General features: G+C 41.2%; 4 protein-coding genes across 8 annotated transcripts; 3 read left to right on the forward strand and 1 right to left on the reverse strand.

The window, feature by feature from the left end:
* Positions 1-62,288: 62,288 nt before the first annotated feature.
* Positions 62,289-94,408, reverse strand: mrpl32 (mitochondrial ribosomal protein L32). Of its 2 annotated transcripts, XM_052016990.1 has the most exons (4): positions 94,270-94,408; positions 71,546-71,733; positions 70,253-70,526; positions 62,289-62,641 (listed from the first exon to the last, which is right to left on the reverse strand). In XM_052016990.1, the coding sequence occupies exons 1-3, from the start codon at positions 94,352-94,354 to the stop codon at positions 70,269-70,271; spliced, it is 531 nt and encodes a 176-aa protein (XP_051872950.1). In that variant the 5' UTR covers positions 94,355-94,408; the 3' UTR covers positions 62,289-62,641; positions 70,253-70,268. The 2 variants fall into 2 exon arrangements, with proteins under 2 accessions (XP_051872950.1, XP_051872948.1); XM_052016988.1 differs by lacking the exon at positions 62,289-62,641 and having other exon boundaries at positions 68,285-70,526.
* A 170-nt stretch (positions 94,409-94,578) lies between these two features.
* Positions 94,579-109,001, forward strand: LOC127570721 (proteasome subunit alpha type-2). Its single transcript, XM_052016508.1, has 8 exons — positions 94,579-94,667; positions 96,381-96,457; positions 98,093-98,225; positions 101,792-101,914; positions 103,308-103,389; positions 104,360-104,433; positions 105,740-105,797; positions 105,902-109,001. The coding sequence occupies exons 1-8, from the start codon at positions 94,627-94,629 to the stop codon at positions 106,016-106,018; spliced, it is 705 nt and encodes a 234-aa protein (XP_051872468.1). The 5' UTR covers positions 94,579-94,626; the 3' UTR covers positions 106,019-109,001.
* Positions 109,002-109,713: 712 nt separating this feature from the next.
* LOC127570286 (uncharacterized protein C7orf57-like) lies at positions 109,714-168,764 on the forward strand. Of its 3 annotated transcripts, XM_052015667.1 has the most exons (10): positions 109,714-109,862; positions 114,915-114,968; positions 127,387-127,581; positions 138,688-138,790; positions 142,103-142,259; positions 146,592-146,680; positions 150,387-150,511; positions 155,573-155,726; positions 163,443-163,489; positions 168,188-168,229. In XM_052015667.1, the coding sequence occupies exons 2-9, from the start codon at positions 114,938-114,940 to the stop codon at positions 163,477-163,479; spliced, it is 891 nt and encodes a 296-aa protein (XP_051871627.1). In that variant the 5' UTR covers positions 109,714-109,862; positions 114,915-114,937; the 3' UTR covers positions 163,480-163,489; positions 168,188-168,229. The 3 variants fall into 3 exon arrangements, with proteins under 3 accessions (XP_051871627.1, XP_051871628.1, XP_051871629.1); XM_052015668.1 differs by lacking the exon at positions 163,443-163,489 and having other exon boundaries at positions 168,188-168,764; XM_052015669.1 differs by lacking the exons at positions 155,573-155,726; positions 163,443-163,489 and having other exon boundaries at positions 168,188-168,764.
* Positions 168,765-178,338: 9,574 nt separating this feature from the next.
* On the forward strand, positions 178,339-225,762 carry upp1 (uridine phosphorylase 1). 2 transcript variants are annotated; one of them, XM_052015664.1, is made up of 8 exons: positions 178,339-179,420; positions 185,097-185,151; positions 194,464-194,581; positions 194,669-194,827; positions 197,037-197,151; positions 202,694-202,903; positions 219,642-219,788; positions 225,408-225,762. In XM_052015664.1, the coding sequence occupies exons 1-8, from the start codon at positions 179,399-179,401 to the stop codon at positions 225,545-225,547; spliced, it is 966 nt and encodes a 321-aa protein (XP_051871624.1). In that variant the 5' UTR covers positions 178,339-179,398; the 3' UTR covers positions 225,548-225,762. The 2 variants fall into 2 exon arrangements, with proteins under 2 accessions (XP_051871624.1, XP_051871625.1); XM_052015665.1 differs by lacking the exon at positions 178,339-179,420 and adding an exon at positions 184,207-184,272.
* The last annotated feature ends 62,596 nt before the right edge of the window (positions 225,763-288,358 follow it).

Genomic DNA, 288,358 nt, shown 5'->3' on the forward strand with positions numbered 1-288,358 from the left:
TTATGCTTGGTGAAAAATGTCATGATTGTAAACTTCATGGCAACCCTGCATAAAGTCACATTCACAAACTCTAAAGCTAAGCATTTTATGAAGCTGAATATAAAATTAACCAAGATGAAAGAATTTCTCGGACTATATCAGTCAGTCTTGGGTGTGGAAACAGTACCGCATAAAGGCTTTGCTTTGATGTGGGCGATTTCTTATAATCTTCAGCAGGAAATTCACAGCAATGACTTAATCTTGGAAGGTGGTTGATGTTTTTCAAGTGGATGAGGCAAGCAGTTTGCACATAGTAATATTGCACACACAGCAATTGAGCCCAATGTCCCAATACCTTACAGAAGCTTCCTCCCATCCCCCTTCATTTAAACCTATTCATTTTTTTTCCACTATGATTTAGATTCCCCTCAAACTCATCAGTGCTATTTTCCTCATGCACACTTTGCGGTGGCAAGATTTATTTTCCCTCCTTCTCTGCTGTCTGTCGGGGTGAGGATAACTTACAAATCTGTGGGCGCCAAGAATCATGTTGGCGCCGGCAGCATGGCGACACTTGTGAGCTGCCTCCAGAACACTCTATGCAAAAAATATATTTCACTGTGTGTTTCAATGTAAGTGTGACTAATAAAGATATCTTATCTTATGTGGGATCTGCAGATTCTGCCACAGATGAGGTGACTGGAAATTGGCAGGGTGGATAGATGGTTTGTGTGGAGTATTGTATGTTCCTTTCCTGCTTATCCTTTGTCCAAGAAACTTAAAGTGTTTGATGGCTTCCTGGATTCTTCATTTGCACTTTGAGTGGTCTTGGGCCCAGGATTTCCACGAGGTGATGAGAATGTTACAATTTCTCAACAAGGCTTTGAAAACATCCATGAGGCATTTCACTGTCCTTTTGGAAATCACTTGTTGTGATGGATCTTGGGGTACAGTGCTTGTTTTGGAAGTATTGTGTCAGGAAGATAATGAAACCTTTCCTAAAGGAGGGAATGGAAGAACATCTAGGAGCAGAAAGAATAGTAATGAATTATCATCATGGATATCAAAAGGGAAAATCTTGTTTAAAGAATATTATTGACTATTTTGAAGAGTTATTGGAAAGAGTAGACAACAATAATGTAACAGATGTAATTTATCTAGATTTTCAACAGATACCCCTGATAGACAAATGAATAAGGTCAGAGAATGCAAGTTCAGGGGAAAAGTTACAGAATGGATTGCTGGCTGGCTTCAATAAAGAAAGCAGAGAGTGGAAGAGGAATAAAGTGTAGCTATTCATTGTGGAAGAAGGTGGTTCGTGGTTTTCCACAAGGCTGGGGCCTCTTCTCTTCTCAATTTACACCAATAATTTAGACTTGTGAATCACTTCTGAATCATAGACGATTTTTAAATTTGCAAACGGTACCAAATTGTAAAGGAATGGGGTAATCAGAATGGAGCAGGACTTCAACAAAACATAGGAGGACTTTTATGGAGATGCAGAATGGGCAAATAATTAGCAAATTAAGTTCAGCACAAATAAAAATGAGGTAGTACATTTCGGTAGATGGAATAGGGTGGTCACATTAATTAGAAGGTGCAAGTCCAGAATGAGCAGAGGAACACAGGTCCGTCAGAGTGCAGATATACTAATCATTAAATTGCAATAAAAATGGCAAAACCATAAGGAAGGTAAAACCAAGCACTAGTATTTAGCACGAGAGGGACAGAATTGAAATTTAGGGAATTTCTCAACCTTGGTTGGACTACACTTAAAAATACTGCAGATGGAAAAGAATTACAGAAACTAGAAATATGAGGGTGTACATATCAGGAAATAATGAACAGGTTGGGTCCCTTTTTCTATTCCCTCGGCCTATCCTCTCTCAAATGCATATGAATTCTCCCCCAATTCTCCTGCCACCCACCTACATAAGGACAATTTTACAGTTGATTTGAATTAAACCACTGGCACATCTTTGTGATGTGGGAGGAAACAAGAGTATCGGAGGAAATCTATGCATTTGCAGGAAGAAGATGCAAATTCCACGCAGACATCTCCAGAAGTTATGATTGAACCTGGGTCGCTGAAGCTGAGCAGCAGAAGCACTAATTGCCATGTCAATATAGTAGCATTCACTCAGTAATGCATTGAAGTAACGACCTAGATTTTTTCATGTAACAGGAGTAAATTTAAATGATTCATATTTTGCGGCTGGCAACAGATGTGAAAGAATTCTCTGACTGAAAAATAGGTCAATAACTGTGGGATTCTCTCTCCACCCATTTCCTTTGGCCATTAGCCAGAGAATATTTGGTGGAACAAAACATACATAAAATACTGCAGATGTTGGAAATCTGAAATAAAGAAGATGCTGGAAATACTTAGCGGTTTAGCCTGTATATGCGGCAAGAGAAACAGAGCTAAACAGGGCAGGCACGGTAGTGTAGCAGTTAGCATAACACTTTACAGTGCCAATGACCTGGGTTCAATTCCGGCCACTGTCTGTAAGGAGTTTGTACGTTCTCCCCATGTCTGTGTGGGTTTCCTCCAGGTGCTCTGGTTTCCTCCCACATTCCAGACGTATGGGTTAGGAAGTTGTGGGCATGCTATGTTGCGCCGGATGCGTGGCGACACTTGTGGGCTGCTCCCAGAACACTTTACGCAAAAGATGTATTTCACTGTGTGTTTCGATGTACGTGTGACTAATGAAGATATCTTATCTTCAGGTCAATGACCTTTCAGCTGAAGATCTTACATGATATTTTTGATTTTGCCATGATGAATGATAGTCTATATTTTCTCCTTTTTCAAAGTTGTACATAAAGAAATGAATACGAAAGTAAGCTTCCGTTGTCCAGAGCCTTGGTCAGAGCCCATCTGGGATACTGTATTCGGTATTGGACACCAAATGGGAGTAAAGACATATTGGCCATGGAGAAGATACAATGCAGAGTTAATAGACTTATCAGGGTTTATAATGTTATACTGCGAGGACAGATTGGAATCACTTGAGTTTAGAAAACTGGAGAGCAATCAGGTTTTATAAAATTGTAGGAAGATTTACTAAAACAGATGCAGATAAACTATTTCCTCTTAGGGGAATCAAAAACAAGAAACCTGACCTCAGAGCTAAGTGAAATTCAGAACCATTCCTTCAAGTAAAAGCCATCTGAAATTCCCTCACTCTTAAAGCTATGGATATTAGGTTGTCCACAGTTTTCAAATCAGTAGATTTTACTTAGGTAAGGATGGGTAAATACATGGACCTAGGGTAGGTAAACTGAGTTGAGGAACAGTTTAGCCATGCTCTAACTGCATTTTACAACAGCCTAGATGGGCTGAATGACCTATTTCTGTTTGTATGTTAAGATAAAAACTTAGATGTTGGACCATCAAGGATCCCCCTTGCCTCTTCTTCTTCCATAAGCACCTCTACCCCTTTTCCTTGTTGCTACTACCACACATATCTGCTTTGCTTATGCTGTATCTTTTACTTTCTCTTCTATCTTCTCATGTCCCATTACTCCTCAGTGAAGCTTTGCCCAGGCTGCCATTTCACTTTTCTCCATTGTTTGCAATTTTTAATTGTTAACACATTTACTCCATGGCTTCAGATTTATCCAATAGTTGAACTACCGCTGAGACAATGGCCAGCCAACTGGTCTAGACAAACTCCATGTGGCAGCCGCTGTAAATGCATCCAGATGTGGTACCCCCAGCTTGTCCTTCGAGTGAACATCTGGCATAGAAAATTGCTGAAAATAATGAAAAAAAGGCCTAGAAAAGGAATGTGATGCATCTGTAGAATAGCTAAATCACACTACCTTCATTTCTTCATTCTTATAACATTTTTAATGCAGACCTTGTGACCTGATTGGCAATGTTGCTGGAGCAAGAAGTGTTACTTCAACAGAAAAAAATAATATTGGCTAAGTAGCATAAAAAAACATAATGCTGTATTTCATGGAATACAGCAGCAAACCTGGCTGTTCAGGCCATTGTCTAAAGAATGATTTAATTAGCCCCACTCCCATGTTATTTACCCATTGCTCTGAATATTGTTCCTTTTCAAGTACCTACATAATTATAAAGCTATGATTGAATCTGCTTTCACCATTTTAGCCAGTGCATTAAAAAAATACCACATCTTCCCTCTGGCTCTTTTAAAACCATGCCCTTTGGTTATTGACTCTTCTGCCAGTGGAAATATTTGATCCTTATTTATTGAACTCAATAACAAAACTGAGTGCAGTTTAATGTGGAAATGTCTTGTCTGAATGTGTTGATGATTTTGATGAAGAAAAGCATTCAAGGAAATTTTCTGTCTAAGGTTATTTTGTCAGTGGCTACCAGAGGAAATTATGTCTCAATCACTTTCCTATTCCCCCAACCAACCCCACCCCCCCCTCCATGTTTATGTTGAGCAAATGCAATGGCAATGGGTTTCCAGGTACTGACAAGATCTTGGTGAAACTTAAATAAAGTTAGACTTTTAGCAACTAACCCAGTGGCAATGCTGCTTAAAAGGTGTGTTCAACCTTCAGTAGGTGCAACCACATATTAACCTGTAAACGTACCTGCAGCTCTGAGTCAGACTCAAGACTTGAAATCTCGCTCCAGAGATCTTCATGCGAGCAAGGAATTTCATTGCTGGTGTATATGATAGCAAACTAATCTGGATCTGAATCATAATCTTAATCTGAACCACAAGATCCAGGCAGATTCTGGTGTAATACAAAGGAATTGTTCCACTGTCAGAGGTATCAGACTGAGATCCCATCTGTCGTCTCGGACAGGTGTAGCAGATCTCTTAGTACTACGACAAAGAAAAGCCAGAGACAAGTTTAGCTGATCCCTTAGTACCAGGACAGAGAAAAGCAAGGGGAATGTTTCTGGTGTCCTGGCCAATAGTTAGCTCTCAACCAACAACAGAAAAGGATCATTGTGCCATTTACATCATTGTTATTAGGGGAGTACTGGATGTTAAAATACAAGTACTTCATTGACTGTACGTCATAAAAGTTGGTACAAAAATGAAATATCTTCATTTCTTGTTTAACACTGTTGTAGATTGCACCAGATTTAGTTACTGGTGATCATTTAAACTCCTAGAACCGTGTGTTTATCATTTAGATCAGAGAACTTGTTCCTCCAATCAAATCCCTGTTTCAACAAAAATCTATTGATTGCTGATTTAAGATGACTAGTTGCGTAAGCAACTACTGCTTTTTGAGTGAAAGATTTCTAAACACTACCATCCATCCTGGCAGGAAAAAGTACCTTCCAACATTCTGGTGAATCTCACTGCATTCATTTCAAGGTTATTATATCCTACCAATGGAATTGTGCCCAGAACTGTACACAGTGCCCCAGGGTGTGGTCTAACAGCACAGCTGTAGTAATGCTTCCTCCCCTTTATCTTCTGGCCCTTTAGTTCTTTGAGCTAACAGCCCATTTTTTTTTCCCAGACAGAAATTCTACATTTGGTTATTGTGCTGAATTAAGCGGATAGCCCTAATAAGGAAATTGCTCGACAGCCTCCAATGTACCTGAACCCATAGTCACAGTTGCAGACGTAAGATCAATCTTTGGAGAGTGAACCCACGGAAAGCATCTGGCCCAGATGGTGTCCCTGGCCGTGTCCTCAGCTCCTGTGCAGATCAGCTGGCGGGGATATTTGCAGACATTTTTAACTTCTCCCTGCTTCAATCTGAGGTTCCCACCTGCTTTAAGAAAACTACTATCATTCTAATGCGCCTTAATGACTACCGCCCAGTGGTTCTAACATCCACCATCATGAAGTGCTTCGAGAGGCTGGTCATGGCACGCATTAACTCCAGCCTCCCAGACAACTTTGACCCACTGCAATTCACCTACTGCTGAAACAGGTCTATGGTGGATGCCATCTCTCTAGCCCTACATTCATCTCTGGAGTATCTGGACAGTAAAGACACCTATATTAGACTATTATTTATCGACTATTGGTATTGGCATTGGTGTATTATTGTCACTTGTACCGAGGTACAGTGAAAAGCTTGTCTTACAAACCGATCGTACAGATGAATTCATTACACAGTACAGTTACATTGAGTTAGTACAAAGTGCATTGATGTAGTACAGGTAAAAAAACAATAACAGTACAGAGTAAAGTGTCACAGCTACAGAGAGAGTGCAGTGCAATAAGGTGCAAGGTCACAACAAGGTAGACCGTGAGGTCATAGTCCATCTTATTGTATAAGGGAACCGTTCAATAGTCTTATCACAGTGGGGTAGAAGTTGTCCTTAAGTCTGGTGGTACGTGCCCTCAGGCACCTGTATCTTCTACCTGATGGAAGAGGAGAGAAGAGAGAATGTCCCGGGTGGGTGGGGTCTTTGATTATGCTGGCTGCTACACCAAGACAGCGAGAGGTCAAGACAGACTCTAAGGAGGGGAGGCTGGTGTCTGTGATGCGCTGGGCTGTGTCCACAACTCTCTGCAGCTTCTTGCGGTCTTGGGCAGAGCAGTTGCCGTACCAAGCCGTGATACATCCAGATAGGATGCTTTCTATGGTGCATCGGTAAAAGTTGGTGAGAGTCAAAGGGGACAAACTAAATTTCTTTAGCCTCCTGAAGAAGTAGAGGCGCTGGTGAGCTTTCTTGGCCGTGGCATCTACGTGATCTGACCAGGACAGGCTGTTGGTGATGTTCACTCCAAGGAACTTAAAGCTCTCAACCCTCTCAACCTCAGCACTATTGATGTAGACAGGTGCATGTACACCGCCCCCTTTCCTGAAGCCAATGACCAACTCTTTAGTTTTGTTGACATTGAGGGAAAGGTTGTTGTTATGACACCATTCCACTAAGCTCTCTATCTCCTTCCTGTACTCCGACTCATCGCTGTTTGAGATACGGTCTACAACGGTGGTATCATCTGCAAACTTGTAGATATGCAAACTTGGAGACTACAGCTCCTCCTTCAATACTATAATTCCAAGCAAACTCAGCACCACAAACTCTGAGACCTGGGACTCAAAACCTCCTTCTGCAACTGGATCCTGGACTTCCTGACCAACAGATCTCAATCAGTGAGGATAGGCAGCAACACCTCCAGCATGATTATTCTCAACACTGGTGCCCCATAAGACTGTGTCCTCAGTCCCCTAATCTATTCCCTATACACTCATGACTGCGTGGCCAGATTCTGCTCTAACTCTATCTACAAGTTTGCAGATGATACCACAGTAGTGGGCCGTTTCTCAATTTACAATGAGTCAGAGTACAGGAAGGATATAGAGAGCTTAGTGGAATGGTGTCATGACAACAACCTTTCCCTCAATGTCAGCAAAACAAAAGAGCTGCTCATTGACTTCGGTGTGGGGGGTGGGGGTGGAGGGCGATGCACCTGTCTACATCAACGGTGCTGAGTCAAGAGGGTTGAGAGCTTCCAGTTACTAGGAGTGAACACCACCAAGAGCCTGTCCTGGTCCAACCACATAAATGTCACAGCCAAGAAGGCTCACCAGTGCCTCTACTTCCTCAGGAGGCTAAAGGCATGTCCCTCTTGACACTCACCAACCTTTATTGATGCACCATAGAAAGCATCCGATCTGGATGCATCACGGCTTGGTATGGCAACTGATCTGCCCATGACCGCAAGAAACTGCATAGAGTTGTGGACACAGCTCAGCACATCACAGAAATCAGCCTCCCCTCCATGCACTCTGTCTATATTTGTCACTGCCTCGGTGAAGCAGCCAGCATAATTAAAGACCCACCCACCTGGGACATTCTCTCTTCTCCCCTCTCCCATCAGGTAGAAGATACAAAAGCCTGAAAGCACATACCACCAGGCTTAAGGACAGCTTCTATCGCACTGTTATAAGACTATTGAACAGTTCCCTAGTACTGAGCTCACAATCCACCTTGTTATGATCTTGCACCTTATTGTCTACCTGCACTGCATTTTCTCTGTAGGTGTGACACTTTACTCTGCATTCTGTATTGTTTTACCTCGTACTACCTCAATGCACTGTGTAATGAATTGATCTGTATGAATGGTATGGAAGACAAGTTTTTCACTGTACCTCGGTACAAGTAACAATAATAAACCAATTCCAATTCCAACTCACAAAAGCAATACTTGATGATGGATGGATCAACACTTAATTATCAATTAGAGCTCAAGAAGTCCAGATTCAGATTCAGATTCTGATTCAGGTTAGTTTACTGTCATATACACCTGGATGCAATGAAATTCCTTGCTTGCATGAAGCTCACAGAGTAAACAAAATACATGGTAAATTAAATACAACAATAATACAACAATGAGTGCAAAACAACAGAATGGTGCAAAGATAATAGTGCAATCTGAAGTATTGCAAAAAGAAAGGCTAAAGTGACAATAACAGAATAATTAAGAGTCCAAGAACATGGCAGCACCACTGGATTAAGATGAAGGATGAGACAATGACGAAGATAACACTAATCTTGCCATCTCATGTGTCTGTGAAGTCTCCTGCTGTCTGAGCAATGACCCACTATCACCTGTAAACCTGTCTAATTCCTGTTTGTGGCAGTGGACCATGAATCCTGCTGCTGAAAGAGGTGATTGCTTCAGAAGTCTGATAGCAGTGGTGAAGAAGCTGTTCTTAAGTCTGTTCGTCTAGGCTTTCAAGCTCCTGTATCTTCTCCCAGAAGGTAGAAGAGAGAAAAGAGAATGGCCAGGGTGGTGGGCATCCTTGAAAACACTATTAGACTTCCTGAACCAACATACCATGAAGATGGACTGGATAGCAACGCACCATGGAGAAGAGGCAAATAGCACCAATGCATTTAAAAGGGGGACACATGAGGGAGAAACCATATGCTGCTGGATGCTTACATGCAGCTTTGGACTTAATGGACTGAATAGCCTGAGTCTATGCTGAAAGGTGTTATTTTGCAGCAATCCAATCCAGCTCACCATTGGTGGAGGTTCATTTTATCAGTATCAGCCTCATTGCTCATTCCCATTCTTTCCACCTTAGCAACTTTTTCCTGCCTCATCTCGAAAACAGCCAGTAAATGTCAATACTCCTGATTTGTTTTCTTGCTTTGTTTTTTTTCCCTGCAGGCAGGAAGGACATTAGAATTCACATTAATGTGCAGTGAGCAAAGTTACCCTGGGAGACATCTCTTTGCAGAAAATAGAGAACTAGAGTGCTTGGCCTTTTATCTAAAGTTTATGAAGAAAACTGGCCAGAATCCTTGAAGTTCTTTGACAGGAGCAACTTTTTAATCAGTGAAAAACCTTGAGCCTAATTGCATAAGAAGCATGTTACTTTCATCCTGAGTCAGTTTACAACTGCTCATTTTATATTAACCTTAATCCCCAGAAATCTTATTTGTTTGGACAACTTTCACATCAATGCAGCAAAGAGAAATGTACTCATTGATGTACAGAATACTGAGAGCAGACACACCTCTGCTTAACTAACAGAAGCCAATCCAAGGGTGGAATTGGTCTTTGCCAATAGAGGACAATGGGCTCAGAGCAAATCAGCAGCCAATTCACACCATCCACGTTTTCCTATTTGCTTGCCTTCAGAGATAAAGAAATTGAGGTGCGGTATAAACTGGAGGCCAATTCCTCTTCCTGTCTCCAAGATAATACTCCAGTGTCTACACTACATAACAGTCATAAAGTTCAGTGACACGAAAAGAACTCTTTTCCAGCGGATGAGACCCTTACATGGAAACGTCTACAACTTCTGAACATGGATTTGTGTCAAGGATTGGACTACTGAGTCACCTCAGGGTCCATCAGTGGACTGTGGATTAATGGATTGCAGTGATGAAAATTAAAAGGGAAGCTCAGACAGATTCAGAATTATCACTAAAAATATAGAGTCATAGAGATGTACACGCCCTTCAACAGTGATGCCTACCCATGCTATTGCCCGCTTTAATCCCGTATCCCACGACTCAATTCTTATTCAAGTACCAGTCCCGTAAAAGGAATGGGACTGTCAGCAGTGGAAGCCCTTATGAGATAAAGAAATATGTACTTGATAGGTGCCCATCGAGGCTGTGATAATGGGATGTACAGATCAGTGAAATTACTCTGAATTAGGAAACAGTCACCAAGCAGCCTCCCTGCAAACACAGTGATGACAAAAGCCAACATGACCCCAATGTGATTCAAACACACAACCTTTGGATCTGGAGTCAGACGCACTACCATTGCCCCATGATGTCTCACGATGCAATTTAACTCAATGCTGGAGTTTCAATGTGCCTCCAGAATTTATTTAAAAACATCTGTTCCTGCAGACATTCCCACCTGAGAACTGGTCAAATGTCCTGCTTTGGCACATCTGGAGTGAAACTCAACTTTTTTTCTGTATCTGTACCTTCACAATTTCTCCTTCAAACTCTTTCACTCCTCATCTGTCTGTCTCTTGCTCACTGATTTTTTTTCTCTTACTTTCTTAAGGGAAATTGCCATTTAGAACTTATCTACTCAAAGATAAATACTCATAGATTAATTTACTCATATAATTAAAACGTAATCAGCTCACAATGGTTTATTATATTCAAGAAGCGTTTCTTGAAGCCTGATAAATAACAGGCCTTTTAGATGAAGCCAATCAGATGTCTGCTGTCTAATGATGGTATAAATCTCCGTACATCCACAGAGTTCAGATCTCCTGTCAGAACTAAAGCTGAGCAAACAGAGCTGTGATTTATATTTCCATGTTAAAGCCATTTCTTTGACATAAGTAAATTACTAACAGAACTCACATCTTATGAATTGAGGTGTGAATATTTAGATATTGGTGCCTCCTCTAATGTTTCGACACTGGGAAACATTAAAATCACCTATTCCACGCTCTGTCAATCTACATGTGTGAACATTCCAAATAAAGTGTTCCAGGCTTTTCCCAGTAATTGTTTTCTGAACAACAGAAATGAAATAACAGAGAAAACACATTTAAGGCAGATGTTTCCTGCAGAACAGAGTGCTCGGGACAAATTTCGGCCTTCACTGATTGAGTGCTGATCTAACAGAGCTGTTTGCCATCAATTATAGATTCCTTGCCCTAGCTTCTTCCAACCAGTCACCATGGAGGTGTATTGATTCATCAACTGAGGGAGGTTAGAAGGTCTCTGTCCACTTTTTAGAGATTTCACAGGTAGAGGGTCAATGCTGTGGACACCTGAGGCATCTCTCTGACTGAATGCCACTGTACTGCCGCCTCTGGCAAGTCTGGTCTGCTGGTTATCAAACCTCTTACACCACCTGACATCAATCTAGGTGCCAAACCCGGACATCTCAACGGCAGGCACATTCCAACCTACAAGTTCCTCCCTCATCTGGGGACTAGTGTCTAAATTGGGAAAGCAGGCTAGTCAAGCAAGGGCCTGACCTGGTAATAGAGAATCATACCTAACAGCCAATGTTCCATGGAGAACCCTCAGCATGTCCTGTGCTGCTGGCAGGCCAGACCCACCAGAGGTGACAGGATTGGGGCATTCAGTCAGATTGTGGCCTCAGGTGTCCTCAGCATTGATGCTGTGCTTGTGAAATCTCTAACAATAGGATGGAAACCTCCCTTAGTTCATAAGTCAGTACCTCTCCACATTGCCCACTCAGGAGAAGCAAGAGTATAGAATGTATCCTTCTTTGTGTTTGTGGGACTTCAATGTCCTTCATCAATACTATTCCTGAGCCCAGAAGTGAATGACACCAGACTATATGGTGAGAGAGTCAAAATGAAGATGAAAGTACTTGGATTTGTCCTCACTGGTCTATCTGCTGTAGATGCATCTGTCCATGACAGCATTGATAGAGATGACCACTGAATATTCTCTGTGCAGTGTCTTCATATTAACGACACCCTCCATCATGTTGTGTGGCACCAGCGCAATACCAACATGGGTAGATTCAGAACAGGTCCAGCTATTGAACAGGTATTGCTACCCCATTACCAGGGAGATTGGTTGGAAGAAAATTGCTAGAGAGTTGTATTTTCTTATAATATGTTGTAATTGACATTGTTTAATTCAAAGCATATACCATCTACATGAAATATATCCTCGAACCTAGCACCCCTTCAAAAAAATACTTCAGACTGTGTTAGTCCCACTTATCAAATACAATTTTCCTAACTCATTTTCGTTCAGTTATATGCCTGATATTTCCCAATTTTTGGTTAAATCAAATCCTATAAGTGTGTAAGGATTTGATATGATTTTACTCAGCTGTGCCAGAAATTGTAGCAAAATAACTTGGCTATGAATCAATTGCATTTCAACCTCTGAACACAAAATGACATTGTAATGTAATGTTAGCTTGCAGATGATGGAAAACTGAAAAAGAGAAACCTAATGAACTTGCTGATGATTGCAGTAAATTTTCCAAATTGGCCAGAAAGCCTGCTTTGTGATTTAAACATTTAAGTTACAATGATATTTTCATTTAAGTTAATATTTGGATGAATTGCATGCTTGGAATATTAAAAGTTAATTTGCTGTTGAATTTGTTTTTATATTTGTTAATGCTGGGAAATAATGTTTTATTATGCCATGGTAAACAGGAAGTCTAATTTTATTGCAATCTGTAGTGTAAGAATTTTGGAGCAACGTGGTGTAGCGACTCACCGCACCGGCATTCGAACCGGCTCCCGACATCGCGACGTCGTCGGAGGCCCCGATCCAAGATGGTGCGGGGCCCTCCTTCTTCCCCAGCATTGGGCTGGGAAAGCCCGCATGCGGGAAGGTCAGGTGACCCGCGCGTGACGTCAACGCGGGAACTGTAGCGCGGGAAGTTTTCAGCTATTAAAGGCGCACTGCGCCCCGGGTCTGCATTCGACCTCTGATTTTAAAACCAGCGACTCTGTGTCTTCATTTCATAGTGTGTAGCTAGCCGTTACGTTGGTGACCCCGACGGGCCCAAACGTTTTTGGACCCACGATGTCTGCACAGCAAGAGGTACAGGCAGTAGCCCTTCAACTGCCCACCTTCTGGACCCTCCGGCCCCGTGTCTGGTTCGACCAGGCCGAGGCCCAGTTCCAGGTTCGCCGGATCACCAGGGACGACACCAAGTACTATTACGTGGTGGGCACCCTCGACCAAGACACCGCCGCCCAGGTCGAGGATTTCATCCAGGCGCCCCCGGAGGAGAAGTACGATAAGTTCAAGACCCTCCTTCTCAAGACTTTCGGCCTTTCCCGACGTGAACGGGCCTCCCGCCTACTTCACCATGAGGGGTTGGGCGACAGACCCTCCTCCGCACTCAAGAATGAGATGTTGGCCCTGGCAGACGGGCATAAACCCTGCCTCATGTTTGAGCAGATCTTCCTGGAGCAGTTACCTAACGACATCCACCTGCTCCTGGTGGATGCCGATTTCAGCAAACCCCGGAAGGTGGCCGCCCGGGCGGATGTCCTTTGGCGGGCAAGAAAGGAGAGCGGGGCATCCGTCGAGCGCGTTGCCACGTCACGTACCCAGCAGCCCAGCAGGCCGGCCACCATGCAGGTTTCCAGGAAACGCCAGAGCCAGCCGCCGCTGACGGCTACGGTGGCTAGCCACCCGGATGGCCTCTTGCATGTGTGGGACAGGTGTTCCGGACGTCGGTTCCTAGTGGACACTGGAGCCAAAGTCAGCGTCGTGCCTCCCACCAGCCGCAAGACTCGCAACTGCACACCAGGACCTGCCCTCAGAGCCGCCAATGGCAGCGCCATTCAGACCTTTGGCACCCGGTTGGTACACCTCCAGTTCGGCACCTGCAAATTTACTTGGAGGTTCATCCTGGCCGCCGTCGCGCAACCACTCCTTGGGGCAGACTTCCTTCAGCCAACAGTCTGCTGGTTGACCTGCGGGGTAAGCGTTTGGTACATGCCAGGACCTTCCAAATGTTCTCGTTGGGTGTGGCCAAGCTGCCGGCCCCACACCTCGACTCAGTCACCACGTCGACCAACGAGTTTGCCAGGGTCCTGGCAGAGTTCCCGTCCATACTAACACCCCAGTTCTCCACCACCTTGCCCAAGCACAGCGTCCAGCATCACATCCCCACCCAGGGCCCTCCCCTCCACGCCCAAGCCCGGCGGCTACCCCCAGACAAGCTCTGCCTCACGAAGGAGGAATTCAAAAAATGGAGGACCTGGGGATCATCTGCAGGTCAGACAGCCCATGGGCCTCTCCGCTACACATGGTCCCCAAGGCAGCTGGAGGCTGGCAGCCCAGCAGCGATTACCGACGCCTTAACGACATTACTACCCTGGACTGGTACCCTGTGCCGCACATTCAGGACTTTGCTGCCAACCTACATGGGTGGTCCATTTTTTCCAAGGTCGACCTCGTCCGCGGGTATCACCAGATCCCGGTGCATCCGGACGACATTCCGAAGACGGCGCTGATCACACCTTTCGGCCTCTTTGAATTCGTCCGGATGTCCTTTGGTCTCAAGAACGCTGCTCAGTCCTTCCAACGACTCATGAACGTGGTCGGCGCGACCTTGACTTCGCCTTCATACACCTCGACGACATCTTGATCGCCAGCAACAGCCGCCAGGAACATTTCACGCACCTCCGCCAACTCTTTTCTCGCCTGAGGGAGTTCGGCCTGACCGTCAACCCAGCGAAATGCCAATTCAGGCTGGAGACAATCGATTTCCTGGGTCATCGGATCGACAAACACGGCGCCTCGCCCCTGCCTGCGAAGGTCGATGCCATCTGCCATTTCGCCTGACCCACCTCCATCAAGGGCCTGCAGGAATTCCTCGGTATGGTAAACTTTTATCACCGGTCCATACCATCCGCGGCCCGCATCATGCACCCGTTGTTTGCTCTCCTGTTCGGCGGAAGCAAGGACATTGTTTGGTCAGAAGAGGCTCACACCGCATTCGTTGAACCCAAGCAGGCCTTGGCGGACGCGGTCATGTTGGTGCATCCGCGCACGGACATCCCGACTGCCGTCACGGTCGATGCCTCCAGCACAGCAGTTGGAGGCGTGCTGGAACAACTTATCGCAGGGTGTTGGCAACCGCTGGCGTTCTCCAGCAGGCACCTTCGACCACCAAAGCTCAAATATAGCGCCTTCGATGGCGAGCTGTTGGCGTTGTACCTGGCCATCAGACACTTCCATTACTTCTTGGAGGGCAGGCCGTTTACTGCTTTCACTGACCACAAGCCATTGACCTTTGCCTTCCACAAGGTCTCAGATCCCTGGTCCGCACTTGTCGTACATCTCCGAGTTCACCACTGACGTCTGCCATCTGTCGGGGAAAGAGAACGTGGTCGCGGATGCGCTGTCACGGCCCACCATCCAGGTTTTGTCCCAGGGGGTGGATTTCGGCGCCTTAGGGGAGGCACAGCGAACGGACATGGAGATGCCCAGCTATCGCACTGCAGTCTCGGGCCTGCAACTGCAAGACTTTCTGGTAGGCCCTGGTGAGCGCACCCTGCTCTGTGATATCTCCACGGGTAGACCCCGTCCCATCGTTCCAGTTGCCTGGCGCAGACGGGTGTTTGATGCCATCCACAGCCTTGCACACCTATCCATCCGGACTACTGTCCAGATGGTGTCCGACAAGTTTGTCTGGCATGGCCTGCGTAAACAGGTTTCCGAATGGGTCCGGTCCTGCACTCACTGCCAGACCTCGAAAGTACAGCAGCACGTCAAGGCCCCCTTGCAGGATTTTCAGCCTACCCGCTGGAGGTTTGACCATATCCATGTTGACCTGGTCAGCCCCCTCCCAGCCTCCCGAGGAGCGCAGTACTTCCTCACAATTGTCGACCGTTTTACCCGCTGGCCTGAAGCCATTCCCCTCGCAGACACCTCCACCCAGTCCTGCGCATGGGCCCTTTTGTCAACTTGGGTGGCCCGTTTCGGTGTCCCAGCACATATCACTTCCAACAGGGGAGCTCAATTCATCTCCGGCCTGTGGTCTGCCGTTGCCGACTTGTGGGGTTCCCGGATCCACCTCACCACCGCCTATCACCCGCAATCCAATGGGCTGGTGGAGAGGTTCCATCGCCACCTGAAGTCGGCACTCATGGCCCGCCTTAAGGGGCCCAACTGGGTAGACAAACTCCCCCGGGGTCCTGCTGGGGATACACACCGCGCCAAAAGAGGACCTGCATGCCTCGTCCACGGAGATGGTCTATGGAACACCCTTAGTCGTCCCGGGCGAGTTCCTACCAGCCCCTCAGGGGCCAGAGGAAGGACCTACTGCGGCGCTCGACTGGCTGCGCGAGCGGCTTGGAAGCCTGGCCCCGATTCCCACCTCACGACACGAAAAGGTCCTGGCCCGTATGCTGACTTCCCTCCAAGACTGTAAGTTTGTCTTTGTCAGGAGGGGCGCGCACCGATCACCACTGCAACGGCTGTACGAAGGGCCATTCCGGGTCATCAGGAACAATGGATCTACGTTCGTGCTGGACATTAGGGGGCGTGAGGAGGTGTTTACGGTTGACCAGCTGAAGCCGGCTCACTTAGACACAGACCAACCCATGGTGGTACAGCGAGTGCGGCGCCGGGGCAGGCCACCCAAGTCATAGTTTATTTCATTCTGGTTTTCGTGACGGTATTGCCGGTTCTTGGGGGGGGTTATGTAGCGACTCACCGCACAGGCATTTGACCCGGACCCCGACATCGCGACGTTGTCGGAGGCCCCGATCCAAGATGGCGCGGGGCCCTCCTTCTTCCCCAGTGTTGGGCTGGGAAAGCCCACGCGCGGGAAGGTCAGGTGACCCGCGTGTGATGTCAGTGTGGGAACTGTAGCGCGGGAAGTTTTCAGCTATTAAAGGCGCACTGCGCCCCGGGTCTGCATTCGACCTCTGATTTTGAAACCAGCGACTCTGTGTCTTCATTTCATAGTGTGTAGCTAGCCGCTACAATGGGCTGATTTAATTCCAATATGGCATCTGGTGCATGCAAGTAAATGTGCAGCGGCCTCACTGGTGTAGACAACTATCAGATGTATTTAGAGCAGACACATAAGTCGGCACTGAGTTGATACTAGCACTGCCATGAAGAAACTCAACACCTCCAACTGATATTCTCACTTAAGCCCTTACAGCTGACCAGGGGTATCACAGTAAGGGCCACCTACCTCACCCCTACCAGCAATATAAAAGAGATCATCAACTCATGATTTAGTTGCTGATTGATTGATTTCTACAGGTTATGGCTAAAATTTTTTAAGTGTTTTGTGCTTTCTAGGAGCCAGAAGAGTAAAAGAACACAAGAGGTAGGAGCAGGAGTAGGCTATCTGGCCCCTTAAGCCTACCTCACCATTCACTATGATCATGGTCAATCTGTCCAAGCCTTGACTCCTCCTCTGTGCCCATAGTCCTCAATTCTCCAATCTTTCCAATATTTACCTACCTCCACTTTAAAGACATCTAATGATCTAGCCATTATCACCCCTTATGGAATCCCAGCAAGCTCAGTAATCTGCTCAAGGACAGCTTGCTGGGCTGCTGGACAAGCTCCTTTAACACTGGGATCCACAAAATGATGGCTTCAGCAGCAGTCCCCAGTGGCTGACTTATTTCTTCATGTAACACAATGGAAACTGAGACACTGGCCATCACTTGGTGAATCATAGCTGCGGATATCATAGCTGGTGTTTATTGTCCATCCTTAATTACTCATGTACAGGGAGTCAACAACATCATGGTAGATCTGGAGTCACACATAGTCCAGACTGACTGAGGAAAGTAAACTTCCAGTGACATTAATGAATCAGATGGGTTTTTCGATACTCCGGTAGTTTTATGGTTAACATTACTGAGACTAGCATCTTATATAGCAAATAAAAAAAAAGTTTTATTAAATTACTTGCATTTAAATTCCCCCAGTGCCTTCGTGAGCTTCAAACCCATTTCTCCAGAGCAAAGTTCCAGAACTCTGGTTGCTGGTCCAGCAATTTAATCAATTCGCCATGCATATCAGAAAGGAAGGGTTCCAGACATGGCTAACCGCCCAGTGGAGAATTGGTGCTGGACTCCTCCTTGATATTACATGAGGGCTTTCAGGCAAGCCTGACATCACACCAAGCATTGCATTGTATATACCATTTAGCTGTTTCTTTAGCCTTTTACATTGAAGTCATTGCCTTAGTCCTTTAAAGCTGTTGTTATCCTTCAAGGGACAGGCATCAACACCACCCTTTCCCCTTATTCTGTACTTGCACCCTTTCTCTCACCTTGTGCTACTCCACCAATTTAGCCTGTAAATTACTGTCAGTGCCACAACCTGAGCTGGTAACAGCCAATGTTAATTCAGGTGAAGGTGCGCTTCACTGTCACCAACTTCAGTAATGGCTACTGCTGCTGGCGCTGGAAGCGTGGCGACACTTGCAGGCTGTCCCCAGAACACTCTATGCAAAGATGCATTTCACTGTGTGTTTCAATGTACATGTGACTAATAAAGATATCTTATTATCTTAATAGCTCTTGGCTTTCTAAAATGGGAAAAAAACAAAAGCAGACTTGTGATGTGAAGGGAGAGGAGGCAAATGCTGAAAGTTTACATCACCTGCAGACTGTAGATTCAAAGAGAGTGTGGCTGAGGGGAAGAAGATTGTGAGAAAAAGAACGAAGTATGACTGTTGCTAGTCTTGGTTTTGGTGGTGGTTCCTATTAAGGCAAACACTCGGAATAAGGTTATGTCATGCTTGCTGACACTCACATTCAAGTCTCCCAACCTGATCTGAGCCTGATGGGACCCAATATGTCAGGTTCAGGTCAGGTATTACAGAATTGATAAGTCTTCAGGTTGGGTTGGATTTGATCACACTGCCTCTTTACAAGTAAATGCACGAAGACTCAGGACTGTGGGATATGATACGACTGTCTTCTGGCAAATATGTAGAAGTGTTCAGGTAGCATGGAAAGTGGTTCCTGTTTTGCAACGTATCACTACACTGGGATCCAATCCAAGCCTAACATGTAACCATTCTATTTGTTGAGTTTGGTTTGGGTATCAAAAACATGATCAATCCTCGGGCTCAGGTCATACTTGGACTGGCTGTGGTCAGGTCAGATTTGGTCAGCATTTAACTTAATACCCAAGCAGACCTCCAGCAACAACAGCCCGGATTCTGCAGGGTTTTGCTGGCAGATCCATGTGATTTCCCTGGCTGCATTCTACCACCGGATGCCATATGAAGTCCAGTGAAGGACAAGGAGTTTACATTCACACAATGCATACGTGATCCATTTCAATGGGAATTGTACAGCCATGAGGGAAACGAGGTAGGAATAGGTACGTAACTTTTTTTGAGTTTGGTTTAATTTTTTTTAATGATTTAAGCATCTTGGTTGATTTTATTTTCAAAAAATTTGTTAAAGATATTTTTATTGCTTTTTGATTTTAAGTAATTTTTATTTTTTGTCTCTGTTTGGGTCCTTCAGAACCATTAACAGACTGCAAATTGGAACTGAGTTTTACTGTCTGCCAATGGCTCTCAGAGGTGTTTAGAGGGCAGGATTATTCAGGCCTGCCCAAGCCACCCAATGATGTCACTTGAGAACCCATCACTGCCTCACCATTCAATTCCAGAAACATCTCAGGCAGTGAGATTGGATTCCAGATCCATAAACAGGGTAATTGGGAACGTGACAGTGTACAGACGATGGAAAATCCAGGCCACTTGCGCTCAACAACTGCTTATTCACATATCCCCTTTGGAAGTCCACCTTTCCAATGCTACCGTCCATCTAAATCGGCAGGTGCAGTTTCTGCCCTGTTTCCTGTGCCACTGGCTGCCCAATGGATCTCTGGTACACCCCTCTCAGCATCCAAAAGGGCTGCACAACTTTCTGCAGACTTCCCAGCTCTCCAGTTGGGAAATTTGCCCCTGTGCTGGGATAAACCTGTTGTAGGAACTGGGTCACCATTCCAATGAATCAGCCCTTAGGGGAAGCGTGAAAGGCTGTGTTTTTGTTATTTATTTCAGTTAGTTTTAATGATTTTAATTCAGTTTTGGTGTGTGAGTGTGCTTTTTTATTATCTTTTTTGTTAGCTTTTTTTAAAATACAGTTTTGGTTGAGTATTTGTGAATGTCAAGAAGGCCGACAAACATTCAAGGGCCCCATTTGTACTCAGAGCTTGAAAGTTTGACAGCCTCACTGGTCGTCAGAACCAATCTGTGAGTGCAGCTGCCTGTGTGTGCTGAGTCAAGTCCTGTGCTGTGCTGGTCTGTGCTTGCTGAGGGCTTGGGAGCCAGGCCATGCTGAAACTACACTGGGACAAACAGAATGGCCCATGGGCAGGGGTCTAGCAATTTCAGGGCAATAGGAGATCTGCTCTAATGTATTTAGTTGATCTACCTATCAAGGTTGAAGATCTGTCAGTGTGCCCAAGTTGCTGCCTGTAGTTTAAGGGTGAAGTGAGCCATACAGGAGAGAGGAGGTTGCAGGTCAATAGGAGAGGCAAAGACCGTTGATGGAGGAGTGATGGGGGCTGTGGTTAATCCAGCATTCTGAGTTTCATGGGTGTGGTACACTGATTACTAAGGATGCATTTACTGATCCTACGTTGGTGTGAGCCTTCTATACAAGTGTGCCAGGGCCTATTAATGTCATTGGTAACTGATTGCAATTTTAACTCAGACTGGTTTGGGGAATTCTGTAGAATTCTTGCCATGCCAACCCACGAGAGAAGGGTGCCCCAGAAAGTGACTGAGCAAGGCAAGTACGTGCTGTTCTTTCTTTGTTGTGTCAAGGGAAGCAGCCTGCTTCTCCATGGGCTGCAAAAAAAACCCAGGCATCCCCTGGCCCACTCTGCAGGTTTGTGCAAGAGCCCCGAGAGTTCGAACAGCAAGGGGCTGATTCCTGCTTCAGCAATTTCATTTACAACTCACCACTCCCTTCTCCTGCCTTGTGTTAAAATTGGGGTGTTTATCTTTCCCATAACGTTTACAAATTGACAGTTGGTACTGACTACTCAAATAGGCATAAAATTGTACAGCATAGAAGAGGTCACACTGTCCATTATATATGCATTGGTTTTTGAAAAGCCTCATTCCTCACTCTCTCTACATGACCCTGCAATGATTTCCTCCTTTGGGATTTTAGCCAATTTTGTTTACATAGTTAACTTATCATATTCCACCATCCAAACTCTTAAAAACTCATCAATAAAATAAGTATTTTCTTATGCTTTTTCTCATGCATTTGTTTACAGGGAAAGGCTTCATGGGCAAGGCCAGCCTTTATTGCCCATTCCTGATTGCCTTTGAGAAGTAGTTAGTGAAGCATCCTCTTGAACCTTCTGCCTAAGATATTTTCACTGTACAGTTGGGGATGGATTTAGACACAGCAATGGTGAGGTTGCAGTGATATATTTCCAAACCAGATGGTGTGTGATTTTGAAGAGAATATACAGTTGATGGTGTTCTTATGTGCCTGTTGTCCCGGTTCTTTGAGTTGAGGTCATGGGTTTAGGAAGTGCTGTCAAAAGATGTTGGTGAATTCTACAGTGTGTTTAGTAGGCAGCGCACACGGCAGTCACATTATACTGGTTGTCGAAGCAATGAATGTTTAGGGTTGTGGTTGAGATATTAATCAAGCAGGAAACTATCTTGGATGGTGCTGAGTTTCTCACGTGTGGTAACTGCACTTACGCAGGCAAGTCAGGAGTCTCTCATCTCTTCTCCCATTTAGTCATGTTAAATCTATGCCATCTGCTGCCTGCGTCTTGACTCAGACCAAGTCCATTTCTTCTGCCACTCCTGCAGTGGTTCATCATCATTGGCTCCTAGCTAAGTTATATCACGATTTTAAAATTCTGTCCTTTCTCTCCTTGGCTTGCCCCCTCCCTCCTGCCCCCCACCCCCGACCCCCATTCCTCCACTCTCTCTGTAACCCTTTCCAGATTACACAATCCTCTGAGAGCTTTGTGCTCCACTAATTCTGGCCCCTTGCCCATTTCCAGTTCCATTGCCGACCATAAATTCATCTGCTGAGACTGTAATCTCTGGTATCCCCTTCTTAAATCACTCCACCTCGCCATTTCTCCTTCCTCCTTTAAGGCAATCCTGAAAGTTAACTCCCTAATATCTCCTCATGTTCCTCTATGTCACGTTTTGGTTAACCATACTCTTGTGACATATTAAACTATGTTAAAGATACAATTAAACATAAACTGTTACTCAAATCTTGCCTATGCCCAAGATGAATTCAGACACAATATCAACTGATTTATGAACATGCATATAACTGATATCAGGAGTCTATTGCTAAATTAATTACTCTCCTCTCTTTTTTCTCCACCTTTTATTTTTCTATCTTTCTGCCTCTTCCTTTCTTTTTCTCTCCCTTTCCAAAATATGGTATTGGCAACTCTGCTGAAATAACAATACTGTCTGGCCAATAAAATGTCATCAATTGGACAGAAAATTTTCCACACCTCTTGTTCTCATTGCTCATGTGAATGGAAATTTTAGTTTAAATTTGATTTGCAAGGAAACAATAAACATGAATGTTATAAAAATGTAGTATTAACTCATAGTTCAGTGCTCCCACAGCTGCCACTGTCCTCCCACTCCACTTCTTGTAAAGATTTTATTGCTTATCCTCATCTGTCTCTCTCTTACATCTGTCCTGTCCCTGCCAACATTTCTGATATGTCTTCCTTCCTCCTCTCCTTGACATTGCTGACAAGGCCCTGGGCCATGTCCTTTCCATTTTTACAACACTTTTTTTTTGTACACAAAAATGGTCAGGGACTGAGTTGTAGTGCCAGGGGTAATATTAGAAGCAGATTCAGTTTAAGCATTCACAAGGGAGATTGGTAAACGTATGAAGGGAAGGAATTTGCAGGAGTATAGGACAAGAATGGGGAGTGTAGGATTAGCTGGTACAGACACAAGGTGCTGAATGGCCTGCTCCCATGCTGTAACCATTCTGAGATTCCATGACTCTGCAATTATGCTCTCACTCCTTTCCTGGCCTCCCAGAACCAGGTAGTGGCTTCCCTTGTCCTCATGTTCCACCTCACCTTCTTCCTTCACCATTTCTGGCAACTTCACCATCACATCACTACCAAACACGTCTTCCCTTTCAGCTATTCTCTTCAAAGTGCCTGGACTCAATCATCACCACAGTCCTTCCCCTGCCCACACCACCTTTTCAATCAAGCACAATTTATGCAATGACTACCATCTTACCTCTTCGCTTCCCACAGTCCAGAGCTTCAAAAGTTTTTGAAACAAAACCAGAAATGCTGGAAGAACTCAGCCAGTCAAGTGGCATCTTCAGAAAGAGAAACCTGTTACCATTTCGGGACAGGGACCCTCCCTCAGAACTGGGGGAAGAGTGGAGTGTTTACAGTGTTGAAAACTTTTTAATTCAGATTTCCAGCATCTCCAGTATTTTGCTTTTGAAGAAAAAAGAGATTTGTGGAGTCATAGAGTGATGGAGCACAGAAACAGCCCCTTTGGCCCACCACATCCATGCCAACCAACAATGCTTACCTATACTAATTCCCATCTAGGGGAATTGTAAATAGGAACAGCAGAATCACTATCCAAAATTATTGAACTGAATGGTGCAGTTGGATCTGCCTCCACTATTAAGAAGTTGCCCATTTAAGACAGACATGAGGTAAAATTTATCTCTCAGGGAGATATTATGGAAATATCTTCCTCCCAAGGCAGTGGAAGTGGAGACTTTGAGTATTTTCAAGGCAGAGGTGGTCAGATTCTTGATAAACCTGAGGGAGTAACCTTTCTTCAGTTACTCTGGGAAGATGGGAATGCAGCATTGAGATTACAACCAATCATAGTAAATATTTTATGTTTTTCTTAAATTTAAGAACCTATTGAATTGTGCAAAATAACTAGTGCCTTTATAATCAACAGGTCTGGTGGTGAGGAAGAGTTTGACATTTGCCCAATGCAGGTGGCTGTCAGAGGTAAACGTGGTGGGTGTAAACAATGAAGGTTATGCTGTAATTGTCCAGCTGTTAGAGCTCAGAAAGATTTACTGTCAATGTGACTGGACACAGACGGTGGCTGGGTGATTCCAGATAATCCTTACCTCTTTTCCCACTGGGTCCTGGCATACATGAAACTTCTATTAAAAGGCCAGTTGACGAATATTTTCCTTTATTTCCATTACCTGCTTTCTACGATCTTTGACTCACCTCTGTGTTCTACTCTTTGAAAATGTTACATGTTTATCAAACATGTCCAGACCAGGTCTGCTCCTTTCAGTTGTGAAATCTGAGCTTTCTGCATTGGAAGATTCTATGAAAGTCACTATAGTAAAACAAAGTGCTTACAAATAGCAGTGTAATTGTCAGCAAAAGCATCAATAAAAGATTTGCCCATACTCCTCACTGCACTGAATATTCTAACCTCCAAACTAGTGCCCATTTCTACATCTTGTAGCTATTAATCTGGAGCTAAGCCTCATAAAATTTGGACAAGAGAAAAGGGAAGCCTTACATTTATATAGCACCTTTCACGGCTCTTCAGTATATCCCAAAATGCTTTATAGCCAAATGATTAATTTTGAAGTAGTCACTGCTTATCTTATCTTATCTTATCTGTATTGTAGGGAATTGCAGCAGCCAGTTTGCACTGGGTAAGATCGTGAAATCAGAAAAGGAAAATGACCAGATAATACTGGCCTAAAACTTAAGGGAGAATCCCCTCTCATTCTTCAAAATTGCATAGAGGAATCCTTTTTCCTTGATTTTAGATTTTGTTTATTAGAATTTATTAGAAATTTGGTATGTCACCAAAGAGTCTTGCAAATTTCTACAGATGTACGGTGGAGAACATTCTGATTGGTTGCATGACCACCTGGTGTGGATGATCCAATGTGCAGGATCGAAAGAGGCTGCAGAAGGTTGTAGACTCAGCCAGCTCCATCACGGGCACAAGCCTCCACGCCATCAAGGACATCTTCAAGAGGTGGTGCCTCAAGAAGGTGGCATCCATCATTAAGGACCCTCACCACCCGGGACATGTCCTCTTTACATTACTACCATTGGGGAGGAGGTACAGGAGCCTGAAGACCCACACTTAATGCTTCAGGAACAGTTTCTTCTCCTCCACCATCAGATTTCTGAACAGTCCATGAATCCATAAATACTACCTCCTTATTCCTCTTTTGCACTATTTATTTATTTTTGTAACTTGTGGTAATTTTTATGTCTTTATGTCTTGCACTGTACTGCTGCCACAAAACAACAAATTCCACAACATATGTCAGTGATAAAAAAACCTGATTCTGATTCTAGTTATGGGGGGATTGGGAAGAGCGGAAGCAGAATATTTTGCTGCATAATACTTAAAATATCACGCCAAAAACTACAGTGACAGACCATCAAAACTCAAAATACTACTTGTGGAAAGCTCCAGATTTGCACTGGATTTGCATCTATAAAAGGTAAGGGAGTGAAGTGATGGGAGTAGTGACCTTATTCATTGTGAGCCCCTCCAGCGTCTGTCATTTCTTGCCCACCCCTAGTATATATTGGGGTACGTTTGAGAACTAAGAGCACCATAAATCTCATGAACTGCTCATACTTCGGGGTGTGCTGGCCCCACCCAAACAGAGCACTAGCCAGATTGGCTGGAGACGCACCAAGAAGTCCAGAGCTCACAGATACTGCCAGACCAGAGTCACCAGCTGTAACACCAACAAAGTCAAGGAAAACAAGGAATCAATGACTACCATTCCGTTACTTGAGAAAGGAGTGAAGGCCCAGGATGAGAGTCAGAGCGAAGGGGAGTGGCTCTCTCCATGAGGCAAGTGTGGTGATCGAGGTACAAATAGTGATGCATCAGCACCATCACAGATAGAGTTTAACAATAGTCCTTCTGAAGAGAAATGTGAAGATTGGGCTAAAGATCAGGCTACACCACAAACTGCAAGACCTCCTTGGAAGGAGGTAAACCAGAACCTGGGTCTGCATGCAACTATCACATCTTAAGAAATTGAGAAAAGATCAAAGTGACATCAATCCAAGGGATGTGGTGAAATTGTGTGGTGGAGAATGAGAACAGGATATCAACAATCATAGGCTGGTATTGTCAGTTGATAATATCAACAAAGAATGTACCCTCTGTGATATAATGAGGATATTATGAGCATTATTAGAAAGCCAGGGATTTGCAATGGTGACTATTCAAGTGTCTGCCTGAAAACTTTGGGCAGGCATCTGTTTGCATAGTGAGTGAAACAAATATTGTGTTATGATAGTAGCAGGGTACTGTGGTAGGTGAAACATCTGTGGAGACAAGATTGCAAAACAAAACTGTAAAGGAAGGTCAGAAAATTAGACTATTGTAAGGTGTCCCAGAGCAAAGAGCAGTCCGTCAGGAGCAGCCTGAGTCCAGATTATCATTTGGACAGTGATTTAACTTTCTCAGGGCAATAGAAACATTCACGGAGCTCGTTGCCAAGCAAATCAGAGGAGGAGTCCATATTCTGTTTGGACAGAGTGAGAGAGCTGGTTCATCAGAACTTCAGCACAAGGGCTGTGCCATGACAACAATCCACAGGTAAGGTGGAAGGTGAAAGGCTTGGCACTGGGTGTGATCATGAGATAATTTCAATTTAGTCTGGCACAGACAATGATGCCACTGAAGATGAGTTTTGGGAAGGAGCTCAAAACCTCTAAGACTTCAATTTTATGGAGCTATTGAATAGCCTGAATCAAGAGAGAGCAAGTTAGATGTTTTAAGGGAAGTACTAAGGTTTTAAGGCTAGAGTGCAGCAAAGAAGACAGATAACACCTATGACAGAATTGCAAGCATTGGAGGCAATTAAGAGAGAAAAAACAGTGGAGATGACTTCATCACTTCAAAAGGGATAGAAGAAAAAGGAAAGGCCTGTTATCTACAGGAACTCAGGACACAAGATGGAGTGAAAGCAGAGGCCACACAGATAGAAAACCTTATGATATGAGCAAAAAGTAGAAGTTGTAATTGTGTTCACGATGTCTAATATTACCAAATACAATGTATAGCTGTAGCTCCTGTTGCAGTTGATTATTGCAATCAGTCTGTGTTAAGTTTAAGGAAAACAGTTGATGGTTAGGTAAAATATGCATGATATAGTATATGTACTTATGGAGCCGATTATATATGCTAAGGTATCTACTGTAGTACATGAGATGAGATGAAAAATGCATAAATTCTGTCTGAAGATGTAGTTCACTGCCTCCAATGGAAATGTCAGTGATGTTAAATATAATGAAAGGCAAAGAGTTTTGCAGTTGAAAAGACTTAGAGGCTGAGTAAATGAGTTTGCTTAAATTTATAACCATTTTTTTCTGGAAATAATTGGATGATGTGTATCATTTCATGTCTATAAGTGGTGAAGTGATGGCATAACTTTGTCTCTAGATGTTGATAGCACTATGGGATTAATTTTTTTAAGAAGAAGCAGTGCAGTATATATGAGGTTTAGTACACCTTCAGGTAACAGGTATACAATGTGATATGACTTTTGATACATTGTTGTACCTCCTGCTACTCAACAGAGAACTCAATAGTTCAATAGAGAATGTTGTCTTGGTCATGCGACCTATTGTTTGCCTTGATAAGCAGCAATGCCAAAGATCCTGTAGACGATATACTTAGTTACTTATGAGAAAGGGGTAATGAGCTGCATTCTTGAACCACAGTGCTGTGTGTGCCAAAGATGATCCCAGATGCTATTAGGTTGCGATTCCAGGATTTTGACCCAGTGATAATTGTTTCTTCATTGTTCAAGTCCATGAGGCTTGGAGGGAAACTTTGAGGTGATGGTGATGTGCCCACTGTTCTTGCCCTTCTTGTTGATGCAGTTTGTGTGTTTGGTAGGTTCTGTCCAACACTATCTAAGCTGCTGGAATATCAGATCAGTTCAACTATTGTTGAAAGTGCTGTGACTCGAGTTGACTGCTATGCTGTAATTGTGTTAGTGCACACAGCTAAGGGCTTCCAGCTGTCCTCCAATTTCTTTTTAAGGGCTGGCTGGGACACTAACTCTTGTGGTACAAGTTCATATTTACGAAAGAGTACTTGCCAGCAATATGCATTGAGGCAACAAGTGTATCTTTGTTCTCACACATGTCGACTTCCCTCTTGCCAAAACAACCAATGTCTGGGTGTGATTGACATAAAGGACTGGTGTTGCCAAGAGACAGAAGTGCCAAAGTGTAACTGAGCCTATTGGGCCATTCTGAAGCTTGACATTTTGTTCATGGGCTCCAGCACGTTCACCCTTTCTGTCCCCACTATTAACTCCGCTCTCTACATTCAAGGCTGAGGGACAACCTGCTAGAAGTATATAGAATTATGAGAGGCATAGACAGGATAGACAGTCAAGAGTTTTTTCCCCAGGGTGGAAATGTCAAAGAGTAGAGTGCATGGATTTAAGGTGAGAGGGGGAAAGTTTAAAGAGGAGGTGGGGGGGCAAGTTTTTAACACAGAGAGTGGTAGGTGCCTGGAACATGCTGCCAGGTGAGGTGGTAGAAGCAGATACAATAGTAACATTTAAGGGGCATTTAGACAGAGACACGAACAAGCAGGGATGGAGGGATAAAGACCATGTGCAGGCAGATGGATTAGTTGGATTGGCATCATGGTCGGCACAGATGTGGTGGGCTGAAGGGCCTGTTCCTGCGAAGTACATTTCTATGTTCTCCAAGAAATAAGTATGTGTGTCTGATATTGTCTCCTTATAATCTCATCAGTGCACATTAAATAAGAAGTACAGCTATTATTGTAGGGACATGACTGTGCTGTGATTACTTGGGACCTGCATTGCCAGACAGCCAGATGGATACAGGATTAATGGGGTCTGAATTGTCTCATAAAAAAAAACTTATATAATCTTGATCTGTTCCAAAAAAGATCACATTTCTCCCTCATGATTTTCAGGCAAAAGAAAAACCAAATATTAAGATATGAATACTGGTATTAACTTCCTCTGGCCAAGAGTCATTTGCAAACTCACAATAAGTCTATCTAGGTTGTAACTCTGATCATGCTAGTAACATTTTACAACAGTCCTGTACATTCAATCCCATGGATCAATATTTATGTTACTTTATTTTAATTGATCCATGCTGAATGAATATTCATTACATGATCCACATTTAGCAATCCAAATAATTGGTTAAAATTTTATATTTACCAATTCAGCACCAAAAATGTGAGTGAATACTTCAGTGCTAATTAAACTGTTGGTTGGAGCACTGTGGATCCAAACATTTGCCTCTTTGAGCATTTAAGGCCATATTTTCCAGCCTTTCCAGCAGACAGTATTGTAATTGTTGGGGAAAATTCCAATAGAATTCTTGTCCAGGCTGATTTCTGTGCTCCTAAAGGCTATTTTTGCTGCATGCTGCCTTCTATTATGGAGCCAAGTTGCAGGAAGAAGGAAGAAAGAATGAAAGCATATTTATACATTACCTTTCACAACCTCGTGATGTTCTATTAAGTGCTAATGAAGTGCATTAGTAGGGACATGGCAGTCAATTTGCACACAGCAAGATCTCACAAACAGAAATAAAATAATAGTTTCATTGATGTGGCTCAGGGATAAATATTGGTCAGCACATTGGATAATTCTCTTTTTCAAGTGCTTTGTGATCTTTTACAGCCAGCTGAGTCACAGGCAGGGCCTTGGTTTAACATTGTTCTAAAACTCAGCTCCTCTGACAGTGCTGTACTTCCACAGTGGTACATTGAAGTGTTGGTCTGAATTTCACACTCAAGGATGGAACGAGGATAAATTTTTTTGTTACAGGAAACAACATTGATCATCTTAAGTATTGCCTCTGCTAACCCTCTGCCTGAAGTTACGGCAGCAGAGCTGTCAGAAATTAAACCCCTGTATGTTATCCCAGATCAGACCCAAATGGTTCACTATTGTCCTTTAGGGAAGGAAATCTGTTGTCCTGACCTGCTCCAGAGCCACCAATCTGGTCGTTCTTACCTACCTCTTCAGTTTAAGGGGCCATTAGCAATAAACAATATATGCTAGCGATGCCATTTCCTGTAAAGTAACACATTTTAAAAATTTAGTGGCCCTGATACTCCACTGGGTGGAGTGGTTTAGGTGGAGTTGCAGATGGGGTGCTGTGGGTGGTGTATCTGTCTCCCTATATCCTGTCGTAACTCTGGCTGAAAGTGGGGAGGTCCCATGTGGCCGGTGTAACCAACAGTAATGGAAATATCACCTGATTGAAAACGACAGACCACACTGTAGATTGAGAGCTGGCTGGAAGACTCGTTACAAATTTCTGCTTCACCTTCATGATTCACGTTCTCTTTAAAGAGGGAAAGAAGAGATCTACGACTGAGCACAATGTGATGTGTTGAGTGTGGTCTAACCAGAGTTTTATAGAGCTGCATCATTACCTCGTGGCTCTTAAACTCGATCCCTCGACTTATGAAAGCTAACATTCCATAAGCTTTCTTAACTATGCTATCCACCTGTGAGGCAACTTTCAGGGATCTGTGGATATACACCCCCAGATCCCTCTGCTCCTCCACACTACCCAGAATTCTGCCATTAACTTTGTACTCTGCCTTGGAGTTTGTCCTTCCAAAGTGTACCACCTCACACTTCTCCAGATTGAACTCCATCTGCCACTTCTCAGCCCAACTCTGCATCCTATCGATGTCCCTCTGCAATCTTCAACAATCCTCTAAACTATCCACAATGCCACTGACCTTTGTGTCATCTGCAAACTTGCCAACCCACCCTTCTACCCCCTCATCCAAGTCATTAATAAATATCACAAAAAGCAGAGGTCCCAGAACCGATCCTTGTGGGACACTGCTAGTCACAGCCCTCCAATCTGAAGGCACTCCCTCCACCACAACCCTCTGCTTTCTACAGGCAAGCCAATTCTGAATCCACATGGCCAAGCTTCCCTGGATCACATGCCCTCTGACCTTCTGAAGAAGCCTACCATGTGGAACCATGTTAAATGCCTTACTAAAATCCATGTAGACCACATCTACTGCACTACCCTCATCAATCTGTCTGGTCACCTCCTCAAAGAACACTATCAGGCTTGTGAGACATGATCTGCCCTTCACAAAGCCAAGCTGGCTGACCCTGATCAGACCATGATTCTCCAGATGCCCATAGATCCTATCTCTAAGAATCCTTTCCAACTGCTTGCCCACCACAGACGTAAGGCTTACTGGTCTATAATTCCCTGGACTACCCCTACTACCTTTTTTGAATAAGGGGACAACATTTGTCATCCTCCAGTCCTCCGGTAGCATTCCCGTGGACAACGAGGACTCAAAAGATCCTAGCCAAAGGCTCAGCAATCTCCTCCATCGCCTTGTGGAGCAGCGTGGGGAATAAATGGCCCGTCAGGCCCCGGGGACTTATCTGTCCTAATATTTTCTAACAGGTCCAACACATCCTCTATCTTGATATCAACATGCTCTAGCAGTGAGAGGGGAAAGATTTAGAAGGGATTTGAGGGATTTCCGTTTATGGAACAAGCTGCCAGAGGAAGTGGTTGAGGAAGAAACAACATTTAAAAGACACTTGGATAGGTACATGGATGGGAAAGGTTTAGAAGGATATGGGGCAAATGGGACTAGCTTAGATGGGCATCTTGGTCGGCACAGATGAGTTGGGCCGAAGGGCCTGCTTCCGTGCTGAATGACTCTGTGACTCTAATAACCTGAGAGGTCCCTGCCACCAGCATTCTGACTGAGCTCCACAATATCTGGAGCACTGCCTGTCTGCAATTTCCCAAAAGGTTCTCAACACACTCCTGTTGCTTCCCTCCAGCAGGCTGCACCCAATTGCCAATGGGGAAGGGCATCTCGCTACAGGAGATTGTTTCCCAGCATCACTCACTGCAGGTTCCCAATAATTGGGGTGAGAACCTGCCCACTGAACCTATGCATTCATTTTAATGGAGAGAAACAGTTCTGAAGTTCAAGACATTTACAATCTTTGGAATTAACTGAGTTAACTTGAATGTATTTAATTATTTTTAAAGTGTTTTCTAATATTTTCAAATGTTGTATTATTTAATATTTGTTTTAAAACTTTAATTTGGACACTTTTATCAGGCCACATCTGACGTTCAATGGTCTACTTCATTGAGCGGAAGTTTTGACTTCCTCAGCTTGGGCTGAACCCCAGCCTTTTGCTGCAGTAGATCCCAGCACCAAAACACCTGCCATGCACTGGTGGACGTCAGTTGGAGCCTGATAGGTCAAGGCAAACCTCTGCAGATTTTCCACTCCCAGCTTTGACCTAACATGATGACAACCCCACTGAAATGAAGGGGAGCAAACAGCTGTCCACAGAGGAGTAAGTACGTCTTCTTATTTAATGTGTCAATAAGTTTAAATGTTTTAATTACTTTAACTACATGCATGTTTTTAGTGTTTTAATTTTTAATTAATAATGTTAATTTTTCAAAATATTTCCTGAGTCTTTTTGAGTGTTTGTGAATGAAAATTCAATTTCATTATCAGATTTGACAGCCGCTGACACTGGGGCTGCGTCCTCACCAGCTCTCTCTCTTAATCGATATAGATCAGTTAAACTTCTCTTGGCTGGTTCTGGCTGTTTATTGGTAGGTCATACCCACCCATTTTCCTTGCCTGAATCTCACATTATCATTCACTCTCTGAGCTTCAGGCTCTTGTTACTGGTTCCTGTAAGAAGACATGCTTTCCATTTGTTGGTCCTATTTTTAGTCTTGAGGCCATACATCGTTCCTAGACCTCTCTGGTGTAACAGCAACATAAGTTTTCTTTATGCAAAATGACTCTGCAGATAGTGAGATTTTCAACAAAACACAGCAACGGTCATCAACATCTCCTCATGACAAGGTGTTTTAATTACTGGTCATGACACCTTCCAGTAGATTATAGATTTCCAATATTCATTAATCCAATGTGCCTTTAGCTGCAGAGGTCCTAATCTTTGGAATTCTCTCCCTGAACTTCTACACTTCACTCCTTAAAAGCTACCTCTTCAACCAAGCTTTTGGTCACCATGTGTGGCCTGGGTACATTGTCATGTAAAATACGCTATTTAAATGACATTTATGGAGAATGGGCAAAACCTGAAAGGATGGACCAATTTTTGTTCAGAACAAGTGCTAAAAGATAAGATTCTGAGCAAGTAATTCAAATGGACAGAGAGACACAGCAGCTCAGGATATAGCAACGTTTGGAAACAACCTGTCAGAAAAGGAGAAATGTGTTACATTGCAAGAATTGTGTAACAGAATCCATTGGATGCCCTTTTCCTTACGTGAAGTTCTATTTGTAGGAACATTTCTTTGTTACTCTCCATTGTTTAACTCCAAAAACATATGCATTTTCCAGAAATGGACCAATGAATTTATATTCCTCAGGAGGACTGAATTTATTTTCTCACTGCTGCTGATGTGACACATTTTGTCAACCCATATTAGAGGCTCTTAATTTAATGTTGGAGCTTGGAAACGTTTATACAAACAAAGGAACAGACTGATTCAACATTTTCCAACATACACTGCTCTTGTTTTAAGCAGGAAGCATTTAGTTTAAAGCTGTGTCACATGCATTGCAAAACTGCACTGAAAACTAACTCAGTGGATGCAGTTCTACCCTGTCCTAACTTTGTTGTGGAATATAAGGTAAATCATTGAACTTTGGAAGAACTGAAATGCAGTAGAACCTTGCAGCTTTATGGGAAAGGGAAAGGATCCAAACTGTCAATTGCCCCTTTCACATCATTAGGCCTCAACCCCCAACAAATTCCTGACCATCAGTGTCCTCTCCATGCCATTTTCAATGCCTTTAGCATCTTGTTAACTCCACCAGAAAGTCCTTGCGTCAGCTAGTACTTAACTGTAACATTTTTTATTCTTATTATTAATGCTTGGAAAAATATTTCCTGATAGACTCTCTCCACATAATCCGAGTATGTGGAATTGGCAAATTTAGTAGTTGTATTAGTGAACTATTAGGATAGAAATTAACTTAATTTGTCCCATTTCCAGGTGGAAATAAAAGGAGTAGGATCAATTTCAGTGTGCAATCTACATCCTGTTTTACAGATGTTACCATGTTGGTAATGGCAGCTTTTCAGGTGCCCTGGCTGGCTGCTTAAAACAAACCATGCATCCATTGCATTTGTAATGGAAATGCATAATGGCTGCCCTAAGGCCACCTGCAAAAATTGGTTTTGAACGAGGGAGAAGGAACAGGGCCAGCTCCAGTTGGGATTATTAAATTCTCAGTTCTGCCTGAGCTAAACTGTGTCTAATTCCACCACAAGGATTTTATGTAAATACTTATATGGTGTTTTTTCCTTTCTGTACATTTACCAGCCATTCTTTCCACTCAATGTTTGCTGCACAGCTTCTTTTCAACACCTCCTGACAAATTGTTGTTTTAGAAATGTGATAGTCTTTGGGGGAAATATTCAGACTTTTATTTCCTGAATTTTATTCTGAATTTAGTAGTTCAGGAGGATGAAAAGTGCATATCTTGTACTGCGCTAACCCAAAGGAATAATGCAAACAACTTAAAGAATGTGACATAAAGCAGTCAAGGAATTCCTACTTGGTTAAAATGAACTTGCTGCTTCCTCACATGTACAATGTGGCTTCCTCTTACTCACAATACCCCAATGATTCTCACTGGGGTCACAACATGGGCTCCTTCCTGTTTCTTTTTTAATACAGAAAATAACAAAATGTTTTGCAGGGCCCGGTAACCTGGCCGAAAGGCTGAGAGAGGTTTTTAATCTAAGTAGTCAACTGACTTATAAAGCTGACAGTGTGTTTATATAACTTGAATCTGTGTTTGATAAAATAAAACATCCCTGGAGTACGGGATGCACTGTATTGACTGCCTCACATAGAAACACACTAACCAGCTCATAGCTACACCCTTGTTGATACTTATGACCACCCTGGATTGAAGTTTACATGTGACGTTATCCCAGCATTAACTCTTCCCTTTCTTGTGTTATATAAAACGGTAGGCCCTCAAAAACTGTTGGGTTCAGGCTGGACCATACCGTACATCAATGCACAATGAAAATTCAAGCATGCCAGGTGCAGTGGCCTGGAGTTTTATGGGTGCTACACTGGGCAGCAGCCAGGTGCTATTGTTCAAAGGGTGTTATTTTATAAACCTCTATAAAGTCACCCCTCAGCCTCCATCACTGCAGGGAAAACAGTTTATCCAATCTAATCTTTCCATATAAGTCAGGGTCTCTAGTCCATGCAATACCCCTGTGAATTTTTTCTGCACCCTCTAGCTTAATCATATCCTTCCTTTAGCATGGCTACCAGAATTGCACACAATACTCCAACAGCAGTCTAACCAACCTTTTGTACAACTGTAACATGACACCCAATTCTTATGCTCAATGCCCTGACCGATGAAGGCAAGCAAACCATATGCCTTCTTCAACACCCTATCTACTTGTGTCAGTCGCCACTTTCAGGGAATTATGTACTTGTACCCCTAGGTCTCTTTGTTCAACAACACTCCCCAGGGCCTGCAATTCACTGTGAATGTCCTGCCCTCGTTTAACTGCCCAAAATGCATCACTTCACACTTGTCTGAGTTAAATTCTATCTGCCATTCCTTTGCCACTTTCCCACATAGTGGTATAAGTGGTCTACTATATCACATAAGGGCTTGCCTAAATTATCTTTTATTCCAGTATTGAAGTGTGCTCTGGATTAAATCAGCTCTTAGATTTTGATAAACAAGTAGCTTCAATGGAGGCTCTGATAGGTACATCAAAGCTGTCTCTTGCTTCTGCAACCAATCTTAACATCAGTAAACTAAACATCTAAGAAACAGCGATAAAATCATGCAGTAGATAAGAATTCTGAACCTATAATTTTCTTGAATAAACCACCAATGCACATTATAAATTCTGCTTGCTGATAGATTGACTGTAATAAAACTGTTACAATCATGTTCTGAGATGAATTACTGAGGTCTTATTGAATGCAGTACTGAGAGTGCTGCACTGTTGTAAGTGCTGTGTTTTGGTTTGACTGAGTCCCTGTTTGCCCTCAAAGCTGGACAGTGAAATTTCTATGATACATGTGGACGAAGTGCAGGGAATTTCTCCAAGGTACCTTGGTCTCTATTTATCAGCCATCCATCTGCATGGGGACCCATGCAAGTTTTATCTGTGGCCATGACGAAGTCAATTTTGTGTGCTCACATTGTACAGGCATTATGTTTGTAACTAGGGAATTTTACCACATAATTCAGCAGCTCCCTGAAGGAATGTCTGCTAGAAGTCATGGATAGATTTCCATCCCCTACTATTAGGAGTGCTGGCATGGATACAGGAGTCTTAAAGCCTGCTTCACTAACACACGACAGGACATGATGGCTGCAGAGGTGGCCAGGATCAGAATGGTCGGACCTGCCCTAAAGAATGTAGAAGAGATCCTGCAAAATACTGTGATCTGGTCCATTGGTTCCCCAGAACAGTATCTACCACTGTCTTCAGTGGTAAAACTAAGATGTTTCAAAGAAGAATTCTCTCTTTAAGAGGCTGACATTCTTCCTTTTATTAAGCCTTCCTCTTCTTATCAAGGACCACGTTAACTCATTGCTTCATACTCGTGCACCCACACTGGACCAAACTGCACTGTACAACAAATGCAGTGACTATTGTGTGCCTGGTACACTCAATGCACGGAATTGCCATGCATGTGGAAGTAAACTATTCAAATTTCCAACCACACTAGGAAGTGCCCACAATTGACTCTACTCTTCAAGTTAAACTCATGGGGTCCATGATTGAAACTCCAATGGTTATGTCGAGAGATTACTAAAACTAGGGTTGTATTTCCTAGAATTCAGAGGTTAAAGGATGAGTTGGTTCAAGGTGTTAATGGAAACTAACAGGATGAAAAGAGAAAAACAATTTCTGCTGCTTGGAAAATCTAAGTCCAGTGGCATTGCCCACAAGTTAGAGCCTGTCCTTTCTGGAGTGTAGGTGGAAAACATTTCTAGATGCAATGGATGTTAGGAGACGAAGATGACAATCAGATTCCGCTCTGAATAAAGTTCAGATTATCAGACAACTACATATGAAAATTACAGTGTACCCCAATTTCAAAGCCATTAAGTTAACTCAAAGTTCATTCTTGATTTCATCGAGGACTGTGTTGTCTCATTGCCACACATTTGTCCTCCAGTGTTGCAGGAAATGTGCATTGGAACAGACTTGAGGAACTTGCATGTACCTATGCCCACTATCTCTTAACACTTTCAGTGATGGGCCACCAGTCTTTGGCTCCTTACTCGATTGGCATTGTTTAGTCCCTTCATCATATCAGTCATCCAGGATTTCAAATGCAGATAAAATAAACCTATGTCACAAAACAATGCCATGGATTATATTTCTGAGTTTTGCGTGCAGAGCTGCTGTTGGCAGCTGGAATAAAGAACGCCATGGCAAGCATGGTCACTGTAACAACAGAGTTCTGTGTGGATGTGTTTTAAGATTTTTAGTTAAAAATGATGGAGCCAAAGATAGACTGTTTTGCTTTTCATCAGCCCCCTTATGTTGTAAGTACCTTATCTGCACAGCATTCCACTTAACTAACTCAGACCCTCTTAACTTTTTGAAGATGTATATATAACTTTATAAAACTGATGCCTATCAAACATTTTACAGGAAACTAAGTCTCACAGTTGAATGTCCCAGCTGACCTTGTGGAGGGTTACCGATAAACAGAGACAACTTAAATAAAGTAGATGAAACCTATCCCATATCCAGTGAGGATCATTGCCTTCAACAGATAAAGACAAAATATTTGATCATGCAATATCCTGTTATCAGTCTGAATAATTGCCCCAACTTGAAAATATTTTGCTAAAAATTAAGTTTTGCTCCCCTTGCTTGGTTCTTTTACATCAGATTCACTATGCTAATGTCATCCTTGAGAAACTATAGTAAGCAGGGCCATGCAGCATTTTGTGGATCTTGTGGCATGATTATCATGCCTATGGAAGTACACTATCCTGCTGATTGTAAGAGCAATGTGCATTCAGGTAGACAATATTGATGAGCTGTAGGGAATGGAAATGCTACTGTGGCAGTCTGGAAGGTGGGATCAGAATATTTATGAATTGCTGAATTTTTTGTTTTTCTGACAATAAATATTTTAGGGGATATTTGGCGAGAGGAAATGTTCACATTTTTTGTTGTATATATAATTAAATTGATGCCTACAAAATATTTCATAGGAAACAAAGTCTCATAGTTGACTATCCAGCTGAACTTGTGAAAGTTCACTATTATAAAAAGACAACATGAATAAGATTCATGAAGACTATTACATATCCAGTGAGGATGTCTGTACTGTTATTGTTATTGTTTTTACCTGTACTACCTCAATGCACTCTGCACTAACTCAATGTAACTGCACTGTGTAATGAATTGACCTGTACGATCGGTATGCAAGACAAGTTTTTCACTGTACTTCGGTACAAGTGACAATAATAAACCAATAAACCAAAAGGTAAAGACAGAATATCGGATCATGCTTAATCTCTTAATCAGTCTGAATAATTGCCACAAGCCTTTGGACTGGCTACCAAAGAGCTGGACCAATGATTGGAGACATGAGTTCAAATCCCTCCAGGGCAGCCAGGGCATTTAACTTCAAGTAATTAAATACATCTGGAATTAAAAGCTAGTATCAGCAGTAGTGACCGCAAAACTAGCAGATTGTCATAAAAATGCATCTGGTATTCTAATGTTCTTCAGGGAAGGAAATCAACCTTGCTTGCCTAGGATCTGGCCTGTATGTGACTTCAGACCCATCAATGTGTCGACTTCTGCCTCCTCAGATCAGGGGCTATTAGGAATGGATAACAAGATGGATTATCCAGCAAGCTGTGGCTGAACATATTTAGTATATAAGCATGAATAATTAAAGGTCCAGGACTGTGGATGATGAAAGAGACATACATACATGCACAGTGATGCATGGGCATGCACGTAGGTCACTTGGATGTGTTTAAGTATCATCTTCACTTAGTCATATGATCATTGAGGCTAGCCAGAACATAAAATGTTCCTTACCTGTTTATGCTTTGGGATATTATAATTAAAGACAAAACAATATAACACAGAAAATAAATTTAACTTGTACATTTCATTCTTTCTCCAGTACATCTGAGTCGAGTCGAGCTAAGTTGAGTTTATTGTCATATGCACAAGTACATGTATGCACAGGTGCAATGAAAAACTTATTTGCAGCAGCATCACAGGCACATTGCAGCATTCACAAGAAAAACATAAACATAAATTAAACACAACTTTGACAAGAAAGAACACAATTAGAACAAAAAGAAGTCCATTTTAGTACAAAGTGATCAAAGTGGTCAATTTCTGCTTAAGTAAACATGCTAAGTTTAGGACCTTCTTTCCAAGTCTTTTTCCAACTTTGGTTTTGTTGTAATCCTTTAAAACACAGCTGAGATTGGTATGAGGGAGTGAATGAGGAACAGAAGAAACAGAACATGCTGTTTTGAATAGAAAGGATTATGACATAGTTTTAGAATCTAAATCTTAACATAATTAGCACTCGATGCACTTGGCTATTCATACACTGTCCAATGCAATAGTTCCTGTCTGTCTTTCAATCACACAATGATATAACTTAGTGCTATTTCCAACTTTCTAGAAATGAATAGAATGCCATTTTTGTTCATAAAATTATCAAATGCAGATGATTTTAAGGGTTGTTTTATATTTTGCAGAAAACATAAATAGAATTATTTCAGTGCATGTGAAGTTAAACTGGGGGGGGGGGGGGGGGAATTGCTTGATGGTTTGTTAAGTCCAGATTTTAATTTAAACATTTGAATGTCGACTTTAAGAGATCTGCCAATCCAAGACTGCTTGCAGAAAAAATGCATTTTTTTAGATTTAATTATATTCCATTAATTTTCATCTAAAAACATAAGTTCCATAAAGTCCCGACAGACAGAGTGGATGTGGAGAAGATGTTTCCTCTTCTAGGAGAATCTAGAACTAGTCACTGTTTAAAAGTAAGGGGCTGCCCATTTAAGACGGATGAGATGGTGTTTTTTCTGTTAATGAATGGAACTCCCTTCCTCCAAAAGGCAGTAGAAGCAGAGTTTTGAATATATTTTAAGGCAAGATTAGGTAGACACTTGATAAGCAGGAAGGGAGTGAAAGTTTATTGTTCATATTCAGGAATATAGAGCTGAAGTTAGAATCATTCAGGGCCCTAGACAAGTCCTTCCAGGCGAGGCACTACTTCACCTGTGAGTCCGAGGGTGCTATTTAATGCATCCGTTGCTGCCGGTGCAGCCTTATCTACATTGGTGAGACCCGACGTTGATTGGGTGACCACTTTGTCGATCACCTTCGCTCCATCCACCGCAACAGCCAGGATCTCCCGGTGGCCAGCCACTTCAATTCCACTTCCCATTCCCATGTCGATCCACAGCCTCCTCTACTGCCACTTTGAAGCCAGACAAGGTTGGAGGTGCAACACCTCATATTCTGCTTTGGCAGTCTCCAACCTGACGATTTCTCTAACTACTCCCCTCTGTTCCCCCCCCCCCTTTGTTTTCCCTCATTCCTGTGGTGTGGCTCCCTCACCCCTTCTCTTTCCACACCCCACCCTCATGACCTGCCCATCGCCTCCCTCTGGTTCCCCACCTCCTTCTCTTTATTCCATTGTCTACTGTCCTCTCCTATTGGATTCCTTCTTCTTCAGCCCTTTGTCTCTTCCACCTATTACCTCCAATTTTCATACATCACTCCCTTTCATATCCCCTCCCCCACCCACCTATCTTCTCCCTCTCAGCTGGACTCATCTATCACCTGACAGCTTGTGCTCCTTCCCCTCCCCCTACCTTTTTATTCTGGCTTCTGCCTCCTTCCTTTCCAGATCTGAAGAATGGTCTTGACCCGAAATGTTGACTGTTTATTTCCCTCCATAGATGTTGCTCCAGATTCCAGCATCTGTAGAATCTCTTGTGTCTCCTATACTCAGTGCCCTGACTGATGAAGGCCAGTGTGCTATATGACTTTTTCACCACCTTGTCTACCTGTGATGCCACTTTCAATGAAATATGCACTTGTACTCCTAGGTCCCTCTGTTCCATTACACTCTCTAGTGCCCTACTTTTCATAGTATAAGTCCTAAGCTGGTTTGACTTTCCAAAATGCATCACCTCACACTTGTCTGTATTGAACTCCATTTGCCACTTCTAGGCCCACTTTCCTAACTGACCAAGATCCCCCTGTAATCTACGATAACCTTCTTCACCATCAATAACACCACCTAATTTCGTGTTGTCCGCAAACTTACTGATCAAGCCTTGTGCATTCGCATCCAAATCCTTTGTATAAATAACAAATAACAAGGGTCCCAACACTGACCCCTGCAGCACACCACTAGTCACTGGTCTCCATTCCGAGAAACAACTTTTAACCACCACCCTCTGCTTCCTACCTCTAAGCCAATTTTGAATCCACCTAACTAGCTCTCCCTGGATTCCATGGGACCTAACATCTAGACCAGCCTACCACGCGGGACCTTGTCGAAGGCCTTGCTAAGGTCCAAATAGACAACATTCACTGCCCTACCCTCATCTACCATTTTGGTTACTTCTTCAAAAAACTCTAAAAGGTTTGTCAAGCATGACTTTCTACACGCAAAGTCATGATGACTCCCCCTAATCAGACTGTCTATCCAAATGCTGGTAGAATCTGTCCCTCAGAATTCCCTCCAGTAACTTCTCCACTACTGGCCTGTAGTTCCCTGGCTTGTCCTTGCTATCCTTCTTAAACAACGGAACGACATTAACCATCTTCCAGTCTTCGGGAACTTCACCAGTGGCTAACAATGAAGCAAGGCCCTCTGTAATTTCTTCTCTAGCCTCCCACAAAGTCTGAAGATGCACTTGGTCAGGCCCTGGGGATTTATCCACATTACTCTTAATGTGGATAAATACTCTTAATATAGTTATAGAACACTGAGGAAAAATATTCGTTAAAAATCCCACACATCTCCTGTGGCTCAAGACAGAGGCGGCCCTGCTGATCTCTAAGGGGACCTATTCTCTCCCCGGCCACCCTTTTACTCTTAATATAGCTATAGAACCTCTTGGGATTTTCCTTAACCTTACCTGCCAGATCCATCTCATACCCTCTAAGAATATTCTTAATCCTTTTAGAGTCATCAAGGGATTCACTTGTCCCCGTCCTCCTAAACACAATGTACGCTTCCTTCATTTACTTGACCAGAGCCTCAATATCCCCTGTTAGCCAAGGTTCCCTAAACTTGCCAGGTTTACCCTTCACCCTAACAAGAACATGCTGCTCCTGGACTCTTGGTATCACGCTCTTAAAAGCCTCCCACTTGCTATCCATTCCTTTCCCTTCAAACAGGCTCATCCAATCAACCTCTGCTAGATCCTGCCTAATTCCCCCAAAATTAGCCCTTCTCCACTTTAGGACGCTAACCTGTGGACCTGTCCTATCCTTTTCCATCACTATTTTACAGCCCCACTAGAGTGACCCTCTCCTTTTTGTTTCTAAATTCTACCCATATGGCCTCACTAGACAATCCCCCAAGACTGTCATCTGTAAGTACTGCTGTTATGTCCTCCCTTATCAAAAAGGCAACACCCCCTCCTCACTTACCCATACCTCCGTCACGCCTGTAGCATCTGTGTCCTGGAATATTGAGCTGTCAGTCCTGCCCTTCTCTCAGCCATATTTCTGTTATCTCTATAACATCCCAGTCCTCAGAGCCAATCCATGCTCTTTCATCCACCTTATCTGTTAAACCTCGTGCATTGAAATATATGCAGTTTATTCCTTTCCCTGCCTTTACTGTGCCCCTGGCTATCCTGATTACTAAACTTGCTCTCACTGGCTACTGCTTTATCCCATGACTTGCTCCTGCTCAGAGTCCTATCCCCCTGCTAATCTAGTTTAAACCCTCCCATGTAGAACTAGCAAATTCCCCTCCAAGGATATTGGTCCCTCTCTGGTTTGAGTGCAACCTGTCCCCCTTGTACAAGTCGCCTCTACCCCAGAAGAGATCCCAGTGGTCCAAGAACCTCAATCCCTGTCCCCTGCACCAGCTCCTCAGCCACGAATTCATCTGGCCTATCCTTCTACTTCTGTCCTCGCTAAGTGGCACTGGGAATAATCCAGAGATCACCACCCTCGAAGTCCTACTTTTTAACTTCTTACCTAACTTCCTATACTGATCTTGTAGGGCCTCATTCCTTGTTCTACCTATGTCGTTTGTACCAACATGTACAACGACCTCTGGCTGTTCGCCCTCCCACTCGAGTATTTTCTGCAGCCACTCAGAGACATCCTTGACCCTGGCATCTGGGAGGCGACGCACCATCCTAGCATCTCTTCTGCGATCACATAATCTCTTGTCTACCCCCCTCACTACTGAGCCTTGTAGAATATAGTATGTCATATCGAATGTGCAGCATGGATTCAGACCATTTGATGCAACAGGTTAATGTTGGTGCCTATGCTTCACACAAGTCTCCACCACTTCAACTTCATTCTGTTTTTTTTCATCATATCCTCCTCGTACCTTCTCTACCATGTGATTGAAAGTCAAAAGCTGCAGATGCTGGAAATCTAAAATAAAAACAGAAGTGTTATAAACTCAGCAGGTCAGGCAGCATCTGATTAAGGGTCTTCAAACTGTATAAAACCATCTATGTTTGAGGTTGACAAACTCAAAGGGGCTTTGCAGTGGGCCTCCTGGAATGTCATTGCTTTGGACTTTTCATTCCAAATTTCATTTCATTTGTTATCACTATTGAAATTGACAAAATAAATATTTAGTTGCAACACGCTTTATTTGCTTAATATTTCTGAAACAGGGTGTACAGTTGCATCGCTTTCAAGTTATTGGGCTGGCAGCCAGAATTCTAAACCATTGATCCAGGGAAACAAATTTGAATCCCACCACACTAAAACAACATCTGCACCCCAATTAGTGTTGCCATACAGATTCATTAAGGTGCTTTTCGTCTCCAGTCCAAAATCTCACAGGTACATATTTCACTGTACTTTAAAAAAGACGTCTACTAGGGCTGTGTGCTACTTTATCAGGAACCTCGGGTGAATCCAGCCATTGATTGCTTTATAGTGTGGGGACGCTGCTTGTGAGGCCTGTGTTTGGTGGACCTGGGCGAGACAGTGTGGTTTCTCAGCACTGAGGTGTGGGGTTCACTGCATCCTGGGCAGCACAGTGAGTGTGAACCATTGCTGGGAACTGGCAGCATCTCGTCATGTGTAGACAGACTATCTGGATCCTATGGTCTCTCTCATCACTAACCTACTGCCAAGGGAAATACTTGAATGACATTGGCAGACTTCAATAAACTCTCTATGATGGAAATGAGCTCTGGGCGGTCTGTCAACACATGAATCAGGTGCTCTCAGTCCCCTGCAATGACCAGGGTGTGGCCCCGAGTCCCACTCCTACCAACCTGCCCAAAACCAGCCCTCAAAGGCAGCCACTACACATTGCCTCAGTGGCTCACTCCACACAAAGACGCAAGAGATTCTGCAGATGCTGGAAATCTGGAGCAACACACACAAAATGCTTAAGGAACTCAGTAGGTTTGGCATCTATGGAGGGAAATAAACGGTCGACGTTTCAGGTCGAGACCCTTCATCAGGACTGGAAAAAGACCTGAAACGTCGACTGTTTATTTCCCTCCATAGATGCTGCCTGACCTGCTGAGTTCCTCCAGCATTTTGTGTGTGTCACTCCACACCGAGCCATGCGGAAATGAGATCACTTTAACGACTTTATTGTTGTGCGAGTGCCAACAGAGGGCTGAGACCACAAGCTGAGACCATGACCAGGCTCCCAGCATAGCAGCGCTGTCTGTAACACTTCTATATAGAGCTGTAATAACCCCTATCTGTGCTGATTCCATTAACACTCTTATTCCTGGGAACATATCCTGAGCATTAGAGTGGTACCAGAGCACTGGATTGTTTTAAAACCCGTCTGGCTCACATTTGTCTTTCAAAGGAGGAAATCTTCCATTCATACCCAGACTGGGCTACATGTGACTCCAGACCCACTTATGTGTTTTGGTCCGAACTCCCTCCTTAGCTTAGGAATGGATAATAAATGCTGTCATATCCCATGAATGAATACACACAAAAAAAAACTGTGAAGTTTAAACACCAAGAATTCAGAGGAACAAAGATTACTGGGGCCCACCCTCAAAAGTCAAGCAGGTGATGACAAACATCCTTTACAGAGGTCACCAAGATTTGTTTAGTCACCAAGCTAAACTTTCTTCAATTCTCGTTAAACATTATACATAAGTATTGCCACTTGTCGGCTACAACACACCAGCAGGAAGATTCCTCTAACATCTTGAGAAATGCTAAGGGATCATTAATGCAGTTTGAATGATTTCACATTCATGCTAACAGTGTTGCTTTCTTTAAAAACAAAAGTTTCAACAGTTTGAAACTCCAATGTACAATGAACATTTTTCCAGATTTATTAAATGAGAAGAAAATATGGCCCCTGTTTTGCTGACAGGTTGTCATGAGATCCAGGTGGATTTGAATCTTGATCCTTTGCTTTATTTTCTCAGTCCCTCCTGCAGGCAATTTTACTCACAGCACGGTCCCACAAGCAGCCAAGTGATAACGACTAGATAATCTGTTTTACTGGCTGAGCAATTAATGTTGGCTCAGAATACAGAAAAGAAATTACCTTTCTTCTCTGAATGATGAGGCCTCAAACTAAGGTACCTACTCCCCACTATAATATAACCCCACTGGGTATTCCCCCAAGGCAAACCTGAACAGGGATTATTAGCTGGCTGGTCTGCTATGTGGAGGCTATAGTTAAATTATAACAGGTCTTTGACAGTGTTAACAGGTGTCTATTGAGGCTTAGTGGGTAACACTCTTGTCTCTGAACAGGATGGCTCTAAATTCATGCTTTTGACAACAAGCATTGTGTTGGTATTGGTTTATTATTGTCACTTGTACCGAGGTACAGTGAAAAACTTGTCTTGCATAACGTTCGCATAGATCAATTCATTACACAGTGCAGATACATTGAGTTAGTACAGAGTGCATTGAGGTAGTACAGGTAAAAACAAACAATAACAGAGTACAGAGTAAGGTGTCACAGCTACAGGGAAGTGCATTGCAGGTAGACAATAAGGTGCAAGGTCACAACAAGGTAGATTGTGAGGTCAAGAGTCCATCTCAACGTATAAGGGAACCATTCAATATGCTGCTCGCTAGGTGGGAGGATAAACCAAAGCCCCTCTGTCATTTCAGAGGGATGTAAAAGATCCCAGAGCAGAATTTGAAGAGCTGCAGTGTCTTCAGTGACCAACATTCATCCCTATAATGATAACCAAAACAGATCACTTGGTCATTTATTTCATTGCAGTTTGCGGGCATTTGGATGTGCAGGATTGGCTGTCATGTTTCCCACAGTAACTGCATTTCAAAAATAGGAGCTTTGGGATGTGAAAGTTAGTTAGAAATGCCAGATTCCAGCGCCAGGTTTCCAGCGGAATTCTTATGTCTGGAAATGCAAGATCTTTCTTTTTTCTTTACAATTTCTCTGGAAATGCACAATTTTTCTTTTTGCTTCCCAGTTTCATTCACTGCCTGGATGGCTGCTCAATAAAAGTTCTTTTGTTTGCTCACTCCATGGGAAAAGATGTTTTCCAAATTCAGACAAGTTGTTCGATGATGATGCTGACATTTCTAACCTTTGACCACCCAGTTTCAAAATCTGTAACAGATGTTTAGTTGCAACATGCTATATTTGCTTAATATTTCTGAGAATATGTTGTATTTTGTGAACATATGATTGGTTGTTAGAAGAATGAATAAGGGCAGGATCAATCATATAATGTATCAAAAAAGCACGCTAGGATTGACATGCATAAAGGGCTCCCTCACACTGTAAAAATGTATAAAGAACCCATGGGTTAAAGTTGAATAAAGTAGGGTTATTAAGGATTCCTGGTTGAATAATCAGTGAGCCAGACAACCAAACAAATATGTCACACCTTGCAAAGGCAACCCTAAGCTAATATTGATGGAATATATTACATTTTTCTAGCATTTCATTCCTTATGCTGATGGCTTGGAGTGGTTTCCTTGAATACATTGAGTCTCCTGTAAACTGAAAGCTGGGTATATATCTTCTGCAGGATTGTGGTTATATATCCCAGATCTTGCAATTAACCTACCATCATTTCTATAAATGGCAAATCAGATACACACTGGTGACTGGACTCACTATTTTCAATACAAAACTTTGAAAATGATGTTGCACGTGTGGTACAGAAGTGAAAAGGAAAGTCTGAAATATTGTCACAAGTAAAGGCACAAACACAAAACTATTATCCATCTCCATATCCTTTCAGTATTACTAAGGAGATCTTTAATCATCTTCCTACAAGAGCACCAGTGAGGTCTATTGGCTAAATACTGCTACTACATTATCCATTTATATTTTGTTCATGCTAATAAGTACTGATACTCCTGGCAACTATCTTCTTGGAAATAAGGAAAAAGATAAATTTGGCAACTTGAGAAATCTCATCAAAGCTCAATCTCTTGACCTCATCCCTTATTTGACTGAATCTCTGACTGTTGTTTACCAGCATAATTTCCCTTGCCTTGGATGAATAAATGGGGAAAGAACATAACAAATTAGAACCACAGGAGAAGGCACCTGTTCCATTGGAGAGCACCAAGTAGCTTCAGGTCCATGAAGCACAGGCTATAAGATAGAGATATAGCAGAAGAAGCATGAGTAGGAATAATTGAAATCTAATCTGTCCGGTGGGGAATCGACAGGATGTCATTGGTTGCTTGTTTTACACCTGCATAAGTTTCCAAATAGCCTGTATTGTGATTTTGAGCCCTGCTTCCCTCCCCTGCGGCTATTCTGCTGTAATCATTTAGACCTACTCTGAACTAACGTTTTTGCTTACTTGTTGCACTATCAGCTAGTTTTGCCCTTATTGGTCCCACACTCCTCCCTCCACTGGGTCCAGCCTTTTGTCCATTCTTTCCACCCTCCTGCGCCCCACAGCATCACCTTGAGCTGCCAGTTCTATGCTTTCTTAAAAACTGTCGGCAGAGTTGCACCCTTACACACGCCCACTGATGAGGTAGTGCAAACTAACCTTCAGTGAACATTAGCTATGAAATTGGAGGATAACCCAGAAACCATGAAGACCAAGCAGCAGCAGACCTAACCAAGGGTCCACAAGTCTTCTATAACAGAGCAGGCAGAAGAATCTTAAGGGCTGTGAAGATGGATGAATGTTGCAGTACAATGTAAACCCCGGTTACCTTGGTCTCCTTGCCATTGCAGTAATGTCCACTTCTGTCGAGGATAAACTTATGATTTCATGGAAGGGTTGTTTGACTGCAGGCGTATACAAAGAAAGGAAGAGGCATAGCCATTGGAGGGAACTGAATACAAGGATGAGTATTTCTGGTCTTATGCTGTAAGCAAGGGTAGACTTTATATTCATTTCTTTTCCGAGACTAATGCCACTCTGGAAGCCCAACAGTGCATTGGTAGCTTCAAGTCCACTCTGGTAAATTGCATATTTTTGTAATCAACATGTTTAATCATGTTTCTCTGCAGTATACACTTTGTGTGTTGTTCGACATGTGACATTAGAGAAAAAACAAGGAAACAGTACAGAAAAGTGATTGGGATAAGGATAACTAGATTGTGTCAGTAAGGGACAGAGTACATAAACAAATCCTAACAAATAGGATCTAGGTGAAGTAAAATAGTAATAAGACAAATAGGCCATAGTACCATTAGTAATAAGGTGTCTAAAATATGAAAAAGACAAATCTAAGATGCTGTATCTGAAAGGGCACAGCATTCGTAGTACGGTAGGCAAATTAATAGCAGCAAAAGATATAAACAAACAATATAATTACCATCACAGAAGAGTGACCATAGTTGATAAAATTCTTCATTAAGATGGAAAGTGAAGTAATAGTTAACAAAGGGAATTGTGAAGATATGAGGCGTGAGTTGGCTATGATAGATTGGAAAGCTTCATGAACGGTGGCTAGGCAATGGCTAATGTTTAAGGAATGGATTCAGGGATTGTAACTGTTATACATTCCTTTCTGGAACAAAAACACAAAAGGAAAAGTGACCCAACCATGGCTTGCAAAATAAGTTAAGGATAGTATTAGATCCAGGATGTGTTCCCAGGAATAAAAGCGTTAATGGAATCAGTGCTAACAGGTCAGTGACCAGTGCTGGACTTGAAGTCATGGAGAAATCTCCAGGCTGGGTGGAGCTGAACAGGCAAAGAGAGGGGGGACAGCAACTTCCATCACATCCCACAGGAGATGAAGAGGGAGACTGTAAGATGTGGATGTGTGCTGCCAGTCCTCAGCAATGACCTGCACTCACTGTGCAATCCAGAATGAAGCCCTGAATTCCACATCTCGGTGCTGAGGGGTCAGATCACGTGCCCAGCCCCGCCCCACATCAGTTTTCACAGGCAGCCTCCGCACATCGAGCCCTGGGGTAATACATTGCTGAGAATGCACTAGTGGAGGGCAGAGACTTGCAGGTTCCCTGCACAGCACAGCAGGAGGGAGGGCAGGGTTTAAGCCTGGTTCTTGTCATAGCATACATAGTCCAAGCGGATCTCTTTTTAAAAGTACATTGGGGTACATACCTGTGTGTGTTCTGACTTCAGGACCAAGCCCACTATAACAAATCAGCATTCTGCAGGTTAGCACTGAGTGGGTTACCAGTGTTTTGCACTGTGTCTCCCCTACCCCAAACCCCCACCCACCATCACTCCCTGCAAATTCCTGAGACTTTAACCCCTGTATCAGACCAAGAGAAGCATACTCCTTCCTCCACGCATCCAGCCTATCAAGCCCTGTCAGAAGTTTGTATGCTTCAAAGAGATCTCCTCTCATCCTTCGCGTGAATATAGGCCTAGTCAGCCTATTCATACAGCCATCCTGCCATTCCAAGAGTCAATCATTGCATTCTTACCAAGGCCCTGTATAACTGTAGCAAGACATCCTTTCCCCCGTTCAAAATCTCTTGCAATAAAGGCCAACATATCATTTCTCTCTTCACCTTACCTTCAGTGACTAGTGTATAGAACACCAGATTCTTTTGTATGTCAACATTTCCCAATTAACAACATTTAAGAAGTACTCTGCCTTTTTGTTTTTCCTTTCAAATTGGATAACCTCACATTTATTCATGTTATATTGCATCTGCTACGTATTTACCCACTCACTCAACTTGTCAAATCATCTTGAAGTCTCTTTGGATCCTCCTCACAACTCACAATCCCATCCAGTTTCATGTCATTAGCAAACTTAGAAATACTTCATATATAAAAACATACACACTTCTAACAGTTCCCTCAATCAAATCATTGATGAAAACTATGAATAGCCATTGATGCCTACTGCACCCTATTAGACCACCCCGCAAACAACTCACTTATTACTGTTCTCTGTCTCCTGTCTGTGACCAACTTTTCAATCCATGCCAGTATATTATCTCCAATCGCATGTACCTTAATTATGCACACAAACCTCTCGTGTGGGACTTTATCAAAGGCCTCCTGGAAATCCAAATACTCCACATCCCCTGGTTCTCCCTTATCTAACCCTATCAGTTATGTCCTGAAGGAACTCCAGTAGCTTTGTCAAACATGATTTCCCTTTCACAATTCCATGTTGTCTTTGTCTATTTCTGTTGACTTTTTTTAGTATCCTGTTATCACTTTTCCCCACTACCAATGTTTGGCTAAATGGCCTGTAGTCCCTGTTTTCACTCTCCCTCCTTTTTTAAACAATGGGATTACTTACCACCCTCCAACCTGTAGAATTTTGGAAGATGACAACCAATGCATCCACTATTTCTGCATTTCTTCAAGAGTAAAGCAAATTAACTTCCTCAGTCCAGTGCTCCCTGAAATTGAGCCCACTGCTGATCTCTGCTGCAAGTCCTGGAAAACAAAGCCAAACATTTGCAGTATTTTTTAACAACCTATCACTTTGGGACTCTAACTCCCCTTTCTTCTTATCCTTACTTTTGATCATATATCTTGGTTACTAAAGGAAATGACCCAAGGTTTCCTGAGCCCAATCCTCAGGCAGTCCCTAAAAGAACGATGACACATCCAAGGTCACGCTTAACAAACCAGAGGAAATACCCTCCAATCTTAGAACTTTGGTCTAGGATATAATGACAACGTTTTCCTTCTGGGTTCCTAGAAAAATTGGAGTAACCTCATTTAATGTACTACCAACAAATATGTTCAGAAGAGTGAACAAAACTTCCTATCTTCATTTATCGGACAGCAAATGGAATTTAATCTACAGATATCTCCTTGAATGTGGCAGTGTTATTGAAGGTTAATTTGTTTGTGTTCCCTATATGTCTGCTTTCAGAATAAAACAGGTTTGGTAATGCACTTAACAGAGTCCCAGATGGACTATTATTTTTACTCATATTTTCCAGAGAAAAGCATAGCTGATATTCTGCCTATTATTTACCTGGAAGAATAATCATTGAAAACAAAGAGAGCAACACCCTTATGTACCATAATTAAAAGTGTTATATATTCAGAACTTAAAAGAATGGTTTGTTGAACAAATTCACAATGGTGGAAAGTCTGGCAATTAATATCCAGTTCTCTAAACCATTCTAAAAAGTTATTACTGCAATAATCTAACTATTGAGAAATAAATGTCACCTTGCGCTTACATATTACCTTTTATGTATTGAAACAACTTATGACTCTTTGTAGGAGCATAATCAGAAAAAAAAAACTGACATTAGGCCAAAGAAAGAGATATTAGACAAGTGACAAATAGACCAATCAACCGCAGAGGTTGATTTTAAGAAATGTCTTAAAACAAGTAAGAGAGATAAAGAAGCAGAGAGTTATAGAGTTTACCCAGATATCTGAAGGCGTGACGAGCAGTTGCAGGGTGAAGGAAGTACAGATGAACAAAAGACCATAATGGAAAAAACACTGAGTTCTCAAGTAGTTTAGGAGACAGGAAATTGCAGTCAAGGGTGAGGGTCAGGGCCATGGAGGGAGTTAAACATAAGGATGACAATTTTAAAATTCAAGTATAATAAATGTGTAGGCACTCCCTACACTCCCTATAAAAATTGCTTGGATGCTCTGAGGCTTTAGTTCAATGTTGTAGACAAAATATACTGTTGGTTTTCAAGGACACTAAGAACATCTTTTAATCTCTAGAATAGCAAAATGATACCTGAAATGATGGACAAGTAGACACCAGTGCCATTCATTGCCTTCCCTTCCACCCTTCCACACCTTCCCAACCTCCAACCCCATAGTGCCTCACCCCAAAGGTAGGACAAGAGGCCAGAATTAGAAAAAAAATAATATATATTGGCATGCTTGTGGCAGAAATAGAGATTATGTGTGGCAGGGTGTGCACACAGGCTTGTTTTTGTATGAAGAGTATGGGAATGTGGAAGCATATGTGTAAGTTGTGTGACTGGCAATTCTTAAGCTACGTTTAAGAATTCCTGTGGTCGAGAGTGAGATTCAGATATGCAGGGTCAGCAGACCTTGCAGGATTTCCCCTATGTTAACTTGTAAAGAGGTTGCATATGAGAGGGTCATTACTGACTTGGTCAGGTTGTACCATTGGGTGGGGATCTCTTTAATTGAAGTTTCCGCACCAAATTAGTTTTGAGAAAGTTTTGATTAAAGAATAATCCCATTAGTCATCAGATGATGTGGAAACTCTCCTCTAGGAGCAGCCAGGGGTCATCACTCACTGCAGCTTTCTCAAAAACAGGAAATATGCCACAAAGTGAGATTCTGCCAAAGATTCAAAACATTTCTTCATAATCTTTCCTGACTTTTTTTTTGCTAATGGCATGTCTTAAACCAAATAAAAACACATCTAAACATAGCATTCTTCCTCCCAGAAAGTTAATTATACTGAATGTATTTGCCAGTAGCCATATTGGGAGAGGCTTTTAAGGATGCAAAGCCAGCAGAATTTTTTTTAGCTTACAAGGTAATGCTTCCTGTTTACAGTCCTACTTTGGATTATCAATGATACTTGGCAACACATGGTTTCCTTTCAGTTTTACGGAAGCCACATATTTGTCCAACACCCTTTGTCGAGTTGGAGTTGCCAGCTTTGGTTGGATAGGTTCCTGGAGGTTTCATCACATGACATCCTGCCACCAATCGCCCTACCACTGGTTGTTCAATGCATCCATCCGTGCATTAACATCCAATTCCAAAGCAAATGGACTATTCAGGGCCAAATTGGATCCTTCCAGATTTGTCAATCACATAGCCATTTTTCCCATCTCAAATATCTTTACAACTAATAAGTGAAAATGTTCATAGAAAATTTAAACAAAAAGACAAATTTTTGATACCTTTACTCTTTGCCTTGCCGTCCTGTCATGGATAGTATTCTCTCAATTAGTTTTGAATTCCTGGAGACTGAGGAATAGGAACCATACAAGAGGTCTAAAAATCATGGCAGATCTATTTTGGTTTATTCATTATCAGTAGTCTCATCCAATCCTCCAACCAAATCTTGCAAAGGGCATACCAACAAAAACTAGCTTTGTAAATGCTTTTATGTGAAGGATGGCAGGCTTTGAAAGGTGTAGCATTTTACTTTGTTTACTGATAGTGCTGAATGCAATCCAACAAATAAGTACAGTGCCAAGAAGTCACTGCCTTGCTTTGTGAATGTTGCCATGGAGTTAAATTAGCACCTTTCCTCCTCCACCCTCTTAATTGTAAATATCCAGCATGCATACAACAGAGTGGGACAGCTATCCATAATCACTTAGAAGTGAGTGCCTGTTCAAAGTGTTTACGTGGCTCATTCACGAGGTCATAGATCCCACTGCTAAACCACAAATTTGAAGGATTGCAAGTTTGGAATGGTCTCACATCCCAATGATATAGAAGTGCTCGATCAGTCTGGGTGGTAAGAATCCTGATTGTTCGATTGTAACTCACCAACCATGGCATCACAACTGTCTTAAGAGGCAAAGAACTGAAGTAGCCATGCAAGAAGTTATAGCACCTGTAATTATTTCCTCTGATGCCATTTTGTTAATCCACATCACAGATGAGAACATCAACTACGACTTCTGCAAACCATGTTCAAGCATCAACATGCAAGGCATGATGCAAGCCTACATGGTAAGGTTCAATATTACTGATTTAAGACCCTTCATTAGCACAGGTTAAGAAACATAATTTCATAGCTTAGTCCTATGTGCTTAGTGTTTGTCATCTCAATGTGAACTAAAATTCTCCACATTAATTCCTGGCATCAAGCTGCAGACAGGATGTCCTATTCCGAGCTTATATGCATTGGCCTGTATTCAACTGTCTCTCCAAGGTCATACAGCCTGGATATCATGATCAGTGGAGAGATCCAGATTTTCATGACAATGTGGATGAACATGACATATATGCAACTACATAATGATCAAGCATTACCAGCATTTTAAGGATATGTATAGCAATCTAGATACATGTACTTCTAAGATATTTTATTTCCTGTAATATTTCTACTCTGTTGCCAAAGTCTGATGTACAGCTTATGACCATATTAAAGAAAGAATGAGTTAGTTATAGATAGACTTATTTATACAGGTTTTACATGGCCTTGGGACAGCCCTAAATCTTCACAGCCAATGGGTAATTCTGAAGTACATGAAATCTAGTAGCCAATTTGCTCAAAGCAAGATCCCACCAATGGATGGTCAGATAATGTAATTTTTAGATGATTTTATATTCATCTGAGAGAGGGGGTGTGAGTGTCGGTTTAATATCTCGATTAGAGACCGGTATCCCTGGCAATGCAGCTCCCCTTCAATACCATACTGGGAAACTCAGCCAGCATTTTAGAATTGGAACCTAAAATTCTCTTACTCAGAGACAAGATGCTACTAACGAAGCCAAGGTGAGGACACCCGATAGCCATGAAGATCTTGGATGGAGGGCCTAATTGGGCTTGTTTATATAATTCATGACATTGTACCACATGTCCCACAGCAGAACATTTACACTTCACACTCTTTCTGACAGATTAATGATATCCTGGCAGAGGCAAAATAAAGGTACAAATGTAGTCCAATTAGTAGAAAACAAAATCCTTAGAGTTCCTCTCTGACTCCCTTCGGTGATCTACATTAGCCTGAGATCCCTGTGATGCTTAATCCCGCCCTGTTCCCAATTTCTGTAAGAAATTATCTCTCTCCTTTTACTAGAAGTAGGTTCAGCTCTATCTTGAAGAAACTTAGTGAATCAACATTCACCCATTCACCACAGGAGCCAGCAACTTGTTTCTTTAACAATTTACCTAGTCTCACTGCTGTGTTTAACAAGAGAGCAGAATGAGTGTATCTTTTTAGGGATGGAAGGATAATTCCTGAGTACCGGGGAATTTTATGGGTAATTTGAAAGCATTATGTGAAATATAGAACATACAACTTGGAAACAGGCCCTTCAGCCCACTGAGTCCATGCTAACTATCAGCCACCCATTTTACAATAATCCTTCATTAATCCCATTTATTCTCCTCATATTTCTATCCATTTCCCCCAGATTCTGCCACTCACCTACATATTAGGAGCAATTTACAGTGACTGATTAACTTACCAACGCTCACATCTTTGGGATGTAGGAGAAAACCAGTGCCTGGGGAAAACCCATGCAGTCAAACTCCACAAGGTTGCTGGAACTAAGAGGGAGCGGCTTTACCATAATGTCACTCCAAGCTGCACCGTTGTGCCAGAATAGGTTATAAATCCAGTTTCTGATTGGTATGTTGCTTTAATGTGCATGACAACACCAATTTAGAATTACATGCATGATTAAAATGAATGAAGTAGTAGTATACATAGAAAAACACAAGGAAATGATTTGTAATTGCCTAATGTTTAAAATATGCTGCTCTACTTGACTTATCTGCCAAGATAACTTGCTTTCTCATTCAACTGAATTCCTTTGTTTAATTTGAAATAAAGTAGTGAGCAAAATCAATCTCAAGAGCACATCAGTATTTTTCAACGAGCAATGGACTGTGTTTTTCATCATTGAATAACTGGCACTTCATCTTTCCCAGAAATCCAACATCCCATTGGGAATGAATTTGCATGGAATTCCAGGAAAGTCGTAGTGATGGAATGAGAAAAAGTCCTCAGAAAATCTGTCTGTCATATTTCTTATCAGGTGTGGAATTAATCACCCATTTATGCCAAAATATCAGTATTGTAACAGTTAGCCTGGGAAATGCTAGGTTGGGACGATGGGTACTTGATAGAAGTGAAAGGGCTGCACATTGGTGTAAGGTCACCCTCATGTCCATAGGTTTTGTAATGTGGCATTTGTTTCAGTCATCTGACCATTAGAGCCACACAAGCTTGATACTTGTGTGGCCTAAATATTACTTGCAACTTATCAGGCTGAATGTTGTCTTGGTCTTGCTGCATGCAGAAATGGGCTGCTTCATTTGCTGTGGAGTCATGACTAGAATTCCATATTGTACAACCATCAGCCACCATGTTCACTCCTGACCTTATGAGGGAAGGAAGGTCATTGATGAAGCAGCCGAAGATGGCTGGCCCTAGGACACTGCCCTGGGGAACTCCTGCAGTGATATCCTGGGCCCAGAATGATTGACCTCCAACAGTCATAACCACTTCCATTATGTAAGGTTTGACTCCAACCTGCGTTTTTTTCCCTTTTATGTTCATATCACAGTTCCATGATGCCTTGATGTGTAGGGCTCGTACTCTCACCTCACATCTAGAATAAAACTTTTAGTCCGGTGGTGAGCAGTTTAATTTCTGAGTAAATGGCAATGGATAGCATTGTTAATGATGCCTTTTATCACTTGCTGATGGTTGAGAGTAGACTGATGAATGGCAGTAATTATCTGGATTAGGTCTGACCTCTTCTTTGTGTACAGGATATACTCACAATGTCAGGTTGATGGTGGAAGTTGATTGAATAATAACTTGCAAAAGTATATTAGATTAACATCTGACAAAGAAAAAATTGTGGAGGTAAAGGAAAGCGTGGGGAAGAGTCATGTCTAGGACATTGAAATGGAAGCAATTGGACAGCACTTTCAAAGAGCCATCACATGCATGAATTGCCTCCTTCACTTTCACATGATTCACTGTACAAAAGATACTGCTTTAACAAGTGTGATTCTAATTCTGGTAAATCAAACAACAGCTGAAGTTCCGAGGAAATTCCTTGCTGATTTGTAGAAATCTGGCCGGACACAGAGGCCATAAAGTTGTAAGTTTGGTCTTGAGTGCCTATAACTTCACACAGCCAGATGGAAACAGTAAGGAAATAGTTTATACTCTATTCCAAAGTGGTATATTTCCCATCAAACATTCTTCCAGTCAGCACAAAATGTTACTTGCTCACTTCTGAGTCTTATTGTTACATCTGTGCTTATAAAAACAATTTCAAGATTGAGAAGGTATCACATAACTGTCAATGCATCTCAGAAACTCTATCGAACACTATTTGCTCCTTTAATGATTAGCTGATAAAGTGCATAAGAAAGAATCGGATAGTAGAATATACTGATGGGGAGAAGGCTCTCAGGTGGATCATAAACACTGACAGAAGCCAGAGCTGTAAATTCTACAAAATTTAATGCACTAAACAACATATCAAGTAAGTCATTTGCAAACAATCCTGTTAGGGTAACATAGGGTTTATTAGATTAAGCAACAAAACCATATATACTTTTGGCAAGAGGAAAGATAATTGGTCTTTCAGAGAATGCTTGCAGTAAGAGTAAACAGTTAGATTTCCTGTCTCTGTAGTATAAGGTTGGACAATAAAATGTGATCCAATATTTTTTGAAAGTTTTGGAGGCTTAATAAAGTGAAAGGAGATTCATTAACTGTCTTCCCTGTAACAACCCTTACCGATGGGACTGTATGTGGAAAGCCAACCACATTGTCTGTTATGTCTAATGTTTAACTACATCTTCCAGGCTCTGCTACACCAGGAAGGTGACGATTGAGAGGCACTTTCCAGTAGCACTAGTCTCCATGGCTGTGAATGACAATGGGCCACACGGTGCTGCTCTTCAGCCCACAGTTCCATGGGGAAGCCCCAGCTAGTTGGGGGTTGCAGTGTGTGGGCCAGCTCATTCCTACCTCCTTTTCCTGTGCATGGAAATGCAGAAGTATGGAACGAGATGGAGGTGTCAGATGTACTGCCCAGCTGCTGGACTCAGCAGTGCGCTGGGATACGGAGCACCAATGTGGCAAGCAGAGAAGCTGAATGGACTTTGCACCAGCCCCTTGGCTTTATGCCCAGGAAGGTTGGTTTATGTAGTGTGACTGTATTCATCTGAATATGGTCACCAATCTTGATTGAAATGGAAAGTACAGTAAATATTGTTAATTACTTTTAGCCTTTAAAGTAAATTTATTATTTTCCTGCAGTTTAATTTTTTTAAAAGTTTACTTCAATCCTTTTGAACTGTTTTTAAATGTCTCAAAGGGTTTTGATGACTGGAGGTTGATGTGTTGGGGGTATGATATGTTGGGGGTGAGCCTTAGGATTTGCTGCCTGAGGCCAGGTTACCGCTGTGATCCACACTACCTCAAAAAAACACAAGAATACAAGAAAACAGGAGTAGGAGTAGGCCACCTGGCCTCTCAAGCCTGCCCCGCCATTCAGTATGATCCTGATGGATCTACCCCAGGCTCAACTCTTCCCCTGTGCTAGATCTCTATAGCCCTTAATCTCCTGATCTTTCAAAAATGTATCTACCATTACATTAAATTTTTCCAATGGTCTAGCCTCCATAACTGTCTGGTGTTCAGAATTCCAGAGATTCACCAACTTCTGTGAGAAGGAATTTCTACATTCTTGGTTTTAAATGTCTGGCCCCTTATCTTGAAACTATGACCTCTGGTTCAACACTTGCCCCTGCGTGAAAACATCTCGACATCTATCCTGTCATGCTCCCTTCGGATCTTATATGTTTCAATAAGATCATCCTTTCTAAACTCCAAAGAAAACAGATCCAACCTGCTAAGACTTTCTTGATAGGACAATTGTCTCTTCCCAAGAATTAGCTTCTAATGCTATTATATCCTTTCTAAGGTACAGGAACAAAACTTACCTATTTTTAAACTCCAACCTTTCTTGCAATAAGGACTAATATGCCATTTGCCCTAGGTTGAACATAAAACAGAAAATTCTGAAAACATTCAGCAGGTCAGGTAGCATTTTTGGAGATTGAAGCAGCATTAATATTTCAAGCTGAAGACCCTTCATCAGGACTGAGATGGAGGGAAAATAAATTAGTGTTAGTTGCAGGGAGGATGGTGAGGGTTGGATAGGACAAAGGGAATATCTCTGATATGGTTAGGCTAGGTTGCTCTTAGTATGAGTTGTAGAATTTATCCAGTTGGTAGATTAATGGCAGCAGTTCAGGGGGGGGGGCGGGGTTGGGGGAGAGGAGAGAGAGAGAGAGAGAGAGAGAGAGACACACACACACACACACACACACACACACCATGGGCTTTGTTCATTAAAGCAATTAGACAGTGAGAACACAGACAAAGGAATATGAAAGTTATGAAATGCAGGACTGCAGGACATGCCCGGCAGGTCAAGCCATGCAAATAGAGAGAGAAAAATGGAGCCAATGTCACAACTGATGACCTTGCATGTTCTGATACAGATAAAGCAAGTTATCAGAAGTTGTAGAATTCAGTACCGAGTTCAGAAGTCTGCAAAGTGCCCAGATGGAAGATGAAGTGAGGTTCCTCAAGTTTACATTGGGCCTTGTAATAACTTTGCAGGAGGCCACTGACAGATAGGTTGGGATGGGACATGACAAGCAACAGTCACTGTGGGCTGAATGTAGATGCTCCACACAGGGGTCCCCAATTAGTGTTTGGTTTCTACGGTGTAGAAGAGACCACATTGTAAGCACTGAATGCAGTATCCTAGATTGGAAAAAAAGTGCAAGTGAATTGCTGCTCCAACTGAAAGGACTAATTGGGTCCAATGGATGGTGGGAAGGGAAGAGATGAAAGGTCTGGCACCTCTTGCAGTTGTAGGAGGTGATATAAAAAGAGCAGTTAGTAGAGATAGAAGAGTGGACCAGGAAGTCATGAATGATCCCATACACACAAAATGCTGGAGGAATATGGTAAGATGAAAAACAATCAATGAGTTACAACAGCTACCAATGGCTGGATGTAACTAAAAGGTTAAAAGAAGCATCTTTCTCTGTTAGGACTATTTGTTTTTCCTAGGAGTTACTGAAACCGTGTAAAGCAGTAAGACATCAATGTGGAAGGTAGCCCCAAGCATTAATCGGGTGCAGTTAAACGGGCAGCTTTGCAAAACAACCAGGCTATGCTTCAGCCAAGTGAGACAATGGGGAGTGTTAATTTGCCCCATCAGACAAGATCCCAGGGCTTTGTTTGAGTTTGTCACAAACCTTTCACGGCTACACACTCATGGGGCCACCCGCCCTCTGGAAGATCGGAATTTTTATCTGTTCATTAACAGTGGAATCTTTCTGCACTAATGACTGATGAGGCTCTCAAAAACAACTGGAAGGTTTAGCAAAGGTGTGGAATCCTTTGTGATTAACGGGGCACAAAGAGCTTCTCCAAGGGTTGGTTCACGGCCAATGCCTGGCAACTGTCAAGCCCCTTCACGTCTTGCTGAAGTACCCCAGGGCTCCCCTTTGGCGATAGACTGAGTGGCAGAGAACGCAACATTGCTAAGTACTGGATGCCGGTAAGTATCACTAAGAACTGCATGCAAACGTGAGCTCGATTTTACCAGGGAAGTGTTAAGTGAGAGAGTTTGGGTTTTTGGTCTTGTTCTCTTAACCTGGGTTAGAGTTGATTTGTGATTAGAGCTGTAGTTTCCTTTGTGTTTAGTTGTGTTAAATAAAAGTACTCAAACTTTTCATGAAATTATGTGTTTTTCATTACTGATTCTGTCATTTGAAAGGAACCCAAAAGAACCTGAGTCCTATTTTATAGCATTCCTCAGCAGGTCAGGCAGCACCTATGGAGGGAAATAAACAGTTGATGTTTTGGGTTGAGACCCTTCATCAGGACTGGAAAGGAAGAGGGCAGAAGCTTGGTTGAAGGTTGGAGGAGGGGGAGGAGGGGGAGGAGCGCTATTGGTTATAGTAATTTAGGGGAGAGAGTGGTGGAAAGAAAGGATAAATTGGGATAAAGAGCAGTATTAATTATGAGATGTAAAATTTAAAAATATCATTGTACCTCTCAAAGGATTAAATGATGGCACATGTTTAATAGACTTCGGTCTTTAATCAATCTTTTGCTTATTATTTATCCCTTATAAAAAGCCAGGTTTTAACATGTTTCATAAAAAAATGCATTTGCATTAATGGACAAGTTACTTCACAAATGTTGTTGATTCTGGTTTCCATTACAATTATCTCTAGGAACTGATGACTCAAATAATATTTATGTAATAATGACACAAATGGCTGTTAATGGTGAGGCGATGCATATTTTACTTTTATCATGTCTTTGGAATAAAGGTTGCTAAAAATACTGGTAAGTCAATTTAATATTGCTTTCTTCAACAAATTACAGTTGAGGGGATTGCAAGTTTATGAAGCTTTGTTGCACTACAATGGGCTTTGATTTTTTTCTATTGTAATTGCATTCTTTCTTGTAAACACTGTGTATAATTTATGTTTATTTTCTTTCTTGTGAATGCTGCTTATCTGATGCTGTGGGCCTGTGATGCTGCTGCAAGTAAGTTTTTCATTGCACCTGTGCATATGCATATGACAAACTCAACTTTGACTTTGATGTAAAGGATACTAGAATTGAAACTGGGTAATAGAATTTAATTGGAATGCTGACATATGCATTCCAATTAAACATGATCAGAACTATAAATTTTGGATAAGATTTATATGACAGTGGTGAAACTTTGAACTGGAGAATGTCTTGTGGTCATGTATAATTATCTCAAGCAAAGGTATAATGGAAAATTACTATTGATGTTGCATAGCTAAAAATGTGCATAAATAAAGAGCAGGAAAGGACCACAGGATCAAATAAATACTTGAAGGGCAAATGCACAGGTTTTCCAAAGGATTTTAGTTAAAAACGAGCAAATAAAGATTTACTTTGACCTTATTCACATAAGTATCATGACATCTGGAGCAGGTAATCTGTCCGTACTTCAGACTGCTACATCAGAAATAAGTCAAAGGAAGTGAGGCTAGGGATATTAGTAAATTGGTTTATTATTGTCACATGTACCGAGATACAGTGAAAAACATTGTTTTTCATGCCTTCCATACAGTTCACTTCATCACATCAGTACATTGAGGTAGTACAAGGAAAAAGCAATAACAGAATGCAGAATAAACTGTTACATTTACAGAGAAAGTGCAGTGCAGGTAGACAATAAGGTGCAAGGCCATGACAAGGGAGACGGTGAGGTCAAGAATTTACCTTACCGTACAAGGGGACCGTTCAATAGTCTTATAACAGCAGGATAGGAGCTGTCCTCGAGCCTAGTAGTACATGCTTTCAAGCTTTTCCATCTTCTGCCTGATTGGAGGGGAAAGAAGAGAGAATGTCCAAGGTGGGTATGGTCCTTGATTATGTTGGGTGCTTTACCGAGGCAGTGAGAAGTGTAGATTGAGTCTGTGGAGGGGAGGCTAGTTTTCGTGATGTGCTGAGTTGCCATACCAAGCTGTGATGCATCTGAACATTAGAACATTACAGCATAGTACAGGCCCTTTGGCCCACGATGTTGTGCCAACATTTTATCCTGCTCTAATATCTATCTAACCCTTCCCTCCCACATAGCCGTCCATTTTTCTATCATTCACGTGGCTATCCAAGACTCTCTTAAATGTCCCCAATGTATCTGCCCCCACAATCTCTGTGGCGGTGCGCTCCATGAACCCACCACTGTGTAAAAAAATTTACTTCTGACATCCCCCTTAAACCTTCCTCCAATCACCTTAAAATTATGCCCCCTCATGTTAGCCATTTTTGCCTTGGGAAAAAGTCTCTGACTGCCCACTTGACCTATGCCTCTTATCATCTTGTACACCTCCATCAAGTCACCTCTCATCCTCTTTCTCTCCAAAGAGAAAAGTCCTAGCTCACTCAACCTATCCTCATAAGACATGTTCTCCAATCCAGGCAGCATCCTGGTGAATCTCCTCTGCACCCTCTCTATAGCTTCCACATCCTTCCTATAATCATCGAGCAGGTAGTGCAGAGTACACCTGTGGATGTTCCCCTCAATAACAGGTATACTGCTTTGGATACTGTTGGGGGAATGGGGGGAAGCGACTACCAGGGAAAGCCACAGTGACCAGGTCTCTGGCACTGAGCCTGGTTGTGTGGCGCAGAAGGGAACGGGGGAGAAGAGGAGAGCGGTAGTGATAGGGGATTCCATAGTAAGGGGGGGGGGGGGGCAGACAGGAGATTCTGTGGATGTGAAAGAGACTCCTAGATGTTATGTTGCCTCCCAGGTGCCAGGGTCAGGGACATCTCGGATCGGGTCCGCAGCATCCTGAAGGGGGAGGGTGAACAGCCAGAGGTCGTGGTACATATTGGTACCAATGACATAGGTAGGAAAAGAGATGAGGTCCTGAAGAGAGAATATAGGGAGCTAAGTAGGAAGCTGAGAAGCAGGACCTCAAGGGTAGTAATCTTTGGATTGCTGCCTGAAACACATGACAGTGAGGGTAAGAATAGGTTGATTTGGCAGATGAATGTGTGGCTTAAGAGTTGGTGCAGGGAGCAGGGTTTCAGATTTGTTGATCATTGGGATCTCTTCTGGGGAAGGTACGACTGTACAAAAGGGACGGGTTACACCTGAACTGGAGGGGGACCAATATTCTTGCAGGCAGGTTTGCTGAAACTGTTGGGGATGGGAACCAGAGCTATAGGTCAGAGGTTGGTTCATTTAGTGTACAAGTAGATGCAAAGTGTAGAAAGACTGTGAGGAAGGATAGGCATTTGAAAGGGCAAAATTGCAGTCAGTTGGATGGGCTGAAGTGTGTCTACTTTGATGCAAGAAGTATCAGGAACAAGGCCGATGAACTTAGAGCGTGGGTAAGTACGTGGAATTATCGTGGTGGCCATTACAGAGACTTGACTGTCACAAGGGCAGGAATGGCTGCTGGATATTCCAGGGTTTAGATATTTCAAAAGGGACAGGGAAGGAGGTAAAAGAGGTGGGGGAGTGACTTTGCTGATCAGGGACAGTGTCACAGCTGTAGAAAGGGAGGACATCCTGGAGGGGTCATCTACTGAGTCAGTGTGGGTGGAAGTCAGAAACAGGAAGGGAGTGATCGCTCTATTGGGAGTATTCTACAGACTTCCCAGTAGCAGCAGAGACACTAAGGAGCAGATCAGGAGGCAGATTTTGGAGAGGTGCAAAAATAACAGGGTTGTTGTCATGGGTGATTTCAACTTCCCTAATATTGATTGGCACCTCCTTATCGTAAAGGAAATAGATAGGGCAGAGTTTGTTCAGTGCGTACAGGAAGGATTCCTGACACAGTATGTGGACAGGCCGACTAGAGAGGCTATTCTGCACCTGGTACTAGGAAATGAGCCTAATCAAGTTTCAGATCTCTCGGTGGGAGAGCATTTTAGAGATAGTGACCATAACTCCATGTCCTTTACCATAGCCTTGGAGAGGGATAGGAGCAGACAATATGGGAAAGTATTTTATTGGAGGAGGGGGAATTATGATGCTATTAGTCAGGAACTTGAGAGCGTAAATTGGGAACAGATGTTCTTGGGGAAGTGCACAGCAGAAATGTGGAAGCTGTTTAGGGAGTACTTGCATGGGGTTTTGGAATAGTTTGTCTCACTATGAGGCAGGGTAAGGATGGTAGAGAGAAGGAACCGTGGTTGACAAGAGACGTAGAATATCTTGCCAAGAGGAAGGAAGCTTACCTAAGGTTTAGAAAGCATGGATCAGACAGGGCTCTGGAGAGTTACAAGATAGCCAGGAGGGAGCTTAAGAATGGACTTAGGAGAGCTAGAAGGGGGCATGAGAAGGCCTTGGCGAGTAGGATTAAGGAAAACCCTAATGCGTTCTACACGTATGTGAAGAATAGGACTGATCAGGGATAAAAGAGGAAACATGTGCCTGAAGTCGGAAGAGGTAGGGGAGGTCCTTAATAAATACTTTGCTTCAGTATTCACCAGTGAGAGACCTTGATGTTTGTGAGGATGGCATATGGAAGGCTGATACACTAGGGCATGTTGACATGAGGAAAGAGGATGTGCTTGAACTTTTGAAAAGCAGTAGGATAGATAAGTCACCGGGACTGGACTGGATATATCCAAGATTATTATGGGGAGTGAGGGAAGAGATTGCTCCACCTTTGTCGATGATCTTTGTGTCCTCACTGGCCACAAGAGTAGTGCCAGATGATTGGAAGATGGCAAATGTTGTTCCTTTGTTTAAGAAAGGGAGTATGGATAACCCTGGGAATTACAGACCAGTGAGTCTTACTTCAGTGGTGGGAAAATTACTGGAGAAGATTCTTACAGACAGGATTTATGGGCATTTGGAGAAGCATTGCCTTATTAGGGACAGTCAGCATGGCTTTGTGAGGGGCAGGTTGTGCCTCATGAGCCTGATTGAATTCTTTGAGGATGTGACAAAGTACATTGATAAAGATAGAGCAGTGGATGTGGTGTACATGGATTTTAATAAGGCGTTTGATAAGGTTCCTCATGGAAGGCTCATTTAGAAAGTCAGGAGGCATGGGATCCAGGGAAACTTAGCTGTGTGGATTCAGAATTGGCTCGCCCATAAAAGACAGAGGGTGGTGGTAGATGGAGTATATTCTGCCTGGAGGTCGGTGACCAGTGGTATTCCGCAGGGATCTGTTCTGGTACCCCTGCTCTTTGTGATTTTTATAAATTACTTGGATGAGGATGTGGAAGGGTGGGTTAGTCAGTTTGCTGATGACACGAAGGTTGGTGGTGTTGTGGATAATGTAGAAGGTTGCTGTAGATTACAACAGGATATTGATAGGAATGGAGACCTGGGCTGAGAAGTAGCAGGTGGAGTTCAACCTGGAAAAGTGTGAAGTGATACACTTTGGAAAATTGAATTTAAAGGCGGAATACAAGGTTAATGGCAGGACTCTTAGCATTGTGGAGAAACAGAGGGATCTTGGGGTCCACATCCATAGATCCCTCAAGGCTGCCGCGCAGGTTGATAGGGTTGTTAAGAAGCCATATGGTGTGTTGGTCTTCATTAGTCGGGGGTATTGAGCTCATCAGATGTGAGGTAATATTGCAGCTCTATGGAACTCTGGTTAGACCATACTTGGAATATTGTGTGCCTCTGGATGGGATGTTCTATGGTGCATCTATAAAAATAGTGAGGTGACCTGGGACATGCCAAATTTCTTTAGCCTCCTGAGGAAGTTGAAGCGCTGGTGTGCTTTCTTGGCCATGGCATCCACGTTGTTGGACCAGGGCAGGCTATTGGTGATGTTTGCTCCTAGGAACTTGAAGCTCACAACATTCTTGACCAGGAGCACATCATCTTGTTCTCTACCCACTCGAAATTAAACCTGAACAGTTACCTTATTGCGGTTTTATGATCTGGCAATTTTATCTTCCTTCCTGTTGGCTAATTGCATTACTGACTTCGATGAATTGTCATATTAAGTATTCAGTATCTCAGTCCTCATATTTGCTCAGCATAGGGAGAGCCCATTCGTTCTTTGTTTGGTAAAATGGTAGAACAAAGCAATATGCTAGTGTCTTCTGGTCATTTTGAGTTCTTCACTTTCTTGATAATTGAATGGAGCTGTTACATAGAGATTTCATCACAGAAAAGGTCCAATTTGTCACTGCTGATGTTTAGTTGGTACTTTCAATGTAACAGTATGTTATATTTTCCTGATACAAAATGCATCTATTAATTACTACTTTTGGATACATAGCTTCTTGCCTATCCAAACTCCCACTTTTCACACCAGCTACGGATCAGCTCATTCTCAGGCACACACCAATATAAACAATATTCACATTATCATTTGATGAAGTCAACTTCTGATTAACATCAACATCCAACTTCTGATCAAGGCAATCTCCCAGCTGAAGCATTATTCTCCAGTCTGGATCCCTGGGATGGGCCACTGCTCATCCAGGTGGAGGCTGTATCGGACGCAACACTCTCCCACTGGAGCCAAGGACAGGGCACCACTCTCCCAGCTGGAGTCCAGGAAAGGGCATCACCCTCCCAGCTGGAGTGCTGGGAAGGGCACCTCTAACTTAGCTCAACTCCTGCTGTGGCTAGTCATTTTTCTGGCTACAGCACATTTAATCACAGTATTTGCTTAGCTCAGAGTTATTTTGCACAAATAATAAACATTAAGTATTCTGCTACACATTTGATGCCTTTTTAATACACTTTAATGCATACCTTTTGCATTTCCCATGTTTTTGCATTATCTATGGAAGCACTATCCTTGATTATCCTGGAAAAGATTGATCATCAACTGTAGTTCCTCAAAAAATTGGTAAACAACTGGTCTTTTATAAATTCCTGCTGGCTATCTTTCAGTGACAACGGACATTAATTTTAGATGATGGCCTCTGCAACTTTCCCACTACTGATGTAGTTATTTGTTTATCCTTCCCCTTCCCATGACTTCATGCTACTCTTCCAAATGCAGCCAGTCAAGAAAGAACCTTTTGCTTTTCAATCAAATACACATGATGAATTAACTGACTAAAAATGGGTATGTAAGAGTGGTTTGAGTTGCCTGACCCTGCAATTCTCTTCACAACATTTATTGTTGCTTAACCTAACCTTACCGAAAGCTCAATACAAGGAAACTGTTGACACACAGATAGATTTCTGCAAGCTTGTTACTGGCATTTATGTAGAAAAATTAACAATCAAGTGTGTGTATTGGGGGATCTTTTTCACCTTTTCATTGTCTGTCCTTTTCTTTCATGCATGAGTCTTGCAATAGCTTGGGACTTCTATGAAAATGCAGCTTATTAATTCTTCACAGGTGGAGTTTTTTTTTTAATGAGTAATTGCTGATGTGGGAAGGTGCCCAGCAGAGAACAGTTGCTCAGGCACAGGAAGGAAAGAACTTGGTTTTATAAAGTGGCTTCCATGACTAAGATTTCCAAAAGCATTTTATAATGTTTAGTCACTACTGTAATATAGGAATAGTGGAAATTTATGCACAGTAACATTCTGCAATTAACAATTGAATAAATGATCAGAGTGTTTCAGGTGCTAGTTAGTTGAGGAATAAACATTGGTCAGTTCACAGCAAATTCCTGTTTGCCCTGTTTGGGAATTTTTAACATCCAGATAAGGATCAAAGTGCTTGAATTTAATTTTCACTCAAATGATAACACCTCAGCCAGTTCTGCATTCCCCCACAGAACTACATACTTTATGCTTGTCTCTGGAATAGGGCTTGAACTCACAACCTTCTGACTTGGAATCAAGGGTGCTGCCAACTGAACTATGGTTAAAAAGGGGAGGGAAAAATGCTTGAGCTCAGAGAATTGACTTTTACTAAACACCAGCAACTGCTCTCTCAGGTAATTTGAGGTTCTGAAAAGCATAAATATTTTAATTGCCAAGTTCTAACTGAACTTTACCAATCAAGAGGAAGTCTTTACATATCCAAGTGAACTATTATAAGGTTGATTACACCAGTTCTGCTTTTCAAATTTAAAAATGGATTTTATTTGCATAAACTTTTATATATTACCTTATTTTTACATATCTGATTACAGCTGATTGAAGATAAGCACTGCATAAACATGTAAAAACAGGGGGCATGAATTGAGTCTCTTCAAAGAGATATTTAAAGGTAGATGGTTGTGGTAATAGGAGGTCTTTCAAGGGCAACTGTGATTATTTAAAGGTGAAATTACCTTTCCAGACCTACTTTGAAACAGTATCTCAGAACAAACAGCACAGCTTTTCAAGCAGAATATTTTTGCAATTACAAGCTTAAAGGCCAAGTTTTTTCTCAATTCATCATCCTTCTTTTCTGCCCTTTATTGAAAAAAAAACATCCTGACCATCACAAGAACAATCTTTTAAAATGGTGAAAAATAAAATTGTAGATTGACTATATGAGAGGATAGATGAGGAAATCTCCTTAAATTAGGTACTCAATTGAACAACTGAGAACAAAAGGCAGGGCAAAAATACCTCAGCAAGTCTCTTCCTTTTGGTATTTTGAACTCAACATTACTGGAACATGAATCATCCACACCAGCAATGGTTACCAGATGCAAAAAGTCACACAAAATAAAAATTGTTCCCCTTTCCCCAAGAAAAAGAGTTCACATTGCTTCTCAGATTTTGAGAACAACCATATTTTGAATGGGCCAGATTAGCAAAGCCATTCTGTGAATTATACATTTTCAAAACAGCCTGGAAAGGACTAGGGAGCATTTTCTATCAGAATTAACTCATTCCATTTTTAGCTTCAAATCTGCTACACAGAGCAGAATCATAATTAAAAAGCAGAGAACAAAGCTGTCAGATGCAACAGATCCAAAATCTCTTGATCAAGGGGATAAAAGGACATTAAAACAAGGGGAAAGAGAGAAAGTGAAAAGACAAAGAAGTCTGAGGGAAGAAAGAAAAAGGTTTCAGCCATTAATGGTCAACAAAGAGGTGAGTGATAAGGAAATACAAGAAAGGACAGGGTGCATCAGATGGTGGGTGAGGAAAATAGTGGAGGGGAAGGACTGTTGGAGATGACAGAGACAGTATGCACAGACACCATGAATCAATTTTAACTATTCAGAAAAACTCACTATTGAGAAATGTCATTAAAAAAATAAAAATATTAGAATGTGGATTATTTTGCTTTTGAAAAGTTTCCTGAATGTAACATTTGTGCCAACTTCAGTGCCGCCACATGAAATAGTGAAATACTGAGGAAAAATACTAAATTCCCCTTTGCAGTCGTCAAAAATAAATTATATTATTTAAAAAGACACCCAAACAGCCTTTTGTGTAGAGGAGAATTTATTCCAAGTTTCTTTAGATCAAACCAAATTCCTGAGATTAAACTTGCTGTGTCAACAAGTATGTGCCTAGCTTCAGTGACACATTTTAACTTTGCATGTGTTTTATTTTTAAACAAAATATCTTAGCACTATCTTGTTCACCTGTGCAATGTCCATCTCATGACCCTACTGTAAACCACGACGGCCGCTTTCGGTTCCTCTCAATGATCCTCTTCCCTTTGTCAGCCTCTGTTGCTTTCTCCCCTTCGTAAAGCACAACTGTCTCTATTGCAGCAGTGTTAAGTGGCCTTCCTTCCTGCACCTGAATCTGTGCACGTACAAGAGCTGTCTCATGTGCAACCTTTTGGTAGCAGAAGGCACATAGCACATGTTTCAGTTTCAAGTGGCCACATTCTTGGCAAACTTCTATGTTGTTCTGAAATAAAAAAATTTACCAAAACAAGAAAGGTAAACAAAACTAAACAAATTTGTTGCATCTATTAAGCTTAAACTCAAAATATTGGCACACATTTTACATAAGCTACTGAAATATTATATTTAGAGTTAACTGATACAAATACATAACTCCAATAAGGATGCCTTTCACTTGCCATCCAGCCCAACCAAAGCCACACTAATGTCAGTTTGGAGTTTGCCTCAATTAAATTCAGTCCATTACCAGAATCCTCTGATCACTTTCTGAGTGATCTTCTTGTAGATGACATTTAGACAACTCTTGAAATTTACTTTCATGCTGAGTTCAAACAGCAGGGTACTCACAAGCTATCTTGTTCTGAAAAGCTTTCACAGTAACACATAGAGGGTCAATTCAGAAGTATGAAGTTCCTTGCAGATAGGGAGACTTTATTTTAAATCACAAATTAGATATTGGGTTATGCTGACATGTGATTGGGAAGAGCAGGAGCTAACAAACAGCAAGAGTTGGGGATGGTGGGGGCAGCAAGCACTCAAGAATGAAACAGGAAGAAGTAAGTGCTCACTTTAAAGTGAGGTATTGTATCATCCAACAAAATGACTCAGATATAAGATGCTCCTTTTATTCGCCAAAACTGATTTAACCTTGGAGGTTAATTCTGGTTTTACAATGATTTCCTGGAATTTATTGCCTAAAAAGGGCAGTTGAATGAATTTCAGAAATGTAGCTTTCAGAAAGGATATTTACTTGAAAGGGAAACATTTACAAGGCTATAGTTGAAGAGCAGGGCACTGGGACTCAATGGAAAGGATCTTTCAGAGCATAACTTCCTTCCATGCTCTATTGTCCTAAGAGTGTAAACACAGTAAATCACTGGCAACAAACATAATTAAGCATGTTGGAAAATTTCTGTAGGGATTTGGGATGGTGGGGCTAGAAAAGGGGGACATAGTTGCAGGATCAATTCTTGATCGTTGCTGCACAAATCATACTGTTGCTTAATTTTTTCATACAAGTACCTTAACTTTTTCTAGTTTCCGAACATCCCTTCTCCTGCAGCGGTTAACCTCAATCGTGCGTCGTTTCTTGGGTGCTGCCATCAAGAAGATACTGTCTAAGAAGCCAGGGCTGTCATTCTGGTGATTCTCACGGGCTTCAGGGTTAAATTGAGGGAAGGCTGCTGGAGCTTGTATTGCCAATGCAGGAGCTGAAAGCAGAGAAGTAGGAAAAGTAAACAAATCAGAGTTCATTGTCACAGCAATAAAAGCTATTGTTCATCACAGACAGTAGGAAGACTTACATAACTACCCAATAGCACCTTTTGGGATCTCACGATATAAGATATCTTTATTAGTCACTTGTACATTGAAACACACGGTGAAATACATCTTTGTGTAGAGTGTTCTGGGGGCAGCCTGCAAGTGTTGCCACGCTTCCAGTGCCAACATAGCATGCCCACAACTTCCTAACCTGTACATCTTTGGAATGTGGGAGGAAACCAGAGCACCCGCAGGAAACCTGCGCAGACATGGGGAGAACGTACAAACTACTTACAGACAGTGGGGAGAATTGAACCCGGATCGCTGGCACTGTAATAGCGTTACATTAACCACTACACTACCGTGCCTGCCCTCAAATACTCTGGAGTCAATGAAGTACATTTGATATTGTAGTGTAGGAAAATATAAGTTAACTTCTGATGAAGGGTTCTGGACTTGAATCGTTTCTTTCCACAAATGCTGTCTTACCTGCTGAGCTTTTGCAGCATTTTCTGTTTTACTACAGGCTACTGATTGTATCTTCTAAGGAAACCTGGAGACCAGACAATATTTTAATTTGTCCTATCATAACTTCCCATTGATCTGGAAAGGCATGCAAATTAAGAACAGCACTCATAAAACGCCAAGAACACAATCTGTAAAATATAAGATTTGAGAACTATTTGGCCAATACTCAATTGCTAAAGTTGGACATCTACGGGATAGATTCTCTAAAGCAGGTCAGAAATTAGGAAGTGGTGGGAAGGTCTGGGTAGGTCTGCAATATTAAAGAGTGATTAAAGTAGTTGCTCTTAAAATAGACTTTGACCACATTAACTCTGGTAGTCTAACCTGAACTATCTTTTAATAAAACAAAAACAGAAAATGCTGAAATACTCAGCAGGTCAGGAAACATGGGTGGAAAGGGGAACAGAGTTAATGCTTCAGGTCAATGAGCTTTTGCCAGAACTAGGCAAAACTGGAAAACCAGCATGTTTTAAGTTGTAGAGGTGGGGTGGAAGGTCACAGGAAAATAGGAGTAGGAGGGGGCTACTTGGCCTCTCAAGCCTACCCTGCCAATTTATTTGATAATGGCTGATCAGCGCAAAGCCCTTAAACCCTTTTCTATTCTAGTTCACCATAGCCCTCAGTTCCCTGATCTTTCAAAAATTTATCTACCTCTTCACACAGCCCCAACCACCTAACCTCCACAATCCTCTGAGGTAGCGAATTCCTGAAATTCACTACCTTCTGCAAGAAGAAATTTCTACACACCTCAGTTTTAATTGCCTTTACAAGATTGCGCCAGAGCTTGGCTGCTTGTTGCAAGCTGCTCTCTGCAAATCCACTCATTACTTCTATTACAATCGTTCTACTTTTTTCAATCTAAGTTCTAGGTCTGTAAGAATTACTAATAAGATTCTTTTAAATCTTGTTACAGGGCTAGCAATCTTCCAACCTCTAGCAGTGACTGATCTAGCGATCCAACTCCCAGTCCCACGTAGGGACAACCAGTGAGGCCTAGGATGGGGCCTGTCCAAGTGAAAGCATGTGCAGGGTGAAGAGCCGACCCCACTGTGCCCCTACCACTGAGAGCGGGCTCCTGGACCCCACTGGAGCACCTGATGCAGAGACATGAGGACCTGCCAGAGTGAAGACCCGACCAGCAGGAGCGCCCAATGCTGTCCCGTGACCCGACCTCCCCGGAGGCCTGACCATCAGAGACAGCGGAGGTGGAATCCTGGGGCCTGACCATTGGAGGCAACAGAGGCCGAGTCCTGAGGCCCAATCTGACACGGGGCCCAACTATCAGAGGCTGAGTCCCGACCCGCAGAGGCAGCAGGGGCCGGGGCCTTGAGACCCGATCCAACACGCGACCCAAAATGAAGCCTGACTTGTGGAGACGCCAGACTCCAGGCCAACACCGGGTCCCTCTCCAACACCGGGTCCCTCTGGATCGGAAGTCTGATCCTACGGAGCACCCGGGGCCAAGTCCCAAATGCCAAGGCTGCCCTACACGCTCCCACTTACCTGCTGGGGCAGCGCACTCCTCTTCAGGACCTTCAGACCTGTATGGGAACAACAACTTACCTCACAGGCCAGGTCTGCCCAGAAGAAATCACTTACTTTCCAGTCCAGATGAATCCATTCCAGGCCTTCCAGGTCTGTCCTTAAGCAGTCACTTACCTTCCAGAACAGGTGGCTCCACTCCAGGACTAACCAGACACAGCCATTTACCTTGGAAGCGTGGTGAGAGGGCTGGGCTACAGATGAGGCTGAAACAGCGTGGGTTCAAGTCCCACCCCCCCACCCCCCCCCAGCATACTACTAGCAAACGTCCAGGCCATCGAGAACAAAGTTGATGAACTAAGGGCAAAGAGAATCGAGGGACTGCTGTGTACTATGTCTCACCGAAACGTGGCTTACACCTACTTCACCTGACTGAGCCATACAACCTGAGGCCTTCTCAATTCACGTCCTCGGGCAAAGTTAGAGGTGGAGGGTTCTGCTCCTTAACAACTTGTGGTGCTTGGACGTGACGGTCCTGGCGAGTTCCTGATCACCCAGCCTGGAATATCTAATGGTGAAGTGTCACCCATATGCCACAGGAGTTCACTTCAGCAATCCTGATGGCAGTCTACATCCCACCCCAGAAGGACATGAACTATACTCTGTGGTCAACAGCCTTGAAATGGGATACCCTGAGGCCCTCTTCATCATTGCCAGTGACTTTAACCGGGCCAACTTCAAGAATGTGTTACCAATATACTACCAGCATGTCTCCCGTCCCACAGGGGCCCAAACACCCTTGACCATTGCTATACAACCAAAGATGCCTACTGAGCCACCCCTCACCCTCACTTTGGTAAGTGAGACTACCAGGCTGTGCTCCTTCTCCCTGCATACAAACAGAAGCTGAAATTGGAGAATCTAGTACGGAAAGTCATGCAGTGTTGGTCTTAGGAAATAGATGAGCTTCTACGTGACTGCTTTGAGTGGCAGATTGGTCCATGTTCAAAGACTCAGCTGCCAGCCTGGATGAGTATGTCACCACCGTCATGGACTTTACCAGTGTGTTGAGGACTGTGTATCAAAGAGGACAATCCGGTGTTCTCAAACCGGAAACCACGGATGAACCGGGAGAACCACTCCCTACTGAAGTCGAAGACTGCAGCATTCAAATCAGGTGACCCTGACCTATACAAGAAATCGAGATACCACCTCTGTAAAGCTATCAGGGATGCCAAGAGACGATACCGGTTCAAAATTGGGTCCCAGACCAGCCGTCAGTTGTGGCAGGGCTTATGTGCTATAACGGGTTACAAAACATCATGAAGTGCTTTGAGAGGCTAGTCACGACATGCATTAACTCTGGCTTCCCAGAAAACCTTGACCTACTGCAATCTGCCTACTGCCGAAACAGGTCTACAGTGGATGCCACCTCCCTGGCCCTACACTCATCTCTGGAGCATCTGGAGAGTAAAGATGCCTACGTTAGACTATTGTTTATTGACTACAGCTCTGCCTTCAATACTATAATTCCAAGCAAACGCATCACCAAACTCTGACAAAGCTGTGTCCTCAGCCCTCTACTCTACTCCCTATACACTCATGACTGCATGGCCAGATTCTGCTCTAACTCCATCTACAAGTTTGCAGATGATACCACTGTTGTAGGCCGTATATCAAACAGCAATGAGTTGGAGTACAGGAAGGAGATAGGGAGCTTAGTGGAATGGTGTCACGACAACAACCTTGCCCTCAATGTCAACAAAAGAGCTGGTCATTTACTTCAGGAAAGGGGGCAGTGTACATGCACCTGTCTACATCAATGGTGCCGAGGTCGAGAGGGTTGAGAGCTTCAAGTTCCTGAGAGTGAACATCACCAACAGCCTGTCCTGGTCAAATCACGTAGAAGCCATGGCCATGAAAGCTCACCAGCACCTCTACTTCCTCAGGAGGCTAAAGAGATTTGGTTTGTCCCCTTTGACTCTCACCAACTTTTACCGATGCACCATAGAAAGCATCCTATCTGGATGTATCACAGCTTGGTACGGCAACTGCTCTGCCCAGGACCGCAAGAAACTGCAGAGAGTTGTGAACACAGCCCAGAACATTACGGACACCAGCCTCTCCTCCTTAGTCTCTGACTTTACCTCTCGCTGTCTTGTTGAAGCGGTCAGCATAATCAAAGACCCCACCCACCCTGGGACATTCTCTCTCCTCTCCCATCAGGTAGGAGGTACAGAAGTCTGAAGGGACGTACCACCAGACTTAAGGACAGCTTCTACCCTACTGTGATAAGACTATTGAACAGTTCCCTTATACAATGAGATGGACTATGACCTCACGATCTACCTTGTCGTGACCTCACACCTTATTGCACTGCACTTTCTCTGTAGCTGTGACACTTTACTCTGTATTGTTATTGTTTTTACCTGTACTCCATTAATGCACTCTGTACTGACTCAATGTAACTGCACTGTGTAATGAATTGACCTGTACGATCAGTTTGTAAGACAAGCTTTTCGCTGTACGTCAGTACAAGTGACAATAATAAACCAATACCAATACTTGGGGACTCAATACCTCCCTTTGCAACTGGATCCTTGATTTCCTGACCAACAGACCGCAATCAGTGTGGATAGGCAGCAATACCTCCAGCATGATTATTCTCAACACTGGTGCTCTACAAGGCCACATCCTCAGACCCCTACTCTACTCCCTATACACTCATGACTACGTGGCCAGATTCTGCACTAACTCCATTTACTACAAGTTTCAGATGATATCACTGTAGTGGGCCATATCTCAAATAATAATGAATCGGAATAAAGGAAGGAGATAGAGAGCTTAGCGACATGGTGTCACGATAACAATCTTTCCTTCAATGTCAGCAAGACAAAACAGCTGGTCATTGACTTCAGGAAAGGTCTACATCAATGGTGCTGAGGTCAAGAGGGTTGAGAGCTTCAAGTTCCTTGGAGTGAACATCACCAATAGCCTGTCCTGGACCAACCACGTAAGGTCCAACCACTTAAATGCTACAGCCAAGAAAACTCACCAGCACCTCTACTTCCTCAGGAGGCTAAAGAAATTTGGCATGCCCCCTTTGACACTCACCAATTTTTATTGATGCACCATAAAAAAACATCTTATCTGGATGCATCACCGCTTGGTATGGCAACTGCTCTGCCTGGGACTGCAAGGAACAGCAGAGAATCATGGACATAGCTCAGCACATCATGGAAATCAGCCTCTCCTCCATGGACTCTGTCTATACTTCTCGCTGCCTCAGTAAAGCAGCCAGCATAACCAAAGACCCCACCCACTCATTCTTTCTTCTCCCCTCTCCCATCCGGCAGAAGATACAAAAGCCTGAAAGCAGGTACCACCAGGCTCAAGTACAGCTTCTATCCCACTGTTATGAATGAATGGTTCCCTAGTACGATAAAATGGACCCTTGACCTCACAATCTACCTCATTATGACCTTGCACTTTATTGTCTGCCTGCACTGCACCTTCTCTACAGCTGTGATACTTTACTCTGCATTCTGTATTATTTTACCTTGTACTACCTCAGTGCACTGCGGTAATGAATTGATCTGTATAAACGGTATGCAAGACAAGTTTTCACTGTACCTCGGTACAAGTGACAATAATAAACCAATTCCAAGGTTGATTATCTTTCATCAGAACTGGCTCTAAGGTTCCAGTTTGACTTTGTTGAAAAATTAAAGGCCCAAGTAAGAGTGGGCTACAGAATTAAAGCAATTGGCTATTATATACTCATCACTGGGGATGGAAAGACATGGAATTACTTATATAACACATTTCATGACCTCAGGCTTTCATTGCCTATTACTTTAATTATCTTTCCCCAGGTGCTGCCTGATGTGCTGAGTATTTCTAGAATTTCTGTTTTAATTTTGGATTTCCAGTGTCTGCAATTTTCTGCTGTTTTCATTTTGAATTCACCTTTTTGTTATTTTGCAAAATATACTCAATTCTGTAGAGTCCTGCACTTGTCTGACAACTTCAGCTAGCAATAATGAAAGTTAGAGAAATGGGGAAATAGAAAGCATCTTCTGGAAAATACAAGCAGGAACAGAGATCAATCTGCCTGCATTTGTTGTTTGATTTATGGCTTCACATTGTGTTGTATTGCTAAGCAAGTAGATTATGCTCTGCTTTGAAACAATAGAAACCTGAGTCCGTGACTAGATTGTGTAGTATGACTGTTCTATTAGTAGACGAGCTGGCAAACAGGAACTCACTCCTGATCACTCTGTGCACCGTCCCCTAGCCCTACAGCTCTAAGATTTCTGCATTCCGCCAATTATGGCCTCTTGTACTATCTCAGCTTCCATCATGTGACCATTGGTGGCCATGCCTACAGACATCCAGGCCCCAAGTTCTGCAATTCCTTCCTTCCCTGAACCAATTCTGCTCATAATCTTTGACAAGGCTTTTTTATGCTTACTTCTCCTGGTACCTCCTTATTTGATACTTAGCTACATTTTATTTGGCAGTTCTCCACTGAAGCTCTTTGAGAGATTTTTCTCCATTAAAACATGAAAATTTAGATACAAATTATTCTTCACTACATTTTACACTGTCTATATTTGATGTTTTGGATTTACTATGCAGAAAGCCTTATAGATGCTGCGTTTATTGATTCTGGAAAAAAAGGTTTAAGAGGTGAAATCATGATTAAAATAGACCAGAGTATATTTGTAAATCCTGTTAAAAGACATAAAAATTGGTAGAGACAGACAAAGCAATAGGTTTTGGTGTTTAAGGAATACAACATAATCAGCAATATGTGAAAGAAGAACCAATGTCAGTCACTGCAATGTAGCCATGATTGCATAAGAATTAGACTGCAACAAATCAGCATTTAAAGTCTGCAGCACCAGCTTCAGGGAACTCAAATGCTGCAGTACTCATTACTGCTCCTGGAGCAACCCTGAACCTTAAAATAGCTCACTGAGGTCCTCTTGTGACAATGACCAGCAAAAGCAAACCCACCGCAAATGCATAATGCAAATACAAATGTAAACATAAATCAACGTGGCCAGCTATCCCTATAAATATAACAATAGAAATAAAAGTATCGTTCCCCAATATAATTCTGACTTTTAACATTGGAACTACAGAAACCACAATGGAAATGTTCTTCAGGTAATCCGATTATGCAATAATTTGGGTGTCAATTGTGACTATGTGGTTTTCACTCCTCTCAGGCCCCAGGTCAAAAACTTGAGCCCATAATTCAGAGCAATACTTTCAGTGTAGTATTGGGATGATGCTCCCCTTTGGCTTGGAGGCGTGTCCTCTGAAGGATTTAAAAGATAGCACTATTCAAAGAGTAGCGAAATCCCCTTCAGTTTCCTGGTCAATATTAATTCTTCAACCAAAATCACTAAACAAATCTGATCATTATCACTTTGCTGATTGTGGGACCTTATTGTGCACAAATTTGTAGTCAGTTTTTCTATATAATGTTTCAAAGAGATTTAATTGGTTCCAAACCAAAGTTGTGATACTGTATAATTGCAATTTTATTTCATCTTTAATAAAATATCATTAGATTAATACCGAATTTCTTCATTTCATTTCTGGTTTTTAAACATTTATTTAATTTCTGAATTGGGTATTAATTCAGTAACAGCACACAGCTCCAATAACCATCAGCTAGCTCATCACTTACAATGATAATCTTTTGTTCTGCTCTTCCAAGATCAAATAGATCAAAGGGTTCTGTGCATTTTACAAAGATTGTATCAAAATCCTAAGCAGCAGGAAAAGAAAGGAACTACAAAGTCACATACGGACATTGTGACAAAGTCAAGCCTACAGGATGTGTGCTTCAGAGATTCAGCTGCTACAAGAAAAAAACTGAGTCGATGTACACTGCAGCCCTTCCTGTGTTTTGAGGTGGTACAACATACAACTCCCTTAGACTTTTGTTCCTGACTTGACAGGGCTTATCGCTATCATTTTCCTCAGTGATAGAGTGTTTCCAGCACCACACCACATTTGCCATTGATGGGTCCTTGGTCCATTTTTACCAGAGTGGAGCTTTCGCCACAGTCACTTATTTAATGAGGCAAGTGTTCATTTTAATAATAACCATTCCACACCTTCGCTACGGAAAGGGCAATACTGCAACCATGGACAACTCAGGATACTTGCAACTTAGATACATTTGTGTGGCAAATCCAGTCGCAAAACTGTTGCCATAGGGCATTTGAAAATATAAACACAGCTCTCCTCTCCCAACATACAATCTTTACTGGATACTGTGCATCAGCTTAAAGAGAATGTGCATGGGAGGTAGACAGAAAAAAAAACATTTACACCCTCAGGCAAAAGGTAGTTTAATCTGGAATGCACATCGGTGCCATTTGCAAAGGCATGAAGCGCTTGATTCAATGGAATGACTAGCAACATAGAACAATACATGACAGGAATAGGCTCTTCAACCCACGATGTCTGTGCCGACCATGATGCCAATTTAAACAAGCCTTGCTTATTGGGACTTGGCTTGGTGGATCTTCACCACAGGGACTGGTGAGTTCATAGTTGTATTTACTAGGAGTGGAGATGGAGTGGTGGTAAGAAAGTGGAGAAGGAAGAAAATCAAGATAGTGATATGCACAAAACTAAACAGTTCAATACAAAACACAGAAACCTCCACAACCAAATCAGAGCTGTTGTGGAGTCATTTAATACATTTCCTAAATTATGTGAAGCATCTCCGAGTGTGTTGTTATATTGAAAAGGTGTGAAATAAATACAAAATGTTTTGGTTAAGTGTCAGCCCTGGTTGAGCTGGTGGTGTTCTTGCTCAAGAGTCAGGATTGAGGGTCTGAGTGCCAGGCCGACACTTGAGCATAAAGTAAAAGTAGTAATATCAGGATGTACTGCATTGTTTAATGCCCCTGTACAAAACTGGCAGAGGCATGTTGCTGTTCAGGTGGATCGAAATTATCTCATGGCATAGCATCTAGCAAACATTTTATGCTCAACCAGCATTATCAAAATATACATTAGCCAGTCATTTCTCTCAGAGTGTGGAACCTCGCTGTGCTTCAATAATTATCTATTAACAGTAATGTGTCCTTTGGGACACAATGGGGATTTCAGTGGTGCTATATGCACGCAAGTATGTTCTTTGTAGCATTACTAATAAATGAGGCAACTGATAGCATTAAAAGATATCAAAGAAAGAGGAATGTATCAGTAGAAAAACTAAACATTTCAGAGAGAAACAAAATACTATTGTTAAAAACTAAGGAAAGCTCGTGAAGGCAAATATACTTCACAATTTACTTAGAAAGTTTTTAAAGTTTTGCAAACAGGTTAAAGGAAAAAATTGATCAAAGTATAACAAATGAACAACAACTAAATACTGTAACTATTGGGGACTATAAAACTGTCTTCAGCAACAATACAGGAATGACATGTATGGTATATTTAACAGCAACAATTTCCTCCACCAAAGCATTTTACATCCCAATCATAAATCTGTACAAACCATTCAGTCGAATCCATAATCCTTCCATTATGCTGAAGGAACCATTGTAACTTTTCCTTCCTTCCCTACTTGAAATTATTAATTATTCCAGTTGGCAGTGACTATACACTAGAATAAAATGATTCATGTGAAATATAATGACTTCACTTTGAGAAGTACACAAGTTCTCCTAAAACTGTTCTAATATTCCCATTTCAACAACTGTTCAGATTTCAGAATGCCTTTGTTCAGTAAATATTAAGAATAGTGATACAGAAGGAAGAGGCAGCAATAGTTAAGAGGTAGAGTGGATTGACAGTGTTCATATTGCTTTGTTGTTATCTGAGGAGATCAGTGTTTATAGATCTTTCCATAGATTGGTAACAATTGAGAGAAGAACTGATGTCTTTTTTAGGAATGGAAGCAGGACCAGCAAGTGTGAAAGAATGGCTGGGTATCCTCAGGTCCTGAAAATATCAACCTTGGGCTCTCTGTGGTTCCAATATCCTCCACAATGAATTGCAGTAAAGCCTCAGCAATCAGAAATGGCTAAAGTTTGTTAAATGCAAAAGACCATAACTACACACTGTATCAAATGAGCCACTTAAGAAATATCCTGAGGGAATTTCATCATCAGTGCTGTACCTTCCATTTCTTAATTCAAAATGTTTAGCAGAGAATAGAGAAAACAGCTGGAAGCATTAACTGAAGTGGCAGAAATTAAATAGTATTTACATGGAGCGTTTCATGGATTCAGTTTGTCCCAAAGCACTTTATAAAGTGAAGTTTGACCATTGAATGAAGCCAAGAACTGAAGCAGACAATCATGCACGGCAAGCTCCCAAAACATCAATGTGATAAGAATCACAATCTATTTCTCTGACTTTCACTCACAAACCAACAAGATGGAGGGTGGATCATCTGAAGGAAAGCACCTGACAATGTATCACCTCGTCAGTTCTGCACTAAAGCGTCAACCTTGAATTTTGAGCTCAAATTCTGGAGTGAATCTTAAATGTACATTCTTTTGACTAAACAGGGTAGACGCTATCAACTGAGCCACAGATGTCACAGCCAACAGTGAAAGTACAACAGCAACCAACTTGAAATGTTTGAGATCTGTACTTTAAATCAGATATTTCCTCCACTACCCTTTCAATCAAATAAATTATCCATCTCCCTGCCTGCAGATTCATGTTCTACTCCACAGTTTCACACACAACATCAAGGTTGACACTCCAACGCAGCATTAAGGGAATGCTGCATGATAGGAGGTGCAATCATTCAGAAGCAATATTAAACCATAGCCTACTACCCCCTCAAATGTATGGTAAAAATATGATGGCACTATTCAATGAAAAGCAGATGATATCCAACATCTATCCCTCAATCTGTATCGGGTCATTCTTGTATTTCTCTTTTTGGGATTATGCTGATACAGATTTGCTTTTGCTATTCCTAAGATTGTTTTTGAAGTGTCTTAGGACATCCTAAGGTCAAGAAAGCTATTCGATAAATTTAAGTTTTTGTTTTGCCTTCATGCTGGTGAGCAAAACAAGTGACTGGAACACAGTAAAATATAGATGTTTTTAGAGCACCTCATCTATTCCTACATGGCGTGTTCTTTTTTGAAACTGGTTGCAATTATGGACTCAGAAGCTCGACCAACTTTCTGCTCTATTGTAAAATACTGCATGAATATTTGGAGTATATGCATCTTGTAATCTGCATTTTCCCACAACATGTTGGCTCAAAACAAATCCAGTTCTTTTTTGGCACAAATCGCTATACTTCGTACCTTTAAAATGAGTCCAAATGGAGAGTATTCTTGCCCAAATAAGTAAAGATTGTAGTTCAACTCATCTAGAGACCTGAGCACCATAAACAGAATTCTTCAAGATTCAGACATTATGTTAAACCTGGAACCCAACTGGTCACATATAACCAACTGAATTACATAACTAAATGGAACACACAGAATCTCTTTAAGAAAGATCTCTCAGCATGTTTTTGATCTAGAATACGGAGGCTGTCCTCAATGTTCTGGCCAATATTAAGACAAGATATCTTTATTAGTCACATGTACATTGAAACACACAGTGAAATGCATCTTTAGCGCAGTGTTCTGGGGGCAGCCTGCAAGTGTCGCCACACTTCCAGCGCCAACATAGCATGCCCACAACTTCCTAACCTGTATGTCTTTGGTACGTGGGAGGAAACTGGAACACCCAGAAGATACCCACGTAGACACAGGGAGAACGTACAAACTCCTTACAGACAATGGCTAGAATTGAACCTGGGTCACTAGCACTGTAATAGCGCTACGCTAACCACTACACAGGAATGGGTGATCAATGTACCAGAGTTTCGAAGTTTTAGGAAGAATAGAGAGGGGGATAAAAGAGGGGGAGGAGTTGAAATACTAATCAAAGATAATATATCATCTGCACTCCAGGGAGACATAACGGAAGGCTCGGATACAGAGTCTATATGGGTAGAACTCAGGAATAGGTAGGGTGCAATCACTCTCCTGGGTGTGTACTATAGACTTCCCAATAGCCACCGGGATATTGAGGAATGGATATGCAAACAAATTAGGGAAATGTGTAAAAAGAAATTACAGGATTGTGGTCATGGGAGACTTCAACTTCCCTGATACAAATAGGGACCTTTTTAGTGCAAGGGGGTTAGATGGGGCAGAATTTGTTAGGTGTATCCAGGAGGGGTTCTTAAATCAATATGTTGACAGTCCAACAAGGGGATAGGCTATTCTGGATCTGGTGTTGGGTAATAAGCCTGGCCAGGTGACTCACCTATCAGTGCGTGAGCAATTGGGAAATTGTGACCACAGCTCATTAACCTTCAGGATAGCTATAGATAAGGATAGGTATGGGGCTAGTGGGAGGGTTTTAAATTGGAGCAGGGCTAATTATGAGGGCATAAGGCAGGAACTAGGTAGAGTAAACTGGGAACACCTTTTTGCTGGCAAGTCCATGTCGAGCGTGTGGAAAGTGTTTAAGGATCAAATACATAGGGTATAGGATAGGTATGTCCCGATTAGAAGGAAGGACATGAATGGCAAAATGAGGGAACCTTGGATGTCCAGAGAAGTGATGAATTTAGTCAAGGACAAGAATGTAGAGCTTCGGAAGTTAGGATCAGATAGAGCGCGTGAGTACCATAAAGAAGCTAGAAATGAACTCAAGAAAGGAATTAGGAAAGCCAGGAGGGGCCATGAAAAGTCCTTAGCAAGTAGGATTAAGGAGAATCCAAAGGCATTCTGTACCTACGTCAGGAATAAGAGGATAACGAGGGAAAGGGTAGGACCACTTAAGGATAAAGAAGGGAATCTATGTTTGGATGCAGAGGATGTGGGTGAGGTTCTGAATGAGTATTTCTCTTCAGTATTTACCCAGGAAAGAGACATGCAGGATGGAACTGAAACTTGTTAGGGTAATTAGAGGTCAAGGAGGAGGTAGTGTTAGGTCTCCTAAACAGTATTAAGGTGGATATGTCCCTGGGGCCCGATGGGATATACCACAGGTTACTGAGGGAGGCGAGAGAGGAAATTGCTGGGGCCTTGACCGGTATCTTTGTGTCCTCTTTGATCACAGGTGATGTCCTGGAGGATTGGCAAGTGGCTAATGTTGTTCCTCTATTTAAGAAAGGAACAAGGGAAAATCTGGGGAACTATAGACAGCTGAGTCTCACGTCAGTAGTAGGGAAATTGCTGGAGAAAATTCTTAGAGATAGGAGATATGAACATCTGGAATCCAATGGCTTGATTAGGGAAAGCCAGCATAGCTTTGTGCGGGGCAAGTCGTGTCTTAGTAACCTAGCTGAGCTTTTTGACAAGGTGACAAGAGAGATTGATAAAGGTAGATCTGAGGATGTCATCTATATGGACTTCAGTAAAGAATTTGACAAGGTCCTTCATAATTGGTTAATCAAGAAAGTTTGGATACATGGGGTCAGTGGAGAATTGGCTGTGTGGATCCAGAACCGGTTTGCCTGCAGAAAACAGAGGGTGGTGGTTGAAGGGACTTATTCAGGCTGGAGGCCTGTGAGTAGTGGTGTTCCGCAGGGATTTCAGTACTGGGACGTCTGCTGTTTGTGATGTACATAAGCGACCTGGATGAGTATGTTGATGGATGGGTTAGTAAGTTTGCAGATGATACCAAGATTGGTGGTGTTGTGAATAGTGTAGAAGACTGGCGATGGATACAGCATGATATAGATCAGTTGCAGATGTGGGCAGAGAAATGGCAGATGGAGTTCAACAGGATAAATGTGAGGTATTGCACCTTGGTAGGACTAATGTCAAGAGGCAGTACACTCTTAAGGGCAAGATCCTTAACAGTGCTGAAGAGCAGAGACCCCTTGGGGTGCAAGTCCATGACTCATTGAAAGTAGCTACACAGGTAGATAGGGTGGCTAAGGAGGCTTATGGGATGCTTGCATTTATTAATTGAGATATTGAGTATAGGAGTCAAGAAGTTATGCTGCATCTCTATAGAACTCTGGTTAGGCCACATTTAGAGTATTGGGTGCAATTCTGGTCACCTCACTATAAGAACGACGTCGAGGCTTTAGAGAGGGTGCAGAGAAATTTTACCAGGATGCTGCCTGGATTAGAGGGCATGTGCTATCAGGAGAGGCTGGACAAACTTTGGCTCTTTTCTCTGGAGCGGCGGAGGCCGAGGGGTGATCTGTTGGAAGTGTATAAAATTATGAGGGGCATAGATAGGGTGGACAAGCAATATCTTTTTCCCATTAATGAGCGAACCAATACTAGAGGGCATGCATTTAAGGTGAGAGGGGGTAGGTTCAGAACAGACATGAGGGTTATGTTTTTTTACTCAGTGGTGGATGCCTGGAATGCGTTGCCTGATAGGGCGGTGGAGGCAAATTCACTGGGGGCTCTTAAGAGGGGCTTGGATGGGCACATGAAGGAAGGAAAATAGAGGGATATGGGCATTCTGTAGGTAGGAAGGATTAGCTATGTCAGCACAACATTGTGGGCCAAAGGGCCTGTTCTGTGCTATACTGTTCTATGTTCTACTAACCTTTTTATGAGAATTTACTGTGCATTAATTAGCTGTCATGTTTCTACTTCCAGAGTGACAACATCACAGAAGTCACTGAAGTACCCAGTTGGCTGTGAGGCATTTTGACATGTCCCTAAAAGCATGACATAAATGCAAACTCAATGGGAACGTAGGTCAGATAAACAACACACACAGAAGCAACTTTTCCTTATGAATGAGAATAAATGACAATTCAACCTGCCTTGGCAATTTAAGTTTCCAATGGTAATTGTTCCCAGCATTGAATGCCCTTCTTGTGACATTATAACAGTGACCTCTTGTGTTCACACAGTTCAAAGGCATCTTTCAGTAATCCACAAAGATAATGTATTTGTCATAGAGTCATAGAATTTTACAGCATGGAAACAGGCCCTTTGGTCGGACTCGTCCACGCCGACCAAGTTGCTTACCTGAACTAGTCCCATTTACCTGTGTTTGGCCCAAATCCCTCTAAATCTTTCCTATCCACTTACCCATTTAAATGCCTTTTAAACATTGTAATTGTATCCGCCTACACAGTTTCCTCTGGCAGCTCGCTCCATATACCCACCACCCTCAGTGTGGAAAAAGTTGCCCCTCAGGTCACTTTTAAATCTTTCTCCTCTCACCTTAAATCTATGCCCTCTAGTTTTAGACTCCCCAATCCTGGGAAAAAAAGACTGTGACCATTCACCTTATCTGGGACCATATATACCTCTATATAAGGTCACCCCTCAGCCTCCTACGTTTCAGGGAAAAAAGCCCCAGCCTATCCAGTCTCTCCTTATAACTCAAGCTGTTCAGTCCTGGTAATATCCTTGTGAATCTTTTCTGCACTCTTTCCAGCATAATGACATTCTTCCTGTCGTTTGGCGACCAGAACTGCACACAATACTCCAAGTGTGGTCTGACCAACATCCTACACAGTTGTAATATAACGTTTCAGCATCTGCAGTCTTGTGTCCTAACTCTTGTACTCAACATCCTGACTGTTGAATGCAAGTATGTGAAAAGCCTTCTTCACCACCCAGTCACCACGTTCAAGGAACTATGTACTTGTACCCCTTGGTCTCTCTGTTCCACAACACTCTCCAGAGCCCTTCCATTTACTGTGCAAGTCCTGTCCTGGTTTAACCCACCAAAATCAGAATGCACTTGTCCAAGTTAAGTTCCATTTGCCATTCCTTGGCCCACTGTCCCAGTTGTTCTAGATCATGCCATTATCTTAAATAATCTTCTTCACTGCCCACTATACCACCAACTCTGATATCATCCACAACTTTACTAACCATGCCAATTACATTATCATCCAAATTGTTAATCTGGATGACAAATAACAGGGGACCCAGCACTGATCTCTGTGGTACACTGCTGGTCACAGACCTCCAATCCTGACCTTTCACTACCTACCTCTGATTCCTACCACCAAGTTATTTTTGTGTCCAGTTTGCTAGCGCACCCTGAATCGCATGTGATCTAACCTTCTGGACCGGCCTACCATGCGGGAACTTGTCAAAGGCCTTGCTGAAGTCCACGTAGACAATGTCTACCGCCCTGCCCTTGTTATTCCTCTTGGTCACCTCTTCCAAAAACTCCGTTAAATTTGTGGGACATGATTTCCCATGCACAAAGCCATGCTGACTATCCCTAATCCATCCTTGCCTTTCCAAATGCAGGTAGATCCTGTTTCTCAGAATCCCCTCCAGTAACTTTCCCACCACACACATCAGGAGCAATATAAAGATTTAATTTCCCGTTTCCCATTATCAGTACTGCACATCATGCAACAAACTTGGAATGGTTCCACCACTGCTGTCAATCAAGGATGAACGTGACCACCCAAAGATTTAGCCCTCAGTGGCCAACTATCAGTAAATCAAACATATTTGAAACTGAAATTATATATTATAGCTTCAACCATATTTCAGATTTGCAATATTATAGTTAATGTTTTGCAACTACTTTTCTTGGAAAATATGTTAACTCATTGAAGCTATGGGATGCAAGGGCTGAAAAAATAAAACATTTGTCTCCAGGCGAAATCCTGCTCATGTAGGGGACCTTCTCACAAGAGAACTTTAAGAACAGAGGACAGAGCCATCAGCAATGAAGCAAATCTCCTGTTGAGGTGAACTTGTCTTTCTGACTGGGGATCCATCTGCTTTAATCAAGAATGTATCAGGGACCCGAATTCAGCAAATAACATCAGTGTGTAACCCAGAAGGTTTCCTAAGTTAAAAAAAAAGTGCAACAGAAGGAACCTGCTTATTGTAATGTCTTCCAAACCAGCCTAGAGGCTTCAGATATATACAGTACCAGTGTTCCTCTCAAAACACCAGTCTTCATGGCAGCAGCACTTGGTTCCTGTACACAGGTTTGCAAAATCACTCCTGAGAACCATCAACATGTGAAAGCATATGGCATCCCCTTACTGCCAGGAGAGCATTGAAGTTTAATTCTGGGAACAAATGGCCCCTTGTCCATGTAGCAGGATGAGTACCAGTGCTGTGCTAAAAGGAAGAAATTCATTTCATTGGATAATCCCATGAGTTGTAAAGTATCCTCCCATCCTCCCCATTGTCCAGACTGGGTCTCACGTTATCTCTCTCCTCGATGATAATGGTGTCATTCTTTAATTGAGTTTCAGCTAAAGGGCTTTGTGGGCTCATTGTCACTTCAACTACCCTAGCAGAAATACAGTATTCCTATCACATAAACAAGTGGCCCAGGTAAACTAACAGAACAATACGCAAGCAGATAGTATAAATACAACTGGATGCTGGGAGGTGCAGAAGAAAAGCCCATTGTGATTTGATTTTTTGTCTATGGAAATTTTTGACAAAGCATGACAGTGCAATGTTAAAAGAGATGTAAACGGAAGAAATAAAGAAACAGAAGATGAATGTAGGGGAAATCATAAAGCCAATCTGCACAGAAACATGTCTTTTGGTCTACCCCGCCCATGCTGACCATCAAATACTCATCTATACTAATCCCATTTAAAAGCAATTGGTCTGTAGCCTTCTATGTCTTGGCAATTCAAGTGCGCATCTAGATACTGCTTGAATGTTGAGAGAGTCTCTGAATTCACCACCCACTCTAAGAGGGGCATGGATTAGGTGTGGCTTATTTGTCCTTGTAACCTTTGCAAACAGCACTAATCAATGATTTGGTTCCTACCAATGAAGTGCAGAACACTCTACAATGCCCACTGATCCAGAAACTTCAAAATGATCGTGCTCCAAGGTCAAGCAGGCACACACCAGAGCTCAGAACTGTGGCTACCACATAGAGAAACCTCCAGCATCCTGGATCTGTGGGAGCCATTTTTCACCAGGTCCAAGACCAACAAATCATCTGAATTACTCCTACCTCTGCTTACTAGAGTAAACAGTGCAACTCTATGTATAGTTGCTCCAACTACTTTCTTTTCTATGAGGAATTATTCCAGATTGCCCAGTGATGCCCACTGAATTCAGTTTTACAATGGCTCCTTTACGCCAAACTTGGTCAAATGCTGCCTTATCACCTAACCAATTCACCTTTTTACCAAAACTGTAGCGTCCATGAGGCAGATGGTCCTAAACTGAGCATCAGTGGGCAGGTTACTATGCAATAGCACTGTTGACGATATCTACTGTCTAATGGGACAATAATCTACTGGATTGGATTTCCCTCGCTTTATTTTAGAACATAGAATATTACAGCACAGTACAGGCTCTTCTGCCCATGATGTTCTACCGACATTTTATCCTGCTCTAATATCTATCTAACCCTTCCCTCCCACATAGCCCTCCATTTCTCAATCATTCATGTGGCTATCTAAGAGTATCTTAAATGTCCCTAATGTATCTGCCCCCACAACCTCTGCCAGCAGTGCGTTCCACGCACTCACCACTCTCTGTGTAAAAAACTTACCTCCAACATCCCCCTTATACCTTCCACCAATCACCTTAAAATTATGCACCCTTGTGTTAGCCATTTTCGCCCTGGGAAAAAGTCTCTGCCTGCCCACTTGATCCATGTCTCTTATCATCTCGTAAACCTCTATCAAGTCACCTCTCATCCTCCTTCTCTCCAAAGAGAAAAGCCCTAGCTCACTCAACCTATCAGGAAGTATCTAGATAACTAGGCAGGTAAGTAGATGCCAGTCCTGAAGTTCTATAGTGGAGCAGCCTGGCGTGTATGTCATCAGTACTACAACTGGGATCTCTCTGGTCTTGCAGTTTGGCATTATTCAGTTCTTTCTTGATACCACATGAATTCAGGGAAAAATATGGCTAAACACTGGCTTTAATGATGCTGAGGTGCTCAGAAGGATAAAGAGATGGATCATCCATTCAGCACCAACAGCTGAAGATAGTTACAAATGCTTTGGTACATACCTGTTAGACTCTGCCAGTGTTAAAGATGGCAATATTCTTGAACCCAGCTCCTCTCACACTCTTTAGCTGTTTAGTTGTCTACCACTATTCACAACCAGATGTAGCAGGACAGTACACCTGATCCACTAGCTGTAGCATCATTCAGCTGCAATTAATGCGTGCTGATTTTGCTGTCTAACAGGTACAACTCCTTTTTAATTGTTTTCTGAAGTCAACAGTTATTTTGAAAACAAAAGGCATGCTTGGTTGTAGGACAGCATGGTCATCTCACTGAACTAAGGTTGGTCTCTTGGCTTTATGGTAATGGTGAAATGAAAGATATGCTGGGCCTTTGACATTAAAGATTGTTGCGGAGTACAGTTCCATTGCTTTTGACAGCATATCATGGATGCCCTGTAATGGGTTACTAGACCTGATATTAATGAACTGTAGCACCACAGAATATGATGGAAAGTTATCCACTAAGTAAGAAGATGGGAATATGTTTCTATAGGCCTGCATTGTGCTCACTCCTGATAAGTGTATGGGTGAGAACACTGTGAAAAATGTTAATGTTGGGTCCTCACCACTTGTTGCATAACCAGTGTAGCAGTTATGCTCTTCGGGTCTTGGTTAGCTCAATCAGTGCTAGTGCTACTGACTCTTGGCGAGTAACATTACAGTCCACTTCCCCACCCAGAGTACATTCAGTGTCCTTGATCTGTGCCTATTCAAGTGGTGCTCACCAGCTGAGGGAAGGTAGTCATTGGTTAAAAAAAAAGGTTCCTTTCAAACTGCCCAAGACTAATTAGGGCCAGAATCATTACTGAGAACACCCTTCTAACAGCACACCTCTGCCAGATGATCAATAAGCAGCCACAGAACATAATGGAGCCTGGGATGTTAATAAAAAGGCTGTTGCTCAATTAGTCTCTGACTCAGCTTTTCCAAATTAAATCAGATGTCCACAAAGAATCTGGAAGGGCGGCTGGGAGTGGTTTAGCTGTGCCAAATCTGGTGATCAGGTTGATTGAGACATCTTGCTTTGTGATTTAGTGCTTACATGTAATTGTTTAATACAACTGAATGTTTTGTTAGACAGCACAATGTACAATTTCAGCAATTCTGCCTCTGTCGACTGGGTATTCAGAATGAGTGATGCCACTTATCGTAAATATTAGAACTTCAATGCCAAAGACACGTGATGATATTCCTTTTATATGATCAATGTTTCTTCATCTATCATTTACAGGCAGAAACACACATCTATGCAATTCCTATAATGCAAATATGACCTTTATATCATGGATAAAAAGACATACAGGCAAAGGAAATGAATGGCATGTGGATTGGGTTTGCCAACAGTCCTGTATTGGATGGGACAGCTTAAAGTTAAATGGAAAATTAGCTGACCCACATGATAATCTCCACATGATCCCACTAACACAAGTAGCTGAAATATGAAGATCAAGTTCTGGACCTGCCCCAAACTAATTTACTCCAGGACAGTGGTAGTCGTGGAGATCTCACAATTGGTACAATGGTCAAGATTCATGTCAAACTCAAAAATGCACTGAAACTCACGTCAGAGTAATCATCCTGGCAGGAACTGCAAAAGTGAGGGCTGAAAACAGGGGAGAATTGTCTGGGCCAGGCAGAACAAATCTTAGCCATAGCCTGCCCTTTACATGTAAAAGGCCAAATCCCTACCCAAACATAACAAGGCCTTGGGAACAGACTATATCCCTGCTGAAATCCTGAAATTTGGCAGCGAAGAGTTTCACTCACAAATCCACAGCTTTAATGCCCATATTTGGGAAGAGCAGGACATTCTAGAGGACCTCAGAGATGCAGTAAGCGTGACCATCTGCAGAAAAGGAGATGTTGACTGTGGTAACTACAAAGTGGTCTCCCTGCTTTCTACCACAAGGAAAAACATAACCTCTCGCTCTTCCCAACAGCTTAAGAGCTGCTTCAAGATTCATGTGTGGAGACTGTCCATCCAGAAATGCAATGGACATGATCTTCATTGCATGAGAATCCAAGAGGAATACAGGGAGTGGCACGTACCAGCCATTATTATACAAGGCTTTATTGACCTTACCAAAGCTTTGGCTCAATCAGTCAAAGACCCCACCCACCCGGGACATTCTCTCTTCTCTCCTCTACCATCGGGTAAAAGATACAGGTGCCTGAGGGCACGTACCACCAGACTTAAGGACAGCTTCTACCCCACTATGATAAGACTATTGAACGGTTCCTTTATACAATGAGATGGACTATGACCTCACGATCTACCTTGTTGTGACCTTGCACCTTATTGCACTGCACTTTCTCTGTAGCTGTGACACTTCACTCTGTACTGTTACTGTTTTTACCTGTGCTACATCAATGCACTTTGTACTAACTCAATGTAACTGCACTGTGTAATGAATTGACCTGTACAATTGATTTGTAAGACAAGCTTTTCACTGTACCTCGGTACAAGTGACAATACTAAACCAATACCAATCACTTGAAAGGGACTGTCAAAGATCCTCAAATTTGGTTATCCTCAGAAATTCGTCTCTATCTTACACTTGCAATACGTGGTACTAACCAAAGTGTCTACAATAGAACCAGTCTCAATGAGGACCAATGTAAAACTTGGCTGCGTCAATTGCCCCAATAGTTTTATTAGTCTTTAATGTTGCAACTTTGCGTCTCACTTCCAATGAACCTCACGTAGGAGTGGAACCAACCTTCAGAATTAACAGGAAACTGTTCAAGCTATGGCGACTACACTCTGGAATCAAGTTACCCAAACCTCGGTCGTCATGCTGCCGTATTGCACCACACTAACATCCGACAATAAAGTTTCATGATGAAACAATCCAAAACAAGAACCATTTTCTATATCTTGATGGGATCCTTTCAACAAAACCAGACATTGGTAAAGAAATTCACCACATCTTTGATGTTCAACCCTGGCCTTTGATCAATTAAGGAATAGAGTATTTGAAGATCAAGACCTCAGACTTGGCATAAAACTCATGACTTACCAGGCAGTGTTTAGCCCTCCTACACGCTACTAGAAAGTAGCAGGAATCAAGCATGTGCTCAATGCAGGAATACAAGCAGGAATCAAGCATGTGCTCCATACTTCCTTAAAAAAATAAAGCATTACAACATCCGCACTGATCCCTGGAAATCTCTGGCCACGACCACTGAAAGGAGCATTTGGGATGGTACTGAGAACATCGAGAGCACAGAGGTCCCGACGAAATGGAGGAAGCTCATTATCTAGCCATCACCTGTAGACGAGTCTGTGGTTCCGACAATGGGCTGATAAACCGCCTCAGAATCCACAAATCCGGAGAGGAAGCAGGTTATCCCCGATCCCGAGGGAACGCGGTATAACATCCGAAATACAACGCTACCAAGTATAAAATGGACGGGGACGGGAGGACAGAGGCTGCACCAGCAGATTTTCCCCTCTATAGCTACACCTCCACCTTTACCCCATACCCAGCCCTAGACCAGGCCCCTCACCTGACCGCTGCTGGAGCCCGAACGCCCGCAGCAGAGCGCTCTCCAGTACCGCCCACGAATGTGCCAGCCGCTGCAACATCGCCATTACCCGGAGACGACACACTGCGCACACGCCGCCAGGAGCCGCGGATTGGGTGGCGTTCTGGTCACGTGCCAGTCCCGCGGCGGAGAGGCGCCGAGCCCTGTCTCCCTTGAAACTACAACTCCCAGCATCCCTCCCCCTTGTTCTACAGCGGCCCTGGCCGGCAGTTGTAGTTCCTCTCGCGATTGGCGTCAACTAGAGCGACCGTAATCGTGTGACGTAGTTCCTGAGCTGAACAATTACTCCCATCGTTCCAGAGGGTGAGCGGCGGGAAGATGGCGGATCGCGGGTACAGTTTTTCCCTCACCACGTTCAGGTAAGTGGGGCTTCAGCCCTCAGCCGCTTCACGGCTGGACGGGACCCTGGTGCTGGGCCAGCTGTTGCGGCTGCTAGGTCGTCTGCACTTCCCTCATCTGGAATTGACTGCAGCTTCACCTATTAACAAAGTGCAGCGTCACTGGTGCTGTTCACCGCTGGCTCCGGGCGCCCAGGGCCTAATTGGACTGCTGGCTCACTGCAGGGAGAGAGGGGGGGATAGGAGACTGCAGGTGCTGGCATCTGCAGCGACACGCACTCTGCTGGAGGAGCCTTGGGGGGTGGGATTGGACCTGATGCAGGCTTTCGAAAGGAATCCCTTTCCCCACACAGATCCTGCTTGACCCTCTGAGTTCCTCCAGCAGATTGTTTGTTGCTGCCTCACTGCGTTCCTCGCCTCTCAACTTCCCCCATTCCCCCCGAATGTATCGTAAGGGTGAACTGAGGAGGGACTTAGTTTCGCTTTCGGTATGAGGACGGGACTGGGAGGGCCGGACTACGGGGAGTACTGGTGGGGTTGGGACAGTAAGTTCAAGGAAAAATCCGATGTCCGATTTGTATGCGCTTTAACCTACTTCTGAAATATTTTGAAATTGTTTTGGATTTGCCTTCTTTCTTCCCGTGATTATTTTGTATAGGGTATACTATATCGTAATGTGGTTACAGTTCACGCTGTCAATGATTAATTCAATATTGAAAAGTAGAACTAAATTAATATCAATAACAGTAACTATAAAATTACCTGGGACGAAACAATTCTGGTTGCTAATGTCACTTAAGAAAGGAAAATTGCCACCTCACTGTGAGTTAAACCTACCAATTTGGTTGACTCTCAACTGCTTCAATTTAATTAAGGATGGTGTGAATTAATCATTTACAAAAAAATCTCCTTGTCAGTTTCCTTTTAAATTTAAGAATTTTTTTTTCTCTCCATCCTTTGTGTATTTCTATTGTGCAGTTATTGGGAGCACACTTTCACTTTATCCTGTTATGCTCTTCAGGGCTCTGCCATCAATCTTCAGTCCTGTGTTTTGTCATTACTCCTCCTATGAAGAGACTTGATGTTTTTCAATGCTGGAGCTGGAAGCTAACGTTTTGGGTGTCTTGGCCCCCCCCCCTCCACCTCCCCTCTTCCCCTCCCCAAAGAAAACCTTTGAGTGAAAGTTAATTGACTTGTGCTGTGTTTGTATCACTTGACCACATTCCTGGTATGTACTGAGAATTGAAGTTAAACCTCAGTTGGTTAGCATCACAAAGAATTTTTGTGCTTTGAATTAATGTGTTGTTGGAGTGTTGTAGAGGAAATGATGCTAGATTGGAGACCCTTTCATGTATAACTTTAAGTCCTAAAATTAGATACAGTAAAACTGACAGTCTGCTATCCAACTGTTCAGAAGTCCTGTGGATCAGCGTTTATCTCATCAGATAATGTTTCCCATGCTCCTTTTCTGCTCACTGCAGCCCCAGATCCTGCACTTTCTTTCTGCTCAGTAGGTTCACTGAAAAATTTATCATACTGTGTAACATCAAAGAAACATGAATGTGTTTAGATATTAATAGAAATAATATACAATGGTCCAGAAAATCTACCAGTCTGGCACCACCAAAGTCCCAAATGTGCCAAATTATCAGTTTTACTGTAATTGGGAAAGGAAGCTTAGAAGTTTTTATTAATTTCACATTCAGTTATACTAATTTGTACTTTATCTTGCAGTCCTTCAGGTAAACTTGTCCAGATTGAGTATGCTTTGGCAGCTGTAGCCGCAGGAGCTCCAGCGGTTGGAATTAAAGGTACGGACAGTAATATTACGGCCATGTATTTTTAACAACCTTGGGTTGACAACAACTGTAAATGGATTCTGTTTTCCTATTTTCGTTAGACTCGTAACGGGGGGAAAAAAGCTGTATCTCAAAAGAGGAAACAGGTATTGTTAATGAAGTAAATGACTATTGAACTTGAGACAATAGTGGTAGGCCACTGCCTTGAACCACTGCAGTAAAAAGTGCTCCCATGTTGCTGATAAGTATAGATGATGGAATGGCAATTACTGTGCAGCATGATTTGTTGATCTCTGATATTAGTATGGGGACTCAGGTAACCCCCTGCTTTACAGCTGTTCAGGTTACGTAAATTCGTCCTTACAGAATTCACAAGTCCCTACACAAAAATTTGAGATGCAGAATAAAATTGCTCTCACGGAATTTGTGGGCAAAAAAGGTAAATAAACACTTCTTTCTCAACTTGTATTTCTCAACGCATGCACAGATGACATGATTTCACATTATGCCAAATCCTGATATGGACTGATTTCTAGGAATGCAGCCCTCCCACTCCCCCAATGTGAGGCTTGCCTGCACTATGAGTACTTACAGAACCCTAACAAAGTAGAGAAAAGTTCAGATGGTGCCTTGAATCTTCCTGGAAGATGTGCACTTGTTTAATGAGGTACAAGAGAGTTCAAGGCCTTTGTTTACCTTTTAAAATCTGTAACCTGCAGAAGCAAAAGGTTAATATTAGCTTTTGAGTAACGTTGTTAGTCAAAGGAGTTAATTGAAAATAACTAAATGGGGAAAAAAATTAAAGTAGTGAGAAAATGCTCTTGTTACTTGACAAACTGGTTGACATTGGAGCTCTATGTGAAAGTTGAGGCACATCCTCATCACTGTCACCTCTGAAGTGTTTCATATCCTGAATCTTCAAATGATTGATTGTCTGGTTGCACTGTCTCCTGTGTCATAGTTGTGGGTTCAAATCCCATGCTGGAATGATTTTTTGCAAAGTCTGAACTGAGTGATATAGCGTTGATGCTATTTTACTTGTACAAAATGTTTTTCAAGTCAGAAATTAGTTATAAACATTCCATAGTATGTTAATTGCTCAAACAAGCACACAAAACTGTATTGTATCTCATTCGATATGTGCAAACTAGCTGCTATTTCTTCTGAATGCCACTGGTCAGAAGTAGCTGTCTCCATGAGATGCTGCCACCTGAGGCTGTTCTGCACGTGACATTGTGCTGTGCACAAACCAAGTCTCTCTTGTTTGAGATTGGCCTCAACCGTGCACATCCACATTAACTGGTTTTCTGCAAATAAAGGTATGAGTGGGAATTTTGTCACTCCCATCTGCTTCACTACTGATCTTTTACCTTATCACCACTTTCACATTCTAGCCCCATCTTCCTAAATTCCCTTAATATCCCAAACTTGAGATTGGGTCATGTGACAAGAGAGACTACATTTCAAAATTAATTCACTGAGGTGTACAGAAGGCATGAGTAGTGCTAAATGCAAATTGATTTGTTCTATTGAAATGTGAAGATCTACTTGCATGCTTATGATATAGGCATATTATGTGTGTGTATGTGTATATGAGATTTCTGTGCATCTGTTTCTACAATTCTCTACATTTTTTTAAATTCTCAGCATCGAATGGTGTTGTTTTGGCAACAGAGAAGAAACAGAAATCTATTCTTTATGATGAACAGAGTGTGCATAAAGTTGAGCCAATCACAAAGCACATAGGAATGGTGTATAGTGGAATGGGTCCTGACTACAGGTATGTGACACAAATTAATGAATATGAAGCTTCTGGTCCTCTCGATAGATTCTAGTAAAGCAGTTTTGGATTCCATGGTTTCTGATATTTCCATTTCTTTGATCAGAAAAATCCCATTGCCAGTTGTTGGAATTGTGGTAGACTCAGCAAGCTCACTGTTCATTTCAATATTACTGAGATGTACTGCACCTGCCAGTGCTATTCTGTGACAATTTCTATTTTAAGGCAATGAGTTAATATCTGTAGAATTTAACAGGTTTAGTCACTGAATGCTGCTTGCTAAGGCCTATTCATTACTCTCCATGTCCTCCTCATCCATGAGATTTTTCTTTTAACTATGTAGCAAAAAAGTGTATTTTTGTGTGAACCATGTGGTTAAAGGATATGAGGAATATAGAAATACTGAAAAATGTAGGGGAGTTGTCAAAGGAAAAATGGTTTTGTGATTTATCTTTGAAACATTTTTTTAAACAAGTTGCTTTATTTTAAAAACTCAGAACCTCATCAATAATGTTAGAATAAAACAGATTTCTGTGTTCCCAAGGTAATCTGTTCTAATGTCTGCCTGGTCTTGGTGGTCTTTGCACACTGGACACATGCCAGTGTATTTAATAGATTTTGAAATAATCACAGTTTGTCTGAAAATAAAACTAATATCGCAAAAATACCATTCTATGCGATGTGCATTAGGTGTGCAAGGGATGTGGTTGATCATTTGAACTGGCTTCAAAGGAGGATGGGGGTTGGGAGTGAAAACTCAAGGCATCAGTTCCACAGATGGTAAAGTTGAAGACTACAGACTAAAAAGTATGACTGTTCTTGTGACCACAGATGTTTTACTTTAAGGGTATTTGAGAGTAGTGTTTGCACAAAACTGAAAATAGGAGGCTTAATAATGGAGGGATCTGCACAGAAGTATTATAGATCAAGACAGTAACTAGAATCTTTCTCCCAAGCAGTGTTGGCAGAAGTATAGTGCGCTGCAGCATCTGTCTGGGTTTCTTTAGCCAGTCTTGTTTAAGTTCTTTTGTCAGGTCCCAAATGTTTTCCTCCCTCATTTGGTATCTGGCATTTGGTGGAAGGAAAGGAGTGCCATTGACTGACCTACAAGTTCCACTCTGCCTTTGTCACTGGTCCACAGATTCTTTTTGCTGCTTTCTTTTTAAATTATTTGTTGTACCTGGTGTAGCAGTACCAGATGGCTGTGAACTGTGGAGGAATTCCAAGAGTTAGAGACAGCAAGCCTTGTTCTTTGCCTTGGAATCTTCCAAGATCATCTTCTGATTCAAAAACCACTCTGGAGCAGGGTAAAAATGAGCATGCACTTTTTGCAGAAGGTTCAAAGGGGGAATCAGCTTTAAGGGTGAGGATGGCACAATAATGACCTTGCAGCCTGACCTATTAAGGATTTGCAAATGCATCTATAACTGGCTATATAATTTGAAGGCCGCAAATGGTGCAGCCTTCTGCAACTTCCTGTATCGAATGTCAGCAAGCAGAAGAATCTGGACCAACTCGGATCACCCAACAAGATCTATACACTGTTTCAAGGCAAATAAACTTCCTGAGAGTGATGGCTGGCTGGCTGGTCGAGGCTCTGGGACTGGATTGTCTAGACTTGTCGGAAAATTTGTGCACATCACCCTCATCTGCAAGCAAAAAATGAGAAATTGGTGACCTTTCTCACTGCTGAATGTGGATTACAAACATGTATTGAAAGTCCTCACTGGGTGAAGTCAGCTCTAGGGCTGGTGATTCATCTGAATCAAACCTATGCTGTAGCCCACAGGAAGAACTCTGGCAACCTTGCATTACTTGGATTGAGTTACACTAGATGAGTAGGGAAAAGGTTAGTACCTTTTACAAAAGAATGCAATAACAGGGCACTTAGGAAATACAATATGATTTTATCTACTTCTATTCTTAAAGAGAAATCATTTTTAATGAAGTAACTGAGTTTTTTTGAGAATGTATCTAGTAGAATAGATAATCCTGTAGAGAATTAGGTAGATGTGTTGAACTTGAACATTCAGAAAGCTTTTGATAATATCTCACAAAAAGTTAATATGCAAAATTAAGTGCATTATTGGGGGGGGGGGGTTATATATTGGCATGGATGGAAATCTGGTTGATAAATAGGGAATAAGAATGAATGGGTCTTTGTCAGAATGGCAGGCAGTATCTCGTGGGATACTGCAAGGATCAGTGCAGCCCAGCTATTCCTAGTGTGTCAGCAATTTGGATGAGGGAATCAAACATAATATTTTGAAATTTGCTGATGACACTACACTGAGCGGGATTATGAATTTTGATGAGAATGCAGAGAGGCATCGAGGTGATTTGGGCAGATCAAGTGAATGGGTGAAAACATGGATGTAGTAAATGTGGATTAATCCACTTTGGTAGGGAAAAACAAGGTGTATTATTTAAATTATGTTAGATTGGGAATTGCTCATGTACAGGTACTCGGGTGCCGTTGTACACCAGTCACTAAAAGCAAATGTTAAGGTGCAGCAAGGCGTTAAGGAAAGGGGTACATTGGCTATCATTGAAAGATGGTTTGAGTATAGGAATAAGGATATTTTGCTACAATACACAGGACTTTGTTGAGACCACACCTGGAATGTTACGCAATTTCAGTTTCTTTATCTTTAAAAAAAAGTTTATACGTGGCATGGAGGAAGTTCTGGTTCTTGGGATGGCAGGGCTGCCATATGAGGAGAAATTAACGTGACCAGGCTTGTATTCACTAGAGTGTAGAGGAATGAGAGGGAATCTAAATTTATAGAATATGACAGGGCTAAATAGACTAGATGTGGAAAGGATGTTTCTCCTCCTTGGATTGTCTAGACATAGTTAGGTCTGAAATGAGAAATTTCTTCATCCAAAGGGTGGTGTACTTGTGGAATTCAATGTAAAGCACTGTAGAATCCAAGTTGCAGAAGGTACTTGAAGGAGGTTGATGTATTTCTAGACACAAAAGACATCAAGGAGTTTGGGGAGAGAGTGAAAATATGGATTTGAGATGGTTGATCACAATCTGTATTAAGTGATGGAGCAAGCTCAAAGGGCAGAGTGGTCTATTCCTGCCATTTTCTGTGTTTAAGGATTTTCTACAGTTGTACACAAGTCCTGAAATCGGAGTAAAATCCCTTGGATTGTTTACTCAAGGATGTATGTAAAGGAAAATTGATGCTATGCTGATGTAGTGTAAATGGAAGGGTGTTGCTTATACTGAAAATAGTAAAATGTGAATAATGTATATTTGTAATTTCTTTTGAATAATGTAATATTTTTGTAGAAATCCAAAGCTTTGATAGAAGACCAAGTAATACTAAACATTTGCACAGGTTTTCAAGGACAGTAATAATTCACAAGTTATTTGACGATAAAGACTCAGAGAAGCCTAAGATAGGGAATAAGGTCACTTGTGTAATGTCCTTACTGGGGCTGTCTAATATTTGTGGATTAGCTCTCCTACGGATGATGGATAACTTGAAAGGGAATAGCAGTAGATCTGTGCAAGTTATTTTAATGTACTAATTTTGAGTTTGCATTCCCTACAGGGTACTGATTCGCAGGGCTCGTAAGTTGGCACAACAGTACTACCTAGTATATCAAGAACCCATCCCCACAGCTCAGTTAGTGCAGAGAGTGGCTTCTGTCATGCAGGAATACACACAGTCTGGGTAAGTCAGTGATATAGTTATCCATATGCTCAAAGCATATTGCAATTAGTAACTCCAAGCACAAGATCTATACTGGGCTTATTAACTTTTATTCGCTTCCCTGATGCAATCTGTGCTTGCTAAAATTCATTCAAAATCAGCAGCCTTCTAAGGATTTAATGTGCCTTGATAGTTGTCTAAGAAGTGGAAACAAATTTAGGCCCTTCTGTCCTTCAGTAAAATCACAGATGACCTTTTACCCCAGTGTTACTTCCCTTCACAACTATATATTTCTCAATTCCCTTAAATGACTAAAAAATTATTAATGCTTGTCTTGCATATAATGCGTCTCAATGACCCTCGGGTAGAAAATTTCAAAGATTTTGCTTCTCTTCTGGTGAAGAAATTTCCTCTTATTGCTGTTCAGAATTGTTGACCCTCCTATTTTCAGACTGCTTCTAGACATCCCATTAGGAGAAATATCAGCTGTGCATCACACTGAATCCATGTAAGAAGTTTGTACATAGCAATGAGATTGCTTCTCATTCTTTCAAACTGTACAAAGTATAGGTTGCATCCACTTGTCATCTGCTTGTATGACAAACCTGCCACCTAATCTGGCGAACCTTTGCTGTACTCCCTCTATTGCAAATATATCCTTCCGTAGAGAGGTAAGATCTGCACACACAATGTTCCAAATATCTAATGAGGTTAGATATTTGTAATTGAAGCAAGATGCTTCTCTTCTTGTACTAAGATCCTTCTGTAATAAAGGTCAGTGTACTGTTAGCTTGATTGCTTGTTGCACCTGCATGTCAATCATCAGAGTAGATTTCTTTCTCCCAAGTAGATGAGAGAGATTTTTCTCCGATGATGGAAGCTCTGATGGAATTAAGATGTAAAATGACCTTGCAGAAATGATTGTGCAGGTTTTTGTGTAATTATGAAATTCTTACTTGTTTGTTGTCTTTGGGTTCATTGCACTAATGTTCATTCCAAACCCCCAAGCAAAGTTTCTTTAAAATTCCTTATGTAAATACATATACTTGGTTGGGTGACTAATTTTACAATATGTTTTGTTCATAATGGTATTTCTGCAACTTAAATAATGAAACGGGTATTGAAAATCTGCTTGTTTGTTGCAAAGCTTAAAATAAATTCTCAAATGTGTAGTCTACATAATGACCATAATGATTAATACTTAGTATTTAAAATTAGTTCAAAACTCCCAATTAGAGCAAAACATTATTTCATAAAGTAATTCTTGGGATGTGGAATGTTCTGGGATATTCTGAGAGAACCTTACTGGTGAGAAATTGACTTGTATATTGCCAGTTTGAACTTTCACTGTTCAGCTTTGATTTGACTAAAGGGCCTATAGTGTGAGGATTAATGCCTATTTATTTCCTTTTAGTGGTGTTCGTCCATTTGGAGTGTCACTACTAATTGCTGGTTGGGATGAGGGAAGGCCGTATTTGTTCCAGTCTGATCCATCTGTAAGTACTTTATTTTCAAGTAGTTGCTTTTTCAAGTTTTCTTGGTGTGTAATACAAGTTCCATCATACCAGTCCTTATTAAAATTGCCCAGATGGCATTATTTTTATAAATAACAGAATGCATATTACAATAACAATCAATTATTGTATAATTAGTAAGAAATTAAAACTTAACATTGTGCATCGGTTCTCGTGAGTGGCATAGGTTCTACTGCAAACTCTTCATTTTAGATCTTGAGTAACCTTTAGAAACGAGATCTTGGAGGTCTGGATAGGCCATTAGCTTGCTTTCACCTTTCAGTTTCATCCCAGGCTGATATAATAAAAGCTTGCTATCTGTGACTCTTAAGAACACCAGATAAGAAAAAGTTTGGTCAGTCTGAACTCATTTCCTTTTAAACTTTGGCTCAGAACCCTTAAACCTAATGGGCACTTTCTCTCAAGGGGACAGCAATTGTAAAGCAAAAGAAATGTAGATGTTGGAAATCTGAAATATAAAAGGAAATGCTGGAACACTCAGGTTAGGCAGCATTTGCAGGGAGAGAAACAGAATTAATATTTTAAGTTAATGTCCTTCATGACTAAAAGTTTAAAAAATCAAACGTGTTTTAAGTTGCAAACAAAGGGACATTTGGGAAGAATGAAGAGAATGTCTGACGGTGGAGACTGAGACACTGAAGGACAAAAATGGTGGTCATGCCAGCTAAGAGGGGTGTTGAGGGCATGTTAATTTTAGCTGATGAGAAAAGATAATGGAGCTGAGATGTAAAGCGCTGCAGTTAATAGAAATATAATATTCGAATGCTGGAAATACTCAGTAGGCCAGGCAGCATCTGTGGAGAGGAAAAACAGACTGATCGCCTGACCATTTCTGATGAAATGCCATCAACCTGTAATATGTTTTTTCTCCTTTCTATCTGTTGAAGATTTGGTTCTGTTATGTATCTAATTTTTTTCCCTTCTCCAATAGGGTGCTTATTTTGCATGGAAGGCAACAGCCATGGGAAAGAATTACGTCAATGGGAAAACCTTCCTTGAAAAGAGGTAGAATAGCAATTGCTCTTCCTTTTCAAAGTCTGTACTAGGAAATGAGAGTGGATGCCTGGGAGGGTGGAGGGATTAGACCAATGCAAAGTCAAAATAACTCTTCAAGATTGACAAGTAGGTCATTTCAAGCTGAATGATTTTCAAGAGACGAGACTAGGTGCTGTAAGCTGAAGCAAAAAAACAAACTGGGGGACTCTGGGTCAGGCAGCATCTGCAGAGGCAGAGGGATGGTTGACATTTTGAGTCAAGATTGATAAGCAGATGGAACTGGGTGGGGGTGGTTGGAGGAGTTGTGGTTAGATAAAGGGGAGGGGGGAGTGAGAGAACTTGGGTGGATCAGAAGGAGAGAGAAAGGAATATGAGGTGTGGTTTACCTGAAATTGGACACTTCAGTGCTCATACCATTGGATTGTAGACTATCCAGGTGGAACATGAGGGGTTAATCTTCTAGTTTGTGTTTGGCTTCGTGCTGGCAGTGGACAAGATTGAGGTCAAACTGATCAATGTGGGAACAGGAAAGGGAGTTGAAATGGTATGCAACTGGAAGCTCAAGATGGCTTTCATGGACAGAGCACAGGTGCTCTAGAAATCAGTCACCTGGTCTACACTTGGTCTTGCCAATGCAGAGGGGGCCACGTTGAGAGCACTGAATGCAGTAGATGAGGTTGGTAGAGGTGCACATGAATCTTTTTGCCTGACCTGGAAGGGCTGTTTGGGTCCCTGGATGGTGCTGAGGGAGGAGGTGGAGGAACAAGAGTTGCACCCCCAATGGTTGCAGGGGAAAGTGCCAGGGAAGGGGTAGTTGGGACAGATGAGTGAACCATGGAGAGAGTGGTCCCTGTGCAAAGCTAAAAGGTGTGGGGAGGGGAAGATGTAATTGCTGCAGCTGTCAGAATTGATAAAGGGTAACGTGCTGGATGCTGAGACTAGTAGGGTGAAAAGTGAATTATTTTTCAAATTGATCCGAGCCCATTGCTGTGTAAATATGTTTTCACTTACATGTTTACAATTGCTTTCAGGGAAGGTAAATAATGCATTTTTGCTTGGAGATTTTTTTTCTTGGCTTTGCTTATTAAGTAAAATGTAGAAAATCTGCTGGTACTTTTGATGAATTCTGGTATCTGATTCTGAATGTTAGCGGAGTAATTATTTAAGTGATCTTTAAATGGTCTACAATATATTGTGGATTCGAGCATGAACATCTGTTTTCTAAAAACAATTTGATCTTTTTCTAAGCTTTAGAAATTGTTCAATGAAAGATTCTATCAGGATAAAAGGCATTTATTGAACTTTGTGACTGTAGGTACAATGAAGATCTAGAACTTGAAGATGCCATTCATACAGCAATCTTAACACTAAAGGTCAGATGTCTTGACTTCTACTGTTAATAAATGCTTATCTGAAATTACTTTTATAGAGCTTGCAGTATGATACTTACAGGCTGAAATATTTCCTTTACAAATAGGAGAGCTTTGAAGGCCAGATGACAGAAGATAATATAGAAGTTGGAATTTGCGATGAGGCAGGATTTCGCAGACTCGCTCCAGCAGAAGTCAAAGACTATCTAGCTACCATAGTTTAACATCAATAAAATTTACTTTTTTTTTAATTCGAAAGAAGTACTGGTCAACTACTGATTACAATTTAACTTTTTATTCAGCTCTTCTAATTTGACAATGGTTAAATGGTTGGTGCAATGTAAAACTGTTGCACAAATATCTGATAAATCTTGTTTTAGAAATGAAACCAAATTTGCAAAGGTCTGTTCATTTAATTTTTTTTTACATGTCTATAAGCAAAGCATTTTATACATTTTATTGTTTATACTTCCACAGTTGCAGAATTTTTCTCTTGATGAGGCCACTGCTTTTAATTGCATGCCCTCTGGCACTTGTCTTTTGTCCAGGTTTAACACCATTTGTTTTTTTTTACACAAGGTTTTTCTAAAAATATGAAAGAATAAATGTTATGTGGTGTATTTTTAACCCACCATTATCCTGTGGATTAGAAGAGATTTACCAATTTTTGATTGCAATCTCTTCTACAGGTCCTGTAGGAAGGGAGGGTTTGGAGAATGCATTGTAATCTTGTCTGATGCTTGTACATTTTGTACTCCTTCTCCAATTCTACATGCATACCACATAGAATGTATTGCACATGCACCCTGATTGGCCCAACTGGTCCATCCCCAAATTCTAGGGTTTGTTATAATTCCAATATCATCCTAATTTTTAAGCTCTTTAATCATCTGGGATAAATCCCATTTCTAGATTCTTGCCTAGAAAGAAAAGTTTTTCCAAAGCTTTCTTTTAATCTTCAACTATGTCACTTTAAATTATCTGCAATATGTAAGGACTATGTTGATGAGGGGATTCTCAAAATATTTGCAGTGCTGTTAACTATACCCATATTGTGGCGCAAGATCAAAAGGGTCTGTGTTGATTCATCACAGGACTTCAGTGTGCATTCTTGCACTCAAGTAGCTTTAACTGTTTTGATCTGAGGGAGAGTTTGGAAATGGTCAGTAATCACCTAAATGATATTCCATTCATGCTGAACAATGACCATGTAAATTTCCTGTTCAATATATATTGTCGTCTCAATTATAATCTTTGGTCTAATTTGTCTAGATCTGACTTTTCTGTGTAGCTGTCTTGTTACAAAGAGCATCAGCTGAAGTTCACTGATAGAGTCCTTGCATTTGAATCAAATGATTTTGTCTGTGGTTGATGCACTTCACTGCTTAATCCAAGCTGACATTTCAATTTGCTACTGATGAGCTGCTGTACAATTGAAGATACCATCTTTGAGGTGTGTCTTTGCATCAGAATGATTGCTTCCAATCTGATTATGGATGTCTCAATTTCCTAAACCTTGTTACTTCATAGTTTGTAGGAGTTGTTCCCAACCTCCTCCTTCCCATCAAACCATTCTCCGGTTCCAGTGGTAAGACCAAGTAATATAGCATTTGTGTGTACATGTGTGAATTTTATATATAAAAATATGTGCTTACATTCATTGCCAGACCAATTAATCAGTTCACAGAAAATTTGAAATTTAGCATGACTGGAGAGAGGCTTCCTTTCATACTAGAGGGAAAAAATAAGCTAAAAGTTTTAAGAGAAACATGGCTAAAGCAAGGAGCCACTTAACAGGGAGTCACTTTAAGAAATGGGTAAATTTGATCCAGATAGGTTGCTGAAAATCCATCATCCATAATTAGTATGAATGGCAGAGCTATAACCAGAACACAACTCGTTTTCATCCCCTCCTCCCAGCAGACCAGCTATTTGTTAGGTTAAGGTTTTTAGGACATCATTTAAGGTTTGACTTTATGCTCCATCTGTATCTAATTTTCACTTCAGTAATTCCTGCAGAACTTGACAACTTTCAATTAGGAAGGTGACATATTAGAATTTTAAGGTTACTTTTGGGTGGATTGATTTCATAGAATTAGGGAGATTTGCATCCATTTGGTACATGCAAAAACAAAATTGTTGGGCTAATCCATCTTTTCAGTTTGCAGTCTGCATCTTGTAAGTTATGCACTTCATACTCATCCGGGTTTTTAAATGTGATCAGGGCTTCTGCCTCCATCAACCTATGGGTGGACACAAAAATGATTCTCAAAGCAATATGTGTTCCTTGGTTATTGACCTCTCTGTTTAGGGAAATAACTTCTGCCTGTTTTTTTTCCCTTTTTATATACTTCATTAAATTTGCCCTTTGCCTCATTTATTCCAAAGTAAACATCATTAGCATAACCATTTTCTCATAATTAATGTCCTCCACACCCAGTCTAATACAATCATATCCTCCCATGCAATGGCCAAAACTATGCACAGTGCTTCAGCTGCAGCTGATCTTGTGTTTTCTAAAGCTGAAGCATTACATCTCTGCCCTTGTATTTGATATTCAATAAAGGCAAATCTTTAATCAACTTATTTCTGCATTTTGTGACAGCTTAAGTGTCTAATTTTATTCCTCTATCAATGTCAGCTATTCCCATCTAAATGCTTTTGTGAAGAGAAAGTATTTTAACATTCTGATAGGTGGTTAATGCTAACTAACCACAAATTAATAATTTTCACCACTCCTTTCAACTTGTCTGCTCAACTCCACTATTAAGTGCCACTTTTCTACATGGAGCTTCATGAGCAGTTTTCTGATTTGTTTGAAATTGAGACAAATTAAACTTGGTTCATGTAAACTATAATTGAATCATTCCTGTTTGCTTCATTAATGTAGTTGTATTCTGTTATTCACCCAAATATTGTATTTTATGAAAATGTTGATAGTCCTTCAATGTCCATGACCGAGTAATTTCCAAAAGTAGCGAGCAAGCCTTACCAAAGTACCCTGTAGCATAATGTTGGTTACATCTTGTGTTTTAGAAAACAACGTTATCTTCTACCTAGCATTTTAATATGATCTTTATTGAAGTTTGTCAATTTTTTGAGATATTAATAAAAATAGTGGAACTGCTCAGATCTGGTAGCACATGTGGAAAGAGAAATGATTAAAATTTTAAGTCAAAGGTAGCCAGTGACTGACCTCATTCCATTGAGGTTCTAATCTTTTTCCTAGCTCCCTACAACCCGCTCAGAGGACGTCACCTTACAATGTTTTTGCTATTTTTGTGATCACGACTTCTGGTTATTTACCCTCCGTTTCAGGATGCTTTGCAGTAATTCAAGGGTATCCCTGATCCTAGCCCCAAGAAGATAACATATCAATCTGGAGATATGTATATGGCCCGCCTCTCCCTCTCCCTCTCTCTCTCTCCCTCTCCCTCTCTCTCTCCCCCTCCCTCTCTCTCTCCCCCTCCCTCTCTCTCTCCCCCTCCCTCCCAGACACACACATACACTATGATTGAATCCCCTATTACCAGTGCTCCTTCGATTTCCCCTGCCCTCGGGTGCAGTTGAGCCAATTGCGCTGCCGCGCTCCTGACTCTGCTTACGATTCCCCGAGGATCCATCGGTATCCAGAGCCGCTAGATCCAATATTTTAACATTTCCAAGCATTAATTAAAATACTGTTGCATTTTAAATAATTACGATGCAGTAGCTTGCAGTAATTAACCGAAGTAAAGACAATTCAAGAGAGTGTTCAGAGGAAGGCTGGGGGGTGAGGAGGAGGAGGAGGGTGAACAAGTGACTGCAGACACGGTAATCAAGAGCGCCGAGCCCAGAGCGCGTGACGACCGTTGCCACGGAGACGCGACGCTTGGATTGTACACCGCGCCCAACGGCCGGCACTTCCGGGGAGCGGCGGCGGCGACGGACGGTGCACCCACCGGCACCTAATCTGGGCACCGGTGGAAGTCAAACAGAAAACCATCAGCACTCGGCACCAAGTGCCCATAAATAGCCCAAATATTGGCAAGTGATACCAACACTGGAGGGGAATTAACCCATACAACGGTAAGCAATGACTACAATGGAGCAATTACACCGGGAGAAACTATCCACATTGCAGAGAACGAACCTAAATATGGACAAGCAATAGCTGCACTGAATGTAAATAGGTCCGTTGGTCAGGCAACACCTGGCAAACTCTACACTTTTGGTTATCTGATTTGAGGAGCGACCACACTGGCATTGGAGGCGGTTGAAAAAAGGTTCATTAGGTTGATTTCTGGGGTGAACGCTTTCTCTTGTGAAGGTTGAGCAGACTGGGACTGTACTTATCACAGTCTTTTTCATATGATGAAATATGTTCATTTTCAGATTCTGCCTGCATTTATTGCCCAATCCTAATAACCTTATGATGGTGGTGATGCCTCATCTAAATTGCTGCTGCCCTTCTGGCGAAGGAACTCCCACAGTGCTGTTAGGCAGGGACTTCCAGGGTTCAAGATTCCAATGATGCTGAAGGGCTGGTAATATATTTCCAAACCAGGATGGTGTATACCCAGGCTGCCCCTGTCCTTGGTGGTAGAGGTCACAGGTTTGGGAAATTACGTGGGCAAATAACTGCAGTTCATTTTGGAGATTGTACACACTATAGATGCTATGTGCCAGTGGTATAGGAAATAAATGTTTAGGGTGATTGATGAAGTGCCAGTTAAGTGGTCAGCTTTATCCTGGAATGGTATTTAGCTTCCTGAGAGGTGTTGATGCTGCACTCATCCCAGCAGGCTCATGAGTCATATTGCCTACCCCTGCTCCTATTTCTTTTTTCCTTCTGTAAGTATACATTAACACTGGCAAATAACTTATACAATAGAGCTAAGTAAATTTATGCAATGGCAAGCCAGATGTACTCTAGAGGCAAATATATGTTTTCATGCGTGAACAATATATACTCTTGAAGTGAATAAATCTGTACAACAAGAAATATAAGTTCTACAGGTCAATAACTATATACAATGGTTAACAATATCTGATGGAGATAATTATACACACTAGTAAACAATTGTACACTAGAAAAAGTTAAATATATATAATGCAAAAGAGTGGAGGTAAATTACCAAAGAGAACTACATGAATGTATACATAAAGTTTAGGCAGTAAGGATCAGACAGGGCTAATGAGGAATATAGGGTAGCAAGGAAGGAACTTAAGAAGGGGCTGAGGAGAGCAAGAAGGGGACATGAAAAGGCCTTGGTGAGTAGGGTTAAGGAAAATCCCAAGGCTTTTTCACTTATGTGAAGAGCAGAAGGATGACGAGAGTAAAGGTAGGACCGATTAGAGACAAAGGTGGGAAGATGTGCCTGGAAGCTGTGGAAGTGGGTGAGGTTCTCAATGAATACTTCTCTTCAGTATTCACCAAGGAGAGGGGCCTTGATGACGCTGAGGACAGTGTTGGTAAGGTTAATGTTCGAGAGCATGTAGATATCAAGAGAGGGGATGTGTTGGAGCTGTTAGAAAATATTAGGACAGATAATTCCCTGGGGCCTGATGGAATATTCCCCAGGCTGCTCCCCGAGGTGAAGGAGGAGATTGTTGAACCGTTGGCTAGGATCTTTGAGTCCTCGTTGTCCACGGGAATGGTACCGGAGGATTGGAGGGTGGCAAATATTGTCCCTTTATTCAAAAAAGGTAGTAGGGATCGTCCAGGGAATTACAAACCAGTGAGCCTTACATCTGTGGTGGACAAGCTGTTGGAAAGGATTCTTAGAGGTAGTATCTATGAGCATTTAGAGAATCATGGACTGATATGGGACAGCCAGCATAGCTTTGTGAAGGGAAGCTCATGTCTCACAAGCTTGATAAGATCCTTTGAGGAGGTGACCAGGCAGATTGATGAGGGTAGTGCAGTAGATGTGGTCTACATGGATTTCAGTAAGGCGTTTGACAAGGTTCCACATGATAGGCTTCTTCAGAAGGTCAGAGGGCATGGGATCCAGGGAGGCTTAGCCGTGTGGATTCAGAATTGGCTTGCCTGTAGAAAGCAGAGGGTTGTGGTGGAGGGAGTGCATTCAGATTGGAGGGCTGTGACTAGCGGTGTCCCACAAGGATTGGTTCTGGGACCTCTACTTTTCGTAATATTTATTAATGACTTGGATGAGGGGGTAGGAGGGTGGGTTAGCAAGTTTGCAGATGACACAAAGGTTGGTGGTGTTGTGGATAGTGTGGAGGACTGTTGAAGATTGCAGAGGGATATTGATAAGATGCAGAGCTGGGCTGAGAAGTGGCAGATGGAGTTCAATCCAGAGAAGTGTGAGGTGGTACACTTTGGAAGGACAAACTCCAAGGCAGAGTACCAGGTTAATGGCAGGATTCTGGGTAGTGTGGAGGAGCAGAGGGATCTGGGGGTTCATATTCCACAGATTACAGAAAGTTGCCTCACAGGTGGATAGGGTAGTTAAGAAAGCTTATGGGATGTCAGCTTTCATAAGTCGTGGGATCGGGTTTAAGAGCCACGAGGTAATGATGCAGCTCTACAAAACTCTGGTTAGACCACACTTGGAGTACTGTGACCAGTTCTGGTCACCTCATTATAGGAAGGATGTGGAAGCATTGGAAAGGGTGCAGAGGAGATTTACCAGGATGCTGCCTGGTTTGGAGAGTATGGATAATGAGGAGAGACTAAGGGAGCTAGGGCTTTACTCTTTGGAGAGGAGGAGGATGAGGGGAGACATGATAGAGGTATATAAAATATTAAGAGGAATAGATAGAGTAGACAGCCAGCGCCTCTTTCCCAGGGCATCAATGATCAATACAAGAGGTATGGCTTTAAAGTAATGAGTGGGAAGTTCAAAGGAGATATCAGAGGGAGGTTTTTTTACCCAGAGAGTGGTTGGGGCATGGAATGCGCTGCCTAGGGTAGTGGTGGAGGCAGGTACATTGGTCAAGTTCAAGAGATTGTTAGATAAGCATATGGAGGAATTTATAATAGAGGGATATGTGGGAGGAAGGGGTTAGATAGTCTTAGGCGTGGTTTAAAGGTTGGCACAACATGATGGGCCGAAGGGCCTGTATTATGTTGTATTGTTTTATGGTTGGAGGTGACCAAATGTACACACTGGTTAACAATACATAGGAGATAATATTTTATACTGGACAACATTTGAGCTCAATGTAACCATGTATAAAGGGATTTGGGACATGTAAACATAGACGTTGGTTAAAAATATATGTTCCAGAGAAAAATAAATGCATTTAATACTGAACGATAAATGTAATTTAATATGACTTTATGCAATATTAACACACCAAATAGATAAGCCATACAGTGATGAGCAAATATAGACACTAGAGGAAAAAAAAAGTATATACAATAGTAAGAAATAAAATTAAATAAATATAATAGGAAAAGAAGTATAGACAAGTAAACATATTCAATGGTAAGAGTGTTAATTAAGAGACAATGTTTGCACTTTGTTTTAATTCACTGCAGGGACTTGGACACAAACATGTCTGCATTGTTGGAATTACCATGGTATCTAATAAAGAAATAAAATGTTAAATATAAACTTAAAAACTGAAAAATACGTAAAATATATAAACAAGAAATATATTCAGGGAATATATTTGTTGAAGAATATTGAAATATAGAGAGGTATGCACATGACCATAATAATATATTTTAAGCATAAGTGATACATTTCATAGAATTTGATTTATTGCACATGCTTGTTGTCCACAAATGGTATGTATTGTGCTATATTTTAGGAACATAAGAATTAGGAGCAGAAGTAGGTAATCTAGCTCTTTGTACCTGTTCCACCATTTATCATGATCTTCTACCTCAGTTCCATTTCCCTGCGCTATCCACATATACCCCAATTCCCTTAATATCCAGACACCTATATCTATTCTGAATGAACTCAATGACAAAGCCTCCACAGTCCTTCTGGGTAGCAAATTCCAAAGATTCACTACCCTCTGGGTGAAAAAATGTCTCCTCATCTCAGTCCTAAATGGCCAACCGCTCATTCTGAGATTCCAGTTTATAGACTCCTCAACCAGGAGAAACACCCTGTCTGCATTCACTCTGTTGAGCCCTGTTTAAAAAAAAAATTCCTTTTAAATTAATATTTAGCTTTGAAAAGAGTGTGCAATGCATTGATAGATTAAGTTTTTGTTATGCTTTTAACAACATAAATAATATCTATACCATGTGACTTGCTGATTTTGTTCTGGTGCCTTGCTTGGAGAAAATGGTGGTACTCAAGCTGATAGCAAGCAAAGAACAGAGATGCCAAAGAACTTAAATGTGAGATTGAAGGCCAAATAATGAGACTTTCCAAGTGGCATGTTATGTCTTTGCTTAAGACAGGGCATCTTACTTTTGGTCTATAGTAACAGTCAGTAGTCCCAAGTTTTTAATCCAAGGAGTACTTAAGAATATACACTGCAAACACTTACTTTCATTGAAGACGAGAGCAGGTGAGAATTGTATGTGCAATGTAAATTAGTAGTTTTTAATTAAAAATCAATTATTTGCTGTTTGCATCAAAATCTGGATGATTAGAAATCCCCAAGGATTAGAGCTATTAACCCCTGGCTTAGGCACATGGTTGATGGATAGGACAAGAGAAATGTTAAAAAGAAGTTTTTACATAAACCTAACAAAAAAGGAAATCATGTTATCAATTCAGTGATGTTTATTTTCCATACCATGTTTTCATTATCGCAATCCATGTCAAAGTCACCTTGCAGTAAGGTTTGTATTTTATTGCTCATATTACACTTATGCCAAATTAAAACAGTTTCCAAATTAAGTAAATAGAAAATATATTAATTAAAATTAAACAATTAACATAAACCAATGAATGTAAAAATTAAGTAAATTATTTGCCATCAGAATAATTGCTGGTAAAAATTGCAAAGCACCACTAGAAATTTAAAAGTGCACAGAGCAAGTTTGAACTTTGAGTTCTGATCACTTAAGTATTCATTAATTTACCTCCTTATAATGAAAGCAGATTCCACTCATTAACTAGCTAAGGTATTTTTCAAAATATACTCTGCAATTTTTACTTTAACTGCCTCCCCAAAATTAATACTCTTGTTTTTGTTCTCTAGAGCTACTTGCAAGAAACAAACAAATGTCTTCCTCTAGTCAGTTTAGTGACTGTGGTAAGTCATTTCCCTGTTGTTCCAAATATGTTAAGTTAAAGCACAACTTAGATTTCATGAGATGGGCTATGTTTGTTTTCAATTTGCCTGTTTTGAATCTATAACCCTATAGTGACATCATTGAGGAGTGATTCAAAGTTTGAATGTTAATTGTAGAGTTGCCGGATGCTGCAATGCCCTTTGATTGGTGGTGGGTGTAGGATCTTTACTCTACAATGACTGAAGAAATCTAACATTAACAAGAAGTTTCATTCAGTGGTTGACTACTTTTCTGTTCTCTGTGGTGGCACCTGGCATCAAGAATTGCAGATTAAGTTCTGATTTATCATATATCCAACATGTGTCCTTTTTTCAATAACGGTGATGCCACTTAATGTCAAGTGAAGATGATTAGAATCCCTCTTGTTGCAGAGATCATCGTGTGGGACAGTCATCAGTGCATGTCTGGATGTGTTCATGTTTTGCTGCATGCTAGCACAGACTGTTTTTATTTCCTGAAAATTCAATGGAAACAAAAACAATATTAAGCACCACAACATCTGACTTTATGGTGGAGGGAAGACCTTTGTCAAAGCAGCTAAATATGGTAGTGCCTTGGCCACAGGCTTCAGGAACCCAGCAGCAATTTTCTGGAGCTCAAATGACTGAATTCTAACACCATAACCACCTTTGTTTGTGTTAGGAATGACTGCAACCATTGAAGAGTTTTTAAATCTCCAAAGACTTCCATTTTCTGACATGCTGACTTGATGGCTGGGTAAAACATTTCACTTCTGGAATTCAGTTCTTTTGCCCATGCTTGGACCAAAGCTATAATGAAGCCATGAGGATTGTGATTGTTAGAAATTTTGCAAGAATTCTGCTGGTGCATGAAGAAATGATCAAAAGATCTGTGCAACTTGTCAGTGTTTGATTGTGGGAGAACTAGGAAAGGGAAGCATGATGGAGGTAATGGTGTGGAACTGAAGAGAAGCTATTGGAGGCTAGCTTTGTCAGACGAGGTAAAAGTGGAATGAGATGAGGGAAGGCTCTCTTAGTTGAATGACGGAAATGAAGTATTGGTTCAGGGGGGTGTGTTCAACCTTATCAAAGTATATCCTGCAGGTTCAGCTGATGGCACTACCAAAATGGTTTCCTAATTCAGGTCAATGGTTTAAAAAATAGCCATAATAATAGAAAATGCAGCTTTCTATTAGTCAGTTTAGTGATTGTGATAATAATAGAATAGCAGCTTTTGGAAAGAGAAACAGAGCTCTGATGAAGGCTCTTCAACCTGAAGTGTTAACTCTGTTTCTATTTCCACAGATGCTGCCCGACTGTTGTGTGTTTTTAGCGTTTTTTGTTTTTATTTCAGACTTCCAGCACTGCAGTGTTTTGATTTTTACTTATAATTAAAAAAAACAGCATCCATGGAGCCTGTTCCATTCGATTTGTTTAAAGATGAATCCCAATGGGTACTTTTGCTAACTGTTTTAAGAGTAGATTAAAATATTAAAAAAAACTGTGGGAAGAAAATGGTATTGTAGCACCTGTCTCTCAGATGCCTGTAACTTCCCTCTCACCAATCAATTTGCACTAGGAGGTAAGATTAAAGTCACTTCTTTAGTGTGACCTGGGTATGATTTGATCTGGGAAAAGTTGGCCTAGGAATTTACAATTAAATTTTGATGAAAATTTTGTTAAGAAAAGTTGAGAGGAAATCATGCAAATTTCTAAGCACAAAGTTTTTTTTGGATGCTCAATGCATCTGTTGTATGACATGGTGATGCTCAGACTTGTAGCAGTGTGCAAGTGCAAGCAAAGCACACCTGGAAGTCACTTCCAATGATCCATGCCTGATCTATTTTCCTGCACTGGGCCCGATAGGAAAGTTTTTGTTTACACATCAATGGTGATGTACATTTTTTTTTACCTCCCTGCTATGTTCTTAACTTTACTGGTTATGTTCCATACCTCCCTAACTTATGCTCTGATTCCTTCACTAACTTTCTGTTTTGGCCATCTGCCTTCCCTTTGAATGATCCCTAAACTCTGCTTAAATATTCCCAGTATTTCTTTTTTACCTAGCTTTAATCTCCCCATGTTTTGGTTACAATTTTCTACCTGTTTTCTAATATAACCTGACCCTCAGACCTTCTGGCCCTCTGCTCTGTGAGAATTGTCAGTTGTGTTCAGGATTCTCCTATCCTTACTCGTTCTTTAGAACTATTTAAAATTCTTCCTCAATTGTTAAATATTTCCAAAAGAGAACGGCGCTCTGACCCATCCTTCTAAGGCTCCAATTGCAGATAGATGCTATTTTTATAGGATGTTGCATTTATAGGGTAACTTAGCAAATTTTAGCACTGGTAAAGAGCCTATCCCATTGGTAGTATACCAGAAATTCAACTGCGCTTTGCAGGTAATTTTTTTGTTCAATAATATTAATTTCCAACAGCCACAGATATCTAGGCTGATATTTCGGGCCAATACTAAGGGGTTACTGCATTACCAGAAGTAGTCCTTTGGGAGAGATGTTAAACTTTGGCTTCTGAAACTGAAATGGACATTATAGATCCCATGGCACTGTTCAAGGTTAAATGGTAAGTTCTGCTGATGCCATAACTAATATTATTCACCCAACCAATAACACCAGACAAATGCTGATTGGCCATTTATCTCAGTGTTCTGTGTAGTATCTGGCTGTATGGGAAAACTAGAACATATCTGAATTTTTGTTAGATTCTGTTGTCTGATTGGGCTATGCTAAGGCAGTGCATGTTTGAAAAAGGATTCCTCTTGACTTTGTATTGCAGCATTGTGCATTACCTTCCAGGGCATGCTATAATACAATTTGGAACATATTGAACATAATTTTAATTGTACATTTCAATTGAAGTAATTTCATATTTTAAAATATGCCTTGAATATGATTTAAAGTTATGTTTTTATTTTTTAACTGATTTAGACAGACATGAAAATGAAGCAACTTATTGGTATTTCTGCTCTTTTGAACCTTGTAGTCTTTCAATCTTATTTAGCAACATCCTCAAATTTGATTCAAACAATTGTGTGTTCAACTTGACCTGCAGAGCTTGAGTATGTAGGTTTGGTTAATAACCCAGAACAGTTGGTACTGTCAGAGGTGCTAATATTTGGATGAGATGTTCAGGTAGGATTCTACCTGTTTATTGCAATGATTTAGGTAGATATTCAGATGGAAAGAGAAAAGTTTTTATTAAGTTCAACCTATTTCTTCCCTTGGCTAAAACCATTAAAATAAAACCTGGCATTCATGTAGTTCCTCTTACAAGCTCTTGAAGTCCCAAAGCCAACAAAGTACTTGTGGTGTGATCATTATTGATTGTGGTAAACAAGGCAACTAATTTTGGACACAGCAAGCTCCCACAGATAACAATGTGATAAACAGATGGCCAGATGATCTGTTCTAGCGATGCTGGTTAAATATTGGCCAAGATACTAAAAATTGATTCATTCGGTCTTCCTTTCCTTATTCTCTGCAAGGTCCTGCCATGCATAAGATAGCTACTGTTTTTACCTATGTGCAAGATCAAAGTAAGCCAATATATGCTAAGTGCCTTCAAATCCTCATAAGAGGCATAGGAAAATGCTGCAAAACATTAAATAATTCCTTCAACCCTTTTTTCTTTCATTCACTGTAACTCTGATTGAGAGGTTGTAGACGGGATTTTGGCTTGTTATGGTAAAGAAGAAATCTATAAAAATTTAACTCCCAAAATATTTCTTTGCTGCACCAGATTAAATATGGCCTTTTCCTAATTAATGGATGGAAATTGAACAAGCACATTACAATCAAATGGATAACTATCCTTATTAAATAGTTAAACCAAAACTCTCACAGTTAAATCTTCCAGGAGATCAGGTAAATGGAAAAGTGAGCTTTCTAGATGTTGTTTTATGTTAATATTTTTAGTAGCAGTTTAAAGTTTCAAAGGCATGAGTAACATTTGGAAGGCAAACCTCTGGATCAATACATACTCAATGATTATGCTTTTTTTGGTGTTCTCATTATTGTCCAGTAGATGGGGTTAAACATGGTAACAGATTACTGAATATGAAATTTGGAACTGTAATAAATCATTTTACAGCATACAATCAGCATCAAGAATTCCATTTCAGCTGAAGATTTGGTGAAGAAACTCCAAAATGATCAGCTGCACTTAAAATAGAAACATGGATGGTTATTTTTCTCTGAGAAAATGGTACACACGACAAGAATGGTGGGAAAACTACTGTTGCTTTAATCACTGCTAGACACTTCTGTTTTTCTCATTATTTTTCAAGCATTAAATCATATTGCACCAACTTAATTTTAAAGACACCAAGAATGTTAAAACAGATTAATCTTCAGGAGAGGTAAAATGAAATTGGAAGGCAACAACTCACAATAGTTAATGAAAAAGTGTCATCTCACACCTTTCAAAAGGCAGAGAATTGTAAAAAATCAAACAGTTTGGTGTTGTGATTGCCCTCAAATCATCCTATAAAAATCCATAATATGCATTTGCAGGACTTGAGTTTCTTCAGACAAGTTTAAATCCACCATAGTTGTCCATTTCCTTTTAAGCCATGAATTAGCTAGTTTCATCAATAACATTTAACTACTGTGTAAAGGCATTGACCTGTGAGGATCATGCACACAAAAGTAATACTGAGCTTTGCCCAATTAATAATCACTTAACCTCAAATTTATTTACTTTATCCAAATCTTTAGCGATGCAATATGTTATGTTGGTGTAAGTTTTTTAGGTTCTAGCTGGAGTAAACCACTTTAGTTCCTAACAATTTAAAATAAGCTTTCACAATCCATTTTCTAACCCAGAGGGTCATTCCAGGACCTAGCAAACTCTCCAGCATCTGTGAAAACATTATGCCCCCTTGTAATTATCAGGGAATTTTCCATTTTGTTAAGATTTTTGAGAAGAATTGAAGATGGGCAACTGGGAAATGAAGTAAAAGAAAACTTAGCACTGCACTGGAGAGGGTGCAGCGGAGTTTCACCAGGATGTTACCAGGACTGGAACATTACTGTTCTAAGGAGAGACTGGATAGCCTGGGCTTGTTTTTCCTGGAGCAGGAGAGACTGAGGGGTGACCTGATAGAGAGATACAGAATTACTTCCCTCCCCACCCCCCCCCCGATAATTTTGTATGGGGTAGAGAGTAAGAATATATTTTATATATTTTCCTTTGATGATGGTATCTAAAATAAGAAGGCATAGGTATAAGGTGAGAGATAGGAGATTTAGAGCGGATCTGAGGGGGAAATTTTTCACACAGAATTGTTGGAATCTGTAATGTGCTACTTGAGAAGGTGGTGAAGACAGGTACTCTCAACATTTAAGAAATATATAAACAAGCAATTGAAGCACCAGGGGGTAGAGGCCTACAGACCAAATGAGACATGTAGATAAGTACAGTAGTCGACTTGGTGGGCTGAAGGGCCTGTTTGTGTGCTGTACAACTCTCTGACTCTATGAAAGCAGTTTTGTTACTTCTTGACTACTTTAGCTAGGTTTTGTTTAATGTAATTGGATGTTGGTATCAACCAATCAGATAAGCTGAAGAACAAGACAAAATGTTTTTCTACAGAGGCAACAGAGGAGGCAAGAAAGGTGATGGAGAGGTTGAATTGGATATTTCTTATTTATTATGACGCAGAAGGAGGCCATTCAAGTCCATGCCTGCTTCCTGCAAAGCAATCCCATTAGTCTCACTTCTAATCAGTATATACTTGCAATATCATCTAAAGATGTAATAGTTTGCAAAGAGGAAGATGAAATGAAAGAGTTGGCGATAATGGATCCAGCATCAATGTGACATTGCGAGAAGAAAGAAAATATTGGTGGCAATGTTTTAAATAATAATAGTCGAACCAAGTGAAGGCATTTCCATTAAGTTTGACAATAGAAGTTAAGTGTCTGGAAGCTCATTTTTTACTTGGCATTAGCAAAATATGGAAGTTATGAGTCAGTAGATTGTTACTTACCCAATGATGAAATACTTGTCAATCAGGCTGGCTGCAGGCAAGAAACTGATGGGGGAAAAATATTGACATTGCCCTGAAGTTAAAATCTTCAGAACTTGCTAGAAATTAAAAATTTCTGAGCTCAGTGATACGACTTGCACCAAAGCACCTTCCCTATTTCCAATTTATATATAAATGGACCTCCACTAGTGGCACTGTGGAGTACCATTTGAAGTTAGTGGCTACACAGTCTGCACTCTGCAGCATTAACCCGCTGCCTTTTTAAAATTTATGCCCCATTCATATTATTACATCTCAATCAAGTCAAGTTCTTTATATTGCAATTTCTAATTCCTGGATTGATTTGTTTCTGTTTGCACAATGTTATACTGACATATTGATTTATGTGCTGCAGTAAGCAATGGAGAAAGACATATGTAGCAGTCTTGAGTTCTAATATTGACTGCTTCTTAATCATGCCTGTCATGATTATTCTCTTTATTGAGGTTATGAATGAATCACATCATGGTAACAAAACAAATGCTAGTCACTGCAAATGCCTCAATTACACTCTAACAAGGAAAGTGCTGATTTTCAATTCTCCTGTCCTGCTGTGTGGTTGACTTTGGGAAATTTACATCCTTGTAAAGATGATTAAAAATCAAAATCTGTGAAGTTACAAATATTTTAGAAATATTACACATCAGCAAATTGCCTATTTTGATTCTTCAGAATGTCAGGCAATGAAAAATCCTTAAGTTTTGGAATACTTTCTGGGAGATACCAGTTAATACAAGTATATTTTTAAAATAAAAATATCTTGCTTGATTACTGTAGAAAACCAAACGTGGTCTCCTTGTGGCACACACCATTACAGCTGATAGGATTGCTTCCTCACAGCTCCAGTGACCCAATTTCAATCCTGACCTCTGGTGCTGTCAGTGTGGAGTGTGCATGTTCTCTCTGTGATTGCATGGGTTTCTTCTGGGTGCACTGGTTTCCTCCCATTTGTCAAAGATGTAGGTTGGTGGGTTAGTTGGTCACAGTAAACTGCCACTAGTATGTGGTGAGTGGTAAAATCTGGAGGGGAATTCATGGGAATGTGGGCAGAATAAAATAGAATTAGCGTAAATTGGCACTTGCTAGTCAATGCCAGCTTGGTGGGCTGAAGGTGTCTTTCTGTGCTGTATGATCTACGATTCAGCACTTTACTTGTGGCAGTTTTTCTTCTATTCCGTACTTTGCACATTCACATAATTAGAGATAGAAAAAATCAAAATAGAATACTATTTCCTTTTTCTATTTTTGTATTGTATTTTTAGAAATGCAATTTCTATTTTTTTGCCTTTTAAGGTGGTAAAATGCAGATAATTCATCTTGGCTTCCTCCTGAGATTCTCACCATTGATTCACTTCACATTCAGTGAACCCTGGATGCAACAAAAGCTTTGAAACTAGACAATATAGAGGCTGGTAAACTGATGGCTTACACTCCAGAATTTGCTGCAGCTGTAGTCCAGTTGTTACTGTTCAATTACAATACTGACATCTACCTGACAATGTGGAAAATTGCCCATGTATATCTCATAACAGGAGAAATCCAATGCTACACTCAATCAATTATTAATGGAAGGTATCATTGACAGTGGGTGTTCTGGTTGGCTACCGGTTACTAGTGGTGTTCCGCAGGGGTCGGTGTTGGGACTGCTTCTTTTTACTTTGTACATTAACAATTTGGATGATTTAGTAAATGGTTTTGTGGCTAATTTTGCAGACGACTCCAAGATAGGTGGAGGAGACAGGAAGGTTGCAGATAGTTTGGGAGAATGGGCAAGGAAATGGCAGACGAGATTCAATGTTGAGAAATGTGCCATTGTACACTTTGGAAACAGAAATAAACGAGCAGATTATTATCTAGATGGGGAGAAAATTCAAAGTACAGAAGTACAAAGGGACTTGGGGGTACTCGTGCAGGATACCCTAAAGGTTAACCACCAGGTCGGATTGGCAGTAAGGAAAGCGAATGCTATGTTGGCATTCATTTTGAGAGGTATAGTGTATAAAAGTAGGGAGGTGTTGATGACGCTCTACGGGGCACTAGTGAGGCCTCATTTGGAATACTGTGTGCAGTTTTGGGCCCCATATCTTAGGAAGGATGTGCTGATGTTGGAGAGGGTTCAGAGGAGATTTACAAGGATGATTCCTAGAATGAAAGGGCTTACATGTGATGAGCGTTTGTCGGCTCTTGGACTGTACTCACTGGAGTACCAAAGAATGAGAGGGGACCTCATAGAAACATTTAGAATGTTGAAAGGACTGGACAGAGTAGATGTGGTTAAGCTGTTTCCCTTGGTGGGTGAGTCCAAGACCAGAGGACACAATCTTAGAATTAGAGGGTACAGGTTTAAAACAGAGATGAGGAGAAATTTCTTTAGCCAGAGGGTAGTGAATTTATGGAATTCTTTGCCATGTACAGCAGTGGAAGCCCGATCATTGGAGGCGTTTAAGGAGGAGATAGATAGGTATCTAATTAGTCAAGGTATCAAGGGATATGGGGATAAGGCCGGAAATTGGGGCTAGAAAGGAATAGTTTTTTTTCCTTTAGCTCATGGAGCAGACTTTTTTCCCCCATTTCTCATTTTTTTTCTTTTTCTTTTTCCCTTTCTTTTCTTTGAAGAAGACTCAATGGGCCGAATGGCCTACTTCTGCTCCCTTGTCTTGTGACCTTGTGACTCCCTCATGCTGTTTGACAAACATTTGCTGTCAGTCTGGCAAGATGGACAATGCCCTAGGCATGTCCATATGCATCTGCACAGCCTTTACCCGAAGGCTGCACCATTCAATACTCATAAATAAGAACATAAGAAACAAGAGCAGGAAGAGACCTGTTTACCTTTTGAGCCCATTGTTCCTCTATTCAATAAGATCATGGCTGATCCAATCTTAACCTTGGTGCCACTTTCCTGGATTTTCCCCATATCCCTTGGCCCCCTTTTAGTCTGAATGTCTATCATTTATTGGCATGGCCTTTGCAATTCTCTGGGGTCAAAAGTCACAAAGATTCACAACCCACTGTCTGAAATAAGTAACCTCTTTTTCTGAAACTATGCCTCCTTGTTCTAGGTACGCCTTCTAGTTCTATGTACCCATACTAGGAATAACAACCTCTCACCATCTACCCTTTTAATCCCTCCTAGAATCATATCTTTCAACAAGATCACTTCTCATTCTTCAGTACCCTTCCAGTGAGAATAAGTCCAACTTGATTAACCTTTCTTTACTCACCAACTCTATCAATCCAGGAATCAAACTAATGGACTTTCTCTGCACGGCCACCAAATCAAACACATTCTTCCTTAAATTTGCGGGATTCATCTTGTATTGCATTATTAAAACTATTGCCATAACATCTGCTGTGAAAAACTGTTCCCTTAAATGTGAAGGCCAAGACTATATACAGTCTTCCAGGTGTGCTCACACCAGTGCTGTGTAGGGTTACATCAAAACCTCCCACTTTAAAATTCCACATCCTTGAAATAAAGGCCAACATTCCAGTAGCCTTTCTAATTATTTGCTGTACCTTGATGCCAATGTTTTGCTTTTCATGTACAAGGACCCACCAATCCCTTTACACTTTTGTTGTCTCATTCTATTTAAATAAAAAATTGCTTTTTCATTCTTCCTTCCAAAGTGGATAACTTCATATTTTCCCACATAATATTGTTTCAGCTTCCATTGCTTAACTATCCAAATCCCTTTGAAGGCTCTGTGTCCTCCTCACAACTTGCTAACCCACCTATTTTTGTATCATCAACAAATTTTGCTAGGGTACAGTTGGTCCCTTCATCCAAGTGACTTATATAGATTATAGATAGTTGAAGTCCCAGCACTGATCTCTGCACCAAACCAAGTATGATCCATTTATATCAACTCTGTTTTCTTTTAGTTAGCCATTCTCCTATGCATTCAATGTGCTAACTCCAACACAGCATTCTCTGAAGCAAATTGATGTAAAATCTTGCCCTCCAGGGAATTAGCACACTAACCGTTTCCAGACTAGGCTGGAGCCTCACATGTGAAAATTGTGCCTGTACGCCAACAATTACATTCTTGTATGTACCTGGGAGTGTGCTGGCGGGTAGGAGTATCAAGTGTAATAATACAATGTATTTTTTACCTATGCAGTTTTTGGTGTGTATGGAGAGGTTTGGTGGACCTAAGGCAGGGAGGGGGCATTGGATGTCGGTGATATCATCGAGCAACCAGGATCTTCTGTGATTCTGCAATACTAAAGGCAGAAAGGCAAATGGTCATGATATCAGGGATGCTTTTGAGGCATATTAATGCTTTTGAGGTAGGAGATATTGTAGATAAATAGAGGTCCATAAGGAAAGGACTGATTGGGCATGTGCATAGTGTTGCCTACAATGATTTCAGACCCTCCAGGGTCACTTGCTTTGTGGGAGTAGAGCCCATGATCACCAGCGTATGCTCCTCCAGTTGACTCTGCCACCAGTACTCAAAGGGGCATCCTACAGTTTTCTGCTACAGACATTGATTCCTAGCAAACTTCTCCTGCAATAGAGATAAATATGCTCCTGAATGTGTCCAAATATGCTTGTTTGAGAAGGCTACCATGGTGGAATAGCAGTTCTTAATAGCAGTTTGTGATGTATGTGAGTATCGAAGCAATGGCAAATATGTAAATGAAGCCAGCCTGGTATTGTTGAATGGGAATTGTGGGTGATATCACTAATCATGATCAGACAGAGAGACTATAACGTTTTTTCTGCACTGGGTTCAGGTCCATGGTATCTCATTCCTAGCATAGACCTCTTTTATCAATGCCTTCTATCGGTGTGTTATCCCAGTAAGGGAGGGAGGGGTGTTTGTTGGGGAAGACTGACAGCCAGTACATCTGGAGTAAAACACTACCTTGTGGCTTCCAATCTCTAAGACTATGATATCAAGATGAATCTGGGCACCTGTTCATTGCCCTGTGGTAGATCCATTGCAGCTGTTTGTTAAACCTGACATACCTGTAATGCTGCTTAATGACTAACAGCAGTGGTCACATCCCCTTGAAGAGCACTTAACTTGTGTTAATGGCAAACTTGATGCACAAGACACTTTAAATGCACATACCCTTTTGCATGAGCAGTACGGAAGAAAAAATACACCCAAGTAGGTCTGGGTCCACATTTAGCCCTTTTAAGGGTGACAGATTTTCTGGCCCTAGCACTGTTAATTTTTTGAAGAAAATGTAATTAAACTTGCCTAGAAACCTATTTCTGGTTGGCAACACTAAATTCCCTACTGTGTCTCAGCTGTCCATTCTACTTATTCAGTGGAATCAAATTTCAGAAACGGATAGTAGGCGCAACTGCTACAGTAGAACATGGTTAGTACTACTAATAAGAATGAATTACTAGGTATATTCCTTTGGTGTTTTTCTTTTTTATTTTGTCTGTTTTTAAGATATTAAGAATAAAGATCCAGAATTCAGTGTGTTTTTTTTACAGACTTGTGACAAAGAGAAAAATAATTAATCAAGATTTGTGCTTATCTTCACAAAGCTTCAATTAATACCAGCTAAAGGGAACAGTTTTTCACAGCAGATGTTATGGCAATAGTTTTAATAATGCAATACAAGATGAGTCCTGCAAATGGCAATGTTAAAATTATCAGGACCTGTTTCAGTGGTGTTGATTCGGGGATGAACCTTTCACCACAGAAAACTCCCCTACTCTTCTTCCAATATTGCCATGAGAAAATTTTCTGTATTCTTCAGAAGGTTAGTTTTACCTCAGTTTAACACCTGAAAGAGGGCATCTCTAAGCATGTAGCACACCTTCACATAGTATTGCAACATTGGCAGCCTATATTTTACACTCAAGACTCGAACGTGAAGCTTGAGTCCACAATTTCAGAAAGGTTGAGCTGTGTGAACTGGTTGGTGGCTACAACAATAATAGGATTGTTGCAAAATTTGCAGGGAATCACTAAAGCAGAACAATTGTTGGAATAACATTTTAATAACAGGATATTTATTGACAACAAAGAGTCAATTGATGAGTTGGAGTACCACATGGTACAGCAATCAGTTAATTACGTAGCAAAGTTAATCTACTCATAAAATTTTTTTTAAAGAGCAGACAAAACAGAAACTACATCAACTTCTTCCACTTAAGCAGGATAACTTCTCCATAAATAAATACTGATTAGATGATGGTTACATTTATGTACATGAAATTAACTTGACTGATGGGGAAAATGCCAAACCTAGAACATTTTGGCTGGCTAAATTCACATCACTACATATATCCATTTCATAAAGCTAGTTATAAAATTGTTTGAAGTATGTAATAAGTCAATTAGAGAAGAAATCTGACAACACTGCCACACATTGTAACGTTATTTGCCTTCTCTAGACTGGTTTTACCACATTCCTCGGAAACCAAACAAAACTGAAAAGAACCAAGTGCAGCTTCCACCCACTTCCCAGATCCCAGGTTTGAGTGACCTTGCAGAACCTCACAAGGAGATCACTTTTGACAGCCGCAGATTGTGGATTAGGGATACAGATTCAGATTATGTAAAGTTAGCCAAACAAGGAGGCAGGGCAGGTAAGAATTGAAGTCATTTTATTTGAAGTTTAATTGTGCAATTGTTTAACCCACTTGTGAGATATTTACAAATAAGAATTGTATTTCATTTATTTCATTACCATAGTTGGAAATTCACGATGATTTTTAAATTCTTCACACATCATTTGGTTAAGAACCTTTTGTATATTAAGTATGTGATGACTGAAATGTTTTCTAAATTTGTGAACAACTCTATTCACCAGTCGTAGAAAATAGGAAAAGAAGTATTGAATTTGATCTATCTATCTATCCTGGGAACTTAATACTTCACCAGTAGTTATATTTTGTGTTATCTTTAATTTGTACATAAAAACCAGGATGTAATTATAATTATATAACAGCTTCATTATTTCTGTCAATAACTCTTACCTATAATTTATGTGAAAATAAACTGATTAAAGGTATTACATTTGAACACCAGTTTTAAGAGGTGGTTTTTCCTTACTTTCCAATTATACTTGCCTCCTAGTACTGTAGTTAAACAACATTACAAACAGGAGAGTACAATTTATTTTAAAGATTTGAGAGTGTGTGTTGAAGTTTATTAGCGGCAACTAACAAAACTATTGGATGGTTTTGGTGACCAAAATTGAAATATAAAATTGGGTGACACAACTATTTTAGTGCTTAGATGACATGGTGATGAATCACATTTCATGAGTTTCTAATCTCGTCAGGGTAATTCAAGGACGAGTGAAGTTTGTTTTTTTGCATATTGGTCTTGGGGATGCCTGACCAACAATGTATACTCCTTATTTTCACTTTAGTCACTTCCATGTACAGGTAATTGTCCATGGGAGATTTGTCCCCTCTCCGTGACCTGCATCTCCTGCAACAAAAAGTTTGTCTTATTTGGTCCTCGTACTACAACTTTGCAGTTGTTTTCTGTGCCCTTGAGCATCAGTTGGTTCTCTGCTGCTCATGCATTAGAAGTCTATTCCTTAGAAATTGTAAAGCAATTGAACTGGGGCTAGTTCAAGGAAGAATAAGGTATTGAGTGCTGCCGAACAGGCCTTTCAAAATCAAAGTTCTTTCTTTTGCACAGTTTCCAGTGGCAGAACATGCAAAGGAAAACAGGTAAGTCCAAGGCTAGGTCCATGACTATGGTGTCCTGGAGGAGAGAGGCTCAGAGGTGGGGGGTGGGGGTGGGCAGAAATTGAAAGAGTTTTCTGGTCCAAACAGTAGGTAAACGGGAATGGGTCAGAGTGAAGGTTGGTTGCCACTGATTATGTTGGTGGGTGAGAGGCCAGAAATAATGTGGAGGAGATCAGTGTTCAGGATTGATGAGGGAGGTTAGGTTGGCAGGTTAGCAGGTGGGGGTAATTGAGGCTCACCAATTTTTTGGATGGGATGTGTGGGTGAAGATGGGGGGCGGGGGATAGTCAGGTGAAAGTCACAAATTTTGGAGGGTAGCCGTGTAGTACAGGAACAAGTGTTGTGGCTTTGTGGACAACATAAGCCATGTATACATGTGTGAATATCCCAGAGGTTAATGTGATCATGTGAGAAAAGAGGTTTCTAGTTTTTATAGATCTGCAAAGAACTGTATTCATCAATTAGTAGAAAGTGTACAAATAAAGAAGTGCCCACTATTGGTCTCCAGAGTGTATGTCCAATTCCTCTGTGGTGTGTCAAGTACAAGGAGGATCTGGAAGGAAAATTGTGTATTCTGTAGCTTGCAATAATTCCTTGATTTTAATTTCCTTTTATTCTTCATTAAAAATGAATCACAAAGCCCACAGAAATGTGGTTCTGGGCAGTCCAATTTCCAGGCATTTTCATTTGATCTGTTGATTAGAAGTTTTAAAAATGGGAAATATTTTTTGGATTCCTAACCATGAGAATATTTACATTCACTCATTCAAAGTGGTGTTTACTTTAATGCTGTGTTAGCTGTCTATTTTGTTTATCTGAGAAGTAGTTTAATCTGTGCTGCCTCAGTGTCAAAGCGGGACAGTCTAAATTGCAGACTGTATACAGAATCAGTCAGATTATTTTATACTGACATCATCAGCTGGTGAATTGCAACATTAAACATATTCTCAAAGGAACAGTGGAGTTTTGGCATTATTTGGGGGTTACAGAAGCATCTGTGATAATTTGCATTTGGCAAAAAGAGGAAAAAAATAGTATCAGAACATAAGTGCAGGATTGTGATAAAACTGTGTGAAAATTTCTCACCCAGCAGATGGCAGAATTGATCTACTGTAATTGAGGTAATTTTTTTTGTTCCCACAAAGAATGTGAAAACATATCTGTGTAAAATGCAGAGGATCATAGAATTATAATTCATTGCTTTCAGTCATTTATATAGTTACGTTGTTTTGAGCTGTATGTTCATTACACCAATTTTGTGCAATGCAAGGAGTTGGGGAAACAATATTTACAACTCCAAAATAGGCCTACTGAAAATGGTGTATGATGCTGATTTCTGTGTCGAAGGTCATGCTTCAGTCTCTTCAGTGTGTGAAGTTGGATGAAATGGTAATATCTAGCAACCAGTCCTTTTAGTCTGTTGCATCTGATCTGTCCACTGAATTGGAGAAATTTAAATCCTAAATTGGATGACCTGGATGATTTTAGATAAATATTAGGGCAAGTCCTTATCCCTGTCAAGATACCTGCTAAACTGTAAATGTATACCCGTCATATCCATGATCTTACAATGCAGCTTATAGAGGACTGGGTGCTTCCTTCTGGGAGACTGAACAGAAAGTTAACCAATTACATATGTGATATTTATTGGATTACAAATTCAGTGTTGGTGAGAGAAAGAAGCTCATGGAATTATTAAACAATGTGAAATACTGGGATGTCCAGTAGGTTCAACTAATCAGTAAATTCAGATGACCATTGTTTGGGTAAATGATTTTCTATTGTATGTATGCATATATATGTACTGACCATTGAACTGCCTGAAAGACTGCAGCAAAACTGGAGGTTATGATGAAATTCAGGAGGAGAAATTCAGGAGGAGAAATTTAGGAGTCTATCATAGTCAATCAGATCATCACTTTTTTCAGCTGTGCAGATGAAATACAAGGAAGATCATTACAGCATTTTGATTTCTAAATCTTGCTGATGAGAATTAGCCACCTACCTGTGGACTCAAAGGAGGTTATTTTGGCTAAAGGGGGAAATCAGGTGCTAAGTGGACTAACAAGACATAGTGTAAGTTAATTAAGGAATTAATTTTGATGCTAATTGATGATTACCATGTTTGATCTTGCTAAAACAGACATTTACAGGTTTGACATTCAAATATTGATTAGACACAAATTTTGTGAAGTGCTGCTTTTTTGCCTTCAATACTCATCACGTTTTATGTAAAACCGAGGCAGTAAATATTTAAACTTCTTTTGAATATTTCACTAATTAGTATAATTTACTTAAATTCTTACACCAAACCGAAAAGTAGATTTAAAATGCAGAAGTTACCAAATACGTGGCAGCAGTTGTTCAGTGGCAGATTTTCAAAGTCATGGCGATTTAGTATTGGGGTGGAGAGGGCAGAGGGGGGATCACAGGGTGGGGGCTAAGCAAGCAGGTGCTTGAGGTGGCTGATAGGCAGGTAATTTTTGGAGGAAATTAGGTAGATTGTTGATCAGGGTGGTGAGCTGGGTATATAGTGGGAGGGGATTGTTGAGCAGGTGCTAATAATAGTTGAGATTTAAAGGGTTAAAATATAAAACCATCTGAATGGGGGTACTCAATAAAGAAAAATTAGTGAATCTTTAATATCAAGTAAGATATGACAAAGCAGATTATGTGATTGTCATGTGGGAGTTTGTGGGCAGCAAGGTTATCTTGATTGAATATCTGCAGTAGAGACTTCAACTTTGAATTTAACTCGCTCAGTGAGCTGATATGTGAACCAAGGATACTCCAATGCATAAGGGAGAGGAGAGATCAGGGATAATTTGTTGTAGACCTCAGCCATCCCTTGCAATGAGGGAACAGAAAATAGCTGTTGAAATTGACAGTATACAGAATAAGAAGAAACCACGTGAGATAAAGAACAAGGATCCACAGAAATCATTCCAATCCAATAATTACAATGTACTTGTTATCAGTTGGAAGGACTGGCAGAATAATGATCATGACATCTTGGAGTGAGCATTGGTATCTAAAGGGGAGACAAAGAGGGAAAACACAATGTGGTGGTTAAAAAGGAACTCAATAATTAAGGAGGACAAGTAGAATCCTTTGAGAGTCCCTGAGGGATGGTACCAGGGTGAAGGACATCTCAAACCAGCTTGAAAGGATATTGAAGAAAGAAGGAGAGAATCTAATCTTTGGGACCAGCAGCATAGAAAGCATGAAGTAAGAGGTCTTGTTTGGAGAGTAACAGGAGCTAGGAACGGGATCCCAAATGTTCTAATCTATAAATCTTACCTGAGCCATGTACAAATTGACAGGGATAAGAATATAAAGATAAGGAGCATGTGGCTAAAGGAGTCATGTGGGAAAGAGGAGTTCCTTTAGAATTCTAGAATTTCAGTGTCATAGGGCAATGTCTCGAACACTGGAGGGGGAGACGTAGCCTGATTAATTATGTTTGAAATTACTTTACTGATGATGGAGGATATAACTAGAGGTAATCAGGCAGTGAAGACTAAATAAAATATTTTAAAATCCTTTTAAGGTGTGTGGTAGTTGTGGAATGTTAAAATGTATAAATATAGAGATTAAACAAGCATGCAGCAAAGGCTGAGTGATTTTAATGGGGGAGTTCTAACTTTCATATAAATCAAGATTAGCTCAAGTAAAATTAGCTTCTCCCTGAAAGAAAATAAATTTCCTAAATTTGTTTCTGCAACAGTATATCTGAGAACCAACAAAGGGTCAGTCTATATAGATTTAGGTAATAGCTCAACAGTTGATCATAATATGATGGAGTTCAATGCAGTAATTGAAATGGAGAAATATGAAAATGGTAATTAACATTCTGGATATGAATAAGGCTGACTTCCATGTGATAGTGCATGTAAACTGGGCAAATCTGCTAAGAACGGGTCAGTAGATGTTCCAAAAGGATGCTTTATGTCTAAAGGATGAGGGTTGTACTTACAAAACAAAATAGCCATGAGTAAATAAAGTATGAGACAACAGTTTTTAAAAAAAATACCAAAGATGAAATCCAGCATGGATCTAGGCAAAACATGATGATGCTGGAGGAACTCAGCAGGCCAGCAGCATCCGTGGAGAAAAGCAGGCAGCCAACATTTCTCCACGATGTTGCCTGGCCTGCTGAGTTTCTCCAGCATCATCGTGTTTTTCATCTAGATTCCAACATCTGCAGTCCTTTGTTTTTCTATAAATGTAGGCAAATGGAAAAGATGAAAAGAACAAATGTTGGCAAAATGGAAGTATATAAAGAAACTTGCAAAGGGTACAGTAAAATTGCAACAATCCACAATCTGACCATTCAGAAATGCCGAGGGTTCAGTAACAGTTTCACATTTTCTCACCTTGTACTCCCTTTAGAAGATCTTTGCCCATACACCTGATCTCTTTATATCCCTTTGTAGCCTCCTATATCTTCTTCATAATCTACCTTCATACCATCCTTGTGGTATCAGCAAATTTAGCAACTATACCTTTTTGTATCCACACCCAAGATATTTAGATAAATTGTAAAATGTTGGCACATGTTATATCTTCTCAACAAGATAAAGAACCATTTATGTTAAACAGCCAATCTTTTATTCAGACCAATATGTTACCTTGTACATTGTGAGCTTTTATTTTCTGTAATAGTCTTTATTGCTGCACCTTATCAAATGCCTTCTGGAAATATGAGCTCTTGATAGTCCATTGCTTCTCCTTGATCCACAGCATGTTATTTTTTAAAGAACTCCAATTAATTGGTCAAACATGATTTCCCTTTCACAAAGCTATGCTGACTTTGCCTGAATACCTTAAATTTTTCTAAATGCTTTGCTACATCTTTAACAAGATGTTCTACCATTTTCTCCCCAATAGGTGTTAAGCTAATTGGTCTGTAGTTTCTTGTCTTCCCCTTTTTGAATAAAGGAGTTACCTTTACTATTTTCCAATCTAATGAACCTTTCACAAATCTTGGGAATTTTGAAAAGCTAAAACCAAAGTGTCAAATATCTCATCAGCCACTTATTTTAAGATCCTTGGATGAAGTTTATCAGAATATGGAGAATCATAAGTGTTCCGGCCTAATAATTTTCTCAGCACCAGCTCCTGTGATTGTAATTTTCTTTAGTTCCTCCTAGATTTTTGATCTACAGCAATGTTACTTGTATCCCATGAAATGGAAACTGATGCAAAATTCCTGTTTAATTCCTCTGCTTTCTCCTTGTTTTCCATTATTAATTTCCCACATTCTGTGGAACCAACACTCACTTTGTTGACTCTATTTTGGAAATGGTGAAATATTTTTTAAACCACCAGAGCCTGTTTCCTTAAAGAACTGACCAAGAAATAAGACTTCTACCATTGCTTTAACAGGTTTGGGATTTTTTTCTCTATAGAAATTATGACCATCTGTTTCTAGCTCTATCTCATACTCCAACTGTTTTTCTCTTTTTATTAATCTTTCAGTTATTTGTTGCATTTTTGGTATTCTGTCCAGCTTTCTGACCTGATACCTGTCTTTGTGCAATTATATGTGCTTTCCTTAAGTTTTATGCTACCTTTAACTTTTTTAGTCAACCACAATTGATATGTCCTATCATTGGGATTTTTCTTCCTCGTGGTTCTCTATTCTGCAGTTTCTGAAAGGTACCCTAAGTGTCTGTGACTGCATCTTGACTGACTGATCCCTTAACGTAATTTGCCAATTCACTTTAGCTGGTTCTTCATTCAAGCCCTCATAATTACTCTTAATTTAAATTTAAAATGCTAGTCTTGGACCCTTTCTTCTCTCCCTCAAACTGAATGTAAAATTCAATCATAATATGACTGCTGATACCTAGAGATATATTCATGACGAGGTCATTAATTAATTGTATCTCATTGCATGATAGTCTATCTAGTGTAGCCTGCTGTCAGGTTGGCTCCAGAATGTGCCGTTATAAGTAACTATTCTGAAAACACAATGAACTCCTCATTTAGGCTATCTTTGACCATCTGATTTTTTTTTCAGTCTATATAGATATTCAAAGATAATTCAAATTCCCATGATTATCGCCTTTCTGACAATCTCCCATTATTTCTTCCTATATACTCTATCCTACTATGTAGTTACTATCAGGGGGCCTGTACACCATTTCTGCAAGTACCTTTTGGTTTTAACTAACAAATCCACTTTCTCACCTTTCTTTACTTCCATTATAGTCTTAGCTATGGTTGCATACCTCTCCATATTCAAGTCCCAATCTATATCATCCTGCAGTCTTGTCTCTTAGATCATACTTATTCTATTTGCACTCTCACTTCGTTTTGTTTTGAATGCCACACACACTCAGATACCAAGCCTCTAGTTTTGACTTCTTATTAGAGAAGTATTCTACCACGACCCAACTGTTGATTTATAAAATTCTAACATGATCTCTGAACTCTTATATTCTGTGCCCCAGACAATAAATGAAAGTATCCCATACACCTTCTTCATTACCATTTCTACATGTCTTTTTGCCACCAGGGATTTGTGGGCATGCATTAGAGGTTCTCTCTGCTTCTCAGAATTCCCTCATTTTATTTGTTCTCTGTGAATATGATAACTTGCACAGCTTTAGTTTGACTTCCATTTGCCACCTTTCTGCTGATCTGATCAGTTATTTGATAGCTTCCTCTAATCCAAATCTTTCTTTCTCACTGCCAACAACACACCTTTTGCGTTATCTGGAAATTTCATAATCACTGTTTCTACTTTTAGGTCAAAATCGTGGGTATAAAGCTCAAAGTATAAAGGATTTATTATCTCTACAAATCCTACTTAAACTGCTGTCTAATTTTATTCTTTGTTAATTGGCATTGAGCCAAATTTAAATTTAATATTCTTTTGTTTATTTTCTATGGATTCACCACATGGAACTTTATAAAAAGCCTTGCTAAAATTGATGCAGACTGCATTTAATACACTATCCTCATAAATCATTCTTGTTATTGCCTTATAAAAACTCACTTGTATTGGACATGATTTTCCCTCAAAAATTCCATGTTTGATTATTTTTGATTGATCTATGCCTTTCTAAATGATAATTCATACTGTCTCTCAGAATGTTTTCCAATGATTTGTCCACCAGGGACCTTGTTAGCTTAAGTAATCTGTAATTACTTGCTGTATCTCTTTCTTTATTTTTAATCAACGATATCATGTTATCAGTCATCCATCCTTCCAAAACCTTGCCTGTAGCAGATAGGATTGAAACATTATGGTTAGAGCTACTGCTGCTTTTCTCACTCTCTTCTCTTAATGGCCTGGTGATTTAACTATTTTCAAAGATAAGAAACACTAAAGTATTTCATTGCTTTCTAACTTTATATCACACAATAATGTCTGCATGGATACCTTCCTTAGTGAAGATAAATGCAAAGCATTCATTAAGAACCACATGTACATTTTCTGTCTCTATAAGTGGGTTACATAAGTTTCTCATAATAAGTCTGGGCCTTGGTCTTTATTTACCTGCCTCTAGTTTGATTCGTTATCTGGTCTGCTTTTGTTTCTAACCCCATTTTACTCAGTAATTTCAGGCTTCGATCTTTATTTACCTGCATTTATCCTTCCATCTGATGTTGCTGCCTTGCTCAATGCCACTTCCCTGATGCTGCCTTGTCCTCTGATAACCCCACACTCACATCACTTGACTGTAGGCCCAATCCTCTCTAGTTCCAAAATCTACCAGTGATAGCTCTACCACTTTCAGCAGCAGTTCTGACCTTCATTAACCAGATAGGTATGTAAACATGGTAATAACCAGGGCAATCCTAGCCTCAGAAATATTTGTTTTATACTATCCTCCCTCTCCCACATCCTCTGCAATTTAAAACTAACCTGTTTTCTCTGTTCCACTGAAGGGTCATTGGCCTGAAGTGTTAACTCTGTTTCTTTTTCCATTGATGCTGCCAGACTTCCTGAGTGTTTCCAGCATTTTCTGTTTTTTTTAATTTCAGATTTCCATCTTCTGTAGTGCTTTGATTTTCCACCACCAGTTCTCTAACTCCATCTCCCTCCCCCCACCCTGTCACTATCCATGCTCCATCTGACTCCCTCTGCTGATGCCACAATAGCAAAGCCTTGGGTTTTAAATACAAAAGAATTTGAGTACAGTAGCTGGGGAAGCTCATATAAAACTGGAATGGGGCCCCACCTTTTAGATTTATGTGCCTTTAAATTTTGTAATCCAGAAAACTTCAGCAAATGTTGAAAGAACCAAGGATATGAAAGAAAGAAGACAGTGCCAAGATTGAGGCACAGGCACCATTGAAGTTTCATCTGATAAAACAGAGCAGTTAACCAAAGTTGCAGTCTTTTCCCATTAGAATCTCCTTATTGGCTGGACTTTGTCTCTAATACCAATAATTGGGAATCTGACCACACCTACCTCCATATTTATTTCATCTGGCCACAACCAGGAAGAAAGGATATATTAATTTCCACACCTCTCAGAATGTTTTAATATGTACTAGCTGCTGATCTTTATTTGAACTTAGAAACTTCTGACCTTGTAAGTTTTTATAGGTATCCCTATACCCCATTAGCCACACTCAAATACCCACCTCTTTTGCTGGCACTGAGCACACTAGTATTGGCATCAAAAGCAGTGACTAAAATGTGTGGCTGAGATAGGTATAATTCCTTTTGAATATGCAAGTAAGCAGCCTCTTTTACTAAATTGGTTTGCCCTGAACATACTTAATATAAGTTGAACACAATTTCTATTTTCAATTTTAATCCACTAGTAGTGAACTCCAATGCTTTGTTTAGCATAAAGATCATGGATTCAATTTTCAGACCACTCAATTAGCCAGGGCATTAGCTTGGGTGCTGCTTTAAAAAAAAGGAATATATAACTGATAAAGTGGGATTACTTAGATTCTTCCATTTTAGCAATGAATACTACACAAATGATCTACTTTCACTTTGATAAAATAAAAATATTGCTGACTAGCCCATATTTAGAGATATTACACTGTAGTATCCTTTATTCCAATGTGAAAAAGTAAAAGTAATTTACCACAAGATATTTTTCTTTTAACTTTAATCACAAAGGAAAATGTTCCCAAATGTTGTGCATGCAATTTAAACCCAGAATTACATATACTGCATAAGCAAAACATATTTTCTAACCTATGTATGTGATTTAGAGTCAGAAATGCAGCTGAGAAATTGTGGAGGAAATACTGTAAAGTTTTGGATAGTTGAGTTGGAAATAGCAAATTGTAGACCATTTCAATGGACATATTTCTTGCAGTCCGAGGTCAGTTTATCCCCTCATTTGCACCTTAATTTTACTCAGCGTTCTTGCAGTGCCGAGGTTTTGCATCCATATTCCTGCCAAAGAATGAAGGAAGTTCATGTCTTCCCATTATTTACTATGCACTTTTCTTCCTAGCACTATTTAAAATAAGTATTTGAATTAAAGTGCAGGTGTGTGGAAATGGACCGAGTACATGCTGTCCAATGACTGCTTTTCTGATGGAAGAGGGCATTTTTGGATGTTAAGTAATACACTGCAGTCAAGAAGTGTACTTGAACATTGACAATGGGCATTTCGACAAGATATTGTAGGGTTGCCAGTTTCTATGAAAAATGATCCAAAGAAAGAAAAGAAATAATTAGCAAGGGCAAGAAGTTAATGTTCCTTAACTAATAACAGAAAACTAGAGGACAGATTTTCTAGCTGCATTGGATTCTGAAAAGAAGAACATCAGGGAGGGAGGAAACTTATCCAATTTGCTTTTTATTAATTAATGGGATGAAAAATTAGCAGTTCTTTCCTATGGCTGTTTAATTTGCCTCAAGATCCAAGCCACCTAAATGTTGGATCCAGATTTCACTTTAGTCAGGAAAAAAAACCTCAACATTTAAGAAGTGTTTTCATTTTTAAGAGAATATTTTTGCTTCTAACTGAACTAAAAATCTTCTGTACATACAATACACAGATTTGCTGAAGCATTATTCTCCTCCTCTAAGGAAGTCACCCCCAATTCCCTGCTTACAACCAGAATGGTTCACACATGCACCACCATCCACCAAGACCAAGGAGTAAGTATACATGTATTTCCATTTGCAGTTTTTTGAACTTGAATTGTGCATGTTGTGAAGTTCAGAATATTTTGGATGAGTAAAGGTTAAAATCTAACATTAAGATAGGTACTTGTTGGTTGAAATATTAACCCTTTTTTAGACAGTTTTGCAAAGATGTGCAATATTTAATGCATGCACCATCAGATGTGGAAAACATGAGTGTTCTCACACATCGTAGCTTCAGTAATCAAGAAGTTATCTAGCTGTCCTTTTTGAATGGAGCAAGTAACAGCACTAAGAAGTAAACAAATCCCCAGGATAAATCTGTTTCTATTCTAGAGTTTTAGAGGAAGCAGATGAGAACAATGCAGATGATTTCAATATAATCTTCTGAAATTTACTTGATTCTAGAGCCATTCCTTTAGATTAGAGAGCTGACATCACTACTGAAGAAAGGTGTGGGAAAGAAGCCAGAGATATTAGACAAGTTAGCCTAACATCCGTTAACCCCGGCACCAACATAATTTTGCAAGGTTTCCAAGGGTGAATAGCAAAAAAGTGCAGATGCTGAAATTCCAAAACAAAAACAGAAAATTCAGAAAATACTCAGCAGTTGAATATGTACATGTCATTGGTGAGATCTCACTTGGAGTATTATGTGCAGTTCTGGTTGCCCAGCTATAGAAAGAATGACATTAAGCTGGAAAGGGTACAGAAAAGATTCACAAGGATGTTACCAGGACTGGAGGGCTTGAGTAATAAGGATAGGCTGGGAATTTTTTCCTGGAGCATAGGAGGCTGAGGGGTGACCTTACAGAGGATCATGAGGGGCATAGATAAAAACACTATGATGCTGGAGGAACTCAGTGGGCCAGCCTGCATCCGTGGAGAAAAGCAGATGGTCAATGTTTCGGGTCAGGACCTCTCTTCAGGATGTTATCTTCAGGACACGGGTCCTGACCTGAAATGTTGACCACCTGCTGAGTTCCTCCAGTATCATTGTGTTTTTAATCTAGATTCCAGAATCTGAAGTCCTTTGTTTCTTCAGGGGCATAGATAAGGTGGATGGTCACTGTCTTTTTCCCTAGGTAGGGGATTCTAAAACTAGAGGGCATAGATTTAAGGTGAGAAGGGAAAGACTTAAAGGGGATCTGAGGGCCAACCTTTTCACACGGTGGCGGATATATGGAACTAACTGCCAGAGGTGGGTATAATTAATGTTTAAAAAATATTTGGACAGGTACGTGGATAGAGAAGATTTAGGGATATGGGCCAAAGATGGGCAAATGGGACTGCCTTGGATAGACTGCTTGGTCGGCATGGACAAGTTTGGCTGAAGGGCCTGTTTCTGTGCTGTATGACTCTGACTCTAAGTCAGGCAACTTCTGTGGAGAGAGTTGATGTTTCAATTGCTTAATGCCATGTAACAGAACTACATATTTAAATTTCCAGGTAGGCATATCCTGCAATGTCGTCGATGGGCTTTAATCAATAGTTCCAGAAAGGGCAAGGTTATGCCTACTGTTAAAATCTTGGCAGCAATCCAGACCATAGCTGCAGCAAAATTTAGACTTTGGTGCAAGCTATCAATGACTGCCAGTAGAGGGAATGAGTCTTTCCAATTCTTTTGTCCCTTACACAAGTTCAACTTGTGATTTACAAGACGTGCGAATTGGATTCCTTAACCAGATAGCTTTATTGAGTTTGTGTGTTACACTATCAATAAAATACTATCTGTATAAATATTATCAATAGTCTTACCACTATTACAAGTCTCTACTCTGCTTTCAAATCACTTAAGTTATTACACTCACAAATTGTAAATTAGCTGATATTTTCTGTATATGATTATCCTTCAGATAAATAGTCTGGCTCAAATGTACTTTCTTGAGACAACTTCTCCAATTGCAGTGCTGATGTTCATATCTCCCAGTCTTTATCCTTATCTTCCACCACTGTGGGAGCAAGGGCAGCTATGTTATTTGTTCCTGGTTGGCCACTGAGGCTGCACTCTTCTGGTGCAGTAATTACTGCATGCACCATGTGCTCCTTTCTTTGTTGCTCTTTTGTCACGTCGACAGAGATTGTTACCTTATATGAAAGTATGTGTCTTTGATAAATCCATGGTCCCAAGTTTATTTGTCTAAATTGTCCTTCACTACTGAAGAGGTATGTTTAGATTTAATAGAAAACAGAACAATTCAATTTTCCTGCTTATTAATTTTCCACAGCTATACTTTTCCTCTGAGAGTTTTTTTTTCACTTCTACATTTAACAGTTTAAATCTACGAGAATAACTAAACACAGCTGACTAAATTCAGCACTGGACTGTAAAAAATATATAGCTAATGACAATACTATTGCATTGCTCAGTAATTATGTATGCACTTGACTCATGGTCCAATTCACTGACTGCTAGAAATGGATTTCTCCTTATACTGTAAAATTCCATTAATTTGGCATACTCGGGACTGTGGTAGTGCCAGAATAGCAGATTTCCTGGATATTATTTCTATTAATACCCTAACACATTTTTAATTCACTTTTTTAAGATGATGCACAGTATAGTAATACATTTTCAGTGCACCAGCTTCCATTTCCACTTACCAGGGCCCTGGTTTGTTAATGGGAACACAGGAATCCCAATGCATTAAAAAAAAGAGTGGGCATGAATGGAGGCCCCAGTTTGTTAGAGGGAATGCATGAATCAGAGCACCGGTGTTAACGGGAGTGTGGAAAACAGGGCCCTGGCAAGTGGAAATCAAATGCAGGAATGCCCCCAAATGGCACCTAGTGAGCCAGATGCCAAACCCATCAGGATTTCTGAATGGTCAGGCAGCAGATTTTTGGAGTTTTCCTCTATGTTTTCTTAAGTGAAACCTCTCATTTTTGACATCATCTTTGTGAATTAGCCTTTAACCTCTTCTTCACAACCCTGGTATTTTCCTGAGGTTTGGACCCCCAAATCAAGGTTTCACATGAGTTCAGCAGTACCCTTTTGCTTTTACTTAATACATCATTTATAAAGACTGGGATCTTAGGTGCTTTCATTAAACTTTCAACAATTTATTCTCCTATTTTAAGGATAACCATTAAATGCTGGCCAATTATTGTTCACTTAATATGGATATAGCACTAATTATAGTTTTAATGTATAGTGCAGATTTAAGCTTGAACAAATAGACACTTGTTAGTTTTCATAAGACTGGATATTTAAATGTTATAGTGTTTGCTATGCCCTGGAATATGTCAAAAATATAGAGAAATGGTATGAAAGTATTGCTTCATAAAGCTATCATATCAACAAGTTGAATGTCACTTTACTTACAGGGTCCCTAAATGGTATTTGCCTGAGTACATGGTTCATGAGGAGTTTATTCCAAGCTCTTCTGACAACAAGTCTGAAAGAATACTTCATGATTCTGATAAGACAACATTGGAAAAAGAGGCAGAAGACAACGAGAAGGAAAATGAAGCAAAAGTAAAGGTACCTAGTATTTAGCAAGCTCCATGATAATTTCAACACCATTTATCTGGATAATTCCAAGTCAAAATAAATAAGGAACACAGATTAGTTTATGCTATTTTAGTAACAGGATGTCATTTCCATTATTGATCAGCTGAGATCCGAACATGCTAATCTGGTTTGATATCTAAAAAGTAACTACTCTGCACACAAGACTGAAAAATCTTGAAGTGACATGCATCAACGAGGATGATCTACCTCTCTTAAAAGACGTATTCTTTTGTTGCATTTTATTCTCATGATTCATGCTCTCATTTATTTCTCAAATTTAGCAATTAAATATTGATTTAATCCAGTCCAATCCAGACAGGATTTGATAGCCTATCTGTTTTGCACTCTGCCTCATTGACTTTCTATTGAAGTGAATGGGGAGTAAAATCAGATGGGGGTACAAAGAGATTTGTTCAGAAGTGAAGTGCTATTATCTCACACAATTTCTTTCTATGAGTGATATTGTCCATTCAGCTGTTCACTGGATACATATTTCCAACATTATAATTATAAACATGTAGAGGTGTCAACCCACTTTTTATTTGTGATATTTTTCAATCAACTATTCTTTGGGTAACTCATTTTCATCAATAACATTATTAAGTGTAAAGGTGTCAACCCAGTGCATTCCTATTTCCCAAATCTTACAAACAATTAGACTTAAAACTCTGGACAACCCTAATCACTACCTCAGTCTAAGTCTAAAACAAATCGCCTCTAGCAATGTCAACAAAGAACTCATGACTTTGAAATAATGGTATTTCAACGTAAGGTTCACAAACTCTTGTCAAACCAAGTAAAGTGAAAATAATGGTATTATCGATTATACTTAACTTCCAAGTATACTTTGAGAACCACTAATCTTTGTTACAAAAATTCAAAATTCACTTGGAAATAGAGTGTACAGGTCCTCCTTTTAAATGCTGGCCAATTATTTTCACCTAATCTAGATAGAGAATGGATTATAGCTTTAAAGTATAGTGCAAATTTAAATTTAAGGAAGCAGACACTTGTCAATTTCTATAGGACTGGATACTTAAAAGTAAATTGGTTAAATTAAATTGGTAAATTGGTTTACTATTGTCACGTACTGAGGTACAGTGAAAAACTTGTCTTGTATACTGTCCATACAAATCATTTCATTACAACAGTGCATTGAGGTACTACAAGGTAAAACAATAACAGAATGCAGAATAAAGTCTTACAATTACAGAGAAAGTGCAGGTAGACAATGAGGTGCAAGGCCATAACGAGATAGATTGTGAGGTTAAGAGTCCATTTTATCGTACTAGGGGACCATTCAATAATCTTATAACAGTGGGATAGAAGCTGTCCTTGAGCCTGGTGGTACATACTATCAGGCTTTTGCATCTTCTGCCTGATGGGAGAAGAGAGAATGTCCAGGGTGGGTGAGGTCTTTGATTATGTTGGCTGCTTTAGCAAAGCAGCGAGAAGTATAGACAGAGTCCATGGAGGGGAGGCTGGTTTCCGTGATGAGCTGAGCTGTGTCCACGCTCTCTGCAGTTTCTTGTGGTCACGGCAGAGCAGTTGCCACACCAAGCCATGATGCATCCAGAAAGGATGCTTTCTATGGTGCATTGATAAAAATTGGTGAGGGTCAAAGGGGACATGCCAAATTTCTTTAGCCTCCTGAGGAAGCAGAGGCATTAGTGAGCTTTCTTGGCCATGGCATCTATGTGATTGGACCAGGACAGGCTATTGGTGATGTTCACGCCTCTGAACTTGAAGCTCTCAACCCTCTCAACCTCAGAACCATTGATGTAAACAGGAGCATGTGCACTGCCCCCCTTTCTGAAGTTGATGATCAGCTCTTTTGTTTTGCTGACATTGAGGGAAAGGTTGTTGTCATGACATGTTGAGATACAGCCCACTATGGTGGTATCATCTGCAAACTTGTAAATGGAATTAGAGCAGAATCTGGCTACACAGTTGTGAGTGTATAGGGAGTAGAGTAGGGAGTTATAATGTTCGCTACGCCCTGGAATAGTGGTCACAAATATAGAGAAACGGTATGCAAGTATCGATTCATAAAGCTATCCACCGTTTGCCTGTTGGAAATGTACCTGTGAACTGAGTACCCACCCACCAGAAGATGCCTGCAGCAGCTGGCAAATCCATCCTGCTGGTCTCCCAAAGGCTCGCTCATATGTATGGACTTTATGTAAATTAGGTGTTTGTAAACTAGGGAGGACATGTAAATCACACTAAAATAAGTCTGGTTTGAGAGAGAACTCTAGCCATTGATGGTTCCACTGTTGTATTGCAAAACAATAGCTGCATAGATAGAAGGAAGGTATTTGACTCATTGTGCCTGTACTATTTCCTTGAACTCACTGCCAAAGGAGATGATGGAATCAGAAAGAACTATTCCATTTAAGAGACTTTTAGGCAGGTACTTAAGTAAGCGAGGCTTAGAAAGATACGTACCTAGTGGGGCAAATCGGATTAGAATAGACAGGCAATTAGGTTGGCATGGACCTCGTGAGCTGAAGGGTCCGTTTCTGTGCTGTACAACTCTATGACTCTATTATGGTCAAAGTCAAGTTTATTGTCATACACACAAGTACACCTATGCACAGGTGCAATGAAAAACTTACTTGCAGCAGAACCACAGGCACATAGTATCAGATAAGCAGCATTCACAAGAAAAACATAAACATAAATTATACACAATTTTTACAAGAACGAACACAATTAGAACAAAATTTTTAAAAGTCCATTGTAGTGCAAAATGGTCATAGTGTTGCTATAGTGAGGCAGTGATTAGGGTTGTGCAGGTTGGTTCAAGAACCATATGGTTGAAGGGAAGTAGCTATTCTTGAACCTGCTAGTTTGGGACTTCAGTCTTCTGTACCTCCTGCTTGATGGTGGCTGCGAGAAAATGGCATGGCCCGGATGGTGGGGATCTTTGATGCTAGATGTTGCCCTATTGAGGCAGCACCTCATAAATACTACTGATGGTAGGGAGGGATGTGCCCGTGATGTCCACTTCTCTCTGCAGCTTGTGTTCCTGTGCATTTGAATTGCCATACCAGACCATGATGCAACCAGTCAGATTACTTTCAAAAGTACGTCTGTAGAAGTTTGTTAGAGTGTTCAGTGATACTAAACCTCCTTAACCTTCTAAGAAAGTAGAGACACTGGGGCGCCTTCCTTGTGATTGCATCTATGTGCTGGGCTCGGGACAGATCATCTAATATTTAATTTGAAGCTGCTGACGCTCTCCACCACTGATCCACCAGTGTAGATTGGCATGTATTTGCCCCCCATCTTCCCCTTCTTGAAGTCAACAATTAACTCTCTAGATTTACTGACATTGAGTGAGGGGTTGTTGTTGCGGCACTGCTTAACCAGGTGTCCTATGTCACTCCTGTACACTAACTCATCACTACCTGTGATTCGTCCCACAACACTGGTGTCAGCGGGGAATTTATATAAGGTGTTGGATCTGTGCTTAGCCACACAGTCGTCTGTATCAGGAGTAGAGCAGAGAGCTAAGCACGCAGCCTTGAGGTGCACCTGTGCTGATGGTCAGCGAGGAGGAGGTGTTGTTACCAGTTCTCACTGATTGAAGTCTGCCGATGAACAAGTTGAGGATCCAGTTGCAGAGGGATGTAATAGAGGTATTGCTATATGAAATGTACTGAAAACAATGGTTTAGGTAGGATTTGTACTTGCTTTTAAAAGAGAATTGCACAGTTTAAAAATTGTGTGTTGATAGGACAGGAGGATGAGTCGAACTGGTTAGTGCTTATAGTGCACAGGCACGATGGACCAACGGGTCTCATTCTGTGGAATGATTTTATGCCTTTTACTTTTTTTTATATCCTGTGTTTGTCCATTTTAAACTCTTTCCATCCACATTATGGATTCCCTCTCAGAATTGTTTCATATCACTTGAAATTTTTGATGCAGTAAATTTCAGTTCAGCTCTGTGATTATCCATTTCTTCAAGCTGCTAATCTTCACAGTTTGGGTGTGCATATTGGAAATTAAATACTATTTCACAACCTCCATGATTTCCTATCAGTAAAGCTTGATCAGAAATACACATTCCTGACCTCCAGAGTTCTGCATCAAAAGTGTTGGTAATATCAGCGCAATGTTAGGCTCACTTGTTGCGACTTTAAATGCCCTTATTTACTCAACTAGTGTTTTTTTTTGGTGAATTTTCATTAGTGTGCCCTAACTAATCTCACATAGTTTTTTCCTTTTCATCATTGCAAGCAAATGTACTGCCTACCTTATTTTAATAAAAAAATGTATATTTATACACTATAGCTGAAGTTGCCAGAGATAATGGACAAGAAGCAAAGAAACAAATGGTTTACTAAGAAAACTGTGGAAGGTGAAAATAGATTTCCAACTATGTAAGTTCCAATATCCAAAGTAATTTATTTTCATGCTGGACTTAATATTTTGCTTACTTAATTTTTAATTAATGCCCATGTTTTGAATAGAAAATGTCTCGATGTCAGAAAATGTTTCAGTACTACATGTGACATATCCTTAAGCAATTTGTTTTACAATTTACTTGCTGCCAATGGGCATGGTCATAAAATTAGGCAGATGCGGAGTTAATACTTATTCATTTCTTAGGATCCAGGAACAAGTGACAGGGCCCATCCCTAATTAGCACTTCATACTTGTGCATGAATCACAAGAAGTTAGCAGGCAGGTCCAACATGTAGTTAAGAAAGCAAATAGCATGTTGGCCTTTATTGCTAAGGAGTTGTAGTTTAAGAATAGGGAGGTTTTTTTTTACAGTTATATTGGGTGCTGGTGAGACCATTGCTGGAATACTGTGCACAATTTTGGTCCCCTTTCCTGAAAAAGGACATAATAGCATGGAGGCAGACTAAAGGAGATTCAGCTGGCTAATTCCTGGGATGAGAGGGTTGTCCTATCAAGAGAGGTTAGACAGTTTTGGTGTGTATACCTTGGAGTTTAGATCTTATTCAAACGTATAAGATTCAAAGTGGGCTTAATAGCATAGATATTGAGATATTTTCACAAGTGGGAGAGTCACAAATAAGAGGACGTAACTACAAAATAAGGGGCCAATCATTTAACACTGAGGTGTATACAAATTTCTTCTCCCAAAGGGAGTGTATCTCTGCAATTCTCTGTCCCAGAAGCTGGTGAAGGCCAGATCATTAGATGTACTTAAAGTGCAGATGGATAAATATTTGGAAGATTGAGGAATTAAGCATTATGGGGAACTGGCACAGAAGAGGAGTTGAGGCCAGTATAGATTAGGCATGATCATATTAAATGGCTTGAGGGGCCTGGGGACCTACCCCTGCTTCTATTTTCTTGTGTTCTATCTGCCCTTGAGAAGATGGTGGTAATCCACCTTAAAATTAGCCATTTGAGAGCATTTTTAAGAGTAAATTCCACTGGGTAGGTTTGGAATCACATACAGGCCAGACTAGGTAAGCATGGCAGATCACCTCCCTGAAGGACATTCGTGAACTAGATGGATTTTTATGACAGCTTGGTAGTTCTTGTGATCATCATTCTGAATTTAAATTCCACAACTACTGTAGTTGAATTTGGGTCTTTGGATTCTTAATCCAAGCCACTGGGTTATGAATCCAGTAACTTGCCCATTACACCACCACCATACCCTGTGGTGCCTAAAATTGTATAATAAAAATGAGAAGAATCTTCCATGTAGCTTGGATGGGCTGTATTTTTATCACAGGTTAGCCCTTGGCCACAATACAGCTTATCTGTGACCAATTCTGAATTGCTTTAATCATGTGCCTTAATAACTTGTGTTAACAAAAATATATTAGTTTCATATTTTAAATTAACAATTGACAGAGCATTAAATACCTTTGCAGAAGTTCCAAATATCAACCACCCTTTGCAAAGGACTTCTGGAAAGACTCTGCCTCCTGATGCTGGTTTCCTGCAAGCAGAAATAGTTTCTCTCTATCTATGTAATGACTTCCCCTAATGTTTTCAAATCTTTGAGCCCCTTAACCTTTGATTACTTTTGGAGTTGAGGTATCATTCTAATAAACCCACACTGTGCTCCTTGCAAGGTCAGTATATCCAGCTGCTGCCAGGAACTGCTCACAGAATTTTAGGTGTGGTTTAACCAGGGCTTTGCATGGCTGTGTCATAACTTCTAACCCCTCTATTGTTAATTCTCCTGATGTAAAGCCTAATATTCCTAGACTTAGTGATTATTTTCTGTATCTGTCTACAACACTTTAATAATTTATGTAAATGAATGTCCAAGTCTTCATGGATCTCCAAAGCTTTAACTTCTCCCATTAGATAGTACTTTGTTCTATCATTTTTATGTTCTTTTTTTATATATACAAAGTGTATTACCTCATGATTGCCTCAAGTCTCCATGAAAATGCAAATCTTTTTAAATAAATTTGTTACCTAGTGCATTCATTAAAATATTGTCTTAATACTTGGTCATTTAAATGCATGCTGGTCATAAGCTACTCAACCAAAAGGTGAATGTCTGGATCAGATTAACAGAATTTTAGAATGGAATCCTTTGAAGTTTCATTGCCATCTACATTATGCTTACATGTCTCTTCAGTCCATTTCTGAACTTGACCAAATGATTAGAGTCTTCCCTCAGGAAGTTCTGATGAAAGGTTATCAACCTCAAATGTCAACTGTTTCTCACCGCACAGGTGGTGCCTATTTCCAGCCTTTTCTGTTTTTTATTACTACCTTCAGTAAATATGTGGAGTGTATGTACATGGAAAAATAGTTATATACATTGTCAGGGTATGAAAATATGATTTTTGAATAATATTTTTAAACATATTAGAAAATGTAATTGTGTATCTATCTCTCGGAAGACAGTGTTAGCACTGCCTGCAAAAGCTAAACTGTGTTATCAAGGAGAGATGTTAACTGGATCTCAGTTCATATGCTTGCCAAGCAGCCATGGAACAAACCTGAAGGGAGCCAATCTAGACAAATTTAATTCATCTCTGAACTAACTTACAGTAATGGTGTTAGAGTAGCTTGCTTGTTATTGAATGGATCCTGTACAAAATCCCTTTAGGTTTGCTCGCCTTTGGCAAGCATATGAGCTGAGGTCCACTTAACATCTCCCCTTGATAATACAATTTAGATTTTGCAGGCAATCCTAAAACTTGCTTGTAACAGGTAGATGCACAATCACATTTTCTAATGCACTTAAAAAATAATATTCAAAGAAAATACTTATGTAAAACATTGCAATGTATCATCAATAACTATGTTTCCCTGGGGGAAAAAGGGGCTCTTCATTTCTGGCTTCTAAACCTGGCCACACTTAATGAAATGATGTAGAGAAACAAAGGACTGCAGATGCTGGAATCAAGGTGGGGAAAAAAACAAGATGCTGAAGGAACTCAGCAGGCCAGGCAGCATCCATGGAGAAAAGCAGACAGTCAATGTTTTGGGTCAGGATCCTTCTGCTGAGTTCTTCCAGCATCTTGTTTTTTCATAACGAAATGATGTTGTGTCTTCCAGTGAAATTAAGCAAGATATCTTGACTAAAGTCCCTTGCTTGGGTTTCTTTCAAAATTTATATTGTCATGGTAAAAAGATAATCGAATCTACACTCAAAGGGGTCTTAAAACTTAAATCATACAGTGGGGGATTGTGTGTGTGTGTGTGTGAGAGAGAGAGAGAGAGTGTGTGTGTGTGAGAGAGACAGAGTGGGTGTATGTGCATGTGTATGTTTTCACCTTTTGAGACAGGTTGGTCACAAACCTAGAAAAAGGAAGTGAATGCCTGGATATATTAACGTATTCTTTTCAGTTTGAAGCAGTGACTAACCAACATTTGTGCCTTCTATCCCTGCACACATCCTCACCACCCTGCCTCCCCACACATATATTTAACTCACCTTCTGTGATTTCCAAACATGTAACTAATTGAACATTGTGGAGTTTCATGCCTAAATTCTCATTGTATACTACTACAGGTATGAAATTCATTGCGGGAACCACAATTTGGTAGACGCTTATAAATAAAATGCAACAAGTACAAAATAGCTTTGAAATATCCTGAAGCACAACAATAATAACTAATCTTTTCATTTAGGCCATTACCAAAAAAAAATGAACCTATAAATTTCACCAAGTTAATGACGAACGGGTATGCTGAAGACTTGATCCAGCAGCAAAAGGAGTGGAAGAAGTTACCACCAAAGATTAAAGAACCTGGAGGTACTGGTTTTAAGGAATTTCTATAATGTGTGATGATATTAATTAATACTCAGTTATCATGCAGAAGAGACAGTAAAACAGTGAATGAAGACCAAGAACTTTCCTATTCTAGACTACTTGCAGATTTCTTACCATCAAATAGTAAAGTTGCATTGTCAGAGACTTGAAAGCAGACCAGGTTAATATTCAGTCAAAGAAGGGAAAACTAAATGTAGTGATCATAAAGGTGATAAGCAACAGATAAATGGAAAAATGGCAATCCTTCACAAAGTGGAAATGGAAAAGATCAAACAGGGCATCGATAACACTAATGGATTTCACAGAGATCAGTTGAAAATAACAGAAAATGGAAAAAGGTACATGCTTATTGTTAATATTTCAGGATGAAGATGGTTTAGCTCTCCCATGAAATCATAAAATTGTGTTTGGCATCCATTGTTAGCATATAAACTGGATCTCTATATTTAAGAATGAAGTTTACAACCTGCTGTAAAAACATTTCAGCTTTCAGTATCATATGAAAAACATAGCACAGGATACAGCAATGTAGCTTTATATATTTCAACCTGTGGAACTTAGCTCAACACTTCCATAGGAATATCTGCTATGAGAAATGGCCACTGAAACTCTAGGAACTTATTCCTTTTACAGAGAATTTGCTATGCAATAGAATCATTCCAATTTATTTTATGTTCTTAAGGAAGGTACTGCAAAATTTCTCATTGTCCCTAAAATACAAACCAAGCAAATTTCAGCACATATGCCTGAGCCTACATCCTGCAGTCTTGCCACTTACAAGTTAGGCAAATGTAAGACAAAGACTGAAGAGTATGAATCCCAACTGGGTGTCAATGAACTGTATATTTGAAACGTGCACAGTCCTCTTAAAATTCAAGAAACTGCAAATGCTGGAAATTTGAAATAAAATCAAAGTGTTGAAATACTCAGCAGGTCAAGTATCTATCTATCATTGTCTTAAAACTGTTCAAAGACTCTTTCTCAAAAGGCAGTGGAAGTAGAGTTCCAAAGACCCATAACCCTCTGAGAGAAAAGATTCTTTGATAAGGATCATGATAAAAGGTAATTGACTGAAATTTTAACTGTATTTCTCACCACAGATGCTGCCTGATCTGTTGAGTATTTCCAGAACTTTCTGTTTTTATTAGAACTCTTTTTAAGTGATTGGAAAAGGTTCTTGGGGATAGGATCTACTCGTATCTGAAAACGCACAGACTTATTAGGGATAGTCAACCTGGCTTTGTGCAAGAGAGATCATGTCTTACAAACTTGATTGAGTTTTTTGAGGAAGTGATGAAGATGGTAGAGTAGTGGATGTTGTATACATGGAATTTAATAAAGCACTCAACAAGGTCCCTCGTGGTAGGCTGATCCAGAAGATAGAGTCAGACGGGATCCATGGAGACTTGGTAGATTGGATTCAAAATTGGCTTGGCCATAGAAGACAGAGGGTCGTGGTGGAGGGGTGTTATTCTACTGGAGGTCCATGACCAGTGGTGTTCCACAGGGATCAGTGCTGAGACCTCTTGTCTGTGATATATATAAATGATTTGGATGAAAATGTAGGTGGGCTGATCGGTAAGTTTGCAGATGACACAAAAATTGGCGGAGTTGTGGATAGTGAGGAAAGTTGTCAAAGGATTCAGCAGGATATAGACCAGTTGGAAATGTGGGCAGAGAAATGTCAGATAGAGTTTAATCCAGACAAGTGTGAGGTGTTGCACTTTGGGAAGTCAAATGTGAGGGGAAAGTATACAGAAAATGGCAGGATCATTAGCAGCATTGATGTACAGAGGGATCTTGGGGTGCAAGTCCATAGCTCCCTGAAAGTAGCAACACAAGTAGATAGGGTGGTAAAAAAGGCATACAATATGCTTTCCTTTATAGGTTGGGGTGTTGAGTATAAAAGTCGAGAAATCATGTTGCAGCTTCATAAAAATTTTGGTTAGGCCACATTTGGAATATTATCTGCAGTTCTGGTGGGTGCATTACAGAAGGATGTGGAAGCTTTGAAGAGGATGCAGAAGAGGTTCACCAGATGTTACCTGGATTAGAGAGTTTAAGCTACAAGGAGAGGTTGGACAAACTTGAGTTCTCTGGAGCATCGGAGGCTGGGGAGTAACCTGATAGAAGTATATAAAATTAAGAGAGTCATAGATAGGGGTAGATAGTCAGTCTTTTTCCCAGGGTAGAAATGTCAGATAAAACATGGCTTAACTTTACAATGAGAGGGGTAAAGTTTAAAGGAGAGTTACAAGACAAGTTTTTTTTTACACAGAGTGGTAGGTGCTTAGAGCTCACTGCCAGGGGAAGTGGTGGAAGCAGATACAATAGCAACATTTAAAAAGCATTTAGACAGGCACATGAACAGGCAGGGAATACAGGGATAGAGACCATGTGCAGGCAGATGGGATTAGTTTGGATTGGCGTCATGGTCAGCACAGACATCATGGGCCTAAAGGCCTTTTCCTGTTCTGTACTGTCCTTTGTTCTATGTTCTAAAGTTCAAGGCCAGGATTTAAAGGCTATTTACAATACTTCACCATCAAATAGATCATCAGCTATTTACAAATTTTTGGCAAATAGGTGTGTTTCTGATGAGATATCTCAATGCTTGTCTAATGTGTTAGTGAACAAAGTGGAACTCTGTCAGTCAGTCTGACAATCATGCTTTGGCCTGGAGACCATCAGCTGGAGTACCCATCTACATTTTCAGATTGATATATTGGGAGCCATGATTGGCAGCCAATTTTATATTTCTTACATTCAAAAAGGGAAGAGCTACTTAATAGTTCCAAAAGATCAAGTGGTTAACTGTCCCTCTATCTCAGAATACTGAACTAATTCCTTAAAACAGAAAAGTTTAAGGTGATAACAGTGCTTCAAGCTAATCAAGCACCGTAGTCAAAACTTTGCTGGTTGCAGATATTATTCAGCATTGTTTTGTTTCTATCAAGCTTTCTCAGTGCAGCACATTTCATGTGACTGCAATTGAATAACTATTTGGTTACTTGTTTAATAGAGCTCTGTTTTAGTACTGTTTGGTCAACTTCTTGGCAACTATTTATTTTCAGGAACATAGAATAATTATCAAATTAGGAGAAACAGGGTCATCCCAGATTATGATGCATTTAGGGACTTGTTCCAATCCATTATAGAGAAAATTCTACATATTACCAGATTAACAGAATCTTTCAGAGACTGGATTCTTCTGTTTAAGAAAGTTCAGGAGGCTACATAGGAGATTGCCCATTATTCTCAACTTTATTGTTCCAATTGCCCAGCATTTATAAAATCCCCTACTATGGTGTTGCTCCAGCAAAGGTCTCCTCAAAGGCTAACTCTAATCCATTGTGGAGCTGGAGAAGTCGATGGTCAAGACTTTTACTGGATCTGACATAATGCTCCAAGTACCAAACTTTCTTGTTTCACTGACATAGCTGATACTAATGGTGACTGCTTCCTGTATTGATGAGGCATCCATTTGCAAAGCAAGTCAACTCGAGAATGATAAAAAGTAGATAACAAATCCATCCATGTTAAACTCAAAACTAATGGTTGCATTGGTTGAACTATTTACAAACTATTACTGGCAAGTCAATGCGTCTCTGATCAGATACCTCAATGCTTGTCAAATATATCAGCAAGCAAAATGAAACTCATTCTCAGTCAGTCTGTTAGGAAAGTTTGCAGCTTGCCCAGTAGGTGCCATGTACCTAGCACAACATCTGGCCTGTCATAGATTACAGCAGCAGACTTATTCAGCTATTTAGGAGTTCAGCCTTAGGAGTAGAAGCACTGTATCAGAGTAGGTGCCAAATCTGAGGTTACCTGGTAGTTCAGGTTTCTGCTTTTCTAGACATTTGTCAACAGCCTCAGTTTTTTCTAAACGGGAAGCTAAATAATCTTTCCCTCTTTCAAAATGTATTGCAAAGCTGCACAGGAAAGATAATGGAGCATGTTCTTTAATGTTGCCGCATCCTGAAAAGAAATCCAGAGACTGACTAAGATTTGTACACCACATTGTTTGTGGCCAAAAAATGAAGTGTGATTTGATATAATCAACTTTGTGCCATTTTCTGGGGCTGCCAATTTTGTTGGAGGGAAGAAGTTAGCAGCCATCTTGAACAAATGGGCACCTCATAATCCTGTATAAAAAAATTTGCAAGGGAACTGTGTGTAACACCATTTTCTAGCACGCAAATCCCTGGCATAACCATGGAAGTCACTCCTGGGTTTTCCCACAGATTGAAGGCCCCTTTTTAACATTTTTTTCTTTATCTGCCAATGTTCTTTTCAGAACATGGTGTCAGTGTAATATTTATTTGCCCCAAATTTTTGTTTTCATTACCAACAGGATAGCTGATGCAGATACTCCAAGCTAAGATATTCCAAGTAGGAGCTCCAGAACGATGCCAAGCAGATCTAATGGTCCAAAAGCAGCTCCATGTCCTCCTGCTAGTATCCATATCCCTGCGTCAGCATGGAAATTATTTACTGCATCTCATTTTGGTAGATATGATGGTGGATGTTTCTTTTCCCAAAAGCAACTGTACCAGAAAATTTAAAAAGCACTGCATAAAACTCCATTCACTATGTCATGATTTACATTGTTTGCATGGAAAAAGGGACCAAAGGGTGTTTAAGTGACAGCAGTATCAATTGTCTACAGTATCACACATGTATCTTCCTGATCCCATTAGCTTAGAATCAAAAGCAAGAGTACAAGTTCAAGCAGTAGGCTAGAACTCTTGCCTGACGCTTAAGTACAACATGAAAGGAAATATTAAGCAAGGCCTTTTCTATTTGTCTCCGAGGTATTAATGATTCTATAGGAAAAGTCAAGTAAAAGGAGGAAGATCCCTTGGTATCTTGGTTGACATTTCACATAAAAATGGCTTTTGCACCAATTAACATGACTTTCAAAGGCCTCACAATTGCAAATTTCATTATATACATGGATTGCACATGTGTATTTGGTTGGGGGGGGGGTAACCATACATAACTGGAAATATTATAAACAAATAAAAATTTTATCTACAGACCTGGTTCCTCTCAACGAGTTCCAGGAGGAGTTAGGGAAAAAAGAGCTTCTTAGAAATGCAAAACCAAAGGAAAGAAAAGCTATTTCCACAAAAATGGGCCAAAAAGTATCCTTCAGAGATCCCATGGCTAAAACATCACTTATTCTGAACAAGTAAGTCAGCCTTGCACCATCTAAACATCCTTCATTGATTTTTTAGACAGCAGCTCTTATTATTCTGCAATGCTGAGCAACAAGTTTAAAACACTGTCTTTGGCAGCTGGCATGTTAATATCAAAGCATATGGACAGATTTTTGTGAAGTCTTTGTTAATGAAATGTAAAATGAATGTTTTTAAGGAGCAAAAATGAATCCTTTTATTCAGCATGGATGTCAGAGGTGGCTTTTCAGTTCCAGAATGGCATTCTATGCTTGCCTTTATGGAATTAGTCATGCCAGAAATCATATCTGTCAAGGTGTTGGTGGTGCACAGCTAATACCTGCTGGAGTAGCGTAGTGTGAAGATCTGACTTTAACTCACTGCTGCCATTTCGGAGCTCAACAGGCCAACTATTGCCCTCTTAGGAATGATTCACTTGACTGCTCTTTAAAGAGATTGTCATCTACATTTAGATAGATTGTGAATTATTTTTGCTGGTTATTACTACAATCTTAGACTTCCTAGAATCATCCTATTTATTAATATGTACAGAAAGTTCCATGGCAGATCATGAAGTCTTTGTTCTGACTTCAGGCTTCTGCAAAACTAGTTGCTCTCAGACTTGGGAAGATGAGTAAGCATTTCCTTTGAACGAGCGGAAGAATAAGCAGAGGTGGTACATCCAAGGTACTTGAAAAGGAAGAGGATGAATTGGGAGATGAGCTCAAAGCAGAAAATCATATTCACCCAAGCTGTCCACAAGGCAATTCTCCCACCTGAGTCTTGGTACAGTATTTGAATTGTTTGCACTTCACTTAAAGACATCCACACTGAAGTTTGCATCTTGCATCAATCAAATGCAATCTTGGAGCAGAGCTAGTAGCTGTAAAGTGAACATGACCATGAAATATTCTGAGCCAGGGCTGGAGATATTTGGAATGTTTTGTAGCTTGTGGCCAACTGACATCTTCTATTCAAAAAGAACTGTCTACTTTTAAATCTCTCTTGTCAGACAATTGGCAGTTCGCTTTGGAAGGAATGCAGTCTTTCCGATGGTGTGGGGTCATTGCATATACATCAATTTGTGGGCACCCCATTCTCTTCTCAGACAATTGGTAGTTCGTTTTGGAAGGAATGCAGTCTTTCCGATGGTGTGGGGTCATTGCATACACATCAATTTGTGGGCACCCCACTCTCTTCTCAGACAATTGGCAGTTCGCTTTGGAAGGAATGCAGTCTTTCCGATGGTGTGGGGTCATTGCATACACATCAATTTGTAGGCACCCCACTCTCTTCTCAGATAATTGGCAGTTCGCTTTGGAAGGAATGCAGTCTTTCTGATGGTGCAGGGCCATTGCATGCACATCATTTTGTTGTCACCCCACATGGCAACTCCAATAATGTGCTGCAACTGAAATCTTAATGTCCAGTGGCCATGTGCAGTAAATCACTCAGGCATTGCTTGATATGCCAGCGACAATGATGATGTCTTCATTCTGCAGTAGTTCACTCTGTCATTTAAATTTGTGCCCCGAAAAGATGCATCTGGTGACAAAATGTTTCATGACTGGTGCGCAACCTATCCAAACATAGGCTGCAAGCATGTAATGAAAGCCAATATACAATACGTAATTTAATACAGCAGACTGTTGGCATATTAACACAATCCTTCTGCTACCTGGGCCATTCTGGAGGAGCCCTGCAGAACTTGGCAGAGCAGGTGACAAGATTCATGGTGTATAATATTAATGTCATGAAGGCACATCCTTTGCACCATATAGACACTGAGCAGCTGATGAGCAGGGGAGGAGAAAACTATAGGAAGGAGGCAACATAGATAATTGCTCTCAGACTAGACTGTAAATAACATCTGAAATCTGTTTCTCCAAACATCAAGGGGATACTCAATTCACTAGCACTCCCACACCTTGCATTCCTTCTGTTAATTACGTTCACAGCATCTGCTGAGCTACAATACAAAAATAAATGCTGACACAAATTAAGATTTCAAAACAGATTTATAATCCAGATCTTAAACCCTCCATACTTTTAAAATAATCACTTCTGAAAAAGTATTTTGAAAGAATACCAAGAAGAAAGAAGACCTGCTTTAAGAAGATCACTATCATCCCAGTACCTAAGAAAACTACCGCCCAGTGGCTCAGACATCCACCATCATGAAGTGCTTCGAGAGGCTGGTCATGGCACGTATTAACTCCAGCCTCCCAGACGACCTTGACCCACTGCAATTTACCGACCACCGAAACAGGTCTACAGCAGACGCCATCTTCCTGGCTCTACTCTCATCTCTGGAGCATCTGGACAGTAAAGACACTTACGTTAGACTTTTGTTTATTGACTACAGCTCTGCCTTCAATACTATTGAAGGCAAACTCATCGCCAAACTCCAAGACCAGGGAATCAACACCTCCCTTTGCAACTGGAACCTTGACTGCCTGACCAACAGACCGCAATCAGTGAGGATAGGCAGCAACACCTCTGGCACGATTATTCTCAACACTGGGGCCCCACAAGGCTGCATCCTCAGCCCTCTACTCTATTTCCTCTACACTCATGACTGCTTGGCCAGATTCTGCTCTAACCTCATCGACAAACTGGCAGATGAGACCACTGTAGTGGGCCATATCTCAAATAACAATAAGTTGGAGTACAGGAAGGAGGTAGAGAGCTTAGTGACATGGTGTCATGACAACAACCTTTCCCTCAATGTCAGCAAAACAAAAGAGCTGGTCATTGACTTCAGGAAGGGGGCAGATGCACATGCTCCTGTCTACATCAATGGTGCTGAGGTCAAGAACGTTGAGAGCTTCAAGTTCCTAGGAGTAAACATCACCAATAGCCTGTCCTGGTCCAACCATGTTGATGCCATGGCTAAGAAAGCTCACCAGTGCCTCTACTTCCTCAGGAGGCTAAAGAAATTTGGCACATCCCCTTTGGCCCTCACCAATTTTTATCGATGCACCATAGAAAGCATTCTATTTGGATGCATCACGGGTTGGTATGGCAACTGCTCTGCCCGTGACCACAAGAAACTGCAGTTTCTTGTGGACACAGCTCAGCACATCACGGAAACCACCCTCCCCTCCATGGACTCTGTCTACACTTCTCGCTGCCTCAGTAAAGCAGCCAGCATAATCAAAGACCCCACTCACTATGGACATTCTCTCTTCTCCCCCTCCCATCAGGCAGAAGATACAAAAGCCTGAAAGCACGTACCACTAGGCTCAAGGACAGCTTCTCTCCTGCTATTACAAGATCAATAATGGTTGAAAAAAATACTGATTCTGGAGAAACTCAGCAGGCCAGGCAGCATCCATGGAGAAAAGAAGGCAGTCAACTTTTTGGGCCAGGACCCTTCTTCAGGCCCAAAGATAGGAAATGGGGAAGTCCAATATATAGGAGGGGAAAAGCAGAGCAGTGATAGGTGGACAAAAGAGGGGAGGCAGGGTGGGCACAAGGTGGTGATGGGCAGGTGCCAGGGAGGTGAGGAGAGCAGATCCAGTGGGGGATGGGTCAAAGGTAAGGAGAGAAAATAAAGAGGGGGGGGGGTAGAAAAAAGAGAGAGAGGCTGGGAAAGAGAAGAAGAGGCATGGTTGGGGGGGATTGTAGGGAAGGGGTGTGGAGATTACTTAAAGTGGGAAAATTCAATGTTCATGCTATTGAGCTGCAAGGTTCTAAGACAGAAAATGAGGTGCTGTTCCTCCAGTTTGCGCTTGGATTTCTCCTGGCAGTGGAGGAGGCCGAGGACTGACATATCTGTGATAATGTGGGAGGGGGAGTTGAAGTGACTGGCAATGGGGGGGATATAGATCACGGTTAAGGACAGAGCAATCTGTGAAATGATCACCTAGTCTGCGTTTGGTCTCACTTGGAGCACTGAATGCAGTAGATGATATTAAGCTCCCTCAATATGATGGTGAATCTCTGTCTTTCCTGAAGGGACTGTTTGGGTCCCTGGATGGAGGTGATGGAGGGGCAGGTACTGCACCTGTGGCAGGGGCAGTGGAAAGTTCCTGGGATGGGAGCGGGATGGGTTGGGGGGGGGGTGTGAGGAGTGAACTGGGGAGTTGTGGAGAAAGGGGTCCCAGTGAAAGGCAGAAAGGGGTGGGAAAATATGCTTGGTAGTGGGGTACCATTGGAGATAGTGAAAGTGGTGGAGAATGATGTGTTGGATACAGTTCCCTGGTATAATAAGATGGACTCTTGACCTCACAATCTACCTTGTTATGACCTTGCACCTTATTGTCTACCTGCACTGCACTTTCTCTGTAGCTGTGGCACTTTATTCTGCACTCTGTATTGTTTTACCTTGTGCTACCTCAATGCACTGTGTAATGAATTCATCTGTATAAACGATATGCAAGATGAGATTTTCACGGTACCTCAGTGCAAGTGACAATAATATTCCAATCCCAAGTATTTTTATAATAATTCATTATAACTCATGAAGACCCATTGCTGACTTCTGAGATACTATAGTGATATCACTAAAGGTGTAGCCATGGGTACTCACATGGGCCCTAGCTATGTCTGCTTCTTTGGCAGCTATGTGGAACAGGCCATGTTCCAAGCCTACACCAGTAACGCCCCACAATTCTTTCTCCACTTCATTGACAATGGCATTGGGGCTGCTTCCTGCACCCGTGCTGATCTCATCAATTTCGTCAACTTTGCCTCCAACTTCCACCCTGTCCTCAGATTCACTTGGTCCTGCTCCGACACCTCGCTCCCCTTTCTGGATCTCTCTGTCTCCATCTCTGGAGACAGATTAACCACAGACATCTTCTACAAACCCACTGACTCCCACGGTTACCTTCCTACACCTCTTTCCACCCTGTCACCTGTAAGGGCACCATCCCCTTCTCCCAGTTCCTCCACCTCCGCCGCATCTGTTCCTGTAATGAGGCTTTCCATTCTAGGATATCAGAGATGTCCTCCTTTTTCAGTAACCGGGGTTTCCCTTCCATCACCATCAATGCCGCCCTTACCCGTATCTCCTCCACTTCCCAGATGTCTGCCCTCACCCTCCCTTCCCCCCCCCACCCCGACATAACAGGGACAGGGTCCCTCTTGTTCTCGCCTGTGAGCCTGAGGGTGTACTTTATTACATCCGGTGCGGTCTCCTGTATATCGGTGAGACCCGACATAGATTGGGTGACTGCTTCGTCGAGCATCTTTGCTCTATCCGCCGCAACAGCCAGGACCTCCCAGTGGCCAGCCACTTCAATTCCACATCCCACTCCCATACTGACATGTCTATCCATGGCCTCCTCTACTGCCACGTTGAGGCCAGGCGCAGGTTGGAGGAACACCACCTCGTATTCCGCCTTGGGAGTCTCCAACCTGATGGCCTCAACGTCAATTTCTCTAACTTCCGGTAACCCCATCCCTTCTTCTTCTTCCCCCCTACTCCTTTGTCTTCCCTTATTCCTGTGGCTCCCTTTCCCCGCCTTGATGACCTGCCCATCTCCTATCCTCCCCTCCCCCATCCTTTATTCCAATGTCCACTGCCCTCTCCTACCGGATTCCTCCTCCTTCAGCCCTTTGCCTCTTCTACCTATCACCTCTCAGCTTAGTACATTTTACCCCCCTCCCCCCCCACCTACCTTCCCCCTCTCACCTGATTTTTTAAAAATTTTTATCTACAGCGTGGCAACAGGCCCTTCCGGCCCAACGAGTCCACGCCGCCCATTTTAAACCCCCAAATTAACCTACCCGTACGTCTTTAGAATGTGGGAGGAAACCGGAGCACCCAGAGGAAACCCACGCAGACACAGGAGAACGCACAAACTCCTTACATACAGTGACGGGAATTGAACCCTGATCGCTGGCGCTGTAATAGCGTTGCGCTAACCGCTAAGCTACCGTGCTGCCCCATCTTGCCTATCACCTGGATTCACCGATCACCTGCCACCCTGTGTTCCTCCCTCTCCCCCCACCTTCTTATTCTGGCTTCTGCCCTCTTCCTTTCCAGTCCTGATGAAGGGTCTCAGCCCGAAATGTCGACTGTTTATTTCCTTCCATAGATGCTGCCTGACCTGCTGAGTTCTTTTGTGTATTGCTCCAGATTCCAGCATCTGCAGAATTTCTTGTGTGAGCGCTTTTTAATATAGTAATCTTTTGCTTGGAGCCTTATCAAATGTCTTTTAGAAATACAGATATTCATAGAACATATAGAACATGGAACAGTACAGCACAGCACTGGACAGGCTACTTGGCCCACAATGTTGTGCTGATCTTGATGCCAATTTATACCAAATGTCCTTCTCCTGTGTATCATCCATATCCCTCCATTCCCTTCATATTCATGTGTCTATCTAAAAGCCTCTTAAACTCTCCCAATCTGCCTTCTTCCACTACTACCCCTGGTAACCCATTCTAGGCACCTTTGTAAACAAAAAACTTGCCTCTCATGTCGCCTTTATACTTGTCCCCCCCCCCCCCCCCCAACCTTAAATGCTGTCCTCTAGTCTGACATTTCTACCGTGAGGAACAGATTCTGCTTGTCCACCCTATCTATGCCTTTCATAATTTTAAAAACCTCTATCATGTCTCCCCTCAGCCGCTGATGCTCTAGGGAGAACAACCCAAGTTTGTCCAACACTTCCTTATAGTTCATACCCTCTAATCCAGGTAGTATCCTGGTAAACCTCTTCTGCACCCTTTCCACAGTCTTCACATCCTTGCTATAATGGGGCAACCAGAACTGCACACAATACTCTGAGTGTGGTCTGACTAAAGTTTTATATAGCTGCAGCATGACTTCCTTACTCGTATACTCAATACCCCAACCAACGAAGGCAAGCATGCCATATGCCTTCTCTACCACCTTACCCACTTGCATAGCCACTTTCAGTGAACTTCATTTACTGGTTCCCCCTTATTAAATCTGACACATTTTCCCTTTATAAAACCACGTTTGCTTGGCTTAATTATACTATGATTTTTTTTTGAGTCTTTACCCCCTCTTTATACCTTCCTGTTACATCTTTACAGCTTACTGTCTCTCCAGTTTTGTGTAATTTGCAAATATGAATGTATAACTCAGTATTTTTTCATCCAAATCATTGATTTGGTAATTGTCAAGTACAGTCCCTAGTACAGTTCCATGGGGAATACTGGTTGTCACAAATAGCCAATCAGATGGCACTCTCTTCATTTTAACTCTGTCACTTCTAACATCCAACTAATTACCAATAGTATTTATTTAACAAGTACATCTTTTTTTCTTCTTATCCATCATAGCATTAGCTGTGCCAATTTTTAAGAGGTTCATATCCCTACAACCATTCTTTTTCTCCTAGTATCATGCAATCTATTTGGATATTGTTGCTGTTACGGTTGAACTAGATGACAGTGCATACGAATCAGGATTTGTTCCTAACATTCCAATACTCAATTTCACCTTCACACATTTAGTAGTGCTACAAGTCTATTACACTGTGTGCACACTGTCAGCTAGTTCAACAATAATTGCCACATCAGCCAAACAGATTGCACAATAAACTTCTCCTATTAAACTGACATGTCTAGTTTGTTCCTCATTCCTTTCTTAAATAAATGGAGTTATATGATCAATTTCCAAATCAAAGATACCTTGCCCAGTTACAAGCTTGTCACAACTTGCACACGTTGTTAACTAGTTTAACCAGAACAGCCAAATTGCCCAAAGAGATTGCATGATACTGACGCAGTTCTCTTTTTTGTAGATCTAAGTGGCGCACCTCAGCAGATAGCAGGAACTAGCAGGCTGGAGGTAGGGATGCCTTTGTCTCTAAAATCTCTTGGAGAAAATACTGGGGCAGATATTATATGGTCAAAATAATCAAAGATGAGAGCATCCTCAAAGCTAACCCATCATAACATATTCTATCTCCCCCTCAAATCATATTTACTTTTAATTTGAAGGCTGCAAATGGTTTAAGTGTGCCCATCTTAATTTCCTCCACTTCCAGCATTGCAAACTTATCTTTGTTTCCTCTTTTCATTTTTGATACCCAAGAACTACAACCGGATTATTCAGTGATGTTGAAGATACCAAAACTCAATTTCACACTTAAAGTATTGCATCAAGTACTGGCTTTGTGCCTAATTTAGACGGGGTGTATACAGAGACATCAGGCATAAACAGTCTGTTGCTAGATCGGGGTGAAAGAATAACACAGATACCAATTCACTGCCTCGGTGCTTAGGATTCAAATGAATATTTTAATAGGGCAGACTAAGAAAGCTGATGGGTGTGCAAACTGAAGCTGCCCCTCTCCTTCCTGTGCTTGAAGTCAATCACTTGAGAGGTGCTGTCAGAAGAACTTCAATGCATTTTTGAAGTGAGCACTCATAATGTGACAGAAGTGGTAGAATAAATGTTTAGAGTGGTGGGTGGAATGTTGATTAAGTTATCCACTATTCACTGCCCATTATCCTAGGTGGCATTGAACTTCTTTAGAGTTGTTAGAGCTTATTCTTCCTACTTGTGCCCTTGCAGATGCTGGAAAAGCTTTGGTGTGTCAGGAAGTAAGTCACTTGCTGAAGGATACCCAGCCTCTGACCTTCTCTTGTAGGCACAGTATTTGTGTGGCTGGTCCAGTTGAGTTTCTGTTCTGGGATGTTGATGATGATGGGGGGAGGGACTCTGAAATAATAATACCATTAAATGTCAAAGGTAGGTGATTAGAATCTCTCTTGGAGATGGTCATGGCCTGGCACTTTTGTGGTGCAAGTGTTATGTGACTTATAAGCCTATGTCTGAATGTCACCTAGGTCTCACTGCATATAATTCTTTGAGCATCACAAATAATCATCAAGGGAATGGAAGTTGTTCCTGGTTTAAGGGAACTTGTAAAGCAAAATAGGCAGGGTTGATTATTACAATTTAAAGTGAAGAGCCAATTGAGTTGAGATTGCAAACTGGAGGTAATAATATTAATTGAATTCTCAGGGTGGTTCATTATTGTTTTGATCTAATGGTAGAATGAATTTTCCACATCTTCTGTAAAGCATGCCAGTCACTTGACAATTACAGTGCAGTGTGGCTAATATTGTGGAAACCCTTTGTGACTGTCAAACGTGACCCTGTGCCATAAATGCTGCACTTGTCACCTTCATAGCCAGAGTGTTAGGAAGCAGAGCATGCTGGTGACCATTGCGGCAGATTCTGAAACAGTAGATAGCAGTAGATGTTAGATCACTTTAATGCTGAAGCATATCATTGTACATATCATCTTCCTGACATCCTCAATAGAGTTTTGCTCATCTATTCAATGTGAATTAGGTAATATCTGAAGGAGTACATCAAATGTAAATGCACACTGACTGATTTCTGACTTTTTCATGATGACAAATTGAGAATGCAATACCTGTGATAGACCTTGAAGCCAGTTTAATGGTAACAAATGGAAAATTAGAGTAATGATTCAACATGTTCAACTCAAACCTCCAGGAAAGATTTCTCAGTAAATATATTTGGGCCTTTCTATCAGAATTTCCTGTCTGGATCTAATTTAGCCATATTCAAAGGTTATAGACTCCAATATACATCTTTTCCCCTTTGTTTGCATTGTATTTAAATTTTATCCATAGAAATGTGCATTCTATATTTCTCAGATTTGATTGTTAAAAAACGAGGATGCAATAATCCAGTGGAATGTGTTGCTGAGTGTTTTTTTTCATTTCTGTTCCACTTATGCTCCAGACCTACCAGAAGGTTGACAGTGGGCAGACAAAAAGTCCAGTGTGTCATATCTCGCTGACATAAGAAAAATGACTGCACTTTGCTACTATGGTGAGGAGAGGTGATTGACCCTGAAGTGTGGAAACAATAGGAATTTAGTTGTCAGAGTACTCAGGGAGGGATATAAAAGGCATGTCAGTAACTATCTAAAATTTAACATACATGTTTTAAAAATTTATGCAACATTACAGGAGATTTCAAAACCAACCAGTTTTCTGTTACTGTAAACAATGTAAACTGGAAAGTAAACCTAGCAAAATCTGAAAGAATGAAGATGATATAGATTAGGATGTCTGTGCAATCCAACCTCAGTAACATGCATCTGATAATGTAATTCCCTTGACACTTCTTTATAGTATAATTAGCAACAAATTAGACTATCAATTACAAAAATAAACACAACAGACAAAAGTAATTGCCACAGAATACAATAGGTGCATCCTCTCATAACCTGTACCAATATGCAGCTTTACTTGGGCTCTCTCCATTTATCTTGAGAATTCAAAGTGAAAAGACAGAGTACAGGGTTACCTTCAAATTGAGGAATACACCCTAAAGACTGTATAATCTCAGGGTCATAATGCTTCAGCATTTCTCTGCAATAAGAATGGAGAAACACAGATCTAAAGGAAGTTGTAGAATGAAATTATCAGCACAAGGCTGGATTCTATTTATTCTTGAGACATGGGTGATGCTGATAAAGGAACACTTTTGCTCTCCATCCCTAAATGCCATAAAAAGATAGAAGTGATTTCCCTCCCCCTCCCCCCTCCCTGAATCATTACGATCCATATGATGATGATACTCCACAGTGGACTTCCAGTGATATTGAAAGAATGGCAATACATGTCAGGAGGGTGTGGAAATGAACTTGAGGCAGATTGTAATGTGACTGACTAAACTGAGCCACACGGAAGCTTTAACTGGGAGATATACAAGTCTTTATTTTTTATCCAAAATAAGCTTTATTCATAATAAAAGACAAACTATATACAATAATAAAACAGTGCAAACCTTTACATTCGTGTACAGATCAATTATTAGTGTTACTTTTTACACAAACCACAGCACCGATGCTACTCGTGTGGCTCCCTGGGGTGATACCCCAATCCCATCTTTACAATCTTTAAGGGGCTTCCTCGCCTGACCCCGCCCCTACCTCTCCTGTGGCAGAAGAACCCTAAACTGTCGTCCTTCCCCACCGAGCCCTTGCATTGGCTGCACCCAGCTTCAGTGCGTCCCTCAGCACGTACTCCTGCAGCCTGGAATGTGCCACTCGGCAGCATTCCCCTACGGACATCTCACAGTGCTGGGAGAACAACAAGTTTTTTTATTCATTACAGGAGATCTTCTGGAGAGAGTCTGAGAGTCTCCTGACACAATGTGTTTATACAGTTTAAACACAAAGATAACAATAAACAATTAACTACAGTTTCAATGGCTTTAATCACCTACTTAATTTTAACATTTTGAATATAGTCAGGTAACTGCAGAATTACATATTTACAATGGGAGCACATCCCAATTTGCAGAACTCTTTGAATATTCAATACTGGTGTCTGTTCCGAAAACCTCTGAGCACAAACTCCAGACACCAAAATACACCCCTTTTGTAACAGTGTTGAGGAATGGCTCCCTGAATATACAACTAACTAGAATATTAAGTGAGAAAACAGACCTGTCCTGAACTGTGCATTCAGTGGCAGGGATATGCCTTTAACAATGTGTTAATACAGGAGATGGCCACTTAATGCCTTCCTTAATCTCATCCTGAAATTTTCAATGACCACCAATTAACATGAACATTCAACTATGTCAATGGTACAGAATCAGAACGTCCCACACCCAACGATTGGTTTCAATGGCCTTAATGTATCAGTTGAAGTTAAATTGTGAACGTTTTATTTCCTGAAGACTGGTTCTCATTTTAATTAATCCAAAATTATGCTATCCATAATTTCATAACTCCAGAATAATCCCTAACAGTGTTTCCATAATCTTGAATATTAAACTACATGTTTAAGTGTCTTAGCTGCCTGTCCCCTTCTGAATCTCAGCATTCAGAGGGTCCAATGCATAATGCTCATCCTCTCTCACTGTCATAAAAATTGGCCATATGATCTTCCACCTCTTCTACCTTGTTACCATGACTGCCTGTTATTTGCATACAACGCCCTGGAAACATGAAAAGATGAAACACCACAGGTTCTGTCCCCTTTTCCTCTCATTTCCATCTGAGCATTCCTTTGGTGCTTTGGGCGAGAAAATCAACAAAGGAAAACTTTATAATATTTTTGAAATCTATCGTTCTAAAATTTGATTTAAATATACAAGTTTACCATGCATTGAATACGTAAAACAACCTGTTGATTTTCATTGATTTCTAGTTTTCCATTAATGTTGTAAGCAGTATCCATTTCAAAAATTATTGATTCATGTTTAGTCAATAAGTATTATTCAATAAAATATGTTTTACTATTACAGAATGGTGGTAACTACCAAAACTATTGTTTTTCCATTAGTGGAAACAAACTTATCTTACTGGTAACGTGTTGATGTTATTTCATGAAAACAGCCCAAGAAGAAATGACAAATTGGGCTTTCTAAATATAAATAAAATATGTGACAATGACGTTACTTCCTTTTAACTACTGATGTCACTATGGTTTGTGCTACATGGAGTAATGTAATAAATTCTTTTTTACCTTCCATTTATATTCATAGATTCAAAGACATGCCAATTTGAACTGAGGCCTGCAGACAAGATGTGAAAATGTACACATTGTGAAGAAATCTACCATCACAGGACTAAACAAACACTTTTAATGAAAAAGGGACAGCTGCAAGATAAAAGTGACTCTTTACCAGCTGTTGGATTGAAATGTTATATTTTTGTATAATTATATTTATCCCTCACAATGATAACAACTTTGTTTCAATTACTTTACACCTAAAGGTGACAATTTAACTCTTATTGTTAATTCAACTACATGTATAATTAAATACCCTTAAACAACAAAAGATAAAAAACTAATTTGAGCACTAAGTTTTAACAGCAATTTACATAATATGGAAAAACTATGTTGATGACGACTGGAATGTCTTTCACACTTTAACTGAATAGAAATATTAATATTCCACTGTATGTCAATGAAAATTTATTAGTTAAAGAGCAGAAATTCCTGACTTCTAAGATCAGTGAAAATTTGTAGGTAGCATTAATTTTATATTAAAATACAATTAAAAACAGGTGTTCATACACTGATTCAATGATTTTTATAGTTATGCTTTTCAAAAAATACCACTGCTTTTTTTTATTGCTTTTCCATTTTGACCTTTGCAAACCAATGGATCATATTTGCACTGCAAAAATGACCAAGGTAATACTCTGATTTAAAGGGAATGTGGAAATGTTCCTCCATTTAATAACAAATTATTACACAACACCTCATGAAACACAATGCCATATCACTTAAAGCAAACTGCCAGCAATTGGCCACGTTATTGTCCTTAGCAACAGTTATATTGCTTACTTCCTATACTGAAGTAAAATGACTGCATGGTATTTGGCTCAAATTACCCCAACTCCAGCATCTGTGTTCAACTATGATTGATTTACACAACTCCTCATAGATGTATATCCTCCATTTTCTGAGTAATTCCCCTTTTTTAAAAAAATAAAGACAGCCATGTTGTGTCTAATTATGCTGTATTTAGACAGTGGAAACCACATTCAATCTTCTACACTCATAATGCTGCTGCCATGCATTAAAAAAATAGGTTCTCTGTTACAGAAGGTTATAATAAATTAAGAACTATGTGAATATTATATCCTGGTGATCAGCATATTATATGGAATATTATCAAAATAAATATGAAATGATCTCTGTAATAACCCTCATTATAATATATAGCTGATGTTATAGAAGTATTTACAATTCTATATTTAAAAATTATAGGGCTAGTTGTCACTATCATCCTTCATCGCAATTTTATGTATTAATGTAATAAAATATTTCCATAGCCAACAGATTATTGGCCATTACCATACCTGTAAAAGCATCTTAAAGAACTTTTAGGGGTGGAAAGTAATCTTACGTACTCTTTAGAAAGATTTCTGATATACCAGGGATTTTTTAACCCCTAAGTGCAAAATAGTTCAAATCAGAACCAAACCTCTTCTGAGCATGCCTAGCTAGGTTCATTTTAATAAAACCACTTCCAGGATAAGGGTCATTCTAATATTTAATGAGATTGTGGGACTAGGACTTTTTTTCCTGTTTGAAGATTAACCAACTGAATTTCCTAGCTCTTTGGAAACTGATAGCTGAAAGTAGATGTGGACTGCTGGATGGAACAGTAGGCCCAGGCATAGTAGGAATGCTGACCACCCCCCTACCCCCAACTCATTCACCTGCCTACCAAACCTTACTGACAATTGGAACCACATTCCCTTCCTCTCCCCATAGCCCTGTATGTAGTCCAGTACCTTCCCTATGGCTTTCTTGGCCTTAAACCTCTCCAGCTCCCTCTACCATATCCTCTATGAATCCCACAAACTTCTTCCCTCCTGTTACATTAGAATGCAACATTTTTGTAGCTTACTTCTGTTCAGTAAAAAATTGCTTTTTATTCTTCCTTCAAAAGTAGATAATCTCATATTTTCCCACATAATACTCCCATCAGTTAACTATCTAGATCCCCATACCGGCTCTCCTCAACTTGCCAACCCATCCAATTTTGTATCAACAACTTCTCGACCGTCACTTAACCCACCTACTTGCTTTTGAGGCCTCTTTGTGCAGTAGGTTCATGCTTCTCCAGGGTTTGCATTTGATGTTCCATCACCTTAGCTTAGTTTGCATTTAAGTTAGTACAAGATAGTTCTTCCTGAAACAAAGGCAACAGTTTCAAAATTATTACTTGATAATATATATTCAAATTGAACTAATCAACTCAGTAAAAATATTGAGAGTATTCCATCGATTGTAATTTGGGCATAATCTGATGCAAAAGGGCACGTATCTTTGTTCCTTTATTTTGCTAGAGGGCAAAATGGGGAACAGGTTAATAAAAGCAGAACATATACAGAATTGAAAGATTGCAAGGAACGTAAACATAGCTGACAAACTAATTCCAGCATCCAAAAGACAAAAAGTATTTGTTTTTCAAATCTTCACAGAAGTTTACCCTAAAAGAGGACAGGACCATTTCTCTCTCGTTATTAGCTGTCGGAACGGATTTAACATTAGCAAACGAAAGAAGAGTCATTGTTAGTCAAAATTTTTTTTCCCAAATGTTCTGCTCTTGGAAACGTTAATACTACAATAGCTTTGGGATTCTGCACATTGCAAATGTTGTCTTCTCTTTTGACAGTAACTATGCATTTCCTCAATGCAGTCACCCCCAATGCCAGCAAAGGAAATAGTTTCTTTGCTGAGTCTTGTAGCATGGCACAACATATACTGCAGAAATGTTGACATTTCTGGAGCAAACGCCACTTCTCTCAGGTGCTCTACTGATGCAGTCCCAAGCACGATATTCAAAACTTCCTACCATTGAGGTGCCATCATGGAGGACCAGTCATGCAATATTCCAGCTAACTTCCCACGTTCTTTTTGTGTGTTTGTACACTTGAAGCTCATAACAACTACAGCAATGTGTTTTAACTCTGCAGCCTTGGCAGACATGGAAGTGAATCACACTCCCAGCAATACTTTGGCAGCTGCACAGACACTGACATCTCCACTTACTTGGCAGTGAGATGATGAAAGCAAATTACCACTTATAGATTGGTTCAGGTGAGGGGCAGATGAACTTGAGTCACTCCCTTGCACTTGAACCTCAATTTTTCTGGTGCCTTATCTTCAAGGTGTCTCCTTATATAGGCTCTGCCTCAGCTTTAAACAACCTTGTGATTTTATCCATTGCAGATCCTTGTGATGTTGCATCTTGTTACAATTATCGCTTGAATTCTTGTTCGTTCTGTCTCCTAAGTTAGTTGTGGGCCTTTAAACTGCAACATCCTTTAAACTAAGAGTACAGGAAACTTCTAATCTAAATCTCTTCAAATACATCTACTGGAACAGTCCATAAGATTACATGTAAAGACATATAAAATGTTGAGTAATTCATACTTTTAAAACACCCAGCATAAAACAAATTTGCACTTATATCTATATTTGATATAGAAGTACACAGAGAGGACAGCAATAGAAATGCTCACTGGATTAAGTGGAGAGATGAGAGAATAGTAATAGGAATATAAGCATAATCTAATGTTGCCATATGAAAAATGAACATTTTCCATTTCAAAGATTTCAAAACTCAGCTTTCTGATTCAAAAACGGATGCAACATATCTATCTGTATAGGGCTACATTGATTAGTTTACTGATTTTACTGATTATGTATCCTTTATTCATTTTTCATATGGCAACATTAGGTTATGTTTATATTACTATTACTATTCTCTACTTAATCCAGTGAACATTTCTATTCTTTGCTCCATCCTTTGTTTATCTAGCTTTCCCCATATTTGCCTCAACTACAGTAGCAAATAACAATTTTAAATACTTGGGTATGGTGTCTAGCTTTGTATTCTGTCATTAGTGGAACTATGTCAACAAACACCAAGATGAACTAGTTGCTATCTGCTTCATTGAATATTTTTCATGCTGCCTTTTGTAAAGAAATAAATACATGGCAATGGTACGTGCAATATTCCCTGAACACATGTTCCACATTCTAAAATAGATAACAAACACTGATGCAGGTTACAATGAAATTTGATTTCATCTTTTAGTTGAAACTGTGCTTAGATTCCATTGTTGATGAAATATAAGAGTAAAAATGAATTTAAACATCAACAGATGGGAAGATTTCAGAACTGGATTTCAGCATTATTTCTGCTAACTTTAAAATTTGTCTATAACATTGCATGAGTTAAGTAAGATCACTCACCATCTGGGAAATCATAAGACAAGGAGAAACATTTAATTGAACAGCTCAGCAGGCAATTGGTAGAAGTCTGATCAATGGAGAACTTGCAAAGAATGAAGAACTGATATCACTTGAAGAGAACTTACTGAACTTTTGTGTAACTGTTAAAAATCATATTTTCTCAGTGACACTGAGAATTGACAACATGTTGGTGTCAGGCTCTGGCTACCTTATAACAATACATAAAATGTGGAATAACTAAGGACAAACAAAAAGGAGTCAGGATTGATTTGCTGCAAAGATTGCCCCTAGCTCAGAGCAGCCACTTCATTATTAGAGCAAAAGATTCAATAAAAAATTGTTACAGAGAGGAATAGGCTGCACCTTTATCAAGGTGAAACAGAGAGCCTTGTCAAGGCAACAATGCGAAGTAATCCAAACTGGATAGATAAGGGGAGGGCAAGTAGGGAAGACTGATATGCATCGGACAATGGTGCAAAATAGGAAAAGGTGAACTAGCAGCTCGTTTTACATACCACACATTTTATTTCCTTTTCCAGTCAATGGACTTGCTCAAAATTATAAGGGATAGCTCTGGTCATCCTTGGTTTGAAAAGATAATTTCTCTGCTTTTCAATTCTGTTTATGCTGAATCTATATTAGATATAAGGGATGCAGTTTGGCAGGAATAATAGGGATAGGACATACACAATGAACGGCAGGATTTAGAGAATTTTGAGGAACAGAGAAGTCTTGGTGTACATGTCCAATGGTCCCTGAAGGTGGCAGCACAGGTAGATAAGGTGTGAAGAAGGTGAACAGGATACTCACTTTCATTAGCTGGGGCATAGAATGTAAGAGCAGAGAGGTTATGGTACAGCTGTATCAAACATTGTTTAGGCCACAGGTGGAGTACTTTGTACAACTCTGATTGCCACACACAGGAACAATTGCACTGGAGAGGGTCCAGAGCAGATTCACCAGGATGTTGCCTGAGAGGAGTGTCCCAGTTATGAGAAGAGACTGGATAGACTGAGTTTCTTTTCCTTGGAGGGGAGGAGGCTGAGGAGGGACCTGATAGAGCTTTACAAAAAATATGAGAGGCACATATAGGGTAGATAGTAGGAAACTTTTCCCCATAGAGGTATCTAAAACTAGAGGGCAGAGGATATAAGAAGTTTAGAAAGGATCTGAGGCCAGTACTTTGTTATATCTGCTTATTTTCTTTATGAGGCATGTATGTTTAGTTCAAACTAATAATTTAAAATCGTTGAACATTAGGATTGGGCTCCACACATCCCTGCTTCCTGGGGTCAGTCCCCAGAAGAAGCCATGCGCAAAGGTTCATAGAGTCATGACAGAATCAGGTCCTTTGGCCCACCACATCCATGCCAACCTTTTTGCCCATCTACTCATGTGCATCATACCCATACACATCATCCCATGTGCCCCCAATAGGTCCATACCCTTCTACGCCTTGCATATTGAAGTGCTTGTCTAAATGTCTCTTTCTTTCTTTCTCAATCTTTTTATTGAATTTCAAATTAATTCAAATTAATATACATAACATTAATGATTATACATATGGTGCGAAGAGATCGGGATAACAATAATAACAGTTATTATATATACTCACAAGGAGTAAAATATATAATCTGGACCTCCCGCTCTCTTGCTAAGTGAGCATGATACAAAAAAAAATTGAAAGGAAATTTAATTATATGAAAGAAGAACCCCCAAATCAAAATAAAATAATAACAAACAAAAGCAAACCAAAAACTTCAAAAAAAAACTGGACTGATATTTCTTCAGTTAAAAAAAAACATTATTATGTCGTTAGCTCCACTCCTCTGTATTCAAAGGTTATTGAAAGGGGTTCAAAAAAGGTCTGCTTATATCATATGGAAATACTGAATGAATGGACTCCAAACTTCCTCAAATTTAAGCGAAGGATCAACAGTACCATTCCTAATTTTTTCTAAAGTTTAAACATGTTATAGTTTGAGAAAACCATTGAAATGTGGTAGGAGGTATAGGATCCTTCCATTTAAATAGAATGGATCTCTTGGCCATTAATGTAACAAATGCAATCATACGATAAGCAGAAGCGGATAAATGGCCAGAATCCATCATTGGTAGCCCAAAAATTGCAGTAATAGGATGGGGTTGAAAATCAATATTCAATACAGTTGGAATAATATTAAAAATGTCTTTCCAATATTTTTTCAAAAGAGGACAGGACCAAACCATATGTGTCAGGGAAGCCACCTCCGAATTATATCTGTCACATATAGGATTTATATGGTGATAAAAACGGGCTAACTTGTCCTGTGAACCACCTTAAACTGTATCAAAGAGTGTCTAGCACACATTGAAGGTGTATTAACTAATTGGAGAATTTTCTTCCATATCTCTGTAGGTAAAAGTATCTGGAGTTCTCTTTCCCATTCATTCTTAATTTTCATAATCAGATCATAAATTATTGCTATCAAGCCCTTCTGATAAGGATTAAAACCTAAGGTTTTTTCCGTAATTTCAATTTTATATGGTATCGGAAAAGAAGGTAAAATAACTTTTTAAAAATTTCTAATCTGTAAATATCAAAAAAAATGTGATCTAGGCAAATTGTATTTATTAGACAGCTGTTCAAAAGACAAAAAACAGTTATCAATGAATAAATCATGAAACCATGTTATTCCCTTCATTTTCCATAAAGAAAAAGCTAAATCAATTCTGGATGGTTGAAAGAAAAAATTAGATTGGATAGGACTTGATAAAATGAATTTATTCAATCCAAAAAATTTACGAAATTGAAACCATATTCGTATTGTATGTTTAACTATTGGGTTAGTCATTTGTTTACTCAATTTAGTAAGTGCAAAAGGGCGTGAGGCTCCTAAAATAGAAGCTAATGAAAATTATTTGCACAGATTCATATAAATGTCTCTTAAGCACAGTGATTGTATCTGATTCCACCACATCAAAGGGCAGTGAATTCTATATATCAATTACTCTTTGTGTAAAATAACTTTCCCCTTAAATCTCCTTTAAAATAACATCCTCTCACTGTAATCCCATCCTCTCTTGTTACACCTACAATGGGAAAAAGATTTTGACTAACTACCTCATCTATGCCTCTCATAATCTGTTATCAGGTTACAGCTCAGCTTCTTTCACTCCGGGGATAGGCCCCAGCCTATCCAATCACTCCCCATAACTAAAGTCCTCCAATCCAGGCAACATCCTGGTCAATCTTCTCTGTTCTCTCTCCAGTGCAACCACTTCTTTCCCATAGAGAGGCAACCAGACCTGCACACAATACTCCAAGTGCAGTCTAACCAGTGTTTTGTAGACTTGCAACATAACCTCCAAACTTTTATATTCTATGCCCCAACCTATGAAGGCAAGTATGTTATATGTCTCTTCACCACCCTAACTACTTGTGCTACCACTTTCAGTGAACTATAAACTTGAACCCCAAGGTTCCTCTGATCATCAGCATTCCTTAGTGCCCTACTACTTACTGTATTTGTCCTACCACTATTTGACTACTTAAAAATGTTCACCTGCACCTGTTGGAATTAAATTCTATCTACCAATGCTATGCCCAAACTTCTATCTGATCTATATCCTGCAACAGCCTTAGACAAGCTTCCTCGCTATCCATAACACTACCAATTTTCATGTCATGCACAAACTCACTAATCATTCCTCCTGCATTCACATCCAAGTTATTAATATATCACACACATCAGGGGTCCCTTCACCAAACCTGCAGTGCACCACTGGTCACAAGGCAACGGGTCTCCAGTCCACAAAATGTGTCCACAGTGGTTGAGCAAATTTCCTGATGAGCTCCCAGTGTTGGGAGTTACTACTGGTAATCAAGTGAGAATGCGGTGGATGCACACAAACCAAGAGAGCACACACATTGTCAACCCAGCTCCTCCATGCTTTAGTTGAGCAGAGGCCTAAATGGGGAAATAACCAATCACTTGGCTGTGCAAACACCTCGATAGCACAGTGACCATTATGTTGTTTGCCTAATGATTAGAGTGGGTAGAGGATAGAAGGGGGAGTTTTCAAGAGAGTGACAAGGAAGTATAAGGAAAGAATGGGGCAGGAGGTTGGAGGAAGCCAGAGAACCAAGAGACTGGAGAAGGGCAGATAACTGGAAAAGAGCATGGAGTTGGAGATATGGAGGAGGAAGAATGCAATTTGGAGGGATGCAGGAGGTTGCAAAGGTAGAGAAGTCTGGAGAGAGCAGGGGGCTGGAGAGAGTGAGTTGGAGGAGTGCATGAGTTTGGAAAGGTGCAGAACACTGGAGAGAGCAGAAGGTCGGAAAAAGATGGTTGGAGGTGTGCAGAAGGTTGGAAGGTTGACGGGGGTATAGGAGTTGGAGACAGACAGGAGGTCAGGTGGGTAGGAGACGTGCAGGAGTTTAGAGGGGTGCAGGAGTTTTGGACGATAGAGAGGTAGAAGGCTGGTGAAGCAGGAGGTTTGATTAGAGAGGGGCAAGACTGGAAAGGGGATTGAAGTTGGAGAGAGCAGATTTGGAGGGAGCAGTAGGATGGAGGTGCAGGAAATTGAATAAGAGTAGGAGGTTGGAAGGGAAAGAGGCTGGAAAATTACTTGATGTTTCAGGAGCAGATGGATGGAAGGAATGAAGAAGTTAGAGAAGCAAGAGGCTGGAAGGGGCCAGAAGAAGCAAGAGCAAGTGATCAGGGGCATGGAAATGGAGGGGGGCAAGAGCTTGGAAGAGGTAGAGGAGGCAGGAACTTGGAAGGATGCAGGAACTTGGAGTAGCAGATCTAAAGGAGAAAGTAATTGGAAGGGAAGAAAGTGAAAGATTGGAGACACGAGAAATTCTGCAGATGCTGGAATCTGGAGCAATACACAAAAAGTGCTGGAGGAATTCAGCAGGTCAGGCTGCATCTATGGAGGGAAATAAACAGTCAATGTTTTTGGCCGAGACCCTTCATCAGGACTGGAAAGGAAGAGGGCAGAAGCCAGAATAAGAAGGTGGGGGGAGGGGGAGGAGCACACGCAGTGCCCCATGATGCTGATGTGTCTGAAATGTGGTTTCTTTAGAGATGTATGAATATTTAGTGTTGCACTATAATAATTACGCACATCTTTGTTTCACGATTGTGCTGTGAAGTGCAAGGGTGAAATGTGTCTTTCTCTTTGCCACACTGCATAACCTTTATTCTCAGCGCTGGCATTGTTGTTGTACTCTAGTTCTTCATGCCCACATCTTTCATGCCCAGGGATTAGGTTTAGAAAATATGGTCATCAAACATTGGATGTCCTGATTCCTTTCTTTTATATTTTCAAAGGAATTAAATTTACAATGAAAAGTTCTGTACCTTTTCCTATACGCCCACCATGCTGCCCATATAAATTTCCAATCTTTTGGCCAAGCGGGCAACTCGGACGGGCCTTGATGGAAGGTCGTCTACCTGCACGGTTTGCTTTGTTTCCTTCTCCACCGATGCTGCCTGACCGAGCACGCACCGAGTCCCACGACGTGCAATACCTCCGGCGGCAGTGGGGCAGAGAGTGCGATCCTTCGGCCCATCGATGCCTGCCTCTCGCTTCTAACGCACGGGCCCACGCCAAGCCTCACGGGTCGGAGCGTCCGCCGTCACCACGGAAACCATGCAGCCAAAGAGATGGGCGGGAAACCCCGTTGGTGGATATGCCGAGGGCAGTGGCGTGCTGGGGGGGTAAGCGTGGTCCTTGTCTCTGGGGAGGGAGAGGGGAAGGGGAAGGGGAAGGGGAAGGGGAGGGGAAGGGGAGGGGAAGGGGAAGGGGAAAGGGGAAGGGAAAGGGGCAGGGGAACGGGGCAGGGGAAGGGCAGGGGAAGGGGGCGGGGGAAGGGGAAGGGGAAGGGAAGGGGAGGGGAAGGGGAGGGGAAGGGGATGGCGATGCTCCGCCATAGCACGCCGTGCTGCCATCGAAACTGCTGACTTCAGGTTTGGTTTTGCTGCCGCCGCCAGGCCCTCCTGCTCTCTGCGGGGAGGCGGCGGTAGCCACTCGGTCCCTCACCCCCGTTCCAGCCCCCGGAGACCTCAGTCTCCGCTCTTTACCCGATATCCACTCACCTCCATCTCAAAAAATCCACCCCCAGCGGCTGAAGGAGCCCCCTATCCGCCCCTCTGCTGCTCAGCAAACGTACATACAATTTGTTGTCTATTCTGCGGGTTCAAATGAAGCTGACAGTCCCCGGGGGGGGCAAGCTTCTTAGAAATCTTTCTTATTATTTGTTTCTTGCAGTTAATTTCATTATTACTGTAAATCTGCATTAACTTTGATGCATTCCCGTTCGGAATTTGGCTTCTTTTTTCGAGGTGTCCTTTCTATTCCTTCCCCATTTTCTAAATTTAATATGGTAATTCATCCTTTCCTGATTTTGATTTCAACCTCAGTACAATGATTATACTTTGTAATGGGCCCACATTACTCTTCGCCATCCTCCTTTACCTGAAGTAAAACATAATGCTGATTTTTGATGTCCCTTGCAAGTTTATTTTTTTACTATTTTGTCGCTCTTATTTAGTGAATATTGTTCATTGTTTTATACGATTCCTCGGGATTTCTGCCGATTTTACTTTTTTATTTTCCTTATTTTTTTATTGTTTTCCTTTTTTAAGCTTTGTGTCACTTAGTTCTTTGCACCTGTTTTGCTGTTTTGGCACCGGGCACTCTTGGCTTTGAGAATGTATACTGGTGCTACTTCAAGTTCATACCTGACAAGACGCATTTCTTGCGGAACTTAAAAAAAAATTCTTTGCAATCTGACGCACAAATCTCACCCGGATTCACGCTAGTATTCTGCTGGGACGTCCACTCCACATCTAAATCTCATTAAGATTACGTGGGCCATAGCCAATCTATCCTGGCGGAACATTCCGCACCCTACTGGCGTCCGATTGTATAAGTGGGGCAGTGTCCCGCGTTGAGCTTCCTCCCGTTGAGCTTCCTCTGAGCAATGCACAGTGATGTCCAAGATGGTAAGTAGCAGACTCGGCTTCAAACCTAAATGCTGGAGAATGTGGAGGATGGGCAGAGGGTGGTGAAGGGGGGGGGGGAGGGGAGTAAGTAGATAAGGGGGTGGATGGGGTAAATGAGGGTGAGAGTGTCGGTGGCTGGTGGGGAAAGAGGGTTGGGTAGAGGGTGCGAGAGAGTGTAGGTGGTGGTGTGGGAGGGAAGGAGAAAGAGAGGGTGGGTAGAGAGAGGTTCGGTAGTAGATTGGAGGGGGAGAGAGAGCAGGGGACAGCATGACTGGGGGAGGTGGGGGTGGAATGAGGACAGTGGTGGTGGTGGGAATGTGGGTGAAGTGAGGGCAGCATGATTGGGGAGTTGGGATTGTTGTGAAGGAAATGTAGTGGGTGGGGAGGAGTGAGGGTATTGTGGTGGGGGAATGTGAGTGGAGAGTTTGGCTAGGTGCCAGGAAGTGGTTGGGGGTGTGTGGGTGAAGGTAGTGGGGGTAGAATGGATAGTTGGGGGCTGTGAAGGTGAGTTTGTGGGTAGGGTTGGGGGGGGAGAGTGATGGCAAGGGTCAGGGAGATGATGGGGGTGGGGAGGAGTGGTAGTTGGGTGGCTGGGAGAGCAGGGAGAATGAGATAGAGGTCTGAAAAGAATGGGGTGGGGAAAACCAAAAATATTAATCAACATTAGGAAGGGGGAGTGCAGCAGCCTGACCTCTCCCAAACATAGAGTATGGACTTGGTTCCTTTGATTAAAAGTTAAGGAAGTGCTCTTAACCTGTTTTCTCTTACTCCCCTGTGTTTGTCTCAGTGTGCCTCTAACCCCAATCTTTCCACCCTCCTTACTCTCCAATACACTTCCTCTTTGCAACTGTGAAATTATTATTATTGCTTTGCAATGTATTTAAAATCTCAGCTTGCATTGTTTTATAATGGTGCCATTTCTAGTGATAAACTGTATTTTCTCTCAATAGCACAAATTAAGAATTTTTAATATTTAAATGTTGTCAGTCATGTTATGCTATTTTGCAATGTCAGTACTGAATAGAGGAAGTGATCAAATTTTTTGTAAGTTTTAGCTAATAAACTAGAAGTACATGTTTTATTTCGTACCATGACTTTGCATTTTGTTGTATTTTGAAATTTGCTATTCATAGCAGAATTTCTTAAACGCATTAAGGTCTTTTTATATGAGTGGGCTAAAGATGGGTTAAAAGATATGCACATTAATTTTTCTCTTGAAATAAAATCTTGCAGCAATCTTGAGGTTCTTTAGCAATTTATAAGTTTGCTTAGTTTACTATGGACATTTTTTGACTCTACTTTAGCTAAAATAAGAATGTTAGGAGCTACAGGTTGAAACTCTCTAGTCTAGCACCCTTGGGACCTGACCACAGAAATTGCCCTGAGAACCCCCTACATATGCCTAACCCCTAGGCTTGACAGTTGACTCTGCATATCTATTGCTATGTCATAAAAACTAGAATAAAACTTACAACAGAAAATAAAACTGAAAATAAAAATTAATGCCATCAGAAATAGTTTTTGTTGCATGAAACATTATATGAAGCTTACAATTAAAAAGCTGTACTGTACTTTCATTAATGCTTAATTCTGTTGAAATGTACATAAATTTTCTGGTTTTGACTTTATTTTATATTTACTTTTAATACTGCCATACATCCACTCCCAATGTGTTCTAATGGTTAATGGTAGGTCAAATTACATCAGGGTTGGCAGGTTCATCAAGGGCAAAGGAGATGGATGGAAATGGATTATCTATGCTAGACTGTTCCTCATTGGTCTTCTCAACTATCTTCTTGAACCACTGTTCCAAAATAGGTTGCTTCATCTACTATGTTTTTTTAAAATGAGTTTTGTTTGAATCAAATAAACAAACATAATGTCTTGTTTAGTTATAAAGTTCCTCTGTACCAGTCCTGCAATAAAATTTCTAGTCAGCTGGATGCATGAATCAATAAAAATCTTTTCTTCCTCCCCCTCTTCTGCACGTCTTGCTTTGCTGCACCATCTCACAGTCTCTTTATCAAAGGGTTGATAAGCAGCTGGCACTTCATCATCAACATTCTTCCACTTCCTCCAGATTTTCTTCCATCATATCTTTGGTTACTTCAAGACACTGTAAGCCTATCATACCTTTAACATACTCCACCAATTCTCGGATAATCTTCTTATCACTAGAAGCTCTAAATCCAGTGAAGTTACAATCCTTATCTTTCTCTTTCTCAAGCATTAAGGTTGGCCACAGTTTGTGCCAGACCCAGTAGTGTACCTTTGTCAACTTTATCCGAGGGTTGAAGTGAGTGACCACATGACATCCTTGAGGTTAATTCCTTCAGGAATGATGCAACCGTCTTCCTATTATTCAATGCAATGAGCAAATGGTGCATGAACTCTGATATGTATTTACGTTTAAGTGAACACAATATTCCCTGGTCACCAGGCTGAATCAGATGCACAGTTTGGAGGTAAATACAGCCCAATAACATTATCTTTGACTAAAAGTTCTGCTCTGGAGTGGACTGAAAAATGATCTAAAATCAAAAGTATTTTGCACTTTGTATCAAGGCCAACAGAGTTAAAGTGCACTTCAGCTTCTGGTACAAAATTATTTTCAAACCATTCAAGGCATTGTTTTGTTGTTATGTACCCTTGTTACCACTGTAGATAACAGAAAAAAAATTTCACCCCATTTAAAGGCCTTTGGACACACACTTTTACCAACCAACATGAGCTTGCCATTATGTGTGCCAACTGCATTGCTGCAGCCTATTCTTGGAACCCTTACCTCCAATTGGAGGGAGCCTCCTCAGTATACTGGGCAAGGGTTTTTCATGGCATGCAACGCCTATACAGGGCAGTTTCATCAGTGAAACACACCTATCCAGGAGAAGTTTTCTGTTGCCACTAACTGCAAATTCATCAACAAACTTTACTTCAGCTTCAGTGTCAGCATTTTTTTTACACCACATGCACTATGTAATGAAATACCATGCCCACTTAAATTTGTGTAGCCATCCTGGTAAATAGTCACAGTCATATTCTAGGATCAATTCTTAATGAAATATTTTTGCTTGCTCCATAAGCATCTCACCCAAAATGCTCACACCATCGATTTGCCTAGGCTTAGACCACTTTATAAGTGCACTGTATAACTCTGTGCTCTTTCCAGATTTCAGAGTTTTCTGACACTAAGGTTTTCTGACCTATTCTCAGCAAAATACTTAAAGGAACAAAATGAGTAAATTTTTAAGTCATAAACTGTTGATCAGCCAATATTATAGAACTTGCTAAAAGCCCTTACTGAAGTTCCTTTATATAATTTCTTCAGTAATTCCACCTTTTCAAGGAAGGATAATGATTTATGCTGAGGCTCATTAGCACTAGCACCACCTCCCACACCCCCTGGTTCCCTTACAAGACATCTTGTAGGGCTAAAATGTGGGGAAACTATAAGCAAAGTCAAAACACTTGGCTACAGATAAGCAAAGCCAATGCAACTACCCTGGTGACCACTCTGCAAACTGATGGTGCCAGGTTCAAAGGTGCCAGACCACTAGAGTTGCTGGGTCACAGAACACAAGAGTAGAGAGTTTCAACCCGTACTTGGCATTTCTTAACTTCAAACACAGCAATCAACTCAATCTTTTACAGTCGCTATTACACACAGTTTCTGGCCATAACTGCAATCCCTTTTCTTTCTTCATTTGTTTTAGAATTATTATTTTGTTATTTTTTCCCACTCAATTCTCCTGCTTGGATAATCATTAAAACACCGAAGAGAATTTTATGTATTGCATCAAGCTTATGCAAACAGCCCTGAGTATTATCCTGAGGCTTCAACTGTGATGTTCCTTTATCTGAAGTTCATTTCTTGAACTAATTGATTATTTTCAAAAAATACTAAATACAAAAAAAGGGATGTTTAATCTATGAACTTTTCATAAAACCGTTGGGTTCTATCACAAAAGAACCAAACTATGAATAGGCCGCTTGCCTCCTTGTGTCTGCTCTGCCATTCAGTATTCTCTCACTTCTTTTTCTTTTTTCCTTTTCTTTGGAACAATCTTGATGGGCTGAATGGCCTTCTGCTCCCTTGTCTTGTGATCTTGTGAGTATGTTCCAAAGCTATCTTTTACCTCAGCATCACTTTCCTGCATTCCAATATCCCTTAATTCTCTTAATATCTAAAAATCCACCATTTTTTCCTGTATTGGTTTTGACATCAAAATATATTGTTGGAAAGTAATTTGACACTTTTAGTGCTGACGTTCATGTTTGAAACAAGATTCTACTTCTTTCTTTTGACTAAGATGGGGATAAGCCAGGAAGGATGTAGGATTGGTAGGGTTAATTGAAACCTATTATTTGAACTGTCCCTAGCTGAATTCCTACTAAGAATGAGGAGTTAAAACTGTGGTTTCTCTTTATTCTCTTCATTCAGACACTGTTTGGCTTGTTAAGTTTGTGCAATATTTCTGTAGAATTACAGCTCATTCTAGAATTAGTCATCACTCTTCCCCGAATTGATGGTGTTGGTGATTTTAACAGTGGAGGTTGGGGCACTGCTGTTGATGATGGAGGCAGTGGTGGTAATAGTAATGACGGTTATAAACGATGACTGAGGTGATGGCAGCAGTAGTAATAGTGATTGCAACAGCGGTGGAATGGAGGTGATGGAGGTAATAGGGGTAATTACTTGAGCAGATGGCATGACAGAACAAGCAAGATGTTGCACAAGATAAATTTCCTGCTTTGGTATCTAAATAGTAACACAAGTAATGTAGCCCATTTGATTCAAGCCCATGAAAAGACTAGAAATGGTAAAGCTGGCTGTGTTTCAGGACTGTAATATGTGAGTATTTTTGGATGACGAATGTTTCCACCATCAGTCATTTTGGTTCAGCGTATTTGAACAGAAGTGTGCCAAAACATGCCAGGGGAAGAATTTTCTGGGTAGCTTCATTTCGATGGGATTGAACTAAATGTGATAGAATATGATTTCTTTTAAAATATTGCAGAATGGATAGTAATATTGGTGTTTTGTTGATAAGTGCATTTTCAATCAGAAAATTGTCCCCATTTCCATAATCTTTAACATTTTACAATTTTAATTTTTTTTGAGGGTGTGGCATCTGGGCTTCAGTACAAGGTATTTATTGCCCATGGATAATTGCTCTTGGTAGTGAGAGAATGTCTGGGATAGTATTACATGGAAACTTGTTTATGATTATGGGTAAATGTGTATTGCTCAGACTGAAGGGTTAGAAATTCTAGCCAGTGATCATTGCTGGGTGTACATTTTTTTTTCAAGTCTGTATCAATAATTTGGATTTAGGCATGTGGAGCAAAACCTTGAAATGTGGTGGTGTGAAAATTGGAAGTTTGCCAAACAGCAAGAAGACCAGGAAATCACAAAAGACACTGAAGGTTTCAAGCATATAAAAGCACTAAGTATGGGCACAAGGATGGGGGCAAAGAAAATAAGAGTGAAATTGTATTATTTGTTTTCAATAGCTTGGTATCACATCATAACCAGTGACAAATATTGTATACCTCTGCTGGAAGTTTGAGATTTTTTGGGGGGCCCACAGGTAGCATAAACATTCAACTAATCAATGTATTATATGTTTACATTTATTTGTTATTCTGTCATTAAATGGCTAATTTTTTTTTCAGAGCAAGCAATGGCATGTTGCAACAAGGATCTGTGTAAAAAGGAGTCAACCTGCCTGTAAGAAATGTCATTTATTTTGTTGCTTTGATATTTTTCATGAACTGAAAATTGGTTTCAGTAATGCATACTAATGGCTCGTGGCTTGAACTGAGTATTTCTCACATCCTTAGCAAAATAATGGGTCAGATTTTGCAGGGAAAAAACTATTATTAGCATAATTGCTGCCAATTTTCCACATAACTTACTGAAACCAGGATTTCTGTGCAAATGTGGATGTATAGAGGTTGCAGTAGAGTATTTGCAATAGTTTGGCTGACGGTTTCCTAATGGGTTGGTAGGTTATCTGGCCACAATAAATTACCCCTCGTATATAGTGCATCATAGCATCTGTTGGGGCAGTGGAGGTGGGGATGCTGAATAAAATGGGTAAGGGTAGGATTAATGTAAAAATGGTACTTAATAGTCAGCGTGGTCTCAGTGGGCTGAAGGACCTGTTTTAGACTGAATCACTATGAATAACTGATAGAGGCATACTGCCATTTAGCCATACAGCCAATGAAAATGATGGAGTCAGTTTTCATTCTCTATTGTTGACCTAACAATGAATCATAACTAGGCTGTGGCTTGTTTAGAGAACTGACAGAAATTAATCTCAAACGTTCAAGATTACTGTGCTAGTTGAGGACAGTACTGAGTGTTACACAACTAATAGACACTAATGGACTCTGCTGCTTGACTATTATTCTTATCCCTGCAATACCACTTTCTGTGTCAGCACATTTATTGCTTCCCCCACCTGTAGCTATTAATGGATTTCTCATTGTGATTGTGAATTTTAATCTTTACAGCCTGCCAAGCTTCTGTCTAGATAGGTGTCCAAACTAAAAAGATTAATTCATTGAAGTCTAGCTTTGGGGCTCATCTGGTCAGTTTAAAACAGCTAAGTTAGGCAGTAATTTTGGATCACTTTATTGTAAATTGACTTAGTTGACTAATCTTATTGTGTATAGGACTAAACAATGTCAATACAAAGGAAGCAAATCTTAGAAAAAATTATATTGCTGAGAACAGCAGATGCTACGTGTCCATGACTGGATGGGGGAAGTGGTTATAAGCCAATCCTAGTACAAAAGATGGATTCATGTATGGGCTGATGTAATAGTTAGGTTACTGGGCTAGTTATTCAGAGATCTGGATCAATACTCCAGATAAAATTAGTTCAAATTCTACATGTGGCAGTTTGAAGATTTGAATCAATCATGAAATTAAGTGAGCATGAAGTTGCTGAATTGTCATTAAAAGCTCAATAAATTCGTTGCACCTTCTAGAAAAGGAAACACCAAATGAATTTAATGACTAGTACCTTTGATAACAGTGTATTTTCATATTATAGCAAATAATGATTAGTACTTGCTGCATCATTAAAAGAAAAAATCAAAATATGCTTGCAATTATTAAATCTAACTTAATATAGTGTTGAAGTTAAAGAAATGTTTATAACATGGAAGCTACTGCTGAATATAGCCAAGGAAAGCATTACTAGTGTCAATCAATGTGTAATGATTTCAGAACATAGAACACTACAGCACGGTACAGGCCCTTTGGCCCAGAATGTTGTGCCGACATTCCATCTTGCACTAAGATCTATCTAACTCTTCACTCCCACATAGCCCCCTATTTTTTCTATCATTCATGTGTCTATCTAAGAGTCTCTCAAATGTCCCTAATGTATCTGTCCCCACAACCTCTGCCGGCAGTGTGTTCCACACACCCACCACTGTAAAAAAAAACACAACAACTTGCCCCTGACATCCCCCTTATACCTTCCTCCAATCACCTTAAAGTTATGTACTCTTGTGTTAGCCATTGTCACACTGGGGAAAAAGTCTCTGACTGTCCACTCGATCTATGCCTCTTATCATCTTGTACACCTCTATCAAGTCACCTCTCATCCTCCTCCTCTCCAAAGAGAAAAGCCCTAGCTCGCTCAACCTATCCTCATAAGACATGCTCTCCAATCCAGGCAACATCCTGGTAAATCTCCTCTGCACCCTCTCTAAAGCTTCCACATCCTTTCTATAATGAGGCGACCAGAACTGAACACTATACTCCAAGTGTGCTCTAACCAGAGTTCTATAGAGCTGCAACATCACCTCGCGGCTCTTGAACTCAATACCCTGACTAATGAAGGCCAACACTCCATATGCTTTCTTAACAACCCTATTGACCTGCGTGGCAACCTTGAGGGATCTATGGACGTGGACCCCAAGATCCCTCTGTTCCTCTACACTGCTAAGAGTCCTGCCATTAACCTTGTACTCTGCCTTCAAATTTGATCTCACGAAGTGTATCACTACACACTTATCCGGGTTGAACTCCATCTGCCACTTCTCAGCCCAGCTCTGCATTCTATCAATATCCTGTTGTAATCTACAGCAACATTCTACACTACCCACAACACCACTAACCTTCATGTCATCTGCAAACATACTAACTCATCCTTCCACATCCTCATTCAAGTCATTTATAAAAATCACAAAGAGCAGGGATCCCAGAACAGATCCCTGTGGAATACCACTGGTCACCGACTTCCAGGCAGAATATGCTTCATCTGCCACCACCCTCTGTCTTCTATGGGCAAGCCAATTCTGAATCCACACAGCCAAGTTTCCCTGGATCCCATGCCTCCTGACTTTCTGAATAAGCCTTCCATGAGGAACCTTATCAAACGCCTTACTAAAATCCATGTACACCACATCCACTGCTCTACCTTAATCAATGTACTTTGTCACATCCTCAAAGAATTCACTCAGGCTCGTGAGGTGCGACCTGCCCCTCACAAAGCCATGCTGACTGTCCCTAATAGGGCAATGCTTCTCCAAATGCCCATAAATCCTGTCTCTAAGAATCTCCTCCAGTAATTTGCCCACCACTGAAGTAAGACTCTCTGGTGTGTAATTCCCAGGGTTATCCCTACTCCCTTTCTTGAACAAAAGAACAACATTTGCCACCCTCCAATCATCCGGCACTACTGCTGTGGCCAGTGACGACGCAAACATCATCATCAAAGGTACAGCAATCTCTTCCCTAACTTCTCGTAATAACCTTGGATATATCCCGTCCAGCCCCGGTGACTTATACGCCATCCTTACAAACGTCAAGGTCTCTCTCTCTGGTGAATACCAAAGCAAAGTATTCATTAAGGACGTCCCCTACCTCTTCTAATTCCAGGCACGTTTCTTCTTTTATCCCTGATTGGTTCTACCCTCACTCTAGTCATCCTCTTATTCTTCATGTAAGTGTAGAACACCTTGGGGTTTTCCTTGATCCTACTACCCAAGGCCTTCTCATGCCCCCTTCTAGCTCTCCTAAGTCCATTCTTAAGCTCCCTCCTGGCTACCTTGTAACTCTCCAGAGCCCTGTCTGATCAGTGCTTCCTAAACCTTAGGTAAGCTTCTTTCTTCCTCTTGACAAGATATTCTATATCTCGTGTCAACCACGGTTCCTTCACTCTACCATCCTTAACCTACCTCAATGGGCCAAACTTATCTAGAGCCCCATGCAAGTATTCCTTGAACAACCTCCACATTTCCGCTGTGCACTTCCCCAAGAACATCTGTTCCCAATTTACACTCCCAAGTTCCTGCCTAATAGCATCATAATTCCCCCTCCCCCAGTTAAATACTCTCCCACATTGTCTGCTCCTATCCCTCTCCAAGGCTATGGTAAAGGTCAAGGAGTTATGGTCACTATCTCCAAAATGCTCTCCCACGGAGAGATCTGAAACCTGATAAGGCTCATTGCCTAGTACCAAGTCCAGTATGGCCTCTCCTCTCGTTAGCCTGTCCACATACTGTGTCAGGAATCCTTCCTGTACACACTGAACAAACTCAGTCCCATCTATCCCCTTTACACTAAGGAGGTGCCAATCAATATTGGGGAAGTTGAAATCACCCATGACAACAACCCTGTTATTTTTGCAGCTCTCTAAAATCTGCCTCCTGATCTGCTACTACTGGGGGGAGGGGGGTCTGTAGAATACTCCCAATAGAGTGATCGCTCCCTTTCTGTTTGACTTCCACCCACACTGACTCAGTGGATGATTCCTCCAGGACATCCTCCCTTTCTACAGCTGTGATACTGTCCCTGATCAGCAAAGCCACATCCCCACCTCTGTCCCTGTCCCTTTTGAAACATCTAAACCCCAGAATATCCAGCAGCCATTTCTGCGTTTACGACAGCCAAGTCTCTGTAATATCTAATGAACAGCTAACCAGGTTGATTGCTTCAGATAAACCATGAATAATTATTTACAGATTAATAGTGTACAGGAGGTTAAAATGCAAACAGCATCCATGTTGTCTCGAGAATTGCTTCATGCTAACTCAGGCTGCTTGAATGGTAACACTTTACATGATTTGGCCATTTTTAATACAAGAATTATTTTGTTGCAAAAAACAATAAATACAATTTAGATAATTTTAATTAACCAAAGTAGGTAGACAATTGAAATAAAAATAAGAAATTCTACTCCAATTTATAAACTTGCAGTTAAGATGGAGAGTTGTGGTGGATTTTGTGGACCCGTGGGGGGAGTGTGTGTGTGTGTGTGTGTGTGTGTGCGCGCGCGCACAGCAAATAATCAGTTCTCGGAAGGAGGAATAATTTCTACAATTTTTTAAGGAATCTGTATGCCTCCAAGTTTTATGCTTATCTTGTGCAGGCTGGATTATCCGCAGCCTCAATAAATTCTCTACTATGTCCTCTGATAGATTTTCCTTTCATCAGTGCTGACTCCTTTACCAGCCCAACAGACAGCTGGCCTGTGAACTGGGCTTGCTGTCAGATAGGAAACAACGACAAAGTTTATAGCACGGACGGAGGCCATTGTCCCATGAAGTGTGTGCTGGCTTCATAAAACAGCATTCTAACTAATCCCAATCACCACTCCATTCTCTCTTCTCACAGCCCTGCAATTATTTTCCCCTTCCAAGTCCTTATCCAGTTCCCTCTTGAACACATGATTAAGTTTGATCCACTACCCTCAACTCACAGTGCATTCCAGATCCTAATCATTTGATGTGTAAAGAAAAAAAAGGAGCTTTTCCTCATGTGTCTTCCAATAACCTTCACTGTATGTCGTTTGGTCCTCATCACTTCCGACACTGGAGCAGTTTCTCGCTGTTTAGGCCCTTTATGATTTTAAATACTATTATTAGAAGCTTTCTTCACTTCCAGTGTTCTAAGGAAAGTGACCACAGCTTCTCCATTTTAAGTAAAGTCCATAATCCTAAAAATCTTTCTGATGAATCTTTATTTGGCACCCACTCTAAGGCCTTCACATCTTTTTGAAAGTGTCATGCCCAGAATTGGACACAATGTACCAGTTCTGACCAAACCAATGTTTTAGAAGGGTTTTTCATACTCTATGCCTCTAGCATGGAATATAAGAAGTAGAAATAAGTAAAGACTGATGTAAGGTACCATTTAGTTCCTTGATCACGCCTCTTGCCTCCATGAATAGATCTCCTTTTTGCTCTTTATCAGCCATACCTCTCTTACTATCCATTACTTTATTTTTGCCTCTGGAAGATTTTTTGGTTTCCTTTTGTTATCTGTCAATATTTTCTCATCCCTGTTTTCTGCTTCAATTTACCTTATCTCTTTGGTCATCCAGGAAACTTTTGGCTTTAATTGTCCTACCTTTCTCTCTTGTGGGACTGAGGTAGCTACGATAATTTGAAACAAGTCTTGCAGGAGCACATTACTTTAAGGTTTTTAATTTAAATCCTGTCAATATGGCCTTGCCTTGCTGGAATATCAGGAGCATAAACTGGTCTTTTCAAAGCTCTCATTAAAAAGCCATCTGCTGAAGCTTTTAAAATACAAAATGCTGTCTCAACATCTTTCTTCCCCTGACAACATTACAGTGACTACTTTTATTAGATTTAGTTAATTTTTTGCACAAGTACCTCAATCTTTCCAATGTTTTTCTATCAGATGGCTCTTAATTTACCTTCAACATATTCCTAATATGCCAAAACTCTACGGGTTCACCAATGCTAATTCTAGGCAAATACAAGAATTTTCATAGCTTTAATTTTACCACAACTGCTATAAAATATTTGTTATTGGAAAGACTTCTCATTAAAAGGTTGCAGAATATCCCATTCAATACAGCTGCAAGCTCCAAATCACTGGCAGCTTGCATGCTAAGAGATTACTAGGAAAGCATAATGAGTGCTGACCATGCAGTTGTCAGGGCTGGCTGTATGCCACTTGGGAGAGCGCAATGGCTGCAACTACATTATTCCAGCTATCCTCATGCTCAATTCAAAAGCTCTTGCCTGCTCAGGTAAACACTTCCCCCACTGTAGTGAATTTATATAAAACCTGCTTTCTGTAGATAAGCTCAATAGTTATAGACGTTATCTGTAATTCATATTAAGTTATTTTCTAGGACCCTACAGCAATTCAGCTTAGCTATTCATAACTATCACTGCATAAAATATTTGTCTGAGGGCACATTCCTAATGATGCCTCAGTATTAAATATTAGTGCCTCCAGTAGGCAAATTGAATTGTGATGGAAAATATACTTGAGGCATCCTAGCTTTTAATTATTAGTTTTAATGATACTTAAGAATCCATGTGATAAGCATTACCCCTGGCATGAACTAACTGCACAAGAGACTTGCTTTAATATAACACCTTCAGCCTATAAGATCAGCCCAGAGCATCATGGAAAAATAAAGGTTGCCAAACCAAAGATGCAGTGCCTCAAGGATCAAAAGCAAGATCAAAGAATTTTTAAAAGCCTCTTTTTAAAAAAAAAGTCATTAACAGGATTAGTGAGGGTATTCCAGACAGTAGATTCTAGGTAGCTGAAGATGCAGTTATCAACAGAGAAACATGGAAAATGCGCATGTCAGGGTTAGAGTGACTATATTGTTCAGAGGATTGTAGGTTTTAACGAGGTTATAAAGGAGAGAAAGACCAAGCAGCATTTTAAAGGCAAGGTTTAAAATATTAAACCTGAGGCACTCTGGGACTGGTAGCCAGCGTTAGTGTGTGGACAAGACTAATGTGGGATTAGCTGGTGGGGTTTTGAATGAGCTGTAACTTATTAAAGGCAGAAGATCATCAAAGTGTCTAGGAGGGCATTGCAATGGTAGAATAGAGAGTTGATAAAGGGATGGATGAGGATTTCATTAGAAAATGGGATTAAGCCTGGGGAGAGACAGGTATTATTTTTGAGGTGGTGTTGGGGAGAAAGAGGATATGGTGCTGGAAAATTCCGTTTGGGGTAACATAGGAAATGTTCGTTGCAGTGTTAATCCTCTAAAGTTAGTGCCCTAGATAGAATCAGTGATAAGGACAGGGATTTTGTGATGGATGATGGTTTCATTATTCCTTATATGCTGAGAGGAAATGACAACTTATTTGGACAAGCAACATGATGAAGTGATTGAGGGCATTCAAAAGAGGTGCTGAAAAGTTTAAAAACTAGAAGTTATCAGTGTGCAAACTAACCATTATCTGTGGATTTGTCGACAAGTGGCAGCATATAGATGAAGAAAACATTTTTACACACAGTGCCTTGTTGTTTTAATGAATGGTACAATAATTGATGAACCAACTAGAAACAAAACTCCCAAGCACTAAGCCAATTAGAAACTCTGAAAATGGTTATTCTGATGAAGAGTCCAGATGAATGGTCTCGATCCAAAACATCGACTGTTCATTTCCCTCCATAGATGCTGCCTGACCGCTGAGTTCCTCCAGCACTTTGTGTGTTGCTCCAAATTTCCAGCATCTGCAGTCTCTCTTGTGTCTCCAAATGGTTATTCTGTTTGGGTTGGTGATACACTGGCATAAAGCGTATATCTTTATTTATTCACTGGATATGGACATTGTGGAAGGACAAATTAATTGCTCATATCTAATTGCCATGACACGAGATGAGCCAGCACTAAGTTAAGTGCAATCCTAATGCAATTGGATAGGGAGTTCCTTGATTTTGACCCTGTGATGATGAAGGAACAGTGATATATATTTCTAAGTTAGGATAGTGTGCAACTTGGAAAGGAACTTGGAGGTAGTTGTGTTCCAGGTACTACATTTTCATTCAAATGCATGTTTTCATTCAAAAAATGAATTCCTACGACCTGGTCTTTTAGATAAGTCACAAAGCCAAGTCTAATGAAAGGGATGTTAGTAATTCTATAATACTTTTTCAAAGAACAGAGGCCAAGACTTATTCCTAACCCAGTATTAAAATAAAGACATTTACCTACAGTATGCAAGTTTTTTTTTAAATTTTAAAATTTTATTTACAGCATGGTAACAGGCCCTTCCGGCCCAACGAGTCCGCGCCGCCCATTTTAAACCCAAATTAACCTACCTGTACATCTTTGCAATGTGGGAGGAAACTGGAGCACCCGGAGGAAACCCACGCAGACACGGGAGAACGTACAAACTCCTTACAGACAGCAACGGGAATCGAACCCCGATCGCTGGCGCTGTAATAGTGTCGCGCTAACTGCCTAGACCTTTAAAGTAAAATGTAATTTCATCCTTTTATACAGGATATTTTCAGCAGGGTTGAAATGATTCTGGTCTAGTGCCCAATGAGCTATATTTTAAAATGACATTCACATATTCTTCATTTACTAACACAGATATGGTTGTGAAACACAAAAGGCAGCAGCATCCTTGACCTCAAATAATCAAAAACATGTTGCAAGTGGAACGAGGTGGCAGCAGTGGCTTATGAAACAAGTGCTGTTTTGAGCAAAATTTAGCAAATGTCCAGAATTTAGGCAGTAGCAAGCCACCCACTCTTCTTGTTGACCTACAAACAAAGCATGTACTTAGCACCAGTGTGATTTTTTTTTTATTTCCCCCAGTGAAATCTAGCAGGGTGAAGCTTGACTGATCTGTACTGTCAAGAATGAACAAGGTGTTTCAGTAATATAACATTGTGACGTAAAGGAGAAGTGTTATGGGGGGAGGGGAGGTGAAATGATTTTGCAGGAGGAAGTGGGGTGAATGTAACTGAACAAGCCCTACTCACAATAAGGAGGAAAAACAGTCGTCTGAACCAAACCCTATATTACACTCATGGTAAATGTCAGGGAATGGGTTCTACCTATTTTGGTAAAGTTTCTATAGTAGTTTCATGATTACCTTTACTTTTAAATCCTTTCAGGTTTTTTTTAAAGTGTAATTAAATGTAGTTGCAATGCATTGCAGATAAGATGACAAGAGTATTGTATAACTTCAGTTATACATGGGTGCAGTAACTTAGGTAATTACAAAATTTATTCTGAAAATATATTAGAGTGTATAGCAAATCTTTTTCTTGCAGGGAAAAATGTGTCTATGTATCAAATCCCTATCTAACAACAATGAAAGATGATATTTTATACCATTTTGACCTTGGCACGAGGACTCATGATCTTCCTGGCATGTTTGGAGATGTTAAGGTAGGATATTGGTTTGATTGTTGAAATACCAACATGTAGTTTTTGTGCAATGGTAACAAAATAAAAATGTTTCTTCTTTTCTGCCAGTTTGTATGTGTAGGTGGAAGCCCATGGCGAATGAAATCCTTCGCTCAGTACATGAATGTGGTGTTGGGATTGGGATGTGCCACAGCTGACATTCCCGATATCTGTGCCCACACTGACCGTTATAGCATGTATAAAGTGGGGCCTGTCCTAGCAATAAGTGTAAGTAACTGTAACCGACAGGGAACAGAGATAATGTTTATAATTATTAATATTTGGGATAAGGTAGTTAAATTACCAGAATGGTAATATCGAGACTTGGACTAATAATCTGGACACCTGAGTTCAGAACCCACTATGGAAGCTGTGGAATTTAAATTCTATTAATAAACTAGGCATTTGAAAAAAAACAGCAATAAGACCCTGGATTTGGCAAGAAATCTGCTGTCTTCGCCAAGCTTGGTTTATGTGTGACTCCAGATCTGGAGCAATGTGGTTGATTCTTAACTACATTCAGTTGTAAAACTACAATGTTAAAACAGACCAGTCACTTGACAGTGTCTGAGGCACCAAATTTGCACATGGAAAAGTTGCTCCTAGTCCAATCAACCTTGCAAAGTCCTCCTCCAAATCTTCCTACTTGGAAGTGCTGTCCCAAAGACTAGACAAGAAACAGTCTGACATTGTGTTTGAGGAATCGTATGTTATAGTCAACATGCAAGGACTCCTCCATCACAATACCAGTTACGTCCTGTCCCACTGGCTAGACAAACTGAGCTGCAACAATCTGTTACCTCATGAACTAGTAAATCCCTGACTTTACTGTTGCAATCAAGTCAGCGGATTAACCATAGTTCAATAAGGAATGGAGAAGGGCACAATGAAGTATCAACCTAGAGAAACTGCAACGCAGGATTCATGGTAAAGAGCAAAAAACACCACACAATAGAGAGAGCTAACTCCAAAACCAAAGGTTCAGATCAAAGCTTTTCAGTCCTGCCACATCTTGAACAATGGTGGCTAATTAAGCAGCAAACTGGAGGGGTGACTCCAAGAACATCCCAACCTCACCAATAGCGAGACCCAACAAGTGTTACTGAACACAAGGTGGAAGCATTCACCACCATGTTCAGCCAGAAATGTTGAGTGGATGATGTACCTCAACTTCCTCTGGAGATCGCCACCATCAGAGAAACTACTCTTCAGGCCATTGGATGAAATTTGGATGAACCATGTCATTTGAGAAACAGCTGAGAGCACTGGATACAACAAATACCATTGAACCAGACAATATCCCAAATAAGATACTGAAGACGTGAGACCCACAATTAACCATGCCTCTAGCCGAATGTTCCAGTTCATGTACAGCATTGATATCTACCTGGCAATAAGTAGGCTGGAGTCAACCCTTGCACAAAGGAAGATGGCTGTATTTGCTGGAGGTCAATCATCCCAGCCCTAGGACATCATTGCAGGAGTTCCTTCAGACAGTGTCCGAGGGCTGTGATGATTGACCTCAGCAAATACAACCATCTTCCTTTGTGCAAGGTTTGACTCCAGCCTACTTATTGTCAGGTAGATATCAATGCTGTACATTAACTGGAACATTCTGCTACTTCATTAATAATCTTCCTTTCATCTTGAGGTCCAAATTGGAGATGTTCACTGATGACTGCACAATATTCAACTCCACTGACAGCCACACAGCAAATGAAGCAATATATTCTTGTAAGCAGCAAGAGCCAGACAATATTCAGGCATTGGCTGAAAGGTAACAAATAACATTTGCATCACAGAAGTGTTGGGCATTGAACATCTCTATAAATGAAAATCTAACTACCTACACTTGTTATTCGATGGCATTTCCACCACCAAAACCACCATCATCAACAACCTTGGAGTCAGTATTGACCAGAAATTCAATTGAATTAGTTACCTGGCCACATAAATACTGTGGCTACAAGAACAGGTCAGAGGCTGGGTGTCCTGTGGCAAGTGACCCATCTAAGGCTTCAAAACGTTTTATCTTGTTGAACACCAGTAATATCCCTTTTGCACAGTCTGTTAAACATATCTGTTAGCAACCTATGCCAAACCTCTCAGTGCTTACGTAGGTACAACTTATTTGTGCAGGTAGAGAATTTGCTGATATAAACTGTGTTGATTTCTCAGAACTTAATTGGTAACCTATTGCTGATGTTTTTCAGATATGCTAGATAAGTAAACAATCAAAAGTGCCTCTACCTGTTCAATCATGCCTCCACCCACTTCCCCTACTGCCCAGTTCCCATTTTGTTTTGAGATATTTGACATATTAAAACTGCTATATAAATATATACCAGCAAGTTCTGAACCTTTACAAGGGACTATGTTTAACGTAAATAACACAAGTATAAAAAATAAATAACTTTGAATTTCTGCTTTGTTTCAGCATGGCATGGGGATTCCTTCAATCTCAATCATGTTACATGAACTTATTAAATTGCTTTGTCATGCCAAGTGTTCTGATGTTGTTGCCTTTCGTATTGGCACCTCAGGTGGAATAGGTACAGTATTCTAATCAAAGTGGTTGTAAAATCAGATAAGTTAAATATGTAAGTGATATATTTGCAGAATATCACACTTGTTCACATTGGATGAAACTTGCCTTTGCTACATCCAGTGAAATCCCTTGTCCGACCTCCCCTCCCATGAACGGATGTCACCACCTGTCCATGGCACTGAGGAAAACAGAACGCCACACCTGGGATCCCAGGTAGTGTTCCCCACCCACTTCCTTACTGAGTATTATACTATTTGCTTACACCATCAAACTTGGAATCAACACCACTAAAGAACCCTCCCATCCCTGGTGAAGTTCTTCCTCTGCTCCCTGGGCAAACACCTGTCTAAATATACCATCACCTACTGACACAGAGTCAAATTGACTTGGATAGAATGATCTGGCCCAGCGTATCCCTTGCTCTATAGTACTTTAAAGCCAGGGGATCAACCCAGGTTCATGGAGGAGTGCAGAAAGCATACAAAAAATGAAGTGCTTGCTTAGAGAAGATATAAAACAGGACAATATGCATGCTAAACAGCAGAATAAAACAGCTACAATAGACAGAGTGAATCAATCTCTCAACCAACTGATCAGGTTGAAAGCTTTGCAGTGCTTTCACATCTAGTTTTAAATGGTGGGGTTGTAGACAATTAGAAAGCTATTGGGAGGAGGCAGCTCCAGAACTATCCTGATCCTTAATATTGGTGCTAAAGGCAAAACTGAGGCATCTGCAACCATATTCACCTAGAATTGTAGAGAGATTATCCATCTTGAGATATAAATTATAGAAGCCAGTCTTTAATTTTATTCTCTACTCATGACATCAAGAAACAGATGAGAGCACTGGCTAAAACAGAGCATATGGGAGTAGACAATGTGCTGGCTGTAGTTCTAAAGACCTGTGCTCCAGAACAAGTGTACATTTAGCCAAGATGTTCCAGTAAAGTTATAACACTGGCACCCACCCAACAATGTGGAAAATTGCCCAGAGTACATCTAGCTCTCAAAACGCAGAATAAGTCCAATCTGGCTAATTACTGTCCAATCAGTGTGCTCTCAGCCATCAGCAACATGATAACAGATATCATCAGCACTGTCATATGGTGGTACTCACTGATAACCTGCTCACTGATGCTGAATTTGTGTTTCCTGATCCTCTGCAATAACAGGCCATGCGTCAATGCAAAAGGCAAGGCTGAATTGTAGAGGTGAGGTGGAAGTGACTGTCATTGACATGAAGGCAGCATTTGACTAGGTTTAGTATCAAGGATCCTTGGTAATACCGAAGTCAAGAGACACCAAGGGAAAAACACTCCTCCAGTGGTTGGAGTCATACCTCACACAAAGGCAGAGGGTTGCAATTGTTGGTCTGTGATCACAGTACAGGGACATCGCTGCAGGAGTCCTTCAGGACAATGTCCTAGACTTAACCATCTTCAGTTGCTTCATCAATGACCTACTTTTATTGTAAGGTCGGAAGTGGAGATGTTTGATTCCAATCACGATCCACCCACAGGTCCATTCAGCAAAAGGCAGTCAACATTCAGACATAGACTGAGAAATGGCAAGTAACATTGATGCCATAAAAGTCTCAGGCAATGATCATCTCCAACAGGAGAGACCCTAACTATTCAGCACAAATCAACCTACTTGATTGCCATCTCATCAACAACCCTAAACATTTATTTTCTCCACCACTGGTGCACAGCGGCTACAGCATTTACCATCTACAAAATGTATTACAGGCTGCAGCTGACAGTATCTCCCAAACCCATGACCTCTACCACCAAAGAGGACAAGGATGGAAGGTGCACAAGAACACCACCACCTGCAGGTTCAAGTAAATCAGTCATTCATTGCTAGTAGTTCTCAATCCTGGAAGCCTCTACTCAACAGCACTGGAGTACCTTCACCAGAATTATTGTAGTAGGTTAAAGAAGTGGCTTATCACTGCCTTTTTAAAGGCATTTAGGGATGAACAATAAATGCTGACTTGAATGCCTAGATCCTAAGAAATTAATTAAAATATAAACTGGGCTAGTGTTGCTTGATACAACCAGACCCAGCCTTAATTGGAATGATTTTGTAGAATATGGACCTGTTCCACCCCACCCTGACACAAGTAATCAGAGCCTGGTGGGCTCACATTGGATAGCCCAGCTCTAATGACATTAAGTCCAGAAAGCCAACTGAAAGGTGCTACAAACAGGCAACAGAAAAATAAGTTACACAAGCATGATTACAGAATGATTTAGACATGTTCTGGATATGAACATAATGGGGAAGAGACAATAGAAGAAAGTCCACAGTTAAAGTCAGAGGTCCCATGGTGCGATGAAATTAATTCTGGTTGAGTGTAGTTGGGTTTTTCAGTCGGTGTGTCCAGGTTTGGAGACAGGCATGGAGGGTGAGTGAATGAGAAGTTGGTTGAAGGTTAAGATATCAGACTCTGCACAGTACGGCATCCCAGTAGGAAAATATTTGTGAAGAAATGATGACAAAATAGGTGGTCCAGTAAGATGTATAAATGCATCTGCCCAAGAGGGAGAATTTCTGCTCAAGAACAACATTGTAGCAACAGCATTTGTGGAGAGAAACAAGAGTTATCATTTCAGATTGATGACTTCTGATTAGAACATAGAAAAGTTAGAAATAGATATTTTAAGTAGCAGAGGAGAGCCAAGGGTGGAAATAATAAAGTGTGATGTGTGATAGGGTGGAGACCAAGAGAGACGGAATGACATGGATTCTGTTTCTCCCAGCAGAAAGAAAGTTATGAACCACTCCCAGCAGGACCAACACTATCTGTGTCATAAGTCTTCCTTGGTATCCATCCTGTCACAAACTTCTCCATCATTCTCCTATGCTACTTACAAATAAAATTTATTTCTAACTTTTCCTAGTTCTGGTGAAAGATCATCAATCTGGTTTTGTTTTCTCTACAGATGATGCCTTACCTGCTGAGGTTTTTTGCATTTTCTGGTTTCATTTCAGTTTTCCAACATCTGCAGTATTTTGCTTTCTGATTGTAGCAATTTAGTCGATCAGTAGGACTATTGTCAGCTCATGAGATAATTGTAGCAGTGGGATGTGGGCTATAAGCTGGAGGCAGCTGCCTTAAAACCCAAACTGTAAAAAAGGTAAGAATCTTATTGAGTTTTATAGTGTAGTGAGAAATTTAGTTATAACAGCAGAACTGGAATTTGGAAGTCAAGTTTGAGCAAAGGTTTAAAATTGGCACAGCCATGATCAGAGATAAGTGGAATAAACGTGGAGGAGTAGGGAACAGACAGCATTCAGCATTACAAAGGAAAAGCCAGGGGAACATTTCCTCTGAGTGTTGACCATAATGCTAGAAGTCTGATAAAGCAGAATCCATAAGCATGTTGTAAAAGAGAATTAAATAGTGGTTTGAAAAAGTGGAACATGAAAAGATGCAGTGAGTGGAAAGATGGAGACAAGCAGCAGTGCAAACTTGAAGGACTGCACTGCCTGTTTCCATACTGTGACAGTCCAGGAGTCTAGATATAAACATTGCACATTAAAGACTATTATTGCCATGTAAAATTGCAGTGGGTTGAATTTTACTCATTCATATCTTTAGTCTGTCTTGTTCGAATAGCCCTGTCATAAATCTTAAGTGCTAACATTATGTATTGACAAGAAATGTATTTCAAATTGTGCACCTGGATTCTGTTCTGATCAAATATATTTGATTGTGTAAAGCAGTATTTTTACTGTACCACTCATCACCTTGGAATAACCACTGTTCTGATTAATCCATTCCTAAATCCTGAACATGAAATAGCTATCAATACAACACAAATTAATCTTTCAGTCACTACACTAATGTGAAACATGATGTACTGATGTCATGAATCCATAAAACATGGGAAATTATTGCCCACTTGTAAGAAATATTTGATAATATATATACACAAATGGAGATCTTTAAATATAGAATTTGGCAGGTATCATAAAAAAGAACAGCCTTCTTAAGTATAGCAAATCGTAGACAGTTACAGCACCTTTGTCATTTTCCTTGTATTAAACAAATAAAGATTTTTAAAATATTATGTTACGAAGAATATAACAATTATTTAATGGTGTATTACCAGTAAAATGGCCAGATGTTAAATATTGACCTGAGAGAGCTGGCAGGGCTCCTCAGCCCTTTTCATTACACGTCCTGTGCCATAAGAGAAAATGAGGATGCATCTTATGTCCTGAGCAACCACATGCAGGAACTGATGTCAAGTGACAGAGGTCACTATCTGAATGTTGGACCCTGAGCAGTAGTTGTTTTCACCATAGTGAATCCACAAGAATGAATGCTACAAAGATGGCATGGCTCAGGAGGTGGTCATCCCACAGCTTAAGTGTCTACAGATAGAGGAGAAATGGGTAACCAGTAGATCGAATGGGTAACCAGTAGATCGAATGGGTAACCAGTAGATCAACTGGGAGGACCAGGCAGGAGGTGCAGGAGTGCATCACGCTCTACCTGGTTCTTCAGGTGAGCATAGGCTGAGTCAAGAACATGGGATCATGGGTGACTAAGTGTAGTGATTGGTGATAGAAAGGTCAAAAAAAGCTAGAGGGAAGAGTTCAATAGTTAGGGAGGGGAGAGGAGAAATACTTTTCCATTTCCATAAATGTAATTTAGGTCAAGGATGTCACTGACCAACTGTAGAGCATTCTGGGAGGGAAGGATGAAAAGCCAGGGGTTATTTTTATGTTGTCATGACTCATTTTACCAATGACATGAGAATGAAGGCTGAGGCCTTCTAAGAAGATATCAAGGAGGTGGAGATGAAATTAAAATTAGGACTTCAAAGATAGTAGTCTGTGAATTACAGGGTACAATATTGTGGTGGTTAAGTTCCTGGACTCAGAATTAGTGTTGTGGTTCATGAATCCAGAAACATGAGTTTGAATCCCACCCTGGTAGCTGTGGAATTTAAAATCAATTAATTAAGTCAAATCCAGATTTTTGTTTTAACACTAATCTCAGTAATGGTCAGCAGAAAATTATTGTCATAACACCCATCTGGACTCTTACTGTCCAGCAAATCTGCTATCGTTACCTGGTCTGGCCAATGTTCCAGACAGACCAATGTAGTTGACTCTTAATTATCTCCTCAGTTCAAGGGCATTTAGGGATGGATAGTAAACACCAGTATTGCCAGGAACAATAGAACAAATACAAAAAAAAACTAAATGGTGCCATGTGCAAGAATACTGAGTGATGTTATGCTGTTATTCAATTACCTAACATTGGGTTAGTGTCAATACGTGATCTGATTTATATAGAGCTTAGGCTGAATCAGATTTCACTGCAATAAATTTCTATGGTTCCATGCTCATCGAGTCTGTTCCACCTCTTTCAAAGAAGAATCAGTCCCATGCCACCATCCTTTCCCAAGTCCCTGCAATATTTTCTTCCTGGCATACATATATAGTTCTCTTTTGTAAGCTATGATTGAATCTCAGATCAAACTATATAGGGCTGTGGTTTTGAGGTTTTTTTTTTCATTTTTCAGGTGTGCAGCCAGGTACAGTTGTGGTCACCAGAGTCTCAGTGGATCCTTGCTTCAATCCTTGCCTCAAACAAAATGTAATGGGGATGACTATGTCTTATCCAACTGCATTAAATGAATGTCTGGCTCAAGAAATGCTTAAATGCAGCAAGGAACTTAATAAATTCGACACTATTCTTGGTACTACCCTATGCACGTCTGATTTCTATGAAGGTAGGAAATATGTTCATAAAGCATACTTGACGATATTACAGTTTTAGGATTGGTTCACATAAGTCTCAAAACAAAAAATCAAGCTATATGGAAGAAACATGGATATATCACAGAAATTGATTAGGTCTCAGCTGAAATATTGTGGGTAGTTCTGAGCCCCACATTTCAGGGAAGGGTCTTACAAAGAATTTATAGGAGGTTTGCCAGATATTTCTAGAGATGGGGACTTCAGTTATAAAGTTGTAATTGGAAATGTTGAGTTCTGTTTTGGGTAGAATTTATCTCATAGTTTTTAACATGATGAGAGGTTTTGATTGATTAGAAGGTGAAAAGTTATTGTCTCATGTGAATGGGTCAATAACAGAGGTTATAAATTCAGATTGTTGCATGCTATGTAATTATCTTTACACAGTTAAAGCACCAATTGTTTTTTGTCTGCTTCCCTACTATTGCAAATTGCAAGTTGTATGGGTCACAGTGTCAAGCAGGGATCCATATCTACAGAGACAGAATGGGGCATTAATGGAAATTGTAAACAGTTGCGGGTTAGCAGAGATCAGGTTCATAATTGGAATTGGGATGCACCAGTTAGGATACGATCAGAGGGTAATCCACTATCAGGCTTGAGTATTGAAGAACTATGTGAAGTACATTCCCATGGCTGGACCCCAAAGCCTGGGAAATTTTCCAAACAGTTCCCCTTTAATACTGAAGCAGGTCTCACATACTTGGAAGAAAATTACGGCAGCGTTATCCAGGTGTGTATCTCAGGTCTTTGGATGTCACAGTATTTATCTAGGTGCCTTCATAAGTTACTTCATCAAATGCAGAGGACTTGGAAAGCAAAGAGCAGACTTTACAGATTGCATGTGAAGTCCTTAATATTTTCCAAACATTTTTTCATAGAAATTATAGGGAAACTGAGAAAGGTTCTATATAACCGAAGTAAAATTTATTTCCCTTTATATTCCATTCTTCTTGAGAATAACTGAAATATTCTATGAGTATTTGATTTTATATCTGTGATTTGCATTCATGGAAGCTCACAACTGTCTGTCCCTTCATAGTTCTTAGTTTTTTTGCTGTTTAGAAAATAAGCAGTTATTTCTTTCCTGATTACGAAGTAAATGATCTGTCACAGTACCACACTGAGCTTCATTTTCCAATTTTGCCTACTTATTTAATTTGTCAAGATTATGTCAAGATTCAGTGTAAATTGAACAAAAAAAAGGTAATTGGCAAATTGTTTGCCATTGTGAAAAGTAATAAGAAACCACTGCATTTATGCACAAGTTTGTTTGTTAAGACTAAGGGGACCAATTTGAGGAAACATTTTTGACATACAAACTTTCCAGTTGATTATGAGAAAGTGTGTTTGAAATTCTCTGCTGAATTTGATTTTGATGAAAGATTTTCTCTTGTCTTCAGAAGTTATAGGTTTGGTCATTTACAAAATATCTTTGCATTTTGCAGCAAAAAATAACATTCCAATGGGGAGGTAGTGGAAGAGGTTATAGTGATTGATGGTCGTGGATAATGAATTGAAAATCGAGCAAAATTCTGTTGAGAATTTGAGAGCTAGAGTTATCGATTTATTGTCTTAATCTGGAGGTGGGAAGATCTCTTTGACTTCCATATACAGATAAGGCTTTTAATAAACAAAGATTTTACAGCTTGTAAGAAAAGGACCTAAACCCTTCATGAGATAAAAATCAAAATGCTACAGATACTCGGTAGGTCAGTCAGCATTCATGGAGAAAGAAAACATCACGAGATACTCAGCAGAATCTTTTCTTTTGCCTTTGACATCTCATAAAACTATCACCTTCTTAATTTTTTTATCAGGTAAAATTTAATAAAATGAAAACTAGCATAGTTATGGCTTAAATGAACCAGACTCTCAACTACTGAACTTGCTGATAATGTTTCATTGTGAGTTCAACAATACAATGATGCTAATTCTCATTACCAGTCTACCTTTCCTCATCAGCCTCTCTTCATTTTTTTTTATTTTTCTTCTTTATCTTTGTTGTTCCTTCATTGCTTCCATTTTCAGGAACTCATCAAGTTTTCTGTTGCTTTGTTTTTAAAGTTTGATTCTGACTGTAGAGTTCTTCATTAGTGTTTATGTTTTGGTGAGTTCTTACCTTGAATCAAATTACCTCAATTTTACAGTTGGATTGATATCATGAAATTGAGTTCTTAGCATCATGTGATTTCCAAACTCTCTTTAGCGACCTTAATGTTTAGATAAGGTTGTACACAATTTTTTGGCCTCATCATTTTAAAAGAGAGAAAATATGCCATAAAAAGACCAATACCATTTAGGATAATTTAAAAATCATAGCCTTGGAATTTAATCGAATAATGCTGTTTTTTCAGTGTTAAGCAATTGAAAATTGACTATATCTAGAGTGAAATGCAATAATGACCATTTCCAGGTCATTTAATGTCACTCTGGAAATTAAACCAGGCACTTATGCAAGTCACATCAAAAATTCACATCAGTCACACATGAAGTGATATCATTCTGCATTCAACATTTCTTTTGTAACTTTGCAAAAGAAATATGGCCAAGTGGCCCTGAGAGCTCCTGTCATTAGGCTCTACCAGGACAATGAAATCTTCATGTAGTATTGGACTAGGATCTCTATGATTCTCCATACCTTCCTATGATCTTTCAGCTCCCTCCCACTATCACACAGCACTGACCCCCAATTTCACTGCCAGCCCTCTGAGGCCCAGACCCCATCTCCCTCCAAACTCTTGCTTGGCCCACTCACTCCTAACCCAATGGTGCACACAGGTCCTGGCCCTCTGATCTTGTTCTCAATCCCCTGAGGTCTTTGCCCATTAATAAGGTCCCCTACTATGAAACTATAAAAAGAAACTGACAGGTGGACAACCCACATCCCAAGATTTAGCTAATTGTCATGTCCTAACAAAGTTCTTGAAGCTTCTGAATGCCTGTGACACAGAAACCCCCAAAGACAATGGTACAATATACATTTTTGGTTTATAATGTGACTTAGTCTTGAAAATTATCTATCTATTGCATTGGTATTAGTAAATAATAACAAATAATGAAGTTTATAATTTTTTGGGGGGGTGTTTGTTTTATTATATTTAGCACTAGACATTAATTTGAATTTGTAATGTGTAAAAATTACAAATTTGTCCTTCCAGTTTTGGACTTATCCTTGCAGCAGTGCAGGTGAAGGATGTGGCACAAAGGTAAATGTCCTCCACTGTTTTGACCAAAGGTGAACACAATCCTTGGGGCTTATTGGTTTCTGCACATAAATATAATTTCCAGTTGCAGGTCTTAGCAAGCTTTGTGCTGGAAACAAGAACTTGTAAAATTTAGTTGATATTTGAAACATGACATCAACTACAATTGTCCTTTTAAGATTTTTTTCCAATCGGATCAGAGAAATATATTCCTGCAAACCATCAGACCTGAGGTAAAGTTGATGCTTATCAGGAGATGTTTTTGTTTTGGTTTGTGATATGATCTAAATTACCTGCATTATAACATCACTACCTTTCAAAAGTCATTTACTGGTGCAGAATGGTCCCAAATCTCATGAGAATACAAGGTGCAATAGGAATAAAATTTGTTCCTTTCCATCTCACCAACATGCTACATAAATATGATCCATTCAGATTGTCAAACTACTCCATCCCTTGTGATTCATTAATCTGGTTTTATCCTGGGACTGCTGACAGCTTATGGCAAAGTAATTTATTTCTGCACTTAGAGTAAGTACCTCTCATTTGGTTATGTTGATTTATAAATTTAGTTCCACTGATGTAAATATAGACTTACAAAATTGGTCCCCCAGGTGATATTTCAGTAGTTCAAACATCCTGTCATGAAATCCTTCATCCTCCTTTTTGCTCAGTCCCTAGACCTTTCTCAAGAATTCTTCAACATTACTTAGCCAATGTGAAGAATCATAAAATCATAAAGGCTATTTGTGTTTATGCCAGGTGAAAAGAACTATATAGACCTTACCCAACTTCCTAGCACTCAAGAGTATAACCCTGCAGGCTTCAACATAACACACACAAATAAAGATACTTCTTAAATATGGTAAGAGTTTTTGCCTCTATTGGCCTTTCAGGTAATGAGTTTGGACCACATCACTTTGGATGAAACTTTATATCACAATGTGCCTTTAACCCTTCCACCAATTATCTTGACTCTTTGCAAGCTGGTTATTTACCTCTCTGTGAGCATCTCCAACAAGAGAGAGTCAAACCATCTACTCCTGATATTCAGAGTCATTACTATCACTCTGGCCCTCAAAATTGACATACTCGAGGTTTTGTCATTAATCAGAAATCCAATTGAGACAATATATAAATACTGGATATCCTGTGACAAGTGACTTGTCTCCTAACTCGTAGTCATTCCACTGTCTACGAGGCACACAACAATGGTGGTGGAGTAAAAGCAGGAAGTGGTAGATGTGTAGATCAGGGACATCTGTGGAAGAGGAAGCAGAAATAATGTGACTCTTCATCAGAATTGAAAAATTGAGAAAACAGGTGTGATGGAATACTTCCAACTTGACTAGCTAAGTGCAGTTACACAACACTCGAGGAGCTGGATGGCAATCCAGGACAAAGCAGCCCACGATTAGCACCTAATCCAAAACTCTGTTCATCCCTGCCATCACCATCACACTGTGTCCAACTGCAAATTGTATTGCAATTGCTCACCTAGGCCAGTCCCAGCTCTTCCTAAACCTGTGACTTCTACGACAAAAAGATCAGCAGCAGATACAAGATGTTGTGAGGGTGCATTTGGAATATTGTGTTCAGTTTTGGTCACCCTGCTATAGGAGAGATGCCATTAAGCTGGAAAGGGTGGAGAGGAGATTTGTGAGGATGTTGCTGGGACTGGAGAGACTGAGGTTGAGCATAGGAGATTGAGGGGTGATACTATAAAGGCGTATATAATCATGAGGGGTATAGATTGTGTGTATTCACCCTGTCTTTTTCCCAGGGTTGGGGAATCAAGAGATAGAGGACATAGTTTTAGGGTGAGAGGGGAGAGATTTCATAGGAACCTGAGGGGCAATTTTTTCACCCAGTGGGTGGTCCATATATGGAATGAGCTGCTAGAAGAAGTGGTTGGGGTGGATACATTAAAAAGATACTTGGACAGGTACAGGGATTGGAAAGGTTTAGAGGGATATGGGCCAAATGCAGGCAAGTGGGACTAGCTCAGATGGGAATCTTGGTTGGCTTGGACCAGTTGAAACGAAGGGCCTGTTTCCATGCTGTATGACTCCATGACTCTAGGAGCACCTTTCCCATTTGGGCATCCCTCCATTTTGACTTCAAAATATAAGACTGTCCCTTTGGCATTGCTAGATCTGCATCCTGTAACTGTCTCCCCAATAAGGTTGTGGAAGTATCTTCACAGAATGTCTGCCACAGTTCAAGAAGGGGTTCACCACCATATTCTGAAGGGCGATTATGCTGGATTTATGGTGGCAGCAATTATGGTGGACAAAGTGCACCACAACAGCAGAGCAATTTAAATTCAGTTAAGTAATAAATGCTGGATTTGCCTGCAATGGCCAAATCTAGGAAAATGAATAAAGTAACTGCACTTTTAAATATCTTATGAACATGAATAACAGGCATGAGCCTGTCTGAAATATCACAAGAAATTAAGATAAAATTAATTATTTTTCATCTTAAATGGGCATTGAATTTTGAAATATTTATCACAATCCACATATAAACATTTTTGGGGTAAGGGAGATTGTTAAGCATTAATAATGTTGTTATACATTAACACTTACACCCCAAGCAAGAAAGAGTAGCATTTCAGTGTTATTTTATCGCAAAAGTTGTGAAATACATGAAGTTCTTATCACTCCAATCATTTCTGCAGATTACGTTGGAGAAAGTTGCAATAAAACACTGGAGATGCAGGAAATCACTGACAGCAGCAACTGAATTTCTGCACTTTTGCAGTTACCTGCACTTGTGCGGGCTCCAGAAGATGCTGTGAGATTTCCTGTCATGGCAATGAGTGCTTATTCCCTCACTCAAGTTATGAGCCAGTGATTTATACTGAAATCTAAGGCAGCTGTCAGTGAGGATATAAATCTCTATACAATACTCAAAAAAGACTGTAACCCTTCAGTGAATAGAATGTAATGGATGAAATTTTCAGGAACTATTTGGAAAGGTAACAAATAAGCATGACAAAGTGCAAATTTACCAGAGACAATTGAACATTTAATGGCCTTCATCCATTAGCTGTGGTTGCACCTATAAGTATGATGATGTCAATCAAATTGATTTTTTGCTATTGTTAATAGTGCTGTTTTCAGCAGATTCTGCTTTCCTGAGACTAAGTCTATTGGCACTCACTCATTCCATTTCTTAACTATATTGACAAATTGCACCCTTAGTGTTTTACTTTTGCTGTCAGATTAACTGCCTTTAAGCTATGGATCCATGTATTTTTGAAGTGGTTCTCCATCACAAATTGTAGTTGTACAACGTTGCAGAGGAAGTATTATTGCAGAACAATATTCTGCATGAACAACTGCTCTATATGGTACGAGAATCAACTGCAAGGAACTGTGTAAAGTCACATATACTGAATGGTTAAAACATTTATTGTATGTAAATGCTGCAATTTTTTTCTGATCAATTCCTTCCCTACCACCTCCCGCACCCCAAGGTATTGACTCTTTCCTGGACACACGTCCATAGCCACTGGTTATCTTCTATTATTCAGCATGCACAGCCATAATTATAGTGGGGTTTTTAAGTGAGGAGCAATAGGAAACCATTCAATCTAGTTTTTATTCAATATGTGCTTGTGCATTTAGAGTCATAGAGTACTACAACACAGAACTAGGCCCTTTGGCCCATCTAGTCCATGCTGACCTGATCTACCACCTACTCCCATCTACCTGCACCTGGACCATGTCCCTCCAAACCCCTCCATCCATGTACCTATCCAAACTTCTCTTAAATGTTACAATTGAACCCCCATCTACCATTTCCACTGGCAGTTCGTTCCACACTTGCACTACTCTCTAAATGAAGAAGTTTCCCCTCAGATTCCTTTTAAATGTTTCACCTTTCACCCTAAACCCATGTCCACTAGTTCTAGTCTTACCCAACCTTAGGGGAAAAAGCCTGCATGCATTCACCCTATCTATACCCCTCAATTTTGTATACATATATAAGATCTCCCCTCATTCTCCTGCATTCCAGAGAATAAAGTCCTAACCTGTTCAACCTTTCCCTATAACTCAGGTCCTCGAGTCCCAGCAACATCCTTGTAAATTTTCTCTGCAGTCTTTCCAGCTTATTGATATCTTTCCTGTGAGTAGGTGACCAGAACTGCACAGAATACTCCAAACTTGGCCTCACCAACGTCTTGTACAACTTCAACATAACATCCCAACTCCTGTATTTAGTGTCCTGATTTATGAAGGCCAAAGTGCCAAAGGCTCTCTTTACGACCCTATCTACCTGTGATGCCACTTTCGAGGAACTATGAACTTGTGTTCCCAGGTCCCTCTGTTCTGCTGCATATCTCAGAGCCCTACCATTCACTGTGTAAATCCTACCCTGGTTTGTCCTCCCAAAGTGTAGCACTTCATGCTTATTTGCATTTAATTCCTTTCTTTTTCAATCTTTTTATTAGTTTCCAAATTAATACAGATTAATATATAACATCAATGATTGTACATGTAATACAAAGATCAAGAGAACAATCATGGCATAGATAAAGAATAATAAAATATAAAATCTTTAGATCTCACAATCTTAGTAGATGAATATAATAAAAGAAAGGAAAGAAAAAGATTTATTGTGTATATAAAAGAAAAGAAAATCCCCTAATCAAACCAAACTAAAGAAAATTTCAAAAAAAAGAAAAAACTGGACTGAAATTTCTCAATAGAAACAGAGCAACATTATGTCATCAACTCTGTTCCTCTAAATTGAAAAGGGATCTATATCATATGAAAGTATTGAATAAATGGACTCCAAATGTCTTCAAATTTAAGTGAAGGATCAACAGTACCAATCCTAATTTTTTCCAAGTTTAAACATGATATAGTTTGAGAGAACCTTTGAAAAGTAGTAGGGGGTATTGGATCCTTCCATTTAAGCAAAATGGATCGTTTGGCCATTAACGTGACAAAGGCAATCATACAGTAAGTGGAAGCAGATAAATGGCCAGACTATCCTTGGTAATCCAAAAATTGCAGTGATAAGGTGAGGTTGTAAATCAATATTCAGTACAGTTGAGATAATGTTAAAAATGTCTTTCCAATATTTTTCCAAGAGGACAGGACCAAAACGTGTCAGAGAAGCCACATTTGATTTATATCTGTCACATATAGGACTTACGTGGTGATAAAAACAAGCTAGCTTATCTTTTGACATATGGATCCTGTGAACTACCTTAAACGGTATCAAAGTGTCTGGCACACATTGAAGATGTATTAACTAAATGAAGAATTTTCTTCCATGTCTCTGTGGGTAAAGATGTCTGGAGTTCACTCTTCCATTCATTCTTAATTTTGTCCAATGATTCTGGATGTATTTTCATAATTAAATCATAGATTATTGCTATCAAGCCCTTCTGATAAGGATTAAGACCTAAAATTTTTTTCCATAATTTCAGTTTTGTATGGTGTCGGTAAAGAGGGTATAGTAGCTTTTAAAGAATTTCTAATTTGCAAATATTGAAAAAAGTGTGATCTAGACAAATTGTATTTGTTAGACAATTGTTCAAAAGATGAAAAACAGCTTCAATGAATAAGTCACAAAAACATCATTCCCTTCCTTTTCCATATAGAAAAAGCCAAGTCAACTCTGAATGGTTGAAAGAAATCATTAAATTCCATCTGCCATTTTTCAGCCCATTTTCCTAGCTGGTAAAAATCACGCTGAAAGCTTTGATAGCCTTCCTCACTGTCCACTATGCCCCTAACCTGGGTGTCACCTGCAGATTTGCTGATGAGTTTACCACATTATCATCTAAATCATTAATATAGATGATCAACAATGGACCCAACACCAATCCCTGCAGCACACCACTAGTCACAGGCATCCAGTTGAGAGACAATCATCTACTACCACCCTCCGCCTTCTCCCAGTAAGCCAATATTGAATTCACTTGGCTACTTCATCCTGAATGCCAAGCAACTTAAACTTCTGGACCAGCATCTTATGCAAGACTTTGTCAAAGGCCTTGCTAAAGTCCATATAGACAATGTCCACCACCTTTCCCTCATCAACTTTCTTGGTAACCTCCTCAAAAAACTCTAAGATTGGTTAGACATGACCTACCATGCACAAAGCCATGTTGACTATCCTTAATCAGGCCCTATCTATTCAAATACTTATGTATCCTGTCCCTTAGAATGCCTTCCAATAATTTACCCACGACTGATGTCAGGCTTATAATTCCCTGGCTTATTCTTAGAGCCTTTCTTGAACAACATTATCTATCCTCCAGTCCTCTGGCACCTCACCCGTGGCTAAGGATGTTTCAAATATCTCTGCCAGGGCCCCTGCAATTTCTGCACTAGCCTCCCACAAGGTCTGAGGTGACACCTTGTAAGGCCCTGGGGATTTATCCACTTTAATGTGCCTCAAGACAGCCAGCACCTCTTCTTCCGTAATCCAGATAAGGTCCATGACCTCACTACTCTTTTGAGTCAGTTCTGTAGTCTGTGTCTGTCACAATGTCAAGTGAAGAGCAAGCTCGCGGAGAACCCAAATGCGGCACACTGGTATGAGACTGGAGTCAGGATGCTTCCTCAGAACCAAACACTGGTGGCAACCAGAAGGAACCTTACCTCGAGGCTGAGGTGGGGTCCCAGCCTGAAAACTGGATATCCTAAGAGGAACAGTGAAACTGGGACTGCTCTAGAGTGGACAACTCTAAGCAGCCAGGAGACAAAGTATACCCAAAGGTTGACCAATACTCTGGCAACTAGTGCTAGTGAAACCAGGGCTCTTATTGCTAGTCTCCTGATGGGGCTCAGGTGTGTGTTATGTGATTAATAGTGCATGGACTCCATGTGCTGCACAACAAGGTACCATCAATGGAGCCGAATAAAGGGCCAGCACTCAGAACCATGACAGTACCCCTCCCCCGCCAAATGGGAGCCTCCAGGCGAACCACTGGGCTTATCTGGATGGTTCTGATGGAATTCCTGAATGAGGGAGGGGTCCAAAATGAAGGAGCAAGGAACCCAGGAACGTTCCTCCAGACTGTATCCCTCCCAATCCACCAAGTACTGCAGGCCCCTACCCCGGCGGTGTACATCCAATAAACGCCGGACGGTATACACTGGGTGGTCATCAACATTCTGGGGGGGGTGGGGGGAGGGGGCTTGGCTGGAGGGCACAATGGACTGCTAGCCACTGGCTTCACCTGAGGCATGTGGAAAGTGGGATGTATCCTCAGTTGTAGGCAATTTGAGCCGGACCATTGTGGGATTGACGATCCACTCAATTTCAAAAGGTCCCAAGAAGTGAGGAGCTAGTTTCCTGGGCTTGTCCTTGAGGGGAATGTCCTTAGCCAAGAGCCAAGCCTTCTGGCCAGGCTGGTACACTAGTGCGGGAACCTGCCAATGATCAGCGAATCTCCAGTTGCAGTCGGCAGTACAGAGCAGGGCCACGCGTGTGTCCTCCCAGACCTTGTGGCAATGGCGGAGATGGTCCTGAACTGAGGGCACAGCGATGTCTCCCTCATGGATGGAGAACAGAGGAGGTTGGTGACCGAGTGAGCATTCGAAGGGGGATCTTCCAGTGGCAGTGCAGACCAGAGAGTTGTGGGCATACTCAACCCAAGCAAGGTGGGTGCTCCATGTTGACAGGTCATTTGCCGTTATGCAGCGTAGTGCTGTTTCCAAATCTTGATTCGCCCGTTCCGTCTGGCCATTCGTCTGTGGATGGAAACCGGATCATAGGCTTACGGATGTTCCGAGGGCCTGACAAAAGGACCTCCATACTGCAGAGACGAACTGGGGACCCCGGTCGGAGACAATGTCTGCAGGGATTCTGTGGAAGTGGAAGACGTGTTGGACAACCAGGTCGGCTGTCTCCCGAGCTGTAGGGAGTTTGGGAAGGGCCACAAAATGCACTGCTTTGGAAAAGCAGTCCACTATAGTGAGGACAGCAGTGTTCCCGTGAGAAGGGGGCAGTCCCGTGACAAAATCCAGGGCAATATGGGACCATAGACAGCCAGATACAGGTAAGGGATGAAGCAATCCAGCAGGTAGTCAGTGGGAGGCTTTTCCACAGGCGCAGACAGTACAGGCAGAAACAAAGGAACGAGTATCAGCGTCCATGGAGGGCCACCAGAAGTGTTTCTTCAGGAGGAAAAGCATCCTATCAATCCCCAGATGGCAGGCGAAACAAGAAGAATGTCCCCACTGCAGAAACTGAGACCGCACGGACTCTGGTACAAAAAGGCGGTTGGGTGGTCCATTACCTGGGTCAGGTTGGGTCTGTTGGGCTTCCTTCACTACGGCCTCGATCTCCCAGGTGAGGGCCACCACTACACAGGACCGGGGAAGGATGGTCCTCCTCAGTAGTGTATTGCTGGGAGAGAGCATCAGGCTTCCCGTTCTTGGACCCAGGACGATATGCTAGTGTAAACCAGAACCTGCCAAAGAATAATGCCCACTGGGCTTGACAGGAATTCAGGCATTTTGCGGTTCATATATATTCCAAGTTCTTGTGGTCTGTCCAAACGATAAACAGATGTTCTGCTCCCTCTAGCCAGTGCCTCCACTCCTCTAACACAAGCTTGACTGCCAGTAACTCCTGGTTCCCCACGTCGTAATTACATTCGGCAGGGGACAACTGGCGAGAAAAAAAAGCAGGGATGCAGTTTCTGATCCAAACCGAAGCATTGAGATAGGACCGCTCCCACCCTGGAGTCGGAGGCATCGACCTCCACAATGTATTGGCTGGAGGGGTCTGGACCAGGATTGGGGAGGACATGGAGCATTTCTTCAGGTCCATGAACGCTGAGTCAGCTTCAGGGTTCCACAGAAAAGGGGTCTTAGGTGAAGTGAGTTGAGTAAGGGGCACCACCACTTGACTATAATCCCTAATGAAACGGTGATAGAAATTCACAACCCCAGAAACTGTTGGAGTTGCTTGCGTGTCGTGGGTCGAGGCCATTCTGCCACCGCCCAGATCCTCTCAGGATCTGCCCTTACTCGTCTGCTCTCAATGATGTAACCTAAGAAGCTGACGGAGGGGACATGGAATTCACATTTCTCGGCCTTGACGAAGAACTTGTTCTCCCAAAGCCTCTGGAGAGCCTGACGGACATGCTGGGTATGTTCCTGGAGACTACTGGAGAAGATCAGGATGTCATCCAGATAGACAAACACAAATTGATTTATGAAGTCCCATAGGACATCATTGATCGGAGCTTGGAAGACAGCGGGAGCATTGGTGAGGCCGAATGGCATTACTATGTATTCAAAGTGGCCGAGAAGGGTATTAAATGCTGTCTTCCACTCGTCTCCCTCCCTTATCCTGAACGGATGGTAAGCACTTCGTAAATCAAGTTTAGAGAATATGGTAGCCCTGTGAAGAAGTTCAAACGCGGAATTGATGAGCGGCAGTGGGTACTTGTTCTTGATGGTTATGTTATTTAGGCCCCGGTAGTCAATACATGGACGCAGTGAACCATCCTTCTTCCCCACAAAGAAGAACCCTGCGCCTACCGGGGAGGATGAGGGATGAATAATGCCTACTGAGAGAGATTCATTGATATACTCCTCCATTGCTTCCCTCTGGTCAGGACAAGTTATATAGTCGACTGGTAGGTAGCGGAGCTCTGGGGAGAATGTCGATTGTGCAATCTTATGGCCGGTGTGGGGGCAGGGAAAGAGCCCTTTGCTAAATACTTGCCCCAGGTCATGATACTCCACTGGAATCCTGGACAAGTCTGGGGTTTCGGCAACCAACAAACTAGCGGTAGCCTGTACCGGAGAAAGGGCCGACTGGAGCTCGATGAAGGTGTGAAATGAGGAGCAGGTCTCTGGCTGATTGTCCCAGATGGCAGTGGCCCATTCCAGCACACTCCTCACAACAACCCCATGATAAATGAGATCTTGGATCTCTCAGTGGTGTACGTGGAGGGCCGCTACTCAAATACTAATGAGCATTGTAGTAGGAAGGACTGGCATTTTCCCAGATCCTCAGTGTAAGGTTCTGGGTCAGGTACATTCAGTTCCTTGGGTGGTCAGGTCATCAAACCATAGGGTGATGCCCCTACAGATTGTCCAGGCTGGTCAGACAGACTTCTCAGAATGGAGGAGGTAAGAAGAGCAGAGACTTGGCTGATCTGTTCGCTGACCTGCCCAACATTCACTGCTAGGCTGCAGCAGTCTGCCATAACCTCCCAGAGCTGCTGGTCATGCCGGCCCAGAAGTGAGCCCTGGCTGGTGAGGACTTCATGTCTACTGGGTTCATGGATGCCAGAGTATTCTGTCACAATGTCAAGCAAAGAGCAAGCTCACAGAGAACCCAAATGCAGCACACTGGTACGAGACTGGAGTCGGGAGGCTTCCTCAGAACCAAATGCAGGCAGCAACCAGATGGAATCTTGCCTTAGGGCTCTGAGGTGGGGGCCCAACACAAAAACTGGATATCCTAAGAGGAACAGTGAAACCAGGACTGCTCTAGAGTTGAGAGCTCTAAGCAGCCAGGAGACAAAGTATACCCAAAGATTGACCAATACTCTGGCAACTAGTGCTAGTGAAACCAGGGTTCTTATGCTAGTCTCCTAATGGGGCTCAGGTGTGTGTTATGCAATTAGTAGTGCATGGACTCCATGTGCTGCACAATGAGGCACCATCAATGGAGCTGAATCGAGGGCCAGCACTCGGAACCATGACAGTGTCTGTCTCCAGAGTAAATATGGATGCAAAAATCTCATTTAAGATCTCCCCCATCTCTTTCGGCACCATGCATGGATGATCATGCTGATCTTCAAGAGGACCAATTTTGTCTCTTGCTGTCCTTTTGCTCTTAATATGGGATTCTCTTTCACCCTGTCTGCCAGAGCAGCCTCATGTCCTCTTTTTGCCCTCCTGGTTTCTCTCTTAAGTGTTCTCTTGCATTTCTTATACTCCTCAAGTGCCTCATTTGATCCTAACTGCCTATACCTTTTTCTTTACCAGGTCCACAATATCCTTCGATAACTAAGGTTCCCTAAACCCATTATCCTTGCCGTTTATTCTAACAAGAACATAATTTCTGTACTTGCAATATTTCACTTTGGAAAGACTCCCACTTACCGAGCATCTCTTTGCTGGAAAACAGCCTATCCCAATCCACACCTGCCAGATTCCTTCTGATGCCATCAAAATTGGCCTTACTCCAATTTAGAAACTCAACCTGAGGACCAGTCCTATCCTTCTCCATAATTATCTTGAAACTAATGGAATTATGATCACTCGATCCAAAGTGTTCCCCTACACACACTTCTGTCTTGTTCCCTAAGGGGAGATCCAGTACCACGCTCTCTCTAGTTGGGATCTCTACAGGTTGATTAAGGAAACTTTCCTGAACACATTTTACAAACTATATCCATCCAATCCCTTTACAGTATGGGAGTCCCAGTCAATATGTGGAAAGTTAAAATCACCTACTATGACAACCTTTTTCTTGCAACTGTCTGCTATGTCTCTACAAATTTGTTCCTCTAAATCCCGCTGACTATTGGGAGGTCTATAATATAGTCCCATTAACATGGTCATCCCTTTCTTATTCCTCAGTTCCACCCATATTGCCTCAGTAGATGAGCCCTCTGGTATGTCCTCTCTGAGCACTGCCCAAAATGATTCCTGGGAAATGACTAAAAGTGCAATTGCTTTCCTAAATTACTGCCGAAGTGAATTGGGGGATGTAGTTTGATGAATATCGTAATACTCCTGCTGTTTTTCTGGAATCCAGGAAGTCACCTTTGAGTTTTCCTGGTCTTCTTGCTACTCATTAGTTAACCATAGAGATACCAGAGGAGTGTACTCTTTGGATTTCATACATTACTTGGTGTATAACCTCTCAGGATATAAAAATTCCACCCATGGATTGTAATAGCCAAGCAGTTGTCATAACCGGACTGGTAGTAGGTATCGCAAGGACTTGCTTTAATCACTAACTACAGCCAATTCAAGCCAAGTGTCTAGGTTTATTTGCTTCTGTGATGCAAGAGCACCATTACTTAAAATAGATTTGAGCAGCTCAGACACTAGATCACGTAAGACGTAGATCACATCTGAATAGAAAACCCAGGCCTTAGAGACATATAACCCCAATATTTTAGTAAGCCAATTCATTATTCATCCTCTGAAGATTAGTTAAAGATAATATAAACATTCCAACGCAAAATAGGCAATAGGTAGAATTTGTTTAATAGCTTAAAGGTATCTGATTGGTCTTCAAGATAGCTGTTATTTCAAAACTGCTGATGTTTAACTTGATATCACCTCACATTTATCTTTTGAGAGCCATATTTTTGTAGATGTATGTGATCTTCAAATCTGTTCTGAAGTACAAGCTGGTTAAATGGCTAAATGTCCTCGTGTTCTTAGTGTTCTTCTTCCTTCAGCAGTAAACACCATCTCTTCTTTGCCGAGAAGCAATTTGTGTTATTAATTCTTGTCACGAGTAATTCTTCCAATCGTTCATTTTAGTAAAGCTTGTTTAGACTGGGAGTTAATATTCCTTTTTTTAGAATTGAATTTGATTCTGCAGAGTACTGAAAATTTTGTAACAGCTAGGCCTGGTGACTAAACATCTTCTCCGGAGCAGTATGAGTTCTTAAGCAATTACTAAATACCACTTCTTGGTGCATTAAACCATTTTCTACTTGCATCTTTTTTGGATAAAGTGCTATTTCTGAGCTTTTACTTTCTGAATGAAACTTTGTCGGCAATCCACTAGTCAAGCACATCTTTAATAAGAGGGGAATTGCTTCAGTATCTAAAATATAATCTTAATAATTAGTTTGTGATTGCTTCTAGAATGAATGGATCAGTTCGTCTGTGACAAATGTGTCCTGTACATCCAGCACACTGATCCAGAAAGATGGAATTTCATGCTGATAGCAATGAGCATTTCTACTAATCAAGAAATTAAACTAGTAATCCAGAGGTATTCTCAAAGTGCACCACAGCAACAGAGAAATTTAAATGCAGTTAACTAATTTAAATATAATGTTAATATCTGTAAAAAATTCATCCGGTTCACTATCTTTCAGGGACAAAATCATGATTCTTTACTCACTTTGATCTATATGAGACTTTGCACCCATATCATAGCACTTGACTGTTAACAATGTTCTAGAGTGGTCCAGCAAACCACTTAATTTACAAGCAAAAATGTCCAGAACTTGTGACTGAATCAAAAACTATCACACTATACATCTCTCGGAAGCATAAAACCTAACTTAAATGTGTGCTAACATGTTGTATATTAGACTTCTATGAGCTGTTATTATTTTCATATCGAGAAAAATATGGATAGTACACATTGACAAAAAATAATTTATTTCATTGTGCATTTACAGTTGCTTCACAAACTGTTGTACCGATGTTCTACTGACATTTAAATAGTCTTTACTACAATCCTTGTGAATTTTCCATAACTTGAATCTACTGAGGAAATTGATTATGTTAATAACTATATTTACTTCCTGCAGGCCAGGCCCGTTTAGATGGTGCTTTCTGTCACTATACTGCCGAGGACAAGATGAATTACCTGCGCTGTGCCTATGAGGCAGGAGTTCGGAACATTGAGATGGAGTCTGCTGCATTTGCAGCTATGTGCAACCGAAGTGGATTACCAGGTAAACATACACATATGCAATACTTCTCACAGAAGTATTGAAATTTCTTTGCAAAATAAGTTTTGTTTATTCACATTTTTGTAGATTATAAATGACATTATAGACAGAATGAATGTTCTTCCTGCAACAGGTTTGCTGCTGTTTTAATAGTTGGTTATTAATATCTGTAACTTGCCTAAATAAATTCTAATTTATTGGCAGATCTTTCTCATTATGGAAAATTACTTACCTAATAGAAATTGTTTATTTTTTAGTTTGTTAAATTGAAGAATTATCGTGTGGAAGTCTTTCCTATTTTAGGAATTCACAGCTTCTGGTTCAGACATAATTTTGCATGCACTTAGGCAAAGCTTTTTTTAAAACATACTTACCAGTTTTCAGTACATAAGGACTAAAGCACATACAGCAATCAAACGACACACTCAGGCTACTTACAAAAAATCTTAATGGATGCATTGATGCAATGTGAACTTAAGTATTGAGCACACCCAGTTGGCGGTATCCATCCCTCAAATTCAAAACTACATTTAGCCACATCTGAAATCCCAATTTGCTCTATTTGGCTGGTGACTGATATATTGTATACGGTGATATTTGCCTGCACTGGTATTGTTAGATGCACAGGCTGTATCTATTCCAACCCCAGAAAATTTTTCTCGCAGTTACACCTGTATGACTTTTTGTCCCCCATTTCCTACATATTGTACCCTCTCTGGCTGAGATTGACAATTTGGGAACAGTTTTGTATTGCGAAACAGTGACCCAGAGATTCCCAGACACATGTAAAGTCCATTCCCAATATCAAGACTACAATTGAACATAGATTGAAGGACATACATCAGACTTAGAAATTCAACTGCACATGGAAAAAAAAGTGCTGATGTGATGGTGAATTGGGCCTTCCAGACCAGCTTAGCTCTGTGCCATTAGTGTGCACTTATCATGCATGCATCTCATGCAAGTACTTATACACTTAAGAGACACCAATCACAATCTTTTTCCCTGTAACACATAATAAACGCAAGTAATACCCTGCAACAGCTGAGCCTAACACGTGGATTTACATCATGATTCCACTTCTTAAAGGGAAGGATTTACTGAATCCAACCACTGTTCAAAGTCAATGAAATTTGCTTTTGAGCAATGCTTATAGAAATGGCAGCAGAGATATTGGAGTATGCAGATCTTGACATCTGAGTGGACATTGGAAAAGATGTTCTGCATGCTTGGAGACCCAAGAAAGCAGGAAAGGATGAAATAAAGCGCCATTGGCAGAAGATGAACTGAAAGCTCACTTCCAGGGAATGATAGCCCATCAACCCAGTCCCAGTGCTGAAAAGTGTTTAAAATCTCACGTGATCAAGGTTGGTGGAAACAGTACCACCAAACACCATTTACCTACAACCACACCATTAATCACATACTTGTTGCTATCCCATCTCCTCTCTCTCTCTCTCCCTCTCTCTCTCTCTCTCTCACACACACACACACACACACACACACACACACACACACACACTTCCAGCTATTCCTCGCTTGCTCCTGAATCACCCTTCAAACTAACTTAAGCTCGTAGTCAACCATGACAAGAAATGTTTGCATTCGATTCCATATAGTCTTGACATGGATAATGCCCCTGGTGTCCTCATGACGAAATTCCGGTGCCCAAATGGTGGCCTCCTGTACAATTAGATATTTTGTTGATTTTTTTTCTGCATCTTTTGTAACTACATCTTATCCTGCAGCCCTCCAGCAATAGGAGGAAGAGGGGATTCTAGACTGGAACCATGGCAGATGAGGGTGAACCAACATTATTGTTACACATGCATCTGTCTATATACCATTACCAATATAGACAGATGCATGTGTAACAGGTAGTTTATCCTCACAAGTCTACCTGTTACACATGCATCTGTCTATATTGGTAATGGTATGAATGACCATTTCAGTCCTTTATATGAAGTCATTTAGATACAACAAACAACTAAAGTCCCAGCACTGATTCCTATGGTACACCACTGGTCATAGACTTCCAATCAGAAAAACATCCGTCCACCACTCTCCTGTGCCTCCTATCACCAAGCCAATGTTGGATCAAAGTCGCCAGCTTGGCTTGGATCCCATGTGCCTTAACCTCTGAACCAACTTGCCATGCAGGACCTTACTAAAGTCCAAAGAGACAATGCCTACCATGCTGCCTTCATCAGTCGTGTCAGTTAGCTCCTTAAAAAATTCAGTCAAATTTGTGAGACAAGATCTCCCCTGCACAAAGCCATGTTGACTGTCCTTGATCAGTCCTTGCCTTTCCAAACATACATAGATCCTATTCCTTGAAATTTTCTCCAATAATTTATCTGCCAGCACATAACCTTTTTTTTATATAGTAGTTAAATAAAAAGACACCAAATTACAACTAATTAGAAAAAGTAGGGGTGCAGGATCAGGTGATGTGTTGTAGCTGCATGATGTGGGAGCTGGTGGACCCCATTGTGGTTCCTGATGACCACATCTGCAGCAAGTGTTGGTTGCTCGAGGAACTCAGGCTCAAAGTTGATGACCTGGAATCTGAGCTTCAAACACTCCACATCAGAGAGGGGGAGAGTTACTTGGACGCTGTGTTTCGGGACATAGTGACACCCATTAGATTAACTCCTTCAAATTTGGTCTGTGGTCAGGGACAAGAGGGTGTGATTGTGAATGAGGCAGGTAGGGGGATCCAAAAGGTAGTGCTGGAGGATCCTCTGCCCTTGAGCTTGTCCAACAGGTCTGAGATTCTTGCTTCCTGTGCGGATGAGAGTGGTGACTGTAGGAAGGATGAGCAACTGAAGCGTGGCACCATGGTTCAGGGAGCCATTCAAAAGGGCGGAGAGAAGAGAAATGGTAGTTGTAATCGAAGACAGTGTAGTCAGGGGAATAGACACAATTCGCTGTCGCAAGGATTGAGAGTCCTGAAGGCTGTGTTGCCTGCCTGGTGCATGGGTTTGGGACATCTCATCTGACCTACAGAGGAATTTGGAGTGGGAGGGGAAAGATCCAGTTGTCGTGGTCCGTGTGGGTACCAACGATGTAGGTAGGACAAGGGAAGAGGTTCTGCTGAAGGAATTTGAGCAGCTAGGGACTAAATTAAAAAGCGGATCCAAAAAGTTAATAACCTCTGGATTGCTACTGGAGCCACATGCAAATTGGAACATGGTCAATAAGATTAGAGAGTCAGATGCATGACTCAAAGATTGGTGTGGAAGAGGTGGGTTTGAATTCGTGGGACATTGCACCAGTATTGGGCAAGGAGGGAGCTGTTCCAATGGGACAGACTCCACCCGAACCACACTGGGACCAGGGTCCTGGCAAATCGCATAAATAGGGCTGTGGATAGGGCTTTAAACTAACTAGTAGGGGGGTGGTTCAACAGATTGGAAAAGTATGGATAAAGTAAAAGGGAAGGAGGGTGAAGAAGAGGTTACTGAAGTCTCCAGAATAAAGAATAAGACAGAAAATTTAGAAAGGGATAAGAATTTAACTTCAGGCAACATAGGGACAAATTTGAGAAGGATGGTGAATACAGGACTGAAGGTGTTATTTTTGAATGCACGCAGTATATGAAATAAGGTAGATGAGCTTATAGCGCAGTTAGAAGTTGGCAGGTATGACGTTGTAGCCATCGCAGAGTCGTGGTTGAAAGAAGATCACAGCTGGGAGCTAAATATCCAAGGACACACATCCCATCGAAAAGACAGGCAGGAGGGCAGAGGGTGTGGGATGGCTCAAATCCTTAAAATGAAATCAAATCCTTAGAAAGAAGTGACGTAGGATCAGAAGATGTAGAGTCCTTGTGGGTAGAGTAAAGAAACTGCAAGGGTAAAAAGACCCTGATGGGAATTATACTGTATACAGGCCTCTGAATTGTAGCCAGGATATGGGGTACAAATTACAACAGGAGATAGAAAAGGCTTGTAAAAATGGCAATGTTACAGTGGTCATGGGGAATTTCAATATGCTGGTAGATTGGGAAAATCATGTTGGTACTGGATCCCACGAGAAGGAATTTGTAGAATCCCCAAGAGATGGCTTTTTAAAGGACTGAAAAATCGTAAATGTCTCTCCACTCTTTAAGTAGGGAGGGAGGCAAAAGACAGGAAATTATAGGCCAGTTAGCCTGACTTCAGTGGTTGGTAAGATGTTAGAGTCCATTATTAAGGATGAGGTTTCGGGGTACTTGGAAGCACATGATAAGATAGACTGAAGTCAATGTGGTTTCCTTCAGGGGAAATCTTGCCTGACAAATCTGTTGGAATTCTTTGAGGAAGTAACAAGCAGGATAGACAAGGGAGAGTCAGTGGATGTTGTTTACTTGGATTTTCAGAAGGCCTTTGACAAGATGCTGCATATGAGGCTGCTAAACAAGATAGGAGCCCGAGATCTGAATGATGGAACTGATAGCTTTGTGGCGAAGTTTGAGGATGATTCAATTACCTAACCTAGGCTATCATCAATCCACTAACCATGCAAGCTAATTCCCAGGACTAAAGGAATGTTGCAAGGAGAATGATGCTGTTCTTGGCAGTGAGGCACCTTTCATGTTAAGATATGCAAAGTACCTGATCAAATTTCTGCAATCATGTTCCACTCTGCATGGTGCTGAAGAAGATAATGCCATGCGACTGAAATTCTGGTATATTGTCTTTTCTGTGTAGGTTTCTTCTTTATCCAAGGAGTAGGAAGCATTTGGAACTTGCTGCCAAATAGACTATTTGAGGCATTCAGTAAGGGGACATTCCAAGTAAAGAAGATATGCAAATAAAGGAAAATGCAAATTTAGGATCATGCTGATACAGTGAGGCAGGATGGGAGGAAGCTTGAGTGGAGCACACTTCCAGCATTCATTAGTTGGCCCAAATGTTCAGCATTTGTTGTATCTGTTCTGGAGAATGCTACATTGCTACGCCTGGAAAGAATGATCACAACCATCGATGGGCTATATGGAGATTCCACTCTCACATTCCTGCAGCAGCTGTCTGTTGATAATGATGCCTGGGCCTGAACTATCCACTGCTTTTGTATCTTTAGACTGCAATATTCATATCAACTTCTTTAATCCTGACTCTATCCTTTTCATTCCTTGATCAACCTGCCCCTTTTTCAGCATTGAAATTGTTTCATCTCATTTTGTCTCTCTTCCAATTTTCATTAAACTTTCCACTCCATCTTTCACTCAAAGGGACATGTGGTTATATTCAAACATCTGCTGTTACCTGAAGTCCTTTGAAATATAGATTTCAATTTCATGTCAAATTAAACATGCTTTCACTTTATTAAGTTGATGTGGTGCTTCTAAAGATGATAATTTCCTAATGGTTCATAAAATGCAGCATGACGCTATGCATTTAATTTACGAACCATTTGGGAGTTTTTGATGTGCATTGTGGTGATTACGGTGACCTAATTCTTGGCTTAAAAAAAGCTGTGAATGAATGGTGCAGACTATGGGCCTAAGCTTTGCTTCGTGTCACCCACAACAAAATTCAGTTATGCATCATTAAAAGTATCACTAGGCTAGGATTTTGAAGGTGTCAACAAAAGAAAAGTTTACAAGCCATCTAACTGGACTTTATCTTTGTATAGGTGCAGTTCTCTGTGTCACCTTGCTGGATCGACTGCAAGGTGATCAAATCTGCAGCTCCCATGAAGTGCTTACGGAATATCAGGAGAGGCCACAGATGTTGGTTGGTCGTTACATAAAGAAAAAATTCTGCAACAAATAGTGTTATCTGTCCATCTTAGTTGCTTACATTTTTAGAACTTGTACTGTTTTTAACATTTGAAAATTCTCCCATGTTTCGCACATTAATTCTGAATATATTGAACATTCTAAGAGAAGTTCAATGGTATATTAGTTGCAATGCTATCTTCAGTAATGCTTGGTAATTAGTTATATTTTGTTACAACCATCAGTTAAAAAATAAAGAGATTTAAAATATCCACAAGTGTGATGATTTGAACTGTTTCAAATAAGGATAGGAAATTTGCCCTCAATTGCTTGTACAAAAGCTTAATGTAGTACCAGCTTCCAAAATTCAGTTCCATTAAATTTCTACCCCAAAAAATTATGGTGAGAAATCCTACTTATTTTATTTTTTTGTTTAAGGATGATAGCTTGGAGTCTTAAGACAGTCATGTTGCTTTTTCCTCAGCATAATTTGTCAAGAATTTGCATTTGTCGCAAAAAGATCTCAAAATTAGATTTTGCCCAGCACTCCTGAATCATTTTCAATAGTTTAATAAACAGCACACTCGAACCCCACCCCACTGACAAAGGTCCCTTTCTTAAGTTGTTTTGTTGATAATAGGGCAGTTGAAATGTGCTAATTAGTTGAAGTTTAAGACACAAATCTGGAATTTGAACCATGTCATGTTTTTGTCAGTGCTACACGATCAACCTTTGATTTTACAGAACATAGAACAGTGCAGCACTGGACAGGCATTCAGCCCGCAATGTTGTGCCAATCTTGATACCAATTTATACTAAATGTCCTCCTCCTGTTTATTGTCCGTATCCCTCCATTCCCTTCCTATTCATGTGTCTATCTTAAAACTTCTTAAACTCCACCAAACTGCCTGATTCCACTACTACCACTGGAAACCCATTCCAGGCACCTACCACTCTCTGCGTTAAAAAAAGAACTTGCCCCTCATGTCACCTTTATACTTCCCCACCCCCCGCCAACCTTAAAAGCATGTCCCCTGGTGTTTGACATTTCTACCCTGGGGAACAGATTCTGACTGTCTACCCTATCTAATTTTAAAAACCTCCATCAGGTCTCCCCTCAGCCTCCGACGCTCTATGGTGAACAATCCAAGTTTGTCCAACCTTTCCTTATAGCTCATACCCCCAATCCAGGCAGCATCCTGGTAAACCTCTTCTGCACCCTCTCCACAGTCTCTGCATCCTTCCAATAATAGGGCAATCAGAACTGCACACAATATGCCAAGTGTGGTCTGACTAAAGTTTTATACAGCTGCAGCATGACTTCCTTACTCTTACTCTACCAATGAAGGCAAGCTTTCCATACACCTTCTTCACCACCTTATCCACTTGTGTAGCCACTTTCAGTGAACTATGGACCTGGACTCCAAACTCCCTCTGTTCCTCAATGCTTTTAATGGGGCCTACCATTAAATGTATACTTTCTCCTTTCATTTAACCTCCCAGAGTGCAACACCTCACACTTGCCCGGATTAAACTCCGTCTGCTACTTCTCTGCCCATATCTGTACCTGATCAATATCCTGCTGTATTCTTTGATATTCCTTTACACTGTCCACAACCCCACCAACCTTGGTGTCATGTGTAAACTTTCTAATCCACCCATCTACATTTTCATCCAAATCATTGATAAATATCACAAACAGAGGTCCCAGCACTGATCCTTGTGGAACACCGCTGGTCACAGACCTCCAGCCAGAATAACAGCCTTCCATCATTCCAGATCCAAACTTACAATTCACCCTGGATCCCATGCATCTTTATCTTCTGAATCAACCTACCATGAGGGACTTTGTCAAATGCCTTGCTAAAGTCCATGCAGATAACGTCTACTGCCTTACCACCATCAAGCACCTTCGTCACCTCCTCAAAAAACGCAATCAAGTTTGTAAGGCATAACCTGCACTGCAGAAAGCCATGCTGACTATCCCTAAGCAGGCCATGCCTTTCCAAATGCGCATTAATGCTATCCCTCAGTATCCTCTCCATTAACTTCCCTACCACTGACGTAAGGCACACTGGCCTATAATTACCTGGATTATCCCTATTTCCTTTCTTGAACAAAAGCACAACATTTGCTATTCTCCAGTCCTCCAGGATCTTGCTAGTGAGGACACAAGGATCCTTGTCAAAGCCCCAGTAATCTCCTCACTTGCTTCTTTCAATATTCTGGGATAAATGATATCAGGCCCTGGGGACTTATTCACCTTAATGCTTTTCAGAAGACCCAGCACAACCTCCTCAATCTCAAACTGTCCCAGCACATCAGCATGCCCCACTCTGCTTTCACTATCCTCCAATTTCTTCTCCTTGGTAAATACTGACGCAAAGTACTTATTTTGTACATCAGCCACTAGCTCTGAGTCCAAGCACGAATTCCCTCCTTTATCCTTGAATGGACCTACCCTCTCCTTAGTTGTCCTCTTTTTTTGAAAAAAATACAAGTATAAAATACCTTGGGATTATCCTTAACCCTGCTCGCCAAGGACATTTCATGGCCTGTTTTGGCTTTCACAATTGCCTGCTTGAACATTTTCCTGCTATCTTTATATTTCATAAAAGCCCAGTCTGATTTAGCTTTTTAAACCGTACACATGCTTCCTTTTTCTTTCTGACTAAATTTAGGATCTCTCAGGTCATCCAAGGTTCCTCCCTTACCATACTTGTCCTTACTTCTTACCGGAACATGCCGATCCTGAGCTCTGATCAGCTGGTCTTTAAACAACCCCTGCGTGTCAGACGTGGACTTGTCCGACAGCAGCTGCTCCCAATCAATGCCCCTGAGCTCCTGTTTTATCCTGTCGTAATTTGCCCTCCCCCAATTTAGTACCTTCCCGCAAGATCCGATTTTATCCTTACTCACAACTATCTTAAAACATAATGAGTTGTGGTCAATATTCCCCAAATGTTCACCCACTATCAGGCCTGTCACAGGGCCTGGCTCATTTCTCAAAACTAGGTCTAGTATGTTCTATTATTTGACTCTCCACATGCTGTTTCAAGAACCCCCCTTGGATGCACTGAAGAAATCCCACCCCATCTAAGCTATTAAGGAAGTTCCAATCAATACTGGGGAGGTTACAGTCTCCACTATGACAACCTTGCTGTTCCTGCACCTTTCCATAATCTGTCTACATACCTGTTCCTCCACCTCTCGGTGGCTATTCGGAGGCCTGTGATTTAATCCCATCAGTGTAATTGCACCTATCCTATTTCTGAGCTCCACCCAAATTGCCTGTGTAGATGAGCCCTCCAGTGGGTCCTCTCTGAGTACTGCTGTGACATTCTCCTTCATTAGTAGTGCAACCCCTCCACATCTTTTACTCCCCCTCATCACATCTAAAACAACAAAACCCAGGAACGTTGAGCTGCCAGTCCTGTCCCTCGTGCATCCAGGTCTCGTAATGGCACCAACATCATTAATTCCGTGAACTGATCCAGGCTCTAAGTTCATCCTCCTTACCCATAATACTCCCAGCGTTGAAATAAATACATTTCAGCCCATCAGCCCCACCATGTTTATTAGCCTGCCCCCTGCTGTACTTCCTTTCAGTCTTACTTTTCATACCATCTTTCTTGCCCTCAACCCTACCACCTGTTGTCCTGCTGCTGTGGTTCCCATCCCCCTGCTACTCTAGTTTAAAACCTCCCAAGCAGCACTAGCAAACTTCCCAGTGAGGATTTTGGTTCCCCTCCAGTTCAGATCCAAACCGTCTTGTTTGTACAGGTCCCCCCTGCCCTGGAAGAGAGCCCACTGATCCATAAATCTGAAGACCTTCCTCCTGCACCAGCTCCTTAGCCAGTATTGACTGCACTGTGCATCTATTTCTCACCTCATTAGCACGTGACACGGGCAGTAATCCTGAGATTACAACCCTGGAAGCCCTGCATTTTAGCTTTCCACCTAGCTCCCTAAAATCATCTTCCAGGACTTCATCACTGCTTATGTCATTGGTACTCATATGGACCACAACCTCTGGCTGCTTGCCTTCCCCTCTCAGAATGTATCCTTGACCCTGGCACTGGGGAGGCAACACACCATCCTGGAATCTCAATTGCAGCCACAGAAACACCTAACTTCACCCCTTATTATCAAGTCCCCTATCACTATCACTCTGCCTGACCACCCTTCCCTTCTTTGCCTCAGAGCCAGGCATAGTACCACTGAACAGGCTACTGCTGCTGGCCTCTGAAAGGTCATCCCTCCCAACAGTATGCAGAGAGTTATACCTGTGGGGGAATGGCCAAAGCAGAACCTTGCTCTATCTGCCTGCTCCCCTTATTTCTCCTGCTGGCCACCCATCTATCTGTAGCCCGCACCTGAGGTGTGACCACCTCACTAAAACTCTCATCTATATCCTCGGAATCCCAGATGATCCTGAGGACATCCAACTCCAGCTCCAGTTCCTTCACCCAGTCTGTCAGGAGCTGCAGCTGAGTGCACTTCCCACAGATGCAGTCGTCAGGGAGACCGTGAAGTTCCCTGACTTCCCACATCTTGCAGGAGGAGCATTTCACTGCCCTGACTGCTATTTTATCTACACTGTCAAAATTCATGGATTAACAGGAAAATAAAACACTGACCTCATGCCTACCTGCTCCTCACCTGTACCTGAAAAAAACAAGATGCTGGACGAACTCAGTGGGCCAGACAGCATCGGTGTAGAAAAGCAGACGGTCAACGTTTCAGGTTAGGACCCTTCTTCAGGATGCTAGCCGCCATTCAAGCTAGACAGGCATTCCTTGTGGTAAATTGGAACTCAAAGCCACAAAAGTCATGGAACAGTTTCACTTGAACTAAGAGAACATTGAATTAGTTGCTTTTCTTGCTATTTAAAAGGACACCATGCTGACATCCAGAAGACCTGACTAGGCAACTTCACAATTCACTGCAGGCTGCTCATTCTTCTTCCAAAGTCCAAAGAGTATGCTTAAACTAACAGGATGTGCTTTTTTCAGCATTTAACTGCTGAGATAATATTCAATAGGTGTGTTAGTAGGGACACCAGTGGTAGCAGTGAATTACTAGAACTGTTGTTAAGACAAAGACTAGCCATTCAAGCTAGATGGAGGACTCTGGACCAGCAGGCAAAAATATGCCCATCAGTGAAGAGTCTTCTTACTTGGACATCAGATGATCAGATGAACAAGGTATATTAAGGCACAGGTTTTTAAGAGAGTCATCACTGACATACACAACATCCTGCAGGAAAACTTACAGCCATGCTCTTACGCCTGGAATGCTCTCTATATACAAGTCAAGGTCACATTGATTCACGATTACCTCAGCTCAGAATCATTCTGAGGGGCCATGGCAGATCTCTGTCATGAATTACAACCCACTGGTCATCACTGTATTAGAGATCAACCTAGGCAAGATATGTGAAGAAATTATTTCACCTACTTAGATTTCAGTGAGGATTATGTTGCATCTTGGGTTTTGGAATTTGCCAGGATTGTTGGCCTTCCGTGAGTCTAGGCAGTCATGGACTTTGGCTTTCTCATCAACAATAAAGGTTTCCACCCTCTCAATGTGCAGTTTGTTTGAGATTGCATGTCATGTTTCCAGAAAGAACATGACTCATGCATCCTGAGGGAGTCTGCATTGTTTGACATTTACAACAGCTGGCATTGGCCCAGAAGGATGGATCCTGAGGGCATAGATTGCGTTTCTGTTGCTCCACACAGCAGTGCGCTCTCCACCCACAGCAAATGATAACAGATACAAGAGTCACGCAAGTCATGCAGGATGGAAGTGGAAAACACCTTGAGATAAGATTTCATTGTCTGCATTGTTCTTGGGTGCTCGGCTGTACCCTACAAACAAATATGGAGACTTCATTATAGTGCAGACTGCCGCACAACCTTGTAAACCATAGGTAGCAGTGGGTGTTAGACAGAGCAGTCAGGAGACCTGGTGCCTGAGGGCCATGGGGTGGAGACTGAAGAGCAGCAAGAGGAACAGGAGGAAGAATGCTACCAGGGAGGAATGCCAGCTCAGCACCCTCAGCCTTATCTCCTCAGTGGGCAGAGGTAATAAGGCATCGGTATAAGGAACTACCTAATGGAGCGATGATTTTCATAAAAAGCCTGAAAATAATTGTGTTTAATGCAAGCATAGCGATCTTCTCCATACACCATTACCATCAATATAGTGCACTGATGATCAGACGATATTGCTCCTGATGCATAAGAATTCCTTACATTCTGCTGCTGAGGCCCACCTGCATCGATTATATCTGTACTCCTTGGAGTTTAAACAATGAGGGGTGACATTCAAACATCAGATCCTAAGGGGGCTGAAAAGGTAGATATTGAGATGTTTTCACTTGTGGGAGAGTCAAACAAAGCTACATAGCTACAAAATAAGGGGCTGGTCATTTAAAACTGAGGTGGACAGAAAGTTCTTCTCTCAGAGAGTAGTGAATCTATGAAATTATTTATCATTCTCAACTTTAAATACATCTAATGATCTGGCCTCCACCAGCGTCGAGGCCAGATCATTAGACAGATTTAAGGTTGAGATAGATAAATATTTGATAGGTCAAGGGTTTGAGGAACCTGGGGAACTAGCACAGAGCTGAGGCCAGCATAAATCAGCCATGATTATATTGAATGGTTGGGCAGGATTAAAGAACCTGGTGGCCTAACTCCTGCTTCTATTTTCTATAACACAGGAATGAATGAATCCCTGCTTCAGTTACTTAAGTGGCTTGCTGCTACATCTTTGCACTACTTGATGAGTGGCACTTTGTTTAAAGAACTAAGACCTTGACAGTTTTTTTTTGTGAGGATGACAGATGTAAGCAGGGATGTGCGATCATTGACATATTTGGTGGGAACGTGAAATTTCTTTCCAATTTGCTCCATTGACTGGGGGTTGCCCATCTCCTGCCAGTCTATTCTTATGGTGAGTGGTGGCTCTCCTGCTGAGTGGCACATAGAACATAGAACAGTACAGCACAGAAACAGGCCCTTCAGGCCATGATGTCTGTGTGATTATGCTGCCAATCCAAACTAATCTCATCTGCCTGCACAGGGCTCATATCCCTCTATTCCCTTCCTGTCTAAATGCCTCTTCAACATTGCTATTGTGTCTGCTTCCACAGTTCCCTTGGCATCACATTCCAGGCACCTACCACTCTCTGTAAGAACTTGCCTCATAGATCTCCTTTAAAACTGAGCATCTACATCTCACAAGACAGCAGAATCCACTCCAGGTCTTCCAGGCTTACCTCCCAGTCCAGGTGGATCCACTCCAGGTCTTCCAAGTCTGTTCACTGTCAATCACTTAGCTACCAGTCCAGGTGAATCCACTCCAGGTCTTCAAAGTCGAGCAAGGAAAAGATACTTACCATCCAGTCCAGGGGATTCCACTCCAGGTCTTACAGGTCTGACCCTAAACAATAACTTGCCTGGGGGCTCCACTTCAAGAACGAAGAGTCGCCACCGTATATCTCGGAAACGTGGCAAGAGGGCTGGGCTGCAGGTGAGGATGAAGCAACGTGGATACAAGACACCCCTCCCCAGCATACTACTAGCTAACACCCAGTCCATTGAGAACAAAGTTGATGAACTAAGGGCGAGACTGACCTACCAAAGAGAACTGATGGACTGTTGTGTACTATGTCTCACTGAAACGTGGCTCACACCTGCATCATCTGACTGTGCTATTCAACCTAAGGGCTTCTCAATTCATCGAATGGACCATACAGTGTCCTCAGGCAAAGTTAAAGGCGGAGGGGTTTGCTTCTTAATCAATAACACGTGGTGCTCGGACATGACGGTCCTGGTGAGCTCCTGCTCACCCAGCCTGGAATATCTAATGGTGAAGTGTCAACCATTCTACCTGCCAAGGGAGTTCATTTCAGCTATCCTGACGGCAGTCTACATCCCACTACAGACGGACATGAAGCCTGCACTCAATGAGCTATACTCCGTGGTCAACAACCTTGAGACAGGATATCCTGAGGCCCTCTTCATCATTGCAGGTGACTTCAATCAGGCCAACCTCAAGAGTGTGTTACCAAAATACTATCAGCACATATCCTGCTCCACCAGGGGCACCAACACTGCTGACCACTGCTATACAACCATCAAAGATGCCTTTCCAGCCACCCCTCGTCCTCACTTTGGGAAATCAGACCACCAGGCTGTGCTCCTCCTCCCTGCATACAAACAGAAACTGAAACGGGAGGATCTGGTGCGGAGAGTCGTGCAGTGCTGGTCTGAGGAAACAGATGAGCTCCTACGTGACTGCTTTGAGACAGTGGACTGGTCCATGTTCAAAGACTCAGCTGCCAGCCTTGATGAGTATGCCACCACCATCACAGACTTTATCAGCAAGTGTGTGGCGGACTCTGTACCAAAGAAGACAATACAGGTGTTCCCAAACCGGAAACCATGGATGAACCAAGAGATCCACTCCCTACTGAAGGAGAGGACCGCTGCAAACAAATCTGGTGATCCTGATCTGTACAAGAAATCGAGGTATGATCTTCGGAAAGCTATCAGGGATGCTAAGAGGCAATACCAACTCAAAATAGAGTCCCTGACCAGCCGTCAGTTATGGCAGGGCTTACATGCCATAACAGGCTACAAGATGAAGTCGGGCTGCACAGCTAACAACAACGCATCCCTTCCGGATGAACTTAATGCATTCTATGCGTGTTTTGAACAGAAGGGAAGTGCATTGTCACCATCCACCCTGACAGCCACCAATGAAGCTGAACCTGTGATCACAGTGGAAGACGTAAGATCAGTCTTCCAGAGAGTGAACACGAGGAAAGCACCTGGCCCAGATGGTGTCCCTGGCCGTGTGCTCAGATCTTGTACTGACCAGCTAGCAGAAGTATTTGTGGACATATTTAACCTCTCCCTGCTTCAAGCTCAGGTTCCCACCTGTTTTAGGAAGACCACCATCATCCCGGTACAGAAGAAAAGCAAGATAACATGCCTCAATGGTGGCTCTGACATCCACCACCATGAAGTGCTTTGAGAGGTTGGTCATGGCACACATCAACTCTAGCCTACCAGACAACCCATTGCAATTTGCCTATCACTGAAACAGGTCTACAGTGGATGCCATCTCCCTGGCCCTACACTCAGCTCTGGAGCATCTGGACAGTAAAGACACCTACGTTAGACTATTGTTTATTGACTACAGCTCTGCCTTCAATACAATAATCCCAAGTAAGCTTGTCACCAAACTCCGAGACCTAGGACTCAACACCTCCCTGTGTAACTGGATCCTTGACTTTCTAACAAACAGACCGCAATCAGTGAGGATAGGCAGCAATACCTCCGGCACGATTATTCTCAACACTGGTGCCCCACAAGGCTGCGTCCTCAGCCCTCTACTCTACTCCCTATACACTCATGACTGTGTGGCCTTCTGCTCTAACTCCATCTACAAGTTTGCAGATGATAGCACCATTGTAGGCCGTGTCTCAAACAGCAATGAGTCGGAGTACAGGAGGGAGATAGAGAGCTTAGTGGAATGGTGTCATGACAACAACCTTTCCCTCAATGTCAACAAAACAAAAGAGCTCGTCATTGACTTCAGCAAAGGGGGCATGTACATGCACCTGTCTACATCAATGGTTCTGAGGTCGAGAGGGTTGAGAGCTTCAAGTTCCTAGGAGTGAACATCACCAACAGCCTGTCCTGGTCAAATCACATAGATGCCACGACCAAGAAAGCTCACAAGTGCCTCTACTTCCTCAGGAGGCTAAAGAAATTCGGTTTGTCCCCTTTGACTCTCACCAACTTTTACAGATGCGCCATAGAAAGCATCATATCTGGATGTATCATGGCTTGGTATGGCAACTGCTCTGCCCAGGACCACAAGAAACTGCAGAGAGTTGTGGACACAGCCAGTGCATTATGGACACCAGCCTCCCCTCCTTGGACTCTGTCCTTACCTCTCGCTGTCTTGGTGAAGCAGCCAGCATAATCAAAGACCCCACCTACCCGGGACATTCTCTCTTCTCTCCTCTTCCATCGAGTAGAAGATACAGGAGTCTGAAGGCACATACCACCAGACTTACGGACAGCTTCTACCCCACTGTGATAAGACCATTAAACGGTTCCCTTATACAATGAGATGGACTCTGACCTCACAATCTACCTTGTTGTGACCTTGCACCTTATTGCACTGCACTTTCTCTGTAACTGTGACACTTCACTCTGTACTGTTATTGTTTTTACCTGTACTACATCAATGCAGTCTGTACTAACTCAATGTAACTGCACTGTGTAATGAATTGACCTGTACGATCAGTTTGTAAGACAAGCTTTTCACTGTACCTTGGTACAAGTGACAATAATAAACCAATACCAATAAACTATCCCCTCTCACCTTAAAGCTATGCCCTCTATTATTGGACATTTCCACCACGGGAAAAGGACTACCCACTCTATCTATGTCTCTCATAATTTTTATAAACTTCTATCAAGTCGCCTTCCCCCACCAGCTTCCGACACTCCAGAGAAAATAATCCAAGTTTGTCCAACCTCTCCTTACAGCTAATTTTGGCTTATTTTGTTTTTATTTTGCAGGGACCCAAAAATTGATGCAATTCAAGTTCTGGGCACAGGTCTTATAAAGTCACAGAGAGTTACAGCATGGAAACAGGCCCTTCGGCCCACCAAGTCAATGCCGAGCACCAACAAGCTATTTACACTAATCCCACGTTACTCCCATTTATTTATATTCTCCCCATTTTTCTCATTAACCCCCCACAGATTCTACCACTCACCTATACAGAAGGGGCAATTTACAGTGGCCAATTAATCCACCAATCCACATGTCTTTGGGATGTGGGAAGAAATCAGAGCATCCAGAAGAAACCCCCACCGTCACAGGGACAATGCGCAAACTCCACAGACGAAGAGCACCCAAGGTCAGGATAGAACCTGGGTTTCTGGTGCTGTGAGGCAGCAGTGCCACAGTGCAACCTAAAGTCTGTTAAGGTTGTACATGCTTGGATCATGGGTATGCTTTGTTTAGCATGTTTGCTTCATTTATGTTGTATAACTGAATATGTTGTATGATTATGTTGTATAATTGAATAAACTTTTTCTAAAGTTCTCTCCCTCCAGGATAAATTGTGTCATGGATCCTTTTAAAATTGAATAGCAGCCACAAAACTGGACACATCTCAGAATGAAGTAAATACTTGTGTTAATTTGTTTACAGACATTTGAGGAGACCATCATTGGTTTGGGTACAATAGGCATGTCTTAAATGCTTTTTATAGCCACTTTGATGAAAGGGTGAAAGTTGGCTCTAATTTGGTATTGCTTTAATAAGGCATAAAAGTTTGAAAGTCTGGTTTCTTCTCAACCACTATGAGATTTTTCTCTTTGTGTGCCAATGGAACATTGACTTTAATCTGAAGGGAAATAAAACTTAAAATAGAGGAAATATCTGTGGCTTCAGTAGTGGCAAACTTAAAGCAAACCTCATAAGGAGCATAAGGTTTGGCTTTAAGTTTTGATCCACAGAAAATATGTATTAGGTTTGGAGAGGGTACAGGACTGATTTTGAGAACAAGTTACATAAATCTGGTCTGTGCTCTCTTTTGCTTATGACTTTAAGGGGTAATCTAACCATGATGCTTTCATCACCATCTTCAACCAGAGTCTAGTGGAAATCCAAAACCTGCTCCCCTTGAGGTTGTTGTTGCCCCATCTGTTGAAACTGGAGACTGTTAATGATACCTTCTTGTTAAGTAAAAGTGTTAAAGGATTTGGATCAGAGGCAAAAAAAAATAAAATGGAGTATGAATTGATCACAGTCTATTGAGGCCAATTGGCTCAATTGTCACTCCAGTTAAAAAACATTAATCTCACAGATTCTCCAGTGCTGAGCTCCAACAACCACTGAAAAATTTCTGAGAGGAATTGGCAGCAATAAGTTCAAATGTCATCTAGGATGTATTATTGCAAAAAGAAGATTTGGTGTGGTGTTTAAAATTAAGATTCTTATTATGGTAGTTGTGTGGTGTTAACTCCCACCTTTTGAAAGGGCAAAATGCTTCTTCTCCCTTCCAGGGTTAACAATTGAAGCCTGGATACCCAGGTGGGTACAGAGGTTGCCCACAGAAATTCATCTCCATCTTATATTTGATTCACAACAGCATGCTTGCCTTGATACTAAGCAATCTCAGTGAAGACCAGTGACAAACAAGGCTGCATCACTCCCCAGCACTTTTCTCACTGAATCTTTCTACAATGTTGCACCTCATTTCCAACAAACTTCCCATGTGAAAGGGCTAATCTTCAGACTAATGGGATTACACTCCAGAATCAAAGTTACCTCAGTAGTGAAGCTACAATCTGCAATCAATATTTGTGTTTGCGCATACTCAGGGGTCATGGTCCAAGATATTGTTGAGTTGTTCACAGAAGCACATAAGAGGATGGACCTTATACTCAATGTCCACAGACATGACCCAAGGAGTGAGAGAGCTTCAAGGCTTTGAAGGGACAGTTTGTATTTGGGTTAAGAGAGGGGAGTGCAGTAGTAGTCTATTTTCCTTTTTGGTGAGGAGACTCAAGCAGAGATTGTCTGCTCTAATTGAACTGATTTAAAGTTAAAACCTGAAGTGTTTCTCCACAAGCAATCATGCCCAGAAGCTGTTGTGACAGTATGTGAGGGGGTGCTATCACCTTATTACCACAGTGATGGGTTGCCTGAGAATGCAAGTCATATTTAAACTGGGGAAGATATATAAAGCAAATTGTTTCAAAGCTCTGAAAAAACACAGAAACTTGTAGAAATAACAATAGTTTTGATCTTGATCTCCACAATCCAGAACTAGAAGACTTCTGTAAAATTAGCATGCAAATAAGAAAGTTCTGGAGGCCTTCTGATCCTTTAAGAAGTCAACAACTGATGGAGCTCCCCATATGTCTGAGGAGAGAAGGGAACATAACAGATATACTCCTAGAGTGATTGATAATTGCACCAGACATTAGTTTAATTAATTTTAATATTTAAATGAATATTTAAACAAACATTTGGCTCCTTTTCAGGTGGATTGTGGTGTCCATGCCCAAAAAGATGGCGTGGACAAGAAGTGGCACGTTCAACTGTCTGAGTTTGAGCCACAGTTTGGTTTTGATAATTTTAGCACCTATTCCTGGTTTTATGTTACAGATGGGAAAATAGAGCCAGAACAAGGATAATTCAGTTCTACAGGATGCTAAGAGGAGTGTATACCTCAGCTGGCAGTCATCAGCCTTAACCTATAATCAAAAGGATTTCAGTCAATGATCAGAGCATTTAAAGATGAGGGCTTTTAAGTCTCTGCCCCAACAGCAAGAGTATCTACGACTGTGCAATGTAAACATTTAAAACATGACTTGCACTCTCAGCCTGTGGAAAGAGGCAATAATTTCCTTGGACTGGAGGCATTTATTTCCCTAAATGGACCCCAGCCTTATGTTGGAAAAGCCATGAAAAACATTCTCAAACATGGTCCTTGGTACTTGCATTGTTTAAGTCAATATCAGGCAAATAGTGCAAACCATTTGCTTTTTACATTAAAATGAATTACAGCCCATTAAATTCACTGGCTATTTTGTGCAATTGTTCATATTATCATCTGGTTTTGGTGGTTGTCAGGACTGTAGCCAATAGCTATCAGAGGTAAGATGGCCATTTCCTACAATGCTGGGTGGAATCACACTGGACCAGGCCCCATGCTCGTATTCACCCCCCATGTCCCTTCATGCCCAGACTTACTTGGGCTGGATGTGGAGGACCGATCATGCCAACACTCTGCGCCATGGGGTCAGAAGTCAAGGTCAGGGGTGACAGGGACTCGTCAGTATGGTGCAGAGTTGGTGACAACAGACCAGCCCTGACAGGGTCTGACAGAAGATAGGGGGGTTAAGCTTTGTCTCTGATTACCAGAAGCATTTTAAAATTATTGTAAATGGCTACAAAAATATAAAGATTATGAAATGACAAAAGAATTAAGTTGCTTGAAAACATTTTATAAAACTATGAAATAATTAAAAAACATTAAACTAAATTAAAGTCAAACAATTTACCTTTGCTCACTTTCCCATTTCTGATGGAGGGTCTTTGGCCTGTAACACTAACTCTGTTTCTCTTTGCACATATGTTGCCTGACCTGCCGAGTGTTTCCAGTATTTTCTTTTTTTAAGCCTTCCCCTTTGGTTTTAATCAATGGGATTTCAGGCCCGACCTGGCACTCAGTCGACAGTGTAAAACTGAAGAAGAATCCCAACAAAACTGAGCACCCCTGTCCCCCATTCAACTCTACATGAAGCGTGGTTACAGATTCAGTGCCTCTGTCACTCAGTGACTTCCAGACACTGTATGTGCACATCGGTCCTAGGTTTATTTCCATTCAAATAGCTGAGCAATGGTTCTCTCCACAAGGACTTCCCACAGCCAGCTAGGTGCAGTCAACTGGAGATGACAAGTTCCAAAGAGATGTCGTGGTTTGAGCTCACCAAATCACTTAACAGCAAAGCAAGGCATCTGAGTGAAACAAACTTATAAAATGTGCCTGCCTTATTGGGATCTGTGATTAAGCACTGTATGCTTCTTGTTTACTTTTATTTCAAAAATGAATGTTATTCATAAGAAAAAATATATACAGAAGAAGAAAACATGCATAACTTTTACATTCATGGTTATTACATTCAGTCCTGTTAACTTTTAAAAGAAAAATACCATAGCACTCATGTGGCCCCCTGGGGTGATACACCCTTTCATTGATCAAGAGACTTCCCCACCCGATTCAGCCCTCCGTGTGCTGTAGTGGAAAGGCCCTAGACTGTGGTCCTTCCCCACAGAGCCTTAGCATTGGCTGCACCGAACTTCAGTCTATCCCTCAGCATGTACTCCTGTAGCCTGGGCTATGCCAGTCTGCAGCATTCCTTTACAGACATCTTGCTGTGCTGGAAGACCAACTAGTTTCGGGCAGACCAAAGGACATTTTTCACCGAGTTGACGACCTTCCAGCAGCACTTGATATCTGTCTCAGTATGTATTCCTGGGAACACCCTGTAGATCAGAGTCCTCTGTTACGCAGCTGCTGGAGATGAACCGAGACACAGATCCTTGCATCCTCTCCACACCCTCTCAGTAAATCCACAGTCTGCGAAGGACATGAGGTAGAATTCCTTTACTCTTTCAAATGGTACCATGAGATCTTTTTACCTCCACCCGATGGGGTAGACAGAACCTCGGTGTAATTTTTCATCTGAAAGGCAGCACCTCAGACAGTGTAGCACTCCTGAATAACCAGCCTGGATTTTGCATTCAGATCTCCAGAACTCACAAGTTTCTAACGTAGAGGCAGGAATGGTCATGTTGTGTGCGGCTAAGTACTTGCTGGATTGGCAGCCTGTTAGGTTTTTTTTGTGGAAACAGTAGATAGGAATTGAAGCAATTCATGCAGCTCTGGGAGCTGGATTGCACATTCATGGATAATCTCAACTCCGTGTGCACTGCTCTGTTCCATATCTTTTTCTGACTGGATGAACAACCTGCAGGGCTCATTGGCAGTGTGTTCAAAGACCCGTGTGCTTTCATTAGGAAAATCTCAGCACATGGAGCACAAATTCAAAACATTTGTACCCACTGAGTGTCAGCTTGGCTCAGCATTGGTGCCACATCAGAGGCTTGCAAGTGCAAACCTTGCTTCAGAAAGGGAGTGAATGGCTGTCCTCCCTTCTAGGACTTGTGCAAAGCAGTTGGGTTTCTATGACAATTCAGTAGCTCTGATGGTATCTTTATTCCCGTGCCAACTCAGAATTATCAGAAAAGAAAACCATGAAAACTGTTGAATTTCCACATGCATGGTTTTTCCTGTTTGCTTTTTATCATCCTGAGAAAAATGTGACTTAGCAGTGGCGCTGGCAAATTCAACTGAACAGAAACCATGTAATCCACTAATCCTTGTACGGCCACTATAATTAGAGTTAATTTAACAATGTAAGATTTTATTCAGCCTGAATAGCATTCAAGTACTTACTTTGTAATAAACTAAGCACTATAATCAGACAACATAAGTAATGGCCATGCTGCATTTAGGATCAGTTCTGCTCTATTAGCTCAGCCCTTTCAGCCCCCAGCAAGGTTTGACCCGAGGCCACCAGTAAAACTGCTTCTAGTACTTTGTCACATAAACATCTTAGCTTCTCTTCAGGCAAATAAATTGTAATTCCCATGGCATTGAGGAACGTTGTACATCATGAAACATCTAGGAGACAAAGGGGAGCCTTTTAAGAAATATATCTTAACATTACTTCTTACCACATCTTTAAAGAATCACCTGTGGAGATTCAATTACCAGCGTGGTCTCTATGTTTTTCTCAGTGGGAGCAGCAGAGCATTGACAGATGGCAGTGGACATTTAGACATCCACGGCCCATGATATTCTGACTGCCCAGTTCTCCAATCCTCACTGCCAGCGAGCAGGAGTTCCTGATGTTACTGCAGTTCTGGCCCAGTAACGCACAATGAAGCGGCAAGCTTTCATTGATGAGACCTTCACTCAAGTGCTTGAGACCCACTGTGCAATAATTGTCCTACTATCATGTGCATCATGCAGTGAGCTAACATCAACCAGCACCTTTTGATCTTATTCCATCCCATTATATGAAAGCTCTTGATGAATTTGAAATAAATACCAGCCAAATTTTACCCACTAGAAGTGTATCACTGATGGATTGTATCCCCAAACTTCTCCTCAGTGACAGTGAACAGTACTTGGAATTACTTTTTAAGTACTTTAGTGTACTTTAGATAACTGGACACTGCAATTCAGTGGAGGCATTTTAAGTCTGAGGCCATTCTGCACCTACTTAGGGTTGATCACGAGAGGGCCATACAACAGGTGCAACCATCCCTGGAATGTGATTAGCCTTGGCTACATCCTGTTACATCTTGTGTGCTTTGTAGTGGTGGATTAGATGCATCAGATGTTGTGTTTCCCAGAGAGGCAGCAACCTCATCTTTGCCAATTCACTGACCATACTGAAGGAAGTGATAGAGTAGATGGTGGACTTTTTACTATGGTATGGCAGAACAATTTGGTACTTTGGTAAAAATTTTTACTACGATATGGCAGAATTTGGATAAGTGTGAAGTGTTGTGTTTTGGGAAGTCAAACCAAGGTAGGACTTATTACAGTGAATGGTCAGTCCCTAGGGACTGTTGTAGAACAGATGGACCAAGGTGTACAGGTACAAAGTTTGCTGACAGTGGTGGTAGAGGTAGACAGGATGGTGAAGAAGGTGTTTGGCATGCTCGCTTTCATCAGTCAGGGCCCTGAGCAAAGGAGTTAGGATGTGATGTCACAGTTGTACAAGATGTTGGTGAGACTGCATTTGGAATACTGTGTACAGTTTTGATCGCCCTGTTATAAGAAAGACATCATTAAACTGGAAAGAATGCAGAGAAGATTTACGAAGATGCTGCCAGGACTTGAGGGCCTGAGTTATAGGGAGAGGTTGGGCAGGCCAGGACTTTATTCCTTGGAACATAGGGGGAGACCTTATAGAGGTGTATAAAATCTTGAGGGGCGTAGATAGGGAAAATGCACATGGTCTTTTTCCCAGGGAAGGGGAACTAAAATACTTGAGGGGATAGATTTAAGGTAAAAGGCAAAAGATTTATAACAGACCTGAAGGGCAACTTCATCATGCAGAGGGTGGTACATATATGGAATGAGCTGCCAGAGAAAGTGGTTGAAGCAAGGACATTTAGATAAATACATGGATAGGAGGGGTTTAGTGGGATATTGGCCGAACGCAGACAAATGGGGCTAGTTTGGTGGGCACCATGGTCGGCATAGACGAGTTGGGCTGAAGGGCCTGTTTCCCTGCAGTGTTTCTCTATGACTCTAACAGAACAAGGAATCAAGTCCCAAGATCAGGGTGGAGCAAAATGAGGGAGGGGTATATTTGGAATACTCTAAAATCTATTGGGACAAGGTCAATTCAAAACTTCAAAAATGAGAGTGAAGACATTTTGTTAGGTAAAAGTTATAGAAGGAAAGCAGGTAAATGGAGCTAAGGCACAGATCAGGACTGATTGAACAATGGAGAAACGGGCCCAAGGGAATGAATGGCCTTCCTCTGTATGTTGTGCATTCATTCTGTGCAAGAGGTTTCTATAATTGCCAACCATATCAGAACAAATCAGTCTTCTTAGACCATCTTCAGGAGCACTTGTTCCCACTCAAGTTCCGTGGGATCTGAGAGGTCTGATGATGTCAATGTGGACCTGTAGGTTCTGCCACTGGAGGGGCAGGAGGAACCTGATAGGGTGGGAGGAGCTGTGTTGTTTGGGGTGTGGTGCACTCCCCCTGTTTTTTCTGTACAGCATCCATTTGCTCCCATTGTAGTGACTCGTGGTGCTCAGTTCCTTCCCGAATGTTCGTTCTCCATTTTGTGCAACTACGAGTCAGAGATTCCCATCCTGGGTAACCGAGATGGTGGCAGCAGAACGAGGTGCTCCTGCTCCTACAGATGACTCCGCAGCAAACCTTGTTCCACAGTCTATGACTCCCCTGCCCTGCAGAGCATCAGGTATCGCTGGCCCATGGCACCAGGCAGTGCTGAACAGGCAGCTGGTGTTCCTGAGAGCTGTATGGGTGGGGGTTCCACACTTGGCCACAGACCTTGACTGGTGAAGCTTCTGGGATCGGGAAAGGCAGCGACAGGCACTCGGAGAGTGGCTTTGGTGAAAGCAAGTGGCGGTGAACGGCGGTTGGGTTGGGGGAGTGTTGGCGGGGTGGGGGTCTCACTCTGGCATGTAGGTAGGATGGGAGTCCACTGGAAATGGGGACTGTTGGGTGGGTCAGGAGTAATGGGAGAGAGGAGTGCGAAACAGGAGTGTGTGAAGGTTGGTAGAATAGGGGGTTGGATTGGCAATGGGGGAAAGGAGGGTAGAAAGGACTGAGTGGGTGGGGTGTGTGGGAGAGGCAGAGGGATACTGAGGGATACTAGTGGAAAAGAGAACTGTGAAAGGGACGATGGTAGGGGAGGGGGTTGAGGGTGGTGATGCTGAGAAAGTGGCTGTGGGCAAGGGTACATTTCTGCCTGTGTGCCTGCATGTACAGTAGCTCGAGTGTGAGCTGCCATCTGTGTAGGTGTGGATGTGTGTGTGTCTGTGTCTGTGTGTCTGTGTCCGTATATGCCAAGTCTGTAAGGCAGAGCCTTGTCTCTGTGCCATTGAACCAAGTCGTTATTAAGCCCTCATCTGTGTGGTAGCTGATGTTCAACAGCCACGCCTCATTAAAGGGAACTATGCACAGGCAACTTTCAGTTCTCAAGAACAGTCCAGGGCAAATCATTTGAGTCACTACCGGTAAAGGGCTGTTTAAACACCTGCAGATTATACTGACACTCATTCCTTTCTCTGCTGCCACCATGCAATCTGAAACTTCGAGCTTTGTAACCAGACAAAACTGCTGTGTTGGTCTTCTGCTGACAAGTTTTTGCTTCTCCGCTGGGATTACATATGTTTTTGTTCACTCTGATCATTGTTCCTCCTCAGACTGACTCCAAATCCCAGGGTTGCTGTACTTATACAATATAGTTACACAGTAACAGATATCTACAGTGCTGAGCTAAGCTGTTCTATGCTGTTATCAATGTTTTACACGAATCTTCTCAAACCTCGTTTTATCTCACCCTATCAGCAAATCCTTCACCTTACTTCCTCATGTTCTTATCCAGCTTCTCACATAATGCATCCATGCTTTTTGCTTCAATGGAGTTTTTGGTAGAGGTTTCAGCCTACTAACATTTAAGTTTCTCCTGAATTTCCTGTCAGATTTACTTACAGATCTGGGTTCTAGTTCCCCCACAACTCCTCTCCACCTTGTTCCAAGGTAAAACATCTTGTTTACCTATACAAGAGCAAACACCTTCCTATTTATAAAGACCTTGATTTGGTCATCCCTCACACCTCCCTTTCCCAGGGATAGAAATCCTGATCTGTTCCCCCTTTAGTGGTAAACAAATCAACTGAATTTTGGAAACATCTTTGTGAATTTCAGCATAGAAACAGGCCTTTCAACCCACCGAGTTCACACCAACCATCAAGCACCCATTTTACACTAATCCTACACTAATCCCATTTCATTCTCCCCAAATTCCCATCACCTACCCACAGATTCTAACATTCACCTAAACACACTAGGCAATTTACCTACCAACATGCACGTCTTTGATATGTGGGAGGAAACCAGAACACCCAGATGAAACTCATGCGGTCACGGGGAGAACATAGAAACTCCATGCAGACAGCACCAAAGATCAGAATTGAACCCAGATCACTGGAGCTGCAAGGCAGCAACTCTACTCTCTGCGCCACTGTGCCTTCTTTCCACCTTCTATATCCTTTTCATAATGTAGGGGCCATGACTATGCATAATAGTTTATGGTGGTCCAGGGTCCAGGAAAGATTAACAACTTATTTAAAGGCCTGGTTAACCCCGTGGCACCTTCTGCATCTGCACCCATTGAACCCTTTCTTCCTCAAACCTTATTTGTTGGCAGGTCAGAAGATTGGACAGAACATTTAAATAAGCCAGAAATGAAAAGATTAATAAGGAAAGAAAAATTAGAGCACGAGATAACATTATCCGGAAATATAAAAACAGATTGTAAGAATTTCTGTCGATACTTAAAAAAATACGAGTTCTCTAGAAAGTGAGTTATCTGATTATTCAAACCTTACACCTTCAACCAAAAGTCAACACTTCACACTTATCTTTATCAGGAATCAAGACTATCTTCATATTCATTCTGCTACTCATTTCCTAACTCCTTTCCTTATTCCTTGGTAGTAGCTTCTCAAAAGTATTGCATTCAATGTTGTTTGCAAAGAATTAACCAGATTGTTCCAACATGATCTCTGATCTTTAAATCCATGCTCCTGAGATTTGATTATATTTTTGTTTTTTGTGTTTTTCTGTTGTATCTTCAACTAATGATTCTATTCTTTTGCCCTCCTCCAATATTAAACTAACTCTCCACAGATTTATTCTTTCTCCCATTTCAAATATAGGCATAATATTAACTATTTTACTCATCCTTTTGGAAGATTTTATTCTTTCTGTCTAACTAGTTTACCTGTGCCTTTCTATTTTAAATTTCTTCTCATTTCTTCTTCTTGTGCCACATTTAGAGTTTATCAAATGCATCCCTAGTTGCTCCTTTCCCGTCCTGATTTTATTTCTGTTATTCATGTGCCTGTGGGAAACTGGCTGTCCCCAGATTAAGAATGCCCAATTTATAGACACCCCTATGAAGCTAAGAACATGCTCCCATAATATCATTAAGTTCAAAAGTCACATGTATGTACATGCATTTGCTCCTATGAACAGCAGAACTAGTTTCCTCTCTCGCTCCACTTTTAGTAATTGTTCTTTCTTATCAGTCTTATGTGCTTTTGATGCCATTCTTTACAATATTGTGGATTTGTGGAGACCACATCGAGTGAATTTTGTGTATTTTCTGATTTATGAACAAAATCAACTTAAGGATGTCTGTAAAAACAGAATCCATCCGTTACCAGGGGATGGCCTGCACTGTTGTTTTGTGCATTCCATGACAAAGACATTTTATAGTTTCTCTTTACAATTCCTAAGTGATTTTATGATCACTCTTAATAATCAGTTGTTTTGTCATCCTCACTTTTGTTGTCAGCACATGGTTATATTTTTCAATTTTGACTTACATTTTTTTCATCCATGGCATTTTATTATTCTCTCACCTTGTTTTTATTGGAATATATTTTTCCTGAACTCTGTTAATCATTGTTTTAAGCATAACCCACTGCTGTTTCATCTCTTTGTTTGATAAATTGATTTCCCAGTTTACTTCCCTACTTTCACTCTAAACATTTTCTTCAAATCAATTATTGCTTAAAGGTTTCCAAGTGTTTCACTTTTTACTTCTGACATTTTGTTTTACTTGCTTGATTCCTTTTAATAGTTTCTGAATGTCAATCTTTGACAGGCTTGCAGTTGGCTAAGCTGGGGGTTTGACCCAGCCACTTGTCAATATTTTCGTTAGCTGTTTCATCAATGGTTTGTTCTGATTTCTGCATTTGATGGCATTTGCATGCCTACGGCTCTGCAGGAGCCTGTGCAGGAACTCATTACGATCAGGCAGCAAGTTAATACCAGGGGATCCAATAATAGTGAGTTTAGATCTTTCTTACAGGACAGCAAATGAACATGGGTGGCTGGGAGAAAATTCTGATTCATTGTAAAACCTCCATTTCCTATTCCCTTCTAATCACTTAATTTATTTGCGGATAGTTAAAAGCTCCCTTGATTATTCTAAATACTTTACACCTTCCATTGACTTTGTTACATATTTCTTGTTCCACTTTCCTACCATTATTAGATAATTTGGACAATATTCTTATTGGCATGACCAGTCATTTCCATAATTTTAATATATATAAAGTTGTTCTGTTAATTATGTCCCTTTCCCCTACTGCCATTTTATTTTCCCCTACTGCCATTTTCCCCTACTGCCATTTTATTTCCACTTAGCACAGATACACAGTTCTGCCTCCTTTCTTCCCCATACTCTCTAAATATGTTATTACTACATTATGCAATTGCCAGTCCTGTTCTCTATGTGCCCATTTTTCAAAAAGTATGAATGCATTATCTTCATGATGTCTGGTTTCTTCGTACAAATTTTCACCAGCTTCCCTCTTATAAAATGGATATAATTTACTCTTGAATTAAATGCTCTAGGACCTTGAAGCATCCAGAGAGCACATATATCAGACAGTAGCTTGGCCACAATCACCTTTAGGATTTTAAAGACCATTACATTTTGGACTGTGTTTACAAAAGGAAATATTTGTTCCAGCCAGCACAAACTACAATAAGATAAGATTTCATTATTAGTCACATGTACATCGAAACACACAGTGAAATTCATCTTTTACGTACAGTGTTCTGGGGGTAGAATGCAAGTGTTGCCACGCTTCCGGCGTCAATATAGCATGCCCGCAACTTCCTAACCCATACGTCTTTGAAATGTGGGAAGAAACCAGAGCACCTGGAGGAAACCCATGCAGACACGGGGAGAACTTACAAACTCCTTGCAGACAGCAGCCAGAAGGTTGCTGGCACTGTAATAGCATTACGCTAACCACTACACTACCGTGCCTGCCCTACAATGAAACTACAATGAAAAGGTGAACAAGCTGCAGATGTTCAAAAATCTGAAATAAAATGAATGGTCTAGAGAAACTCAGTGGGCCAGGCAGCAGCTGTAGAGAGAGAGAAATAGAGTTCACGTTTCAGGCTGATGATCTTTCATCAGAACCATCATTGGCCTAAAATGTTAATTTTGCATCTCTCTCCACAGGGCAACTGAGCATTTCCATAATTTTCCACACAAAGTATGCACTGATGTCTCCCAGATGGAAAGTGTGAGGAGGGCTTGCATAGTGAAGTCAAGAGGAGAGGGATATTTATGTAACTTGGTCATAAATGTCAACATTACTTACATGAACTTGGCATTTCCCTTACTGTGGTAGATAATCTGCTGACACAAACTCTTGTATTTGGAGTGTTGGACTCAGTGCCTTCTCACACTCCCAGTTCTTTGTGTAGATCAAGGTTTCTCTACTTAATTCCACTTCAGCTTATTGCAGTTTTCTTCACCGGCTGTTTTTGTGAAGAAGAACATCATTTACATCAAATAGTGTCAAGAAAGTTAATAATCTATTTGCTACAAGCTGTTCAAGTCAGCTTCATGAACTTAGTAACATTTACAAGCAACAGCTACTGTTCTGCACCTCTGTGGCAATGATGCGCTCAATAAGCAGTCAAATACGTAAAAGTTCAATTGTAATTCAACTCTCAACAACTGAATCTCTGGTTAATTTTTTTTCCATTTTCTTCTGCCTTTGAGGAAGGTCTTTTTTGCTTCATTTAATTACTCAATAATTTAAGTAATTCAAAATGATACTTTACTCCCCGCTTTAAATTTGCTAATCTGCCCACACAGTAATTTGTGTAGTGAGCTGCTACTAGTTTTTTTATTCCTTGCTTGCTGTGAATTTGACACAAATCAATTCTGCCATTCCATCCATTACTAAGTATAATATCATCCCTGACCAGCAATATGCCTTGCCTCACACCTTACTAAATTGTTCCTAAACATTTAATACCTCTCCTGATTGCAACTTTGGACCATTTCCCATTTTTCAGCCAATTTACCAGAATGATTATTTCTGTGCTGGTGTCTTTAGCATTGTGGTTGCATTGAATGTACTGCTTGTCCATATCTGTTCATCTATCCAGATCTAAAGCCCATGTTGCATGTTGCTCATGTCTACTCTGCTTCTGCACCTCCCAATGTAATAATTGTTTGATAAAATTTGTGGAATCTAAAGCTCAGTCCAGATTCTGTACTTTGGCAAAAAGGTCAGGTCATACAAAGGGTGGATGAATTAGTGGTTAATTGTAGGTAGGTAGGTACCTACTGCTTGGTAGACTGGTCCAGAATGTTAGAATACATGGGATCTAGGGTCAGGTAGCAAGCTGGATACAATATTGGCTTAGTCACCTTCCAATCAGCCTCCCATCACTGTAGCAGGGCCTCTGCTCTGACACACACAGAGCTCCCTTCAAGCTCAGCAGTCCAGTAGTCAGTGGGCCAGTAGTCAGCAGGCCAGGACTATGACCCAGACCTTGTGTCAATGGGCAGATCCCGTTACCAACAATCCAGGCCGTGCTGACACGAATTGGTGCACCAGAAGGATGGAGTAAGTGACTCAGCACAGTGATGTCTGCTTAATTCTGCCCAGTTTCTTTGGGTAACAATTTGGGTTAAGAAGTCAGTCAAGGATTCTTTCCACCTCCACCAAAAATGATATCAGCCCTTGGATAAATCCACCCAATGCCATACTGGAATTGCACGGGAATAACATCAGAAGTCACATCGTTCCTAACTGATGCAAGGAAAGCCAGCACAGTCCCAGGGTCTGGCACTGCTGTGGGGTTTGGAAGTCCTCATGGGCATCATTAATTCCATCCAATGACAAGTTCCTTTCTGCATTAACTGCAGTTGCCCAGCGAGTATGCCCCTCTTCTGCATCTGAGCGTAAGATGAAGCATGGACTTCAAATGAAGACTGGTTGGTCACCAGAGCTGTATGACCCAGACAGACTTAATGAATGTCACACATGGTCTCCATTTAGCAGTGGTGACATTAGTTGAGCAGTGATTACTCTTCATACAGGAGCATCTGACAACAGTACTGCAGCAAGTGTAGCATTTCTTGCCCATGGTCCCTGAGGGACAAATAACATCCTTTCGGACCTAGTCTTGTGCTTAACCAGATGAGCTCCAAGGCATATTCAGATAGACCAGAAGAAGACAGAAAAAATAGAGGGTCTAAATCCATGCAGTGTTTACATGGGGCAAGAGTGAGTAGAAGCTGTAATTAATAATTTTACATTCACCCAGTTCTCCTTCTGTGCCTTTTGTTTTTCCCAGGCTATTTCTTTTCACTGCCTGAACACATGGACTCTTTCTCAGATGTCAGCCATCAAGCAGGACCTCACCAGCTGTCACGACCACTCAGGGTGGGCTCACAAAGGGCTATGTCACTCGGTTGGAAGAAACCTGTGGGGCCAGTGGGTTTGGGCCACTCTCAGTGTTTGGAAGACAGTGGCGATACAGTGTACACTACAGCAACGTGCCAAGCCTCCTTCAGCAGCATCTCCCAGCCTCCAGCACTTGGAAGGACAAGGAGAACAGATGCATGGGACCAACATCACATCCTGGTTACCCTCCACACATCATTTTGTCTCAATTCCCAACTTCAACTGGAAAGTGAATGTGCAGTAGGCGAGAGGGTGAAAATGAATATGTCTTTCCAACTGTCCAGAAAAGGCACCACAGCAAGCACAGGGCTGTCTGGTGTCATTCTTCAATCAGCACTGAACCAAAACCCTGGAACTCATTGCCAAACAGTGCTGTGGGAGAACCTTCACCAGAGAAGCAGCTCAGTGCTCACCAGCAGCTTCTCAGGGATAAGTAGGGTGGGGGAAAGATCAAGCCTTGTCAATGGAGAGATTAAAGGGTAAATAAATGCAGTTTGTGCATTATTCATTTGCTGGTACATCCATAGATGGGTTTGTTAATTGAATGCAGAGTTTATGAACTACAGATAAATTTCAGAAATGAAAAGAAAGGAGCTCTGTGTCAGAACAGAGGCTCTGCTACACTGATGGGAGGCTGACTAGAAGATAAGCAATTGGTTCCTACACTGTTTGCGTACCTTCTGATAAGAAAGACTGTAAGTGACTGCAGTAAGGGGTGTCTGACCATCGCAAGGTTCACCCAGACATGTTGGTGAAAGAAGGAATGGGGTTTACGGTGGTGGATGGGATATTGGCTAAATAGAATCCTTTGAAATCAAATACAGCTAACATTAGTTATCTTCTCATTTCAATGGCATTCTAGCCCATTTTGACATGCCATTTTCAGTAAATAAAAATTAACTAGATTCTTATTTATTTCAGGACAATATTCAGAAGGTATCATTCTTCCAGACAGCTTCCACGACCATGATGCTATCTCCTCACCATCAGAATCAATCTTGCCCCTTCAAACTAACGATAAAATAAAATTGCCTGATTTGTTTCCTGAAGGAGGGTTGGTTTTTCTGGAGTCGGTAATTGCCAAAGGCAAAATAAACCTGGCACTGGAGATCTGAACCACAGCTTGAAAACGATGGAAACACTCAGTGGTGGTGTGCCATTGCTGTAGGAAGGGGTGACCCATTGAGTCTGACACACAGCTGGACTGCCGACAGATTGGCCAGCAGCCACACTCCACAGCTTGCTTTTGGTTACAGCTGGTCACTCTAACTTGACTGTCACCAGCTAATGCAGGCACTGGGCATCGCTCAATAAAGCTCTCAGCTGGAAGTACAGGGGTCTAATAAATGATTGCCTGCTGACACAAATGAAGGCGGAACTGGGCAGTCAGTGGACATGGTGAAGGACTTGTAGGGCCGGCTCCATTTCCTGCATCCACTGGTGAGCTGACGCCCACATGGGCACCTTGTTGCTTTTAACACAAGAACACTGGAGAAATTCAGCAGGTCAGGAAGCATCTATGGAGGGGAAATTGACAATTGATGTTTCAGGTCAAGATCCTTCGTCTGGACTGAAAGAAAGGTGGGAGATAGCCAGTATAAAAAGGTGGGGGGAAGGAATGGAGCAAGAGCTGGCAGGTGATAGGTGGATCCAGGTGAGGGGAGTGATGGGCAGACTGTGTTGCCATTGCTGAGCACATTCATTTAGCCCTTTCCCCTACTGCACATGCATAAGCCAGTTGAGATGGAGACCCAGAGTAAAGTAATGATATTTTGTGGACCGAGAGCCACCGGACAAGGAAAATAATCGATCAAAGGTTACGACGGAATGTGGAAGAATGTTGATCTGCAGCCCCCCATTCGTGAAGATCACAATCAGTGTGTCTGGAGTGTATCTGTTTCAATAGGTCTGTGCTTCACTGTATATCTCTTTACAAATGCATTAAGGCTCAATGTGAATAGATCAAGAGGTAATGGGTAATACATTGCCATTGACTGTGGTTAGCTGTCAGTAAAGGATGTCTGGTCAAAACTTTGACCTGTTCACTTGTCTGAATCGAACAGCAACCTAGCAAAGAACCAACTGGTGACTTTAGATTGTTTACCTTGTCATAACTGGAAAATATTAGAGATGTATTAGGTTTTAAACAAGTCAACAGATGAGGCAAGGGAGGAAAGTACAAAAGGATAACTCATTGATTGGAAGGAATGCAAGAAAATCAAATCTAAAATGCATGATGGTGCAATGCATTCATTTATGAATTTGCTTTCTTTGTGCAGCATTCAGATGCTCCTTGTAGATGGTTCTATGTATATGTCTAGGTTTATTCATTGTAAATGATCCCCTGTTCTTTGAAGAATTTGAACTCAGTTCCTTCCCTCAGACCATCTCCGTCACCAAGTCCTCTACACTGCTCTGGAGGGCAATGAAGCATCAGCAGGAAGAAATCTCTGGAGATGGTCTGGGTAAGGTATAGGATCCACTTCAGATTAGAAGCCAGCTGGTTGCTGTATTGTCAAAGGGTCCTGAACCTAAAAGGTTAATTCTGTTTCCTTCTCCACATATGTTGCCTGTCACGTTGAATGCTTCCAGCATTTTCTAATTTTGTTTTAGATTTCTGGCACCTGCAGTTTCTTTTGATTCCCAAGCCACTTCCACATCTGCCCTTTATTATAGAACAATGTTTTTCAAGATACATGACAAGAGGGTCATGGAAAATGTTCCATGAAAATAAAAATAAAACTGCAGATGCTGGAAATCAGAAATAAAAACTGAAAATACTGGAAACACTCAGCAGGTCAGGCAGCACTTGTGGAAAGAAAAACAGTTAATGTTTCAGACAAAGTGTGAAATGATGAAAGAATATTGATGAACAAAGGGACCTAAGGTGCAAATTCATAAATCCCTGAAAGCAGCAGCACAGGTGAAGAAAACTTATAGGATGTTTGCCTTCATCAGCTGTGGCATAGAATATAAGAGCTTGGACGTCATGTTAGGACTTTACAAAACACTGGTTAGACCACATTTGGAGTATTGTGTGTAGTTCCGGTTACCACACTATAGGAAGGAAGTGATTGCACAGGAGACAGTGCAGAGGAGATTCACCGGGATGTTGCCTGGATTGGAGCAGTTCAGTTATGAGGAGGAACTGGATAGGCTAGGTTTGTCTTCCCAGGAACAGAGGAGGCTGAAGGATGACCTGATAGAGGTACATAAAATTATGAGAAGCATAAATAGGGTACATAGTAAGAATCTTTCGCGCACAGTAGGGATGTCTATGACAAGGGGGTGTCAGTTTAAGGTGAAAGGTTGGCGTAAAAGGGATCTGAGGGGGAGTTTTTTTCGCACAGAGAGTGGTTGGAATCAGAAATGCACTGCCTGAGGAGGTGGTGGAGGCAGATACTCTCACAACATTTAAAAAACATCTTGACAAGTATTTGAATTGCCAAGGCATAGAAGGCTATGGAGCTAATGCAGGTAAATGGGATTAGCATAGATGAGTACAATGGTCAGCATTGATGCAGTGGGCCGAAGGGCCTATTTCTGTGCTGTGTGATTCGATGAGTCTAAAAATTTATTTACTGAAACAATTAACAAGTTAGACTGCGAATAACCCATTATAACAGTTTGTTGCACAATCAACATTTATATCACTGCTGCACAAGAATGTCTCTTAAATCTTTCCCCAAACCTGGTTTTAGTAATAGTAATAGTACAGTTCACCTTTCTGTTCATTATTTAAATCCTACTTCTTAATAAAGCCTTATTGCTGGCATCCACAGATATGCTGAGAACACAAAATCAGTCTACTCCAACAGACTACGAGCATACAGGACTGGAGTGTAATAGAGAAGTAGCATTGCACAGTGAATTGTGGGAGCGTGGGATAACGTGCCTCAGGGAGATGCTGCTACACGGTGTAGAGGGAAAAGTTAAGGAAAATCTAGGCCAGGGGAGAGAACTATGGAGATGTTAGTTTTGGATGGCTTCAACAAAGAGCTCAAACAGAGACGATGAGCTGAATGGCCTCAGTTCTCCATGGCTCTTTATATTGGTGATTGTATTGTAATGTATGGGAGAAATTTGGCACACCTTTGGAGGTTCAGTACCCAGAGGTAAGAGGTCTGCCAACCTCCTCTGTGGTGCCTGTGGCACCCACCTTGTGCTGCATGTTGGAGTCATGTCACCAAAGCTGTGAAGTCTCAGAACTCCATTTCTTGTTTACTGTGGTTGGGTGGGTGTCACTGCAGGTCATTGCAGATGGTCTCTAGAGGGGAGGAAGAGCGCAAACCCGCAAAACCACTTGTCCCATCATCCAACCTGACCACCTGACCATCATGGCTCCTATTGGCAGTGCCCTGGGACAATTCAATGCTAAAATGCTGCCTGGGACACAGTAACTCATGGGTGATATGAGAACCTATGTCAACGCATTGGTTGGGTTTGGACACTGGGAAGGGCAAATGTTACTGCAACAATTACTACTACATGTTTCTTTCAACATTCAGAAAGTTTTCCTTAAGAGAAAGCATGTGACCAGTTAATTAAAAGATTCATGTAAATTCATCAAACACCATCACAATTTCAAAAACATCCATTAAATTGACTCCAAAGTGGCGAGTAACTTTTTCCATTGAATGGAGGATTAACATCCAAAGGTCAGATATTAAAGATGTTTACCAAAAATTTAGATGGGTGAGAAGAACTGATTTCATAGCATTCAGTTGTTATGGTCTGGAATACCCTGTCTGAATGGGTGCTAGAAATAGATTCCGGAGAACTTTTCAAAAGGAAATCGTATAAGTACTTAAAAAGGAAATATTTGTAGAATATTGCAGAAGGAACCTAAGGGCACCAGATGACATTGTGCCAAAGCCCTGAGCTGTGAACCAGGGCTTGAAAATGCATTACCAAGCTTCAGGAGGTCAACCACTTGGAGGATTTCTGATTGGTTTGTCTCTCTGTGCACAGTGACCAGACTGTAGGAGTGAAGCTGAAAATACAACTTCTTGGGAAGGGAATTGAAAAGCAGCAAAGTTATGAAAACTTCAGTAGAAACTAAATTATATTAGACCACACCTTGCTCAGTTTTAGTCCCTACATTCCTGAAAGAATGGAGAGAAGCGTGAGAAAATGAACTAAAGGTTGTCAAGGATGTTTTTAGAACTGAAATGTTATAACTCTCAGGAATGACTGCAGACTGGAATTATGGACTGTGCTGACAGAAACCTTTAAAATTATTAAAGTTTCAATAGAGTGGATTTAGAGAAGGTATTTTCAGTTGTGAGTGACTAGAGGCCACACATATAAGATTGTCATTAATATGTGCAATGATGAATTGAGAAGGAATTTCTTTTCTCGGGGAAGGTTAGCATTTGGAACTTGCTACCACATGGTGTAGTTGAGGTGATTATCAAGGGAAAAGATACATTAGTAGGATGAGATGAAGTGGGGAGCAAGTTCACGAGAAGCAATGACAGCAGCATAGATATACAAGGCTGAATGGTCAGTACTGTGTTGTAAAATATTTTATGCCACTGTGTAAGATTGAGGAGCTGCCCCCTACAGGTGAAACAACACTGGCTGCATTTTCACTTCAAAACAAAGATCATAACTTATGCTTTTTGATTCTGTTCCTCTTAAAATACTATTTTTGGCTTTACTTCACAACCACAATCTAGTCACCAGGATTTTCGGCAATAAATTAGTCTGTTTTATCAGGGATTCTGGGTGTGCTGAGTTAGTTGGGGATTGTGTATGGAGACCCTCCCTGTTCCACAATGGTGCTTAGATTGTAATGCAGCTAAAACCCCTTTGGCATAAACCACAAGTAAACATTTTCATTGATGAAAATGTTTGTGAAAGTAAAATGCAGATTAATTAGTATATCACACAGTGAGCCCATCTGTTTCGACAGAAAAACAACAGACTTTGAGTGCATAACTAATGATGCTATAACTATGCTAACACCTCGGTTTACAACAGTTGCCGATCAAAAGGTGAGAAAATGTAAAGCAATTCAAATCAGTGTGTTCACTCCTGCAACTTTTCCATTAGATTTCAGCAAACTGACTTGATTCATTTAGGCTCTGTGACTCAGGGAGTTGGAGCCTGCAAGACAGATGTTCTGGCATGCGGCATCTATGCATCATGTCAATGACAGTAATATCCCAGCACCACATTGCGGAGACTGCTGGCCAGAGGACAGCTGAACCACTGCTGTCTCTCACAGCGTGAAGACCACACATCCATCCTGTGAGAGATAGACAAAGATGGATAAATACGGAGAAAGAAATCGAGACAGAGATACAGAGAAATAGGAAAGGTCAGGCAAAATGGCGTGTGATAGAACTGTATAAAGAGAGAGAAAAATGGTATTTAACAGAAGTCATGCAGATGGAGATGGAGACAGAATTGGAAAGGGATGGAGAGACAGTGTACTAGATAGCTAAAAGATAACACTGTGTAAATTAAGGCATGTAATGAGAAACAGGGACACATCAGGTAATAGAGAGAAATTAAAGAGAATAATAAATACATAAAGGGAGACAATAGTAGATTCATAGTGAGAAAAATAGTCCATGAGTGAAGACGTAGAGAGGGACAGAGATAAATAAAGTAAGGAACGGAGGAAGGAAGCAATATAGTTATGGAGAGATGAAAATAGAAAAAGATATGAAAAAGATTTAGAGAGGGACCGTGAGAGATTAAGGTAAATAATTCAATAGAAACACGGATTGACAGACAGAGAGATAAATGTCATAACTTTATATCTCATGAGGAAAATAGAAGTAGATAAACATAAAAAAGGGTAAAAATATAGAAATCAGGAAAAAAGGGATTCATTTTGAGAGAAAAGGATTTGCAGTTTAGAAGCATTTAAAGGACGAAGTGTACAGATAAAACTTGATAAAAACAGCAGAAATTAGGTCATGCCTGAGGTGGAGCACCAACCCAATGGCAGATGGGAGCCATCATATCAATACCTACAAGTAAGAAAGCAAAGCAGAAGCAGAATGGTCCTCTTGGATCAATACCACATCATACAAAATAATGCCGCCCCACCCCCACCCTCCATATAAAGAGCATGATCACTGTAATTCCGGGAAAGGGAAGAGGGCCAGGGGGGCAATGGTGATAGGGGAGGGAGGGAGGGTGGTTGATGGGTGTCAATGATTAAGGAGAAGGAGGAAGCAAAGGATTGGATTTGGGAGATTGTGGTAGGTAGATAGGGGGCAAGGAATTCAGGGGGAAGGCTGTGGGAGGGAGATGGGAGGAAATCTGTGAAGGGAGGAGAATGCTACAATGCTAGGTTGGGGTAAGTGGTTGATGGTGGAGGTCAAGGAGGAGGAGAGCATGATATCAAAAGTAAATTGCAACAGTGATTATGTTGTCAGGAAAGTGGAGGGAAGGAGAAGCTAGGGGAAATGTTGAGCAAAAAACGAGCTGCTGGAAAAACTCAGTGAGTCAGGCTGCATCTGTGGAGGCAAAGGCATTGTTGATGTTTTGGGTTGAGACCCTGTATCTGGACACCACATCTTCTCCATCACTTTAACAACTTGCAATTCTTGGAGTCCCACAACTTCATCTTCACCAAATCTTTGACAGGGGAATTGTTGAGATTGGCCAGACATTTTGGGGTTTTGGAAGAGGTGAGGAGTCCATGTTTGTTGATGGAGGAGAAGAAGTTCAGGGAAGTGACCAGATGGAGGTGATCATGGGGAGGTGAAGAGGAGATAGGAGATAAGCACAGCTGGGGAAGGATGTCAAGAGGGAAGAGATTAGTTAGGGAGGAGACCAGGGGTTGGGGAGATGGGGGAGGAAAAGGTCACTGTGGAAAGGAAAATAGTGGCTCGAACAGATGACCAAGGGAGGCATCATGGAGGAGGTTGTGAAGGAGATAGTGTGGGATAGGGCAGCACGGTAGTGTAGTGGTTAGCATAACACTATTACAGCCCAGTGACCCAGGTTCAATTCCGGACATTTTCTGTAAGGAGTTTGTACATGCTCTCCGTGTCTGCGTGGGTTTCCTCTGGGTGTTCCAGTTTCCTCCCACATGCCAAAGACATATGGGTTAGGAAGTTGTGGGCATGCTATGTTGGCGCCGGAAGCGTGGCGACATTTGCGCGCTGCCCCCAGAGCACTCTACGCAAACGATGCATTTCACCGTGTGTTTCGATGTACATGTGAATAATAAAGAAATCTTATCTTATTTGGAGTGAAGAAATTAGGAGGAAGGAGATTGCAACTGAGTGGAGGAGATTAGGGTGTGTTTGGGGGAGACGCAGGTGATAGCAAACTTTAGAGGTGGTCATGGAAGACCTATTGAGTGGGAGATCAGATGAGAAGAATTGGAAGATTGGGATATGGTTGAAAAGTATGAAGTAAATTGGGAGGGATGAGGGGATAGTTGGTGAGAGATAGGGAGATGATCTTGGGTGAGTACGTTTGGTATGACGGTATTTGTAAAGTGTTACTAGGGAGGAGATGGCAGAAGTGAGAAGTGGTGAGGTTATTAGAGGTCAGATGGGAACTCAAGGAGATGGCAGATGGTGAGAAGGAATTGCGGTCTAGCTGAATACTGACCAGAAGTGATTTGCATTTACTGTGAAACTAGAAGGAGCACCTGGCTCTCTCTGTTTCCTAAGTTGAAGATTTACTGCTAGCAGCCTCTAACAACTTCCTAAAAGACTCACTCATAGCACACAGAGGGAGAGCATGGGGAAATTCACACTATGCCTGTGAATCCATCCCTGTTCCAGGCTCTAGACCTGGTGAAAGGCAGCAGCCTAGCTAAGAGATGATTTACGCTGAGCAGTTTGCAATAAAGACACCTGAGCAAAGCTACTGACTGATTTTCATACAGACAGATGTCCCAGCACTTTGTAAATGCACATTTCACATGAGGACAACTCTGAGGCAAATGGGCCGTGGAGCAGACAAGATTCAGACATGCCTGTGGTAGATGAGTTCTGATCGAGGAGACCTGCGCCCCGGTGTGCCCATCTGCTTGTCTGCTGCATCAGCTTTGCTAGCTTTTCCTTCCTCTCAGGAGGCTGCCTTCTGAGCACGCCCATGCTTTGCAAATAATTGTTTCTGTTTGAGAAACCCTTCACAAGTGGCCCGTGGACGATTTTTGTTTATCAATCAGAAGTGATCTCATGCAGACACCACCAGTGAATGTCTGCATGAGGTGCCTCCCTGCAATTCCCATTCTCGTGGGCGGTTGTTTCAGAAACTGTAACCCAAGTAACTAATTAAAACAGCAGGCACATGATTTCTTAGCAACCAGCAGTTGCTGTTGTTGAGTCATTAATGAGACTAAGAACGTGGGCTAGAGACAGAACATTTTTGATGGAGCATTGTTATACAGGATTAAAATCCATAACCATCAGCCATTGTTAATATACCTTGAGTGCAGCCATTATTGACCAACTTAATTAAAAACCCTCCTGGCTTATTGTTACCAATGCAATTAAACATAGAAAGTTAACAATGAGTGGAAAGAAGATTAAATCTGGAGCACATATTTGATTTTCAAGAGTTTGGCTATTTTCCCTCACTTTACTTTACTGTTGCAAATTATAAGATGTTGCATGTATTACAACCCTCGTGCCCTTATACTTGGGGTGCTTTGATTTTCCCACTAAACGTAGCAGCTGTTAAAACCAAAAGAAAATGAAGCAACTGAAATGTTCAACATCCCCTCATTGAAACTTGACCTTATAAATCAACAGCAACACACACAAAATGCTGGAGGAAGTCAGCAGGTCAGACAGCATCTATGGAGGGAAATAAACAGTCAACGTTTCGGATCAAGACCCTTCATCAGGACCGATTTTTGTGTGTGTTGGTTTTTTGTGTTTGTTGCTCCAGATTCCAGCATCTGCAGAATCTAATAAATCAACAGGGCCCTTTTAAGTCTAAAATAAAAACAGAAAATGTTGGAAACACTCAGCAGGTCAGACAGCATCTGCAGAGAGAGAAAGAGAGTCATAACTGAAGAAGGATCTCAGACCTGAAACATTAACCTTGTTTTTCTCTCTCCACAGATGCTACCCGACCTATTGAGAATTTCCAGCATCTTTTGCCCTTTTTAATTTCAGATTTCCAACACTTGTAGTTTCTTTTGATTTTTGAGCTTCTTTAAGTCCTTTGGTACAAGTGGAAGCACTCACTAAACTACCTGAATTAGAAGGCAGTGCTATGTTCTGTTCAAACCTTTTACAATTAAGTCCTACAAAAATGGAAAATAACCAGCCTGCTCAATATAACTTTTAAGTAACATCCAAGCTACCTGAGTCCGAGGCATCACCAACAAGAGAGACTATCTGTCTCCTTTTGATAGTCAAAGGCAAAAAATCACCTAATCCCTACAATCAACATTCTGTGGATCACCAGTGGAGTTTAACTGGACCCAGTATTAAATACTGTGCACAGTAACTCACCACTTGTCCACCAAAAGCCTTTCCATTATCTGCACATCTCAAGAAGATGATCAACACTTTCCAGTTTTTCTGGATGAATGCAGCTCCAGTACTCAGGGACTTCAACAACATAAACACTCTATTTAATTGTCCACAACCTTAAACATGCCCTTCTTCACTGCCAGTATATATTTATGAGATGCGCTGCAGCTAATTTTCAAAGCAGTGCGTCCAAAACCTGTGACCTCTAACAACAAAAAGGTTAAAGGTAGAAGGCACTTCAGAACCCCACCACCTGAGTGCTGCCTTTCTAGTCAAGCAATGTTCCAATGGAGATAAATAGCTGTTCCTTCATCATCACTGGGTCAAAATCCTGGACTCACGACTTATCAGCACTTTTGGTAATCCTTAACCACAAGGATAGCATGGCTCAAGAAGGCAGTGCAGCATTAGTTTCTCAGTTAGGGAAAGGCATTGAATGCCACCCACATTGTGTGTCTCATAGGAAAGGTGGTTTCCATTGTTAAGGGAGGGCATTGTAAGGGTTGAGGACTGTGGCTTATTTATCCATAAACTTAGAATGAGAATGCCAAAGTCATTTACCGTTGATGTGAAATTCAACAATGGCAAATGGATATTGTGGCTTCAATATAGAATAAATGTTACAAGGCGCTTCAGAGTAATATGGTCAAACAAAATATGAGACTGGAACATTCAGGAGATATCACGGGAGGCGCCAATAAACTTGGTCAACAAGGTGAGTTTAATTGATGTCCTAATGGATGGAGAGAGGTGGAGGGGCTGAAAGGTTCCTGGAGACAATTCCAGGACCAGGATACAAGCAGCTGAAGGCACAGCCATTAATAGTGGAATCAAGGTAACTGGAGATGCACAAAAGGCCAAAGTATGAACATATGAATTAGGAACAGGAGTAGGCCTCTTGACCCCTCAAGTCCATGCCGTCATTTAATAAGATCCTGACTGACCTCAACTCCATATTGCTGACTACCTGATTTAACCTTCCCCCCACTGCTTATCAAGAATTTAACTCTTCCTTAAAAATACTGAAAGAACCTGCTTCCACTGACCTTTGAGGAAGACAGTTCCAAAGATTCACAATCTTCTAAGAGGAAACAAAATTTCTCAACTCTGTGTTAAATGAGCAACCCCTTATTATTGTATGAGGAACCTAAGGATCTTGGAAGACTATAAGTTTGGATGAAGTTAGAGACAGGGAGGAGTGAGGCCTTGGAAGGATTTGAAAGCAATAATATTGGCTATCTCCCCTCTTCAACCTCAGTCCTGATGCAGAGTCTCAACTGAAACATTAACTATCCCTCTATCTCCACAGATGCTGCCTGACCCACTGAGTTCCTCCAGCAGTTTGTTTTTTTTTCACTGGAAATTTTAAAATTAAGATTCCAGTGCTGGGTTTTGAGCACAGCGATCTTGGGTGGTTGATGCTTGCTGTAAGTTAGCAGATAAGCTAAGGTTTATGGACTCTGACCCCTGTATCTGTTGACTTCAGCAGGTTACCATCAATGGACAGCATTTTGATTTATTTGAACCATAAAGGACTCATCCCTTAGATAATCTGGCACTTTATCAGATATCAATGGAGAGAAAGCAATGGCCAAATTTATATTGGGTTGGTCTCATCATCTTGTTACATTATTATCATTTAGTAGTTTTACTTTTATCCCTTCTGAATGCTGTGGGTTCACATTCCAGTCTTTATATGCATGTTATCTCTGCTGGTATCAATGTTCAATAAACCAATGTTCAATGTTCAACACGGACAGGCCGTTGTATCATAGGAAGTGTAATTTTTTGCACAAGATCTGCAGGACCTATCTGCCTAATCTGGTAAAACCTCTTATGAACACATGAATGTAAGAGTTAGAAACAGAAATAAGTCACCCTGTCCCTGAAGCTTGCTCTGCCAACAGCTGATCTGATTGCAAACCTCAACATTGCATTCCTGCCTATATTTCATACCTTATTTATCAATCTATCTGCCTCAGCTTTAAAAATGTTTGAACACTCTGCTTCCATCTTTGAGGAAGAGAGTTCCAAAGACTCCCTACAACTCTTCCAACCCCCAGCAGATCCAGCCTGTGCAATATTTCCTCATAAAATAATCCTTTTCTGAACTTTCTCCAAAGCATTACCATCCTTTCTTAGATGAGGAATTCAATATATACACATTGCTTCGGATGTGGTCACACTGTTGCCTTTAAAACTGAAGTATAAATGCTCTACCTTTGTATTGAATTCACTTCACAAAAAGTGATATCATTCTGTTAGGCTTTCTAATTACTTGCTGTACCTGCAGACAAGCTTTTGCAAATCATGCACTAGGATATGCAGATCCCTCTGCATGTCAGAGCTCTGCAATCACTCATCATTTAGCTAACATGTTTCTTTTTTAAAAAAATTCTGCAATGGCTTGTGGTTATACATTGGAAAAGAACAGGGTTGTGAAGTATAAATACTGTTTCCTTCTTCCTCCTCCATGCAAAACCTCTGAGCTCTTCCTCAATATTACTGTCTACGAGCTAAGGCATTTGGCAGACATGAACTGGAGTGCTAGTCATATGATGAAGGGAAGGATCTTTTTTTCCCTCAATCAAAACATTCTGGATATCTTGAATTAAAAGCAAATAACTCCTCTGCATGATTGACTTCTCTTATAAGTAGAAGCTTTAACCTTCAATTTTCTGAGGCCCTTTTCCATGGATCACAAGTTACCCAAGCCCAATTCCTGATCCCACACATCTGATTCTCTTCAATTGCAGAATGCTAAAAATGCTATCAGCTCACTTGAGCCATGGTAAAAGTCTTAGTTCTGAATATTTAATCAACTTATTTTTAACCAGAGATTCCTTTTTAACAGTGAGCTTTATCCTTTTAAATGTTTTTGCCTCACCAGATTTTCCATGCTCTAGACAAGTGCATTGAGGCCATGATTTCCCTGCTTTGGTAGTCTATTCAAATTAACGTGGTATTCCCATTGGAAAATTCCAAATGGATCACTTCTGAGCAACATTGGTCATGCAATATCAGAAAACTGGAGGTGTACAAGTGATCTAATTAAAACCTTTACAATGTTAAAAATGAAAGAACTGCACTGCTATGGCACCTTCAAGATACCAAAGAGAATTTCCCCGCCCTTCCTCAAGTGGAGCTGTGAGATCTTAACATCAATTCAGGAGAGCAGATAGAAGTTTAATTTAGTGGCTCACTACCTGCAGTCCTCCTTCACACTCCAGTGGCAGTCCAGACCAATGCTCAAACATCTGAAAGGAGATTTGAACCCTCAACTTTCAAAACACAGAGGGAAATTAGCATCAACAATTGAACCATGGCTTACTGTCTTTTAGGGTGTCACTAAGTTGACACCCTAAACGACAGTATTGGTCAAAGTACCTAAGTTAAGAGTTCGAATACACCAAGACATAAGTAAGGAGATCAGCCAGCACTTTGTTATCTAAACAGTAATGGGTGAATTAAATTACCATGAAATGTAATTGAAGCAGACGGAATGGATTTAAGAGGCAATCTGATGGCTTCAGAATTAATGATTAAGGGATACAGTGAGAAGGTGGGTGGAATTGATTTATGAAAACATGCTGGGCTTATTTTAACCCACTGGCATTTATTGTTCTTACAGATATGTGATCTTCAGTGTTCAGAATGCTCTGCACAAATTTTATAGACATGTTCAAAATCATGAATGGTGCATGAAGAGAATAAAGAGAGGCATTTTGCATTGAAGAGTGGTCAACTGTGCTCTCCCTGTTTCAACTTCTTGCTCTTGCTGTATGCAGATGACACACCCCTCTTCACTGCTACTCCTCCCTTGTTGCTTTAGATGTCTCAATGGGGTCTGTTCTGCTCTGGTTCTGATTGTGGGGATGAGCCATTGCCCCTGGAAAAGAGAGATGAGATCATGAGTGAATATCTCTGTGTCTGAAGAACAACAGGCATTTCCTGGGTAACACCATCCTTGTCTTTGGAAAACAGCAATATGCTAAAGAGTGCCGTCTCATTGTTCTTGAAGAGTGACCACCTAGAGTTAAGAGCTCTACTTGGATCAGCGTGAGACTGCATTGAGGCATGAATACTTCATGCGGCCTTTGCCTATGCCTCCATAGCAGCTGCAACCTGAGCCAGAGGCCACATGTGTGTCATCCAACTGTCACCCGAGCTTTGCACAAAAGTGCACACCACCTCCTGAGTGGGTGATGCTCCCCTGGTTTCAGACACCCTGCCATGAGAGGTGGGAGACGGCATCCTCCACACTCATGTCCTGTGTCCATACCAGCCTTCTCATAAAAGACCCGCTATCATAATCCTCGTTTGACTTCTCTGCAGCAGTCTGGATATATGGAAATCTGCCTGGAGGTTCCACCAACTGGAATGCCTATTCCTATGCCCGACTGCAGGCCACTATTGACCGGTGTCTTCCTCCCTGCCACACACCCCCTAGCACTATTTTCTTCTTCCCTCACTGTGCCAGTACTTGAAGTGGTGTTTTGGGACGTCAGAACAATGGCATATTGTACTCCACTCCTCTCTAATTAATGCTTAGGTAAAGCTCCACTGAACTGACAACTTCCTAAAGATTATGTGAGGTTAAATAGTAAATGTTGACAGCCAATTCAAGGGTGGCAGCATCAAATATGATGTTATCATCAAAGATGATAAACTGGAAAGAGTGCAAAAAAGATTTATGAGGATGTTGCCAGGATTAGAGGGCCTGAGTTACAGGGAGAGGTTGGCCAGGTTAGGTTTTTAATTCCTTGGAACATGCGAGAATGAGGGGTGACCTTACAGAAGCGTTTAAAATTATGAGGGGCATAGATAATGTGGATGGTAACAGTCTTTTCCCCAGGGTAGGGGAGTCCAAAACTAGGGGCCATAAGTTTCAAGTGAGAGGGGAAAGATTTAGAAGGGACCTGAGGGGCAACTTTTTCATGCAGAGGGTGGTGAGTATATGGAACGAGCTGCCAGAGGAAGTGGTTGAGGCAGGTACAATAGTTTAATTTAAGAAGCACTTGGATAGGTACATGGAGAGGCGGAGCTTGGAGAGATGTGGGCTGAACGCAGGAAATTGGGACTAGCTGAGTGGGCACAGTGGTCAGTATAGATTTGCTGGGCTGAAGGACCTGTATCCGTGCTATATTGCTCTATGATTCTCTAATCATCTAAAGTGATTCATGAAAGGCAGGTAGTCAGGCTCCGGAATTCATTGCTTGAAGAGGGTGGGAAGAGGGAAATTACAGGGCTACACAGTGAAAGAGCAATCTAGTAAGGGCTAGTAAAGGGTTTGATGGGCTGAATGACTTCTTCCTTGTTCTGCTGATTCTTTGATGCTATTTGCACTGAACAATTGGAGCACTGAACTCTGGAAGATTATGAGGGCAGATCTAAATTGGAGTTCCTGCTTGCCAATGAACATTCCCTGATTCTGTCCCACATTTGGTGACATTAGAATATGGGTGCTAAAGGCTGGCACCGTTTCTCCTGCAAGTGGCATACCTTGGGTGCTGGGGAGGGGAACCAATGGCATACAATGTCATGATGTGGTTGAAGATTGAGGAAAATGTTAAAAATCTTATTATGAATTGAAAACATTTAATTTCCCAACGTACAGCTGATTGTTGTAAAATGTTCCTGCACTTCTGTTGCATCAGGAAAATAAAGCTAGCTTCATGCTGGCATATATTGAGGTGCAAGCAAATGGCAGGTGAGGGGGAGCTGGTGTAAATTTGATAGAGTTAATCCCGATCAGTCCATCTCCTACTGCAATGTCAGCACAGAAATGCCATGAGGAATTTGAAAATAATTTTAAATTTTAATATTGAGACATTGCCAAGCAACAAACTAATGTGGTTATTGAGCACATGGTGTGACGGGTGAATGAGACTGGGTGCAAGTTTCTTTGATCACTTCCCAGGAGCAGAGGGTGGGGTCAAGAGAATGCCAGATTGGGTCACTTGTTGAGGAAGAACTAGTAATTGCATAAAATGGTGCTAGAAAACCAGTGATGACAAAAGGTTGCTGATAATAGCTTAACGACACGGTAGTGTAGTGGTTAGCATAACACTATTACAGCACCAGTGACCCGGGTTCAATTCCCGCTGCTGTCTGTAAGGAGTTTGTGCATTCTCCCTGTGACTGTGTGGGTTTCCTCCAGGTGCTCTGGTTCCCTCCCGCTTTCCAAAGACGTACGGGTTAGGACATTGTGGGCATGCTATGTTGGCACCGGAAGCATGGCAACACTTGCGGGCTGCTCCCACAACACTCTACGCAAAGATGCATTTCACTGTGTGTTTCAATGTATATGTGGCTAATAAAGAAATCTTATCTTAAAATGTTAAAAACATCTTCTGACATCCAGATGTCAGCATCAATGCAAACCAAAATAAGCTAAGCTTAATAGGGAGGAAATTAGTTAGAGCATATTCTACCTTTGAACATCTCGATAAGACAAGATAAGGATCAGCAAACATTGGTCTTTGGACCTCACATATTTTGTATGAACTGTTGGCTCCACTCCCACTTCCACAGAAACAAACCCTCTTTCCAGGTAATAGAATGATTAGTTCAAACTTTTTCCAGCTCTGGTGGAATGTTCTTATCCTAAAATTTTAACTCTTCCCCACTCTTCTTCTTGTCACTGCTTGAGCTGCTGCATATTTCCAGCATCTTCTGTTTTTAATTCATAAGGCATTGCGGCACATGGTGAATTTGTGAAAGGTGCTATATAAACATGAGTTACATTGTCATTCCTTTGGTTCTATTCCAAGGACCAATGTCCGAAGCTATGAAAGGAGACACTACGCAGTGCATTTTTGGCTTAGCTGACAGCAGTCTTACCTCTGAGTCAGAAACTCATGAGTCATGACCCACTCTACCATCTAGATCATGTAATTCAGATGACACCCAGGGAGAACTGATGGAAGTGCTGTGTTATGGGTATATTAAACTAGATTATATATTTTCACTTAAAGGTCCCATGGCACACAAAGTGGGAAGCATTGCAGTCCCTTGCCTACATTATTCAATAATCTCATCAGTATAAGTCATTTTTGTTTGTGTGCAATTGCTGAGTCAAAAGTGAAAACATATAATCTTGTTCAAAATATCCATTGCACAGCACTTTATTAGAGCAGTGATCATTCCTCAAAATAAAGCATTTCATTGGGGCAACACAAGGTTGTGAAACAGTGATGTCAGGTACATTCAAATGACTGAAACAACACAACATGTTACTTGAGGCAAATGCATTTATTACTGGAGCATGGGGAAATTGAGGGCTGTTTGAGGTAATGATCAAATGTAAGTTATGTGTGGGAAGCCACGAAATTCATTTGAGTTATCCATTCCACATTTTTCCATTTACCCATCCTACCTCTTAATTCAAGTTTTAAATTTGTTCCATAATCCCAAGGAGCATAGCCTATTGATTTAGGACAAGGAGATTTTCAAGTGTATTTATTCATAGTCTATGCTATAATATATATCGTATGGCATAATGCCCTTATCAATATTTTCTTCACAGTTTGAATGCAGGGCCAAGTAGGTCAAAAGAAACATTTACTTAGGAAAGTAGCCAGCATTATGTAATTTTGCTCATAGTAATTGCTTAAGTGGAAAATAATGGATAGTTGGTGCTTTTATTATTTCATGGCAGCGGCACAATGTTGATCACAAGTAGCCTTGTACTTTGAGCAAGTGGTTAATTTGTTTGTCACTTGCTGCTCTGAATGCACATGAGGTGAGAATATTCCTTCTGGCACTCCCTGCTTATTTTCTTGACCAATGTGCCAAGAGAGGGAACAAACATATAACCTTTTTCATCTTCTCAGCCACAGGTTTCCTCATTCCCACCCCCAAAAAGAAATAATGTACTATTGAACCAAAAGAAAAGAATGAAACCATTAAATTAGAGTGGTTACTATTTCTGCTGACGCAAGGAACTTTAAGAATGAGTGGTAGATGAATCTCATTACATTACTACCAATAGCACCTAACCCTGAATCCAACTTTCATTGATGGCGTAAAAATTTATTGCCGCTAAATATTAAGAGATCTGATCCACTTCAACTGGATCAATAAGCAGAAGGATCACAGAAAATTTTCCCACTAATCTGACATTCATTTCATTGAGCATTAAAATTATTGAACAGCCTTAACAACATGGTGCAGTACAACAAAGGGAATTGAAAACTAATTTCAAACAACTTAATTTTCAATAGCTTGCTCATCCTTAAATTGCAGAGGACTTTAATGCTGCACATAACTATATCTCGTCCGATAATTTGAATAATTATTGAACACTGTTTGGAGTATCAACAATGTCATGTTACAAATTTAGAGCCTTCATTGTTTCCAATGAATGAATTTCTCTTACAGCAAACCAGTCCCAAAAAGTGTGCTACTTCCAGAATAACCCTTTGCCTGGGGGCTCACCTGATATTACTTTGGCCATAAAATGTTATTTAGGATAGAGGTCACATGAGGAGCTCTTGCACTGAACTGATCCAAGCAGCTTAGTTAGAAATTTCACTGTTTTGTTTTCTACATGCAAGATAAAAGCACTAATAGGTTATATTGTTTTTCAAATCAACTCTGCCATTCCATAAGACTGTTGCTAATCCTGTACTTCAAGCCTTTTCACATCTGATCCTTGTTATCTCCACTTCCCTTAGTGATGAAAAATCCATTGATCTCAGCCTTGAATAACTCAATGACTGAGCATTTGAGGAATTCCAATATTTTATAACGCTATTAATAAAGAGATTTCTCCCCATCTCAGTCCTAAATAGACAACCCCTTTTCCCAATACTATATTCCCTACAATAATTTCACAAGTTGTTCAATGATGGTGATATCATATGGAATGGTTTGTTGTTTTCTTTGTCCAATCTAATCCAATAATTTTGCTGTGTATTGGATGCTGTTCCGTAGTTCTGCTGCCACAGGGCTGTATCATTTTTATAAAGCATTACATAGGATTGACTAAATAAAAAAGCTCATCAGTGATACATCCTGAGGCCAATTATGTGGCACAACATTCAGTACAAATATTCAACCAGACAGTTCCTTTGGGTGAGTCCAACACCATATGTTGCCGCTAATTCGAGTTGCCATTGTAAATCACTGGGTACATCAGCATTACCTCCCTCAAGCTTTAAAGATTTTTTTTTACTTTTCAATGTGAATGAACTTCTCGCATACCTGCTTCATTTAGATTTTGGTGTATATGATACCAGAAGGCATTTTGGAAGGTTACACAGAATATTTAGCACATATTCCCTTTTACCTAACATAAAGGATAACATATTTGTTGTATAAAGCAAACCAAAGAAACCTATGGACTCCTCGCATTGCCTGACTTGCTGACAATTTCTAGCAGTTTGTTTTTTCTCAAATATCCAGGATCTATAGCATTTTGCTTTTGAAGTGGTAGAACCCTTCTGGTTTTATAAAATGAACTTAGCCTGTTAACAAGACACAGAATTTTCAGTAAAATATTTTGCATATATTGATCCTACACATTTTCCTATGTCTCTCATCATAGCTAGGGTTAATTATTTGACCCTACCTGCTCCTACACTTCTATAAAATTAACCCATAACCAACAATTAACAGGTGCTGGAGAACAAACTGAGAGTATTTCTTCCGGCATAGATAAGTAAAGGGATGGGATCTCAGTGTAGCCTCACGACAAGCAACTCTGAGGTGAGGAGCTCATCAGCTGAATGACCACCACCACCCGTAACGATGACCTTGATCACCTTTCAGATCTCAAAACGAATGGTTCTGTTTCCTAGAAACTCACTGCATGGAAGACAGCTTCCCTAGAAAGCTCGATAAGCAGACGACTGCTTCTCTTAAGAGCTCAACAAAAGAATGATTCCATCCTCCAGGAGTTCAACATGTGGACGACTGCATCTCCTATGAGTTCACTCAATGGATGCTCCCCAGCTGCAAGGAGCTCAACCAATGGATTAGTCCAGCTCATTGAAGCTCAACAAGTGAACGACTCTTTGGAACTCATCATGGCCAATCCTATTTCCTCGGAACTCACTGTAGATGACCCCAAAAAGGAGCTCACGAAAATTATGGCCACTATCCCAGCTGCTCATATTGAATGACCCCATACACCTGGAGCTCATCAAGCACAAGTAAGAGTTGATTCTGTGGATGACATCATCTCTTCAGCACTCACTGTGGATGACCCCAGCTCTCAGGAGCTCACCAAATGACACCCCAATCTTCTAGATGCTCACGCTGCATGGCCCCAGCTCCCCAGAACTCACCAAGAAAATAAAATCATCTGCTAGGAAATTGTCAATAGGATCACACCATCATTTAGGAGCTCACCAAATGGAAGATTCCTTTCTCTCAGGTGAGAGAAATGCGATGAGCCCATTTCCTATACAATGATAGCCTGGGATGCAAATGTTAGAAGAAAGAGAGAGTTGCATTTCTACAATGCCTTTTATATCTTTAGGATGACCAATGCACTTTATAGCCACTTGTAGTGTGTTGTAGTGTGATCACCTTGTAAAATAGGAAACATGGTAGCCAATAAATATTGGCTATTATACAGGGGAGAACTCCTGTTCTTTTGTTTAAATAACTCCATGAAGGAAATGTGCTGAGAGAGAAAGAAGCACTTACTCAGTAATGCATCGCTTTAATGCTTAGATTGTGGTCTCAAGCAACAGAAACATGGCCTAAAACACACAACCTCTGACTCAAAGTCGAGTGCTAGCAACAACTTTAATCCAAAAATAAATTATTCATCACCTGAAATAGTTGAGCTTGACAAATGTGTTACACATGATGGGACCTGTGTATGTGGCAGTGGCAATGCATTGCTCTGAAGGAAAAGGTAAACACAGACTTGATGTCAGTCATAGTGACATATTTGGTGCATAAGTACAACTTTTGGTTCACTGAGTGCTTTGCAGGTTCTTAAAACCAGATGCCATTGTGATATAGCAAGGGCCACGAGCAATCTGAGCAACTTACAGATCCCATGCAAAATTTGATAATGGATGTTAAAATGTTGAATAACTGTGTGCTCCCTGCTATGATCATTTTAGATCTCATTTTACAACAGCTCAGCTTTAAGGAGATAAAAAGGCAAGCCTTTATATTTGGTGACATTGACTTCTATTTGCATTGCCTCTCTGGAGATACTGTCATTCACTGTTGTCAAAGAGAATTTGTATTCCTGGTCTGCTGAAATGTCTGAAGAGCTGTTGGACAGGTTGTCACAAGCAGAACTGTGAATGGCATCGATGGAAGGGTCAGCAACACCCAGTTAATAGAAATGTCAAGGTGATGAATACATGTCTTGCCTTTTCAACACAGGTTTCTTTTCCCTTTGTCAATATTTTTTTTAGCTTTTTCACTGTTTCTGTTTGAGTTTTTAATTGAAGATGTGCAATATTCATAAATCTTTCTTGCTCTGCTCTGGGGTAAGGTCATTGTTCAGTAGGGTGGGAGCATACAGTGATTGGACCGCAACTTTCATCTGAATCTGTCCTCTTCATGCCATGATGTTAACTCATTCAGTACTCATTATGTAAAGAGATGTTGTATGTTGCAGCTTCCAACTACACCAAGCAGCCCAGTATTGCCAGATCTTACATGCCTTTTCTCTCTGTCTGATTTTCTGATGCAAACACTTTCACCTCATCTAGACCCATCTATTGTTTCATTATTCGATCCATTACTGACATCTAATTGTACCATGTGTTTTTTATCATTTAAACACAGAAAATAATGAAAATACTCAGCAGGTCAGGCAGCACCTTGGAGAGAAAACCAGATTTAATGTTTCAGGTTGCTGACCTTTCTCCACAAATGCTGCCTGACTTGTTGACTATTTCCTGCAACTTCTATTTATTTTTGTTTTTATTTCAGATCTGCAGAATTTTGCTTTTACATTCTTAACACTTCTGTTCTCTGCCTCACCTTTGCTCCTTTACCTTCCCCCATCACCCTTCAGTTTCTTTGGTACTGCATTTGCTTAAAATCTGTCTGTTTCTAACATCTTAAAGATCTGACGAAAAGGCATCAGACTGAAGCTTGGTTGTAAAGTGCTTTCAGAGATCACAAGGTCATGAAAAGTGCCATATAAATGTAGCTACACGTTAATGAGGGTTAACACCTTCTGGAGCTGTGAGAAAATGGGCAAAGAGAACCAACCAAGAGCAACTGTATACAAAAGCTGAGAATAATACCAAATGTTTTGGTAGCTCTGGGCAGAAATTCCTCTATTGGACATGGGCATGGAACAGATGGAAGTAATCTGGTAGAGATGTGGTGTGGACATACAGAATGTAATGTCTGCAGGTTTCTTTGCGTTAGGAAGTAAATAGAGGTAGAGCTGTGAACAGAACTATCTTTTATTGAAGTTTGTAACTCTCTACTGAAGTAGGCTTGTACCCATGAGCTTCTCAGTCAGAGCAGTGAGCCACAAAACAGATTCACTGAGCTAACAAGGAAGTCCTCCCTCTCCTCCCCATTCTCAGGTAAAGTTGCTGTAGAGGTAGCAAAGCTGTAAAATGCCCTACATTTACTGCTTTGTATTAGAGTAAAGTTCCATTAACCCAGCATACTCAGGACTTTGGTGATGCTGGATTGGCAGATGTTCTGGACTACTGGATGTTATCTCTATGAATACCTCAAAACTCTTGGAAATTCTCCACTATTTTAGATATTACATGATAGTTTTCCAGTCAACCAGTAAGTTGAGAGGGAATGCAGGAACTGAGACTCCAGTGAGTTGAAAGGGAGTGCAGGAAATGGAGCTCAGATGAGTGGAAAGGGTGTGTGGAAACTGAAGCCCAGTGTGTGAAATGGAGTGTGGGAACTGAGGCCCTGGTAAGATGGAAGGGAGGGCAGCAAGTGTCACTCAGTGAGCCAGATTCTGAACCACTGGGATTTCTGAAAAGTCAGACAGCACATTAAGAGAGTTTTACTGCAAATCACTTTGGAGAATTAGCATGGGGGGAATTGGGTAGAGTTTCACCCTCTTGACCAGATGTAAAACAAAGGCCACGAAACTCACGTCATGTCTACAATGGGCAGCAGATTATAAGTTAACTACCAACCCTGATAATGCTACTAAGTCTTGCAGCAGGACAAAATCTCAAAGATGGGTAAACTGTAAAATCTCAGTGGATCTGAGGAAAAAGTTCTGCTGCTGTCAGGGAGAAAGGAGACAAACTAATGCAGGTTTTTTTGAGTGGATTCTCCAGTGTAAATACCAGGGAATTGGTCTCTGCTGTTGGAGTTCAGTGAAAGAGCATAGGTGTGAAAATGACAGTGAACACCAAGTTTTAGATTTCCAAGTTTGAAGCTGCTTGGACAGGAACCCTGAACTTCCTGGCCTTTTCCTACAGAATCCTGTTCTGCATTCAAAATGTAACACAACATGACAAAACAGAAGTGCTAAACCAAAAAAATATGTGGATGGAAGTATAATAGATCATTTCACTTGCCTCAGTTAAAATACTGACCATCCAGACCAAATCATTTCAGAAATAATGTTACTTCTGTGATTACTACATCCTGTCTCTGCCAGACCTCCATATGTTCTCTGGTTTTGGGAGATTTTCTGGTTTATGGAAGATCTTACTTAAGGTAAAGTCCTTCTTTCTTTACAGAGTTCCTGAATAAAGGAGGTATGTAGCAACCACCTGAACTCCCTGACCTCCACAGAAATGATCTGTTGGATGTCAGATCTTTGCCTAGTCTAGGACAGATGCTCCATGCTTAACAGGCAGCAGTATGGCTGCATCTCTCTCAGGAGCTCAAGTCAAACTGAGGAAAGGCTGGTTCAGCAACAAGGTCAAACTGTAGACATGACGCACGTTAAGCAAGACAGTATTCAGCTTATGTATCTGTTTAACTGGACTGCTGTATGGATAAGGTCCATATATTTGAACTAAATGGGAAAAGTGAGCTATGCCAGTATTCCTCACTGTTCATGTACTGGTTAAGTTACTGGGCCGGCAACCAGAGTTTGGGACCACTGATCCAAAGAAATGGCTTTGAATTTCGCCATGGCATGTCTCAGTAATATGGAAATACCAGAATGTTGTAAACACCTTACCCAAGTTGACCTATTCTGTGACTCCACAGCCAGTCATGTCATTGATACATAATTGCTTCTCAATTTGGGAATGAACAATAAGTGCTTTCATTGCCAGCAATATCCATAGTAATGAATGAATAAACTCAAAAAGAATTTGGTACACCTACATGTTTATCAGTACAGTTAACTAGAAACAGCATTGATAAAGATCACAGTAGTAGTGTGATACAGGCATAGAGTCATACAGCATGGAAACAGGCCCTTTGGCCCACCAAGTCCATACTGACCATCGAGCAACCAATTACACTATCTGGATTGTTGGAGCTGTGAGGCAGCAACTGTATCGGCTCTGCCACTGTGCCAGCTACTTCATTGGCTGAGAAGTAATCTGGGATACCCTGCAGAGTCATAGAGAGATAGCACAGAAACAGGCCCTTCAGCCACTGTCCACACAGACCATAGACCATCCGTTTACACTAATCCTACATCAATCCTATTTTTTATTCTCCCCACGTTCCTACCAACTCCCCCCTCCCCTGCAAGCTACTGTGGCCAATTACCCAACCAACCAACACACACATCTTTGGGATGTGGGAGGAAACAGGAGCAGCTGGGGAAACCCGCATTGTCAAAAGAAAAGTGTGTAAGCTCCACACAGACAGCACCAGTGGTCGGGTTTGAACCCAGGTCGCTGGAGTTGTGAGGCAGCAGTTCTGCTAACTGGACCAGGGCGCCTCCCTGTGATTGAACAGAGTGACTTGTATTTAAGTAATTCCTTTTATGAACTCAGGTTATCCCAAATGGAGACACAAGCAATTCTGCAGATGCTGGAATCTGGAGCAATACACACTAACTGCTGGAAGAACTCAGCAGGTCAGGCAGCATCTACCGAGGGAAATAAACAGTTGATGTTTTGGGTCGAGATCCTTCATCAGGACTGGAAAGGAAGAAGGCAGAAGCCAGAATAAGAAGGTCAGAGGAGGGGGAGGAGCACAGGCTGGCAGGTGATAGGTGAGTCCAGGTGAGAGGGGGAAGGTAGGTGGGTGAGGGAGGGGGGATGAAAGGGATTTTTCCCCTTTTTGTTTTCCCTCATTCCTGTGGCCCCCTCACCCCTTCTCTTCCCACCCCCCCCGCCCTCATGACCTGCCCACTGCCTCCCTCCTATTCCCAACCTCCTTCCCTTTATTCCATGGTCTTCTGTCCACTTCTACCAGATTCCTTCCTCTTCAGCCCTTTGCCCCTTCCACCTATCGCCTCTCAGATTCTTGCATCACTCCCTTTCATCCCCCCTCTCCCACCCACCGACCTTCCCCCTCTCACCTGGACTCACCTATCACCTGCCAGCTTGTGCTCCTCACCCTCCGCCTACCTTTTTATTCTGGCTTCTGCCCTCTTCCTTTCCAGTCCTGATGAAGGATCTTGGCCCAAAACATCAACTGTTTATTTCCCTCCATAGATGCTGCCTGACCTGCTGTGTTCCTCCAGCGTTTTGTGTGTATTGCTGCAGGTTATCCCAAACATTATTTTACATCCAATGAACCATTTTTAAGGATTGTGATTGTAACGTAAGAAATATGATGGCGCTTAGAAATGAGCCACAGAAAACAATATGACTATAACCAGAGAATCTGTTTCACTGATATTGTTTGAGGAACAAGTATTAGTTACAATACAGGAAAAAACAATAATGCTGTTTGCATAATGCCATGGAACCTTTCACAAAGCCCAAAGAGGACAAAGTGCACAGAGTTTACGGCCTCATCTGAAACATGCCAGGGCTACCAAGAGTAAAAGTTCAAAATTAAGCTAAGGATGATTTTATTGAGAACAAGCTCTAGGCAGTGAGAAGTGAGGAGGTGGTTAAAAGGGCAGGTGGTGAAGTACCTGTGTTTGCATGTGAATGCATCTGAAAAGTGAGTTGAGTGTTGGTGGGAAAGGGAATGGTCCCTTTGGAATTCTGAAAGATGAGGTGGGGTTAGAGGTGTTGGCAATGGTGCAGGATGTGGAAGCAACACCCCAGGAACATCTTCCCTTCACCCCCTCTCTCTGCTTTCCGAAGGGACCGCTCTCTCCACGACTCCCTTGTCCACTCGTCCCTCTCCACTGATAACTCTCCTGGCACTTATGCCTGCAACCACACCAAGTGCTACACCTGCCCCTACACCTCCTCCCTCACCACCATTCACAGGGTCCCAGACAATCCTTCCAGGTGAGGCAGTGCTTCACCTGTGTGTCATTTATTGCATCCTGTGCTCCTGGTATGGCCTCCTGTACGTCAGTGAGAACCAACACAGATTGGGGGACTGCTTCGTCGAACACCTTTGCTCTTTCTGCTGCAACAGCCAGGACCTCCCAGTGGCCAGTCACTTCAATTCCACATCCCATTCCCATACTGACATGTCTATCCATGGCCTCCTCTACTGCCACATTGAGGCCAGGCGCAGGTTGGAGGAACAAAACCTCAAATTCTGCCTTGGGAGTCTCCAACCTGATGGCCTCAACATCAATTTCTCTAACTTCTGATAACTGCACCTCTTCTTCTTCCCCCCCCCCCCCCACTCCTTTGTCTTCTCTTACTCCTGTGGTTCCCTTCTCCCACCTTGATGACCTGCCCACCTTCTCTCCTCCCCTCTCCCATCCTTCATTCCATGGTCTACTGCCCTCTCCTACCGGATTACTTCTTCTTCAGCCCTTTGCCTCTTCTACCCATCACCTCTCAGCTTATTACATCTTCTCCTCCTCCCCCACCCACCTACCTTCCCCCTCTCACCTGGACTCGCCTATCACCTGAACTCACCTATCGCCTGCCTGCCTGTGCTCCTCCCCTTCCCCCCACCTTCTTACTCTGGCTTCTGCCCTCTTCCTTTCCAGTCCTGATGAAAGGTCTCAGCCCGAAATGTCGACTGTTTATTTCCTTCTATAAATGCTGCCGCCTGACCTGCTGAGTTCTTCCAGCACCTTTTGTGTATTGCCCCTATTCTAATTCTTTCTGTAGAATGATTATTCTTTGATCATACTGTGGTTTCACTTTGTATGCCAAATGCTATATTCTTTCTTAACCTTGTTATATGGGTAGTGTTATCGAACAGAGAGACGGGGGAGGTGGTGGTGGTGGTGAAGGTACACAGCTGTATAAAACATTGGTCATGCCACATTTGGAGTATTGCATACAGTTCTGGTCAGCCTGCTGTAGAAAGGATGTCATTAAACTGGAAAGGGTGCAAATAAGATTTCCGAGGATGCTAACAAGACTGGATGGCTTGAGTTACAAGGACAGGCTGGGTAGGTTAGGACTTTTTTCTCTGGAGCTTAGGTGGCTGAGGGGTGATCTTATAAAGGTATGTAAAATCATGGGGGGCATCGATAAGGTGAATAGCCATAGTCTTTACCCAGGGTAGGGGAGTTCAAAACTAGAAGGCACAGGTTTAAAATGAGAGGGGAAAGATTTAAAAGGGACTTGAAGGTCAATTTTTTCCACACAGAGAGTCATGGGTATATGGAACAAGCTGCCAGAGGAAGTGGTAGAGGCGGGTACAATTATGACATTTAAAAGACACTTGAACAGGTGCATGGACAGGAAAGGTTTAGAGGAATATGGGCCAAACACAGGCAAATGGGATGAGCTCAGTTAGGCAATTTGTTCGGCATGGATGAGTTGGGCTGAAGGGCCTGTTTTCCATGCTGTATGACTTTATGACTTGATTCACTTTTGCCATTCTCTCCTTTGTTGCCTTCGTTATTTATGTCGGGCAATTTCTGTATAGCCAATGAAGCATTTCCTTATCCTTCAAAGTATCTTGGCTCGTGCTTACTCAGCAGGCAGTTTCTTTTCTTGCACTGAGAACTCAATGCATATTTAAGATAATTTTTTTTTACTCTAATGTTAAAATTAACCTTCAGAATGAAAGGTCATTTACCTGATGTATTAACTCTGTTCTTTGCTCCACAGACACTTACTCTGGAAATATGAAATGAGAATAGAAAATGCTGTAAATTAAATATCATTTACAGAGGTTGGCTGAATACAAATGTCAGGATATCATAAACTGCAACAAAATGATCACCTGTGTTCTAGATTGCAGCTCTGAATTGTTCCGCAGTTTCACTAATGATGTGTAATATGCTTAGTTATATATTTTGTTTCCTTACAAAAGTGAAATGAGCTTTATAATGAAAGGAACATGTGGGAAATTGAAATCGACATTTATCTATATTTGAATAATAGCAATAGGGTAACAGGATTAATGTGCCAAGAATCACAGAGACAGACAACACAGAAACAAACCCTTTGGTTCAGTAAGTTTGCAGCAATCATCAAGCACATATTGACATTAAACTAATCCTATTTTATCCTCTCCACATTCCCATCAACTTCCCTCATATTCTACCACCCATCTACACACTAGGGTCAATTTACAGGGGCCGATTAACCTCCCAACCCACGTCTTTGGAGTGTGGGAGGAAACTGGAGCACCAGGAGGAAACCCATGCAGTCAGAGGGAGACTGAGCAAACTGCACACAGACAGCCCCCGTGGTCAGGATTGAACCTGGATTGCACTTCTGTACAGACGAGTTTCAATTATGCATACGCCTGTGAACTACAGGGATGAGGAGTTCAAACACACACTCCCTTTTCATCCATCACCTCTTACACCCGGTATTGATACTACTTGCAAACTGCCCCCACAAGGTTATCTTGGCATTAAACATCTGAGGCATATTACAAAGCAACAGGTTGTCAGAAGAGGGTTCTTAACTGTGAATTCTTCACCAGCTGTCTTCCAGCAGCACCATGTCTAGATTATTTGCTGCTCTCTCCTCCCCAGACACTGTCAGCATGAAGTACCTCACAAAAAAAAAGTTTCATCATTTTCTTTGCTGGAGTTCAATGTAAATAAAAATTGTGAGCGGCAAAGTGGATGCTAACTCATTGTCATCACTTTTATACTATTGTACAAAAAGCAATCCAGGGGTGTTGATGTTTCAGTAAACTGTTTTGATTAAGTAACGTTGGAGGTTAGGGAATAAGTTTAATAGGGAACATGCACTTAATCACCATTTTATGATCATATATTTTTACTTTAATATCCATTTCCATTGCAAATTCATCATCAACAATTATAATGAAAACTACCTATGTAAACTTGTCCAACTATAATAGAGCCTTCTGATAGTGGAGACATTGGAACAGCTCTATGAGCAAGAAGTCCTTAAATACAGCATGATGCACTCACATAGGCAGTTTCCGTTACAAACAAAGACGATGGAACATATCATGCATAAAGCTGACAGGAATGCAGGCTGAATTTTTTTCAAATACAGGTGTAGTGTGTTTATTGTGCCAATTTATCGTTAAATTCTCTAACCAGTCATTTCTTTCCAGCGACCAGAGAGCGGAGAGTGCCGGAAATTAACGTGGAGCGATTTTTTTTTTCTTTCTAGCGTTCGGGATAGTGGCGAGTGACTGCGCAGGCGCGTGACGTCACTCGGAAGCGCGTGGGCGATTTAAATAGCAGACCAACATATCTAGCGGGCAGCGTCGGAGCGGGCAGCTGAGTGAGAGGGAGCAGAGTGGGTCAGGCTTTGGCTCAACGGGCTTCGGCGAGAGCGGGAAAGAGGCGAGACTAATAGAGAGGGGGTAAGTTATTAGTTTATTTGTTGAACTCAGTGGTATTCAGCAAGATGCATCTAGGGTTGGTCTTATGTTTGGAGTGTCAGATGTGGGGACCCTGGGAGACTACCAGACTCCCCGATAACTACATCTGCGCAAAGTGCACCGAGATGCGGCTCCTCAAGGAACAGATTGAGAGTCTGGAGCTGCAGCTCAATGACCTTCGGTTGGTTAGGGAGAGCGAGCAGGAAATAGATAGGAGTTATAAAGAGTTTGTAGACAGCACCTCTGTGGCAGTCCCCCTCAAAAACCGATATCTCATTTTAGATTCGGTTGGAGAGGATGACCTGATAGAAGAAGACCTCAGCAACCGGGACCTTGGCACCGTGCCTGGTACTGTGGTCCAGCGGAGGAAGCGAAATGCAGTGGTTATTGGGGATTCTATAGTAAGGGGTACGGATAGCAGATTCTGCGATAGCGACAATGAGTCTCGGATGGTGTGTTGCCTCCCTGGTGCCAGGGTACGGGATATCACGGACCGGGTCCAGAATATTCTGAGGGGAGAGGGTGAGCAGCCAGAAGTCTTGGTACATGTCGGTACCAATGACATAGGTAGAAAAAGAGAAGAGGTCCTGAAGGAGGAATACAAGGCATTGGGGAGAAGGTTGAGAAGTAGGACCTCAAGGGTAGTAATCTCAGGATTACTACCTGTGCCATGTGTCAATGATAGGAAGAATAGAAAGCTCTGGCAGATGAATGCGTGGCTGAGTGACTGGTGCAGGGGGCAGGGCTTCAGATTTTTGGATAATTGGGACCTTTTTTGGGGGAGGCATGACCTATTCGCTAAGGATGGGTTGCACCTAAACTCCTGAGGTTCCAATATCTTGGCGGGAATGTTTGATTTAGTTGTAGGGGAGGGTTTAAACTGATCTGGCAGGGGGATGGAAACCAGGATGTTAGGTTACAAGATGCTAAGGTAAAGGAGGGAGTTTAGAGAAACAAGTCCAATGAGGATGGCAAGAAGGACAGGCAGGTGAGAAGTCAGGATAATTTGCTGAATAATAGAAGTACAACAAGTCAGGATGTTAGGATACAGAATGTTAGGATAGGGGATGAGGTATATAGGAACATGTCTAAGGTAGTATGTAGTGAAGATGGTAAGAAGGATAGACAGGTGGAAAGCCAAGATAATCTGCTGAACAATAGAAGTACAACAAAATTAATAGCAGATACCGGACTAAACGTACTATATTTAAATGCACGTAGCATTAGGAATAAAGTAGATGACCTAGTGGCACAACTACAGGTTAATAAATACGACATTGTGGCAATCACCGAGTCATGGCTTTATGATGGATGTGATTGGGAACTGAATGTCCAGGGGTACACAGTGTATAGGAAGGATAGGCGGGTAGGCAGAGGGGGAGGTGTCACCATGATGGTTAGTAGTGATATAAAATCAATAGAAAGGAAGGATATTGGGTCAGAGGAGGTGGAATCCTTGTGGGTGGAGCTAAGAAATAGCAAGGGTAAAAGGACAATAGTAGCAGTCATGTATAGGCCCCCTAATAGCAGTCAGCAAGTGGACAATAAGTTGCAGTTTGAGATAGAAAAAGCATGCCAGAGTGACAATGTGAAGATAATCATGGGGGATTTTAACATGAAGGTGGACTGGGAAATCCAGAATGGCGGTAGTACTCAGGAGAGGGAGTTTGTGGAATGTCTAAGGGACGTTTTTCTAGAGCAACTTGTTGAAGAGCCCACCAGGGGATCGGCTGTTTTGGATTGGGTGCTGTGTAATGAACCGCAGGTGATTAGGGAACTAAAAGTAAAGGAACCACTGGGAACCAGTGATCACAATATGATTGAGTTCAGTTTCAAGTTTGAGAAGGAGAAACTGATAACTGGTGTATCGATATTTCAGTGGAACAAAGGAAATTACAATGGTATGAGAGAGGAGTTGGCCCTAATTGATTGGAAGAGTAAGCTGGCTGCGGGGACGGCAGAGGAGAAATGGAAGGAATTTCTACAGGAAATAAGTAAATTGCACGATAGATATATTCCAAGAAAAAAGAGGGTTTTTAATGGAAAAAAGGCACAAATGTGGATAACGAGAGAGGTGAAGGCTAAAATAAAAGCAAAAGGGGCGGCGTACAAAGAAGCAAAAATTAGTGGGAAAACAGAAGACTGGGAAGCTTTTAAAAACCTGCAGAGAGAAACTAAGAAGTTCATTAGGAAAGAAAAGATGAATTATGAAAGGAAGTTGGCGGATAACATTCGAAAGGATACAAAGAGTTTTTTTAAATACATAAGGTGTAAAAGAGAGACACGGGTTGATATAGGACCAATTGATAATGGTGCAGGAGCTATTATAATGGACGATAGAGAGATGGCAGAGGAATTGAATGAATATTTTGCATCGGTCTTCACCGTGGAGGACATCAGCAATGTGCCGGTTAGTCAGGAGTCTCACGAAATGGAATTGAGTTCAGTTAAGATTACTAGGGAGAAGGTGCTAGAAAAACTAAATGGGCTAAAGACTGATAAGTCTCCCAGACCTGATGAGGTGCATCCCCGGGTTCTGAAGGAGGTGGCTTTAGAGATAGCGGAGGCATTGGCGATAATTTTCCAGAAATCGATAGATTCCGGCGTGGTTCCGGAGGACTGGAGGGTCGCAAATGTAGTTCCGTTGTATAAGAAAGGTGGGAGGCAGCATAAAGGAAATTACAGACCTATTAGTCTGACGTCAGTGGTGGGAAAGTTATTGGAATCTATCCTCAAAGACGGGGTTACGGAATACCTAGAGGCGCAAGGCAAGATAGGTCCTAGCCAACATGGTTTTGTGAAGGGAAGATCCTGCCTGACCAACCTATTGGAGTTTTTTGAAGAAATCACAGGTAGGGTGGATAAGGGAGAGGCGGTAGATGTTGTGTATTTAGAATTTCAAAAGGCCTTTGATAAGGTGCCTCACAAGAGACTGATTAATAAGATGAGAGGTCATGGAATTACGGGTAGGATAACAGAATGGGTGGAGCATTGGCTGGTTGACAGGAAGCAAAGAGTGGAAATAAAAGGATCTCGTTCTGGTTGGTTACCAGTTACTAGTGGTGTGCCGCAGGGGTCGGTGTTGGGACCGCTCCTTTTTACCTTGTACATTAACGATTTGGATGATGAAATAAATAGTTTCGTGGCTAAGTTTGCAGATGACACCAAGATAGGGGGAGGAGTAGGGAGTATTGAAGAGATGGGAAGGTTGCAGAGGGACCTAGACAGTTTAAGAGAGTGGGCAAGGAAATGGCAGATGAGATTCAATGTAAGGAAATGTGCAGTTGTACACTTTGGAAGCAGAAGTAAGCGGGCAGATTATTATCTAGGAGGAGAGAAAATCCAAAGCACGGAAGTACAAAGGGACTTGGGGGTACTCGTGTAGGATACCTTAAAGGTTAACCACCAGGTCGGATCGGTGGTAAAGAAGGCGAATGCTATGTTGGCCTTCATTTCGAGAGGTATAGTGTATAAAAGTAAGGAAGTGTTGATGAGGCTCTACGGGGCACTAGTGAGGCCTCATTTGGAATACTGTGCGCAGTTTTGGGCCCCACATCTTAGGAAGGATGTGTTGACGTTGGAGAGGGTTCAGAGGAGATTTACGAGGATGATTCCAAGAATGAAAGGGCTTACGTATGAGGAGCGTTTGTCGGCTCTTGGACTGTACTCAATGGAGTACAGAAGAATGAGAGGGGACCTCATAGCGACATTTAAAATATTGATAGGAAAGGACAGAGTAAATGTGGCTAGGCTGTTTCCCTTGGTGGGTGAGTCCAGGACCAGAGGGCACAATCTTAGAATTAGAGGGTACAGTTTCAAAACAGAGATGAGGAAAAATTTCTTTAGCCAGAGGGTGGTGAATTTGTGGAACTCCTTGCCACGTACAGCAGTGGAGGCCAGATCAGTGGGAGCGTTCAAGGAGGAGATAGATAGATATCTAAATACTCAGGATATCAAGGGATATGGGGATAAGGCTGGAAATTGGGATTAGAATAGTTTTTTTTTCTTCTTCTTCTTCCCCCATTCCCCATTTCTCATTTTTATTTCCCTTTCCTTGGAGCAGACTCGATGGGCTGAATGGCCTGCTTCTGCTCCCTTATCTTGTGATATCCACTGTATTAAGCACGTAGTATCAATACCGGGTGCAAGAGGTGATGGAGGAAAAGGGAGTGTGTATTTTCCTTTAAGTTAGTGCAGGTGGTTACTGCTGGGAAATGGGAGGTGGTTATTAAACATAAGACATGCCTTAGGTTTAGTTGACACCGGGAGAGTTGACGAATGACATCCAAAATAATACAAAGAGTGGTTTTGTCTTTTAAACTATAAACATTTCAGGTGAAGGGAATGTTGTTTGGTAGAATGGAACAAAGAGTAGCTTGATTCAGTGCCAGTAACCCAGGAATGTGATCTCATGGGCATAAACAGTGAAACAGATCTCAAACTCACAGTGGTGCACAAGGGTTTCATTTCTTTTTGAAAGAATGACACATGGCCCCTGAAGTGGAGTGTATTAGCTTACAGATTGTGCTGTACTGTATCACATTGATTCTGTGCACTGTTCATTGACAGCCTCAACCAGAACTGCCTAATGAACATCTTAGGCATATCCCTTGAGGAGTCTCAGAGAATAAGGCATTGCCAGTATCTTGACTTTAAGACTAGTCCACAGCGGTGAGGAAGAGGGGGGCAACATTTGAAAAAGGAGTGATGTGCTGAGTTAAAGCAAAGTAAAGACTCAAATCATACAAGCACAAACATACAAATTAGGAGCCATTGTAGGTCACTCAGCCTGTCGATCCTGCTCTACTGTTCAATAACACTGTGGTTTATCTGATTATAATATCAACCCTGCATTCCTCAATTACTCCCAGTTACCTTTTAGCCTTTTGCTTAACAAAAATCTACCTCTGCCTTAAAAATATTCAAAGACTAACTACCCCCTCTTGAGAAAAAGCGCTTCAAAGACTCTCAGTGGATTCATGGCTCTTATTTAAAACCTAAGCAGGTCTTCCATTTAATTCTTAAAGTCACATTGCTATTGAGATTAGCTGTTTCTTAGCTGCACTAAGTATCTGATGATAATGTCACAATACTAACCCCAATGTCAGATTACAAATGTCATTGCATCTATAAGAGTATTGTTTTAGTAAGGTGAGTAACAAGGATAGAACTACTGAACAAACAGGGTTTATTAAAGTCAGTCAATATGCAACTATTGGCAATGTATCAACAATGTATCAAAAGTCATACCACGTGGTAAACAAAGTTCTTAAAGGTAGGTGCACACATAATACACACTAACATATCCTTGTTAGATTGTCTTTTAAGCAGATATCGTTCTCACTAGTGGTGAATGGAGCAAGTTGCCCACTTGTATCCAGTTGTGACGTCAAGGACTGTATGAAATTCATGCTAGGATCTCCATTGTGTGCCATACGTGAACCTCTGGTGTATTTGTTCGACCCAAGTTTGTGTTTAAGCAAAATTAAACCCAAAATCTTATCGTACAAACTCAAGAGTTCCACTAAATGAGGCATGTTTCAAACAGTTAGAAACTCCTGCTATGCTATATGCATATACAGGCTTTATTGTGTCAACCAGTAAATTGGAAAGGGGAGACATGCATGTCTGCACTCACATCAGTCAACCTTACAGCATATTAAGGCACATTACTAAGTAAACAACATCTATTTAAGGAGTAGTAGAACCAGAACTTACAAAAGAAACCACAGCAACTTTAAACATTGAAAGCAGGGTAAATTTGAGAAGTGCAGGGAGTGGAGGATAGTTAAACAAAGATTAAGCGCTCCATTTTGGTCCCAGTCAACTTCCTGAATGGTGGACAGTGGGCTTGATTAACAGTGGAATAATCCAATCATTTCATTATGTCTAGGATGAGTGTTCTTACTGTACACAGCCATACTTACAAGTTGTTATTAAACTTGTACATTTGTTCTTGGGGATAACAAAAGTAACAGACTAGATATGACCTTGAAATGCTCGTTGGATGCAGTAGAGAACTTGCTTTATACACCACCAATGAAAATCCCATTTGCTTTAAGCAAAACCCAACAAGGATATTTTAGTGTATATTGAATGGATATGTACCTTTGGTATGACTTTTGATACATTGCTATTGGATGCACGTTGACTGCCTTCAATAAAGGATGCTGTTGAGTCGCTCTAAATTCATTACTTGCCTTCCTAAAACAGCTCACAAGAGAGCCTACAGATCCTACATTGGCATGGAGTTTGGGATGCTGCTGTTTGAGGAAGTGGCAAAGCAGCAGATAATTGTGAGGTGAATTAGAAAATGTCTCTAGATAGGGCAATGTTAATGGCAGTGTCCAAGAGAAGCCCTAGCAAAAGTCAAGTATGAGATGGCATACACATAAATGCATAAAGGTAGGAAGGATTCAAATTAGAAAGTGTTATCATTGAGTTATGATACTTGGAAATATATTGGAAACTATATATAATTATAACTTCTGTAATGAATGTATTGGTCTGTGTTAAGTTTGGGGTTATAATTAATATTTAGAAAATTTGTAGAACAGGATGTGCAGTTTGAAGAACTAATTCATTGGGATTATTAATACAAAGAGTAGACGCTGTGGAGATTTTAAGTTTAATTTACACTATTGAGTTTGTAGGTAAGAGGACTGTCTGTATTTGTGTTTAGCTAAATCTAAGGACTGATATGTCTTTGTAAGTAATTAGCTAACTGCATAATTTCACATGTATGTAGATAACTAATAGAAAATAATTTAAGATATGAAGATTGTTGGTGTATGTTTGTTATATTTTCAAAGGAACTGCATTACAGTATGTTTTGAAAGTCTGTGTCTCTTTAAGAATAATGTGCAACCATATAAATGACTTCTGACACATTGCTGTTCCAGCCATTGTTGCTAGCTGCCTTCAATAAAGGATGCTTGTTTATTATT

The sequence above is a fragment of the Pristis pectinata genome, chromosome 5 (genome assembly GCF_009764475.1).
Source record: "Pristis pectinata isolate sPriPec2 chromosome 5, sPriPec2.1.pri, whole genome shotgun sequence".
In the NCBI taxonomy this organism is placed as follows: Eukaryota; Metazoa; Chordata; class Chondrichthyes; order Rhinopristiformes; family Pristidae; genus Pristis; species Pristis pectinata.

Bases quoted from the DNA above. Each gene is read 5' to 3' on its own strand.
- LOC127570721 (XM_052016508.1), top strand. From the start codon at position 94,627: ATGGCGGATCGCGGGTACAGTTTTTCCCTCACCACGTTCAG. The intron at 101,915-103,307 runs GTAAGTCAGTGA...ATTTCCTTTTAG, and splicing joins CAGGAATACACACAGTCTGG to TGGTGTTCGTCCATTTGGAG. The intron at 104,434-105,739 runs GTAGAATAGCAA...TTGTGACTGTAG, and splicing joins AAAACCTTCCTTGAAAAGAG to GTACAATGAAGATCTAGAAC.
- mrpl32 (XM_052016990.1), bottom strand. From the start codon at position 94,354: ATGGCGATGTTGCAGCGGCTGGCACATTCGTGGGCGGTACTGGAGAGC. The intron at 71,734-94,269 runs GTGAGGGGCCTG...CTCTGCTTTCAG, and splicing joins CGGGCTCCAGCAGCGGTCAG to CTCCTGCATTGGCAATACAA. The intron at 70,527-71,545 runs GTACTTGTATGA...TTTTTATTTCAG, and splicing joins GGAAACTAGAAAAAGTTAAG to AACAACATAGAAGTTTGCCA.
- upp1 (XM_052015664.1), top strand. From the start codon at position 179,399: ATGCACAGTGATGTCCAAGATG. The intron at 194,582-194,668 runs GTAGGATATTGG...CTTTTCTGCCAG, and splicing joins GCATGTTTGGAGATGTTAAG to TTTGTATGTGTAGGTGGAAG. The intron at 197,152-202,693 runs GTACAGTATTCT...TTCATTTTTCAG, and splicing joins TGGCACCTCAGGTGGAATAG to GTGTGCAGCCAGGTACAGTT.
- LOC127570286 (XM_052015667.1), top strand. From the start codon at position 114,938: ATGTCTTCCTCTAGTCAGTTTAGTGACTGTG. The intron at 138,791-142,102 runs GTAAGTATACAT...CTTTACTTACAG, and splicing joins CCATCCACCAAGACCAAGGA to GGTCCCTAAATGGTATTTGC. The intron at 142,260-146,591 runs GTACCTAGTATT...TATACACTATAG, and splicing joins AAAATGAAGCAAAAGTAAAG to CTGAAGTTGCCAGAGATAAT.